Here is a 288358-nt window from a genome sequence, read left to right on the forward strand (position 1 = left end):
AGCTCTATCCTTTACCTTATTTTTATATTTTAATAGTTCTTTTCTATCCTGATTTAAAGCCCTTAATTTTGCAGTTTTCAATAAATCATTATTGTACCCTTTTTCCAGGAACTTGTTGTCTAATATACTAGATTCGCTTTCAAAATCACTGACATTGCTACAGTTTCTCCTAAGTCTCAAGTATTGGCTGTAAGGAACATTTTGTATCCAATTCTTTTTGTGATTGCTGTTAGCATTGATAAAACTATTTTTCTCTGTTGGTTTCCTGTAATTTTTCACTGATACCTGTTTTTGTTCATCCTTAAATAGTATTAAATCTAGGAATTCTATTTGATCCTGAGAATGTTTCCCTGTAAATTTGAGATTATAACTGTTGTTATTTAAGTACTCATAAAATTCTATGATATTCTCTACAGTACCTCTCCAGATAATTATAATATCATCTATGTATCTGTTGTAATATTGAATATTGGTACTGTAGGGATTATTGGTCCAAATATGTTTTAACTCATAACCATTAACATACAGATTTGCACAGGATGGGGCAAATGTTGTCCCCATCGCTGTGCCCCTTTTTTGTAAGTAACACTTATCCTCAAAGTTAAAAAAATTATGTGTCAAAATAAACTTCATACTGTCAATAAGAAATTCTATATGTTCAGAGGGAATTCTCCATCTATTGAGTTCTAATCTTACTTCCTCCACACCTGCATCATGTGGGATGCAGGTGTAGAGGGAGGATACATCACACGTGACCCACCAAAAGTTGTCGTTCCATGATACACCTTCATAGATTTGTATTACTTCCAGTGTATCTTTAACATATGCTTTGGTTCTTTTTACGATGGGTTGGAGATAAAAGTCGACGTATTTGGACAAATTATCACACAAGGACCCTATCCCTGACACAATAGGTCTTCCGGGTGGGTTGATAGGGTCCTTGTGGATTTTTGGAAGGTGGTAAAGGTGGTAATTGAGTTTTTCTTAGAAGACAATGCCTCTTCTAAATCTTTTAATACCATTCTGGTGAAGACTGGTATTTCATCCCCCTGTGCACTTAGGGGATAAAATGTAGACTTATTTTTAAATGTGGAGTGATGTATTTCAGGTTCTGTCTCATGCATATAGAATTCTAATAGATCCTCTAAAACCCCATGTGGGGTAATATTAAACTCAATGTCATTTTCCTTTTCTAAATATTTAAGGATTTTTAATGTGTTTAAATCCCCACTCTCTAAATAATTGGCATTGGACTTGTTCATCTGTATTGGATTTTTTAGATAGTACCTCTGCAGTGTTAATTTGCGCATGTATTTTTGTAAATCTAAGTACATTTCAAATTTATTCGGTGGTGCCTTAGGTGCAAAATTCAGACCTTTATTTAATAATCTAACATCGTTGTTGTCTAAATCTAACTGAGCTAAATTATAAATATCTTCTTTGGATTTATCTAATATCTGGGTCTCCTTTCTTTTGGTTTGTACTCCTGATCCTGTTCTGACTCCCCTTCTGGTTCTAAAGTTCTTTTGTTTTGTCGTCGAGGGCCCTGATCTCTCTGGGGCGATCTCTCTTTCCTACAGTCTCTGTTCTGTGGGTGAGAACTGATCCAATCTGACCTCCACCCCTGGTGGCTCTGTCCAAAAAAATGATTATCATGATCATAATTATCTTGGTGTATTTTTGTTTTGCTCCCTGGTGTTCCCATTCTCTAACATAGTTTGCCCTATTGGATATGTTTCCACTTTCATTTAATACTTCATATCTGTTACTAGAATGGACCCATGTTCCTTTATGATTAGTATTATAAGATAAATTCTTTTTATGATTTTTATTTTTATTTCCATAATTGGTTGGGGGGGGGGATTCAAAGTTTTGTTTACATTCTCTGTATCTTTTTTATTCATAAGATCTTTTTTAATTGAATCTACAGATAAATGATTTTGATCTATAGCACTTGAAATCTTTTTGTTTATTTTTATTCACATTCTTATTGCGATTAATTTGATTCTTTTTATTGTTATTATTGTTTTTGTATGTAAATATTTTATTTTCCCTAAAATCTTGCACATCTCTCATAAACTTCTTTTGTTTTTTAAACTTCAATTCTTTCTCTAATTCCAATATCCTAGTTTGAATACTAGTATTACGAGTTTTCCACTTCTCTTCAGTCTTAAGTGGTTGTATTTTTAACAAAATTTCTTCAATCTCTACTTTAGTTTTATTTAAACGATATTCCCTATATTTGATCAAGATTTTTATCATTTTTATAGAGCACTCCTGGAGTGCCATCTCCCATTCTGTAGTAAACTCTATTTCCTCAAGATCAAAGGCTGGGTTTTTGAAAATTCTTAGACCTCTAGGTACTATATTATGCTGTACATAATTATCTAATAAAATGAGGTCTTGCCAGTCCTTTGTATCCTGTTGGAATAGTTTATCTAATTTTTTAAATAGCTCTTCAGGACTACCTGCCTCATTTTCAATATTTAATGCAGGATCCATGGGGTCAACAGTTCTCAGTCTATTGTGTCTGGCTGTTATATCCCCAAATTCGTCATTAGGGGATTCCATCATGGCTACAGGAGCTGCCATAATAAAAGAGATATTTATACAGAGTACAAGAAAAAAGATATATAGGCGCTAATGTGAGCCACACAGATATTCCCCCAGATATATGTAATAATCAAAATATATAGATGAATATAAACTAATTACCTGCAATCCAATAACGAATTGGACAAGTTAAAATATTAACAAAGTATTAGGAAAATTGACCACATATACAGATCAATATGAGTGCACAAGGAAAAGTCCTATGATTTATGAAATGTTCATTAGTTGTGTATATATATATATATATATATATATATATATATATACGACCTGTATTGGAAGTGGTAGGTACATCCAATTTTTTATTTAATAGGACTCTCTTTGATTCCTCTCTTCTCTTCCAAATGTTGCCTTAAAATTGCTATCAATGGAAATGGTAGACGCTGCTGGCGATTTTCTTATTTAAGCAAACTTGTGCCGGGTGCTGCTTTTCTATCTGTCAACTCTTGTGCTTCAGATAAGGAGTAGTACAATCTAAAAAGAAAAACAAAAGCGCATCATCCGATTCAAGTGAAGAATTTTATTAACACATATAAGCACTAAAAATATGCACTTACAAAATTTCAGTTAAAATACGCCTGTCAACATAGCCCATCTGGTAAAGCAGGTAAGCCGTCCTGTGTTTCCTCCAGTGCACCGCTGCCTCTTAAATCCTGCAGTCTCCGTGTACAGTCTGTCTTTTAAACTCCGGGATTTGTTTGGAGCAAGTATAGGGCTAAGCGGTCTTTAGGAAACTGGAATAATGTACAATATAATCCTCGGTCCTCGTAATCTTCGGTCCTCAACGCGTTTTCCCCGACGTCGGTCGGGCTTTCTCAAGAGGTAAGCTTGTCTGATATCTATGGCAATCGTGGGCTTTTTTTGTATTATAGAAGTAACGCCCCTCAGACTGGAGTAACCAATCATCGTATTTTGGGGTAATGACGTTGCCATAGAATGTCCGAACATGGTTGCCGTTATTGTCTATTTTGTTACCAATTCATTGATGGAAAATAAAGTGTCCTTGTATATTACAAATGTATGTAAATACATAAAGATAACAATCTATTATGCACGTATTCTATGTTAGTGTTTATTCAACAATTAAAACAATTCAAACAATTCATGAAATTCTCATAAAACAATATACAATTCACACAATAACAACAATATCAATTTCAATTCATAATATGGGCTAAGTACAGTGCAACTAACTTTGGAAAAATATATTCTAGTATCTATTACATAAAAGCCTGTATGTCCAGGAAAGAGAGATCGCCCCTGAGAGATCAGGGCCCTCGACGACAAAACAAAAGAACTTTAGAACCAGAAGGGGAGTCAGAACAGGATCAGGAGTACAAACCAAAAGAAAGGAGACCCAGATATTAGATAAAGCCAAAGCAGATATTTATAATTTAACTCAGTTAGATTTAGACAACAACGATGTTAGATTATTAAATAAAGGTCTGAATTTTGCACCTAAGGCACCACCGAATAAATTTGAAATGTACTTAGATTTACAAAAATACATGCGCAAATTAACACTGCAGAGGTGCTATCTAAAAAATCCAATACAGATGAACAAGTCCAATGCCAATTATTTAGAGAGTGGGGATTTAAACACATTGAAAATCCTTAAAGATTTAGAAAAGGAAAATGACATTGAGTTTAATATTACCCCACATGGGGTTTTAGAGGATCTATTAGAATTCTCTATGCATGAGACAGAACCTGAAATACATCACTCCACATTTAAAAAGAAGTCTACATTTTATCCCCTAAGTGCACAGCGGGATCAAATACCAGTCTTCACCAGAATGGTATTAAAAGATTGTCTTCTAAGAAAAACTCAATTTTAAATAAACATCAGGACAATTTGAGTATCTTAGAAAGAAAATCACTCAAAAAAATTATCTGAAAATCAAACTGTAGTCTTCCTTGCAGCAGATAAGGGGGGGGTTGTTATTCAGTCCAGGGATGAATATTTGAAAGAGGCCTACAATTTACTAGGCGATAGAGAAACCTACCTTATTTTAGAAACTGATCCAACCCCCAGTTTTATTCTTGAACTTAATAGGTTGCTAATATCAGCCAAGAATAATGGGATAATAACCAATGAAGAATACCGTTATCTCTATGAGCCCTTTCCTAAACAATCTGTTTTTTACCACCTTCCAAAAATCCACAAGGACCCTATCAACCCACCCGGAAGACCTATTGTGTCGGGGATAGGGTCCTTGTGTGACAATTTGTCCAAATACGTCGACTTTTATCTCCAACCCATCATAAAAAGAACCAAAGCATATGTTAAAGATACACTGGAAGTAATACAAATCTATGAAGGTGTATCATGGGACGACAACTTTTGGTGGCTCACATGTGATGTATCCTCCCTCTACACCTGCATGCCACATGATGCAGGTGTGGAGGAAGTAAGATTAGAACTCAATAGATGGAGAATTCCCACTGAACATATAGAATTTCTTATTGACAGCATGAAGTTTATTTTGACACATAATTTTTTTAACTTTGAGGATAAGTGTTACTTACAAAAAAGGGGCACAGCGATGGGGACAACATTTTCCCTATCCTATGCAAATCTGTATGTTAATGGTTATGAGTTAAAACATATTTGGACCAATAATCCCTACAGTACCAATATTCAATATTACAACAGATACATAGATGATATTATAATTATCTGGAGAGGTACTGTAGAGAATATCATAGAATTTTATGAGTACTTAAATAACAACAGTTATAATCTCAAATTTACAGGGAAACATTCTCAGGATCAAATAGAATTCCTAGATTTAATACTATTTAAGGATGAACAAAAACAGGTATCAGTGAAAAATTACAGGAAACCAACAGAGAAAAATAGTTTTATCAATGCTAACAGCAATCACAAAAAGAATTGGATACAAAATGTTCCTTACAGCGAATACTTGAGACTTAGGAGAAACTGTAGCAATGTCAGTGATTTTGAAAGCGAATCTAGTATATTAGACAACAAGTTCCTGGAAAAAGGGTACAATAATGATTTATTGAAAACTGCAAAATTAAGGGCTTTAAATCAGGATAGAAAAGAACTATTAAAATATAAAAATAAGGTAAAGGATAGAGCTACTGTGGAACATAATACAATAGACAATAATAAGGATGCAAAATGTATTACCACTTACAATGAGGGTTCAAACATAATTCATAAAATCTTGAATAAACATTGGCCCATTTTAAAGGCGGATCAAATTTTAGGAACCGCACTGGGAGATCATCCAAAAATTATTTATAAAAAGGGAAGAAATTTAAAAAACATTTTAGCGCCCAGTAAATTAAAGGGTAATATTACCAAGAACAAGGATAATAGTAACTGGCTGTCTAATCTTAAAGGAACTAAGAGATGTGGGAAATCTAGGTGCAGTATGTGCACTCATATTGATCCCTCAAAAAAATTTAGCAATCCAGGCAAATCCCAAGAATTTGAAATTAAATATAAAAATAACTGTGATGCTATTTATGTAGTATATCTAATTACCTGTGGGTGTGGCCTAAAATACGTAGGGCGTACTAAAAGGAAAATAAGGAGACGTTTCAGTGAACATCTGTATAATATTAAAACCAAGTTACTGAAACATAATGTATCAAAACACTTTGTGGAGGTTCACAATTGCGACCCTAGGTCACTAAAAATCCAGGTGATCGATTGGATACCACCAACGGTAGAAAATAGAATACTCAAATTAAGAAGACAAGAGACGTACTGGATCTATAAATTAAATAGTTCTGAACCAAAAGGATTAAATGTAGATTTGGACATACAGGCTTTTATGTAATAGATACTAGAATATATTTTTCCAAAGTTAGTTGCACTGTACTTTTCCCTATAATTAGTTGTAATGTTTCTAAAGGAATTAGTTTTTATAATAATGAAATATTTTTAATACTATTAATTGACTTATTAAATTTAGTATAGCCATAGAATAATAAAAACATTAAATAAAAATAATTAATTGCACTAGGTGAAATTCCCCACTTTATTTTTTATATATTTTTGAAATTTTATACATTTAATATTTTATATCAATTTTTAACAAACTACTTTTAGCCCATATTACGAATTGAAATTGATATTGTTATTATTGTGTGAATTTTATATTGTTTTATGAGAATCTCATGAATTGTTTGAATTGTTTTAATTGTTGAATAAGCACTAACATAGAATACGTGCATAATAGATTGTTATCTTTATGTATTTACATACATTTGTAATATACAAGGACACTTTATTTTCCATCAATGAATTGGTAACAAAATAGACAATAACGGCAACCATGTTCGGACATTCTATGGCAACGTCATTACCCAAAAATATGATGATTGGTTACTCCAGTCTGAGGGGCGTTACTTCTATAATACAAAAAAAGCCTGTGATTGCCATAGATATCAGACAAGCTTACCTCTTGAGAAAGCCCGACCGACGTCGGGGGAAACGCGTTGAGGACCGAAGATTACGAGGACCGATGATTATATTGTACATTATTCCAGTGTCCTAAAGGCCGCTTAGCCCAATACTTGCTCCAAACAAATCCCGGAGTTGATAAGACAGACTGTACACAGAGACTGCAGGATTTAAGAGGCAGCGGTGCACTGGAGGAAACACAGGATGACTTGCCTGCTTTACCAGATGGTCTATTTTGACAGGCGTATTTTAACTGAAATTTTGTAAGTGCATATTTTTAGCGCTTATATGTGTTAATAAAATTCTTCACTTGAATCGGAGGATACGCTTTTGTTTCTCTTTTTAGATTGTACTACTCTTTATCTGAAGCACAAGAGTCGACAGATAGAAAAGCAGCACCCGGCACAAGTTTGCTTAAATAAGAAAATCGCCAGCAGCGTCTACCATTTCCATTAAGAGCAATTTTAAGGCAACATTTGGAAGAGAAGAGAGGAATCAAAGAGAGTCCTATTAAATAAAAAATTGGATGTACCTACCACTTCCAATACAGGTCGTATATATATATATATATACACACAACTAATGAACATTTCATAAATCATAGGACTTTTCCTTGTGCACTCATATTGATCTGTATATCTGGTCAATTTTCCTAATACTTTGTTAATATTTTAACTTGTCCAATTCTTTATTGGATTGCATGCAATTAGTTTATATTCATCTATATATTTTGATTATTACATATATCTGGGGGAATATCCGTGTGGCTCACATTAGCGCCTATATATCTTTTTTCTTGTACTCTGTATAAATATGAGTGAGAGTTCCCCCCCCCCCTACATCCTCTCCAGCACATCTCCAAAGTGGTTTTATATATATCTTGCAACCTAATAGGAGTGAGATACCACCTGGATAATAATTTGTAGCTGGACTCCTGTACTCTAGTTGAAATTGATGCTTGTTATCTTCTGATCTGATCTTTTCACTTTGTGGTTCCATGGAACTACAGGGTTGTGGTAGGTGGGCGTCAGTGGTGACAGCTGTGAGGATATATTAGTAGTAGTGTTTACGATTTTGTCCCAATTGGTATAAAAGTCTAGGAGTAGTGGGTAGGCAGATGTTACTATTGGTCTGTCTTTCCTCAACAGCCATGACGTTATTCCAGCATTTCTTGTCCCTAGAATGTCACATTCCAGTTGCACCCGTTTTGTTGTAATCGTTATAGCACCAGTCCAAGAGTCTATTTAAAGTAAATGCCTGTTTATCTATGTGTATGTTAGGTACCCTGAGCCCTCCCCTATCCCTAGGTAGGTAGAGTGTTTTTTTTTCACAATTCTTGGCCTAATATCTCCACATATGTAGTGTTCTATGTGGCTCTGTATTTTGTGTAGGTAGTTTGTCGGTAAAGGTATGGGTGTTGTCTGGAGCAGGTACAGTAATCTGGGTAATATGTTCATTTTAATCACGTTAATGTGTCCTAACCACACGAATGGTTGTGTGGTTGCGTTTGGCCATGTTATTGTACACTGTACTGGGGCATGATCAGACCATGTGATCGGTAGTATAGTGGAGTTCTCAAACATGCAGAGTCCTATCTGGTCTGAAATAAGATAGTCAATCCTGGTGTATGTATGGTGTGGGTGGGAGTAGACTGTGTAGTCCTGAGTTGTGTGATGCTTTGACCTCCAGACGTCGTGTAGTTTAAGTTTAAGTCAGAAACAAAAGCTTATGGCTTTTATAACCTTTTGGGGGATGCTGGTTCTGCCTGATGACGTATATCAAACGCCGGGTCTAGCAGCAGGTTAACGTTTCCTCCCAAAAACAAAATACCTTTGGCATGTTCCAGCAGTAATCTGGTTACTTGTTTGAAGATTATGTGTTGGTTTTGGTTAGGCAAGGGCAAGTATACGTTCGCTAGGGTTACGTATGAGTTTAACAATAAGTCTACGACTATTAAGTATGACCCATTAGGATCCTTGACTATATGTGTTGGTTGAAAAAGTGTTGTGTTCCTAAGGAAAATGCCCACACCACCTTTCTTTGTATTGCCTGAGGCCAGAAATGAAGTCTTAAATCTGCTACTAATCAATTTATGCTCTCTCCCTTTTTTAAAGTGTGTTTCCTGTACGTAGAGTATATCCCCTGAGTCTTTGTGCAATTGGTTGAAAGCTATTGATCTTTTTTCAGGGCTGTTTAGCCCTTTGGCATTAATTGTTATCAATTTAAGAGAGTGCGGTTGCAGAGTTACAGTATCAGGCATAGTAGGTTGGGAACGTGTTATGCTCTAGAATGCCGGGGCTATGACTGTGTAAGTATTCTGAGATCCAATAAGTGCCCAAGCTGTCAGGGAGGCGCTGCAGAGACTGTTCTAGTTTCTACTGCCAATGTGTTTGGCAGTGGCTAATTAACAATGGGGTGCGACCAGGTGAGAGGTGCATGTTAAAGGGACACTGAACCCAAATTTTTTTCTTTCGGGATTCGGATAGAGCATGCAATTTTAAGAAACTTTCTAATTTACTCCTATTATCAATTTTTCTTCATTCTCTTGCTATCTTTATTTGAAAAATAAGGCATCTAAGTTTATTTGTGGATGAAACTATCCACCAATCAGCAAAAACAACCCAAGTTGTTCTATCTGAATCACGAAAGAAAAAAATTGGGTTCAGTGTCCCTTTAAGTTAAATTAGTAAAAGAACCAAGGAGTGTGAACAGTACTGCGTAACAAATTTGTCAAGTTACAAATCACAAATAAACGTTAAAACCTATGTAGTAACAAACCTGCTAACACAGTGAACAATAAGTACAATATTAATCAGGGCAGTATCCCCGCCCCCAAACCCAAACAAGTGAAAGATAAACATGTAAAAAATATGACCTGAAGCGATAGTAGATTAATGAGAGTCCCCTTAGTCAGGCAGGTACAGACAGTCAATCAGTGGACAGTCCAGATTCCACTTTGGGCAGACATCTTTCAGTGTCGTGGCCCAGTGTCCCCTCTGATGACGGATGTGGTCTAGTCACAGGTAGATGAAGTCCGAGGTTCCAACGCCTGGCAGGTCCTGGTGGTGTGATGGAATTCTGTAGAGCTTCACAAAAGTGGGGGAGATCCTCTTTAGTCTTGAAAACTGCTGTGGTTTTCCTTTTGTTGTTATTATGCTGTCTTGGAATCCCCATCTGTATAGAATCTTCTTTTCGCTGAGGATGGTTGTGATATAGTTGGTCTCTCTTTGGAGAGTGGACAGGCTAAGGTCTGAAAATATTTGTATGTGGTTGCCAGCATGTGTGATGTCTTGCTTCTGCCTGGAGTGCTTTAGGATCTCTTCCTTATCTTTGAAGAGAAGCAACTTGACAATCATGTCTCTTGGTGGTACTTTGGGTGGAGGTTTGGCGTGGAGTGCGCAGTGAGCTCTTTCGAAGATTAAGTCTGGTGCATTATAGCCCCCTTTGACTGTTCAGAATAGTGCTTGAAGGAATTCTCCTAGTGCTGCAGGCTGTATGGATCCAGAGATTGTTCCTCCTCCCCGTTGTCCAGATCCTCTACTTTCTCTAGTAGGTGATGAATAGTCTCATCTTGATCATAAACCAAGCGGGACATATGTTGAATGTCATTGTCCATGGTGTTATGGCTCTCTTCCAAGGTGGTGACTCTTTGTGATACTCTTGTCAGGTCTCTTTTCAGATCTCCATACCAGGTTTTGACCTCTGACATGATTTCCTTAATGTCATCTTTGGTGCAGAGAGGCAGTAAATCTTCTCTAGTGAGGAATGGGGGCTAGAGAGGAGTGAGCCTGTGGTGTGTCCAGCAGTGATAAGATGCTTGAAGTGGGGGAGGAAGCCGGGTTGAGGTCAGTTTGTTTTAGGAATTGCTGTAGCATTCTGGGGCCTGGTGCACCATCAGGCTTGTTGGGTTTGTGGCCTGGCATTTTCTTTATGTTGTGGGCTATTGTAAAAGTGTAGATAATTCAGTATGTGTTGTTGCTGAAGGGCTGAATAGTCTGCAGGTAGCTGGGCTAGGCGATGGTGGGTAGAGGATTAAATTATGAATGAGTGTTATAGTGACTTGACCCACTGTTTCAAAGTACATATTAGTGCCTGTAATTGTTAACGGCTTGGTATATTGCAGGCTTATAGCTGGTTAATCAGGTTATGCATCCGTATGAGTATATGCTTCCGTAACTCAAAGTGCTGATCGTTCCTTCTGCTGCAATTTGTGACTCCTGTGGCCTACTTTAATATACTTTCGTTGTCTGATTACATTTATTTACCCCATTTTTCCTTCTAATCCCTTTCCTGCAGTAATAGCCCAAAGGGAGGCTATAAGGAGTGTTTGTAGGGGTTTTAATATGCCCAGTTCAAATGAGGAGTTTGTGACCTGAGGGTGTCGTTATAATGATAAGTTGTCCCCCATAGGGCCGTGTGACAAACTTGCCTGGTCTGTGTTAGATGTGGAGCTCCTGGTAGCCCCTCCTGCCCAGACCTCTCCACTGACCATGTTAGCGGTGCTGGTCTTTATCTCAGTAGCGTGTGAGTGAGTGAGACACTCCGATTCTTCTGATCTACAGGGTTTCTTGTGCAGCTTGCAGGTTATGTGGTGTCCGCGATGTTCCAGTCGGGGCCTACTGACAGGCGGTGCGTTGGCGGCCCAGAAGAATCGTGCCATAGTGTCAGCGTGTCGCCTCCAGCTTTTGTCCTCCCGTGTCTTAGGAAGGTGAGGATGTTAGGGGACTCTCCTGGGTAGTTTTTAGCAAGTGTGGCTGGCTTTGTGAGAGGGTTTGGGTAGCGTGGGCTTAGGAGCTTTTAGCTTATGCAGTCATTTCCTTTAACAGCCAGGCTCCGCCCCCGTTTAACATAGTTTTTTATGAAATGATGAGAGAAACTAATGTTTATTCATAGTGATGGTAAATCCTAAAGTTTGTTATATGCTTGGGTTTACCATCACTTTAATAAAGTGTTTAACTGTGTTTGTACTGTCATTCCAATGTTCTTCAAATAGTGAAATATGTTCTAAGTATTTTTAAATAGCTATTTATATATATAGTATATACATATTTTACCAAAAAAACAGCAGATACATATAGAAATATGTATTTTTGAATAAAGAGAACATATTCCTCTATGTGAAGAACATTGGAATGTGAAATATTTATATTTCATGTTGAGTTAGTGCACTTGAGAAAATGTGATCGGGTTGCGTGAGAGTAAGAGTGTCAGTTTTATTTTCTATGGGGGAATACGTTAATGCGGTCAAAATATACTAACTTTGGCTTTTTGCAAGTATCGGGTTAGTGGGGAGCAAAAACTTTTTATTTTCAACTTGTAATACATGCGCTACCCAATGCATACACTTCTAGCGGAGTTAGTGCACGAGCGGGATCGCTAAATAGTGCTCTGCTCATAAACTAGCCCTAAATGGGCATAAAAGTGTTAAAAAAAAATTCTCTCCTGTATTCGAGCATTCTAATGTAGCACTATTGATTGCATTTATCTATGGGGTTAATCACAATCCTTTATAAAAACGTATCAAATGATTTATCTACAATAGGTAATAATTATTATAAGTATTTTAAAGTGAAAGTAAATTTTTGGACCAAACTTTAATAACATCTATTCATCTCATAACCCTATATCTAATAGCTAACTTTTTTTTCAAAAAATACCTTTTTATTTATTATCTTACAAACATACCGTTACTTATGTTCCTCCACCCATCCGCTCATTTCCGGATTTTTCTTTTTCACAAGTAAGAGCAGTCCCATCTGCTGTTACGTGTTCCTCTGTGCGCACTTTAGTGAAGCATGATGGATTGTGCTTCGTGTATTGATCTCTATAGATCGCTGTGTTTGCTCATTGTCTGAAGTTGGGGAACAGGGTCTGGAGGAGGTGATGGTGGAATATGTCGGGGAAGAGTCAGACTCATTATGGCTACTGAATTATGGCTACTGAAGGCAATGCGAGAGGCAATGCGCATGCGTGTCTCATGAACGCGCTTGTTTGTTGTCAGTCGATACAAAGACACACGCATGCATACTTTAATTTGGGGACGTAGTTAGTCTATTCAGACGCCAGTGGGGGACCTATTAGAATGAAGAAGACAATCTTCATCATTTCCAAATAAAAAATTTTTTTAGTACCAGGCGGAGTGACGGCGACTTACAATACAGGATCTAAAGGTAAAATGATATCGCTATTGTGCCAAAATGAAGAAAATTATGAATTAAACTCCACCTTCATTTATATGTACTTTCTGTTGTGACATAGATGTTCATTATAGTTTACTTTTCCTTTAAGAAGTGTTCATTCTAAGGCCAGTTTTGTGTGCAGCCCAGTGGTGAAACAGTTAATTAGGTAACTGGACCCTGCAATTAGCAAACACTGCACAATGCAAACGTTAAGGTATGTTGTCTTATCAACTGTTTCACTGCTGGGCCGCACACTAAACTGGCCTTAGAGCGAAACACTGACTTTAAGGGATTGTGATTGACCCCTATGTCTTTAAAGAGGTGGACACATATGGTGAGCCAATGACAAGAGGCATATATGTGTAACCACCAACCAACAGCTAGTTCCCCATAGTACCTTGCTTTTACTGAGCCTACCCAGGACAAAGTCAATTTGATAACCGCATTTAATTGAAAAGTCTCCCAAAATTGTATGCTCTATCGGAACGATGAATTAATTGTGATTTTCATATCCCTTTAATTTAGCAAAAATGAAAATGCACGTTATTAATTTTTTTGCCTGGTTTTCCTGTAATTTAGCTTTGAAAATTGTTTTTTGTTTCCCTGCTCAGTTTACAATGCATCCTGCAAGATTATGAAGCTTGATCCAGCTTGCTCAGTGCATAGGATTAGTTATTTGGCCCTAATTGAGCAAAAGCGAAAGACAAGATTGACTCACAGAGCATTTAAAGGGATATTTGCATATACTGCCAAACACATAGATGTGCATGATGTGCATACAAAACAAAGGTTTCAAAATCACTTAAAGGGACAGTAAAGTCAAAACTAAACATTCACAATTCAGATAGAGCATTTAATTTTAAACAACTTTTAAATCTACTATTATCAAATTTACTTTGTTCACTTTGTATCTTTCGTTAAAGAGTAAATCTCGGTAGGTTGATAGATGCTCAGGAGCATGCACGTATCTTTAGCCATCTGACAACAGTGTTTGCAACAATATATAGCATCGCTATTAACAACATTGCAAACATTGTTGCCAGATGGCTAAAGATTATGTGCACGCTCCTGAGCTGACAAAGGATTATTCTTTAACAAAAGATACAAAGAGAACTAAGCAAAATTGATAATAGAAGTAAATTGTAAAGTTATTTAAAAGTCCCTTTGTCATTTTATAAGTAAAATTTGCTTTGTTTTGCAGCCTAGGGACAAATCATTCTGCTGTGACTAATTAAGAATAGATAAAAATTAGGAAATGTTCCCTCTGTTTCCAAGAGGGCGCACACACATTTTGAAAGTGCACACAGCCAGAATAGATAGATGGATAAACAAAAGGAAGAGTTTGTGGGTGAAATTTTGAAAAGTCTTAGGGGGTGAGGTGCCATTGAGTGCACACCTTCTGGTACAGCTCGAGCAGGGTGATGCAGTGAAGGACTTGTTTGGTATGTGATATTGATTTAGTCCATTCATCTTGATCAGCATGAATCTGTAGTGCCTGTTCCCAAGATATAATGTAGGCTGATTTATAGTATGTAGGAGGATTAAGTACATCTCTATAGGAAATTGATAGTGCCCCATGATTTCAATAGGCTTCAGAGTCTACAGAACTCAAATTTCAATAGCTGTGGCGGATTATAGGTAGAGCAAAACTGTGAGAGCGCGATAAGCTGACCATTGAGGAAGAGGTCAGCGATAGAGTTTATACTATGTGAGGTCCACAAGAAAGGATGCACATCTCTAAGAGCTTTGAGTAACCCGGACAGTGAATGGATTGGTGAGGGATGAGGAGCGATCTGTGGGAGCCAGCGGATTCTATCCTAGAAGCGCAAGGCAGATAGGATGTCGTTTTGGATGTCAAAGGAGGACCTAATATGTTTGGGGATCCAGAGAAGATCTGGAAGAGATAAGGAGTTGGGTAAGGTAGCCTGTTCCAAGATCCACCACTTGCTTTGGGAGGAACTAGTATTCCAGGGAAATATGTGGACTAGCCTTGAGGCTTTTTGGTAGTATGCTAAGTTTGGGGCACCTGCACCTCCACTTAGAAGCAGTTGTTGTAGAATTCTCGTTGCTACTCTTGGATGTTTACTTTTCCAAATACATCGATTACATACCTGCTGCAACTCCCCAATAAAGAATTTGGGTATAGGAGTGGGGGGAGTATGAAAAAGGTAGGTGAGCTTGGGCAGGAGTGCCATCTTAAAGGCGGCTATTCTACCTAGTCAAGAGATGCAAGGGACATTCCAGTATGGTAGATATACTACAAGATAGGAGAACCCCTAGATCAGAGCTTTCCAAACTTTTAATGTTGGTGACACTTTTTAGACCTACATCATTTTGCGACACAGTAATTCAGTTGTACTAGCAAACAGAAGGTTAAACGAACTTGTTTTAAGAGATACGGACACATATATAAAGTATATAATAACAAAATGTATTTACAAGTAACAGAATGTATGTGCAAGAATTAAAAAAAGTTTAATAACACCAATAGCTACTTACTATTTTAATGGAATGTATGAGGTTGATGGGATGAACACAGTTTCTGAATATTTGGTGGAATATTAGATAAAGACACTCGCATAAGCCGCCTATAGGAATAGTTTCAGTTCCCGCCTAGCTGCGCCAATTGGTTGAGATAATCTGTGACCCACTAGGTATTAATCATGTGATATGTGGAAAGTCAGAACCCCCCAAAAAATTGTACTGAAACAGGGACACATCTACAAACTGCCACCGACACACAGTTTGGAAAGCACTGCCCTAGATGTTCAATCCTCTGTTGAGACCAATCGAATGAGTATATTTTCTTAAGTTCTGAAAGTTTACTGATAGTGACATTAATAGTATAGGCATCTGTTTTGCCAACATTTAATTTGTAGTACCTGATGAGACCAAATGAGTTCAGAAGTCTAGAGAGAGTGGGTAGGGAGCGGAGAGTGTCTCCAAGGAATGCAGTAAGGTCATCCGCAAATAGTGCATTTTTTTGTAGTACTCCTGAGATTTCTACCCCTTTTATTTCTTAATCTGCTCTTATTGCTTCTGCTCGAGGCTCCATAACTAATGCAAATATTAGAGGGGATAGAGGGCACTCCTGCCTTGTCTCATTTGAAATGGTGAAGGAGGGGGAATGAAATCCCAATCCTCTTACCAACGCTGAGGGGGATGAGTATAATGCTTTGATGCATGTATAGTAATGTGTAGGGAAACCAAATTTAGCTAACACCTCAAATAAGTAGTGCCAGTTTGCTCTATCAAATGCCTTTTCGGCATGAAGTACTATAGTGGTGCAGGTGATCCCCAACCATTTAGCTTCAAGGTATATGTTGAGGATACATCTAGTATTATCCGGCCCTTCCCTACATGTAGTAAATCCATCTTGATCCCAATCTATTAATGAGGGGAGGATTTGATTGAGTCTACTGGCTAGAAGTTTAGCCATTAGTTTCACATCTACATTAGAGATATGGGTGAAAATGCTCACACATATTTGGCTCTTTCCCTGGCTTCGGAATAGTCACTATGGTTGCTTCTAAGAATTCATTATGAAGGTCTCCTGTTTGACAGATTTTTTTTTTTAATTTTCATCTTTTATTGAGGTATTTCCAAGATATACAATTTCAAGTATGAAAGAAAAAACTATCATAAATCAAGAAAACAGTAATTGTTACAATGGTAGTACAATGATGCAACAAGTCAAACTCGAGGTTAGCAATTATTGTTGGATTATATTGAAAATACCAAACATATGCTATAGAAAATAACAGCCTGTAATACAAAAAATAAATTGACCTCCCTTTGACCATCTTCATTTCACTGTGACGTCAATGTTTACTACAAGTATCGGGATCATAGAGGGTGGGTATGGGGCACCAGAAGCCTCACTGACCATTAGAATGTGTTAGGAAGTGCGCTATGACTAACTATTTAAAAATTCCTCCCATAGGAAAAGTATATCATGGTATTCTTCTATTCGTTTAGTATGTATATAATGATATTTCTCCAAATGAAGAGAGTGAGTTACTTTAGTCTTCCATGATGTGGGAGATGGTAGATTTACTTTTTTGCAGCTTAGTGGGATTAGTTTTTTTGCTGAATTGATCATAGTGGTAAGAAGCGCTTGCTTTAATTTACATGTGAGTTTCGGGAATTTGTTGAGGAGAAATACCCAAGGATTTAAAGGAAGGGTTGTGCCTAATGCTTTTTCAATTTCAGGTTTAAGGGATAGCCAGTAGGACCTTACTATTGGGCAGGTCCACCAAATATGTATGAAAGATGCAGTCTCAGGGCAACCCCTCCAGCACATGGCGGTTGTGTTAGGGAATAATTGATGCAGCCTGGGTGGTGTATAACACCATCTACTTAACAACTTAATATTCATCTCTGTTATTGAAATAGATGAGGAAGCTTTAGCCATTTGTTTAAAAATAACATTCCACTCAGATGGGTCTAGGTGAAGTTCAAGATCGGATTCCCATTTAGTCACATATGTGGGGAGGGAAAGATGAGGTATATTAGATAATAGACTATATGTTAAAGATAAAATTATTTTTGGGGGTTGAGGATGGAGACACATTGGGGCCTAGTTATCAAGCCGTCAACCTCAAATACGCTGGAATTCCGCAGCGTATTTGTGGCGAGGCTGATTCGCCTTAGTTATCAAAGGCTAGAGACCGGCAAAAGTAGAATTTTGTGACGTAAACTTCGATCCGCCGGACTCAGTCCGACACAGATCGATTCTTACGTCACTCCAGATGTTCCGCACACAAGTAAGGCACAATCTGACTACTTTTGCTAGTTATCAACAAACTAGCAGGAATGCTCGGCACTTTTCCGGCCCAGCGTACCTGGTTTTCAATCCGCCGCCCTGGAGGCGGCGGATTCCATAGGAATCAATGGGAGTCTGACCATAGCGAAAGTACAAGTTCGCTGCTGCCAGACATCCCATTGATTTTTATGGGAGCTGTCTACACCTAACACCCTAACATGTACCCCAAGTCTAAACACCACTAATATGCCCCCCTACACCGCCGCAACTAAATAAAGTTATTACCCCCTAAACCGCCGCTCCCGCCGGAGCCCACCACAACTATAATATATGTATTAAGCCCTAAACTGCCGCTCCCGGAGCCCACCGCAAGCTACTCTATACATATTAACCTCTAAACCGCCGCTCCCGGAGCCCACCGCCACCTACATTATACCTAGTAACCCCTATCCTGCCCCCCCTATACCGCCACCCTCTATAATAAAGTTATTAACCCCTATCCTGCCGATCCCGCACCTCGCCGCAACTAAATAGTTTAACCCCTAAACCGCCGCTCCCAGACCCTGCCGCAACCTATATTAAATTTATTAACCCTTATCCTGCCCCCCCCACACCGTCGCCACCTATAATAAATTTATTAACCCCTATCCTGCCCCCCACTACACCGCCGCCACTGTAATAAAATTATTAACCCCTAAGCCTAAGTCTAACACTAACCCTAACACCCCCCTAACTTAAATATTAATTAAATAAATCTAAATAATATTTCTATTATGAACTAAATTAATCCTATTTAAAACTAAATAATTACCTTTAAAATAAACCCTAATATAGCTACAATATAAATAATAATTATATTGTAGCTATCTTAGGATTTATTTTTATTTTACAGGTAACTTTCAATTTATTTTAACTAGGTACAATAGCTATTAAATAGTTATTAAATATTTAATAGCTTACCTAGCTAAAATAAAGAGAAATTTACCTGTAAAATAAAAACTAACCTAAGTTACAATTACACCTAACACTACACTATACTTAAATAAATTATTCCTATTTAAAACTAAATACTTACCTGTAAAATAAACCCTAGATAGCTACAATGTAATTAATAATTACATTGTAGCTATCTTAGGATTTATATTTATTTTACAGGTAACTTTGTATTTATTTTAGCTAGTTAGAATAGTTATTAAATAGTTATTAACTATTTAATAACTACCTAGCTAAAAGAAATACAAAATTACCTGTAAAATAAATCCTAACCTAAGTTACAATTAAACCTAACACTACACTATCTTTAAATTAATTAAATAAATTAAATACAAATAACTACAATTAAATACAATTACATAAACTAACTAAAGTACAAAAAAAAAGCTGTTACAAAAAAAAAAGTTACAAACATTTTAAAAATATTACAACAATTTTAAGCTACTTACACCTAATCTAAGCCCCCTAATAAAACAAAGCCACTCAAAATAAAAAAATGCCCTACCCTATTCTAAATTAAAAAAGTTCAAAGCTCTTTTACCTTACCAGCCCTTAAAAGGGCCTTTTGTGGGGGAATGCCCCAAAGAATTCAGCTCTTTTGCCTGTAAAAGAAAAATACAACCCCCCCCAACATTAAAACCCACCACCCACATACCCCTAATCTAACCCAAACCCCCCTTAAAATAACCTAACACTAATCCCCTGAAGATCATCCTACCTTTAGTCGTCTTCACTCAGCCGAGCAGCGATGGAACTGAAGAGGAGACCCGGAGCGGCAGAAGTGATCCTCCAAGCGGCGCTGAAGAAATCTTCCATCCGATGAAGTGATCCTCCAAGCGGCGCTGAAGAACTCTTCCATCCGGGCGATGTCATCTTCCAAGAGGCGCTGAAGAAGTCTTCTATCCGGGCGATGTCATCTTCCAAGCCAGGTCTTCAATCTTCATCCCGCCGACGCGGAACATCCTTCTTTACCGACGGACTACCGACGAATGAAGGCTCCTTTAAGGGACGTCATCCAAGATGGCATCCCTTCAATTCCGATTGGCTGATAGGATTCTATCAGCCAATCGGGAATTAAGGTAGGAAAAATCTGATTGGCTGATTGAATCAGCCAATCAGATTCAAGTTCAATCCGATTGGCTGATTGGATCAGATTTAATAGCTATTGTACCTAGTTAAAATAAATTGAAAGTTGCCTGTAAAATAAAAATAAATCCTAAGATAGCTACAATATAATTATTATTTATATTGTAGCTATATTAGGGTTTATTTTAAAGGTAAGTATTGTTTTAAATAGGATTAATTTAGTTCATAATAGAAATATTATTTAGATTTATTTAATTAATATTTAAGTTAGGGGGGTGTTAGGGTTAGTGTTAGACTTAGGTTTAGGGGTTAATACATTTATTACAGTGGCGGCGGTGTAGTGGGGGCAGATTAGGGGTTAATAAATTTAATATAGGTTGCGGCAGGGTCTGGGAGCGGTGGTTTAGGGCTTAAACTATTTATTTAGTTGTGGCGAGGTGCGGGATCAGCAGGATAGGGGTTAATAACTTTATTATAGAGGGCGACGGTATGGGGGGGCAGGATAGGGGTTACTAGGTATAATGTAGGTGGCAGCGGTGTCCGGGAGCGGCGGTTTAGGGGTTAATACATTTATCAGAGTTGCGGCAGGGTCTAGGAGCTGCGGTTTAGGGGTTAATATATTTATCAGAGTTGCGGCAGGGTCTAGGAGCAGCGGTTTAGGGGTTAGTAACTTTATTTAGTTGCGGGGGGCTCCGGGGGCGACGGTATAGGGGGTAGAACAGTGCAGTTTAGTGTGAGTGCTTAGTGACAGGCTAGCAATAAAGCTGGGAAAAAGCCGAAGAGCAGCGAGATCGGATGAGTGATAACTCTCACAGTCCGCTGCTCATCGCCCCGTACTTGGTGTGCGGCTTTTTGACAGCTTTATTTGATAACTTAGGCAAAAATTTTCAGGTCCACGGCGGCGATGTGAGGCGAGCTTAGGCGGGCGTATTGGGCCGGCGAAGGCAGGAAAGTTGACACGTTGATAACTACCCCCCATTGTCTCAATATTTGTGAGCTGCTGTTTAAATGGAAGTTTAAAAGGATGTGTCGATAGATAGTGCATTAATTGCGTGTAGGTGAACCATTTTTGAAATTTCATTCCTAATATATCGCAAATATCTTGTTGAGACTGTATTTTTCCATCCTTGTATAAAAGGTGGTGCGGGATTGCGCTTAGTATGGAAGAAGTAGGGTGGGATTGGTGGGTGGCTTCTATTAATGATGAAAACGTTGGGTTTTTAGTTATCGGTGTCAGAGGAGAATATGTGGTGGAAATTGAGGGGTACTTCTTAATTAGTTTATCCCATTGTTTGAAGGTTTCATTTACTATTGTAGGTGTTGTGTCCAATAGGTTTCGTTGGGCATTTTGGATCCAACAGTTACCACTTAGGTGGTGGGTATCGGAGAGTGATTGTTCTAATTGAATCCATTCTTTATTTAGCGCTTGCTTGCACCAATCTACAATCCTTGTTAAAAAGACAGCATGTCTATAGTGTAATAAATTAGGGGCTCCAATCCCTCCGATCTCCCTGGGACGGTATAAGGTATTAGTGGCAATACGAGGTCGTTTATGCGACCATATAAAGCTATTAATCTGTTTCTGTAAGGAAAAAATCAGGTGTTCTGGGAGAGGTACTGGGAGAGTTTGTAAAAAATATAATATTTTAGGGAGAATAATCATTTTGACAGCGTTAATTTTCCCAAGCCAGGTTTAAGGTTCAAGGAACTAAGAATATCTTGAACTGTGATTTTAAGAACTGCATAATTTAAGGAAATTATGTCCTCCAAGTATGATGAGACGTATACCCCTAAGTATTTAATGGCTTTGGGTTGTATATGAAAACTAAATTGTTGATGAATATTTTTTAATGCATCCAATTTTAGATGAATGTTCAGCAATTCAGACTTTGTGATATTTATCTTGAAATTAGAGTAGGTTCCATATGTTTGTAGTGTTTGCATCAGAGGGGGTATTGATTTTTCAGGTTCTGTTAGTGTTAAAAAGATATCATCCGCATATAATGTTATCTTATAGGTTATGGGGCCAACATTGAATCCTTGAATATTGATGTTATTCCTAATATGTGAAGCAAGCACTTCCATCGCCATGACAAACAAGAGGGGTGAAAGGGGGCAGCCCTGTCTTGTTCCATTTGTTATTTTGAAAGGGGAGGATACGGAGTCATTCAATTTAATTTTGGCCTGTGGATTGTTCTAGAGGGTGAAGATTTTTCCTATGAGCTCTTGAGGGAAACCAAATATGTGCATGGTACGTTTTAAAAAGAGCCAGTCTAACCTATCAAAGGCCTTTTATGCGTCCATAGATAGGAACACGGAAGGGATTTTTTGATGCGATGCATACTCCATAAGGTCTAAGATTTTAGTGGTGTTGTCCCTAGCTTCTCTTAAGGGCGTAAAGCCGGCTTGACTGGTATGAATAAGTGTGGGTAAGACTAAATTTATTCTGGAGGCTATGATTTTTGCAAAGAGTTTAATATCAAGGTTTAGGAGGGAGATAGGGCTGAAATTAGCAGGAATGTTGGGGGGTTTGCCTGGTTTTGGCAATACCACTACTTGTGCCTCCAGCATTGAGACTGAGAATGGATTATCATCTGTTGCTTCATTAAACATTACTATAAGGTGAGGGATTAGGACGGACGAGAATGTCCGATAATATTTAGCTGTAAAGCCACCTGGGCCTGGGCTTTTCCCTATTTTTAGGGTTTTGATGGCAGATAGAATTTCTTGAGGAGATATTTGTTTACTGATTTGTTCTCTTTGTTTATCAGATAGCTTTGGCAATGGGCAGTTTTTTATATAGTCTGTCATTTTAGAGAGGTGGGCCGTTGTGGGGTCACCTTCTTGGAGGTTATATAGAGAAGTGTAGTATTTATGGAAGGATTGTAGTATATATGGGGTAGTTAGCAAGGGTCTCTTTTGTGAGTTGTGGAGTTCATATATGTATGATTTAAATCTTTTTTTCTTTAACGCTCTGGCCAGTAGTTTACCTGCTCTATTACTTTCAAAGTAGAACATACTGTTTGTTTTTTTACGCAGTGATTGATATTCAATGTCTAGGAAGTTATCTAATTTGTCTCAGACTGTTTGTATATTTTTCAGTATGTTAGAATCTGATGGAGACTTTTTGTGTGCATGTTCTAACTGAGTATATTGAGCCGTCAGTTCTTGGTATCGTTTACGATAGGTTTTAATTTAATTAATTCACCACGGAGCACACACTTGTGTGCCTCCCATATTGTGTATTTATTATTTATTGAATGTGCATTAAGGTTGAAATACTCCTCTATGGTTTTGGTTAGATTGGAGATTGAGTTAGGGTGTTCTAGCAAGGTATCATCAAGTTTCCACTGGTATGGGGTGAAGGAGGTGTTAGGCCAGGTGAATTTAAGTTGGACGGACGAGTGATCTGACCAGAAGGTAGGAAGGATGTTGCATCTATTTATATAGGAGAGGCCCCTCTGGTTGGTAAAGATATAATCTAGTCTACTGTAAGACTTGTTAGGATGAGAGAAAAAGGTATAATCTTTTTTGTCGTGGTGTATAAATCTCCAAGTATCATAGAGATTTAGGTCTCTCATACTGTCCCAAATTGCCTTTGTAAGTTTACGGGGTATTTGAATATTGGTGCTGTCAATATTAGGTTGTAAAGGGACATTGAGGTCACCAGATAGAAAAATTGGGCCCTTAGTTAAGTCTAATATTTTTGTAAACATCTGGCGAAAGAAGGGGAGTTGGTTGGTATTTGGGGCATAAATGTTTATGAGCGTTATAGGTCTTCCATATAAAAGACCTGTGAGACCTAAGAACCGTCCCTCTTTATCTATAACTTTTCTGCTGAGTGTAAATGGAGTGGAATTGTTTATTAGAATGCTTACACCATTTTTTTTGTTTGGACCTGAACTATGGAAATGTGTGGTAAAGGTTTTCCCAAAATAATTGGGTTCATTGAGCGTCTTAAAATGTACCTCTTGAAGAAAAAGTATGTCTATATGATGTTTCGCTAACTCAGACAAGGCCTACAGGGAGTGCAGAATTATTAGGCAAGTTGTATTTTTGAGGATTAATTTTATTATTGAACAACAACCATGTTCTCAGTGAACCCAAAAAACTCATTAATATCAAAGCTGAATAGTTTTGGAAGTAGTTTTTAGTTTGTTTTTAGCTTTAGCTATTTTAGGGGGATATCTGTGTGTGCAGGTGACTATTACTGTGCATAATTATTAGGCAACTTAACAAAAAACAAATATATACCCATTTCAATTATTTATTTTTACCAATATAACATCTCAACATTCACAAATATACATTTCTGACATTCAAAAACAAAACAAAAACAAATCAGTGACCAATATAGCCACCTTTCTTTGCAAGGACACTCAAAAGCCTGCCATCCATGGATTCTGTCAGTGTTTTGATCTGTTCACCATCAACATTGCGTGCAGCAGCAACCACAGCCTCACAGACACTGTTCAGAGAGGTGTACTGTTTTCCCTCCTTGTAAATCTCACATTTGATGATGGACCACAGGTTCTCAATGGGGTTCAGATCAGGTGAACAAGGAGTCCATGTCATTAGATTTTCTTCTTTTATACCCTTTCTTGCCAGCCACGCTGTGGAGTACTTGGACGCGTGTGATGGAGCATTGTCCTTCATGAAAATCATGTTTTTCTTGAAGGATGCAGACTTCATCCTGTACCACTGCTTGAAGAAGGTGTCTTCCAGAAACTGGCAGTAGGACTGGGAGTTGAGCTGACTCCATCCTCAACCCGAAAAGGCCCCACAAGCTCATCTTTGATGATACCAGCCCAAACCAGTACTCCACCTCCACCTTGCTGGCGTCTGAGTCGGACTGGAGCTCTCTGCCCTTTACCAATCCAGCCACGGGCCCATCCATCTGGCCCATCAAGACTCACTCTCATTTCACCAGTCCATAAAACCTTAGAAAAATCAGTCTTGAGATATTTCTTGGCCCAGTCTTGACGTTTCAGCTTGTGTATCTTGTTCAGTGGTGGTCGTCTTTCAGCCTTTCTTACCTTGGCCATGTCTCTGAGTATTGCACACCTTGTGCTTTTGGGCACTCCAGTGATGTTGCAGCTCTGAAATATGGCCATACTGGTGGCAAGTGGCATCTTGGCAGCTGCACGCTTGACTTTTCTCAGTTCATGGGCAGTTATTTTGCGCCTTGGTTTTTCCACACACTTCTTGTGACCCTGTTGACTATTTTGAATGAAACGCTTGATTGTTCGATGATCACGCTTCAGAAGCTTTGCAATTTTAAGAGTGCTGCATCCCTCTGCAAGATATCTCACTATTTTTGACTTTTCTGAGCCTGTCAAGTCCTTCTTTTGACCCATTTTGCCAAAGGAAAGGAAGTTGCCTAATAATTATGCACACCTGATATAGGGTGTTGATGTCATTAGACCACACCCCTTCTCATTACAGAGATGCACATCACGTAATATGCTTAATTGGTAGTAGGCTTTCGAGCCTATACAGCTTGGAGTAAGACAACATGCATAAAGAGGATGATGTGGTCAAAATACTCATTTGCCTAATAATTCTGCACTCCCTGTTTGATCTTTTTTGTGGTGAGTTAAATCCCTTAACATTTTGGGTCAAAAGGGTCGTGTGGTGTTGAGTCACGGTTTGATCGCGACATGAGTGGAATGTAAAAGTTTGGGATATATTTGATGAATAAGGCACATGTTGGTGTAAGACTCGAGTAGTTGATGTACAATTGCAAACAAAATTACAAATTCTAAAATTCTGTTTAAAAATATCATAAGGAACAAGTTGAACAAGTAAAACAAAATTAACATACCAAACAAACAGTTGGCTCTCTTACTAATATAGGTCGTCTTGAGAGCAGTCTAGGGGGGAACAAGTATAGCTAGCCCCCCCCCCCCCCAAAAAAAAAGCAAATTTACATTTGTGTAAAGATATCTATTCCAGCTATTGTCTACAAAATTAGCTATATGGTTGTAGCATCGGTTTATTCTGAAGTAGTCAGGTATAGTTGCATTATTAAGTCTCTTATACCTTTGTCTCTTGCTATATGATTATGACACCATTAAAGAAGAAGGTGATTCAAGATTATGCCTCATTGACACAAACTTAGTTCAATAAGCCTTATAGGTCAAGAGAAAACATCTATGTAGTTGTGTGGGATATCTAGTTTGTCAATTTTGGTATAGGTATGTGTTGCAAATTATCTCAGTACTTCATGTAAATTAGTCTAGCTTTATAGCCATCTGTGGCGTTAGTTACATGTTTGTTGTAAATGGGTGATATGCAGAGCTGGTAAGCAATCAGCTTGCTTTAATTTGAGCCATGTTATTGAATCTCTGTCAGTTCAATCTAACAAATGCTATGTAAGTCTATAACTGTCAAAGAAATGGATATTACACATAACATTTATACGGTTAGCTTGTTTTTCTTGATTAGGCATTACAATATAGATTTATGTTATGGATTCTTTTATTTCTTTTAATGTCTCTATATAATCCCTATAAATATGTAAAAGGCTTCTAACTAAATATTTATTCCTTTCTTTTAGTCATAAATGATTTCAATTACTATAGAATCATCAAGAACCATATTCACAAAATTATTCTACATAAACTTAACAAGCTCCATTCCGAAGGAGTGAGTTCCAGGCAGATTCATTGGGTTGAGTCTTTATAAGTCGCAGAATCCTGACAATGTGGGGATGGAGACCTGATTAAACTGCAAGACATTACCACAAAATCTGATTGGTTGTATTTTCCTTGACTGGTTTAATAGCATCTCTTTTTCTAGAAAGTTTTAAAAGCGAATAATGATGTCTCTTGGAGGTGCTGAATAAGGGGGCTTAGGTCTAAGAGACCTATGGGCACGTACCCATTGGATATCAGTAGTGCATGAGGTTTCTTTAATTTGTTGAAATAGAGACTGTAGGTAAACTGGAAAATCCCGAGGGAGAACACTTTCAGGGACTCCTCTAATCCTTATGTTTTTACTTCAACTCCGATTCTCCAAGTCCTCCAGTTTTTCTTGTAATAATGAGATTGTCTCCTGGTGCGAAGTTACTTGATCCATTAGAGATTGCACATCTTCTTTCATCTCATCTTGATTAGTTTCTAAAGATTCCACTTGGAACCCTAGGGTATGAATATCTTGCTTCATGCCTGCCAGTTCCTCTCTTATGCAGGTACGAACAATATCAGCAGTGTCCTGTTTAGATGGCAAGTCATGGAGTATGGTTGTGATAAGGTTTGTTTCCTCATCTTGTGAATTGGAAATATTAGTGGTCTGAAGCTCCATAGATAGCCGTTTGTTTCTCATTTCAGTGGGGTCTGGGGGTTGCATGTAGGAGGATATATTAGCCGTTTTCCCTGACGGTGGTTTGAGACGCTTATCTTGTTTTAAGTGTCTCCTAGAGGCCATTATATCAGGCAACTGGTGAGAGAAAGTTGCAAGATGTCACTGTAGATATGGAATAAGGGCGTTGCTATTTGTTTCCAAATTCTGAGAGGTATTTCCCAAGGAGTAACTCACCCAGTAAAGTTTAAGGGTATTAATTGACCCTTTACAAATAGGATATGATGAATTCTAGCACATATAGATGTGGTTTAAAAAACTCCACGTGGCTGCAGTTAATATAAGCTGGTGGTAGCTGGGAATACCCCCTCCGATGCCCACCTCACAAAACACAAAAGTAGATTGGCAGTCAATGTCCACTGGCAACCATAGGCTTATAATTGCCAGGAGATGTGCCGTGCGAGGAGTATACTTATAAACAATAATCTCATTTGCTGCCGCTATATCTCGTTATAAGATAGCTCAGTATGTGCAGCCAGAGCTTCAAAATCACAGTCTGTGGACTTGTCTGGGCTTCCATTGATATGACCCAAAGCTACTCTATCAGAGGTATATGTTACCTGTGGCACTACAAGAGCAGTCGTCAATAGTGCTAAGTAGCCGGTCCGCCGAACTGTGTCAGGATTCCTCTGCAGGTGCACTTAACTGATCGCTTCTGTCTCCGATGTCGGTCGCGTGGTTATGCGGCATAGTGATTTATAGAGGCTCAAGATGGCGGCCGATGCGCATCCGGCGTGGCCCACTGACAGACTGCAACGCTGGCAACACAGAGCGAGGATCTCTACCTAGAACATCACCGGGTATGTTTTTGCCTCTTTCCGCTCTCACTGCATATCGTTAGTTTGCTGGAGTATTCAGGCTAGGGTACGATTCCGATGCAGGTTCCGCTTCATAGGATGATGTAAGATAAATCTCATCTACCAACGATATTATTTGTTTTTCGTCATAAAAGCTTATGTGACAGCCAACAACCTTAGTGACTCTTCTAGGTTCTTTACAACAATTTTTTATAAAATTCCATTATCTTTAAACTGGGATAATTTGATTTCTTTGGGGCTGTCAACTCAAAGCTCCGGAGTTACACTGCTCTCATGTCAGCAGCCGGCTCCGCCCCTGACAGATTTTTTTGTGTATTGTACTAAAGATTTTTATTTTAATAGTGGTGGTCAGTTGGATTGTTGCGCTCACTGGCACAGCAGTAAGTTATGAGGCAGGAAATACAATTTTTTTCATGGCCCAGAACTTCAGTCTTTGGCACTGATTGAGAGGTGTGCAGAGGAGTCAAATTAGAATCTGAGTGTCTGATATGTTAGATTAGAAAGCAGTTTTCACTTTAGCCGCCCTTACGTCTGGGTATTTGCTAATACTTATTAGAAATCTTTATTAAGACAAAACTCTCCAATTCTCATTATGAGTTGATTGACTAAATCATAAGTGAGTTCTCCAGATTTGAAATAAACTCATCTATTATTTAGAGTTCTTTGAAATGTTACAGTAAAGTTACTACAACATCTACATGCAGTAAAAAGAAGAGCATTTTTAGTGAGGCAGGTTTCTGTTATATGCGGTTTGTTTGCTCACTAAACATTAGGGAGTTTTTCACATATTAAATCAACTCCATATAATAACTATGGCATAGGAATTATTTCTAACTGGACAGCTCTTTATTAATAGTGAAAATAGACAAGTATCTGATTTAGTAAAAATAAATACATGTGTAAGCGAAAAAAATCTCTCTATGAATGCAGCCCAACAGATTACTGTATTATAATAATTTATACCATATTATAATTGGCGTGTGTGAGTCTTTGTGAGAGAGTACATGAGAGAGCCTGCGTGTGAAATAGTGAGTGTGTGTGTGGTAAGTGTGAGTGAGAGTACATGAGAGAGCATGCGTGTGAAATAGTGAGTGTGTGTGTGGTAAGTGTGAGTGAGAGTACATGAGAGAGCATGCGTGTGAAACAGTGAGTGTGTGTGTGGTAAGTGTGAGTGAGAGTACATGAGAGAGCATGCGTGTGAAACAGTGTGTGTGTGTGTGGTGTGAGTGAGAGTACATGAGAGAGCATGCGTGTGAAACAGTGAGTGTGTGTGTGGTGTGAGTGAGAGTACATGAGAGAGCATGCGTGTGAAACAGTGAGTGTGTGTGTGGTGTGAGAGTACATGAGAGAGCATGCGTGTGAAACAGTGTGTGTGTGTGTGGTGTGAGTGAGAGTACATGAGAGAGCATGCGTGTGAAACAGTGAGTGTGTGTGTGGTGTGAGTGAGAGTACATGAGAGAGCATGCGTGTGAAACAGTGAGTGTGTGTGTGGTGTGAGAGTACATGAGAGAGCATGCGTGTGAAACAGTGAGTGTGTGTGTGGTGTGAGAGTACATGAGAGAGCATGCGTGTGAAACAGTGAGTGTGTGTGTGGTGTGAGAGTACATGAGAGAGCATGCGTGTGAAACAATGAGTGTGTGTGTGGTAAGTGAGAGTACACCAGAGAGCATTTGTGTGAAATAGTGAGTGTGTGTGTGTGTGTGTGTGTGGTAAGTGTGAGTGAGAGTACATCAGAGAGCATTTGTGTGAAATAGTGAGTGTGTGCGTGTGTGGTAAGTGTGAGTGAGAGTACATGAGAGAGCATGCGTGTGAAACAGTGTGTGTGGTGTGAGTGAGAGTACATGAGAGAGCATGCGTGTGAAACAGTGAGTGTGTGTGTGGTGTGAGTGAGAGTACATGAGAGAGCATGCGTGTGAAACAGTGAGTGTGTGTGTGGTAAGTGAGAGTACATCAGAGAGCATTTGTGTGAAATAGTGAGTGTGTGTGTGTGTGTGGTAAGTGTGAGTGAGAGTACATCAGAGAGCATTTGTGTGAAATAGGGAGTGTGTGCATGTGTGGTAAGTGTGAGTGAGAGTACATGAGAGAGCATGCGTGTGAAACAGTGAGTGTGTGTGTGGTGTGAGTGAGAGTACATGAGAGCATGCGTGTGAAACAGTGAGTGTGTGTGTGGTGTGAGTGAGAGTACATGAGAGCATGCGTGTGAAACAGTGAGTGTGTGTGTGGTGTGAGTACATGAGAGAGCATGCGTGTGAAACAGTGAGTGTAGTAAGTGTGTGTGTGACTGAGTAAGAGAGTGTGTGAGAAAGAGAGAGTGTCAGAGACTGAGTAAGAGAGTGTGTGAGAAAGAGAGAGTGTCAGAGACTGAGTAAGAGAGTGTGTGAGAAAGAGAGAGTGTCAGAGACTGAGTAAGAGTGTGTGAGAAAGAGAGAGTGTCAGAGACTGAGTAAGAGTGTGTGAGAAAGAGAGAGTGTCAGAGACTGAGTAAGAGAGTGTGTGAGAAAGAGAGAGTGTCAGAGACTGAGTAAGAGAGTGTGTGAGAAAGAGAGAGTGTCAGAGACTGAGTAAGAGTGTGTGTGAAAGAGAGAGTGTCAGAGACTGAGTAAGAGAGTGTGTGAGAAAGAGAGAGTGTCAGAGACTGAGTAAGAGTGTGTGAGAAAGAGAGAGTGTCAGAGACTGAGTAAGAGTGTGTGAGAAAGAGAGAGTGTCAGAGACTGAGTAAGAGTGTGTGAGAAAGAGAGAGTGTCAGAGACTGAGTAAGAGTGTGTGAGAAAGAGAGAGTGTCAGAGACTGAGTAAGAGTGTGTGAGAAAGAGAGAGTGTCAGAGACTGAGTAAGAGTGTGTGAGAAAGAGAGAGTGTCAGAGACTGAGTAAGAGAGTGTGTGAGAAAGAGAGAGTGTCAGAGACTGAGTAAGAGTGTGTGAGAAAGAGAGAGTGTCAGAGACTGAGTAAGAGTGTGTGAGAAAGAGAGAGTGTCAGAGACTGAGTAAGAGAGTGTGTGAGAAAGAGAGAGTGTCAGAGACTGAGTAAGAGAGTGTGTGAGAAAGAGAGAGTGTCAGAGACTGAGTAAGAGTGTGTGTGAAAGAGAGAGTGTCAGAGACTGAGTAAGAGAGTGTGTGAGAAAGAGAGAGTGTCAGAGACTGAGTAAGAGTGTGTGAGAAAGAGAGAGTGTCAGAGACTGAGTAAGAGTGTGTGAGAAAGAGAGAGTGTCAGAGACTGAGTAAGAGTGTGTGAGAAAGAGAGAGTGTCAGAGACTGAGTAAGAGTGTGTGAGAAAGAGAGAGTGTCAGAGACTGAGTAAGAGTGTTTGAGAAAGAGAGAGTGTCAGAGACTGAGTAAGAGTGTGTGAGAAAGAGAGAGTGTCAGAGACTGAGTAAGAGAGTGTGTGAGAAAGAGAGAGTGTCAGAGACTGAGTAAGAGAGTGTGTGAGAAAGAGAGAGTGTCAGAGACTGAGTAAGAGAGTGTGTGAGAAAGAGAGAGTGTCAGAGACTGAGTAAGAGAGTGTGTGAGAAAGAGAGAGTGTCAGAGACTGAGTAAGAGAGTGTGTGAGAAAGAGAGAGTGTCAGAGACTGAGTAAGAGAGTGTGTGAGAAAGAGAGAGTGTCAGAGACTGAGTAAGAGAGTGTGTGAGAAAGAGTGTCAGAGACTGAGTAAGAGAGTGTGTGAGAAAGAGAGAGTGTCAGAGACTGAGTAAGAGAGTGTGTGAGAATGACAGAGTGTCAGAGACTGAGTAAGAGAGTGTGTGAGAAAGAGAGAGTGTCAGAGACTGAGTAAGAGAGTGTGTGAGAAAGAGAGAGTGTCAGAGACTGAGTAAGAGAGTGTGTGAGAAAGAGAGAGTGTCAGAGACTGAGTAAGAGAGTGTGTGAGAAAGAGAGAGTGTCAGAGACTGAGTAAGAGAGTGTGTGAGAAAGAGAGAGTGTCAGAGACTGAGTAAGAGAGTGTGTGAGAAAGAGTGTCAGAGACTGAGTAAGAGAGTGTGTGAGAAAGAGTGTCAGAGACTGAGTAAGAGAGTGTGTGAGAAAGAGAGAGTGTCAGAGACTGAGTAAGAGAGTGTGTGAGAAAGAAGGTTTCTGTGAGAGGTAGAGAGTTTCTGTGAGAGGAGAGAGAGAGACACAGGTAAAAAAAAATGTTTCAAAAAATTAGAGGGAATAATGTAAATGAGCACTGCATTGCTCAACCAATCAGTGCCCAGAATGCATCAGGGTTAGGTTTCTCAAGTCTGAAGTTCTCACTTTAATTGATAAAAAAATACAACATTCAGTGAAAGGGGCAAAATAAATAATACAACACATTACAGTATTTTTACTGTGCATAATTATGCATTTTATGGGGAATTACTTTTGAGTTTTATGTCCCTTTATTGTGGTCCTGTCCTATTACGGCAAGTAAAACGCCTACACAATAAAATGTTATTTAGCTCTAGTATATCACTATATAGGGGGGTGAAATAAATCTTGTGTGTACGTTACTTAGCTGACAGTTCCCTGTCCAAGAAGTAAAAATGATTAAAAAGTAAAAAATAATCTTTTTCTTTAGCTCTACTGATCTTTATGTGATATTTATCACAATTATCTGATTTGCTTGTACAAAACAGAGCAACCGGTTGTTAATAAGAACAATCTTCCTCACGTGTTAATTAAAGGCGATCATTTTATAGAATTTGCTTTTGAGATCCGTTTAACTATGCAAATTAGCTCACGCTACAAACATATCTGTAATTGCTGCTAGGTGTGAGTTTGGCGTTGCTGGGAACATGGTCATGGATAAAGATCAAACTTCAGCTAAAGGGATATTTCTGTCAAAATGCACATAGAATAGAATAAATATATTGGCAAAACTGCTTCTTTTAATAGTTAGCACTGTTTTAGTGTTAACATTTTTCTCTGCACGTGCATGTGAGGCATAGTTAAATATTCTCACTGCACCAGCATTTTAAATACTGCAGCTGCTAAGAGCGCAGTGGGATTTATATTTAGTCATTACCAGATGGTACAGCACCTTGGGCTCTCTGAGCAAGTGCTGTGTATAAAATGCTGGTGCACGGTGCATACTTAAATACACTTATGAAACAGCTATAGCTTTTATTAAAATAATTTTTGCTAATACATGTAAAAATGCTTCTCTTCAAAAGAGATTTTTTGTTTATACAAAGCAAGCAGCTTTGATGAGTTAATTTTATTCACAGCTGTAGCAACATACTTTTTAAATGGGCTGGGCTCTTTCTCTCTCTCCCATTCCCACTGGGATGTTGCTTTTTGCTGCTGTCACTTGATTACTTAAAATTCTCTTCAGCCAATAATGCAGTATTAAAATGTTTAGTTCAGCAATGAAAAGCAGCTAATTCAAAGGACAAAAAAAGATAAAAGAGCAATCTGTAAAAACTTTAATAGTAACTGCAGGTAAAATGGTTCATTGAAATCAATCAGGTTCAGTTAGAGCAGGAGAGGCCTCTCAATTTACTTCTGTTATGAAATTCCCTCAATTCTCTTTGTATAACTGATGTAGAAGCAGCAATGCCCTATTGAGAGCTTGCTGGAGATTAGTGGCTACATGTATGCCTCTTGTCACAGGCTCACTAAATGTGTTCAGCTAGCTCCCAGAAGAGTATTGCTGCTCTGGAGAAAACTTAACAAAATATGCAGGGATTAAACACAACGTTATATGCAAATAATAGCTCAATAATAAAATGATCTTACACTCTATAGCATTTTCTACTTGTATGTTCATTTAATTTACAGAAAAACAATTAAAATAACCAAAAAAAGTGAATTACAAAGTTTTTTTGCAATAAATAGTCAAAATTAAACTCTTCATGATTCTGATAGAGAATGTGATTTTAAACAGCTTTCCAAATTACTTCTTTGATCTAATACACTTTGTTTTCTTAATTTCCTTTGTTGAAAAGCATATCTAGGTAGGTTCAGGAGCTGCAATGCGCTACTGGGAGCTAGCTGCTTAATGGTAGCTGCCAATATATGCCTCTTGTTATTGGCTCACCCAATGTATTCCGCTAGCTCCCAGCAGTGCATTGTTGCTCTGCCAACAAAGGATGCCAAAAGAATGAAGCAAATTTGATAATCTAAATACATTGAAATTTTCTTTAACATTGTATCCTCTATCTCAATCATAAAATAAAAAAGTGAGGTTTTCTCTTGTAATATTCTTTGTACAGCCTTAAACAACCTGCTGTAGGTTTATTTAGTACATTGGGATATTATCACACCAGCATAGGTTCTATGGATGACAGCTTCACTTTGCTCCACAGATTTAGAAGCCAAGAGGTTAACATATTTGAAACACTTTGCAAATGGCACATGGGTGTTAGATGACTGTTTCCATTGCAACAGCATTATATATATTAATACTTCAAAGTGCATATTAACTCGAGAAACTAGAGCTATTTAGCAATTACATAGATTTCATTTGCATTTCTGCTATGGGAACAACCTGTGCCTCACTCTCTCGAGTTTCTGTATTGCTAGCACAGCAGTAAAGGTTTTTAGTACAGCAGAAGTGTGTCGTACAACTGGAGTAATGGTGCATGACGTACCAGAAAATTGTGTACAAATGCAGAATAAAAAGATGTAATCTGCATAGGTCTTTACATTTGATTTACGCTGTTGGTAACTTGCATTAGGTAAATGGCTTTGATATAGACTTTGCTTCATCAGCTTGATATTTACACTAACCTCCAAAACAGATTGAGGAAAAACACATTTAATACAAATGCTTTGTTCCAGGAGTAGACTAGATGTATTAAAGCCCTATGGCTCGCCTTCATTTATCAAGCAGCGATCACCAGACCGCCGCTTCCCTAACCTCTTCGCCACCTCTAAGGTGGCGAAATTCAATCTCCTCGGTCTAGTCAGACCGAGGAGATTGACAGCTCCTGCCCGCGCGTGATTGGCTTTGTGCGGGCAGGGGGCGGGATTGCACGCGAGCGCAAAATTGCGCTTGTGTGCAGTGGCGAATACCTGTGGGTAATTTTGCCCCGTCACAGGTGAGCTGAGGCGTACAGGGGCGTGTATACTCGCCCCTGTCCGCCTCAGCTTTAATAAATCTAGCCCTTGTGACAAAAAGATATTGAAGAATTTTGTACCTTTCTGATTTGACTTTAGTTTCAATGTTTTTAAAGGGACATTATAGAGGGGATAAAACATGCTCTAATTCATGGCAGCATGCCATTTTAACAATAGGGAGCCTGCAATGCTTTGTTTTAAACCACTGCAAAGGGGTTAAACACATAAATGGAGTACAGATCTGGAGCCACAGAGAACTGCTGGTGCCAAGCAGGCAAAACTGCTGAACCAATCATCAGTGGTAGTTGCATGACCCAGCTGTGTAACTAGCGCTGCTTATTTTGGCGGCAGTTCCTACTCAGTACCAGTAAAGCTTGGCAACTCCTGAGTGGTAATTTAACTATGTGTTTAACACATTTGCAGTGAGTAAAAGCAAAGCATTTCAGGGTTGCTACTGTTAAAAAAACATACTATAACGTATTATAATTATAGTCACTGGGCTCGATTCATAGCTGCTCGTTGAGCTTAGCCTATGTTGGAAATTCATTGAGGTTCACTTCACCTATATTTTTTATATGATCAGCAGTGAGCTTTCCTGATAACCATATATAGTTGTGTTAGATGTCCCAATATATAATATCATCCATAGCAAAGAACTGCAATAAATATAAAAACAACACTTTTGCGAAAAGGTTCTGTAAATGTGTTCAATTGTTAAATATTCCCATCTCTTTTGTTATGTTGCTTCATAGACTGAATATGCCTTGGTAATATGTTCTGGGTAGGGTTCCCACCACGACCGGGTTTGTTACACTTGCTGCAGGGTGCGCAGGGAGGACCATGAATAGTGCTGTCCCAGGTCATTAATCGTGTGCTGTTCAGGGGTGCAATGCATGTCCCCCTCTGCACCCCCTGCAGCATGTGTAACTCATAAGTGTCCAGGAAACCATGGCTGAGGTGGCAACCCTAGCCTGGGGCATTATTGAGGTGTATTTATGATTTTTACACTAAACTGCAACTCAGCATGCAAGATTGCCCCAGTGATGCCTCTCATCTTCAGGTCAAAGATGAGGTTGTCTTGTTTTTTTATTTGTATTTAATTTAGCTTAGATCTGTACAAAAGTTAGTTTTGTGATATTTTCTTTAAAGGGACACTGAACACAAATTGTTTCTTTCGTGATTCAGATAGAGCAGCAATTTTAAGCAACTTTCTAATTTACTCCTATTATCAAGTTTTCTTCGTTCTCTTGGTATCTTTACTTGAAATGCAAGAATGTAAGTTTAGATGCCGGCCTATTTTTGTGAATAACCTGGGTTATTCTTGCTGATTGGTGGATAAATTCATCCATCAATAAAAAGTGCTGTCCAGAGTACTGAACCAAAAAATAAGCTTAGATGCCTTCTTTTTCAAATAAAGATAGCAAGAGAACGATGAAAAATTGATAATAGGAGTAAATTAGAAAGTTGCTTAAAATTGCTGCTCTATCTGAATCATGAAAGAAAAAAATGGATTCAGTGTCCCTTTAAACATTTTGTGATGCCGATTCCTTGACAGTGGAAGTCGTTCTATGTGATAGGAAAATAATGGAGCTGAACTACAATTTTAGAGCACAGACCTTGTGGCAAAATATTAGTTTCAAACAGAGTTGTACTGAATTTCGGCAATTGCATTTATATATTCCTAGTACATACCATCAATAAAGTACTGCATTTATATATTCCTAGTACATACCGTCAATAAAGTACTGCATTTATATATTCATAGTACATACCATCAATAAAGTACTGCATTTATATATTCCTAGTACATACCGTCAATAAAGTACTGCATTTATATATTCATAGTACATACCATCAATAAAGTACTGCATTTATATACTCATAGTACATACCATCAATAAAGTACTGCATTTATATATTCATAGTACATACCGTCAATAAAGTACTGCATTTATATATTCCTAGTACATACCGTCAATAAAGTACTGCATTTATATATTCATAGTACATACCGTCAATAAAGTACTGCATTTATATATTCATAGTACATACCATCAATAAAGTACTGCATTTATATATTCATAGTACATACCATCAATAAAGTACTGCATTTATATATTCCTAGTACATACCGTCAATAAAGTACTGCATTTATATATTCATAGTACATACCATCAATAAAGTACTGCATTTATATATTCATAGTACATACCATCAATAAAGTACTGCATTTATATATTCATAGTACATACCATCAATAAAGTACTGCATTGATATATTCATAGTACATACCGTCAATAAAGTACTGCATTGATATATTCCTAGTACATACCGTCAATAAAGTACTGCATTTATATATTCATAGTACATACCATCAATAAAGTACTGCATTTATATATTTTCCTAGTACATACCGTCAATAAAGTACTGCATTTATATATTCATAGTACATACTGTCAATAAAGTACTGCATTTATATATTCCTAGTACATACCATCAATAAAGTACTGCATTTATATATTCCTAGTACATACCGTCAAAGTACTGCATTTATATATTCATAGTACACACCGTCAATAAAGTACTGCATTTATATATTCATAGTACATACCATCAATAAAGTATTGCATTGATATATTCATAGTACATACCATCAATAAAGTACTGCATTTATATATTCCTAGTACATACCATCAATAAAGTACTGCATTTATATATTCCTAGTACATACCATCAATAAAGTATTGCATTGATATATTCATAGTACATACCATCAATAAAGTACTGCATTTATATATTCCTAGTACATACCGTCAATAAAGTACTGCATTGATATATTCATAGTGCATACCGTCAATAAAGTACTGCATTTATATATTCATAGTACATACCATCAATAAAGTACTGCATTGATATATTCATAGTGCATACCGTCAATAAAGTACTGCATTTATATATTCATAGTACATACCATCAATAAAGTACTGCATTTATATATTCCTAGTACATACCGTCAATAAAGTACTGCATTTATATATTCATAGTACATACCATCAATAAAGTATTGCATTGATATATTCATAGTACATACCATCAATAAAGTACTGCATTTATATATTCCTAGTACATACCGTCAATAAAGTACTGCATTGATATATTCATAGTAAATACCGTCAATAAAGTACTGCATTTATATATTCCTAGTACATACCGTCAATAAAGTACTGCAATTATATATTCATAGTACATACCATCAATAAAGTACTGCATTTATATATTCATAGTACATACCATCAATAAAGTACTGCATTTATATATTCATAGTACATACCATCAATAAAGTACTGCATTTATATATTCATAGTACATACCATCAATAAAGTATTGCATTTATATATTCATAGTACATACCATCAATAAAGTATTGCATTTATATATTCATAGTACATACCATCAATAAAGTATTGCATTTCTGCATAAAAATACATTTTTCCCAGTATAGGGACATACACCTTGGAAAACCTATCTATGATCTATTCTGCTTTATGTGAATACTTTGTTGAAAAGCATACGTAGGTAGGCTAAGTAAAGCAATGCTCTACTGGGAGCGAGCAGCTGATTGGAGGCTGCACATACGCACCTCTTTCATTGGCTCACCTGATATGCTCAGCTAGCTCTCAGTAGTGCACTGTTGCTCCTTCAACAAAGGATACCAATAGAATGAAGCATATTTTATAATCAAAGTAAAATGGAAAGTTGCTTAAAATCTTTTGCTCTATTTAAATTCTGAAAGAAACATTTAGGATTTCATGTCCATTTAAACATTTTAAGCTTGATTACAAGTGGAGTGCTGTTCATCACTCTGTCACTAACTGTGCTCGTTGTCGTCTTATTGTGCCCGTTGGGTACTGCGTATTACAAGTTAAAAGTCAAAAGATTTTGCTCACACGCTAAACTGACACTCACAAAAAGCTGAAGTTACAATATTGGGACCACATTAAGTTTTCTCTCATAGACTTCAACAGAGCATGAACAGTGGAAAAAAACCTAAAACCCAACAAGTTGTGCAAACCAAACCGCATCTTCTCAAGGGCACTAACCCGACATGAAATGTTAATATTTCACATTCCAATGTTCTTCGCATAGCAGAATATGTTCTATTTATTTATAAATACATATTTCTATATATATATGATGGTTTATATATAGGTTTAGATATATACAGATATATAGAAGAATATATATTTATAAATACTTAGAACACATTCTTCTATGTGCAGAACATTGGAATGTGCAATATTAACACTAAAAACGCAGTATAAGACTTTCTTAAATATGAATATTGCATAAATATGTTCTTTCATGTTTTCAGCTACTTGACTGCAAAGGGCTCCAATTTTATAAATGTCTATGTATTTTTATATATACATGTGTACATATGTACCTGTCTGGGGTTAACTGCTTGTGGCTCTGGGGACAGCACAGCTTCCTGTGAGTGCCAGTGGCACTCAGGGCTGAGCATGTTGCAGGGTCATAGGATGTGTACCCGGTCCAGTATGAGAGTGCAGTTCCCTTCCGTGTTTTGTATATGTCTAGGGTGGCTACATATTCCTGTGCACCCTTCCCTTGTTTTCAGTTTGTTTGGATTTGAAAGCTTGCATTGTGTGGCTGTTTTAGGGTCTCAGGTATTGGAAAGGACCTTGACGTGGTACCTGAGCTTGTCCCATTTGGCCAGATGCGGTGACTAACCTTTCCATTTTTGCTTTTAAATCTTAGCTGAGAGCTTGTAAGTGAGTGCTGGGTTTTCTCTGTGTGTTGTATTAATTTGTTTTGTAATTTTCCCTATGGTTCTTGCACTCAGACCTGTCTGGGGTTAACTGCTTGTGGCTCTGGGGACAGCACAGCTTCCTGTGAGTGCCAGTGGCACCCAGGGCTGAGCATGTTGCAGGGTCATGGGATGTGTACCCGGTCCGGTATGAGAGTGCAGTTCCCTTCCGTGTTTTGTGTATGTATATATGTATGTATATATGTATATATATATATATATATATATATATATATATATACTGTGCATATATATATATATATATATATATATATATATATATATATATATATATATATATATATATATGTACATTTTTGCATGCCTCAAATCTTTGAGGCCTAATAACTTTTTAATGCAATATTTTCCCAATAATGTATTAGATAGTGTTATTATGAGTGTAACTGTACTTTTTAATGTCATTTTGATGTATTTTGTGCAACTTTTTATTTATACTACAATAGTTAGTAATATGGGCCTTTATAGGGGGTATTACATTTTGAGTTTAATGTCCATTTAAAGGGACATAATGGTCAAAAATTAAATGTGCATTTCACTTTCAAATAGAAACATTTCTGTAATATGCTTTTCAGGGGCATGTGTACGTCCCTGCAACAGCATTCAGCGTCCACTCAAAAAGTCAGTGGTGGCTTGTATGACACACTCATAGCTGACACTATACACCCACATGCTGTCAATTTGAGCAGGCACTATGTTTGTATTCAAATGTGCTGCAACATATGTGCATAAACTGCTAAAACAACTTTTACTTAAAGGGATAGAAAAGTCAAAATTAAATGTGCATGATTCAGATAGAGCCTGTAATTTTAAGACACTTAAAGGGACAGTTTACTCAAAACTTTTCTCCCCTTTAATTTGTTCCCAATTATCCACTTTACCTGCTGGAGTGTATTAAATTGTTTACAAGTAGCTCCTTTACCCTTATATTGGCATTTGAAATTGTTAATTTAGCATGTGGTATCCCCACCTATTCTGAAAGTTTGTGGCCGCGCGTACCAGCTATAGATAAGCTTTGTAAACACAGCCAGCAGAAGAAATTACACTCCCAGTGTGATAAAGCAGAGATAAGGTAGTAAAATGTTGATTTTCCATTGTTCTCTCAAAGTATTGGTGATTGTTTTAAGGACAGATATAAGATAAAGAAGCAGGTATATGTGCACAATGTGATACAGTAATGAGATCTGATTATACCTACAGATATAAGATACAGACACATGTATATGTAAACAGTGTGATAAAGTAATGAGATCTGATTATACCTACAGATATAAGATACAGACACATGTATATGTACACAATGTGATACAGTAATGAGATCTGATTATACCTACAGATATAAGATAAAGACACATGTATATGTACACAGTGTGATAAAGTAATGAGATCTGATTATACCTACAGATATAAGATAAAGACACGTATATGTACACAATATGATAAAGTAATGAGATATGATTATACCTACAGATATAAGAAACAGACATGTATATGTACACAGTGTAATACAGTAATGAGATCTGATTATACCTACAGATATAAGATACAGACACATGTATATGTACACAGTGTGATAAAGCAATGAGATCTGATTATACCTACAGATATAAGATACAGACACATGTATATGTACACAATGTGATACAGTAATGAGATCTGATTATACCTACAGATATAAGATACAGACACATGTATATGTGCACAATGTGATAAAGTAATGAGATCTGATTATACCTACAAGCTCAACCTATTTTATTAGGCTGTGGCTTCAAAACACAAAATCCGAGCTTTAATATACAGAAATAAACCTTAAAAAGCTAATTTTCATACATTTTTTACTCTGCAGTTGGTAAAAAAAGCAATTGTAAACACATTAAGGGAAAAACTATTTTACAGTATACTGTCCCTTTAAATTAACTTCAACTTTCAAATGTGATTCGTTCTCTTGGTATCCCTTGTTGAAAAAGAATATGCACATATCCTACACTAGTGGGAGCTAGCTACCTGCTGATTGGTGCCTGCACACATTTGTCTCTTATGATTGGCTAACTAGATGTGTTCAGCTAGCCGCCAGTAGTGCAATGCTGTTCCTTCAGCAAAGGATAACAAGAAAATGAAGCAAATTTGATAATGGAAGTAAATTGTTTGTTCTATCCAAATCATAAAAGAAAATTGTGGGGTTTCCTGTCCCTTTAAAGCATTTTTGTTAATGCAATAATGCTACAAAAATCGCTTCCATTCAAAACTAAAATGCCCGGATGCACATATATGGTTTGACTTTAAAAGGACATGGGAGTCAAAATTAAACTTTCTTGGGTCAGGTAAAATATGTAATTTTAAGACATTTTTCAATGAATAAACACAAAGAGATTCTCGCCATTTAAAAATAGTTCCCCAGTTAATATCTTATAGCTCTGCTGTCTTTCACTGCATTTTTAAAAAATGTAATCAGTGTCTGAAATGACAGCCCCCTCAATTGTGCTGTTTACTTTAAAAGGGAATTAAACTTTCACAATTCCGATCAAGCAGGTGATTCTAAACAATGTTCAAATGTACTTTTATTATCAAATGTGCTTTCTTGATATCCTTTCTTAAGAGTAAAGCTATGTAGGCTGATAGGAGCTCTGGAGCGTGCACGTGTCTTTAGCAGTCTATGTATAACATTGCTATAAACAATGTTGAAAACAGTGCTGCCAGATGGCTAGAGTCACATGCACACTCCTAAGCTCACCTAGAATTACTCTTTAATAAAGGATAACAAGAGAACCAAGCAAAATTGATAACCAAAATAAATTGGACATTTTTGTTTAAATATCATGCTCTATCCAGTCCCTTTAAAGGGACAGTCAAATACAAAAAAACTTTTATGATTCAGATAGAGAATGTAATTTTAAACAACTTTCCAATTTACTTTTATCAGCAATTTTGCTTTGTTCTCTTGGTATTCTTAGTTGAAAGCTAAACCTAGGCGGTTCATATGCTAATTTCTTAGACCTTGAAGGCCGCCTCTAATCTAAATGCATTGACAGTTTTTCACCACTAGAGGGCATTAGTTCATGTGTTTCATATAGATAACATTGAGCTCATGCACGTGAAGTTACCTAGGAGTCAGCACTGATAGGCTAAAATGCAAGTCTGTCAAAAGAACTGAAATAAGTAGGCAGTCTGCAGAGGCTTAGATACAAGGTAATTACAGAGGTAAAAAGGTGTATTATTATAACTGTGTTGGTTATGGAAAACTGGGGAATTGGTAATTAAGGGATTAGCAATCTTTTAAACAACAAAAATTCTGGTGTTGACTGTCCCTTTAAGTTTCCTTTTAACTTTACAATCCCTTTAATGTAGCTTTCTCCTGCACTGAATGGCGCTGTTGGTTGCTCTATTCAGAATGGGAGCTTCCGCTTACTACATTAATGTGAACGGTGTGAGTGAGCGGGTTGTGATGTGACCAACCATGTGACACGTTTTTGTTCTTTATTAAATGCCGCACCAGACAGGAGAGCTATAAGCAATAAATCACAGGACTTTTGGGGGACTAAATAAGGAGAAAATATATTTTTTTTAATAGTGAGACTCTCATTATGCTTATTACTTGTGCACATACTGCACAATTATGTTTACACAAAAAAAACATTTCTTTACCATTTACTGTCCCTTTTAATTTAAACAGAAACTTACAGATTTGTATAGGGCCAACTCCCACACAGTAAGTTGGTTGATTACACACAGGGACCTGCATTTTTCAAAATACAAACAATAATAATATATTATGAAATACTCATTTTTAAATTGCACAGATATTTGTATTTAAGACAATGTCCCCTGGTAATCTGAGCTTTCGTGTTTAATATGTTTTTATTTCCTAAACTTATACATACAGAACACAGCTCTGCACACAAGACAGGTACACATTTTATTTTAAATAACCCTGGATACAAAATTGAAAGGAAATTGTATTTTCTTGTATGTCCCAAAAATGTGATTCTTATTACATTAATGATACAGGTATAAAGCCTTACACATTATATATATCTAGAAAATCCCTATGATTATGATAGCTTGTACTCCTATAAAAAAATGATAACACACTCTGATCACCTGTTCAGCTAATGGAACTGAATGGGTAATGAGCAATAAAGATGTTTTATGAATTACAGAGTCAGTAGAATGTGGAAGGCCATGCAAACATGATAATATACCAACTGATAACAGGAATGTTCAGATGAGGGCTAAATAATGTAATAACCCAACAGTCTGACAATAAAATGACCTCTAGCTGACATGATGTTCTGCATTATTTATAAGAACAAGGCTGTAAAACATTGTCTTTTTGACAGTTTGTCAGTCTAAATTAGTATGCAGAGTTATAACCAAAAATTGTTAATGTAGAGGTTACATTGTGTAAAATATATAATATATTCTGGAGCTCTGCTCTTATATATTGTACTGCTGTCTGGCAACACAAGTATACTATAAAGTAATCATTCTATTGATATAATATATATGACTATAAAGAGAGAATCCCTACATAATACAATAAGCTAGAGTAGCAATACAATAAACACACATAAGTACATCATACAGAGGGGTTTGTCCCTAAATCAAATGATCACTCTTCTATTACATAACTATATGCAAGGTGTTACCCTGATGTAACATTAATTTAATAATAATAATAATGTACTCATGTTACTCCCAGTCATTGTTAATGGGGTTAATCCAAATGAGAGGCCCATTCTGCTTTTGACAAAAAACCACAAACACACAATTTTGTATCCTTACTTTGAACCCAGCCAGGAGACCCACGCAGAAATCCATCCACTCCACTCTCTAACTACATTTCATGAGCATTGCAGTCTAATTACACTTAACTAGAGTAAGTGGAAAACAGGAGGAGGACAAGCCCCCCTAAGTCAGATGCAGGGACAGATACTAGTGGGCTGAGTCTCTGGTGGCTGTGGATGTGTTTATAAGACATGTGGGGCATCTCTGGGTCCTTTGATGTGGGATCAGGATCAAGCCCTTTGAAACCTTATAGCCATTTTACATCTTCCTGGGAACAGTATGCAGCATGCGAGCCCAGAAACCCTAGAGGGCCCTTGTGTGCGTTCCTTGGCACCCAGTTAGTTAACCTCTTCAGTGCTGGAGACTCATCAGCACTAATACAGAATAATACCATAGTGGTTTGCTCGTTCTGATATCATTTTATGGCATGTTATTGATCACAGGTTTTATATAAACATAATCACAATATATAGTTGTATGATTATTAGTTATTTGTTATGCTGGGTCAGCTTGTAACACGACTGCCATTAACCCTACACTGGCTAGACAGGGCAAAGCAGAGCATTTTATACACTAACGCCATCTTTGATTGGGGTAAATACTCTGCACATCTCGCCATGTTTGATTAGGGAACTAATGATACAACTCGAAGCGTATCCACTCTAAAAAATAAACAAATGACTTGTAACGGGATTCTGCTAGTTCTGAGGTAAATTGTATTAAACTTTAATAACATATATAGTGCATTTTGCCCAGACTTAAGAGGACAATTAGTCTTCGCTGCTACCATAGCAACGGTAAAGCTTTGTGCAGACGGACATGTTTTGTTCATATTTATGCGACAGAGCCTAGGTCCGTCGCGTTTTTGTGGCGTCAGCGCCGGTGAGCTGAGGTGTACAGGGGAATGACAGTGAAACGATACTAATGTGAGAGCAGCAGTGATGGAGCGTCTGTCACTAGCAGCGTTATCTGTGCTGCTGGCGCTAACTGTGCGCTGGGCGGTGTCACTTAACTCTTATTCTGGTAATGTATTAATGTCATTCATATGTAGCCTGAATTGTACAGTGTAGGAAACCCCAGTAGCCTGAATTGTACAGTGTAGGAAACCCCAGTTACCTGAATTGTACAGTGTAGGAAACCCCAGTTACCTGAATTGTACAGTGTGGGAAACCCCAGTAGCCTGAATTGTACAGTGTAGGAAACCCCAGTAGCCTGAATTGTACAGTGTAGGAAACCCCAGTTACCTGAATTGTACAGTGTGGGAAACCCCAGTAGCCTGAATTGTACAGTGTAGGAAACCCCAGTAGCCTGAATTGTACAGTGTAGGGAAACCCCAGTAGCCTGAATTGTACAGTGTGGGAAACCCCAGTAGCCTGAATTGTACAGTGTAGGAAACCCCTGTAGCCTGGATTGTACAGTGTAGGAAACCCCAGTAGCCTGAATTGTACAGTGTAGGAAACCCCAGTAGCCTGAATTGTACAGTGTGGGAAACCCCAGTAGCCTGAATTGTACAGTGTAGGGAAACCCCAGTAGCCTGAATTGTACAGTGTAGGAAACCCCAGTAGCCTGAATTGTACAGTGTGGGAAACCCCAGTAGCCTGAATTGTACAGTGTAGGAAACCCCAGTAGCCTGCATTGTACAGTGTAGGGAAACCCCAGTAGCCTGAATTGTACAGTGTGGGAAACCCCAGTAGCCTGAATTGTACAGTGTAGGGAAACCCCAGTAGCCTGAATTGTACAGTGTAGGGAAACCCCAGTTACCTGAATTGTACAGTGTGGGAAACCCCAGTAGCCTGAATTGTACAGTGTAGGAAACCCCAGTAGTCTGCATTGTACAGTGTAGGAAACCCCAGTTACCTGAATTGTACAGTGTGGGAAACCCCAGTAGCCTGAATTGTACAGTGTAGGAAACCCCAGTAGCCTGACTTGTACAGTGTAGGAAACCCCAGTAGCCTGAATTGTACAGTGTAGGAAACCCCAGTAGCCTGAATTGTACAGTGTGGGAAACCCCAGTAGCCTGCATTGTACAGTGTAGGAAACCCCAGTAGCCTGAATTGTACAGTGTGGAAAACCCCAGTAGCCTGAATTGTACAGTGTAGGGAAACCCCAGTAGCCTGAATTGTACAGTGTAGGAAACCCCAGTTACCTGAATTGTACAGTGTAGGAAACCCCAGTAGCCTGAATTGTACAGTGTGGGAAACCCCAGTTACCTGAATTGTACAGTGTAGGAAACCCCAGTTACCTGAATTGTACAGTGTGGGAAACCCCAGTAGCCTGAATTGTACAGTGTAGGGAAACCCCAGTAGCCTGAATTGTACAGTGTAGGAAACCCCAGTAGCCTGAATTGTACAGTGTGGGAAACCCCAGTAGCCTGAATTGTACAGTGTGGGAAACCCCAGAAGCCTGAATTGTACAGTGTGGGAATCCCCAGTAGCCTGAATTGTACAGTGTGGGAAACCCCAGTAGCCTGAATTGTACAGTGTAGGAAACCCCAGTAGCCTGAATTGTACAGTGTAGGAAACCCCAGTTACCTGAATTGTACAGTGTGGGAAACCCCAGTAGCCTGAATTGTACAGTGTAGGAAACCCCAGTAGCCTGAATTGTACAGTGTAGGAAACCCCAGTTACCTGAATTGTACAGTGTAGGAAACCCCAGTTACCTGAATTGTACAGTGTAGGAAACCCCAGTAGCCTGAATTGTACAGTGTAGGGAAACCCCAGTAGCCTGAATTGTACAGTGTAGGGAAACCCCAGTAGCCTGAATTGTACAGTGTAGGGAAACCCCAGTAGCCTGAATTGTACAGTGTAGGGAAACCCCAGTAGCCTGAATAGTACAGTGTAGGAAACCCCAGTAGCCTGAATTGTACAGTGTAGGAAACCCAAGTAGCCTGAATTGTACAGTGTAGGGAAACCCCAGTAGCCTGAATTGTACAGTGTAGGGAAACCCCAGTAGCCTGAATTGTACAGTGTAGGGAAACCCCAGTAGCCTGAATTGTACAGTGTAGGGAAACCCCAGTAGCCTGAATTGTACAGTGTGGGAAACCCCAGTAGCCTGAATTGTACAGTGTAGGAAACCCCAGTAGCCTGAATTGTACAGTGTAGGAAACCTCAGGATACTAAGTGATTGACGGGGATACCTAACTGCAGGGATGAATTTGCACAATTTGTTAGGGTAAATGACAGGAAAGCTATACAAATAAAGGACTATGCTTAAACATTTGACAGAGAATTTAAACGCATGTGAGTCAACATTACACTGTTATGGCTCAAGTCAGCTCATCAGCAGCAAAGCACTACTGGGAGCTAGCTGATCACCTCTGGTGAGCCAGTGACAAGAGGCATATGAACAGCCACCAATCACCAGCTAGCTTTCCACACTGCATTGCTGCTCCTGAACCTAAGTACACTCTTCAACAAATGAAGCAAATGTGATAATAGAAGTAAATTGGAAAGCGGTTTAAAAATGTAGCCACCAATCGCCAGCTAGCTCCCAGTAGTGCATTGCTGATCCCTTTAAACAAAGGACACAAAGAAAACAAAATCAGTTTGGTTAAAGAAGTAAGTTAAGAAGTCTCATAAAGTTGCATACTCTATCGTAATCGCAAGAGTTTATTTTTTTACATTCATGTCTCCGTTAAAGGGGCATGGAAGGTAAAATTAGCTTCCTTAATTTAGAAATAATTTACAAATAAAAAAAGCAAGCAAACAGAACTTTCCATTTTAGACCTATTATTAAAATTGCCTCATCCCCTTGGTATCTTGTGTTCAATAATTAAGTAATTGTTATAGAAAAGCTATGTAAACAAGAATGTTTAGAAGTTATCACGCTGTCAGTGGGGGTGGGACAGAGATTCTAAATGTTAAAGGGACAGTACACTGTAAAATTGTTTTTCCATAATTGTATTTTAAATGACTTGTTATACCAACTGCAGAGTATAAAATATTTGAGAAATTGCATTTTCGGGTTTATTTGTGTATATGAAGTAGCTGGTTTTGTGCTTTGAAACCACAGCCTATTACAATGGGTTGAACTTAAAGGTGATATCAGATCTCATTATGTTATCACTTTGTGTACACAGACTTGCTTCTTTATCTTATATTTGTCTGGAACATCAAAGCTCAATACATAGAGAGAACAATGGAAACTTATCATTTTATTACTTAACTATCATGCCCCCCACTGAGGGTGTAATCTCTTCTGCTGGCTGTGTTTACTTAGGCTTGTCAATAGCGTATACGCCAGTATCAAAGCTTTCAGTATAGGCTGGGAAACCACAAGCTAAATCAGCTATTTCAAATGCTGAAATATGAGTAAAGGAGCTACTTGCAACTAATTTAATACACTCTAGCAGGTAAAAAGGATCATTGGGAATAATTTAAAGGGGAGAAAGTTTTTGGGTGAACTGTCCCTTTAATTTTCCATTTTTTTCTCTCACTATTTCCATTCTTTGGTCTCACTATGTGTACGGTTAAAGATAAGATAAGGATGATTTTGTGTAAATATAGTGATAAGCTAATGAGGTCTGCAAACTCAACATATTTAATTGGGTGGTGGTTTCAATTAGCAGAGATGGCTACCTCATATACTTAAATAGACATAAAGGAGCAATTTCCCTTAAATTTTACATTCTGCCGCTGGTATAACCCGTCGTCCTAAACATATTAAAGGAACATTAAACCCAAATTTTTTCTTTCACGATTCAGATAGATTATACAATTTTTAAAAAGTTTCCAATTTACTTCTATTATCAAATTTGCTTTGTTCTCATGATATTCCTTGTTGAAGAGATACCTAGGTAGGTAGCATGCACGTGCCTGAAGCAATACATGACAGGAAATAGAGCTGCCATCTAGTGCTCTTGCTAATGAATAGCATTGTTGCAAAACTGCTGCCATATAGTTCTGCAGACACGTGCAGACTCATGAGCTTACCTTCCTGCTTTTTAAGAAAGGATAACAAAATAACCGAAGAAAATTTGATAACAGAAGTAAATTTGAAAGTTGTTTAAAATTGTATGTTCTATCTGAATCATGAAAGAAAAAAAGTGTTTTATGTCCCTTTAAGGGAACATTTTACTGTACATTCTGTTTAATAAGTATGCTTTGTACAAAAGCTAGGGTTCAAACACACCAATCAACACCTGTGTAGGCTCTAGGGCAGGCCCCTTATGCACCTGTTGCTGACCTGTGAGCCTTAAAAACTAGTTAAAGAACACATATTAGGTACCAGTCAGGCTTGTTTGTATATGGATACGTACAAAAATATATATATAAAATAAAGTGCCAAATTTGTCACTCCTGGAATTTGTCAAGCCTGATCTAAACAGTCATTGTGTAGCATGTAGCTGGGTCAGGTAAACAAGTGTGCATTATTCATTACTGCCTCTCTGGTGGAGGTACTCTTTTCAGATGTAAGTAATTGTATACCATTAGATTTTGTCAGTACAGGTCTATCATAAGTAATGAGTCTATAGGTGAAACTGGACGCCCCATCCCTTCTCAACACAATTTTCAGATACACAGATATCTAACAGGGGCGGTTCTAAAACATTCTGAATTGTGTAATATATTTTAGTGTATGGCACTCTATGGTTCCTAAAGTCTGGCTGACATAAATAAATGCACAGCATGCTGATGTGCTTACCGCAGTGGTAGGCTGATTTATTATTTTTTCCTGAAAACGTACACGGACACAATGTACTATGCTGCAGAAAACGTATCTGCCTATAGAAATGCATGTTTTCTATTTACAGAGTAGAAACATAATTTCAGTAATCTAAAAAGAGAATGAAGCATTTTTCATAATTGAAGTAAATTGGAAACATTAAACACTAGATAGAATGATATATATAAAAAAAAAAGATTAGTCTGAGAATAACATGTCGATGTATTTTTTAAATTTTGATTAGTTGTTTAAATATTCACAAAATAAGTGTACAGTTTTAGTGTCTATAAAGCAATGGGAGCTGCCATGTTGTAACTTAGGTTACCTTCTCTGCTGTGGCCAATTAGGGACAGTTATAAATAAGTCACTAGAGTGTGCAGCCAATGGCTGTGTGGTATATAACTGTGTTCTGCACTTCTACTTCTTTTTTTTTAAATTCTTTATTTAGCTCCAAAAATGTGAGCATAGTACCAAAGAAAGGAAAATAAAACAGAAATAAGCCGCCACACAGGGCTAGGTGAAGACAAATAATTACATAGCATGAAAACTCATACCCACTTCACCTCCATGATTAGTTCAATTATCTGTTTTCTTATTCACACATTGTTGGCATTTTGCATTTTATTATAAAATAATACACAGAAAACAAAAAAAAATATTATATATAATTCCTTGTCCCCTCCAGACCAACCCCCCGTGTGGGCTAGCTACTTTTAACTAAATTTGGAAATTTGTTTCTTGCAATTGCACCCATCAGCACTTCTGAATCTCTAAAGGGATAGATTAAACATATTTGTTCTTCTTCAAAAAGTGACTGAATTTCTTCCATTTAATAAGGAAGCTTTTATTTGTGGTTCTGATTTAATAACTGTATCAAATTGTTCTACTATCAGTTGTCCTTTCATTTTTTTAATACATTCTAACAAATTGGGGCTCTTTTTGGACTTCTAATGCTTCAAAATTAGAAACCTCCCTATCAATAATACCGTGTTCACAAATTTAAAATTTACCTGTTTTCTAGGATCTTCAAACATAAAAAAGATATCTTCTGCTTCTATTTTAATCACTTTTTTTATTAAATTCATTTAACAAAAAATTGAGCTTAAACCAAAATTTTTGAATTTTCAGTCAGCTCCATAAACAATGAGCTAAGTCGGCTACATTTAAAGCATTTATTATCCGTTGATTTATCCCATTTTGCTTTCAAGGCTGGGGTGATATACACCCTATTTACCATTTTAGTATGGGATTCTCTCCAAGCAATTGATAGTGTTGCCTTATCTACTAGATCAAATCTTTTTTGTAGTCTCTCTACTTGTTGCTGCCAACTTGCCGCCATTTTCCCTATCTTTACTGCCTCTTGAAAATTTTTAAGTGTTTTATAAAAAACAGAAATGGAATTATTTCTTTGTTTATAGATATTTATTAGCGTGGTTGCAGCCACACACGCTTGACACCATCTGAACCAAATAAATTTATCTTGGTCTCATCGGACCACAGGACATGGTTCCAGTAATCCATGTCCTTAGTCTGCTTGTCTTCAGCAAACTGTTTGCAAGCTTTCTTGTGCATCATCTTTAGAAGAGGCTTCCTTCTAGGACTACGGCCATGCAAACCAATTTGATGCAGTGTGCAGCGTATGGTCTGAGTACTGCCAGGCTGTCCTCCCACCCCTTCAACATCTGCAACAATGCTGGCAGCACTTATGTCTATTTCCCAAAGACAACCTCTGGATATGACGCTGAGCACGTGCCCTCAACTTCTTTGGTCGACCATGGCAAGGCCTGTTCTGAGTGGAACCTGTCCTGTGAAACTGCTGTATGGTCTTGCCCACCGTGTTGCAGCTCAGTTTCATGGTCTTGGCAATCTTCTTATAGCTTAGGCCATCTTTATGTAGCGCAACAATTCTTTTTTTCAGATCCTCAGAGAGTTCTTTGCCATGCGGTGCCATGTTGAACTTCCAGTGACCAGTATAATAGAGTGTGAGAGCGATAACACCAAATTTAACACACCTGCTCCCCATTCACACCTGAGACATTATCACACTGAGTCACATTACACTGGGGAGGGAAAATGGCTAATTGGGCCCATTTTGGACATTTCCACTTAGGGGTGTATGTATGTATGTATTGGGTACTTGTAAAGCGCAGCTAATCACCCGTAAGGGTCTCAAGGCGCTGCTCATTTTATCGACCTCGGAAGGATGAAAGGCTGAGTGGACCTCGCCAGGGATCGAACCTGCAATCCTCGGGTTGCTACAGAGCTCAGCCACAGTGCATTAGCATGCTGAGCTATCTGTTAGGATGTTCAGCTATCTGTGCTCACTTTTGTTGCCAATGGTTTAGACATTGATGGCTGTGTGTTGAGTTATTTTGAGGGGACAGCAAATTTACACTGTTATACAGGCTGTACACTCACTACATTGTAGCAAAGTGTCATTTCATCAATGTTGTCACATGAAAAGATATTATAAAATATTTACGAAAATGTGAGGGGTGTACTCACTTTTGTGAGATACTGTGTGTAATATATATATCAGTAGGAGATAGTTCCAAAAAGAACGAAACATGCTGTCTAGTGAGTGATTTCTGGTTTGCTGTAATAATCCTGTTAAAAGGATCGCTGTGTCAAAACAGTATTTTGAAGCAAAAAAACTGAGACTTTGTATATCTAATTTGCATATCTTACCCACAATTCTCTTGTGCATTGGTAACATTGTATATTAAGAATTTCTGGGGAAAAGCAAGCGGGGATACTTGCCTAGATGTGCTAATTTCCTATGCAGATATTTACATTGATTTCATTTTGAGACATGGAGGATTTTAATTTCAGTTTTTTATCTCCCCCCCATAATTTTAATGAATTTTGGTTTAACCATGAAAATAGCTTTACCAATGCAGCAACCAGAAATCTATCTATATAATATGTGTGTGTGTATGTATATATACAGTTGTATGCAAAAGTTTAGGCACCCCTGACATTTTCCATGAGTAGTGAGAAGAAGTTTATTGGATTAACAGAAAATAGGCAATATGCATCAAAACGAAATTAGACAGATGCATACATTTGGGCACCCTTGTCATTTTGTTGATTTGAATACCTAACTACCTAGCACTGATTAAATGGAACACACAACTGACCTGAGAACAAACATTTGTTCAACATTATGGTTTAGGGGAAGGCTACAAAACGCTATTGCAGAGATTTAAGCTGTCCGTGTTCACTGTGAGGAACATAGTGAGGAAATGGAAGACCACAGGCACAGTTCTTGTTAAGGCCAGAAGTGGCAGGCCAAGTAAAATATCGGAGAGGCAAATGCAAAGGATGGTGAGAACGGTTAAAAACAGCCCACAGACCACCTCCTAAGACCTACAACATCATCTTGCTGCAGATGGTGTCACTGTGCATCGTTCAACAATTCAGCGCACTTTGCACAAGGAGAAGCTGTATGGGAGAGTGGTGCGGAAGAAGCCTTTTCTGCACACACGTCACAAACAGAGTCGCTTGAGGTATGCAAACTCACATTTGGACAAGTTAGCTTCATTTTGGAAGAAGGTGCTGTGGACTGATGAAACAAAGATTGAGTTATTTGGTCATAACAAGGGGCGTTATGCATGGCGGCAATTTGGTGGATGTTCCATCATGCTGTGTGGCCAGTCCCAGTACTGGGAATCTTGTTAAAGTTGAGGGTCTCATGGATTCCACTCAATCTCAGCAGATACTTAAGAATAATGTTAAGGAATCAGTCACAAAGTTGAAGTTACGACAGGGCTGGATATTTCAACAAGACAACGACCCAAAGCACTGCTTAAAATCTACTCTGACATTTATGCAGAGAAACAAGTGCAATGTTCTGGAATGGCATCCCAGTCCCCAGACCTGAATATCATTGTAAATCCGTGGGGTGATTTGAAGCGGGCTGTCCATGCTCGGCAACTGTCAAACCTAACTGAACTGGAGAAGTTTTGCAAGGAGGAATGGTCCAAAATACCTTCATCCAGAATCCAGACACTCATTACAGGCTATAGGAAGCGTCTAGAGGCTGTTATTTCTGCTAAAGGAGGCTCTACTAAATATTGATGCAATATTTCTGTTGGGGTGCCCAAATTTATGCACCTGTCTAATTTCGTTTTGATGCATATTGCACATTTTATGTTAATCCAATAAACCTCATTTCACTACTGAAATATTACTGTGTCCTTCAGTTATTTGATAGATCAAAATGAAATTGCTGATCCAAACACCCAATTATTTATAAATAAAAATCATGGAAATTGTCAGGGGTGCCTAAACTTTTGCATACAAGTGTGTGTGTATATATATATATATGTGTGTGTGTGTGTATATGTATGTATGTATGTATATGTATATATATATATATATATATATATGTATATATATATATATATGTATGTGTATATGTATGTATGTGTGTATATATATATATATATATATATATATATATATATATATATATATATATATATATATATATATATATATATACACACGCACGCGTGCCCCTGACAATTTCCATGATTTTTATTTATAAATAATTGGGTGTTTGGATCAGCAATTTCATTTTGATCTATCAAATAACTGAAGGACACAGTAATATTTCAGTAGTGAAATGAGGTTTATTGGATTAACAGAAAATGTGCAATATGCATCAAAACGAAACTAGACAGGTGCATAAATTTGGGCACCCCAACAGAAATATTGCATCAATAATTAGTAGAGCCTTCTTTAGCAGAAATAACAGCCTCTAGAAGCTGTGCACATTTGAAGCCTAGTGTGTCTGATATCCTGATGTGATTTAGATGTGAGCGCTAGTATAGTGATTTGCTGTTTCGTATGTATCCCTAAAGAATTATTGACCACCACTTCCCCCCGGTCAACATGGCCTTATGTTTGTAAATATTTGTTATGCCATCTAATTTGGAGTAATCTAATTAGAGGTGGAAGTGAAAATACCCATCTCTGATACCCCTCTTTAGATTCCTGTTTTATGTCCTGTCTATTTGCCTATTTGTTAAATAAAATGTTTTTTAAATTCATTAATATATTTGATCATTATGTCTGCTTTTGATAACAAGCCATGCATGTTCAACTTGCCCCATAAAGGATGTTGTGCCTTCTTCCTATTTAAATGATTGAGTGATTGACTGGCTTAGACCACAGGCCCATTTACACTTATCCCTAACTGAACACAGGAAAAGAGTCTAGGAACATTTCACCAGGCTTTTCAGTGGGTGTATCCCATTACTCCTCTTGTTTTGCAACGTGTTCTAGTTCGGCAGTGATTACATTATTTTAAAACCCTTGTTTTGTATACAGATCTCCTGCACTGCAGTTTATACACAGCATGAGAATGTAAAAAAAAAGCCTTCAATATCCCTTTTAAGAAAATCATATTTTAAGTAAAGGGACATTGTGCTGTAATTTTGTTTCTCTACTTTGTGTTCCCAGTGATCACCTTTACCTTCAGGATAGCATGAAATAGTTTACATTGCTACTTTACGTTTACTTTGTCATTTTTAAATATCAGCTTGTCCCGTTGAAATCTCCACCTATACTGAAAACTTCAATACTGCAGTATTGAAACTTCAGAAGAAATCAACCTTCTTTGAGTGGGGTTGGGAGGTAGAGCCATGCACATTTTAGAAGTTGTTTTTGTCTGAGTACATTGTCCATTTAAATTTAATCAAATCAGATTTGCTTGTAGACATTTAAAAATATATCTGTTTAATTTGGAATATTAATCTAAAAAAGAGATCACAATACACTGCCTTGCTCTGTTCTGAGTCTTAATTTAAATAGTTTTATTTCACATGCAATTAATAGTGTAACATGGTAGACCTATTAAGTCCTGCAGTGTACGACTGCACTGGCAATGCTGTCATGCTGATAACGGCTCTATTGCATGTCTTAAAAAAGAAGCAGGATGAAGAGGTTAATCATATTAGTCATGTTTTTGTTAGTGGTCAAAGGAACATTTATGTTGGAAGCAAACAGGTGCAAGGCCATGCCAGCCATAGTACGGCCTGACCATTGAAAGACATGCTTGGGTGCATAAAAAGGCATTCTATAAATGTCATGGGCGCCACCAATACATGATTTACAGCATGGTGAACTTTTATTCATTTGCAGTCTCAACAACTTCAGATTTCAGCTTTGCACTAGGAGGGCATGGGAGATCCATGAAGGTTACACTCTCACTGCCTAGAAGCAAGGGCACCACATAGTATATTTACCTCTAGGGTAAAGCCTTTCCTGTCACAGTGCCGATGAATAGAAAGCAGACCACCAAATAAATAAGCTTGCTCAGGCTGCTTTCAGCACACGCTTTTTTATATACATTTGTTATATATATCAGCTTTCTAGTGCTCCATACACAATAAATGTTTTATAGGGTCAGCCACATAAGAACCTAAGTTGGTTTGTTAATCAACTAAGGATACAAAGAGATTTAAACTAATTAGATAACAGAAGTAAATTGAAAAGTTGTTGGAAATTGCACCCTCTATCTGAATCATGAATATTTCAAACTGTCATTATCTCCTCAGTAGTGACCAGTTAGGAACAGCTATGATACAGCTCCTGCACTGTCCAAGCAATCGCTGTGTAGCATGTTGTAGGGGCAGGATTCTAAAGTGTGCAGCAGCACTCTAGCCTCTCTTGAGACATTCTAAAAAACTGTTTTGTAAGTTAAAAACAAAAAAATGCCAAAATACATTTTTAATTACAAAGTTTTAATTTTTACTATGCATAATTATTTTATGGGGAATTCAGTTTTGTGTATATTTAAGCTATCACTTGTACAGTATTAATGATATCGGGCAAACAGCTCCACTGGTGATATCACAAAAAAACAGCAGGTGATTTCACAAAAAAAAACATCATATGATTTTCAGTAAGCTATACAAAGTTTTTAAATAGCTCTTGAAAAAGACGGTATAGCCGTTGAAACGCTTTTGCGTTGAGCAAAATAAACATTTTATTTTAAAAAAAAGCCAGCTTTATTCCTTTCCTGATAGTTGTTTTTTTGTGAAATCACCTGCTGTTTTTTTTGTGATATCACCTGTGGAGCTGTTTGCCTGATATCATTCTGTGAGTATACTGCACTTATATATTAAGGCGCACAGACATACTATGTCAATGTGATATTCTTTGAACACAGATACAGACAGAACCCCTTTTTGGTGATTGTGAAATCGCCTGTGGAGCCGTTTATCTGATATTATTCTATACAGACAAAATTCTTCTGGGAAAATTGTGAAACATAGAGAAAAATCCTTTGTAGATCCCTTAGAACCAGCGCCTCTATCTGCCAATATACATCGTTTGTACAGCTTTGAGAGAGACTGTTTGGAAGGCAGTGGTTCTAACTAAAGGGAAGTAACTATCCTATTGTATACTCCTTTTTTTGTTCTGTAACTATGTATTTAACGCCTTTTTGAAGGTTAAAAAATGCGCAAAATTCCACTCTGGAGCTGCACAAGTCTAGAATTAATAATTCTAAAATCACATGCTTTAACAAATTAGTCCATGAAACTTTTGCATCAGATTGTCCCTTTAATAAAAATGAGAGAAATGGTTGTTCATGCTTGATATTTACTGCACCTTGACTATGTTAAATATTTATGGTGTATTTGCTTTAAATAAGTTTTACAGCTCTTACTATTCCATCTTTTAGTTGCAGTAGATGAAACAACCCTAGTGTCTAGCTGTGCATGTGCTGTCACACACAGTTCATGGTGTTTGACCACACACTGTACTGAAGGGATCAAAAGATTGAGCTGTTGTTACCCTTCTCCCTGATACAGCCTCACCCAGCTCTGCTGACCTAGTACTTAAGAGAGAGACCACAGCCGTACTTAATAAAACCTGTAACGTACCTGGCTTGTGATGCACCCGTCACTGTAATGTTGTGTTAGGCGAGAGAGAGAGACCACAGCCATACGGAATAAAACCTGTAACATACACGGCTTGTGATGCATTTGTCACTGTAATGTTATGTTAGACGAGAGAGCGAGAGACCACAGCCGTACGGAATAAAACCTGTAACATACACGGCTTGTGATGCATTCGTCACTGTAATGTTATGTTAGACGAGAGAGAGAGACTACAGCCGTACGGAATAAAACCTGTAATATACACGACTTGTGATGCACCCGTTACTGTAATGTTATGCCTTTTAACTGTGCAGTGTTTCTGCTAAATCTGTGCGTTTAATTCAAATAAAAAAAATACTCGAAGGGGCCGATTTATCAAACTCTTCGCACCCCTTAGACTGCAGGTTCTCACAAGAGAACCTGCAGTCAGTATTTATGAAGCAACAGTCATCAAACCGCTACTTCCCTAACCTTTCACCACCTCTTAGGTGGCAAATTTCAATGTCCCTGATCTAGTCCGACCAGGGAGATAAACAGCTCCTGCGCAGGCAGGGGGCGGGATTGCACACAATTGCAAAATGGCGCTCGTGTGCAATGCTGAATTTTGGCTGCGGAATTCAGCTCGCCATAGGCGAGCTGCGGCGGACAGGGGAGCGTATGTGCCACAGCTTGATAAATTGACCTCTAAGTGTTCGAACATTTTCTTATTGCACTGCTGTTTGCCTATAACTATGTGTTTAAAACCTACATATTAGTTTAATTTTGTTTTAATCTGCAGTTGTTTTGATTTTGAAACCAACAGGAAGTGCATTTATGTACGGGTCCGTGTGATAGAATTTCATTGGCTGATAAAGACAACCCTTGGTGGCAGTAACTTGCCCAATAAGTATATAAAAAGTTTTTTTTTTGTTTCAGCACAGGAAATTAATTTTGTTTTAATCTGCAGTTGTTTTGATTTTGAAACCAACAGGAAGTGCATTTATGTACGGGTCCGTGTGATAGAATTTAATTGGCTGATAAAGACAACCCTTGGTGGCAGTAACTTGCCCAATAAGTATATAAAAAGTTTTTTTTTTTGTTTCAGCACAGGAAATTACCCCCACCCCCCAAAACAAACAAACAAACAACTAATACACATTAAAATGCTTTTTAAGACACAGCTAAGAAAACAATGACTTTGTCTTTTTAGGTGGCAGCAAGAGAGCCAAACACATATTTTGTAGGGGTCATAAAAGGTTGCTTGTGCACAAACATATGTAGAATAATCAAAATATAGGAACAGGACTCCCTGGCTCCCTGAATTTGTTGAACACTTTTTGGTTCAAATATGCACGTGATGCTAGAAATGCTTTTTTTTATAATGTAATTACTCATTTGGATAATTGAACAAAACCAAGTTTTTAGTTTGTTAGGTTTGGTTGTGTGAAATTGGGATTTCATTTGTTTTGTCCTTGTTTGCAGATATCTTGGATTTGGAAATAGTAACCGTTGTAAGATATTTGAATTTAGACTTTGTCTATATCACGCATCAAATGTGAATATTCCTTCTCTTTTCAGGAGCTGGCAAACCACCGATGTTTGGAGATTATGAAGCCCAAAGACATTGGCAGGAAATCACTTTCAACTTACCTGTTGAGCAATGGTAGGTGTATGTGTGTGTGTGTGTATATATATATATATATATATATATATATATATATATATATATATATATATATATATATATATATATATATATACAGGTGGCCCTCGTTTTACAACGTTTCAATTTACACTGTTTCAGAATAACAACCTTTTTTTCCAGTCATGTGACTGCTATTGAAAAGCATTGAGAAGCAGTGCATTTATTAAAATAGCCAGTAGGTGGAGCTGTCCACTTGTGTTGCAGCAAAGCCAAGCAAGCTGAAATTAATCAGTTGAACCAGACCTGAGCTATCGAGCAGATTTCAAAGGAACAAGATCTTCCTGTCTATAGATTGGAATGCATAGACTGTTTGCAGAAAAATGCAAGTGAAGTCTGTGTTGTGTGATTATTTTATTAGGTTTATAATGCTGTTTAGCAAATGTTTTTGTTCATTTAACTTAGTTTAATTATATATTCTGTGTTGTGTGATTATTTTATTAGGTTTATAATGCTGTCTTCATTTCAAAGCTTTTAAAATAATGTATTAGATGTTACTTATGACAATTTTGAGAGGGGCCTGGAACCTATCTCCCTCACTTCCCATTGACTTACATTATAAACTGGGTTTCAATTTACAACGGTTTCGATTTACAACCATTCCTTCTGGAACCTAACCCTGGCGTAAACTGAGGGCTACCTCAGGTGGCCCTCGGTTTACGCTGGTTTAATTTGAGCCGTTTCAGATATATATAATGTGTGTGTAGAATACACCTAGTCCAGGTCATATTAAGTTCATATATTGGTGGTGACCTGACTCATTCCTCTGTATTAGGTGAGAGTTGTTATTTCCCATGAGTGCAATGGGTACATTGACTCGCTCTAGTTGGGCACTTAGGAAAGGGCGTTCAGTTTGAAAAGTTCTCTCTTCTAAACATTTGCCGGCATCTGTCAGGGTTTTGTCATTCTTTGCATTTAAAGGGACAATAGGTTATTACCTCTGCATCGAAAATATCTTAGATTCCAAAGCAAAATAAATTGATTACAGTTATAAATCCTTATAAATGAAAGAGGAGCAATTGCAAGTACCGATGTCTAATTAATATGCGCTGAAGTAGGGAAACGGTACTTTGTGTTAACGGATCTAATTTAGATCAGAAGAAATCACTGAAAATACACTTTATTACATATATTAATGTTTATTTAATAACAATTTAATATGAGCTTAAAGGAACGTACAATTGGTTTTTATTCTATGGTCTGTTTGCACAAACACGTGATTTTTGTGTGTGTGATTTCTTATGAGGTTTAAAGGGACAGTAAAGTAAAAATTAAACTCATGATTCAGAAAGCGCATGCAGGTTTAAACTTTACATTTTACTATTATGAAATTTAGTTTGATATATTTGTATCCTTTGTTGAAAAAGCATACCTGTCTCTTTAATCATTATAAGCGGAACACATCTGTTAGCCAATGACAAGGGGCATATATGTGCAGCCACCAATCAGCAGCCAGCTCCTGAGCCAACCTAGTTATGCTTTTCAACAAAAGATACCAAGAGAACTATGCAAATTGGAAAACAGACGTACATTGAAAAGTTAATTAAAATTGTATTCTATATCTGAATCATGAAGTAAAAGTTTAATATCCCTTTAAAAAAATAAATAGTTTTACTTGTTTTACTCTCTCTGTGTCTCTCTTTGTGTGTGTGTGTCTCTCTCTCTCTCTCTCTCTCTCTCTGTCTGTCTGTCTGTCTGTGTCTCTGTTTCTCTCTCTCTCTCTGTCTCTCTCTCTCTGTCTCTCTCTCTGTCTGTCTGTGTCTCTGTTTCTCTCTCTGTCTCTCTCTCTCTGTGTCTCTCTCTGTGTCTCTCTCTCTCTCTGTCTCTCTCTGTCTCTCTCTGTCTCTCTCTCTCTCTCTCTCTCTGTCTCTCTCACTCTCTATCTGTGTCTCTGTGTCTCTCTCTCTCTCTCTCTCTCTCTGTTTCTCTCTGTCTCTCTCTCTCTCTCTCTGTTTCTCTCTGTCTCTCTCTGTCTCTCTGTCTCTCTCTCTCTCTCTCTCTCTCTGTGTCTCTCTCTGTGTCTCTCCCTCTCTCTCTCTCTCTCTCTCTCTCTCTCTCTGTCTCTCTCTCTCTGTCTCTCTCTCTCTGTCTCTCTCTCTTTGTCTCTCTCTCTCTGTCTCTCTCTCTCTGTCTCTCTCTCTTTGTCTCTCTCTCTTTGTCTCTCTGTCTCTCTCTCTCTCTGTCTGTCTGTCTCTCTCTTTCTCTCTCTGTCTCTCTCTCTCTTTTTTTTTTCGAGCATAGTTGCGCTACCCTGACATGCATTAATTTTAAAGTGACGCGTTTACTTTCAACGTGCGCTATTTCTGACGCGTGCAATGAGCTGTCTTTACCTCCACACTCTAATACCTCTTGCTAAATATTGGCAAATGTGTGGTTTGCATTACGGCTTGTGCTACTCACTAATTGAACCACTTACTGCTTTCTCTGTCACACAGTCATGGTAAACACTTATTTAGCAGCACCCTTTGGTTGGGTTTATGTTACTTTTATACAAACACTGAACATGTGAGTAAAACCTGATTTCCTTTGTCTAGGTATTTCAATTCAACTGACAACAATCTCCAGTACTGGGGACTGGACTACCCACCTCTGACTGCGTATCACAGTGCCTTGTGTGCTTATGTGTAAGTGGTACCATTCTAATGTAACCAGTGAACATGTAGGCTTATATTGTTTAGTTTGTTACTGTTGTCATTATTTTACTCAGTACTTTAGAGCACAATATATAAGTTACACAGAAGTAAAAATAAGACTCATCTTTCATAGTACGCAATTGTAAGAGATGTTAAATTTACTTTGTTCTCTTGGTTTGGTTTAACCCCTTCTGGACGGCAGTGAGGTATACAGAAATAGTGAGGTCTCACCCACGCTCTTACTACAGCTCTTGTAACAGCCAGCAAACAGGGTACAGTAGCTGTCACTAAGGGGTTAACATCATACCTAGGCAGGCTCGGGCAGCTAGCTGGTGGCTATGCACATATGCATCTTGTTATAGACTTACCATATGCGTTCAGCTAACTCTAAGTAGTGCATTGCTACTCTGTACTTTTATGTACCTTTTTAAAGGTACAGTAAACAACATGAGATATTATTTTATAAAATCTTTAGTTATGCATAATGAAACAACTTTGCAAATATTTTTATAATTTATTTCCCACCTTTTTCTCAAAACTTGAAATGCCCCCTCAAAGCTATTGCTGCTACATATCTGTCCCTAATTGGTTTTATAACCGAGGCAAAAGTATACATGGTCTAGTAACTTTATAACGGGGGCAAAAGTATACATGTTCTAGTAACTTTATAACGGGGGCAAAAGTATACATGTTCTAGTAACTTTATAACGGGGGCAAAAGTATACATCTTCTAGTAACTTTATAACGGGGGCAAAAGTATACATCTTCTAGTAACTTTATAACGGGGGCAAAAGTATACATCTTCTAGTAACTTTATAACGGGGGCAAAAGTATACATGTTCTAGTAACTTTATAATTGTGGCAAAAGTATACATGTTCTAGTAACTTTATAACGGGGGCAAAAGTATACATGTTCTAGTAACTTTATAACGGGGGCAAAAGTATACATGTTCTAGTAACTTTATAACCGAGGCAAAAGTATACATGTTCTAGTAACTTTATAACCGAGGCAAAAGTATACATGTTCTAGTAACTTTATAACGGGGGCAAAAGTATACATGTTCTAGTAACTTTATAACCGAGGCAAAAGTATACATGTTCTAGTAACTTTATAACCGAGGCAAAAGTATACATGTTCTAGTAACTTTATAACCGAGGCAAAAGTATACATGTTCTAGTAACTTTATAACGGGGGCAAAAGTATACATGTTCTAGTAACTTTATAACGGGGGCAAAAGTATACATGTTCTAGTAACTTTATAACCGAGGCAAAAGTATACATGTTCTAGTAACTTTATAACCGAGGCAAAAGTATACATGTTCTAGTAACTTTATAACCGAGGCAAAAGTATACATGTTCTAGTAACTTTATAACGGGGGCAAAAGTATACATGTTCTAGTAACTTTATAACGGGGGCAAAAGTATACATGTTCTAGTAACTTTATAACCGAGGCAAAAGTATACATGTTCTAGTAACTTTATAACGGGGGCAAAAGTATACATGTTCTAGTAACTTTATAACCGAGGCAAAAGTATACATGTTCTAGTAACTTTATAACGGGGGCAAAAGTATACATGTTCTAGTAACTTTATAACGGGGGCAAAAGTATACATGTTCTAGTAACTTTATAACGGGGGGCAAAAGTATACATGTTCTAGTAACTTTATAACCGAGGCAAAAGTATACATGTTCTAGTAACTTTATAACGGGGGCAAAAGTATACATGTTCTAGTAACTTTATAACAGGGGCAAAAGTATACATGTTCTAGTAACTTTATAACCGAGGCAAAAGTATACATGTTCTAGTAACTTTATAACGTGGGCAAAAGTATACATGTTCTAGTAACTTTATAACAGGGGCAAAAGTATACATGTTCTAGTAACTTTATAACCGAGGCAAAAGTATACATGTTCTAGTAACTTTATAACAGGGGCAAAAGTATACATGTTCTAGTAACTTTATAACAGGGGCAAAAGTATACATGTTCTAGTAACTTTATAACGGGGGCAAAAGTATACATGTTCTAGTAACTTTATAACGGGGGCAAAAGTATACATGTTCTAGTAACTTTATAACAGGGGCAAAAGTATACATGTTCTAGTAACTTTATAACAGGGGCAAAAGTATACATGTTCTAGTAACTTTATAACCGAGGCAAAAGTATACATGTTCTAGTAACTTTATAACCGAGGCAAAAGTATACATGTTCTAGTAACTTTATAACGGGGGCAAAAGTATACATGTTCTAGTAACTTTATAACAGGGGCAAAAGTATACATGTTCTAGTAACTTTATAACAGGGGCAAAAGTATACATGTTCTAGTAACTTTATAACAGGGGCAAAAGTATACATGTTCTAGTAACTTTATAACGGGGGCAAAAGTATACATGTTCTAGTAACTTTATAACGGGGGCAAAAGTATACATGTTCTAGTAACTTTATAACGGGGGCAAAAGTATACATGTTCTAGTAACTTTATAACGGGGGCAAAAGTATACATGTTCTAGTAACTTTATAACGGGGGCAAAAGTATACATGGTCTAGTAACTTTATAACGGGGGCAAAAGTATACATGTTCTAGTAACTTTATAACAGGGGCTAGCCGCCTTGTGATTGGCTCCTCCAAATAATGCAAATGGTAGTTTGGTTACTAATAAGCAAATGCAGTAATTGTTTTTTTATTGTATTCTGTAGCAACACAACAGAAATGTCTTGTAATTAGATGTGCACTGTCCCTTTGCACAGCTATTTGTTCTGTACTAGGGAGAATACAAATGTTGTGCATTCTAGGTGAATATACCAACCATGCCCTTATTCTTTGTTAGCATTGTTACTGGTTGTCAATCACTGCTTTATGGTGTTGCAAGAGACTATTTAAAGAGACAGTAAACACCAAATACATTTTTAAAAGCATAGTATTGAGGTTATTCCCGCCGAAATCTTTCAGTACTGACGTGTTTGCACATGTGCAGCAACGCTTTCAGATTTGTACAGTGTAACCTAAATTCCACACATGATTAGAAAGAATTGCATGAAATTTAATTAGTGTCCCGTGATCCCTAAAGAGGCCTAGAAACAAAATCTGTAATTTAAAGGGACACTGAACCCAAATTTTTTTTCTTTCGTGATTCAGATAGAGCATGCAATTTTAAGCAACTTTCTAATTTACACGTATCAATTTTTCTTCGTTCTCTTGCTTTCTTTATTTGAAAAAGATAGCATCTAAGCTATTTTTTTTGGTTCAGAGCCATGGAAAGCACTTGTTTATTGGTGGGTGAATTTATCCACCAATTGACGAGAACAACCCAGTTTGTTCACCGACAATGGGCCGGCATCTAAACTTAAATTCTTGCATTTCAAATAAAGATACCAAGAGAATGAAGACATTTTGATAATCGGAGTGAATTATAAAGTTGATTAAAATTGCATGCTCTATCTGAATCACAAAAGAAACCATTTTGGTTTCAGTGTCCCTTTAAGTTTTCAAAATGTTGCAAATTGCCTAAAGCTGCAATTTGATTTAGCAGGTTACAGATTTTTCTTTTTGGGCTCTCTGCAGGGCATGAGACAACCACAAGTTTGCACAAAAGCAACAGATTTAATAGCCATACATGCCAGTAACAAGATGTGATTTTTCTTTAAGCGCTCATCAACTAAATCCAGATTGGGTTGCCTTGAATACTTCTCGAGGATATGAAAGTCTCCAACACAAACTGTTTATGCGCGCCACAGGTATGTATATTAATCGTAGCGGTCATACAGTGAGTGGAATCTATTTCTTTTCCAGGATCAAATCTGTTTAAAGTCAGTGGGAATTTACTGGTTTGCTGGTACATTATATACCCCAGGCCTGGACTGAGCAAAAGGCCTATACAGGGCATTGCCTTAGCCCCATTCAGTCGCCAGCGTTATTATTTGTACATGATGTGTAGCCAATCCTGCGCTGCTTCTCACTGCCTTGCAGTTTGTCCTGCTCCTCTCCGGTGCCTGTTATTTTGTGTAACTGACTATATAGGCTGATGAGCAATAAGTAGATATTCCTTACGGAAATGTGAGCTTCAATAGCTTTTGTTATATTTCACTTTATAAGATGCAGTGACATAAGGGTATTACAAACTTTACATTTTTTTTTTTGTAAATCAAATTTAGTACATTATACTTGTCAGTTTAGGGATATGGTTAAATAACTCTGGCCTATTTTTTGTCCCAGTATGTCCTTGACGCAATTATGCTTAAAGTGATGGTAATTCCTATAATCGGATCCTGAATCGAAACAATATTTTAGTTGGTCTTTAATTTATCCATTCTAATTAAGACGCGCTATAACTTACTTTTTAATATAGCAATGAAATTCTGATGCCCCGCGCTTGAGCCGCCCACTTCAAAAGTAATTTATTTTGGGAGCAAACAATTTGAGCTGTTCTCCAGTTGGCGCTCTAGCTACAAAAAATATTGTCTAAGTGCCATACGGCTACAGCGCCAATTGGTGAACAGTTTTTATTTATTTTTTTAAAGTTGGCGTCTGGAGCGCGTTTTATAATTTATATATGGCTACATTAAAAAGTAAGTTATAGTGAATCTTCATTAGAATGAATGCATTAAAATCCATTTAAAATATTGTTTCCATTCTGGATCTGATTATACGAATTGGAAACTTTACCATCACTTTAAAGGGACATGAAACTGATTTTTATTTTTTTCCTTTTCATGTTTTAGAGCATAAAATAAAAATAAAATGTACTTCTATTATTTGCTTCATTCACTTGGTATCCTTTGTTGAACGAGTAGCAATGCACACTGGTTGCTAGTTGAACCTATTAAGTGAGCCAATGACAAGGCACCTGTATGAAATCACCAATCAGCATTCAGCTCCCAGTAGTGCATTGCTGCTCCTGAGCCTACCTAGGTATGCTTTACAGCCAAGAATACCAAGACAACAAAGCAAATTAGATCACAGATGTAAATTGGAAAGTTGTTTAAAATCACATACTCATACTATTGTTTTTAAAATCATAAAACAAGTTTGTTTGTTTTTTTAGGCAAACCACTATTCTCTCACTTTGATGTTTCATATTAACTGGGCATTAAAGGACCATTAAACTTGTCATAAAATGTTATCATTATTCATTTTGCTGCCTTTTGCTGTAAAATACATCTAAAAATTGTGCTTGTTTTACTTTCTCCCAGGAAGGCTTGGGTTAATACTTTTAGGCAATTTATGTGAGCTTTTGTTTACCTCTCCCTCACTCCCTTAGTTCCCATGGTGTCAAATGCTTTTAAAGGGTGGATTATCAGTTTTGCATGAACATTCACGATAGGCAAATCATTCTTTGCAATAGTTACCAAGTTGAATCAGTGCTAAACCACCTTTAGGAAATACAAGAGTTCAGGCTGCTCATGTGCAAACAGAATTTGTGCTATATCTGAATACTAGTTTGTGATTGGTTGGCAACGGCAAAACCCCAGTTTGTGATTGGTTAGCAACGGCAAAACCCCAGTTTGTGATTGGTTAGCAACGGCAAAACCCCAGTTTGTGATTGGTTGGCAACGGCAAAACCCCAGTTTGTGATTGGTTAGCAACGGTGAAACCCCAGTTTGTGATTGGTTAGCAACGGTGAAACCCCAGTTTGTGATTGGTTAGCAACGGCGAAACCCCAGTTTGTGATTGGTTAGCAGGGGTTCTTTTGTTCTAGTGGACAGGGAAATCGGTGAAAAGAATAAACATAATACAATATACTCCTTTGTCAAAATAAAGCTGCAGTTTTCATTGCAAAATGATTTTATAAACCTGAAGGTTCCATTATCATGTAGTTTACAATTTGTGTTTTACGTCCCTTTTAAGCATTTATTATTCATGAAAGGTTTAGTAACGCAAAGTGCACTTTCACTATTTATTTTGCCTGACTTCCTGTAATTTGAATTTTTTTCCCTACTATCTCCAGAGAGGCTGGAGATTATTCAGTGGAATTCAGAATCCTATGCTATGTGCTGCACAGTGATTGCTTGATTTGCAGGAGATCATTCATGCACAGGTCTATTTGGCCACAACAAAAAATAAAAAATAAACATACTCCAGGTTTTTCAATGGTTTGTCCCTGTACTGCAAAACACAATTCTCTTAACAAAATGTCAGATTGAAATGATTTTAAAACAATTTTGTAATCTTTCAGCATGTATTTTTGCATTACAGAAGATGTATTTGACTAAATGCTTCATTTGTTCGCTCATTATACAAGTTTGTATTGGGAATATGAACTGTATCTTGTAAAAAATAATGCTCTGGTTACCAGTTTGTTTTTAACATTGCATTGTTTATTTTTGTAATATAAAGAGAATTACGTTTTTCAAACTGTGTAGGGAATATTATAAATAGTAATATCTCTTTTTGTTCTTCTTCCAGTATTAGTTGCAGACCTGCTAGTTTATATTCCTGCTGCTGTCCTGTATTGTTTCAGTGTGCAAGAAATATCCAACAGAAACAGAGTAAGTATTAACCAGAGACTCCTCATAAACAGATGGGGCCAGCAGTATATAGGGATATAGTATATAGAGGAGGGGATTCCGATGCAGTGAACACTGAATGCTTCTAAGTATCCTCGTTTATTAACTGTAGAAGTTCAGCGTGCAGAAGAGGCCTGGTGCGATATGATTGTCCGGATGTAGTAAGGCTCTGAATCTCTAATTACTGGCAGTGCTCCCTGTACTGTAGATATAAGTGCAGTAAATGCACATTACTAATATGTTAGAGCATGTAATTATTGCTTGCATTAAAGGGACACTAAACCCACATGTTTTCTTTCATGATTCAGATAACGCAGCAATTTTAAGCAACTTTCTAATTTACTCCTATTATCAATTTTTCTTTGTTCTCTTGCTATCTTTATTTTAAAAGCAGGAATGTAAATCGTCTTAGCAGCCAGACCATTTTAGGTTCAGCACCATGGATAGTGCTTGCTTATTGGAGGCTTACATTTACCCATCAATAAGCAAGCATAACCCAGGTTCTCAACAAAAAATGGTCCGACTCCAATGCACCACATTCCTGCTTTTTAAATAAAGGATAGCAAGAGAACGAAGAAAAATTGATAATAATAGGAGTAAATTAGAAAGTTGCTTATAATTGCATGCTCTATCTGAATCATTAAAGAAAATATTTGCGTTTAGTGTCCCTTTAACTATGTGTTTAACATTGGCATTAAATACATAGTGAAAGTCAGATCGATTGCAGCAGTGCACTACTGGGAGCTAGCTGAGCCAATGACTAGACATCTGTGTGTAGTCACCAATCACCAGTTATCTTCCAGTAGTGCATTGCTCCTGGATATGTGCATATGTGTTTTTTTTTTTAACAAAGGATACGAAGAGTACAAAGTACATTTGATAACAGAAGTGAGGTTAAAAGTGTTAAAATAACATGCTCTATCTCACTGGTTTTTAAACCTGTCCTCAGGCCTCCCCAACAGGCCAGGTTTTCAGGATTACCTTGTGTGAGAGCAGGTAAAATAACCATGGTTACTAATCAGCTGATTATGTCACCTGTGCTCTAATTCAGATATCCTCAAAATCTGTCCTGTTAAGGAGGCCTGGGGACAGGTGTGAAAACCAGTGCTCTATCTGGATCATGAAAGTTTATTTTTTACTTTCCTATCCCTTCAAGATATATTAAGTTTTAGAACTATTTTTAATTTGTTTTGATGTGCAGTGGTCTGTTGCCAAGATAGTGACGGCCTTTATTATGCAGCAAGTAGAAACTTAGCATATGCTGATGATGCCTATTAGCGCTCTACAAATAACCGATAATAATAATATAAAGACCAAAACAACTGGTCACATATGATTGCTTCAGCCCCTGCTATGCTTTAAACCTGCCTAGAAATGAGGAAACCTGTGTTTAAAACGGACATTGTCCATTTGCACATCCTTACCCAGAATCCCCTTTTCCAGTGGAAACACTGATAGCTGAGGGTGTATGTGGAAAAATGTGCAGACCAAGGGCGTAACGAAAGTGGTCTTAATTGAGACTGGGCCCTTACCTCTATGGGGCCCATCTACCCCTTTAAAACAGGGTTCACAGTTTAAGGAACGTATATGGATAAGCCTTTACATGGTGGCAGGGTTTCCAAGGCAACCACCACAGAGTTGCTGTACAGAGAAACCGCCTCCATATTTGTATTGGGAAAACTGCACAACTGAATATCCAAAGGTAAAAGAATAACGGATAGGCACAGAGAATCGGCTCAGCTGCTGCTTATTGCAAATAGCCAGAAAGACCCTTCACAGCCTTTGCCCTGGGACCTGATGAAGTCTAGTTACGCCCCTGGTGCAGATGCTATAAAATGATCTGCTGTGAATTCCTATAAATGCTACTGAATTCTATGAGTGGTGCCAGTCTGGTCAAAAATAAACATTAGTTAGAAATTATTTGGAAACCATATTTTGTTTGTAATTAAAATTCATTTAATTTTGTATTTTTCTTCTTGTTTACAGGTATCATGTTTGTTGAGTATTTTGCTTTATCCAGGACTTATTCTTATTGATTATGGACATTTCCAGTATCCTTTTACAATGACAGAGGGCTGTGGTGCAAGAAATTATAGAAAATAGTGTGAACATGCAATCCCAGGAGTCGAAAGTACTTAAAATCCGCCTTTATTTAGTGTGCATTAAAAGACGGCAAAATAGCGTTTCAAACACAAAAAGCTCCACAATGTTCAACACGGAGAGATGCCGGTAGTGTCACAGGTCAGCTAAGAAATTATAGCAATTAGAATATTTATTTAATCTTAAAAAATTGAGATGACATTTTTTCATCTTTATACTCAAGTGAGGTATCTGATTATATTTATGATCCCTGATGCTACCGTTCGGCTAGTCATATGCTCGAAAGTAAACGTCAAACTAGATCCATGTAGTCCTTATTATGTCAACTGTATGTCTAAGTGAAATGTCAGATACATGGTCCTGCAGCCCCGATTATTTCATCTTTATATTTTATTAGTTATCATCTGCAATCGGTTGGCTAAGGGAAACTTCTTTAATCACTCACAAGTCCTTAAATAACATAATGATGTGTAAGGCAGAAAACTAAACTTGAATTAAAACATAACCTTCATTGTGTACTATAAAAAATGGTTGTGTGAATTAAAACCACAAGAGGGGCTAACGAATGTTACTCACAAGTAACACAGAATTAATTTATACCCAAGTAAATCTGCAATAGGATAAATCTGGTTGACAGTTAATTTTCTATGTATTAAATATTGATCAATGTCATTAGATAATCTAGATTGCACAACCATATATGTCACTAGAAAATGTAAACTAGTAACTATAATAGAATATTAGTTATATTATTTTTATATATATTTAGCTTAAAGTGAATGTAAATTTTGATGCTAAAGTGCCTGGTTTTTAAAAATTTGATTAAAAACAGGGGCACTTTAATTTATCAAAATTTACATTTCACTACTGTTGTGAGAAAAAACTTACCTTTTAATCTTCACAGCAGCTCCAGCTTCCTCCGGTTGTTGCAAGTCATTTCTGATGTCAGAAATGATGGATAGGTCATCCTCCAATCACGGCTTCTCCCCCGGGGGGAATCAGTGTCTGATTCAACGCTGTGATCGGAGGAAGCCGGATTCCTAATTTTAGACCCAGGAAGAGGATTTGCAATGGGTGGAGGAAGCTGGAGCTGCTGTCAAGATTAAAGGGTAAGGTTTTTTTTCACAACAGGAGTGAAATGTAAATTTTGATGAATTAAAGTGCCCCTGTTTTTAATCGAATTTTTAAAAACCGGGCACTTTAGCATCAAAATTTACATTCACTTTAATATTGGGTTAAATTTAGCTGGGTGGTCAGTAAAATCATCCGGGTGGTGTGCCCTTTAAAAAAGTTCTGGGGAGAACACTATGCACCCGCAGCCCCTATTATATTAACTTTATGCTCAAATGAGACTCAAATCAGATTAGATGCACACCCCTGAAGCCCCTATTGTGTCAACCGTATGCTTCATATTACACAAATGAGCCCTGCGTCCTCTTTTCTAAAAGTAACATGATTTGTGTCAGCTAAATGTCAAAGGGAAATCCTCGCTCGGCTGCTTGGCACCTGCAGCCAATCAGATGTGTGTATGTGTAGCTATGTATAATAATGTAAAATGTATACAATGAACAAGTGAAGAATAATTATATTAGAACAATATTGGTCAATTCCAAAAGAAAACATGAAGGGACATAAAACGTATTTGTATAGTACGTATCAGCAAAGCATCATTGTAAAAGATCTGAATACGAAATATGTTTTATACTCATTTAAACTGTTACAGAAATTTGACATGGTTTTGCAGCTAAGGAATGTGCCCCTTTAAAAAGCCTCATCTGAATATTTATCATATATTTACTGCTGTCACTTATTAGGGATAGCTATAAATGAGCTGCTTCACTTTTCATGCACTCACTGTAGCATGTTGCAGGGTGTGAAAGTTGTAGATATTGTATCTAACACTCCAACCTCTGTAGGGTTAGAAAAAAACATAATTTTTAGCGTTAAATTAGAGGAGCAATGGATCAAATAAATAATTACATATATTAGAAGCTTTTAGAAAAGTTTATTAACTTACGGCCAGATTACGAGTTTTGCGTTATGAGCGGCTCAGTAATAACTTGTAAGTTATTTCCACCGCTTACCTTTAATAGCACTGCTATTACAGGTTTGCAAAAACCTGGCGTTATCGGCCAATATGGCAGTGTTGAGCTCCATACCGCACACAAATACCAGAGCTGGATTTGCGTGCTCGTGCACGATTTCCCCATAGACATCAATGGGGAGAGACGGCAAAAAAAAAGCCTAACACCTGCAATAAAAAAGTGTAAAGATGCCCCATTGATTCCTATGGGGAAAGAAATTTATGTTTACACCTAACACCCTAACATAAACCCTGAGTCTAAACACCCCTAATCTGCCGCCCCCGACATCGCCGACACCTACATTACACTTATTAACCCCTTATCTGCCGCCCCAACATCGCTGACACCTACATTATACTTATTAACCCTTAATCTGCCACCCCCAACGTCGCCGCCACCACCACCTACATAAATTTATTAACCCTAATCTGCCGCCCCCAACGTCGCCGCCGCCACTATACTAAAGTTATTAAACCCTAAACCTCTGGCCTCCCACATCACTAACACTAAATAAATATATTAACCCCTAAACCTAAGTCTAAGTCTAACCCTAACACCCCTAACTTTAATATAATTAAAATAAATCTAAATAAAAATTACTATCATTAACTAAATAATTCCTATTTAAAACTAAATACTTGCCTATAAAATAAACCCTAAGCTAGCTACAATATAACTAATAGGACATTGTATCTAGCTAAGGGTTTATTTTTATTTCACAGCTAAGTTTGTATTTATTTTAACTAGGTAGACTAGTTAGTAAATAGTTATTAACTATTTAATAACTATCTAGTTAAAATAAATACAAATTTACCTGTAAAATAAAACCTAACCTGCCTCACACTAACTTAGATTCGTTTTATTGTCATTGTACAATGTAAGAAAACAGAGACAACGAAATTATAATTGAAAATCTAACCAATCCCATGACAGATAGCACTATAATGATAAGACTAATAGATAACAAAAATTCAAGTGACTTGTGCAAAAAAATTCTATACCGCAAACAATGAATACAATGCGAGTGTAATAAAGTGCAAGTGCGAAAAAAATCGGTTCCATACAAAGGAGTATATATATGTGTAAAAAAATACAATATAAAAAATGGTCATCTTGCACACCTAACATTACACTACAATTAACTAAATTACAAAATAAAATAAACACTAAATTACACAAAATAAAAAAGAAATTATCAAATATTTAAACTAATTACACCTAATCGCCCTATCAAAATAAAAAAGCCCCCCAAAATAAAAAAAACCCTAGCCTAAACTAAACTGCCAATAGCCCTTAAAATGGCCTTTTGCGGGGCATTTCCCCAAAGAAATTGGCTCTTTTACCTGTAAAAAAAAAAAAATGCAAACAACCCCCCCAAATGAAATCCTATCTAAACAAACCTAAGCTCCCCATTGCCCTGAAAAGTGCATTTGGTTGGACATTGCCCTTAAAAGGGCATTTAGCTCTTTTTCTTTGCCCAAACCCCTAATCTAAAAATAAAACTCACCCAAATTAACCCTTAAAAATACCTAACACTAATCCCCGAAGATCCACTTACAGTTTTTGAAGACCGGACATCCATCCTCATCAAGCCGGGAGAAGTCTTCATCCAAGCTGGCAGAAGTCCCCAACGAAGCCGGGAGAAGTCTTCATCCAAGCGGCAAGAAGTTGTTCTCGAGGCGGGCAGAAGTCTTACAAGAGCTAAATGCCCTTGTAAGGTGCAATTCCCATCCAAATGCCCTTTTCAGGGCAATGGGGATCTTAGGTTTATTTAGATAGGATTTTATTTGGGAGGTTTGGTTGTGTGGGTGGTGGGTTTTACTGTTGGGGGGTTGTTTGTATTTTTTTTACAGGTATAAGAGCTGATTTCTTTGGGGCAATGCCACGCAAAATGCCCTTTTTAAGGGCTATTGGCAGTTTAGTTTAGGCTAGGGGTTTTTTATTATTTTGGGTGGGCTTTTATATTTTGATAGGGCTATTAGATTAGGTGTAATTAGTTTAAATATTTGATAATTTCTTTTTTATTTTGTGTAATTTAGTGTTTATTTTTTTGTAATTTAATTAATTGTATTTAATTCATGTAATTTATTTAATTGTAGTGTAATGTTAGGTTTTAGTGTAAGACAGGTTAGGTTTTATTTTAGAGGTAAATTTGTATTTTAACTAGGTAGCTAGTAAATAGTTAATAACTATTTACTAACTAGTCTACATAGTTAAAATAAATACAAACTTACCTGTGAAATAAAAATAAACCCTAAGATAACTACAATGTAACTATTAGTTATATTGTAGCTAGCTTAGGGTTTATTTTACAGGTAAGTATTTAGTCTTAAATAGGAATAATTTAGTTATTAATAGGTTTTATTTAGATATATTTTAATTATATTAAAGTTAGGGGTGTTAGGATTAGACTTAGGTTTAGGGGTTTATATATTTATTTAGTGTTAGTGATGTGGGAGGCCAGAGGTTTAGGGGTTAATAACTTTAGTATAGTGGTGGCGACGTTGGGGGCAGCAAATTAGGGGTTAATAAGTGTAGTTAGGTGGTGGCGATTTTGGGGCAGCAGATTAGGGGTTAATAATAGTAATATAGGTTGCGGCAATGTTAGGGACAGCAGATTAGGGGTTAATAATATTTAACTAGTGTTTACGATGCGGGAGTGCAGCGGTTTAGGGGTTAATATGTTTGTTATAGTGGCGGCATTGTCTGGAGCGTGGAAGGCCTCGGTTTAGAGGTTAATAGGTAGTTTATGGGTGTTAGTGTACTTTTTAACACTTCAGTTATGAGTTTTATGGTACAGCTTTGTAGCATAAAACTCATAACTACTGACTTTAGATAGCGGTACGAATCTTGACGGTATAGGGTGTACCGCTCACTTTTTGGCCTCCCAGGCAAACTCGTAATACCGGCGCTATGGAAGTCCCATTGATAAAGGACTTTTTAAAAAGAAGTTACTTTGCGTGACGGCCAAAAAAGTGTGCGGTACAGCTGAACCTACAAGACTCGTAATAGCAGCGGTAGTGAAAAAGCAGCGTTATGAGGTTTTTTCACTCATAACGCAAAACTCGTAATCTAGCCGAAAGTTATCTATAAAAATTCTGATATAAAAATGTCTTGATAAATGTCTCTTGGAGTATACGTTAGTAAAGTACATTACAAATTTATTTATTTTTGACTACATATAATGAAACATTTTATGGAGAATTACAATTTGAGTTTAGAGTCCCTTTATAGGGGCAGTTTACCCAAATATTTTCTCCCCTTGAATTTGTTCCCAATGAGCCATTTTTCCTGCTGGAGTGTTTTTAAATTGTTAAAAAGTAGCTTGTTTACCCTTATTTCAGCATTTGAAATAGCTGATTTAGCCTGTGGTATCCCCACCTATACTGAAAGTTTCTGTACTTAAAGGGACAGTCAACACCAGATTTTTTGTTGTTTTAAAAGATAGATAATCCCTTTATTACCCATTCCCCAGTTATGCATAACCAACACAGTTGTATTAATATACTTTTTACCTCTGTGATTACCTTGTATCTAAGCATCTTCTGACAGGCCCCTGATCACATGACATTTTATTTATTGTCTATTGACTTGAATTTTAGCCAATTGGTACAGTGTCTGCCACAATCCACGGGCGCGATCACAATGTTATCTATATGGTTTACATGAACTAGCTTTCCCCTGTTGTGAAAAGCAAATAAAAAAGCATGTGATAAGAGGCGGCCGTTAAAGGCTTAGAAATTATCATATGAGCCTTCCTCGGGTTTAGCTTTCAACTAAGAATACCAAGAGAACAAAGCAAAATTGGTGATAAAAGTAAATTGGAAAGTTGTTTAAAATTACATTCTCTATTTGAAACGAAAGTTTTTTTGGACTTGACTGTCCCTTTAAAGAGACATAAAACAAGTTGGGATAGAGACAAAATAACATAATATGTACTTTAATTTCTTTACCTGCAAATTTATAGTGCAGTGCCTCGCCATTAACCCTTTCTTTTTAGTTTCTGAATTGTAAAGCTCTAACTCCCCCCACACAATTCCTTTTATGGCTGTATCTATGTTTATTGTTCTCTTGGTAAAATGCAAAAGTGAATAGGGATTATCTGCTGGTACTGCCTAGAAGCTGTGAACTCAGCTGAAATACAATGCCTGTGTCTAAACACTGATAAGAGGAGTGGAGTTAGCTGCTATAGGCAGTTTAGCTATGTAATTTATTTTGCTTATTTTTGAAAATACTTGCCAGCAATTTAAACATTATTTTTTTTTTTATGCAAACTATTTTAAATTAATTAGCCCTTTTAGGATATGCACAGATCTCAACCTGTTTTATGGCACTTTAAGTCCAGGTTATGTAAACACAGCCAGCAGAAGAAATTACGCTCCCGGTGAGTGTACACGAGATAACTAATAAAATGGTAATTTCACATTGTTCTTTCTAAGTATTGAGCTTTGGTTTACAAACATATATAAGATAAGGAAACAAGTGTGTGCACACAAAGTGATAACATAATGAGATCTGATTTTACTCAGCCCATTGTAATAGGCTGTGGTTTCAAAGCACAAAACCAGCTATTTCACATACACAAATAAACCTGAAAATGCAATTTTTCATACATTTTATACTCTGTAGCTGGTAAAAAGAAGTCATTGGAAATAAATTAAGGGAAAACTATTTTACAGTGTACTGTCTGTTTAAGTGTATAAGACAGAGACCGGCCTACACATATTCTATGTATTATTATCAGTGTACTGTCTGTTTAAGTGTATAAGACAGAGACCGGCCTAAACATATTCTATGTATTATTATCAGTGTACTGTCTGTTTAAGTGTATAAGACAGAGACCGGCCTAAACATATTCTATGTATTATTATCAGTGTACTGTCTGTTTAAGTGTATAAGACAGAGACCGGCCTAAACATATTCTATGTATTATTATCAGTGTACTGTCCGTTTAATTGTATAAGACAGAGACCGGCCTACACATATTCTATGTATTATTATCAGTGTACTGTCTGTTTAAGTGTATCAGACAGAGACCGGCCTAAACATATTCTATGTATTATTATTAGTGTACTGTCCGTTTAATTGTATAAGACAGAGACCGGCCTACACATATTCTATGTATTATTATCAGTGTACTGTCTGTTTAAGTCTATAAGACAGAGACCGGCCTACACATATTCTATGTATTATTATCAGTGTACTGTCTGTTTAAGTGTATAAGACAGAGACCTGCCTACACATATTATATGTATTATTATCAGTGTACTGTCTGTTTAAGTCTATAAGACAGAGACCGGCCTACACATATTCTATGTATTATTATCAGTGTACTGTCTGTTTAAGTGTATAAGACAGAGACCGGCCTACACATATTCTATGTATTATTATCAGTGTACTGTCTGTTTAAGTGTATAAGACAGAGACCGGCCTACACATATTCTATGTATTATTATCAGTGTACTGTCTGTTTAAGTCTATAAGACAGAGACCGGCCTACACATATTCTATGTATTATTATCAGTGTACTGTCTGTTTAAGTCTATAAGACAGAGACCGGCCTACACATATTCTATGTATTATTATCAGTGTACTGTCTGTTTAAGTGTATAAGACAGAGACCGGCCTACACATATTCTATGTATTATTATCAGTGTACTGTCTGTTTAAGTCTATAAGACAGAGACCGGCCTACACATATTCTATGTATTATTATCAGTGTACTGTCTGTTTAAGTGTATAAGACAGAGACCGGCCTACACATATTCTATGTATTATTATCAGTGTACTGTCTGTTTAAGTGTATAAGACAGAGACCTGCCTACACATATTCTATGTATTATTATCAGTGTACTGTCTGTTTAAGTGTATAAGACAGAGACCGGCCTACACATATTCTATGTATTATTATCAGTGTACTGTCTGTTTAAGTGTATAAGACAGAGACCGGCCTACACATATTGTATGTATTATTATCAGTGTACTGTCTGTTTAAGTGTATAAGACAGAGACCGGCCTACACATATTCTATGTATTATTATCAGTGTACTGTCTGTTTAAGTGTATCAGACAGAGACCGGCCTACACTTATTCTATGTATTATTATCAGTGTACTGTCCGTTTAAGTGTATAAGACAGAGACCGGCCTAAACATATTCTATGTATTATTATCAGTGTACTGTCCGTTTAGGCCGGTCTCTGTCTTATACAATTAAACGGACAGTACACTGATAATAATACATAGAATATGTGTAGGCAGGTCTGTCTTATACACTTAAACGGACAGTACACTGATAATAATACATAGAATATGTTTAGGCCGGTCTCTGTCTTATACACTTAAACAGACAGTACACTGATAATAATACATATAATATGTGTAGGCCGGTCTCTGTCTTATACACTTAAACAGACAGTACACTGATAATAATACATAGAATATGTGTAGGCCGGTCTCTGTCTTATACACTTAAACGGACAGTACACTGATAATAATACATAGAATATGTGTAGGTCGGTCTCTGTCTTATACACTTAAACAGACAGTACACTGATAATAATACATATAATATGTGTAGGCAGGTCTCTGTCTTATACACTTAAACAGACAGTACACTGATAATAATACATATAATATGTGTAGGCAGGTCTCTGTCTTATACACTTAAACAGACAGTACACTGATAATAATACATAGAATATGTGTAGGTCGGTCTCTGTCTTATACACTTAAACAGACAGTACACTGATAATAATACATAGAATATGTGTAGGTCGGTCTCTGTCTTATACACTTAGACAGTACACTGATAATAATACATAGAATATGTGTAGGCCGGTCTCTGTCTTATACACTTAAACAGACAGTACACTGATAATAATACATAGAATATGTGTAGGCCGGTCTCTGTCTTATACACTTAGACAGTACACTGATAATAATACATAGAATATGTGTAGGCCGGTCTCTGTCTTATACACTTAAACAGACAGTACACTGATAATAATACATAGAATATGTGTAGGCCGGTCTCTGTCTGATACACTTAAACAGACAGTACACTGATAATAATACATAGAATATGTGTAGGCCGGTCTCTGTCTTATACACTTAAACAGACAGTACACTGATAATAATACATAGAATATGTGTAGGCCGGTCTCTGTCTTATACACTTAAACGGACAGTACACTGATAATAATACATAGAATATGTTTAGGCCGGTCTCTGTCTTATTCTATGTATTATTATCAGTGTACTGTCCGTTTAAGTGTATAAGACAGAGACCGGCCTACACATATTCTATGTATTATTATCAGTGTACTGTCTGTTTAAGTGTATAAGACAGAGACCGGCCTACACATATTCTATGTATTATTATCAGTGTACTGTCTGTTTAAGTGTATAAGACAGAGACCGGCCTACACATATTCTATGTATTATTATTAGTGTACTGTCCGTTTAATTGTATAAGACAGAGACCGGCCTACACATATTCTATTTATTATTATCAGTGTACTGTCTGTTTAAGTGTATAAGACAGAGACCGGCCTACACATATTCTATGTATTATTATCAGTGTACTGTCCGTTTAAGTGTATAAGACAGAGACCGGCCTAAACATATTCTATGTATTATTATCAGTGTACTGTCTGTTTAAGTGTATAAGACAGAGACCGGCCTACACATATTCTATGTATTATCAGTGTACTGTCTGTTTAAGTGTATAAGACAGAGACCGGCCTACACATATTCTATGTATTATTATCAGTGTACTGTCTGTTTAAGTGTATAAGACAGAGACCGGCCTACACATATTCTATGTATTATTATCAGTGTACTGTCTGTTTAAGTCTATAAGACAGAGACCGGCCTACACATATTCTATGTATTATTATCAGTGTACTGTCTAAGTGTATAAGACAGAGACCGGCCTACACATATTCTATGTATTATTATCAGTGTACTGTCCATTTAAGTGTATCAGACAGAGACCGGCCTACACATATTCTATGTATTATTATCAGTGTACTGTCTAAGTGTATAAGACAGAGACCGGCCTACACATATTCTATTTATTATTATCAGTGAACTGTCTGTTTAAGTGTATAAGACAGAGACCGGCCTACACATATTCTATGTATTATTATCAGTGTACTGTCTAAGTGTATAAGACAGAGACCGGCCTACACATATTCTATGTATTATTATCAGTGTACTGTCCATTTAAGTGTATCAGACAGAGACCGGCCTACACATATTCTATGTATTATTATCAGTGTACTGTCCATTTAAGTGTATCAGACAGAGACCGGCCTAAACATATTCTATGTATTATTATCAGTGTACTGTCTGTTTAAGTGTATCAGACAGAGACCGGCCTAAACATATTCTATGTATTATTATCAGTGTACTGTCCATTTAAGTGTATCAGACAGAGACCGGCCTACACATATTCTATGTATTATTATCAGTGTACTGTCCATTTAAGTGTATCAGACAGAGACCGGCCTACACATATTCTATGTATTATCAGTGTACTGTCTGTTTAAGTGTATAAGACAGAGACCGGCCTACACATATTCTATGTATTATCATCAGTGTACCTAACAAGCTAATCAGAAAACTGAAGGCATATGTGCTAGTCGTCTTCATGTATTCTCCTTAACACAAACACACATACAACTCTGTAAGTCTGGGTTTTGCCGTGTGGGGCGTTCTCGCACTTTCATACGACCATGATTTGCTTGGATCAATGGCATTTTGTTTTGCCCTAAACTACAAACAGATGGAGCTTTACCACTCTTTACCGTTCTTCTGTTATCTTCTGGGAAAGTGCTTCAAAAGAGGCATCGCTGGTAGAGGGTAAGAGAGTTACTGAAGTGTTTATTATTATTATTATCATTATTAATTTATTTCCAAAAGTGCCGCAATCTTCTGCAGCACTGGTACATCCTAGGTCACTGACTCATGGTAAAAAAGTGCAGTTACATAACGGACTAAACAGAACAAATGTATAGAAGTGTGCTGCTCCCAACAGTTTACAGTCTACATGGTAATCGTTTTTATCTGTAATTCCGCATGTGTGTGTACAGAAACTGAACACATCTAAGATCTAAATGCTCTGCAAGCTCAACCCAGCTATTTCATATACAAAAATAAACCAAAATAACCAATTTCTCATACATTTTATGCTCTGCAGCTGGTATCAGAAGCCATTGGAAACACATTGAGGGAAAAACAATTTGACAGTACACTGTCCCTTTAACCAGAGACAAGTTGTTAGTCTGTACAATATCCCTCAGCAAGGAGTACTTGTCACTTCCTTATCAGTGATCGTTGGCAATAATGTGTTTTCTTAAAAAGTAAAGCTTTGTTTTTTTGTGTTTGCAGAAGGTGTTGGGAGTTGATTAGGTTTTGATCTTTTGTAAATTGTAGGATATTCCCATCTCTGTTCGCATTAAAGGGACGTTAAACAGTAAAGAATGACAACAAAAGGGCAGTAACCTTACTTGTGTCGTGTAGATTAAGTATTGCAGCACATTCACATTTTTGTTTGAAATAATACATTAACAAACGTAGTAACAGACACACATAGGTACAAGCATTGTAACCTCAGTACCTAAGTACGTACTTTAGTGGCAACATTTTTTTATTATTAAAATATAACAGCCATGAATTTGCAGTACAGAATCTATATAATCCCTTTTTAATGTGCCTTTTAAGTGATAATGTCAGATTGTATTTTAAGATCACAGACAGTTTAGTGTATAAGCACTCGATATGTAAGAATGTTAAGACCATTGAGTCACAATATTCCTATAAATAAACAAATTCAATAAGTAGTAACCTAGATACATTGGCAGAAGAGATGAGAAATACTGAATAAGAAGTGGGCACGTCAAGCAGTCTGTGATTGGCTAATTACTTATACAAGCTACTTAAAGGGAAAGGAAAGTCAAAAATAAACTTGCATGATTCAGACACTTTTTTATATTCACTTCTATTTTCAAATGTGCTTCATTCTCTTTATATCCCTTGGGAGCTGCTGATTGGTGCCTGCACACATTTGTCTCTTGTGATTGGCTAACTAGATGTGTTCTGCTAGCTGCCAGTAGTGCAATGTTGTTCATTCAGCAAAGGATAACAAGAAAATGAAGCAAAGTTGATAATAGAAGTAAATTTAATTTTTTTAAAAATTGTATGTTCCATCCGAATCATGAAAGAAAATGTACTTGTTTCCTGTCCCTTTAAAGGGATATTAAACCGTCTGCTTCATTATTGTAATAAAAAAGCACTAAGCAGTGGCTTATACTTCATAGAAACCATCACAATATATATTATTCATCATTTGAAATAGATTTTACCTTTTCTTTTTATACACTACATTTGTGCAGAGTCCATTCCTTCCTGTCACAGCCGACAAGGAGGCTGTGACTCTGCAGGAAGGCTTATCTAGCCTCATGTCATAAAACTTCTGGAGTGACATGAACTGATTTACCATTCTGTAGATAAACTAGATAACAGGGAGTCAGATTTGCCGATGCTCAGATCAGTCAGAATGTAACCTAAGTTGCCAAGACGTCAGCTTTCTTATCACACTGGGGACAGGGCAACACTAAGAATTTCTAAAGTGCTCGTTTTGCAAAAAAACAAGTTAGTTGTTTGCTGCTTTTTTACACAATCTGTTTCTTTTTATGTTTAACATATTTGTTTTTATTTAGGGAGCACTGTTTAATATCCCTTTAATAAAATGTAATAGTTAATTTGATTTATGTATTAATTTGATTTATTTTATATTTTGTAAAGTAATATGCACATTTAGGGGGACATGCCTTAAAGTGCATAAATTTAAGTTCTCTTTTTAAATTTGCAGCGAGAAAATATTTTTGAAAACGTATCTTCTCTAAAGTTAGAGGAAAGGTTAGATCACATTCAAGGATGAAAACAAGAAGGTTGTATTATCTTTAAAAAAAAAAAACGTCAACACGTTGAGATTTTTTATATAAAATGTTATGTTACGCATAATGAAACAATTCTGCAATATATTTTCATTGTTTATTTTACCTTTTTTAATGTAATGTATCTATGAAAATTGAGCAGTTTCTAATTCTCAGAACTGTGCTACATATTTTTTCCTAATAGCCTTTATCAGATAATAACTGCAAAACAATGCATTTCTTTCTAATGACACAATGAGTCCACAGATCATCTAATTACTATTGGGAATATCACTCCTGCCCAGCAAAGCTGTTAAATATCACCTCCCTTCCCTCCCACCCCAGTTATTCTCTTTGCCTACGTTAGAGCAAGGAAGTGGTAAAGTTAGGTGTTAGAAAAAGATTCTTCAATCAAGAGTTTATTATTTTTTAAGTAGTGCAAGATTGTGCTGCTTTGTCCTAGGGTATAACCGTAGTCCATATCAGTCTCTTCAGCAGAGCAGTGGTGGCTTTAGAACAATGGGAACTTGTGGGACATAATTCTCACTGCGCCTCCCATATACTAATGCTGCCCTAACTATGAAAGCCTGAGTAAAATTACTCGGTCTTTTCTCTTTTTTCACAGGTCCATGTGAGGGAGAGGTCCTCTCAAACCTGAGAGCTGCCTTGCTGTCGGGCAGGTTAGGAGGTAAGTGCTGACTTTATTTTCTGGGGTTGCAGAAGAGACTCAGAATAAGTTGTGCACTTTATTTCAAATGGGACACATACAAAGGCTCAGTGTAGTTTGGGCTCTTTAATGTGGACAGCTTAGACGCAGGCACTGGGGCTAGAAAAGTTTAATGCATTGTTGGTGATTCAATTACTCCCGGCGGCTTCACTTATTTTAAAACAATATGCCGACCGGGAGATGACTTTTTGCGACGCCCACTATGGGCGGACCTAGAGGAGGCGGCAATTTGTGTTGCGTGCCTTTTTCCCTTACTTCCTAGTGATCGGAAGGGGAAGTAGTATAGCATCTGTTTCTATTACGCATACTCTTTTATTTTATGCGTGTCTAGCAACGGAGTCCAGTTTCCTGTACCTGCTGTGAGTTCCAGATCAGTGATTAGAGAAACGGCTCCTGCCCAAGAGAGAGCCAGTGTTAACAGGCAGGTAGGCACCTCAGCAAAGCAGTATTGGTTAGGTTTACTGTCCTCTCTGAATATAAAAAATAAAAGTTACCATTTAAAGTGACAGTAACGTTTTTTTTGTCTTTTAAATTTTATTAAAAAATTTGGATTTTATTTGATATTTGGATCCATTGTGAGTCAGAATGGACCAAGAGGCTTTGTAAACTGTCACTTGTACTTTGTGTTTTAATGCCAATGTGGAACCACCACTCCCTTTCTGTTCCTCATGTATTGAGAGAACTTTAAATTATAGGGATAGACTCTTTTCTGAGCCAACATTTTCCAAGGCGGATGCTGTTCAGGAGCCTAATGACAATGTTCAATATATGCCGCAGCTTTCTCCTCAAGCGTCCCAACTTGTATCGCCCACACATGCAGTACTCCTCCTTGAGTTACGTTGTAAGTAATCGCTTCTTTCGTGTCCTCTGCTGTTTCTGATGCATTATCTGCCTTTCCCATGCTGCAGGGAAAGCGCAAGAGGAAAAGTAGCATTCAGTAGGTGAGGTTACTTATGCAGTGGTTGCTATTTCGGATCCCCCCTCCCAGAAGCCTGAGGAGGAGGATCTTTCGGTAGCATCTGAGGGTGAGATCTCAGACTTTGACAGTGTAATTCCTCCTGTTAATACTGAATATGTATCCTTCAGGTTTAAGCTTGAGCACCTCCGTCTGTTACTTAAGGAGGTTTTAGCTACATTGGACGACAGCAACACTATGGTCGTAGTTAATCCGAAGAAATCTAGTAAGCTAAACAAATATTTTGAGGTACCTTCCTCGGTAGAGGTTTTTCCTGTACCAGACCAAGCTTCTGAGATCATTGCTAAGGAATGGGAGAGACGGGTATACCTTTTTCTCCATCTCCTATATTTAAAAAGATGTTTCCCATAGCAGACTCTATCAAGGAGGTTTGGCAAACGGTACCCAAGGTGGAAGGAGCTGTTTCCACTCTGGCCAAGAGAACTACTATCCCCATAGAGGATAGTTGTGCCTTTAAAGATCCTATGGACAAGAAATTAGAGGGGTCATCAAGAAGATGTATGTACACCAAGGTTTACAATGGCAACCTGCTGTGTGCATTGCTACCGTCACTAGTGCGGCGGCATATTGGTTTGGACCTGGTTTGACGGAAATAATCTCTGATATTATGGGAGGAAAGGGTCATCATCTCTCTCAGGATAAGAGAAACAAGCAAAAGGAACGTCAGAGTAATTTTCGTTCCTTTCAAAATTTCAAGGGAAATTCTGCCGCTTCCTCTTCGAAGCAAGAACAGTCTAAACCTTCCTGAAGACCCAATCAGTCTTGGAACAAGGGAAAACAATCCAAGAAGCCTGCTATTGAATCAAAGACGTCATGAAGGGTCTGCCCCCGATCCGGGATCGGATCTTGTAGGGGGCAGGCTTTCCTTCTTCTCTCAGGCTTGGGTTCGAGATGTTCAGGATCCCTGGGCAGCGGACGTAGTGTCCCAGGGATACAAGCTAGAGTTAAAAAAATTTCCTCCCAGAGGCAGATTTCTGCTTTCAAGATTATTTGTAGTCCAGACAAAAAGAGAGGCGTTCTTACACTGTGTACGGGACCTCTCCGACCTGGGAGTGATAGTTCCTGTTCCAATGCAGGAACTGTTATGTTAACCTGTGTAGAACTGTATATCCTTAGATACAGGACCACTCAGTCTCACACCAAACCTTAGGTTATTAAGATTGAACTTAAACCTAGTTTTTGCTCATTGATCTGAGGGTCACTGCTGCATGGAAACAGAGTGATGATGGTAAAGTACAAAATACAACAGTGATATTGTTGCAGAGAATGGTAGAGAAATATAGTTAGATAATTATTTGTAGCAGGATCTGAGGCTACACAAAGATAATATAAATGCTGCAATATGAAATGGAAGTCCTTAATAAACAGTCTCAGGCAGTCTGTATATTCGTATTGTGAGTGTTCCCACTTCAGTAAATATATCAAACAGTTTGTAGGCAGATTATAAGTAACAGCAAGAAAATCGTTAATTTGTTAGCAGAGTAATAGTATGCATAAGAGGTTAAACAGTCTCAATTAGGACATGAGTTGAGTGGCAGACTTTCTGATGTAGTAACAATAAACTTGATTGCAGGTTAGCATTTGTTAATGCAAGCGTGTCTCAGTTAAAGTAAATGACTGTCAGCAGATCTTTCAATATACGTAATGAGGTGAAATAGTTATGGACAAGTTTTGAGTTAAGCCGACAGAGTCAGCAGGAATACGTTACCACTCAGATGATATGAGGCTGCTGTATTTTTAGGAAGGGCTCCGGTAACACGTCCGTGTCTGATGGAAGTCCTGGAGTGAGTGTGGTGCAGAATTCGTTAAAGGTACAGATTTGTTAAATGCACAGATGTGTTAAAGGTACAAGAACATAACAGGAACGGAGTCTGGGGTTTTATTACAATCTGTTCGTGGTTCCCAAGAAGGAGGGAACCTTCAGGCCAATTTTAGATCTCAAGAGTCTAAACAAATTCCTCGGAGTACTGTCCTTCAAGATGGAAACTATTCGTTCCATTCTTCCTTTGGTCCAAGAGGGTCAATTTATGACAACGGTGGATTTAAAGGACGCGTACCTGCATGTTACCATTCACAGGGATCATCACAAGTTTCTAAGGTTTGCTTTTCTAGACAAACACTTCCAATTTGTGGCTCTTCCTTTCAGCCTTGCCACAGCTCCCAGAATTTTCTCAAAGGTTCTGGAATCTCTGTTGGCGGTGCCCCGATTACGGGGCATTGCAGTGGCGCCCTATCTGGACGACATCCTGGTCCAGGCGCCATCCTTTCAACAAGTAAGGTCCCACACGGAAATGTTGTTATCCTTCCTGCAATCTCACGAATGGAAGGTAAATTTGGAAAAGAGCTCCTTAATTCCAAATACAAGGGTAACTTTCTTGGGAACCATAATAGATTCCCTATCAATGAAGATTTTTCTGACAGAAGTCAGGAAATCAAAGATTTTCAATTCTTGCCTAGCGCTTCAGTCCACTCCTCGGCCATCAGTTGCTCAGTGCATGGAGGTAATCGGACTGATAGTGGCGGCAATGGACATCATCCCGTTCGCTCGTTTCCACCTCAGACCTCTGCAGTTAAACATGCTCAGTCAATGGAATAGAGATTATGCAGATTTGTCTTCACGAATACTACTGGAGCAGGAGATAAGGGATTCTCTTCATTGGTGGTTGGCTCTGGATCATCTCTCCCAGGGAACCTGCTTTCGCAGACCCTCCTGGGTGATTGTGACAACAGACGCCAGCCTTCTAGGATGGGGAGCAGTCTGGGGCTCTCTAAAGGCTCAGGGATTGTGGACTCAGGCAGAGTCTGTTCTGCCTATAAACATTCTGGAGCTGAGAGCGATCTTCAATGCTCTTCTGGCCTGGCCCCAGTTAGCCTTGGCCCAGTTTATCAGGTTCCAGTCAGACAATATAACTTCAGTGGCTTACATCAATCATCAGGGAGGAACGCAGAGTTCTTTAGCCATGACAGAGGTAGCCAAGATAATTTGGTGGGGGGAAACCCACAATTGCTGTCTGTCGGCAATCCACATCCCAGGGGTGAACAACTGGGAGGCGGACTTCCTGAGCAGACAGACCTTTCACCCGGGGGAGTGGGAACTCCATCCCGATGTGTTTTCCAGCCTGATTCTCAAATGGGGTCAGCTGGAATTGGATCTCATGGCATCTCGGCAGAATGCCAAGCTTCCGAGGTTCGGATCGAGGTCAAGGGACCCTCAGGCGGTATTGATAGACACCACGGCGGTACCTTGGAATTTCAGTCTTGCATACCTATTTCCTCCGTTCGCTCTTCTTCCTCGGGTCCTTGCTCGAATCAAGCAGGAGAGGGCGTCAGTGATCCTCATTGCACCAGCCTGGCCTCACAGGATTTGGTAGGCAGATCTGGTGGAAATGTCATCTCTTCCACCTTGGAGACTTCTGTTGAGGAAGGACCTTCTACTTCAAGGGCCCTTCCTTCATTCAAATCTAGTTTCTCTGAAGCTGAGTACGTGGAGATTGAACGCTTAATTTTATCCAAGCGGGGATTTTCAGATTCGGTCATTGAGACCATGATTCAGGGTCGTAAACCTGTGACTAGAAAAATTTACCACAAGATATGGCGTAAATATCTATATTGGTGTGAATCCAAGGGCTACTCTTGGAGCAGAGTTAGGATTCCTAGAATTCTGTCATTTCTCCAAGAAGGTTTGGAGAAAGGATTATCGGCTAGTTCCCTAAAAGGTCAAATATCTGCCTTGTCTATTTTGTTACATAAACGTCTGGCAGACATCCCAGACGTGCACTCTTTTTGTCAGGCCTGTCTTCAAACCAGTTATTCCTCCCTGGAGTCTTAATTTAGTTTTTAAGGTTCTTCAAGGGGCTCCGTTTGCGTCCATGCATTCCTTAGATATTAAGTTGTTATCTTGAAAAATTTTGTTTCTCGTGGCTATTTCATCTGCTCATAGAGTGTCAGAGCTCTCAGCATTACAGTATGAGTCACCTTACCTTATTTTTCATTCGGATAAGTTAGGTTTTCTTCCTAAAGTAGTTTCTGACCGGAACATTAATCAGGAGATTGTGTCCTAATCCTTGTTCTCAGAAGGAACTGCTTTTGTACAATTTAGATGTGGTTTGTGCTCTAAAATTTTACTTACAGACGACTAAAGAATTTAGTCAGTCTTCTGCTTTGTTCGTGGTTTTCTCAGGAAAACGTAAGGTACAGAAAGCTACGGCTACTTCTCTTTCTTTTTGGCTGAAGAGTATCATACGTTTTGCCTATGAAACTGCTGGACAGCATTCTCTAGAGACAGTTACGGCTCACTCCACGAGGGCTGTTGCTTCCTCATGTGCATTCAAAAATTAAGCTTCTGTGGAACAGATTTGCAAGGCTGCAACTTGGTCCTCTCTTCACACTTTTTCAAAATTCTATAAATTTTACACTTTTGCCTCAGCTGAGGCCGCTTTTGGGAGAAAGGTTCTTAAAGCAGTGGTGCCTTCCGTTTAGGTTCCCTGTCTTGTCCCTCCCTTATCATCTGTGTACTCTAGCTTGGGTATTGATTCCCAATAGTAATTAGTTGATCCGTGGACTCGTCTCATTAGAAACAAAAGAAAATTTATGCTTACCTGATAAATTTATTTATTTCTTGACACAATGAGTCCACGGCCCGCCCTGTTCTAAATACAGATGGTTGGTTTGTTATAAACTTCAGACACCTTTGCACCTTGTTGCTTCCTTTCTCTTCTTTACTTCGGTTGAATGACTGGGGTTGGAGGGAAGGAAGGGAGGTGATATTTAACAGTTTTGCTGTGGTGCTCTTTGCCGCCTCCTGCTGGGCAGGAGTGATATTCCCAATAGTAATTAGATGATCAGTGGACTCATCGTGTCAAGAAATAAATAAATTTATCAAGTAAGCATAAATTTTCTTTTTATACTAACTTTATGGCTAGCCTTGTTGCCATATTGGCTCCTCCATAATAAGGCAAATGGGTGGGTGTAGTTTGGCTATTGAAACACAATTTCAGTTAAAGGTTGTTAATAAGACTTGAATAGTATGTTATTCTATAGCAAGACAGCTAGTAAATAGTAGTGAGAAAATAGGTTTTCTGTCACTAGGGTGCAGGCAATTTAAAGGGACAGTCTAGTCAAAATTAAACTTTTATGATTCAGATAGGGTATGTAATCTTCAACAACTTTCCGATTTACTTTTATCATCAAATTTGCTTTGTTCTCTTGGTATACTTTGTTGAAAGCTAAACCTATGTAGGCTCATACGCTCATTTCTAAACTCTTAAAGGGCCCCTTATCTCAGTGTATTTTGACAGTTTTTCACAGTTAGACAGCGCTAGTTCATGTGTGTGTGATATAGATAACATTGTGCTCACCCCCGTGAAGTTATTTACGAGTCAGCACTGATTGGGTAAACCGCAAGTCTGTCAAAAACAATGAAATAAGGAGGCACTGTGCGGAAGCTTAGATGCAAGGTAATCACAGAGGTAAAAAGTATAATAATATAAACTTGTTGGTTATGCAAAACTGGGGAATGGGTTATAAGGGATTATCTTTTTTAAATAAAAAAAATATGGAGTAGACTGTCTCTAAAATAGTGCCACACTCACTGGAATTTTATGTAAAATAAAGTTTATTAAACAGTAATGCTTCAGGGACTCATTCCCCTTCCTCAGACAAATGACACAATTTTTGGATTCAGTTCTGACAAGTGTGGCACTAAATTTGGATGCACACAGCTAAGATCATGAAAGTGAAGAGTTTGTCCAAATAGTGATAATCCCAGGAACCACGCCATGTTCTCTTTTACCTGGTCCTAACCTACAACCACACATGTTCTCTTTTACCTGGTCCTAACCTACAACCACACATGCTGTCTTTTACCTGGTCCTAACCTACAACCACACATGCTGTCTTTTACCTGGTCCTAACCTACAACCACACATGCTGTCTTTTACCTGGTCCTAACCTACAACCACACATGCTGTCTTTTACCTAGTCCTAACCTACAACCACACATGCTGTCTTTTTTTACCTGGTCCTAACCTACAACCACACATGCTGTCTTTTACCTGGTCTTAACCTACAACCACACATGTTGTCTTTTACCTGGTCCTAACCTACAACCACACATGTTGTCTTTTACCTGGTCCTAACCTACAACCACACATGTTGTCTTTTACCTGGTCCTAACCTACAACCACACATGCTGTCTTTTACCTGGTCTTAACCTACAACCACACATGTTGTATTTTACCTGGTCCTAACCTACAACCACACATGCTGTATTTTACCTGGTCTTAACCTACAATCACACATGCTGTCTTTTACCTGGTCCTAACCTACAACCACACATGCTGTCTTTTACCTGGTCCTAAACTACAATCACACATGCTGTCTTTTACCTGGTCCTAAACTACAATCACACATGCTGTCTTTTACCTGGTCCTAAACTACAATCACGCATGCTGTCTTTTACCTGGTCCTAACCTACAACCACGCATGCTGTCTTTTACCTGGTCCTAAACTACAATCACACATGCTGTATTTTACCTGGTCCTAACCTACAACCACACATGCTGTCTTTTACCTGGTCTTAACCTACAACCACACATGCTGTCTTTTACCTGGTCCTAAACTACAATCACACATGCTGTCTTTTACCTGGTCCTAACCTACAACCACACCTGCTGTCTTTTACCTGGTCCTAACCTACAACCACACATGCTGTCTTTTACCTGGTCCTTACCTACAATCACACATGCTGTATTTTACCTGGTCTTAACCTACAATCACACATGCTGTCTTTTACCTGGTCCTAACCTACAACCACACATGCTGTCTTTTACCTGGTCCTAACCTACAACCACACATGCTGTCTTTTACCTAGTCCTAACCTACAACCACACATGCTGTCTTTTTTTACCTGGTCCTAACCTACAACCACACATGCTGTCTTTTACCTGGTCCTAACCTACAATCACACATGCTGTCTTTTACCTGGTCCTAACCTACAATCACACATGTTGTCTTTTAACTGGTCTTAACCTACAACCACACATGTTGTTTTTTACCTGGTCCTAACCTACAATCACACATGTTGTCTTTTACCTGGTCTTAACCTACAACCACACATGCTGTCTTTTACCTGGTCCTAACCTACAACCACACATGCTGTCTTTTACCTGGTCCTAACCTACAACCACACATGCTGTCTTTTACCTGGTCCTAACCTACAACCACACATGCTGTCTTTTACCTGGTCCTAACCTACAACCACACATGCTGTCTTTTACCTGGTCCTAACCTACAACCACACATGCTGTCTTTTACCTGGTCCTAACCTACAACCACACATGCTGTCTTTTACCTGGTCCTAACCTACAACCACACATGCTGTCTTTTACCTGGTCCTAACCTACAACCACACATGCTGTCTTTTACCTGGTCCTAACCTACAACCACACATGCTGTCTTTTACCTGGTCCTAACCTACAACCACACATGCTGTCTTTTACCTGGTCCTAACCTACAACCACACATGCTGTCTTTTACCTGGTCCTAACCTACAACCACACATGCTGTCTTTTACCTGGTCCTAACCTACAACCACACATGCTGTCTTTTACCTGGTCCTAACCTACAACCACACATGCCGTCTTTTAACCAGATACACTGAGGTGTCACAACCAACAACTACTACAATTCGCCTGAAAAAAATAATTAAAAATACATGCTCCAGTTATAGATGTTAGAATAAATGTTTTATTAAAACACGTCCTCTGTTCTGCATATTGTTCTTTTAACTTGTTTGGAGCACATTAATCACCTTTAGTAAAATAAAGTGTTGGCCTCATATCACAGAACTAATAATATACATTACACTTTAAAGCTTGGTTTTATTTTTTTCTTGCACAGACCCTAATGAGTACTTTTTCTTGTTGCAGGTTAATGTTATTATTTAAGATTGGCTTTACAGTCATTGCATCATTTGTGGTTTGCTGGATTCCTTTTCTGACAGATGCTGAACAAATCTTTCAAGTCCTCAAAAGACTTTTCCCCGTTGGCCGTGGTCTCTTTGAGGTACATTTGAAGTGTTCTGTTATTTTTCAGATCCATTTAAATCACTTATCACTGACCTTTAAAGATGTCTCATGTGGTTTTGACACACACCTGCACAAGGCTGGATATAGGAGAAGGCGTATTCAGCCATTCCTGCGTGCCAGTATTCTGTTTAGTATTTAACCCTTAGCCCGGTGTCATCTGCCAACATATTATATAAATTGCCTAATTAAACTGTATTTCAGTGCTACATTTGCCACTAATAGATTCCATACTAAGCCATCACGCCAGAATGAAATCATAAAACAATATTAGCAATAAAATGCCCCTATTCTTTATACTGGAATGTGCTATGCTAATTGTTTGCCTTTTCAGAGTCATAATTATTTTTATAGAAATCATTTTGCAGCTTTAGTGCTGCTATTAGTTTCCAGCAAAATTTGATTTGTAATTTTTCTCTTCTGATATTGGCCGACAAGACGTTTGTAAGAGAGCTCTACATTCAGTTCGCAGTGGGCTTACAGTAAACAGCTGTTGGAAGTTAAGATATGACACATCCCCAGAATAAGAACTGTACGCTTGGGGTAGAAAGAATGACCTTGTACTTTATTATGTGCTGTACCTTGTGCTCGCCCTGTATAATCCCTTAGCTTTCCCTACTGCAGAACCTAAACCCCTAGGGAAGGACAGAGGTCTACCATGCATCGTTAAGCATTGATTGTCTGGAAGACAAGTGGTTAAAAGATCATAAAACCTCACATTTTTCTTTCATGATTCAGATAGAGCATTCAGCTTTAAACAACCTTCTAATTTACTTCTATTATCAAATGTTCTTTGTTCGTTTGGTATCTTTTGTTGAAAAGCAGGGATAGTGCAAGAGCACTAGAGGGCAGCACTGTTTTCTGCCATATAGTGCTATAGACACAGAATGTCATGGAAAGGAAGCAAATTTGATATTAGAAGTAAATTGGAAACTTTTTAAACATTGTATTCTCTTTCTGAATCACAAAAGAAAGTGTTTGGGTTTCATATCCCTTTAAATCACTGTATAAGCTGCTTCTTTACACTTACAAGTTATACGTTCTTATAATGCCTTTTAGGCACAAATAGTTTGATTCCCAGTTAGATTAAATAGTCAGAAATTGATTAAATATTAAAGGGACATTAAACTCAAAATGTCATTCCTCATACTTGTGCTTTAAAAGAAAATCTTTGCAATTAACTTTCATTATTTATTTTGCCTAGTTTTACTGTAATTTAACTCTGAAAACCGTAGTGTTTCCACTCCCCCCCCTCACTGAGAGGTTGAATTGCATTCCATGGAATGCAGAACTCAGGCCCCTACAAACTGCACAGTGATTGGTTGATATCTGCAGAAGCTTCTTTATATTTCCCTAATTGGCTGCAGCAAAGGAAATAAATGAAACAAAAGAGGAAGAGGCGTTTTTGGAGGGATCCGGGGCCAAAGTAGTGCATGTTCTTCTAACAAGATTTATATTGCATGCAGGCCTTGCACAATACAGTGAATCAGTTCTGGTGCTTTAATAAAAAGAATGTTATGTCCCTTTAAATATAGTCATATGACATGCATAAGCCAGAGCAGTGTTTGTTGTGTTTATATATTATTTGAGTTTCGGATGTTCTCTTGTGCCGGTTATACAGACAATGGGAGCTTTGGAGTGGGTGTTTTTGTACAATATTGTGTACCTTTCATGGGGCAAATAAAAACAATTATATCATGCACTGAAAAGAGCATCTGCAAAGCATGTTAGTTATGTTTGCTCAAAGATGGTAAAAACGTGCTTTCATTTTATATTGAAACTAACAAACTGTGTGTTCCTGCTTAATGGCTGATACTGATGAAATAGCTGTATTGTTTGAGAGAGACCAGCTTTCATATGTGTGACACAAGTTAGGTTTATTCAGCAGAACAACCATTAAAAATGCAAGTAACCTTTATTTTTGAAGAGCGAAAAACAAATAAAAAAGAAAACTAATAGTGACATTTTAAGTTACTCAGATCTAGCTGTCTGAATTGTGAATGTGTCGTACCCTAATTCAAGCATGAAATTGGACTATAGTGAAATTGAATCTCTTTTGTAAACCTTATCAGTGTGATCTTCTTGTGCACGTGACAAACTAAGGAATCTGTACGTATACGCACGGTGTTCTAATATTTTCTGTTCTTGAAGCTCCAGTGTTGATGGAGAATACATTTATGCAAAATATATTCAACTGGGGGGGGTGTCCCTGCGAAACCATGTAGGAGTGTCAGAGTTCTGCATCCAGTCTTTTTTTGAGGTTTTTTGAAGAAATGCAGTCAAAATAAATAATGAACGTGCATTGCAGTTTTTTTTTTATTATGCATAAGTAAAACATTTTATGGGAATTACATTTTTAAGATTAATGTCCCTTTAAAGGGACATTAAACACTAAATAAATGCTAGATATAATGTTGCAGTCAAAGTAAAGATTAGTCTGAGAATAACAAGTAGATGTATTTTTTAAAGTTTCATTAGCTGTTTAAATATTGACAAAATAAGTGTAAAGTTGTAGTGTCTACAAAACAATGGGAGCTGCCATGTTGTAACTTAGGTTACCTTCTCTGCTCCAAATAAGGCAAATGATGGGTGGAGTTTGAGACGTTATTCTATAGCAGCACAACAGAAATGTCATTACAAGGTGTGTACTGTCCCTTTAAAATAAGAGAGCAACCTCTTGTTCTTCTTCAAACATAATAGGTTTTGTTATTCAAATAGCAATTTATTTACATAGCAGAGGTATCATGTTTGAGTTGGGACTGTGAACTTATACTGAAGCTTGATATTGGATGTTCCTCTCCTTTTGGTGATGAAACCAAATTCCTATGAATATCATTTACTTCCATCTGATAAACGAAAAGAATTGTCCGTGTAAGCAGTGAGCAGTAAGTTTATACTTGCGCATTCTTAAGAAGTGCTTTGAATTTGTTCCCATTAACTGAAATGGTAACAAATGCTGATGGTTGTAAAATCCAACATTGGCCAAGTAGTAGGTGTCTTGTATGTTTGCTGGTTGTGCCAAACCTTCTGTTCACTTGTAATCCTCAGCAAATTTAGAGAGCATAATCTGTATTGCTGATAGGGCTATGGGAAGATGCCTCGTGCTTTGCTGGAAACGCTCTTCATGTTATGTCTACACAGCTGTGAATCCAGCAGCTGTGTGAGGGATGGGTTTCATGGACATGATAGCTGTGGTTACAAATTTAATTTTGAAAGTGATCCTAGCACAACTGTTAATGTCTTTAGAGTTCTTGATTTATTACTAGTTAACCCTGTCATTGCAGGTGGAAAATTCCATCTTATGTTTTATGAAGAGATGAGTTGTCTCATAAACTATAGCATCTTATTGGTATCTGTTGATTGCCAGGGGGAAGTGTAAAGTTTTTAACCTACAAATACAGCTCAATATTCAATATATACTTTTGCCAATTGTTAGCGAAGATATGGCACTCTCAATTTATTTTATTTTATTTGAATTCATTTTTTTTAATTTAATGTGGTTATCCACAGCACCAAATGGAGTACTCCATTTTATTTTAGGATCAGCTTTAGGCTTCTGTTTATGATTAGTAGTTATTTGCAGATGTTACTATAAAATACAAGGTATCTCGATTTAAAGGAGAGTTGTAGCAGCAGTGCAGCCAGTAAGGCCAGTCGAATAATTGGTTGCATTGGGAGAGGCATTAGTAGCAGAAATAGGAAGGTTCTTATGCCACTTTACAGATTGCTAGTTAGGCCTCATCTAGAATACTGTGTACAGTTCTGGAGACCGTATCTTCAGAGAGATATAAATAAACTAGAAACTGTACAAAGGAGGCTACTAAATGGTACATGGTCTAAAATCTAAAACCTTCAACAACAAAAAAAAGACTCTCTGATCTAAATGAGTATAGTTTAGAGGAGTGAAGGAAAAGAGGTAACATGATAGAAACCTTGAAATACATGAAGCTGAAAGCATTTGCCACAAAAAAAGAAATACGGAAACAAGTGGTCATAATCTTAAATTAGAGGATAGCAGATTTAGGAGTAATGTGAAGAAGCATTTTTTACAGAAAGGGTGGTGGATTCATGAATTAAACTTCCAATAGAGGTGGTAAACACAGGGACTGTAAAATAATAAAAAATGTCTGGGACATGCATAAGGGTTTCCTAAGAAATCAGTACCATGTAATATGGGTAGACTTGATGGGCCTTTTGATTCTTATTGACCGGTAAATTCTATGTTTCTATGTATATCCCTCTGAGCTCAAATAATATGTGCTAATTAAACTAGCACTAATGAGCTGGCCAATGGCATTCCTAATGGTTTCCACCATGAGATAGCCGCCCCCAAAACATTCTTACCTCAAAAGCCTTTAACCTAGTACTGAGACTGTGTTATCTGTACAAGGTTTTAAGCATGTCCTGGAGTAACAGCCAAATAAGTGCAAAGGAAGTTTCCTGTGCTAAATGTCAGAAAAAGAATATCTTTATCCTTTTAAATAAAAAGGATTAAGATAAGCTTAATACCTAATACTCCAAATATGTCCCTCATGACAAAATCAGTAGGCAAGAGGGGAACTCAAGAGTCCTAACCAGGAAACCCTAAAATAAAATAATAAACAATCTTGCACATTTTCATGAAGACTCATTACCATAGAGGTGGGAGGGTTTATATAGAGCTCTGAGGTTTGGGAATCTTTGCCTCCTCCTAGTAGCAGGAAAGGTAATTCCCAGGAGTAATGGATTGTGGAATCTTATCACCTATATGAAAGAAAAGAATGGTACAGGAGTTATTTTGTGCCTCTCTGGATCTGTACAATAGCACCTATACAGGGTTGTATCCTTACTACTGAAAGACATGGGGATTTTGTTTAATTTGTGCATCTTTTTGAAATAGCTAGACACTAGCAAAGGTCTCCCAGGCCCCCCCTTCCTGCTAGCTTATTTCTGTTTTGAGCTATTCCTAATAAATGTATTGTAGGCTTCTAGTTCTGCTTTAGAGGTAAACAAGAACACAATTAGGCATTTTAGTACAGTTAGTAGCTACTGCTAAGAGCCAGCCAACTTCAGGGTTGTGTGCAGCCATTTGGTCATCAATGCACCATTGAATCTGATGTATCTCCACCTGGAACTGTTTAGAATTATAAAAACGATCTGTGTATATCTTGTAAGAATGTCTTGCATATGACAGTTCCTCAGGCCTATGTTTGCAAGATGGCAGTTTATGTAGTTTAAAAGGACACACCATGTCAGTAAACTGTTTCTGCTCACCCAAGAAGACAATAAGGCTCTTTACACACCATTTCTTGTAATCCTTTAACATAAACATGTAAATTTAGTTTTCCTTACAAGAACACTTTATGTTTAAAGGATAACTCAATGCAGTAGAATTACATAAGTAACAAGTGCATAATAAAAAGACAATTTAACACCTACTTTGAATTTCCATCTAAGCAGTAGATTTTTATGGACAAATGTACCCCCCCCATTTTCCGCCGCTCCTGTATCATGTGACAGACATCAGCCAATCACAGACTAGTATACGTATACCCTGTGAGCTTGTGCACATGCTCAGTAGGATCTTGTTCCCCAGAAAGTGTGCATATAAAAAGAATGTGCAAAATTTGATAATGAAAGTAAATTGGAAAATGTCTTAAAACTGCTGCTCTGTCTGAATCATAATAGTTTATTTTGACTTGAGTGTCCCTTTAAATGGCCCTTATAGTGTAAAAAAATGACATCCTCTAATTCAGGAGCTGCAGAGAGAGTAGTTACAGCTGCTGAGACAATCAGTAGTGACAGTAACACAGCTGGGTCAGGAGACTATCGCTGCTGATGGGATCAGCGGCTGTGTCCACTCGGGACCAGCAGTGCTTTGTGGTTGCAGAGTGGCACTTTTAATTATATAGGATAAACACATAGCATTGCATGGTCACAACTCGCTATTGTTAAAATTACATGCTTTAACCCTTTAATGACCAGAGCACTTTTCCATTTTCTGACCATTTGGGACCAGGGCTATTTTTAAATTTTTGCTGTGTTTGTGTTTAGCTGTAATTTTCATCTTACTCATTTACTGTACCCACACATATTATATACCGTTTTTCTCGCCATTAAATGGACTTTCTATAGATACCATTATTTTCATAATTTCTTATAATTTACTATAAAAAAATTTATAAAATATGAGGAAAAAATGGAAAAAACACACTTTTTCTAACTTTGACCCCCAAAATCTGTTACACATCTACAACCACCAAAAAACACCCATGCTAAAAAGTTTCTAAATTTTGTCCTGAGTTTAGAAATACCCAATGTTTACATCTTCTTTGCTTTTTTTCTAAGTTATAGGGCCATAAATACAAGTAGCACTTTGCTATTTCCAAACCATTATTTTTTCAAAATTAGCGCTAGTTACATTAGAAAACTAATATCTTTAGGAATCTCTGAATATCCATTAACATGTAAATATTTTTTTTAGAAGACATCCCAAAGTATTGATCTAGGCCCATTTTGGTATATTTCATGCCACCATTTCACCGTCAAATGCGATCAAATACAAAAAATCGTTCACTTTTTCACAAATTGTTTCACAAACTTTAGGTTTCTCACTGAAATTATTTACAAACAGCTTGTGCAATTATGGCATAAATGGTTGTAAATTCTTCTCTGGGATCCCCTTTGTTCAGAAATAGCAGACATATATGGCTTTGGCGTTGCTTTTTGGTAATTAGAAGGCCACTAAATGCCACTGCGCACCACACGTGTATTATGCCCAGCAGTGAAGGGTTAATTAGGGAGCATGTAGGGAGCTTTTTGGGATAATTGTAGCTTTAGTGTAGTGTAGTAGACAACCCAAAGTATTGATCTAGGCCCATTTTGGTATATTTCATGCCACCATTTCACCGTAAATGCGATTAAATAAAAAAAAAAACGTTACATTTTTCACAATTTTAGGTTTGTCACTGAAATCATTTACAAACAGCTTGTGCAATTATGGCACAAATGGTTGTAAATGCTTCTCTGGGATCCCCTTTGTTCAGAAATAGCAGACATATATGGCTTTGGCGTTGCTTTTTGTTAATTAGAAGGCCACTAAATGCCGATGCACATCACACGTGTATTATGGCTAGCAGTGAAGGGGTTAATTATGTAGCTTGTAGGGAGCTTGCAGGGTTAATTTTAGCTTTAGTGTAGAGCTCAGCCTCCCACCTGAAACATCAGACCCCCTGATCCCTCCCAAACAGCTCCCTTCCCTCCCCCACCCCACAATTGTCCCCGCCATCTTAAGTACTGGCAGAAACTCTGCCAGTACTAAAATAAAAGGTATATTTGTTTTTTTTTTGTTTTTTTTTATAGCATATTTACATATGCTGCTTTGTCGTATCCCCCTTAGCCCCCAACCTCACTGATCCCACACCAAACAGCTCTCTAACCCTCTGACTTAGCGGGCGCCATCTTGGGTACTGGCAGCTGTCTGCCAGTACCCAGTTTAGTAAGAAAAGGAATCTTTTTTTTTTTTTTTTTTTTTTTTAAAAATCCCCTTTTCTGTAGTGTAGCTTCCCCCGACCAACCTCCCACCAGTTGCAGATCACTTAGAAACTTTACATAACATTTTTCTTTTCTTATTTATTATAGTTATTTTCAGATTTTTTTTCTGTAGTGTAGCGGTTCCCTCCCGCTCCCGCCCCGTGCACGCGCCCATGTGCGCCCCCGTCGGTCCCGCCCCCGAACCCTGCCCCCCTGCACATTAAACGGCGCATCGATGGCCGCCCACCCGCCTCCCAAGTCCGCTCCCACCCACCAACGATACCGGCCATCGATGTCCGGTGCAGAGAGGGCCACAGAGTGGCTCTCTCTGCATCGGATGGCCATTTAAGGTTATTGCAGGATATGGAGGCATCACTGCAATAACCGGAAAGCAGCTGGAAGCGAGCAGGATCGCTTCCAGCTGCTTTCCACACCGAGGACATGCAGGGTACGTCCTCAGGCGTTAACTGCCTTTTTTTTTAAGGGGTTAATAAATGTAATTTTTCAACTATAATAGCCCTTTAACCCCTTGCGTCAATTGGACGTAGGTGCTACATCACACAGTACTTTACCCAGCATACTGTGTTGATGTAGTACCTACGTGCAACACAGAGGCACATGTTGCGGTCCCCACTATCAGTTTAGACAGCGGACATTGCAGCTGTGGTTAGAAGGCATCTGCCTTCATATGATAAGGGAATACTGATCATTCTTCCTTACATTATTGGTGGTGGTGGGTGAGAGCGGAGGAGTGGGGAGGGATGGGAGGGGTTCCCTACACTACAACAAGTTATGAAGGGAGAGAGGGGGAGTAAATGGGCCCTATCAGCTGTAGGGGTGACCATATATTATAGAAAATGGGGATCTTGGAAGGGGAGGAGAGTGAGGGGGGGCCCTACGCTATGAGGGGAAATAAACAATGAATATTTAAAAAAATAAATTAAAAATAAAATATTCTTACTGGCAGACTGGCTCCTAGTTACAAATATGTCAATGAGAAGTTGGAAGGTGGGAGGGTTAGATAACTGTTGGAGAAGAACAGGGAGGTGGGAGGGTGAGGAGTGCTCTACATTACAGAAATATTAAACATATAATTATTTTTAAAAATAAATACCCTAAACGGCTTACTGGCAGACTGTCTGCCAGTACCTAAAATGGTAGTGACTCGAGGGGGGAGGGAGTGAAGAGAGGTGTTTGGAAGGGATTAGGAGGTATGAGGTGTCAGGTGGGAAGGTAAACTGTACACTAGAGCAAATATTAACCTTACAAGTTAACTGATTAAGCCCTTCACTGCCGGGAATTTAAGAAGTGTGTTGCCTTCTAATTGCCCAAAACCAATGGCAAAGCCCTGGCATGTCTGCTATTTCTGATCAAAGGGGACCCCAGAGAAGCTTTTATAGCCATTTGTCTTATGACTGCAGTAGTTGTGTGTAAATAATTTCAGTGAGAAAACCAATTTTTTTTTTTTGTAAAGTGATGGTGTTCCACAGTCCTCTTAACATATGGGATATATTACCACCATCAAGAACCCATATCAGAGGTTAAAATCCCTCCCATCTCTGTTTTGTTCTTGAACTCGTAGGAGTTTGTTGAGAATAGAGGTTGTTCCAGCTACTTGCTTATGGATTACAAAGTGGGAGCTCAGACCTAGGGTATCATTTACAAAGGGAGTATCATTTACAAAGAAGAAAGTACTATTCACAGCAGTTGAATGATACAGGGACATAGGAATACCCTTTTATGTGCACAGTATTTCCCTAATGGGACTTCAACCAAAACTACCCTCAGGCGTCGCAGGAACTCATCCCTAGCCTCCCCCTGAGGGACTCTGGTATTTCCTACTGCAATGCTCTGCGGTACTCGATACCTGCACTGGTTATGCTCTCTACTGTATACTGCTGCAGCTGCATTGACACGCCTTTTACAGCCCTTTGGCAATTCTTGCGAAAACCATTATGTGTTTGTTTTTTGTTTTTGTATTATTATTTTTTTTATTTAGGAGATGTTTTATGCTTGGTGCACTATTTTTTACTAAAAGTAATATTTTTTTATCACCTGAAGCACTATCTTTTCTCCTGGCGGTAGCTCCGCCCCCTTACTGTTCCCGGGCCTTTTCTCCTCAGTCTGGAGTCTCTACAGCTAGAAATCGTGTTTTTTTGCAGTTTGTGCCAGATCCATATTTAATTTCAGTGCCTGCCAGTCCCAGGAAGGGCGTGAGTACCCATAAAAGAGCTGCCGGGGTGTACTTTAAGGTCTAATAAGGGCTGTAGTGGTTACACTGAGAGATAGTTGAGGTGTCTATGGGAGATTATACATAGTGTAGAGGGCTCTCTACCATTTATTGTCTATACCAATCCTTATATACAGTGTCATTGCATACTTTATTATAGGTAAAAACTGGAATAAAATGTCTCTGTCCCCACTGATATCTCTTTAGAGGAGTCAGTTTCTGATATCCCTCTGTCTTATCTATCTATATATATGCTGAGCATCATGGGAAATGTAGTTCCAAAACCTCTGGAGGGCCAAGTTTGAGGATGTCTGACCTAAAGTTTCAGATTTGATAAGATCCTCTAGGCAGGTGTTTTTTGCAAGGACCTTTAGGCAGCTGTACACCACAGTACATTCTTATGTTGATCTACAGTGTACCTGAGTTATTATAATATGTGCAATTATATATTGTACTGAACATAATGACATATGGTCATATCTATCACTATCTGTGCTATTATTATTTATAAGTCAATAAAGCTTTGTACTCCCATCAATGCCAGGGGATTTAAACAGATAGTTTTTATGCTTTAATGTCAGTCTGCATTTTATATACTGTTGTACATTATATGCTCTTTGGAATATTATTTGCAGTAATGTACCTCATGCTGGTTCTGTACACTATTATGATATACAAGTCGCTAAAAGTTGTTTATGTTTATTACATGTTCAGTAGCACAAATAATAATTTTTACATAGGCAAAACTTCTGTATCTGTAGATATGCAAGACATTATGGGATAGATTACAGGTGAGGCTCAAACGTTTTTGCACATGCGATTATTGTGTTTTTGCGAGCAGTTTTTATTGTGCTGATATTTACAAGTTGAGTGAAATCGTGATTGCGCTAGTGCAATCATGATTTATGCTACAATTCTTAATGCGATCTCAGAGCTGTGGTTAACTGTTTTGCGAAACTAAAAAGTGTCACAAAACACTTCAATTGACTTCTATGGGTTAATACGCAAAGGCATAGGCAATATTTAGATTTTTGCGCTAGTCGGGTTACCATTTGTGCAAAATACGTTTTTTTTTTTTGTTTTTTTTTAAATATTTTTTTTTTTTATTATAAACATAGGGTATCACAACTCTTTCAAACGTTACAAATATGAAGTAAACACAGAAATCACAAGAATGGTATCTCGCATTACATTGATATGACATAGATATTACATAATATAACCAGGTTTTCATCTCCATTCTTAACAGATCCAAAGGTCAAACTATACCTGAGTGGGAGGTGAAATGAGGAGTGAGTAGGAGCGTTTACAGGGTAGGAGAGTCGTTGTCAGTTGATAGGTTAAGGTTTTGGCGTTTTTTCCGCCTTTTGATCTGCTTTTTAAAAGCGGAATTACGCTAGTAGTCGGTTGTTATGTGGGTATTGCCTATATAGGCAGTTGGGCGGACGCGAGGGGCCAACAAGGGCCACTGCTCCAAAGGAGTGAAGTCAAAATTCAGCCGTCCTTGCGCTGTCGTGGGCTAAAGTACCCCCTTTGAGGGGGGAGAGGATATTAGATGAGGGGGGGGGAGGGGGGGAGGGGCTCATTGAGTGGAGGGGGGGGGGTGGAGGGGGGGTGGACAGACCGTCCTGGTCCCGTATCAGGGGCCAGTGACACTAAGGGGCAGGGAATCCTAAGATTTAGCTCTGAGGCTCTGTAGGTAAGCTTCCCAGGGTTCCCAGACAAGACAGAAAGTATCCGACTTGCGCCTGACTCTGTAGACAAAGTCTTCCATGGACTTGACATAATTCAGGTATTCCGTTACACTCTGCCATTTTGGAGGGTGCACTTTTTTCCAGTTCCTGGCAATTGCCATTTTAACTGAGGTGAGTATGTATATGAGAAGGGTTCTCTGGTGCGGAGGCACTTTCTCGTTTTTGTTTTTTTTAAACTTCTAATACGAGTGCAACCCGACTAGCGCAAAAAGCTTAACTTTAGCGGATTTTTCGCGATTGCAAAAGCTAAATATACCGCGCCACTTGGAATCTAGCCCTATATGTCCTATGCTATTAGTGTACACAATTCTATAGTATATGCCCCTCTAGGTATATAACTTTTAATCATAGTCTTCTGCATGTTTAATTCCAAATGCAGTCCTGCAGGATTTATCTATATTTTAATACAACAGTGGAGATCCTTTAGAGATAAAATCTATCAGTATCTATTTTATACCTATGTTATGTGTAATTTATATCTATGCACAAAGGTTCTATTATGCAGATAATGATCACGAATATTTTCACTACCTGTAGAGATCCTTTAGCAATATGATCTATTGGTATCTCTTGTATACTATTGAATGAGTGATTTACTGTATATGTATGCACATACGTTTATCTTGCAGATACTGAGCATTAATCATGAAGTGTGTACATTTTGCATTTACTTTGTAAGTATACGCAGTCTCTGCTTATTCTGGACATGCATTTACAAGTATGTAATGTGTAGCTGTTGTTTTATATGTGCTGCTCCTTTAGTCAGTAAGGCCACAATGCAATCTAAATATGTGCATTGCTTAAGTAGGTACATGCATACTACATCTGATGCTTATGTCATGTACAGATTTATTAAACTTTGTATAAACATATGTTTAAGTTTCTTCATTTTAGGATCCATCCGGAAAATAGTTTGGATATCTGGACTGATTCTCTTTGTACTTCAAGAGATTGAATGTTTGTGTTCTCTCTTTTTTTTTTTTTCAACAAGCTTGATTGATGTAATTAAAGGTTTTACAATTGCCATGGATTTTATCCGGCGTTATACAATTAAATCAATAAAAAAAGGAAAGAAAAGGAAAAACATAAGACAGGGACGAGACTGTCCATTTTTCTAAGTTCTGTGGTCCATGGTGTTGCACACCTAGAAGAGCATCTCAATAGTTCAAGATAGCTTGTAGGGTTTTCTTTTTTTTCTTTCAGAACGTGTGGGTAAAACAACCACATAACATATAAACTTTGCTACATAACATATATCAAAACTGAAAAATCTTACAAGTACAAATACACTTGAATGTAAGTTACCATCAGTAAAATAGTGATTAAAATACGAGACACGAGCCCAAGGCGGGGCTCTAGCTAGGTCATTCCTTTTTCTTCACCATGTGAAGTGGTTTAAGCAGACAGGGATGTAACGTTGCTGGAGCTGTTTAGTTGGGGTGGCGTCCTAACATATGTATAAGTGTATGTTTCCCAAAATAAAGACATGGCACAATAGAAGTCCATCCTATTTTGTTTTCTGATAATGAAATCTTTCAAGGGACAGAAGGAGTGTAACATTTTGTGACCATTCTCTCTGGGTTGGTATACTACGCTGTTTCCATAATCTAGGGACCAGTTGTTTTGCGCTGCTTAGCATAATGTATAATAAGACCTGTCTATACTTGCATTTGATCTTAGGAGGTTTATTGAATAGCAGCGTTAAAGGATTAAAGGGAATGTCCACAGAAAGGGCCTTTTGAATTTCTCTATGAATGTCCTGCCAAAAGGTTTGGAGTATAGGGCAGTCCCACCATATATGAAGAAGTGTACCTATTTGTTTACAATCCCTCCAACACAGTGGATTGGAGTGAGGATAGATCTTAGCTAGCCTGCTAGGGTAGAGATACCATCTTTCAAGTAGCTTTAGATTCGTTTCTGTGATACCCATTGAAGAGGCTGCCTTCCCCATTTGTTGGAATATGGTGCCCCAAGTTTCAGGGGGGACATCAAACCCTAGCTCAGTTTCCCATGCTTTAGTGTATGGTGGGAGGTTTTTAGAGTATAAGGCAATGAGGATTTTATATATCTTAGAGAGAGTGCCCTTCGCTAGCTGCGGAGATTGACAGAGGATTTCAAAAGGGTTTAAGCCTCTTATCAGGTTGGGTTTATCTTTGTGGCAAGAGAGGAAATGAGATAGTTGTAGATACTCAAACCATCTATCAAAAAAAACAATATTTTTGTCCGCTAAGGATGTTTTGTGTATTATGGCCCCTTTTTCTATGACTAAATGGCAGGGTAAGCCTGCTGGTATTGTATATAGTTCTTCTGACCATTTATGTAGTAACGGGGGGAAATCATTATTGTGTAGTAGAGGGGTTAGTGGTGAGGGGATAGTATATATGACTTTCTGAGATCTCGTGAGGCAGTCCCAACGAGGGTGTGAGTGGCGACAAAGATCTATATTGTCTGTATGTCCAACACAAAGAACCTAGACTTTTTGAGCCAGTTAGGTCATGCTCAAGCTTGACCCATTCTTTATCCAAAGTGTTTTTACACCAGTCAACCACCCTGGTTAATTGTGCTGCTTGCATATATAACAAGAGATTAGGCACTCTGAGTCCCCCCCCCGTCTCTATTTCTGTAAAGAATGGACTTAGCTATTCTAGGACGTTTGTGTGCCCATATAAATCCATTTATGAAGGTCTGTGCGGAATGTATATACTGTGGGGGAGGTTGGATGGGTATTGTCTGAAACATGTATAAAAAACGTGGCAAGACGCTCATTTTAAAGGCTTGTATTCTACCCAGCCATGAGAGATTTTTGTTTCGCCAAGTCCCCATATCTGATCTAACAGAATCAAGAAGGTACTGGTGGTTTAAGTGATGTAAGGATTCCCTCAAGTTCGTTATGCATATCCCTAAGTAATTTATAGAGTTGTGTTTTGACAGGAATTGGTATTGTTTGGTGATCTGTTGGGAAATCTGATCAGTGATGCCAATGCCCAGGAACTCCGATTTCTGCATATTTATTTTAAAGTTAGAGAAGGTACTATATGGACTCCGCATATCTCGTCCTTTTTCCTGACATTGGAGGCTAAAACCTCCATGGCCAAAACAAACAATATGGGGGATAAGGGGCAGCCCTGTCTCGTTCCATTTAATATGGGGAATGTATCAGAGAGTCGTTTAATTTGATGCAGGCTTTCGGCATCTGGTAGAGGGCGAAGATTTTCTCGATAAGCTTTTCCCCTAGGCCATACCGGACTAGTGTAGATTTGAGGAACAACCAGTCTAGCCTATCGAAAGCCTTTTCGGCGTCGATGGCCAGAAAGATTGAAGGGATGCTTTGTGTCTGGGTGTATTCGATTAAATTTAGAATTTTAATGGTATTATCTCACGCCTCTCTGCGGGGAACAAAGCCTACTTGATTTAAGTGAATTAGATGTGGGAGGAATTTGTTAAGTCTGGAGGCTATGAGTTTTGCGTAAAGCTTAATGTCTACGTTTAAAAGAGAGATGGGGCGATAGTTAGAAGGGATATCTGCAGGTTTGCCGGGCTTAGGGATCACAGAAATATGTGCTTCCAGCATAGGGGGGAGAAAAGGATACTCCTGGTCTACTAAGTTAAATAGGGTACATAAGCGAGGGAGTAAGCTGGGTGCAAACTTTTTGTAATAGGCGACAGTAAACCCATCAGGGCCTGGACTTTTACCCGAAGGTAGTTGTTTAAGGGTAGTCAAGAGTTCCGCCATTGAAAAGGGTACCTCTAGTTCTGACGCCTGCGTGTCAGTGAGTTGCGGCAAGGGGGTGCCTAGAAGGTATTCATTTATAACACTTCTGGTGTCAATGGGGCGGTCGAGTTTTGGGAGATCATAAAGTTTAGAGTAGTACGCCACAAATTGGGAGAGAATTTCAGGAGTGGTATTTACTTTCTGGTTTGTGGGAGTTTTAATTTCATGTATAAAGGTTTTAAGCTTTTTAAGTTTCAGGGAGCGTGCAAGAAGTTTTCCCGCTCTATTACTTTCAAAGTAGAATTTCTGTTTGGTCTTTAAGGCCAATGCGTTGGCTTCGCTAATTAACTGGTCATGAACTGATTTCCTAGCCTTTTCTAAATCAGCCAGTATTTGAGGAGAATAGGGGTTGCGTTTGTGTTCATACTCAAGTTTAGATAATAAATCAGTAGATGTTTTATACAGCTGTCGCGCTTTTTGCCTAACGTGAGCTTGATATTTTGTAAATTCCCCTCTAATAAAACACTTGTGGGCCTCCCATACAACAAAAGGGTCTGTTTCAGGTAGGGAATTAAATTGGAAATACTCCTGTAAGAGTTTCTCTAATTTGACAATAAAGTCTGGGGAATTTAATAATTTGTCATCCAGTTTCCACTGGAAAGTGCTTTGTGGTGCCGATGGCCAATTGAGTGTTGTTAGTACTGCCGAGTGGTCGAACCATACCGTGTGTGAAAGTCTGGAAGACAGGACATTAGTGAGACCTCTTTGGTTGGTGAAGAGGTAGTCAATTCTGCTATAAGATCGGTGAGGGGCTAAAAAAAAGGTGTAATCCCTCTTCTCAGGATGTTTACCCTAATACAATACTGTAATATCAGACATAGAGGCTACCAGCCAGTTCACATCTTGAGGAGAGCCAAAATAGAGAAAAAACTGACTAGGCTGTGTCTTTAGAAGAAGAGCCAGAAGTTTTGGCCTGCAGTTTAGTCTTCGGTCTTGATGCTATTCGCTGCCAGTCTCCAGAAACAGGTCTGGCAAGTCTCTTTTTAGGGGGCTCAGGGGGATCTTCTGTAGGAAGTCCCTCAGGAGGATCAATTTCTAGTGCTGAACAAAAGGCACTGACATCTTCCAGAGTCTTGCAGACCAATTTTCTATTTCCATGTAAGACTTAGAGATGAATCCCCACCTGTAGAGGATTTTCTTTTGTCGGAGGAGTGTTGTCAAAGGGGTGAGATCTCTTCTCCTTTGCAATGTCAGCTGTGACAGGTCTTGATAAAATTGAAGAACGACCCCCCTGAATTTCACCGGTTGGTGTTTACGTGAAAGGTTTAGGAGCTCTTCTTTTTTTCTGAACTCCCTAAACTTCATAATGATATCTCTTGGGGGGCCGTGTCCGGGGGTTTTGGCCTAAGGGCTCTATGGGCTCTGACCCACGGAATATCTGTAGAGGGAGAGGTGTTCCTGAGATGTGCGAAGAGGGCCGGGAGATAGATTGGGAAGTCCTTAGGTAACACCGACTCAGGTACACCCCTGATTCTAAGGTTTTTCCGTCGGCTTCTGTTCTCGAGATCTTTTATTTTGTCATAGAGATCTGCAATGAGAGATGTGTGATGATTTGTAGTATCCTGGGTCGAGTTAATCTCTTCCTGGAGATGGTCCGTGAATTCTTCCAGAGCCTCGACTCTGTTGCCCACAGAGTGTAGGTCTTGCTTTATTTCTGCTATCTCTTCGCGTATGCAAGAGCGAATTATGTCAGCTATGTCCTGTTTGGACGCTAATGTGGAGAGGATGGTGTTTGGAACAGGCGTACTCTCCTCTGTATCTTCTATACTTGTTTGTGGTGTCTGAGCCCTTTTCATTGGCGACTTGTTAATCTCTTCGTTTGTAGTGACTTTTGTGCTTGAGGGTGAGAAGAACTGGGCAACCATGCTGTCCCTGTGACTGGACAATTTTGATGGCTTATTAGGTTTTGCAGAGCGTTTGGCGTTCATTTTGCAATGCTGGCAGGCGTTAGGTAGGTGTACTGTATTCCCCTCTCAGGGACAGATGCGGTAATTAAACCTTGATTAGGGGTAATGAGCTAGTTTACTAAATAGTTTCAACAGAGTCTCTATTGAAGTGGTTAGATTGAGATTGGCAGTTTTCACCTAAAACGCAATCAATTTAATAAGATGAGCAGTCCCTGAATTGTGCGTGCTGGTCACAAGTGAACTGCCATGTGGTGTGCTATATTTGTATTTAATTGTTGGCCTGGCCGCTCTTGCCTTGTGTCTGCGGTGTTAAAATCCAAAAGCCAAAGCCTGATGTTATTTCTGTACACACTTTCCCAGGTTCTCCTGCCTGTATTGGGACCAAGGTATTACCACACTACGTATTCCTCACCCGCTGTAGGCCAGCCCACCATGTCGACACCCTCTGTCACCTAACAGTGGGATGACGGCCTCCTACCTGAACGTTATGCTAACAAGTCGCATCAGGCTATGGCGTTGCTCTGCGGGTAAGTGCTGTCTGTCCCCGGGGCCTCACGCTGTTGCGCTCCTCGCTTCTGACCTGGGTTTGTGTTCTCTTTTAAGCAGAGTCCTCCTGATTGACCAGCCATTCTATCTAAATGTTGACTATGATCTTTAAGAGGCGGTAACATTTATAAAAGGATTTGTAGGATAGGGGAATAATTAATCCTAGTATCTGTGTAATCTCAGGGTCAGGAGTTTTTACCCATCTGTTCATTGCCCACAAGGATTTACAGTCCTGACCTGGATTTAACATCCCTAAACATATTGGTCAGGATTCCCACTTGTATGATAGGAACATCCCTCATGTTTTTTTCCCCTAATCCAAAGGTTAGTTTATGGCTATTATAACCCTCAAGGATTCTTATCTGCACATCCTTATACACAGGGATTACTTTAAGTTCCTGAGGTTTTTTATATCTGCAAAACTCTGCCAGTTTTGCAGTTGGAACTCTCTGCCTTGCTCCACAAGACTCTTCTAGTTTTCAAAGACTCTACTGTTCAGGGATGCATACAACCTACCTAAACTTTCTTTATACCAGTTCCTCTCCTCCATTGCAATCCCCTTGAACCCACTTAGCATGTAAGCCTAAGAGCCCAGCTGTTTGTAGATCACCTTCTTAAGTGCTGACTACATCAGTGCGACTCTTGGCAGGGCCCTCTACCCATTTGATCCCTATAAATGTTTCCTTGTATACCATCTATGTTTATAGTGCTGCAGAATCTGTTAGCAGTCTACATATAAACCATAATAATAATAAAGTTTGCCATTTTGTGTTGGATACAATCTTGCTGGTGATCAGAATCAGGACATTTCAGTTGCTCATCTGGATGACATACTACTTCAAGCTTATTTCCTGTCAATAGATATTGCTCATACTCACAAGCTTTTGTTTTTCTTCAAGACCATGGTTGGATTATCAATGTACCCAAAAGCTCATTATATCCTGCTATAAGGGTAGCATTTACAGGAGTCATAATAGACTCAATACTTATGCATCTGGATTCTTGACAGAACTTTGCAATATAAAGATTCAGAAGGTATGTCTCTTCCTACCACAAGCTACATTTCATCAGTAGTTCAGTGCATGGTGGCGGTGGGTCTTATGGTAGCTTCTTCAGAGGCAGTTTATTTTGCCCCTTTTCACTTGAGACCCCTTTAATGGCTATGCTACCTCAGTGGTCAAAGAATTATCTACATTTGGCATACAGCTTGCTTTCCATTCTCCGTCAATCTTTTTCTTGAGGACACAAAGCCTGTCTGACCCTTGGGACAGCCTTCCTTTGTCAGTTTTGGTGCCGACAGACGTCAGTCTCTCAGGCTGGGGGGCGGTCTGGTTTTCTCGAAGAGTGCAGTGAGTTTGGTAACCTCTAGAGGTAAGGTTTCCAAACAACATTCGGGAACTTCGGGCTCTTCAGCCCTGGCCCCTTTTGAAGGAGGATTAGTTTTTATGTATCCATTTGGACAATATCTTGGCGGTGGCCTACATATATCATCAAGGGGGGTAACTGCAGTCCACTGTCCAATAATTGCTCCCTAATGGCAATTCACATACCAGATGTGAACAACTGGGAGGTGGATCATCTCAGCAGTCAATTGGTCTATTCAAGAGAGTGGTCTCTCCATTAGGACATTTTCGATCACTGAGTGATCAAAATGGGCTTACAGGATATAGATCTGATGTCCTCTCACTTAAATCTCACTCTTTCAAGCTATTGTGCAAGATCAAAAGATCAAAGGCTCACATAATAGTCGCCTTGGTATGTCCATGGGATGTTCATTTATCATATCGGTTTCCTTAGTTTGCTTTTCTTACAAGCATTATTACTTTGATCAATCAGGAGTCAACGTCAGTAGTATTAATTGCTCCAGCCTAGCCCCGCAGGACTTGGAATGCGGATATAGTTCAGATGTTCTCTTGCTTTCCATGGCTTTTTCCTATGAGACAAGGTCTGTAATCTCAAGGTTTTCTTTTCTATCGAGATCTCAAATCTCTAAATTTAATGGCGTCGATGTGGGCAGAAAGCTTCTAAGGTAGCGTTAGCCTCTTGACTCAAAAAAAAAAAAAAAAAAGTAATGAGAGAAAGTGATTTAAGACTTTCTTAAAGGCGGGAGAGTCGCCTCCTAAGCATATTACAGCTCTTTCTACAAGAGCAGTTGCAACATTGTAGTTTTTTTTTTTTTTTTTTAAAGTATGCATCTTTGGAGCAGATTTGCAAAGCTGCAACATGTCTTCTCTGCATACTTTTTTCTGTATTTATAGCTTTGATGTTTTGCTTTTTCGCAAGCAGCTTTTAGCATGAAAGTCCTTCAGGCCGCAGTGTCGGCTAAATAAGAACTGCCAGAAAAATTGTCCCACCCTTGTAAGTAACATAGACCATTTGCTTGGGTGTTAATCCTATATGTTATGGAGGACTGTGGACCATCATTTTACAAAAGAGAGCAACATTTTTGCTTACCTGATGATAAATAATTTTATTTTGGAATGATGATGGTCCACAGGCCCCGCCCATTTCAATTTTTTGGCAACAGTTCTAATGACACCTCTACAGACCCTGCTTTGTCTTCCCTGCCTTTATCTTTCCTATTCTCTACTAAACGTTAAACTAAGAGAGAGATGGGAGGTGGGAGGGATTTTAAGTTCTGATATGGGTTCTTGACCTCCTTCTAGTGGCAGAAAATATATCACATATGTTATGGAGGACTAGGGACCATCATCATTCCGAAAGAAGAAAATAATTTATCAGGTAAGCATAAATTTTGTATTTGCAAAAAAGTTGTTTTTTTATCTTTATTTTACATGATAGGATTTGGCAGCCAAATAGTGGCATCAAATACATGAAAATGGGCCTTGATCAATACCTTGGGTTGTCTACTTTATAAATATAGTTTTCCTAGGTAAATTAAAGAAACAAAGACTATTTCTGTTGAAATTGAGTGATAGCAAAAATGCTAGAAATTCTCCGGTACTTTGGGCAAGTTTTTCTCTGCAATTCCGGTAGCGAAGGGGTTAAAATGTGTTGGTTTTTATGTGTGACATGCCCCTTTAATAGACTTCTTACATACTTGTAAAATTCTATTTTTTATTTATTTATTTTGTTAGTCAATTTTAGGTGTCACAAAATACCAGCCCGTCATTTAAATTTTACAACTTGTATTGAACCCAATATATATTTTATATATTTTTTTCCAGGACAAAGTAGCCAATGTTTGGTGCAGTTTAAGTGTTCTGTTCAAGATAAAGAATGTTTTATCACCTGAAACGCAATTACAGCTCAGGTAAGCTACTTGTTTATAGAGTGTAATGACCCTTTAATGACCTATCAGTTATCGCTTACACTAAAGCAAGGAATAGATCTTCTGAAAATATTTAGCAGCATGGGGACTGACAAAGCATTAAAGGGACATTAAAGTGTAAAAAAAGAATGCTATAATGTGTTAGAGCATTTTATTATTGTGCTATTTCTTCCATATAATTTTGTGTTTAACCACTGAAAAGAGGTGAAACACATAGTCAAATTCAGCTCCACAGCAGCGATCCATTACTAGTGTGAGCCAATGTCAAGAAGCATAAGTATGTAGCAACCAATCACCAGCTAGTTTCATGTAGTGCTTCATGCATCTTAACTTACCTAGGTATGCTTTTTAACAAAGGATACCAAAAAACAAAGTCAAATGTAATAATGTAAAAAAGTAAATTAAAAAGTTTTTTAAAATTGCTGCACTGTCTGAGCCTTACAGTGATAGTAAATCCTAGCATTTGTGAAACACTAGAATTACCAGAGCTCCAAATAAAGGGGACTTTTTTCAGTCTTGAAGCATAAAATACTTATTGCTGAAAGTTCCGTTATTTGCCTGCAGCGTTCACCGCACTGAGCGCCTCAGGTCTCCCACGGCAGAACGTTATTTTTTTCAATTGCGTGCCTGTGATTGAGGAGAGGAAATGTATATTTTATTTTATGCATATATTTAATTCCTGCTAAGACACACATTTATAATAGTAACATTCATTAATGCTTTGGAGTGTTTTACTGTCAAACAATTGTGTCCATTTCATGCTCATTTACATTAGTGGCGGAGAGAGCCTTACAGGGTGTTGTGAAACTGTCTTTTGTTAAAGGGACAGTCTTCTTGAAAATTGTTATTGTTTAAAAAGATAATCCCTTTATTACCCATTCCCCAGTTTTGCATAATCAAGACTGTTATATTAATATACTTTCTTTCCTATGACATGGAGAGTCCAAGACGTCATTCCAATTACTAGTGGGATATTAAACTCCTGACCAGCAGGAGGAGGCAAAGAGCACTCCAGCAAAGCTGTTAAGTGTAATTGCCTTACCCATAATCCCCAGTCATTCTCTTTGCCTTTGCCAATGGAGGTTGTGCGAAGTTGGTGTCTGAAGATTTGAATCCTTCTATGGGTACTTTTCCCTGCAAGCAAGGATTGTGGTCTAGCTCTGTCCATGTCAATCTCTTGAGTAAGAGTAGTGGTGGCTTTTAGCATTTAAAATGTGGTGAGGAAGACTTTGCTTTACTTTGAACACTTTGCTAATCCTTTGCAGAAAGCCAGAGTTAGTTACTCTGTTCTTTCTTTTCCTACAGGTCTATGACAGGGAGTGAAGCGCCAGCCACACCTAAGAATCGGCATCTATCATGCAATTGGATCTAAGGTTAGTACTTTTGTCTTCTAGGTACAGAAGGATAGCAGCACTTAGGAGGTTAACCCTCTTTTCAGATCCTTCATTTGGGTCTTAATACTCCTTATTCGTTGAGTCATATTAAGGACTTGGCACTTTGCTATTTTTATTAGTATGAGTAAGGTCAGTTCATATGAAGAGTTTCACTTGGCCAGGGGAGTTCAGGGGTTAACAGTAAAGGAGTTCTTTATTGGTTACCTCCCATTTAATTACGCTTCTAGGTTAGGAGCTTACATTTCTTTTGCAAGATGTACCGAGTCCACAGATTCATCCTTAGTTGTGGGATATTATCCTTCCCAACAGGAAGTGGCAAAGAGAGCACCCACAGCAGAGCTGTCTATATAGCTCCCCCCTTAACTCCACCCCCCAGTCATTCTCTTTGCCGGCTCTAAGCAGGAAGGGTAAAGTGAAAGAGGTGTTAAACTGTTAGTTTTATTTTGCCTTCAATCAAGAGTTTGTTATTTTTAAATGGTACCGGTGTTGTACTATTTACTCTCAGGCAGGAGATAGATGAAGATTTCTGCCTGGAGGATGATGATCTTAGCATTTGTAACTAAGGTCCACTGCTTTACCCACATAAGCTGAGGAATACAGGAAAACTTCAGTGTGAGGAACGGTTTCTTGCTATACAGCAATGAGGTATGTTCAGTCATTTTTTCTGGAAAGATTGTGATAATTCAGAAAGGCTGACAGTATCCCCATGAGGGGAAGGGTAAGCAGTAATCCTAGTTTTATAAGAAAAGGGCATTACTAGCTTGCATAAAGGGCTAAAATTATGGGCACTCAGTTTGAATGATATATAAGACAAACGTTTGTGTGTTCTGGGAGTACTGTTTATATTTCTTAAGGGACAACTGTATTGAGGGATACACTTGGCTTTTTTTGGGTTTTTATAACCCACATGGCTGAAAAAACGCATGGTAAATTTTTCTGCAGGCCCTAGCAACATCGAGTGAGATTGGCGGGGCCTATTTTCGCGCCTCAGTTGCGCAGTTGTTTTCCATAGACAAGCAGCAAGCTACAACACCGGAGGGTCCTGGTGCACTTCTGGGGCCTAATCAAATATTTATCCCCACATTATCGTTCCCTAAGGGCAGGTAAGCGCCACAGCCGAGCTGTGGCAAGGTGCTGTCGGGGTTTTACCGGTCTTTGACACTTTGTCAATCCGGTTTTCATATTTGGGGGTCAATTGCTTCAATACTTGTGGTGCAATCTGATTAAAGCTTAGTGAGTCTACTGCAAAAATTTCGGAAGATTTGAGGTCACTTTAAGCAGTTTTGCAGTTTGTGTATGCCTTTTTTTCTCTTAAAGGCACAGTACCATTTTTGAAAATTGTGTTTTTTTCATTAAATACAGTGTTTTCCAAGCTTGCTTGTCTCATTACTAGCCTGTTCAACATGTCTGACATTGAGGAAACTCATTACTCAATTTGTTTAGAAGCCATTGTAGAACCCCCTCTAAGAATGTGTCCCACTTGTACTGATATGTCTATAAATTGCAAACAGCATATTTTGACTTATAAGAGTTTGGCACTGGATGATTCTCAGAGAGAAGGAAATCAGGTTTTGCCATCTAGTTCCCCCCAAGTGTCACAACCAGTAACGCCCACACAAGCGACGCCAAGTACCTCTAGTGCGTCTAATTCTTTCACCTTGCAAGATATGGCCTCAGTTATGAATACTACCCTCACAGAGGTTTTATCTAAACTGCCCGGGTTGCAAGGGAAGCGCAGTAGCTCTGGGTTAAGAACAAATGCTGAGCCTTCTGACGCTTTAGTAGCCGTATCCGATATACCCTCACAATGTTCAGAGGTAGGGATGAGAGGGATTTGCTATCTGAGGGAGAGATTTCTGATTCAGGAAAGATGTTCCCTCAGACAGATTCAGATATGACGGCATTTAAATTTAAGCTGGAACACCTCCGCTTATTGCTCAGGGAGGTTTTAGCGACTCTGGATGATTGTGACCCTATTGTAGTTCCAGAGAAATTGTGTAAAATGGACAAATATTTAGAGGTGCCTGTTTACACTGATGTTTTTTCGGTCCCTAAGAGGATTTCGGACATTGTTACTAAGGAGTGGGATAGACCAGGTATTCCTTTTGCTCCCCCTCCTGTTTTTAAGAAAATGTTTCCCATATCTGACACCATGCGGGACTCATGGCAGACGGTCCCTAAGGTGGAGGGAGCTATTTCTACTCTGGCTAAGTGTACAACTATACCTATTGAGGACAGTTGTGCTTTCAAAGATCCTATGGATAAAAAATTAGAGGGTCTCCTAAAGAAAATTTTTGTTCATCAGGGTTTTCTTCTCCAGCCTATAGCGTGCATTGTTCCTGTAACCACTGCAGCTGCCTTTTGGTTTGAGGCTCTGGAAGAGGCTCTTCAGGTGGAGACCCCATTAGATGATATTCTGGATAGAATTAGGGCTCTTAAGCTAGCTAATTATTTCATTACAGACGCCTCTTTTCATCTGGCTAAATTAGCGGCAAAGAATTCAGGTTTTGCATTTTAGCGCGTAGAGCGTTATGGCTTAAGTCCTGGTCTGCTGATGTGTCATCAAAATCTAAGCTTTTGACCATCCCTTTCAAAGGTAAGACCCTATTCGGGCCTGAATTGAAAGAGATCGTTTCAGATATCACTGGAGGGAAGGGTCATGCCCTCCCTCAGGATAAACCAAATAAGACAAGGACCAAGCAAAATCATTTTCGTTCCTTTCGAAACTTCAAAGGTGGTCCCGCTTCCTCTTCCCCTGCTGCAAAGCAAGAGGGGAACTTTGCTCAATCCAGGCCAGTCTGGAGACCTAACCAGGCTTGGAACAAGGGTAAACAGGCCAAGAAGCCTGCTGCTTCCACCAAAACAGCATGAAGGGGTAGCCCCCGATCCGGGACCGGATCTAGTAGGGGGCAGACTCTCTCTCTTTGCGCAGGCCTGGGCAAGAGACGTTCAGGACTCCTGGGCTGTAGAAATCGTAACCCAGGGGTATCTTCTAGATTTCAAAGATTCTCCTCCAAGGGGGAGATTCCATCTTTCTCAATTGTCTGTAAACCAGACAAAAATAGAGGCGTTCTTACGCTGTGTAGAAGACCTTTTTACCATGGGAGTGATCTGCCCAGTTCCGAAAGCAGAACAGGGGCAGGGGTTCTACTCCAATCTGTTTGTGGTTCCCAAAAAAGAGGGAACTTTCAGACCAATTCTAGATCTCAAGATCCTAAACCAATTCCTAAGAGTCCCATCCTTCAAGATGGAGACCATTCGGACTATTTTAACAATGATCCAGGAGGGTCAATATATGATTACCGTGGACTTAAAGGATGCGTATCTACACATTCCTATCCACAAATATCATCACCAATTCCTCAGGTTTGCCTTTCTGGACAAGCATTACCAGTTTGTGGCTCTTCCCTTTGGGTTGGCCACGGCACCATGAATCTTCATGGGTGGAAGGTGAACTTAAAAAAAAGAGTTCTCTTTCCCCTCTCACAAGAGTTTAATTCCTAGGGACTCTGATAGACTCAGTGGACATGAAAATATTTCTGACGGAGGTCAGCAAATCAAAGATTTTGACCACCTGCCGAGCTCTATCAGTGGCTCAGTGTATGGAGGTAATCGGACTAATGGTAGCGGCAATGGACGTAGTTCCATATGCTCGTTTACATCTCAGACCACTGCAACTATTCACGCTCAGACAGTGGAATGGTGATCATGCAGATTTATCGCCTCAGATAAATCTGGATCAAGAGACCAGAGACACTCTTCTTTGGTGGTTGTCACAGGATCACCTGTCCCGGGGAATGTGTTTCCGCAGGCCAGCGTGGGTTATAGTGACGACAAACGCCAGCCTACTGGGCTGAGGTGCAGTCTGGAATTCCCTGAAAGCACAGGGTTTGTGGACTCAGGAGGAGGCCCTCCTACCGATAAATATTCAGGAATTAAGAGCGATATTCAATGCTCTTCAGGCGTGGACTCAGATTGCTTCGGCTAGATTCATTAGATTTCAGTCGGACAACATCACGAATGTAGCTTATATCAATCATCAGGGGGGAACAAAGAGTTCCTTAGCGATGATAGAAGTTTCAAGAATAATTAGATGGGCAAAGGCTCACTCTTGCCATCTGTCAGCGATCTATATCCCAGCGGTAGAGAACTCAGAGGCAGATTTTTTAAGTCGTCAGACTTTTCATCCGGGGGAGTGGGAACTCCATCCGGAGGTGTTTGCTCAACTGGTTCAGCTATGGGGCACACCAGAATTGGATCTGATGGCGTCTCGTCAGAACGCCAAACTTCCTCGTTACGGATCCAGGTCAAGGGATCCTCAGGCAGTACTGATAGATGCTCTAGCAGTACCCTGGTCGTTCAACCTGGCTTATGTGTTTCCACCTTTCCCTCTCCTTCCGCGCCTGATTGCCAGAATCAAACAGGAGAGAGCTTCTGTGATTTTGATAGTGCCACGCAGGACGTGGTATGCAGACCTGGTGGACATGTCATCTCTGCCACCATGGACTCTGCCACTGAGACGGGACCTTTTGATTCAAGGTCCATTCAAGCATCCAAATCTAATTTCTCTGCAACTGACTGCTTGGAGATTGAACGCTTGATTTTATCAAAGTGGGGTTTCTCTGAGTCGGTCATAGATACCTTGATTCAGGCTCGAAAGCCTGTCACCAGGAAAATCTATCATAAGATATGGCGTAAATATCTTTTTTGGTGTGAATCCAAAGGCTACTCATGGAGTAAAATCAGGATTCCTAGGATTTTGTCTTTTCTCCAAGAGGGATTGGAGAAAGGATTGTCTGCTAGTTCCCTAAAAGGACAGATATCTACTCTGTCTATTCTGTTGCACAAGCGTCTGGCAGATGTCCCAGACGTTCTGGCTTTTTGTCAGGCTTTAGCTAGAATTAAGCCTGTGTTTAAACCTGTTGCTCCGCCATGGAGTCTAAATTTAGTTCTTAAAGTTCTTCAGGGAGTTCCGTTAGAAGCTTAATATCTATGGAATGCATGGGTTCAATCTTGGAAAGTTCTGTTCCTAATTGCTATCTCTTCAGCTCGAAGAGTTTCTGGACTATCTGCATTACAATGTGACTTGCCTTATCTTGTTTTCCATGCTAAGGTGGTTTTGCGTACCAAACCTGGGTTCCTCCCTAAGGTTGTTACTAACAGGAATATCAATCAGGAAATTGTTGTTTCTTCTCTGTGTCCTAATCCTTCTTCTAAGAAGGAACGTCTGTTGCACAACTTGGATGTAGTTTGTGCTTTGAAGTTTTATTTGCAGGCAACCAAAGATTTTTGTCAAACATCTTCTTTGTTTGTTGTTTATTCTGGAAAGCGTAGGGGTCAAAAGTCTACGGCTACCTCTCTTTCCTTTTGGCTGAAAAGCATCATCCGTTTGGCTTAAGAGACTGCTGGACAGCAGCCTCCTGAAAGGATTACAGCTCACTCTACTAGAGCGGTAGCTTCCACATGGGCTTTTAAAAATGATGCTTCTGTTGAACAGATTTGTAAGGCTGCGACTTGGTCTTCGCTTCATACCTTTTCCAAATTTTACAAATTTGATACTTTTGCTTCTTCGGAGGCTATTTTTGGGAGAAAGGTTTTGCAAGCAGTGGTTCCTTCCGTTTAGGTTCCTGTCTTGTCCCTCCCTTCATCAGTGTCCTAAAGCTTTGGTATTGGTATCCCACAAGTAAGGGTGAATCCGTGGACTCTTGCAAAAGAAAACAAAATTTATGCTTACCTGATAAATTTCTTTCTTTTGCGATGTACCGAGTCCACGGCCCGCCCTGTCTATTCAAGACAGATAGTATTTTTTTATTGAAAACTTCAGTCACCTCTGCACCTTATAGTTTCTCCTTTTTCTTCCTTGGCCTTTGGTCGAATGACTGGGGGGTGGAGTTAAGGGGGGAGCTATATAGACAGCTCTGCCGTGGGTGCTCTCTTTGCCACTTCCTGTTGGGAAGGTTAATATCCCACAAGTAAGGATGAATCTGTGGACTTGGTACATCGCAAAAGAAAGAAATTTATCAGGTAAGCATAAATTGTGTTTTTTATTTGACATTATTGGGTTACCGGATTAACATATATTCAGTTTAACGGTCTTCATACCTTAGACATTTTTTAAACTGCAGTTTCTCACACTCTTTATAGAGCAGTGTAAATTTATGTGTCGCAAGTTTATTTTCTGAGACCGCACTTCCACCTTTACGGAGGGGAATGCTTATAGAGTTAGTACAGCCGTCTTTAACTCTGTTTGGACATTTTCGAAATCGGCTTCTGTTAATCAGCTGACCGGATCCCCAGAGAAGGAAATCACTTCTAGAGAGTTTTTTCTCACTAGTGGGACATTTTTTTTCTGTCCGGTAGAAGCTTCAGGCATCTGAGGCAGTTTTTTTAAAGTTAAACTTAAAATAGATTGTAGTATTTCATATTTACTAATTCAAATTTAATACTTTTCTGAAAGATTAAAGTTTTTATTTTTGCATTAAAATTCTATCGCCTAGATTACGAGTTAAGTCGGTAATGCTGTGCAGTGCTAATGAGCAGTTTTCCCTCACCGCTCACCTACAAACAACACTGGTATTACCGGTTTTTACAAACCCGGCGTTAGCCGCATGAAAAGTGAGCGGAGAGCAAAATTTTTCTCCACATCTCACCTCAATACCAGTGCTGCTTATGGTAGCGGTGAGCTGGCTAAACGTGCTCGTGCACGATTTCCCCATAGGAATCAATGGGGGAGAGCCGGCTTAAAAAAACCCTAACACCTGCAAAAAAGCAGTGTAAAGCTCCTAACGCAGCCCCATTGATTCCTATGAGGTGTAGACATAAAATGTATTTCCCAACACCCTAACATGAACCCCGAGTCTAAACACCCCTAATCTTACACTTATTAACCCCTAATCTGCCGTCCCCGACATCGCCTACACCTACATTATATTATTAACCCCTAATCTGCTGCTCTGGACATTGCCGCCACCTACATTATATGTATGAACCCCTAATCTGCTGACACCAACATCGCCAACACCTACATTATATTTATTAACCCCTAATCTGCCACCCCCAATGTCGCCGCAACCTACCTACACTTATTAACCCTTAATCTGCGGCCCCCAACGTCGCCGCCACTATATTAAAGTTATTAATTCCTAAATCCTAAGTCTAACCCTAACACCCCCTATCTTAAATATAATTTAAATAAATCTAAATAAAATAACTACAATTAACTAAATTCGTCCTATTTAAAACTAAATACTTACCTATAAAATAAACCCCAAGATAGCTACAATATAACTAATAGTTACATTGTAGCTAGCTTAGGATTTATTTTTATTTTACAGGCAACTTTGAATTTATTTTAACTAGGTAGAATAGTTATTAAATAGTTATAAACTATTTAATAACTACCTAGTTAAAATAAAGACAAATTTACCTGTAAAATAAAACCTAACCTATGTTTCAATTACACCTAACACTACACTATAATTAAATTAATTCCCTAAACTAACTACAATTAAATACAATTATCTAAAGTACGAACCCCCCCCCCCCCCACTAAATTACAGAAAATAATAAAATAATTACAGGTTTTTTAAACTAATTACACCTAATCTAATCCCCCTAATAAAATAAAAAAAGCCCCCCAAAGTTATAAAAAGCCCTACCCTATACTAAATTACAAATAGCCCTTAAAAGGGCCTTTTGGGGGGCATTGCCCCAAAGTAATCAGCTCTTTTACCTGTAAAAAAAGTACCATACCCCCCCCAACATTAAAACCCACCTCCCACACACCCAACCCTACTCAAAAACCCACCCAATACCCCCTTAATAAAACCTAACACTAACCCCTTGAAGATCACCCTACCTTGAGAAGTTTTCACCCAGCCGGGCTGAAGCCCTTAACGAAGCCGGGCGAAGTGGTCCTCCAGACGGGCAGAAGTCTTCATCCAAGCCGTCCAGAAGAGGTCCTCCAGACGGGCAGAAGTCTTCATCCAGGCGGCATCTTCTATCTTCATCCATCCAGCGCGGATGAGGTCATTTAAAAGAACCGTCATTCAGTCGTCGGATGTCGTTGGAAGAGGATGATCCGTGTCGGATGTCTTGAAGATGGACCCGCTCCGCGCCGGATGGATGAAGATAGAAGATGCCACCTGGATGAAGACTTCAGCCCGTCTGGAGGACCTCTTCTGGCCGGCTTCGATAAAGACTTCTGCCCGTCTGGAGGACCACTTCGCCCGGCTTCGTTGAGGACTTCGGCCCGGCTGGGTGAAGACTTCTCAAGGTAGGGTGATCTTCAAGGGGTTAGTGTTAGGTTTTATTAAGGGGGTATTGGGTGGGTTTTAGAGTAGGGTTGGGTGTGTGGGTGGTGGGTTTTAATGTGGGGGGGTATTGTACTTTTTTTTACAGGTAAAAGCTGATTACTTTGGGGCAATTCCCCGCAAAAGACTATTTGCTATTTGTAATTTAGTATAGGGTAGGGCTTTTTATTATTTTGGGGGGCTTTTTTATTTTATTAGGGGGATTAGATTAGGTGTAATAGTTTAAAAAACTTGTAATTATTTTCTGTAATTTAGTGGGGGGGTTTCATACTTTAGATAATTGTATTTATTTGTATTTAATTGTAGTTAGTTTAGGGAATTAATTTAATTATAGTGTAGTGTTAGGTGTAATTGTAACATAGGTTAGATTTTATTTTACAGGTAAATTTGTCTTTATTTTAGCTAGGTAGTTATTAAATAGTTAATAACTATTGTATCTAGTTAAAATAAATACACAGTTGCCTGTAAAATAAAAATAAACCCTAAACTAGCTACAATGTAATTATTAGTTATATTGTAGCTATCTTAGGGTTTATTTTATAGGTAAGTATTTAGTTTTAAATAGGAATAATTTAGTTAATGATAATAATTTTATTTAGATTTATTAAAATTTCAGTTAGGGGGGTTAGGGTTAGACTTAGGTTTAGGGGTTAATACATTTAATATAGTGGCAGCGACGTTGCGGGCGGCAGATTAGGGGTTAATAAATGTAGGTAGGTGACGGCAATGTTAGGGCAGACAGATTATGAGTTAATAATATTTAACTAGTGTTTGCGATGCCGGAGTGCGGCGGTTTAGGGGTTGATATTTTTATTATAGTGGCGGCGATGTCCGGTTCGGCAGATTAGGGGTTAATTTTTTTTTTATGTGTTTGCGATGTGGGGGGGGGGGGGCTCGGTTTAGGGGTTAATAGGTAGTTTATGGGTGTACTTTTAAGCACTTTAGTTAAGAGTTTTATGCTACGGCGTTAGCCCATAAAACTCTTAACTACTGACTTTTAAATGCGGTACCAGTCTTGACAGGAGAGGGTATACCGCTCACTTTTTGGAAGACTTGTAATACCGGCGTTATGCAAGTCCCATTGAAAATATAGGATACGCAATTGATGTAAGTGGATTTGCGGTATTTTCGAGTCTGACCAAAAAAGTGATTGGTACACCTCTACCTGCAAGACTCGTAATACCAGCAGTAGGAAAAAAGCAGCATTGGGACCTCTCAACGCTGCTTTTTAAGGCTAACGCAAGACTCGTAATCTAGCCGTATATTTGTACATTACTTGTGGGACCTTTATCCAGACTATGGACCCAGATCAGGATCAATCTATCTCTATGGATATATGTTTACTTTGCTTAGACAACCAGATTGCCCTACCTTTGCAGTTTTCTTCATCCTGTTTAGCAAAAACTTTAAAATGCAAAGAAAAAATTCTCCCTTCTGAGCCAAGTGTCTCTCAGGATTCTGCTGTGCGTGACATGCCTCAGCTTTCTCCTCGGATGTCCCAAGCCTTAGTTGTTTCTCATACTGTGCCTTCTATGTCCTCTCATCCACCTGGGGGTGTTTATTTGCCTGGGGATTTTGCCGCTCAGGTTTCTTCTGCAGTAACTGCGGCTTTGTCAGCTTTCCCTGCATTGGGTAAACGTAAGAGAAAATCTAAACATTTGCCTGATACTAAGGTTTCTGACTTTAGGACTGCATTAGCCAATCTTGCTCAGATGTAGCTGAGATCTCAGACTCTGACACTTTAGCAGACCAAGCTTCAGAATCTGAAGAGGTTAATTTTATATTTTAAGCTTGAACACCTCCGGTTACTATTGAAGGAGGTTCTAGCTACTTTTGATGACTCTGAACCTTCGGTTGCTGTCAACCCCACAAACTGTTCTAAATTGGATAGAGTCTATGATCCCCCCCCCCCCATCTTCTGAGGAGGTTTTTGCTGTCCCAAGGAAGATGTATTCAATTATTGCTCAGGAATAGGATAAGCTAGGGGTTCCTTTTCCCCTTCCCCTGTTTTTAAGAAGATGTCTCCTGTTGCTGACTCTATTTGTGACTCATGGCACATTGTTCCTAAAGTAGAAGGGGCTATTTCCACTCTTGCCAAGAGAACTACCATTCCTATAGAGCAGTGATTTGCAACCTTTTTTTTGACGTGGCACACATTTTTACATTAAAAAAATCCTGTGGCACACCACCATCCCAAAATTTTACAAAATCACACATTGTAGCCTAATACAGGATATATATATACACACTGTACTGTGCTGTCATGCCATTCCTCCTACAAACTATACATGACATATTGACATTCATTCACAAACAATCATGATGATTGTCTGTGAATGTATGTCAATGTCATGGTTGTAAATGATGCCTGATGAGCCTGTCACATACCTACCAATATTTCAAAATTTGAAAGAGGGACACCCCCGCACTGTTGTCAGTCTGCCGCGGCACACCTGAGTATCTCTCACGGCACACTAGTGTGCCACGGCACACTGGTTGAAAAACACTGCTATAGAGGATAGTTGCTCTTTTAAGGACCCAATGGACAAGAAGCTAGAGGCTTACTTAAAGGGACAGTCTAGTCAAAATTAAACTTTCATGATTCAGATAGGGCATGTCATTTTAAACAACTTTCCAATTGACTTTTATCATTACATTTGCTTTGTTGCCTTGGTGGTATTTTTTAAAAGCTAAACCTTGCTAGGCTCAAACTGATTTCTAAACCGTTAAAACCCGCCTCTTAGCTTAGAGCATTTTGAAAGTTTTTCACAGTTAGACAGTACTAGTTCATGTGTGTCATATAGATAACATTGTACTCACTCCCGTGGAGTTATTCAGGAGTCTGCACTAATAGGCTAAACTGCATGTCTGTCAAAAGCACTGAGATAAGGAGGCAGTCTGCAGAGGCTTAGATACAAGGTAATCACAGATGTAAAACATATATTAATATAGCTCTATTGGTTATGCAAATCTGGGGAATGGGTAATAAAGGGATTATCTATCTTTTTAAACAATAACAATTCTGGTGATGTATATCCATCAAGGGTTACAGTGGCAACCAGCAGCGAGTATTGCTACAGTTGCAGGAGCTGCATCTTATTGGTGCGATGCATTGTCTGATCTTATTACACAGGAAACTACAGTAGAGGAGATCCAAGATAGGATGAAAGCTCTCAAATTGGCCAATACCTTTATCTGTGATGCCAATATGCAGATTATTCGTCTGGGAGCTAAGATGTCTAGCTTCACGGTTCTAGCCCGCAGGGCTCTGTTGTTAGAATCTTGGTCGGCCGATTTCTCTTCTAAAGACAAGCTATTAGCTTTACCTTACAAGGGAAAAAACATAATTTCTCTTGTTAAGTGTATCCAGTCCACGGATCATCCATTACTTGTGGGATATTCTCCTTCCCAACAGGAAGTTGCAAGAGGATCACCCACATCAGAGCTGCTATATAGCTCCTCCCCTCACTGCCATACCCAGTCATTCTCTTGCAACTCTCAACAAAGATGGAGGTAGTAAGAGGAGAGTGGTGTATTATAGTTAGTTTTTTAACTTCAATCAAAAGTTTGTTATTTTTAAATGGTACCGGAGTGTACTGTTTTATCTCAGGCAGCATTAGAAGAAGAATCTGCCTGTGATTTCTATGATCTTAGCAGAAGTAACTAAGATCCACTGCCGTTCTCACATATTCTGAGGAGTGAGGTAACTTCAGAGGGGGAATGGCGTGCAGGTTTTCCTGCAATAAGGTATGTGCAGTTAACATATTTCTAGGGATGGAATTTGCTAGAAAAATGCTGCTGATACCGGATTAATGTAAGTTAAGCCTAAATACAGTGATTTAATAGCGACTGGTATCAGGCTTATTAACAGAGATGCATACTCTTATAAAAATGTAATATAAAACGTTTGCTGGCATGTTAATCGTTTTTATATATGTTTGGTGACAAAACTTATTGGGGCCTAGTTTTTTTCCACATGGCTGGCTTGATTTTTGCCTAGAAACAGTTTCCTGAGGCTTTCCACTGTTGTAATATTAGTGGGAGGGGCCTATTTTAGCGCTTTCCTGCGCAGCTAGAATTACAGACTGAGACACTCAGCTTCCTTCTGCATGATACAGGACATCTCTGAAGGGCTCGAAAGGCTTCAAAAGTCGTGTTTGAGGAGGGTAACAACCACAGTAGACCTGTGACAGTTGTTGTGACTGTGTTTAAAAACGTTTTTGTCATTTATTATTCCGTTTTTGGTATTAAGGGGTTAAACATCCATTTGCAAGTGGGTGCAATGCTCTGCTAACTTGTTACATACACTGTAAAAATGTCATTAGTGTAACTGCCTTTTTTCACTGTTATTTCAAATTTTGTCAAAATTTGTTTCTCTTAAAGGCACAGTAACGTTTTTTATATTGCTTGTTAACTTGGTTTAAAGTGTTTTCCAAGCTTGCTAGTCTCATTGCTAGTCTGTACAAACAACACTACTTGTTCATTATGTTTAAAAGCCATGGTGGAGCCCCATAGGAGAATGTGTACTAAATGTATTGATTTCACCTTAAACAGTAAAGATCAGTCTTTTATAGATAAAGAATTGTAACCAGAGGGGTCTGTCGAGGGGGAAGTTATGCCGACTAACTCTCCCCATGTGTCGGACCCTTCGCCTCCCGCTCAAGGGACGCACGCTAATATGGCGCCAAGTACATCAGGGACGCCCATAGCGATTACTTTGCAGGACATGGCTGCAATCATGAATAATACCCTGTCAGAGGTATTATCCAGATTGCCTGAATTGAGAGGCAAGCGCGATAGCTCTGGGGTTAGAGGAGATACAGAGCGCGTAGATGCTGTAAGAGCCATGTCTGATACTGCGTCACAATATGCAGAACCTGAGGACGGAGAGCTTCAGTCTGTGGATGACGTCTCTGAATCGGGGAGACCTGATTCAGAGATTTCTAATTTTAAATTTAAGCTTGAGAAACTCTGTGTATTGCTTGGGGAGGTATTAGCTGCTCTAAATGACTGTGACACAATTGCAGTGCCAGAGAAATTGTGTAGACTGGATAAATACTATGCAGTGCCGGTGAGTACTGATGTTTTTGCAATACCTAAAAGGCTTACAGAAATTATTAGTAAGGAGTGGGATAGACCCGGTGTGCCCTTTTCCCCACCTCCTATATTTAGAAAAATGTTTCCAATAGATGCCACTACACGGGACTTATGGCAGACAGTCCCTAAGGTGGAGAGAGCAGTTTCTATTTTAGCAAAGCGTACCACTATCCCGGTTGAGGACAGTTGTGCTTTTTCAGATCCAATGGATAAAAAATTAGAGGGTTACCTTAAGAAAATGTTTATTCAACAAGGTTTTATTTTACAGCCCCTTGCATGCATTGCGCCTGTCACTGCTGCGGCGGCGTTCTGGTTTGAGGCCCTGGAAGAGGCCATCCATACAGCTCCATTGACTGAAATTATTGACAAGCTTAGAACACTTAAGCTAGCTAACTCATTTGTTTCTGATGCCATTGTTCATTTGACTAAACTAACGGCTAAGAATTCCGGATTCGCCATCCAGGCGCGTAGGGCGCTATGGCTCAAATCCTGGTCAGCTGATGTGACTTCAAAGTCTAAATTACTCAACATTCCTTTCAAGGGGCAGACCTTATTTGGGCCTGGTTTGAAAGAAATTATTGCTGACATTACTGGAGGTAAGGGTCATACCCTTCCTCAGGACAGGGCCAAATCAAGGGCCAAACAGTCTAATTTTCGTGCCTTTCGAAATTTCATGGCAGGTGCAGCATCAACTTCCTCTGCTTCAAAACAAGAGGGAACTTTTGCTCAAACCAAGCAGGCCTGGAAACCTAACCAGTCCTGGAACAAGGGCAAGCAGGCCAGAAAGCCTGCTGCTGCCTCTAAGACAGCATGAAGGAGCGGCCCCCTATCCGACAACGGATCTAGTAGGGGGCAGACTCTCTCTCTTCGCCCAGCCGTGGGCAAGAGATGTTCAGGATCCCTGGGTGTTGGAGATCATATCTCAGGGATATCTTCTGGACTTCAAAGCTTCTCCTCCACAAGGGAGATTTCACCTTTCAAGATTATCTGCGAACCAGATAAAGAGAGAGGCATTCCTAAGCTGTGTACAAGACCTCCTTGTAATGGGAGTGATCCATCCAGTTCCGCGGACGGAACAAGGACAGGGGTTTTATTCAAATCTGTTTGTGGTTCCCAAAAAAGAGGGAACCTTCAGACCAATTTTGGATCTAAAGATCCTAAACAAATTCCTCAGAGTTCCGTCATTCAAGATGGAAACTATTCGAACCATTTTACCCATGATCCAAGAGGGTCAGTACATGACCACAGTGGACTTAAAGGATGCCTACCTTCACATTCCGATTCACAAGAATCATCATTGGTTCCTGAGGTTTGCCTTTCTAGACAGGCATTACCAATTTGTAGCTCTTCCATTCGGGTTGGCTACAGCCCCAAGAATTTTTACAAAGGTTCTGGGCTCACTTCTGGCAATCCTAAGACCGCGAGGCATAGCGGTGGCTCCTTACCTGGACGACATCTTGATACAGGCGTCAAGCTTTCAAATTGCCAAATCTCATACAGAGATAGTTCTGGCATTCCTGAGGTCGCATGGGTGGAAAGTGAACGAAGAAAAGAGTTCTCTAGCTCCTCTCACAAGGGTTTCCTTCCTAGGGACTCTAATAGATTCTATAGAAATGAAAATTTACCTGACGGAGTCCAGGTTATCAAAACTTCTAAATGCTTGCCGTGTTCTTCACTCCATTCCGCGCCCCACGGTGGCTCAGTGCATGGAAGTAATCGGCTTAATGGTAGCGGCGATGGACATGGTGCCATTTGCGCGCCTGCATCTCAGACCGCTGCAATTATGCATGCTCAGTCAGTGGAATGGGGATTACACAGATTTGTCCCCTCTACTAAATCTGGATCAGGAAACCAGAGATTCTCTTGTCTAGTGGTTATCTCGGGTCCATCTGTCCAAGGGTATGACCTTTCGCAGACCAGATTGGAAAATTGTAACAACAGATGCTAGCCTTCTAGGTTGGGGTGCAGTCTGGAACTCCCTGAAGGCTCAGGGTTCATGGACTCAGGAGGAGAAACTCCTGCCAATAAATATTCTGGAGTTAAGAGCAATATTCAATGCTCTTCTAGCTTGGCCTCAGTTAGCAACACTGAGGTTCATCAGATTTCAGTCGGACAACATCACGACTGTGGCTTACATCAACCATCAAGAGGGAACCAGGAGTTCCCTAGCGATGTCAGAAGTCTCCAAGATAATTCGCTGGGCAGAGACTCACTCTTGCCACCTGTCAGCGATCCATATCCCAGGTGTAGAGAACTGGGAGGCGGATTTTCTAAGTCGTCAGACTTTTCATCCGGGGGAGTGGGAACTCCATCCGGAGGTGTTTGCTCAATTGGTTCTCCATTGGGGCAAACCAGAATTGGATCTCATGGTGTCTCGCCAGAACGCCAAGCTTCCTTGTTACGGATCCAGGTCCAGGGACCCAGAAGCGGCACTGATAGATGCTCTAGCAGCGCCTTAGTTCTTCAACCTGGCTTATGTGTTTCCACCGTTTCCTCTGCTCCCTCGTCTGATTGCCAAAATCAAACAGGAGAGAGCATTGGTGATATTGATAGTGCCTGCGTGGCCACTCAGGACCTGGTATGCAGACCTAGTGGACATGTCATCCTTTTCACCATGGACTCTGCCTCTGAGACAAGACCTTCTAATACAAGGTCCTTTCAATCATCCGAATCTACTTTCTCTGAGACTGACTGCATGGAGATTGAACGCTTGATCCTATCAAAGCGTGGCTTCTCTGAGTCAGTAATTGATACCTTAATACAGGCACGAAAGCCTGTCACCAGGAAAATTTACCACAAGATATGGCATAAATATCTTCATTGGTGTGAATCCAAGAATTACTCATGGAGTAGGGTTAGGATTCCTAGGATATTGTCCTTTCTCCAAGAGGGTTTGGACAAAGGATTATCAGCTAGTTCTTTAAAGGGACAGATTTCTGCTCTGTCCTTTTACACAAGCGTCTGGCAGAAGTTCCAGACGTTCAGGCATTTTGTCAGCCTGTGTTTAAACCTGTTGCTCCTCCATGGAGCTTAAACTTGGTTCTTAAAGTTCTTCAAGGGGTTCCGTTTGAACCCCTTCATTCTATTGATATCAAACTTCTATCATGGAAAGTTCTTTTTCTGATGGCTATTTCCTCGGCTCGAAGAGTCTCTGAGTTATCTGCCTTACATTGTGATTCTCCTTATCTGATCTTTCATTCAGATAAAGTTGTTCTGCGTACAAAACCTGGGTTTTTACCTAAGGTGGTTTCTAACAAGAATATCAATCAAGAGATTGTTGTTCCATCATTATGTCCTAATCCTTCTTCAAAGAAGGAACGTCTTTTGCATAATCTAGACGTAGTCCGTGCCTTGAAGTTTTACTTACAGGCTACTAAAGATTTTCGTCAAACATCTAACCTGTTTGTTGTTTACTCTGGACAGAGGAGAGGTCAAAAGGCCTCGGCAACCTCTCTTTCTTTTTGGCTTCGGAGTATAAACCGTTTAGCCTATGAGACTGCTGGACAGCAGCCTCCTGAAAGGATTACAGCTCATTCTACTAGAGCTGTGGCTTCCACCTGGGCCTTTAAAAATGAGGCCTCTGTTGAACAGATTTGCAAGGCTGCGACTTGGTCTTCGCTTCATACTTTTTCCAAATTTTACAAATTTGATACTTTTGCTTCTTCGGAGGCTGTTTTTGGGAGAAAGGTTCTACAGGCAGTGGTTCCTTCCGTTTAAGTTCATGCCTTGTCCCTCCCATCATCCGTGTACTTTAGCTTTGGTATTGGTATCCCACAAGTAATGGATGATCCGTGGACTGGATACACTTAACAAGAGAAAACATAATTTATGCTTACCTGATAAATTTATTTCTCTTGTAGTGTATCCAGTCCACGGCCCGCCCTGTCCTTTTCAGGCAGGTCTAAATTTTAATTAAACTACAGTCACCACTGCACCCTATGGTTTCTCCTTTCTCGGCTTGTTTCGGTCGAATGACTGGGTATGGCAGTGAGGGGAGGAGCTATATAGCAGCTCTGCTGTGGGTGATCCTCTTGCAACTTCCTGTTGGGAAGGAGAATATCCCACAAGTAATGGATGATCCGTGGACTGGATACACTACAAGAGAAATAAATTTATCAGGTAAGCATAAATTATGTTTTATGTAAGAACTTGCCTGATAAATTCATTTCTTTCATATTGGCAAGAGTCCATGGGCTAGTGACGTATGGGATATACAATCCTACCAGGAGGGGCAAAGTTTCCCAAACCTCAAAATGCCTATAAATACACCCCTCACCACACCCACAATTCAGTTTAATGAATAGCCAAGTAGTGGGGTGATAAAGAAAGGAGTAAAAAGCATCAACAAAGGAATTTGGAAATAATTGTGCTTTATACAAAAAAATCATAACCACCATAAAAAGGGTGGGCCTCATGGACTCTTGCCAATATGAAAGAAATGAATTTATCAGGTAAGTTCTTACATAAATTATGTTTTCTTTCATGTAATTGGCAAGAGTCCATGAGCTAGTGACGTATGGGATAGCAATACCCAAGAAGTGGAACTCCACACAAGAGTCACTAAAGAGGGAGGGACAAAATAAAAACAGCTATTTTGCTGAAAAAAAATAATCCACAACCCAGATATAAATTTATTCTCATAAATAAAAGGAAAAACTTAAATCATAAGCAGAAGAATCAAACTGAAACAGCTGCCTGAAGAACTTTTCTACCAAAAACTGCTTCCGAAGAAGCAAATACATAAAAATGGTAGAATTTAGTAAATGTATGCAAAGAAGACCAAGTTGCTGCTTTGCAAATCTGATCAACTGAAGCTTCATTCTTAAAAGACCAAGAAGTGGAAACTAATCTAGTAGAATGAGCTGTAATTCTCTGAGGCGGGGCTTTACCCGACTCCAAATAAGCTTGATGAATCAGAAGCTTTAACCATGATGCCAAAGAAATGGCAGAAGCCTTCTGACTTTTCCTGGAACCAGAAAAGATAACAAATAGACTAGAAGTCTTCCTGAAATCTTTAGTAGCTTCAACATAATATTTCAGAGCTCTCACCACATCCAAAGAATGTAAAGATCTCTCCAAAGAAGTCTTAGGATTAGGGCACAAAGAAGGGACAACAATTTCTCAATTAATGTTGTTAGAATTCACAACCTTGGGTAAGAATTTAAATGAAGTCCGCAAAACTGCCTCATCCTGATGAAAAATCAGAAAAGGAGATTCACAAGAGAGAGCAGATAATTCATAAACTCTTCTAGCAGAAGAGATGGCCAAAAGGAACAACACTTTCCAATAAAAAGAAGATCGAAAGATCCCCAGAGGTGCGCTGGTGCTTGGATAGAGCTGGTATCGATTGCTCGAAGAAATTCACAAACTAGGGGCTGCACTCTCAGCAGTAATCCAAAGGAGTACCCGGCTGTAGATAAGAAGACAAGAGAGGCGCCAAACATAAAACAATATCGTCTGAACCATGGGCCAATAGCCCCCCCCTGTGTGCAGGATATACTCACAAAGGCTGCGGCACACGTACTGTGCCTGTTGAAGCGGATCGGGACTGTTCAGAGTCGCCCGACGGACACACAAAGAAGCCGGTACACGTGACCCCTGTAACCTCTGAATTGGTGAATTGGCCTGCTATTGGTTACAGGGGTCACGTGTACCGGCTTCTTTGTGTGTCCGTTGGGCAACTCTGAACAGTCCCGATCCGCTTCAACAGGCACAGTACGTGTGCCGCAGCCTTTGTGAGTATATCCTGCACACAGGGGGGGGCTATTGGCCCATGGTTCAGACGATATTGTTTTATGTTTGGCGCCTCTCTTGTCTTCTTATCTACTTTCCAATAAAGTAGTTTAATGTCCAAAGAATGCATAGGCTCAAATGGAGGAGCCTGTAAAGCCTTCAAAACCAAATTAAGACTCCAAGGAGGAGAGATTGATTTAATGACAGGCTTGATATGAACCAAAGCTTGTACAAAACAGTGAATATCAGGAAGTTTAGCAATTTTTCTGTGGAATAAAATGGAAAGAGCAGAGATTTGTCCTTTCAAGGAACTTGCAGACAAACCTTTATGTTAAATTCTAGGAATTCTAAAAGAATGTCAAGAGAATTTATGAGAGGAACACCATGAAATGTAAGTCTTCCAAACACTATAATAAATCTTTCTAGAAACAGATTTACGAGCCTGTAACATAGTATTAATCACTGAATCAGAGAAACCTCTATGACTAAGCACTAGGCGTTCAATTTCCATACTTTAAATTTAATGATTTGAGATCCTGATGGAAAAACGGACCATGAGACAGAAGATCCAGTCTTAATGGAAGTGGCCAAGGTTGGCAACTGGACATCCGAACAAGATCTGCATACCAAAACCTGTGAGGCCATGCTGGAGCAACCCCCAACACAAACAATTGTTCCATGATGATTTTGGAGATCACTCTTGGAAGAAGAACTAGAGGCGGGAAAATATAAGCAGGTTGATAACACCAAGGAAGTGTTAACGCATCCACTGTTTACGTCTGAGGATCCCTGGACCTGGACAGGTACCTGGGAAGTTTCTTGTTTAGATGAGATGCCATCAGATCTATTTCTGGAAGACCCCACATCTGAACAATTTGAGAAAACACATCTGGGTGGAGAGACCACTCTCCCGGATGTAAGTCTGACGACTGAGATAATCCGCCTCCCAATTGTCTATACCTGGGATATGAACCGCAGAAATTAGACAGGAGCTGGATTCCACCCAAACAAGTATCCAAGATACTTCTTTCATAGCTTGAGGACTGAGAGTCCCACCCTGATGATTGACCTATGCCACAGTTGTGATATTGTCTGTCTGAAAACAAATGAATGGTTCTCTCTTCAATAGAGGCCAAAACTGAAGAGCCCTGAGAATCGCACGGAGTTCCAAATTATTTATTGGTAATCTTGCCTCTTGAGATTTTCAAACCCCTTGTGCTGTCAGAGATCCCCAAACAGCTCCCCAACCTGAAAGACTTGCATCTGTTGTGATCACAGTCCAGGTTGGACTAACAAGAGGCCCCTAGAACAATACGATGGTGATCTAACCACCAAGTCAGAGATAGTCGAACATTGGGATTTAAGGATATTAATTGTGATATCCTTGTATAATTATTGCACCATTGGTTCAGCATACAAAGCTGGAGAGGTCTCATATGAAAATGAGCAAAGGGGATCGCGTCCAATGCTGCAGTCATGAGACCTAAAACTTCCATGCACATAGCTACTGAAGGGCATGACTGAGACTGAAGGTTCCGACAGGCTGCAACCAATTTCAAACGTCTCTTGTCCGTTAGAGACAGAGTCATGGACAGTGAATCTATCTGGAAACCTAAAAAGGTTACCTTTGTCTGAGGAATCAAAGAACTTTTTGGTAAATTGATCCTACAATCATGTTTTCGAAGAAACAACACTAGTTGATTTGTGTGAGATTCTGCAGAACGTAAAGACTGAGCGAGTACCAAGATATCGTCCAAATAAGGAAACACCGCAATACCCCACTCTCTGATTACAGAGAGTTGGGCACCGAGAATATTTGAAAAGATTCTTGGAGCTGTCGCTAGGCCAAAAGGAAGGGCAACAAATTGGTAATGCTTTTCTTTCTTTGGGACAATGAATAGATTTGAATAAAACCCCAGACCCTGTTCCTGAAACGGAACTGGCATGATGACTCCAGGTCTTAAACACACTTCAGGAAAGCCTGAGCCTTTACTGGGTTTGTAGGGATGCGTGAGAGAAAAAATAACAGGCGGTCTTACTCTGAATCCTATTCTGTACCCCTGAGAGACAATACTCTGAATCCATTGATTTTGGACTGAATTGATCCAAACATCTTTGAAAAATCTTAATTTGCCCCCTACCAGCTGAGCTAGAATGAGGGCCGCACCTTCATGCAGACTTGGGGGCTGGCTTTGATCTCTTAAATGGCTTGGATTTATTCCAATTCGAGGAAGGCTTCCAATTGGAAACAGATTCCTTGGGGGAGGGATTAGGTTTCTGTTCCTTATTTTGTCGAAAGGAACGAAAACGGTTAGAAGCTTTAGATTTACCCTTAGGTCTTTTATCCTGATGCAAAAAACTCCCTTCCCCCCAGTAACAGTTGAAATTATTATATCCAACTGAGAACCAAATAAAGTATTACCTTAGAAAGAAAGAGATAGCAATCTGGACTTAGAAGTCATGTCAGCATTCCATGATTTAAGCCACAAAGCTCTTCTAGCTAAAATAGCTAAAGACATAGATTTAACATCAATTTTGATGATATCAAAAACGGCATCACAAATAAAATTATTAGCATGTTGAATCAAGTTAACAATGCTAGACAAATCATGATCCGATACTTGTTGCTCTAAAATTTCCAACCAAAAAGTTGAAGCAGCTGCAACATCAGCCAAGAAATTGCAGGACTGAGAAGATGACCTGAATATAAATAGGCTTTCCTTAGATAAGATTCAAGTTTCCTATATAAAGGATCTTTAAAAGAAGTACTATCTTCCATAGGAATGGTAGTACGTTTAGCAAGAGTAGAGATAGCCCCATCAACCTTGGGGATCTTTTCCCAAAACTCTAAAGAAACAGCTAGCAAAGGATACAATTTTTTAAACCTTGAAGAAGGAATAAAAGAAGTACCAGGCCTATTCCATTCCTTAGAAATCCTATCAGAAATAGCGTCAGGAACTGGAAAAACCTCTGGAATAACCACAGGGGGTTTATAAACAGAATTTAAATGTTTACTAGTTTTAATATCAGGAGGACTAGTTTCCTCAATATCCAATGTAATCACACTTTTTTTTAACAAAGAACGAATATACTCTATTTTAAATAAATAAGAATATTTGTCAGTGTCAATATCTTAAGCAGGATCTTCTGAACCAGATAGATCCCCATCAGAGAAGGATAAATCAGCATGTTGCCGGTCATTTGAAATTTATGGGAAGTTTTAAAAGACCTTTTACGTTTATTAGAAGGCAGAATGGCAGACAAAGCCTTCTGAATGGAATCAGAAATAAATTCTTTTAAATTTACAAGTATATCTTGTGCATTAGATGTTGAGGGAACAGCAACAGGTAATGAACTACTACTGATGGATACATTCTCTGCATGTAAACGTTTATCATGACAACTATTACAAACCACAGCAGGAGATAAAACCTCCACAAGTTTACAACAAATGTACTTAGCTTTGGTAGAACTGTTGATAGGCAGCAGGATTCCAACAGTATTTTCTGAGACAGGATCAGATTGAGACATCTTGTAAATGTAAGAGAAAAACAACATATAAAGCAAAATGATCAATTTCCTTATATGGCAGTTTCAGGAATGGGAAAAAGTGCAAACAGCCTAGCCCTCTGATAGAGAAAAAAAGCAAGAGGCATATAGGAATGGGGTCTTAAATAATGAAAATATTTGGCGCCAAGTATGACGCACAACAAACAGAAAAATATGACACTCGCATCACAGATGACGCATCCTTGTGAAGGACTCGGCGTTGACTAAGACGCCGGAAATGACGATTTTGCGTCAACGAACGTAACTTCATGCCAAAAAAATCTTGCGCCAAGAATGACGCAATAAACTTTGCCATTTTGTGCCCTCGCGAGTCTAATTCTGCCCGCAAATTTAAAAGACAGTCAATTTGAAAAATAGACTAAACCCCAGGTAAGAAATAATTTTTCCTAAAAAAAAAAGCATTTCCCAGATATGAAACTGACAGTCTGCAAAAGGAAATATACTGAAAACCTGAATCATGGCAAATATAAGTACAATACATATATTTAGAACTTTACATAAAGTGCCAAACCATAGCTGAGAGTGTCTTAAGTAATGAAAACATACTTACCAAAAGACACCCATCCACATATAGCAGATTGCCAAACCAGTACTGAAATGGTTATCAGTAGAGGTAATGGAATATGAGAGTATATCGTCGATCTGAAAAGGGAGGTAGGAGATGAATCTCTACGACCGATAACAGAGAACCTATTAAATAGATCCCCGTGAGGAAAACCATTGCATTCAATAGGTGATACTCCCTTCACATCCCTCTGACATTCACTGTACTCTGAGAGGAATCAGGCTTCAAAATGCTGAGAAGCGCATATCAACGTAGAAATCTTAGCACAAGCTTACTTCACCACCTCCATAGGAGGCAAAGTTTGTAAAACTGAATTGTGGGTGTGGTGAGGGGTGTATTTATAGGCATTTTGAGGTTTGGGAAACTTTGCCCCTCCTGGTAGGATTGTATATCCCATACGTCACTAGCTCATGGACTCTTGCCAATTACATGAAAGAAACTCTGTTTGGACCTGGTCTGGCAGAGATCATTTCAGAGATTACAGGTGGAAAGGGATCTTTACTACCTCAGGACAAGAAAAATAGACCTAGAGGTTGTCAGACCTCTAATTTTCGTTCCTTTCGTAACTTTAAGAGACAAAAGTCCTCCTCTTCTAAAACAGATCAACACAGATCTTCTTGGAAATACAACCAGCCCTGGAACAAGGGAAAACAAATCAAGAAGCCTTCTGCTGACTCTATATCAGCATGAAGGTTCCGCCCCCGATTCCAGTGTGGATCTGGTAGGGGGCAGGCTTTCTCTTTTTCGTCAAGCCTGGATACGCGAAGTCCCAGACTCTTGGGCGGTGGACATAGTATCCCAGGGTTACAGAATGGGATTCAAGCCTTGCCCTCCAAAAGGTAGATTTCTCCTGTAAAGATTGTCCTCAAACCAAATAAAGAAGGAGGCCTTCTTAAACTGTGTAAAAGACCTATACTCTCTGGGAGTTATTGTTCCTGTCCCTCTAGCAGAACAGGGTCTAGGATTCTATTCAAATCTATTTGTGGTTCCCAAAAATGAGGGAACTTTTCGGCCCATTCCAGACCTCAAGTGTCTCAACAAATTCCTCAGGGTTCCGTCCTTCAAGATTGAAACTATTCATTCCATTTTTTCTTTGGTACAGGAAGGTCGGTTTATGACGACTATAGACCTGAAGGACGCATACCTTCATGTTCCTATTCACAGGGAACACCATCAGTATCTGAGGTTTGCATTTCTGGACAAGCATTTCCAATTTGTTGCACCTCCATTTGGTCTGGCCACGTCTCCCAGAATATTCACAAAGGTTCTTGGGGGCGCTTTTGGCTGTGATCAGGTCCCAGGGAATTGCTGTAGTGCCTTATCTAAACGACATCCTGGTTCAGGAATCATCTTTTCAACTAGCCCAATCTCATACAGAGATGCTGTTGTCTTTTCTACGTTCCCATGGGTGGAAAGTAAATTTGGAGAAAAGTTCTCTTGTTCTACCTACCAAAGTGTGTTTCCTAGAAGCTATAATAGATTCCCTGTCCATGAAGTTTTTTCTGACGGAGGTCAGAAAAGACAAGATTCTTGCTTCTTGCCTTTCTCTCCAGTTTGCTTTTCGTCCATCTGTGGCCCAATGCATGGAGGTGATTGGTTTGATGGTGGCATCCATGGACATCAATCCTTTTGCTCGGTTCCATCTACGACCACTGCAGCTTTGTGTGCTCTGTCAATCGAACGGAGATCATTCAGATTTATCTCAGAGGATAAATCTAGACCCTCTAACAAGAGACTCTCTCTCTCGTGGTGGGTGTCACAGGAACATCTGTCTCAAGGGCACTTGCTTTCTGAGACCTTCCTGGGAAATTGTATCTATGGACGCCAGCCCTCTCAGGCTGGGGAGCTGTTTGAGGTCCCCTAAAGGCTCAGGGCCTGTGTTCTCAGGAAGAGTCCTCTCTTCCCATAAACATCTTGGAGTTGAGAGATATCTTCAATGCCCTATCAGCGTGGCCTCAACTGTTGTTGGTCCGGTTGATCAAATTCCAATTGGACAACATCACCTCAGTGGCTTACATCAACCACCAGGGAGGGACTCGGAGTTCCTTAGCCATGAAGGAGGTGACTCGCATTCTGCAATGGGCGGAAGCCCATGATTGTCTCCTATCTGCCATCCACATTCCAGGAGTGGACAACTGGGAAGCAGATTTTCTGAGCAGACAGACCTTTCATTCCGGGGAGTGTGGGCTCTCCATCCGGAAGTGTGTCTCAGATATCCCGCAAGTGGGGGGTTCCAGAGTTGGTTTTGATGGCGTCCCGGCACAATGCCAAGGTTTCAAAGTACGATTCAAGGTCAAGAGATCCTCAGGCCGTTCTGATAGATGCTGTAGCGGCTCCTTGGAGGTTTTCTCTGGCTTATCTGTTTCCTACGTTTGCTCTCCTTCAACGAGTCATTGCTCGTTTCAAACAGGAAAGAGCATCGGTGATCCTAATAGCTCCCGCATGGCCTCGCAGGATCTGGTTCGCGGATCTAGTGAGGATGTCATCTCTACCTCCTTGGAGGTTACCTCAGAGGAAAGACCTTTTTACTTTAGGGTCCTTTCCTCCATCCAAACCTAGATTCTCTGAAGCTAACTGCTTGGAGATTGAACGCCTAGTTCTGTCTAAACATGGTTTTTCTGAAGCGGTCATTGAAACTATGATTCAATCTCGAAAACCGGTTACTCGCAAGATTTACCATAAGATATGGCGTAAATATCTTTTTTTGGTGTGAATCTAAGGGGTTCTCTTGGAGCCGGGTGAGGATTCCCCGGAGTTTGTCTATTTTTTTTTTCAGGAAGGCCTGGATAAGGGTTTATCAGTTAATATTTTTTCAGATTTTTGCGTTATCTATCCTTTTGCACAATATGTCTGGCAGACCTACCAGATGTTTAAGCCTTTGTACAGGCCCTAGTTAGAATCAGGCCTGTGTTTAAACCTGTTGTTCCCCAGTGGAACCTTAATTGGGTTTTCTCCCTAAGGTAGTATTGGATCTAAACATCAGGAAATTGTTGTTCCTTCCTTTTGTCCTAATCCTTCTTCTCATAAGGAACGTCTTTTGCATAACTTGGATGTTGTGCTGGCTCAAAAATTTTACTTACAAGCTACTAATGATTTTCGGCAATATTCTGCCCTGTTTGTTGCTTTCTCTGGAAAGCGTAAGGGTCAGAAGGCCACTTCTACTTTTCTTTCTCTCTGGTTGAGAAGTTTGATTTGTTTGGCTTATGAGACTGCTGGACAGCGGCCTCCTGAGAGAATTACGGCTCATTCTACTAGGGCTGTGTTCTCTTCTTGGTCTTTCAAAAATGAAGCTTCTGTGGAACAGAATTGCAAGGCAGCAACACTTTTTCAAAATTCTACAAATTTGATACTATGCCTCGGCCGAGGTTTCTTTTGGGAGAAAGGTTCTTCAAGCGGTGGTGCCTTCTGTTTAGGTCCTTCTGCCTTTTTCTCCCTCCCTGTTCATTCTGTGCCCTTTAGCTTGGGTATTGGTTCCCACTTGTAATTGGAATGACGTTGTGGACTCTCCATGTCACAGGAAAGAAAACAAAATTTATGTTTACCTGATACATTTATTTCTGGACATGGAGAGTCCACGACCCCGCCATCTTCTCATTATAATTTGGCAGTTTTTTTTCTGTAAACCTCAGGCACCTTTTCACCCTTGTGTTTCTTCCTTTTCTATTTCCTTTGGCTGAATGACTGGGGGTTATGGGTAAAGCAGTTACACTTAACAGCTTTACTGGGGTGCTCTTTGCCTCCTCCTGCTGGCCAGGGGTTGAATATCCCACTAGTAATTGGAATGACATTGTGGACTCTCCATGTCCGGAAATAAATTTATCAGGTAAGCATAAATTTAGTTTTTTAGCTCTGTGATTACCTGTATCTAAGCCCCTGCAGACAGCCCCTTATCTCAATGTTTTTTACAATCTTGCATTTTAGCCAATTAGTGCGGGTTCTTGTAAAACCATTATCATTCTCCACGCGAGTGAGCACAATGTTATCTATATGGCACACAAGAGGCGGCCTGCAGGGGCTTAGAAACAGGCAAACTGAGAGGTTATAAAGTAAATTAATATAATAATGTTGGTTGTGCAAAGCTGGGGAATGGGTAGTAAAGGCGTAATCTATATTTTTAAACAAAAGCAAATCAAGTGAACTGTCCCTTTAATACAATGATGTGTTTTTTTATGTTTGCTCATTGGAAAACCCACCTCCCGTTTGCATTTAGAGTACAGAACCATTATACCTGTTTGTAAGCTAAGGAAACCTAAATAATTATAATATATATTTTTAATCTATTTTTTAGCTTTGCTTGCACACTTCTAAGTGTGATACCAACCTGTATAAAACTGGCAGTGAATCCATCGTTGAAAAGTTTTAAATTTGCCTTGGTAAGCTGGAACATTTACTAAATCTTTGCGTTAACATGGTTTAGTTTAAGATGGTATGGGTTAACATGGTTTTGTTTAAGATGGTATGGGTTAACATGGTTTGTTTCAGATGGTATGGGTTAACATGGTTTTGTTTCAGATGGAAAGGGTTAACATGGTTTTGTTTCAGATGGAATGGGTTAACATGGTTTAGTTTAAGATGGTATGGGTTAACATGGTTTTGTTTCAGATGGAAAGGGTTAACATGGTTTTGTTTAAGATGGTATGGCTTAACATAGTTTTGTTTAAGATGGTATGGGTTAACATGGTTTAGTTTAGGATGGTATGGGTTAACATAGTTTTGTTTCAGATGGTATGGGTTAACATACTTTTGTTTAAGATGGTATGGGTTAACATGGTTTTGTTTAAGATGGTATGGGTTAACATGGTTTGTTTCAGATGGTATGGGTTAACATGGTTTGTTTCAGATGGTATGGGTTAACATAGTTTAGTTTAAGATGGTGTGGGTTAACATGGTTTTGTTTAAGATGGTATGGGTTAACACATAGTTTTGTTTAAGATGGTATGAGTTAACATGGTTTAGTTTAAGATGGTATGGGTTAACATGGTTTTGTTTAAGATGGTAGGTATGGGTTAACATGGTTTGTTTAAGATGTTATGGGTTAACATGGTTTGTATTAGATGGTGTGGGTTAACATGGTTTAGTTTAAGATGGTATGGTTAACATGGTTTAGTTTAAGATGGTATGGTTACCATACGTAACCATAGTCGATTTACAGGGAAGTTTATTGGAGTATTTTCTTCCGTATAGTTTATGCTATTAGCCTTTTTGATGTGTGCTTATCCAGAGCTGTCCAACCTCAGTCTCAGGAGGCCGCTATGCAACACATCAAAGCTCCCCACCATTTTAATATGTGCTTAATATGGGGAGGTATCTTACTGTAGTTTTATCTTAGTACAGTAATATTTCTTTAAATAAGCAAGTTATATTTTTTCAGTGCCATACGCACATATCCTGTGAGGGCCCACACATCAGTAATCAAACATCACATCTTCTAGTCAGCAGGGGCTTGTATGATGTCTTTACAGAATCAATTCACACCACCAGCAGCCCTCTGAGCTTGAATACTGGGGCATGGGCCCTCACAGCATATGTGCATATGCCAATGAAAAACAGTAATTATTTTTACAAAAAGCATTATTGGTATTGGAAGAATATTGCAAACATGCTTCTATATCAAATGTGAAATAAATGTGATAAAATAATAAACAAAGGATGAAGACTAACAAAGTGTACTATAATATAAACTAAATACTCATAAAAAGTTCTTATAAGGATATGTGTGTGATTTTCAGAATCTTCAATCTTCTATTTTCTTTTGATCCTCATATAAAAAGAGAGAAAGAGATGCCACATAGCGTGATTCTGTGATTATTCAGAATGCAGAATGCGTGTTTACAAATGCTTACTCACATGAGATGGAGCTATAGCCTAGCTCAGGTTTATGCGCACACCCGATATTATACTGTTGGGTAAACAGTTGCTTGAACCGGATTTTAGTAAAAAAGATTTATTAAAATACAAGTGTAAAAAGCGTCACAAGAGCTGCAAGGAACACCAAATATACATAGGGTTGGCAATACACTTAAGTAATTGCTCGCATTGAGCTTATACACAGTACTAGAAACCTTGGTAAGGAGTGCAGAAACTTAACCACACAACCTTTCCATTCAGAGTCCAGCATATGTTGCTCTCCTTACTGGTGTGCAGATTCTTGGAAAGACGCCAAGGGTAAGAAACAATGTATCCGACGTACGTTTCGCAAAGGAGCTTTTTCAAGGAATGCGAGCAATTACTTAAGTGTATTGTCAATGCGAGCAATTACTTAAGTGTATTGTCAATGCGAGCAATTACTTAAGTGTATTGCCAACCCTATGTATATTTGGTGTTCCTTGCAGCTCTTGTGACGCTTTTTACACTTGTATTTTAATAAATCTTTTTTACTAAAATCCGGTTCAAGCAACTGTTTACCCAACAGTATAATATCGGGTGTGCGCATAAACCTGAGCTAGGCTATAGCTCCATCTCATGTGAGTAAGCATTTGTAAACACGCATTCTGCATTCTGAATAATCACAGAATCACGCTATGTGGCATCTCTTTCTCTCTTTTTATATGAGGATCAAAAGAAAATAGAAGATTGAAGATTCCGAAAATCACACACATATCCTTATAAGAACTTTTTATGAGTATTTAGTTTATATTATAGTACACTTTGTTAGTCTTCATCCTTTGTTTATTATTTTATCACATTTATTTCACATTTGCTTCATTTTTGTGATATCATGGTATTTATTCTCACATGCTTCTATATCAAATTGAACTGCCCTGTGCACGTTACAATTTTGACTTTTTTATCCCTTTTAAACTTTAAAGCTTTCTGATTCAGACAGAACATGCCATTCTAAACATATTACTTCTATTATCAAATTAGCTTTGTTCTCTTGGCATCTTTGGTTGAAAAGCATACCTAGGTATGCCGTGTTACCAGACAGAATTTGGCACCAGCTAAAGCATTGTTCATTGCAGTGTGTTTATACATAAGCAGAGTATACCTTTTTGTTCCCATTAATAGAATTTATAAAAATAAAAAAGCCCTGTAAGTGGGAATAAAACTGCACAAGTACAAAGGCACCACTGTATGGAGTAACTTTTCTTCTCCACAGTAAATACTTCTTGTCCACTATAAGGTGATCTTTGTTTAAAGGGACAGTCTACTTTTGTATTGTTTAAAAAGATAGATAATGCCTTTACTACCCATTTCCCAGCTTTGTACAACCAACATTGTTATATTAATACAACAAAGGGGTTTTTTGGTTACGCACACCACAAAAGGACTGTTTAATCTTAACACACATATTGTGGGAGTGCTACCAAAGTGACCAAAACAATTACAAAACAACAAAAAGTATTGGTGCACATCCAACCACTTAAGTCCACTATTTCATGGCATATTTGTATATGCTTCTGTCTGCCAAATATACTTACATAGCTTCTAATAAGATTGGGATAAACATCTCACAATAATATTGGCTTATATTTGTGCTGCAAAAACAAATATACTTCTATCTGCTAAATATACTTACATAGTTCAAATGAAATTGGGATTAACATCTCGCAATAATATTGACTTATATTTATGCTGCAAAAAATTGCCTGTTAAATATGCCTTTAAATTTAAATAAAAACTTCTGTCTGCTAAATATACTTACATAGTTCAAATAAGATTGGGATAAACATTGCCTGTTTAAATTTAAATTAAAATAGGGATCTTAGTCACACAATATGATCATATTCTGCTAAGCCAGTCACCACTTACAAGGTGTCCCACAGTAGACTGGTCCTAATACTAACCAGTTTCCACACTGCAGCAAGTCATGTCTACACAGCTTATATTAATATACTTTATAACCTCTAAATTTCTGCCTGTTTATAAACCCCTGTAGGCTGTCTCTTATCTCAGTTCATTTTATTAGCTTTTCAAGGCCAATCAGTGCTTGTTTGTGTGTGCCATAAAGATAACATTGTGCTCACTCGTGTGGGGTTATGCATGAACCAGCACTGATTGGCTAACATGCAAGTTTGTAAAAAGAACTGAGACAAGGGGGCTGTCTGCAGAGGCTTAGATAAGGTAATCACAGAGGTAAAAAGTATATTAATATAACTGAGATAAGGAACAGTCTGCAGAGGCTTAGATACAAGGTAATTACAGAGTAAAAAGTATATTAATATAACTGAGATAAGGGGGCAGTCTGCAGAGGCTTAGATAAGGTACTCACAGAGGTAAAAAGTATATTAATATAACTGAGATAAGGAGCAGTCTGCAGAGGCTTAGATCAAGGTAATCACAGAGGTAAAGAGTATATTAATATAACTGAGATAAGGGGCAGTCTGCAGAGGCTTAGATACAAGGTAATCACAGAGGTAAAAAGTATATTAATATAACTGAGATAAGGAGCAGTCTGCAGAGGCTTAGACACAAGGTAATCACAGAGGTAAAAAGTATATTAATATAACTGAGATAAGGGGGCAGTCTGCAGAGGCTTAGACACAAGGTAATTACAGGGGTAAAAAGTATATTAATATAACAGTGTTGGTTTTGCAAAACTGGGGAATGGATAATAAAGGATTATCTATCTTTTAAAACAAACATTTTCAAGTAGACTGTCCCTTTAACAGGCACTTTGACTTCAGTGAGTTCACACCTTTGGGCCTTAAAGGGGCAGTAAACTTCTTGAGGTTTTAATATAAAATATTTTGTTAAATGTAGTACACCAACTTTATCATATACTTTAATTATTTACTTTGACCTTAGCTTAGCTCTATAAAAATGTGGATATTCTAATTCTCAGAGCTGGAAATGCACTCAGCTGACAAATCAAAGCTAACCATGCTACATATTTTCCCCAAATTGGCTTTAGCAGAAAACAACTGCAAAACAAAGCACTAACATATTATGATCACCTAACCTTATCCTCTAAAGACTTGAGCACAAAGGCGAGTGATTGATGGAGCTAGGCTATTTAAAAACAATTTACAATAACAAGATGTTAATTGGGTTTTAATAAAAATATTTGTTGTTCTATATCAAGACAACAGAAATGACAACTGCCCCTTTAAATTGCCTCTGATCTCTGCAAAGATTTTATTTATCATAAAACCCAGTAAATCACCTGTTTGTTAAAATGAACATTTGTTTTTTAATGTATTAAATATATTTTACTTTTTCTTTACAGTATGTATCATTATTCAATACATTTATATGAATCTTATTCTCCATTTTTATATATTAACTCCATGCTTTTGTATTCAAGGTTAACTGTGCGTTGTCGTTCTTCTTATACTCTTACCAAGTGCATGAAAAATCTATTCTTCTGGTTTCTTTGTAAGTATATTTTATTATTAACATGTTACTCAGCCATATGAATGTGTCATTAAATATTGATTTCACTGTTACATTCTGGCATTGTATGAAGGAACCAATATGGCTTAAATCTCGTATCCATTATTAATTCTGGAATTTTTGTTCATGTTTTGATTTGTCTTTGTTATTGACAATTGAATGTATGTCACGGAAAATAATAAAAAGTATTAAATAAAAATTAATTATGTAAAACAACTTTGAAATTGATATGATGCGGTTTTAGCATTTAAATGGAGATGAAACCCACAAGTTTTCTTCCATGATGTAGAGAGAAAAAGAAGCCTTTCAAATTACTTCTATTATGTAATATGTTCTTTTGTTATCCTTTGTTGAGAAGCAGGTAGGTTGGGTCAGGAGAGTCAACATGTCTAGAGCACTATATGGCAGCAATTTACAAGAATGTGTTAAACAATGTTATACATTGTGCGAACACTGCTGCAATATAGTCCTCTAGACATGTTCACGCTACCTACCTACGTTTCTTTCATGTAATTGGCAAGAGTCCATGAACTATTGACGTATGGGATATACAATCCTACCAGGAGGGGGAAAAGTTTCATAAACCTCAAAATGCCTATAAATACACCCCTCACCACACCCACAATTCAGTTTTACAAACTTTGCGTCCTATGGAGGTGGTGAAGTAAGTTTGTGCTAAGATTTCTATGTTGACATGCGCTTCTCAGCATTTTGAAGCCCGATTCCTCTCAGAGTACAGCGAATGTCAGAGGGACGTGGAGAGTATTGCCTATTGAATGCAATGATTTTCCTAACGGGCGTCTTTTTCATAGGTTCTCTGTTATCGGTCATAGAGATTCATCTCCTACCTCCCTTTTCAGATCGACGATATACTCTCATATTCCATTACCTCTACTGATAACTGTTTCAGTACTGGTTTGGCTATCTACTTTATGTAGATGAGTGTCTTTTGGTAAGTATGTTTTCATTTCTTAAGACACCTCAGCTATGGTTTGCACTTTATGCATTTATATAAAGTTCTAAATATATGTATTGTACTTATATTTGCCATGAGTCAGGTTCATGTATTTCCTTTTGCAGATTGTCAGTTTCATATTTGGGGAAAGTTAATATTAAGAAATATTTTTCTTACCTGGGGTTTAGTCTTTTTTTCAATTGACTACTTTGTTTCAAATTGCGGGCTGGCTTAGGCTCGCGGGTGCGCCAAATGCTACACTTTATTGCGTCATTCTTGGCGCAAGAATTTTTTGGCGCGAAAGGCACGTCCGTTGACGCAAGTTCGTCATTTCCGGCGTCGTAATTGACGCAGAGGTTTCACACAGGGTTACGTCGTTAGTGATGCGAGTGTGTCATTTCCGGACATGGTTGGCTGCAAAAAAAAATTTCAGTTACGTTGTGCGTCATACTTTGCGCCAAACTTTTTTCATTATTTATTGCCCCATTGCTTTTGCCTCATGCCTTTTTCTATGTCAGAGGGCTATGCTATTTGCATTTTTTCCCATTCCTGAAACTGTCATATAAGGAAATTGATAATTTTGCTTTATATGTTGTTTTTTCTCTTACATTTTGCAAGATGTCTCAATCTGATCCTGCCTCAGAAGTATCTGTTGGAACTTTGCTGCCTGACATTGGTTCTACCAAAGCTACGTGCATTTGTTGTAAAATTGTGGAGATTATATCTCCTAATGTCATTTGTATTAGTTGTCATGATAAACTTTTACATGCAGATAGTGTGTCCATCAGTAATAGTACATTGCCGGTTGCAGTTCCTTCAACTTCTAATGTACATGATATACCTATGAATTTTAAAGAATTTGTTACTGATTCTATTCAGAAGGCTTTGTCTGCATTTTCACCTTCTAATAAGCATAAGAGGTCTTTTAAAACTTCTCATAAAGTTGATGAAATTTCAAATGACCGACAACATAATGAATTATCCACCTCTGATGAGGATCTATCTGATTCAGAAGATCCTTCCTCAGAGATTGACACTGACAAATCTACTTATTTATTTAAAATGGAGTATATGCGTTCTTTGTTAAAAGAAGTGTTAATTACTTTAGATATTAAAACCAGTAAACGTTTAAATTCTGTTTTTAAACCTCCTGTGGTTATTCCAGAGGTTTTTACTATTCCTGATGCTATTTCTGATATGATTTCTAAGGAATGGAATAAGCCAGGTACTCCTTTTAATCCTTCTGCAAGGTTTAAAAAATTGTATCCTTTACCAGCAATTTCAATAGAGTTTTGGGAAAAGATCCCCAAAGTTGATGGGGCTATTTCTACTCTTGCTAAACGAACCACTATTCCTATGGAAGATAGTACTTCTTTTAAAGATCCTTTAGATAGGAAGCTTGAATCTTATCTAAGGAAAGCCTATTTATATTCAGGTCATCTTCTTAGGCCTTCAATTTCTTTGGCTGATGTTGCAGCTGCTTTAACGTTTTGGTTGGAGAATTTAGCGCAACAAGCATTGGATTCTGACGTATATAGCATTGTTCGTTTACTACAACATGCTAATCATTTTATTTGTGATGCTATTTTTGATATTATCAAAATTGATGTTAGATCCATGTCTTTAGCTATTTTAGCTAGAAGAGCTTTGTGGCTTAAATCTTGGAATGCTGATATGACATCTAAGTCTAGATTACTATCTCTTTCTTTCAAAGGTAATAATTTATTTGGTTCTCAGTTGGATTCTATTATTTCAACTGTTACTGGGGGGAAGGGAGTTATTTTACCTCAGGATAAAAAACCTAAGGGTAAATCTAAGGCTTCTAATCGTTTTCGTTCCTTTCGTCAAAATAAGGAACAAAAACCTAATCCTTCCCCCAAGGAATCTGTTTCCAATTGGAAGCCTTCCTCAAATTGGAATAAATCCAAGCCTTTTAAGAAAGCAAAGTCAGCCCCTAAGTCCGCATGAAGGTGCGGCCCTCATTCCAGCTCAGCTGGTAGGGGGCAGAATAAGGTTTTTCAAGGATGTTTGGGCAAATTCTTTCCAAAATCAATGGATTCAGAGCATTGTCTCTCAGGGGTACCGAATAGGATTCAGAGTAAGACCTCCTGTGAGAAGATTTTTTCTCACGCATTCCAGTGAATCCAGTAAAAGCTCAGGCTTTCCTGAAGTGTGTTTCAGACCTGGAGGTTTCAGGGGTAATCATGGCGGTTCCTTTTCAGGAACAAGGTCTGGAGTTTTATTCAAATCTATTCATTGTCCCAAAGAAAGAAAATTAATTCAGACCAGTTCTGTATCTAAAAATTTTGAATCGTTATGTAAGAGTACCAACTTTCAAGATGGTAACTATAAGGACTATTCTGCCTTTTGTTCAGCAAGGACATTATATGTCTACAATAGACTTGCAGGATGCTTACCTTCATATTCCGATTCATCCAGAACATTATCAGTTCCTGAGATTCTCTTTTCTAGACGAGCATTACCAATTTGTTGCTCTTCCATTTGGCCTAGCAACAGCTCCAAGAATCTTTTCAAAGGTTCTGGGTGTCCTACTCTCTGTAATCAGAGAACAGGGTATTGCAGTGTTTCCTTATTTGGACGATATCTTGGTACTAGCTCAGTCTTTACGTTCTGCAGAATCTCACACGAATCAACTAGTGTTGTTTCTTCGAAAACATGGTTGGAGGATCAATTTACCAAAAAATTTCTTGATTTCTCAGACAAGGGTCACCTTTTTAGGTTTCCAGATGGATTCAGTGTCCATGACTCTGTCTCTAACAGACAAGAGATGTTTGAAATTGGTTGCAGCACGTCGGCACCTTCAGTCTCAGTCATTCCCTTCAGTGGCTATGTGTATGGAAGTTTTAGGCCTCATGACTGCAGCATCAGGCGCGATTCCTTTTGCTCGTTTTCACATGAGACCTCTCCAGCTTTGCATGCTGAATCAATGGTGCCGGGATTATACAAAGATATCACAATTAATGTCCTTAATTCCCAATGTTCGACTATCTCTGACGTGGTGGTTAAATCACCAGTGTTTAGTTCAAGGGGCCTCTTTTGTTCGGCCAACCTGGACTGTGATCACAACAGATGCGAGTCTTTCAGGTTGGGGAGCTGTCTGGGGATCTCTCACAGCACAAGGGGTTTGGAAATCTCAAGAGGCGAGATTGCCAATCAATATTTTAGAACTCCGTGCAATTCTCAGAGCTTTTCAGTTTTGGTCTCTGTTGAAGAGAGAACCATTCATTTGTTTTCACACAGACAATATCACAGCAGTGGCATATGTCAATCATCAGGGTGGGACTCGCAGTCCCCAAGCTATGAAAGAAGTATCTTGGATACTTGTTTGGGCGGAATCCAGCTCCTGTCTAATTTCTGCGGTTCATATCCCAGGTGTAGACAATTGGGAGGCGGATTATCTCAGCCGTCAGACTTTACATCCAGGGGACTGGTCTCTCCATCCGGATGTGTTTTCTCAGATTGTTCAGATGTGGGGTCTTCCAGAAATAGATCTGATGACTTCTCATCTAAACAAGAAACTTCCCAGATACCTGTCCAGGTCCAGGTATTCTCAGGTGGAAGCAGTAGATGCACTGACACTTCCTTGATGTTATCAACCTGCTTATATCTTCCCGCCTCTAGTTCTTCTTCCAAGAGTGATCTCCAAAATCATCATGGAATAATCATTTGTGTTGCTGGTGGCTCCAGCATGGCCCCACAGGTTTTGGTATGCGGATCTTGTTCGGATGTCCAGTTGCCAACCTTGGCCACTTCCGTTTAGGCCGGACCTACTGTCTCAAGGTCCGTTTTTCCATCAGGATCTCAAATCATTAAATTTGAAGGTATGGAAATTGAACGCTTAGTACTAAGTCATAGAGGTTTCTCTGACTCAGTAATTAATACTATGTTACAAGCTTGTAAATCTGTCTCTAGGAAGATTTATTATCGAGTTTGGAAGACTTACATTTCCTGGTGTTCTTCTCATAAATTCTCTTGGCATTCTTTTAGAATTCCTAGAATTTTACAGTTTCTTCAGGATGGCCTTCTATTACCACCTTCCTAAGGTCCACAAGAACCGTTCATGTCCCCCTGGAAGACCGATAATAGCAGGGATTGGCAATTTGACTGATAATGTCTCATCATACGTTCACTACTTCTTACAGAAGTATGTCTTAGGTCTAGAATCCTATATTCGTGATTCAGCTGATCTCCTTAAAAAACTGGAATCATACCGCATTACATCCGATATGATTTGGGTCACCTGCGATGTTCAGGCCCTATATTCCAACATTCCTCATGACATGGGCCTACAGGCAATCTCTGAATATCTGGAACAAGATATCTATTTACCACAGACCCAAAGAGAGTTTCTTTTAGATCTCATTGCTTTCATCTTGAGACATAACTATTTCGTCTTTCAAGATGAATTTACATTCAAACAAAGGGCACGGCCATGGGTACCAGGTTCGCCCCCAGTTATGCGAACCTGTTCATGGGTTCCTTTGAACATTGTTACATCTATGATTCAGCATACGGGGCGAACCTGGTATACTATGGCAGATATATAGATGACCTTATCTTCATCTGGAGGGGTGAACCCTCCACCGCTGAATCTTTTGTTGAACATTTAAACACCAACAATAGAGGCTTGGTGTTCACTAGTACCATTGAGAGACAATCAATAGTGTACCTAGACCTTAATCTCTGCTTTACTGAGGGTCAAGTGACTAGCACCACCTACTTTAAGGCAGTAGATTGTAACAGCTATCTTGACTTTAAGAGCTGTCACTATCACCCGTGGAAATTGAACGTCCGACATGGCCAGTTTAAAAGGGTACGCCGAAACTGTAGTTCTATGGCCGACTACGAATCTCAAAGTCTCATTTTAAAGGAACGCTTTAGGGAGAAACATTACCCTAACTCTATTATCGAAAATGGCTTTTTGAGAGCCAAAAATGATAATAGGGAGTTGTATTTCACTGGGCCTAATGCACGATTGGAACCTACAAATAGCAGTACCTTTCACAAAGATCCGCTGTTCATTACCCAATTCAACTCTAATCATAATTTAATTAGAGAGATTGTCACACGTCACTGGCAAATACTACTTAAAGACCCTATTCTGAAAAGAACTTTGGATGACAAACCTAGAATAGTTTATAGAAGGGCGCCGACCCTTAAAACAATGCTGGCTCCGAGTAAGATTGTCAAACATAGACAGTCATATTCTGGTACTAACAGCAACACTTTGCAACATGGGTCATTTAAATGTAGACGAGCCCGTTGCAAGATGTGTACTTTTATTGGTGATCGGCAGAAAACCTTCAGATCTAGTATGACCCACAAATCTTATACCATCATTGGTCATGCATCTTGTGCTTCCTCTTATGTAGTCTATCTACTAACATGTGTCTGTGGGGCTCAATACGTAGGGCGCACTTGTAGATACCTTAGTACTAGATGGTCTGAACACTATCGGAATATGAAGAAGAACTACAGATTTCATAGTGTATCAAGACATTGTAATGATGTACATAGGGGAGATCTGAACTGTTATTCCGTGAATCCCATAGAATTTATCCCCAAATCTCATCTTTACAATCGCTTTTTCAGGCTCAGACAGAGGGAGACTTATTGGATCCATCTGCTGAAAAGCATGCATCCAGACGGTCTCAATTTATGTGTTGATTTGGCGGCCTTCTCTTAAAGGTCTGATCCTCTAGTCCCTCTGCCTGAGCTTGCTGTAGGTTATACATTATTTATTGTCCGTCCCCATTGGAGTAGACGTCTATGGTCTCTGACCAACTAGATATAAATACTTCAACCATTAGGAACAAAGAATTTCTGTTAAGTTATCTGTATCCAGATTTAGACACAAGACGATTCATATAGGATCACACACTGATATCTATCTGTCAGAATACATGGTCCCTTTAAAATATGTGTAGGCTATCACACCACCAACATGTCTATGGATACTAATTTATCTTTACTCACGCCGTATGACTGAGAAATTATTGTGATTATCATTAGCTCACAGCTGGTATAACAGCACTGTCTCTGCACGTCTTTTGGACTATATTACATTTCAAACCCTCTCTTGTTATCGTAGAATTATGATCTGCATACATGAGAAATACAGACACAGCCCTGTTCCATGTCTGAACCATATGGTTTTAGTCAAAACCTTATGATGTCAGCAATAACTGTTAATTTTTAGTACCATCTGATATTGTGATCTGAACTACATATGAACTTACGGGACTTTGACATTGTGTCTATTATTTATTTTGTGGTTGTTTTGTATGTAATTTAAGACTACTATGTACACATATCACAGTCGGCATTGTTTTTTCCACACTCCTCATCTCTGATTACAGAGCAGGTGCAATTGTCACCATAGATACCAATCACAATTTATGATTGGCCCTATGATGGGTGTGGACAACAGACCGGTCTATGATTGGACGATCATTATGTTTAATAGAGCGGGGTTTTCAAACTCAATATCAGCCTGATGAAACGACCGGAAGGTCGAGAAACGCGTTGCTGTTTCTACTATTTACCAGTATTTTAAACAGTTTTTAATAATAATTTTTAAATAAACTGCTTTTACGATACCCCCGCTCTCTGCCTACCATCAATTGATCTTTTGGTTGGTTCGGTATCCTGCCATTCACACCAAGGACTCCGAGCCAGTAGTCCTCCCACAGACGCTGTGGGTCTCTGACGTTGTGATTTCCCGCTGCCGCGGATTGGACCACTGGAGTGCCGGAGCCATTTTCCCATTGGACCGTCTGGCGGACGACTAAGGTTCCTTCCTGTTTAGTCTGGCATACGTTTATGCCATCTCACTTGTGAGTACCTTGCCATCTGTGTGTGCTGTTCGTTCTATCCTGTACCCATTGTGACACCACGATACTGTCCCATAAGGCGCCTCTCTTTTTCTGCTCCTACAGATTTTCGCCTTAATTCTCTTCCCAAGAGTGCTGCCGTCAGATCCGGTTGCTTGTTGCCGGTACTTTGCCTCTTTCGAGACTGGTTCTCGATTTGTGTTCTGGCCGTCATCTGTGCGCACCTCCATAAGGATTCATCCTTTGACTTTTTTACAGTTTCTTCAGGATGGTTTAGATAGGGGTTTGTCCTTGAAGGGACAAATCTCTGCTCTTTCTGTTTTATATCACAGAAAGATTGCTAATCTTCCTGATATTCACTGTTTTGTACAGTCTTTAGTTCGTATTAAGCCTGTCATTAAATCAATTTCTCCTCCTTGGAGTCTTAATTTGGTTTTGAAGGCGTTACAGGCTCCTCCTTTTGAGCCTATGCATTCTTTGGATATTAAACAACTTTCTTGGAAAGTGTTGTTCCTTTTGGCTATCTCTTCTGCTAGACGAGTTTCTGAGCTATCTGCTCTTTCTTGTGAATCTCTTTTTCTGATTTTTCATCAGAATAAGTCGGTTTTGCAGACTTCATTTGAATTTTTACCTAAGGTTGTGAATTCTAACAACATTAGTAGAGAAATTGTTGTCCCTTCCTTGTGTCCTAATCCTAAGAATCATTTGGAAAGATCCTTACATTCTTTGGATGGGGTGAGAGCTTTGAAATATTATGTTGAAGCTACTAAAGATTTCAGGAAGACTTCTAGTCTATTTGTTATATTTTCTGGTCCTAGGAAAGGTCAGAAGGCCTCTGCTATTTCCTTGGCCTCTTGGTTAAAGCTTTTGATTCATCAAGCTTATTTGGAGTCGGGTCAAGTCCCGCCTCAGAGAATTACAGCTCATTCTACTAGATCAGTCTCCACTTCGTGGGCTTTTAAGAATGAAGCTTCAGGGGGCGGAGCCTACAGTTGCAGAGACAGGACGTGTTTTGTGGGAGCTCCTGGTTCCACTGCAGTGTTTCACACAATATTTTATTGTTTTTATTTACAAAAGCTTCTAATCCTGTAGATGGGGGCCAGAGGGATACTACAAGATTCAAGAAATTGACAGTCCTGAGGGAAACTCTCTGGATTGACCGCTCTGTCTATGTTTTGCAGCTAGGCCTCAAGGCTGCCACATCTATAGCGTGTCTGGCAGTTTTTGGAGCCGGGGCTTTCGCATATTCCCCCCCCTGGGAGACTGGGGTTATGAGTAGTACTACTTACTACACAACATTCAGTGCATAGCCACTACTAATTCTAAAAGAAACAAAAGGAGAATAACCTGATACATATTTCCTGACACTGGAAATACTACAATCTAAAGGGAAAAGAGACATAACGTATCTGCACAGAACTCACGCACTGTTCTTTCAATATGGCGCTGGAACCTAAACTGATCGGCCGAGACGTTACAGCCATTCTGGAATCCCACTTCAGTAAGCTGTGCACAATGCTGGGTGGGGAATTTGCCTCCCTAAAAGGCATATGTGCAAGATTTAAGGGAGAGTCGCATGTGCCGCAGGAGTTACAAGCCAAATCCCTAAGGTACCCAATCCAAACGCCTGCTGGGATTTTAACTACCAAGCACCCGCAAAGCTCACTTCATGCTGAAAACTTCCCAAACAGTGACATAACCACTGTGTGTCAGCTGCAGAGTGTGAGCTGCAGCCTAGACCCACAAGCAATCTTACTGTCCGGTATCATCAAGGGACCTGTTTTCAACACTTGCGACCAGAAACCGGCAAATATACACTTCCAGCCATGTTTCACTACTCCGGAGGTTCCAGCTGTGACCTATGGGTCTCCCTCACGAGAAACAGCTTTGCATGGGAAGGTACTTACGCTGATGAGGCTTAGCAGTGAAGGCTGCATTTTTCAAACTTCTGGAAGGAGATTAATTAAAGTTACGTTCCTAACCCCTCTGCAGCGTTACCCCTACTTGCTCACTATCATGCCGGTAAGACTTTGTATCTCTTTCACCATGAGGGGGGGACATCGGCTAATTATGCCGGTACGACTATTTATTTCACCAGGGAGAGTGGGCATAGGCTAGAGAGCCGGTACTAGCTGTTACTCTCTTTCTGTAAGGGGAAAGAAGGTAGGAAGTGTGTAAAGGAAGATGCCCCTTGCAAACTCTTGATGCTGCCCGCTGAGCTTCATAATGGAGCTACCTCATTAACCTGAAAACTCTATACCAGGGGCTTTAATGCGTGGCCGTAATTTATGGCTATCTGATCCCTAATCACCTTGATTCTTAAATGGGTCTGCTGTAGAGTTGTCATCTGGACTTTTCTGAGACTGTATCGAGTGGAGTCATCAGCAACTGTATGTGCCGAGATACCATGAGCAAACTATCTTATTTGGTTCTAAGGGATAGCTGGACTCTCCTTAAGTTAAGGATCTTATACAGAGACTGTATTAAAATAGTTGGTTTTGTATGTTTTTTGCTGCCTAAAGTCTAGGCACTTAACTGTGATGATTCTTGTCATATGGGGGATTGATACGCTTGAAAACTTGGGTGCGGTAGCATAGGTCTCATATATATATGTATATATGTATGTGTATATGTATATATATATATACACTACCTTGGGGATGTCCAACTAGATAAGAAATAAAAATGTTGTTCCTTGTGCACTTGAGGTTTCAGGGTAGTTCATATGGCAACGTTGTTTAATAGTGTTTACCTTAATTTTTATGCACCTAAACTCCCATAAGCACAATAGGTGGCTAGAGTAAAGCAGACTATAAATCAATTTACACTCTCAGATTGAGCCCAAAGATCAGCTTGCATGAATGAGAAGTTTGTCATTCACAGGGGGTTACCCATTACTTTTCTAAACTGCAGCATTGAAAGCTTTATATTTTCTACTTTATTTTATCAAGCCATAATAGGGAGTTTTGTAAATCTATACTACAATTGTTTAATGGTTAATAGACTGTGTCAAGGCATTAAGTTTATATATCAGGTCTAGCTCTGGTCCCAGCGTTGGGACCATAACTTGCTTATATCACACTTGTAATGTTCTTTTATGTAAGATATTGATTTCCTTTGTCCTTATGTTATCATATCTCCTGGACTTTAACTAATTCACTTGAAAGGTCCAAGAGTGACCTAACATATCAAATATGGAGTAGAAAAATGAGGTCTTTAAATCAAACTATTTTCTCTTGGTGTGATTAGAAGATATTATCTTGTATGTTTTTTGTCCTTAATAAAAAATTAAAAAAAAAAAAAAAAAAAAAGGAATGAAGCTTCAGTTGATCAAATTTGCAAAGCAGCGACTTGGTCCTCTTCGTATACATTTACTAAATTCTACCGTTTTGATGTTTTTGGTAGAAAAGTTCTTCAGGCAGCTGTTTCAGTTTGATTCTTCTGCTGATGTTTTAAGTTTTTCTTTTCTTCATGAGAATAACTTATATTTTGGGTTGTGGACTATTTTTTCAGCATTTGGCTGTTGTTTATTTTTATCCCTCCCTCTCTAGTGACTCTTGTGTGGAGTTCCACATCTTGGGTATTGATATCCCATCACTAGCTCATGGACTCTTGCCAATTACATGAAAGAAAACATAATTTATGTAAGAACTTACGTGATAAATTAATTTCTTTCATATTGGCAAGAGTCCATGAGGCCCACCCTTTTTATGGTGGTTATGATTTTTTTGTATAAAGCACAATTATTTCCAAATTCCTTTTGTTGATGCTTTTTACTCCTTTCTTTATCACCCCACTTCTTGGCTATTCGCTAAAACTGAATTGTGGGTGTGGTGAGGGGTGTATTTATAGGCATTTTGAGGTTTGGGAAACTTTGCCCCTAATGGTAGGATTGTATATCCCATAAGTCACTAGCTCATGGACTCTTGCCAATATGAAAGAAATGAATTTATCAGGTAAGTTCTTACATAAATTATGTTATTCTTTTCAACAAAGGATACCATGAAAACTACGTAAACTGGAAACATATTACAATTGTATTTCCTGATTCTGAATTATGAAAGAAAGAAATTTGTCTTTTGTGTCACTTTAACGCTGAGTTTATAGATTGATTGGTGAGTATGCTCCAATCAGTTTGCACAGAATATATCTACCAATCAGTGCCTGCCCTTGTGCACCAGGCTCATACTCAGGTTCAATAATTTTGTACTGGAAGAAAAAACAAGATAAAGCAGCCTTTTTCATTTTTTAAGAAGAAAAAATGATTTTATCTTACAAAGTGCCTTGCAATAGGACACTGGGGCTGTACATTCCTGACACGCTACTGACTTCCACATCCTTTTAGCAACTAAAATGTTTAAAAAACATATGTGGGGGGGCGGAGCCAACAGCCGAGTAGAGCAGTCGCATCTGCTTTGAGCTCCTACAATTAATAAGATATTAAGCCCATAAACTACGTCTTACCTCATTTACAGGACACTTACTATGTCTACTGACACCAAGAGAGTGGATAAGACTACTAACCTACTTTTTGTGGAGTAAAGACTCACTCTCCCATAGGACCTGAGGACCCATTGATAGATATAACAAAATGGTGGATTCCCATACCACGATACGAGCCCTATTGTTGCAGCTGGGAGAGAGCATGCAAGATAGATTCGAAAGCCTATCGCAACATATTTGTGATCTGAGCACATTGGGTAATATGGAGGAATCAGGAGATATCTCGCTTGACCCACAGGAACTCATGCAGCGCCGTGCCGCCACGTGGGATGAATTAGGCAATATGGATGAACCAGGGGATACAATTTCTCTTACCCATCAGGATCCCACGATATACCGTACTGTCGCACGGCATGAATTAGATCTTGAGGAGGAACCTAGGAATGCAATTTTTCTTGCTCAAAAGGAATCCATGATATGTCGAGCTGCTCAATTAAGGGGCCCCAGTTATGTCACGGTCACCACACCGGATCCACGCTGGTCAATTGACCCTTCCTATCCGAGTCCTGTAAGTCCTGCAGGGGGGTCGACAGGTTGCCGGTAGAGAGATGTGGGCCGGCAGAGCCGGGATTGTACAACAAACACCCTCAATCACCTTCATTCCAGAACGTTTATAATGTTGATTAAGCTTGTCACAAACTATCGATGCTTAGGTTGCTATGTTTTTTGGCTCTAATTTACACGTAGAAGTTGTCATCCCTATCTAATGAGCTTAGAATGCCTAATAGGTAATCTGCAGTACCCCTAAACCAGCCACATTGTCTTTAAGGTTTATTGTGTTGCATATTCACTATATATTCAAAGTGTATTTGATAGAGACCGACCATATTATAGGATTTTTTTTTCTTTCTTTTCCCTTTTTTTTTTCTTTTTAATTTTGCCAGAAAAGTTGGATACCCTAGACCTGTAGATGTGTATGGAGCTAATACTTATAGTTTATGTCTATGTTTATCTTAATGTTAATTCAGGTCTGCCTCTACAAGTGGTAGTCCCTGGAGATTTTTACCTATATGCTAATTGGGTATATCTACAATATTTTATCACTAGCTTTCTCTCCTGTTACCCCCATAAGAGCTCCCTATAGTGTTATTATTTTCTGTGTATATGCTCATATCTACTGAGTCTGATGCTGTACCGAGGGTTCATGATCAGTATTTGACATTCAAATGTTGTGTAACCTAGACCTTGTGGTAAACTTCACTATATCCTTATGTAGATATTTATAGTTGCCCCATATTTATTTAATGTGACAAAACTTGATTTATGCTTAAGCTTTATATTACACTAAGGCCTATTTGATATTAGGGATGCTAGAGGAAAATGCTACTAATCTATAATCTTATCATATTTGTACCAGGCTAATTAAACTGTTTCTATGTCAAATATATGCAATTTCCTCAAGCGCTAGGTCTGAGTAACCCTTAAAGGGACAGTCAATTCCAAAAAAAACTTTCATTTTTCAAATAGGGCATGTAATTTTAAACAACTTTCCAATTTACTTTTATCAACAATTTTGCTGTGTTCTCTTGGTATTCTAGTTGAAAGCAAACCTAGGGAGGCACATATGATAATTTCTAAGCCCTTGAAGGCCGCCTCTATTTTATTTACTTTTCACAGCAGGGGAGAGCAAGCTCATGTAAGCTATATAGATAGCATTGTGATCACGCCCGTGGCTAGTGGCAGACACTGCACTAATTGGCTAAAATGCAACTATATGCAAAATAACTAAAAGTCATGTGATTAGGGGAGGTCAGAAGATGCTTAGATACAAGTTAGTCACAGAACTAAAAAGTGTATTAATATAACAGTGTTGGTTTTGCAAAAAACTGGAGAATGGGTAATAAAGGGATTATCTATCTTTTTAAACAACAAAAATTCTGGTGTTAACTGTCCCTTTAAGCACTATTGCTGCAACATTTACCAGTGCTGGTTTGTACTATTGGCATAGCTATTTTTTAAGCTACTATATCAAGCAATAATTATGTTTTGTATAGAATGGAGGCTATTGAATTTTGAATTTTCTCTTAAAAGTATATTATAACAATTATCTTTTGCCTATTTCCCTCGCCATCTTCCTTCAAATTTAGACAAATTATTTTAACATAACTACTTACCTTCTTATAGTCTAGAAACTAAAATATTATTTGCCCTGCTCCATATGTTTAATGTTAAAATATGTGTCAGATTTCCCCCAATATTTTACTATATGACCTTTCCAGCCAACAGCTTATGCATGCAGTATTAACCCCCTGATGACAGACTCTCTTTTATGTCCCTATACTTTCCAAGCTACCGATTGACATATGGTCTACACCGACATTTCATCCCACAACTCATTTTCCAATAATAATTTTAGAGGTACTGCCACATCCCTTAAATTGTCCTTATATATATATGGCTCCGCCCCTCCACCCTTTCCCTCATTTAACTAGGGGTGCTTACCCGCTGAAAATCCCCCCCCCCCCATATTATATACACATTCCTTTCTTTTTTTGAAGCTTATAAAGAGCTATCTATCTGACCGTCAGTCATCTTTTATACTCATAGACCATTTGGCCTAAAAGCAGGTTTCCAACTGGTCAGTCACTTCTACTATTCTATTACAAAATCGAGGTCTCATTAGCCTACCTACTGTATATTTTATAACTGCCGAAATATTTTGCTCAATTTTATTTGTATCTTTTTTTTGTTGTCAAAAGGCGATCTGTGTTTTAGGTTTGTTATGTAAAACCTCAATAAAAAATAATTAAAAACAAACAAAAAAACAACAACATATGTGACTTAACATCTGTTAACCCCTTAGTGACCATTGCACTTTTCCATTTTCTGACCGTTTGGGACCAGGGCTATTTTTACATTTCTGCTGTGTTTGTGTTTAGCTGTAATTTTCCTCTTACTCATTTACTGTACCCACACATATTATATACCGTTTTTCTCACCATTAAATGGACTTTCTAAAGATGTCATTATTTTCATCATATCTTATAATATACTATAAATTTTTTTATAAAATATCATGAAAAAATGGAAAAAAACACACTTTTTCTCACTTTGACCCTCAGGATCTGTTACACATCTACAACCACCAAAAAAACAACCATGCTAAATAGTTTCTAAATTTTGTCCTGAGTTTAGAAATACCCAATGTTTACATGTTCTTCGCTTTTTTTTACAAGTTATAGGGCAATAAGTACAAGTAGCACTTTGCTATTTCCAAACCATTTTTGTTTTCTTTCAAAATTAGCGCTAGTTACATTGGAACACTGATATCTTTCAGGAATCCCTGAATATCCCTTGACATGTATATATATTATTTTAGTAGACAACCCAAAGTATTGATCTAGGCCCATTTTGGTATATTTCATGCCACCATTTCACCGCCAAATGCGATCAAATAAAAAAAAATGTTCACTTTTATTACAAACTTAAGGTTTCTCACTGAAATTATTTACAAACAGCTTGTGCAATTATCGCACAAATGATTGTAAATGATTCTCTGGGATCCCCTTTATTCTGAAATATCAGACATATATCGCTTTGGCATTGCTTTTTGGTAATTAGAAGGCCGCTAAATGCCGCTGCGCACCACACTTGTATTATGCCCAGCAGTTAAGGGGTTAATTAGGTAGCTTGTAGGGTTACTTTTAGCTTTAGTGTAGAGATCAGCCTCCCACCTGACACATCCCACCCCCTGATCCCTCCCTGACCCCCCTCAAACAGCTCTATTCCCTCCCCCACCTCACAATTGTCACCGCCATCTTAAGTACTGGCAAAAAGTCTGCCAGTACTAAAATAAAAGGCAATTTGTTTTTGTTTTTTTATTATTTTTATATTTAGCCTGCAGTGATGGATCCCCCTTAGCCCCCAACCTCCTTTATCCTCCCATACAGCTCTCGAACCCTCCCCCCTCTACCTATTTGCCGCAATCTTGGGTACTGGCAGCTGTCTGCCAGTACCCATTTTGCCATAAAAAATGTGTTTTTCCATCTCAAGGGGAGGAGAGTCCACAACTTCATTCATTACTTTTGGGAATTATGAACCTGGCCACCAGGAGGAGGCAAAGACACCCCAGCCAAAGGCTTAAATACCTCCCCCACTTCCCTCATCCCCCAGTCATTCTTTGCCTTTCGTCACAGGAGGACGGCAGAGAAGTGACGAAGCTCGGTGTAGTCTCTTATGGAGAGTAATACTCTTCGCATTGGGACTGGAGTTTTAAGTAGTCCCGTCAGCCTCTCAGTGAGAGCCTTGGCAAAAGTTAGTGTCTGGAGATGCAGGGAGAGTCTTTCTGCGAAACCATCCCAACTCATATTAACAGCTCCACAAGCAATCAGCATTGACGAGTTTCGCTGCCTGCTTTTTACACTCAAGTCCATGTCAGGAGCGAGGCTACTAACCTGTCACACTTGAAGGGCCGTGTTCCTGTTCCACGGCGTAGATTCTGGTAAGATTGTTTCATTTTTATTACTTAATGATAACATGGAAGACAGAGTCACAGTGTGATGCCTTTTATCTTTAAAGAATCAAGGGTTAATATTCCTGGAAAGGGGATTATTGAAAAGGGGGGGGGGGGTTATACATGATATTGTTTGTGTCATTGCTGTGTTATGTGCGAGATGAGTCTCTGGCAATGTGTGGAACTTTCAGGTGACTTATAGGAGTATTGCGCATCCCTTTTTTGGCGCGTTTTCTCCTTAGGCAGGGGTGGTCCTGCCAGGCATTCCATGTGACCGAGTGGGGCTAGCTCTCTACCTCTGTTGATCAGCGACGCAGGAGACAAAACAGTTTCTGTAGTCCGGGTCATAGGAGGTGGTGAGTGCCCCGGCCATTGGAGGTTATAAAGGTGCCTGTTTACTAAATTAATCTAATCTGTAATAACAGCGCAAGCTATGGAGGACTCTGATACGTTAGAGGGTTCTCCCTCTTTAACAAGGTCTCATTCCTGTGTTTATTGTGAGGAGGTTCTAGTAGAACAGCCTGCTCAACTATGTTCCACATGCCTTAATAAAGTTACGACATCTAAAGGCAAATGGATGTCTAGTACTACTGAGCCGTCCACCTCTATGGGTTCCCCGTCCCGTGAGGTGTGTTCCCTGCATTCATCTCCAATTGCACATGCAGCACCCAGGATCCAACCATTATTCCTGCGGGAGAGATTCGTTGGCCGTCGGATTTTGCGGATCAACTGCAAACAGCGGTATTGAAAGTGATCCATGCCTTACCACGTTCTGCTAAGCGCAAGCGTAGGGCGCATCTTGGCGGCCGGCCCAGGGGTTGTTTACGCCGATAGAAATATCATAGGCATTATACGATGATGAGGCCCACTCCGACTCTTTGGAGGAGGCCCCTTCTGGGGCGGAGTCCGTGTCATCTAAACCTACGGCTGCGGAGGAGCCTGACTTTAGGTTTAGGATAGAGAATTTGCGCTTTTTGCTAAAGCAAGTGCAATTGCAAAACTATGATTCCTAAGCTTGATAAGGTATATGAGGTATATGAGGACAGGGTGGTGCCTCAGGCCTTCCAAGTTCCTGTTAAGATGGCTAATATTATTGAGAATGAATGGGAGTGATTAGGTTCTTCCTTTTCCCCTTCTTCTTCCTTTAAGAAACTGTTCCCCATTCCGGACTCTCAGCTTGAGCTGTGGGGTACTGTCCCTAAGGTTGATGGTGCTATCTCCACGCTCTCGAAGTGGGCAACTATTCCTCTCGTGGATAGTTTGTCGTTTAAAGAGCCCATGGATAAAAAGTTGGAAAACATGTTAAGGAAGATGTTTCAACACACAGGGTTTATTTTTCAGCCGGCAGCAGCTGTAGCCGCAGTTGCCATAGCTGTGACATATTGGTGTGAATCCCTGTGTGAAATGGTCGAGGGGGAGACTTCCATCGACGAGATACAGGATAAGATTAAGGCGCTGAAGGTAGCCAATTCTTTCATCTCTGATGCCAATATGCAAATTATTCACCTGAACGCTAAGGTGTCAGGTTTTTCCGTTTTAGCTTGCAGGACTCTGTGGCTAAAGTCTTGGTCTGTAGACATTACCTCTAAGTCGAGGTTGTTGTCCCTGCATTTTCAAGGATTCTGTTCGGTCCCGGATTGGATTCGATCATATCCACAGTTACGGGAGGCAAGGGAGCTTTCCTACCGCTGGATAAGAAGGCTAAGCCTAAAGGATCTACTTTTCGTCCCTTTCGTGCGGACAAGGCCCAGCGCCTGCAGCCCGCCGCGAAAATGGACCAGACCAAGGGAACTTGGAAGCCTGCTCATTCTTGGAACAAGTCTAAGCAGAGCAAGAAGCCCGCCGAGACAAAATCGGCATAAAGGGGCAGCCCCCGACCGGTCTCCGGACCAAGAAGGGGCAGATTATCTCTCTTCTCAGAAGCCTGATTACAAGACATTTAGGACCCTTGTGTTCCGGAGGTTGTCGCCCAGGGTTACAGGATAGGGTTCAGATCCCATCCGCCCAGGGGCAGATTCCTCCTGTCAAACCTGTCTTCAAGACCAGAAAAGAGAGAGGCCTTTCTAGAGTGTGTGAGGGATCTCTCCTCTCTTGGCGTTATCATACCAGTACCCCTAGCAGAAAGGGGTCTAGGGTACTATTGAAATCTTTTTGTGGTTTGAAAGAAGGAGGTGCACGTTCCACTCGATTCTGGACCTAAAGTGTTTACCAAGTTTGTGAGTGTACCATCGTTCAAAATGGAAACGTTCAGATCTATTCTGCCCCTAGTTCAAGAGGGGACAGTTCATGACAACTATAGACTTGAAGGTCGCTTACCTTCATGTGCCAATCCACAGGGACCACTTCAAGTTCCTAAGATTTGCGTTTCTGGACCAACACTTTCAGTTTGTGGCCCTCCCCCTTTTGGTCTGGCGACGGCCCCGAGAGTTTTCACAAAGGTTCTGGGGGTGCTACTTGCAGTGGCCAGAGGCATTGCTGTGGCGCCCTATCTGGACGACATCCTAGTCCAGGCGCCATTGCTCAGTCTTGCAGAGGATCATTTGAGGGCTCTACTTCTTTTGCTCCAATCTCACGGTTGGAAAGAGTTCCCTGGTTTCCAGCAACAGGGTGGAGTTCCTGGGCACGATAGACTCTGTCCATGAAAATATTTCTCGCAGACCATCGATGCAGGAAGATTGCGTCCTCTTGACTTGCCCTTCAGTCCTCCTCAAGCCCCTCGGTGGCTCAGTGTATGAAGGTGATCAGACTCATGGTTTCCAGCATAGACGTCAATCAATTCGCCAGGCTCCATCTCAGACCTCTTCAATTGTGCATGTTGGAACGTTGATCATTCAGATCTATCACAGCAGATATCCATGGATGCTCGGACTCAGATCTCCCTCTCTTGGTGAATCCATCTGGAGCAACTGTCCATGGGGACATCCTTCTTGAGACCGTCCTGGGAGATTGTGACCACGGACGTGAGTTTGGCAGGATGGTGGGGAGCTGTCTGGTGTGCCAGGATGGCACAAGGAAAATGGTCCTGGAAGGAGTCTCTCCTTCCTAAAAATATTCTGGAACTCTGAGCAATCTACAATGCTCTGAAGTCATGGCCTCCTCTGGTGTCGTTCAGCTTCATTAGATTCTAGACCAACAACATTACCTCAATGGTTTACATCAACCATCAGGGGGGGTACGAGGAGCTCCCTAGCCATGAGGGAGGTGTCTCGGATCTTGGAGTGGGCGGAGTCCCACAGCTGCTCGCTCTCAGCGATTCACATTTCAGTTGTGGACAACTGGGAAGCAGATTTTCTCAGCAGGCAATCCTCCTATCCGGGGGAATGGTCTCTTCAACCCGAAGTGTTTGTGGAGATTTGTCTCGGGTGGGGAAGGCCAGAGAAAGATGTCATGTCGTCCAGACTTCTACCTCATGTAGTGGCACGCATCAAACAGGAGCGAGCTTCGGCCATTCTGATTGCTCCATTGTGGCCGCAGAGGACGTGGTTTGCAGATTTGGTGGGGATGTCATCCTCTCCGCCGTGGAGGTTACCCTGTCGCAGGAACAGGGCCCTTTTCAACATCAAAATCTTGATTCTCTGAGGCTGACTGCGTGGAGATTAAATGTCTAGTCTTGGCCAAGAGAGGCTTTTCTGAAAGTGTGATTGATACTCTAATTCAGGCAAGGAAGCCAGTCACTCGTCGCATCTACCATAAGGTGTGGAAGACTTACTTGTCCTGGTGTGAGAAGCATGGATATCCTTGGCATAAGGTGAAGGTATCCAGGATTCTGTCCTTTCTCCAAGACGGTTTGGAGAAGGGTCTTGCCGCCAGTTCCTTAAAGGGACAGATTTCGGCATTATCAGTCTTGTTGCATAGGAGACTCGCTGAGCTCCCTGACATCCAATCTTTTGTTCAGGCTCTGTCTAGAATCAGGCCTGTTTTTAGACAGTCTGCTCCCCCATGGAACTTAAACTTGGTACTTAAGGTATTGCAGAAGGTTCCGTTTAAGCCTATGCATTCCATTGACATTAAGATTCTGTCCTGGAAGGTTCTCTTCCTGTTGGCCATTGCATCAGCACGCAGAGTATCTGAACTGGCTGTCTTGCAATGTGAGCCTTCTTATCTGGTTTTTCATGCGGATAAGGCTGTGCTTCGCACTGGTTTGGGGTTTCTTCCCAAGGTGGTGTCTAACCGTAACATCAATCAGGAAATAGTGGTTCCTTCTTTGTGTCCTAACCCTTCTTCTTCTAAGGAGAGGTTGCTTCATAATCTGGATGTGGTTCGTGCCCTGAAGTTCTATCTTCAGGCTATGAAGGATTTCAGACAGTCTACATCTCTTTTTGTGGTGTATTCAGGGAAGATCAAGGGGCAGAACGCCTCTTCTACTTCTTTGTCTTTTTGGTTGAGGAGCTTGATTCGCTTGGCCTATGAGACAGCGGGACATAAGCCTCCTCAGATGATCACGGCTCATTCAACTAGAGCTGTGGCTTCGTCTTGGGCCTTCAAGAATGAGGCCTCTATAGAGCAAATTTTTAAGGCGGCTACCTGTTCCTCCTTACACACTTTTACAAAGTTTTACAAATTTGACGTTTTTGCTTCTGCAGAAGCTGTTTTTGGGAGACAGGTTTTGCAGGCTGTGGTGCCCTCAGATTAGGGTCCGCCTTTTCCCTCCGGTTTCATTCAGTGTCCTCTAGAGCTTGGGTATATGTTCCCAACAGTAATGAATGAAGCTGTGGCCTCTCCTCCCTTTTTAGATGGAAAACATAAATTATGCTTACCTGATAATTTAATTTCCATGGAGGGGAGGAGAGGAGAGTCCATGGCTCCCGTCTGTATCTCCGATGGGCGGACCTAAATTTAATTAATCTTCTGGCACCATTTATACCCTGATATTTCTCCTACTGTTCCTTGTTCCGTCGGCAGATTGACTGGGGGTTGAGGGAAGTGGGGGAGGTATTTAAGCCTTTGGCTGGGGTATCTTTGCCTCCTCCTGGTGGCCAGGTTCATAATTCCCAACAGTAATGAATGAAGACGTGGACTCTCCTCCCCTCGATGGAAATTAAATTATCAGGTAAGCATAATTTATGTTTTTTTTAAATATTATACAATATTTTCTGTAGTGTAGCTGCCCCCCTCCACACCCTACCCCCTCCCCTTCCCAGATCCATTGCCTAACATTTATTGCCCCCTCCCTCTCCCTCCTTCCCATACATTTACCAAAATATTTATGTAAATGTGGCGTGGCACGCCCCCCACGTCCACCGGGCCACACTCCCGATGCCTCGTGCACCCGACCTGGATCAGGAACCACCGATGGGCCGTCTACAGCACCCACCCACCAACGATCGGCTCCATCGATGGCCGATGCAGAGAGGGCCACAGAGTGTTAAATGACATTATTGAGATCACTCTGATTATGGTCCCAATTACCAAGTAATGGTTACAGATTATGGGCACTATAGAACTTTTGTATTGACTATTGCCCATAGTACCCAAATTTGCATTTTGTTATACTGATACGCTGCTTGATAGGACTGTATCCATAAAATTTAAGCAATCTTTCTTTTGTATTGACTAACTGTTACAGGCATAACATCCAATCAGGAAATGTCAATAAACAATAGTGACGTCATTGTCACGTGATACACGTCTATCCAATGATAGGAGGGCTGTGGTGATAGGTCTGGATCAGGAGTGTGTAATTTTACTCACCCCTGATTGGCTAAGTGATTTCTTTTAGGTAGGTGGGCTTCCCCAAGTCGAGTTAGCCTTTGAGAAAGCCGAATAATGGCGAAATGCGCATCAGGCGCTATTTGAGACCAGTAATGCCAGTATTTTGCTCCTTATGTTAGAAATGTAAGCCTATTTTAGGCAGCAATCAGTAATTGGTTTTGGTTCTTGGCGTTTTGTTCTCAGACCGCTACTTACCGCTCTAGGACTGCAGTTTATAGAAGTAATTGTTGTGAGGTCAATCCTCTTTTGTAGTTATTTTTCTTGTGCAGTCCGTGAGCCTTTTTTTGATTTGTACTGAGCTGAGGATTTGCCATTTATTTGATTTATATTTAGGATATTGAGTTACTGGTACTGATCTCTATGTTTTACTTTTAATCTAAGTTTTATATACACCTACACGGTTAGTGCATACATTTTATTAGTTTCATTAATAAATATTAAGTTTTTTTTATTATTCCTTCTTGGGTGGCTTTTCCAGCCTCAATACTGTCTTAATTAGTATACGTTTTTGAGTGCTCAGATACTGTCCACCTTTCCTTCTCCTTTTGAATTACTTGCACACGTTTATTCTACACCACTACAATGGTCTCAGTTAAAAAACAAACGGCTAGATTACGAGTTTTGCGTTATGAGGGGTGCGGTGCTAACTTGCACGTTATTGTCACCACTCACTTAACTACAGCGCTGGTATTACAGGTTTTTATAAACCCGACGTTAAAAGACAAGACGTGAGTGTAGAGCAAAACTGTACTCCAATACCAGCGCTGCTTTAGTCAGCAGTGAACTGGTTGTACGTGCTCGTTCACGATTTCCCCATAGACATCGATGGGGAGAGCCGGCTACAAAAAAGCAGCGTAAAGCTCCGTAACGCAGCCCCATTGATTCCTATGGGGAAACTAAAATTTATGTTTACACCTAACACCCTAACATGAACCCCGAGTCTAAACACCCCTAATCGTACACTTATTAACCCCTAATCTGCCGCCCCCGACATCGCTGACACCTACATTATATTTATTAACCCCTAGTCTGCCGCTCCGGACATCGCAGACACCTACATTATACTTATTAACCCCTAATCTGCCGCCCCCAATGTCGCCGTAACCTAACTACACTTATTAACCCCTAATCTGCCGCCACTATAATAAACATATTAACCCCTAAACCGCCGCACTCCCGCATCGCAAACACTAGATAAATATCATTAACCCTTAATCTGCCGCCCCTAACATTGCCGCCACCTACCTACCTACGTTTATTAACCCCTAATCTGCCGCCCCCAACGTCGCCACCACTATACTAAATTTATTAACCCCTAAACCTAACACCCCCTAACTTAAATATAATTAAAATATATCTAAATAAAACCTACTATCATTAACTAAATAGTTACCTGTAAAATAAACCCTAAGCTAGCTACAATATAACTAGTAATTACATTGCATCTAGCTTAGGGTTTAAAAAATAAAAAAACTAATTATCAGATATTTAAACTAATTACATCTAATCTAATAGCCCTATCAAAATAAAAAAGCCCCCCGAAAATAAAAAAAAAACCCTAGCCTAAGCTAAACTACCAAAAGCCCTTAAAAGGGCCTTTTGCAGGGCATTGCCCCAAAGAAATCAGATATTTTACTTGTAAAAAAAAAAATACAAACAACCCCCCAACAGTAAAACCCGCCACCCACACAACCAAACCCCCCAAATAAAATCCTAACTAAAAAAAACTAAGCTCTAGCCGACATCCATCCTCAACGAAGCCGGGAGAAGTCTTCATCTAAGCCGGCAGAAGTGGTCCTCCAAACGAGCAGAAGTCTTCATCCAGACGGCATCTTCTATCTTCATCCATCCGGCACGGAGCGGCTCCCTCTTCAAGACATCCGGCGCGGAGCATCCTCTTCTTACGACTCCTGATGAATGAAGGTTCCTTTAAATGACGTCATCCAAGATGGCGTCCCTTAGATTCTGATTGGCTGATAGAATTCTATCGCTTAATCGGAATTAAGGTTGAAAAAATCCTATTGGCTGATCCAATCAGCCAATAGGATTGAGCTTGCAATCTATTGGATGTTCGAATCAGCCAATAGTATTCAAGCTCAATCCTATTGGCTGTTTGGATCAGCAAATAGAATTTTTTCAACCTTAATTCCGATTGGCTGATTAGTCGGGAGTCGTTGTAAGAAGAGGATGCTCTGCGCCGGATGTCTTGAAGATGGAGCCCCTCCAAGCCGTCTGGATGAAGACTTCTGCCGGTCTGGAGGACCACTTCTCCCGGCTTGGATGAAGACTTCTCCCGGCTTTGTTGACGATTGATGTCCGGTCTTTAAAACTGTAAGTGGATCTTCGGGGGTTAGTGTTAGGTTTTTTAAGGGTTTATTGGGCTGAGTTTTATTTTTAGGTTAGGGCTTTGGGCTGCAAAAGAACTAAATTCCCTTTTAAGGGCAATGCCCATCCAAATGCCCTTTTCAGGGCAATGGGGAGCTTAGTTTTTTTAGTTAGGGTTTTATTTGGGGGGTTGTTTGTATTTTTTTTACAGGTAAAAGAGCTGATTTCTTTGGGGCAATGCCCCGCAAAAGGCCCTTTTAAGGGCTCTTGGTAGTTTAGTTTAGGCTAGGTTTTTTTTTATTTTGGGGGGCTTTTTTATTTTGATAGGGCTATTAGATTAGGTGTAATTAGATTAGGTGTAATTAGTTTAAATATCTTGTAATTTTGTTTTTTATTTTGTGTAATTTAGTGTTTTTTTGTTTGTAATTTAGGTAATTGTATTTAATTTAGTTAATTGTATTTAATTTAGGTAATTTATTTAATTGTAGTGTAAGGTTAGGTGTTAGTGTAAGGCAGGTTAGGTTTTATTTTACAGGTAAATTTGTATTTATTTTAGCTAGGTAGTTATTAAATAGTTAATAACTATTTAGTAACTATTCTACCTAGTTAAAATAAATACAAAGTTGCCTGTAAAATAAAAATAAACCCTAAGCTAGCTACAATGTAACTATTAATTATATTGTAGCTAGCTTAGGGTTTATTTTATAGGTATTTAGTTTTAAATAGGTATTATTTAGTTATTAATAGTAGGTTTGATTTAGATTTAATTTAATTATATTTAAGTTAGTGGGTGTTAGGGTTAGACTTAGGGTTAGGGGTTAATAACTTTAGCATAGTGGCGGCAACATTGGGGGTGGCAGATTAGGGGTTAGTAAATGTAGGTAGGTGGCGGCGATGTTAGGGACGGCAGATTAGGGGTTAATATGCTTTAACTAGTGTTTGTGATGCGGGAGTATGGCGGTTTATGGGTTAATATGTTTATTATAGTGGCAGCGATGTCCAGAGCTGCAGATTAGGGGTTAATAATTTTATTTTAGAGTTTGCGATGCAGAAGGGCCTTGGTTTAGGGGTTAATAGGTAGTTTATGGGTGTTAGTGTACTTTTTAGCACTTTAGTTATGAGTTTTATGTTACAGCTCACTGTAACCGCTCACTTTTTGGCCTCCCAGGAAAAGCTTGTAATATCGGCGCTATGAAAATCCCATTGAAAAAAGACTTTACACAATTTATTGGCCATAACACAAATCAACTTACACAAAGTGTGTGGTGCCCCTAAACCTGCAAGACTCGTAATAGCAGCGGTAATGAAAAAGCAGCGTTATAACCTGATAACGCTGCTTTTTCACCATAACGCAAAACTCGTAATCTAGCCGAAAAAGGGTAAATGAAGATCCGTTTTGCTTGCAAGTTCTGATGTTTCTTAGCATATGCACACTGACCGTCTAACAAAGGGTTGGATTCAGAAACCTGCATTTCAGTTCACAAGCTAAAAATTGGCGTTCTAAATTTGAATTAATTATTTTTTGGGGGGACCTCACAATACTGATGAGACGTTCTAGATAATCTCCCCAGACCCAAGAGCTGTAGATACTCGGCCTAAAGTAAGGACACCCTTGATCTAGAAAAATCAAATAGATGCGCTACAGGATGTGATAAAAGTAACGAATGTTATTTCAGTATAAACAGATGGTCCACACATAAGAGACTACTAAGAATCCGGTCTATTTCAGAGCCCACCAGTATTAAGTATATGTTGTATGGATGTTTTTATTTTACGCATCAAACATCAACCCTGAATGTTTTTATTTTAATTAAAATATTCTTGTAAATCTTCTACTGCTTTTATTCATGTTTTTTTATTTTAGACCTGTGTGTCTAATTATCCATGATGTTCCCTTGATGTCTTCCTGGTTTTTACTTGTATCCACTTTCAGGTAAATGTTTTTTTATTTTTTTATTTTGTTTTTTAATCAATGGTAAAAATGAAAGTTTTTTCTGATTGTATTCTGTATTACTGAACAGCATGCTGCCTCTGCTGATAAAGGACGGATTGCTCATGGCGTACATCGTCACAATGCTGGCATTTCTACTTATAAACGTGGCTTTCTTGAGAATACATGAAAAGACCTCAGAAGAGTCACTAAAACTGAGACCTTTTTGCACCGCTATAAGGAGATCTGCGCCCAGGTTTAGAATTCCAGAACCAGTAGTAGGGATATTAGTAAGTAGATCACAGTGCACGTACAGCCTACAATCACCTATTAAGTGTTCTCTCTGCCTCCTCTACGTATCTGTTTCTCTCTCTTTGAGGTTGTTAAATACCATTTGCTGTTGCCGCAACTATTTAGTTAGGATTTGAAACCTCACAGCCGTCTTTAAGATCCAGTAATCGCAAGAGAAGATGCCTTCAGTAAATCATCTCGGCCCTCAAATGCTTCTTGTATGATGTGTGAAATGCCCAGTGGTCATTGGAGATCTCGCATGAGACGGCTAAATCTGCTTTTAAGTGCTGCTTATTTAAATCAATATCTGTGACTTCTAAATGCTATAAATGTAAACTGACATTAATCTCACAATCTAATTCCCATAAAAATGTTTGTGTACTAAAATAAACTTTGTAATGTACAATTAGAATTTATTTTGCCTGCTTCTCCTGTAATTAAACCTCCCAAAAGAAGCTGTAGTGCATCCTGTTGCATAGTGATTGTGTGATCAGTGCAGGAGCTCACTTATATCTGTCTAATAAAGGAGATAAATGACAAAATGCCTCTTTAGAAATGTTTTATGTCCCTGCACTGAAAAACATTGCAATAAATAACGATGTAAATGCCTTTAAAACCTGTGCAGTGCAGTGCTTGAAGGGATATTAAACAATTTGAGACTGTGATATAAAATGTTTAATTACCAGTATTAAAAAAACAAACTTTCATTATTCATTTTGCTCACTTTTCCTGCAATTTAAAGGGACATTTCAGTTAAAATTGGAATTCACACAGGTAGATTTCACTGTTGGATAGAAGCATGTTTGTAATATACATACATTGGCAACAATGCTTTAACTAAAAGCTATTTCAAGAGTGTATTTAAGTATGCACCGTGCACCAGCATTTTAAACACAACACTTGCTTAGAGAGCCTAAAGTGCTTTTACCATCTGTTAATGACTTGTTAATTGCTGACATAATACAAACCCCACTGGTCCTCTGAGCAGCAGCAGATATGAGAATATCTAGGTATGCTTCACATGCACGTGCAGAGAAAAATGCTAACACTAAAACAGTAATAAGTTTTACTAGAAGCATTTTTCCCAGTGCATTTATAGTGCAGATGTTTCTATCCACAGGAATAATTCGTCTATGTGCATTTATATTTTGACTGGAATGTCCCTTTAACTCTACAAATCGGTTGCACACTCTGTTGTCCATGATTGGCCTCAGCCATTGCTTTACACTTTTACCAATATAATAAAAAACTCCTCCTCACATCACCCGGCTAATCAATGCTTTCTAATTCCACTGAGCTTCTCTAAAATACTTTAAAAAGGAACGTTAAACCCAAATTTAATCTTTCATGGTTCAGGTAGAGGTAAGTTGGAAAGTTGTTCAGAATTGTATGCTCTGTTATCAAATTTGTTTCATTTTCTTGGTATCCTTTGTTGGAGGAGCAGTAATACTGGGAGCTAGCTGAACACATAAGGAGAGACTATGACAAGGGCCATAAATGTGCAGCCACCGATAGTGTACTGTTGCCTCTGACCCAATATAGGTATGTTTTTCAACAAATGATACCAAGAGAACAAAGTAAATTAGCTAATTGCAGAAAATTGTAAAGTTGTTTTAAAATTGTACGTTCTATCTAAATCATGAAAGTTTAATTTTTACTTTACTGTCCCTTTAATTCCTATAATGTAACGGCCAATGTTTCATCTTCTGCTGAGGGCAATGAGGGACAGATATAAAACAAGCAAAGTGTCTAAACACTGATCTGTGCAAATAAAGTAACGCACAGGTTTCCTCTCGGTCATTGTCATTGCTTGCGCAGATCAGTGTTTAGAAACTTTGCCTGTTTTATATCTGTTCCTAATTGTCCTCAGCAGAAGAGTCTAGATAAGGGAAAATCTAGGTTTCATCAGGGCAATGCCTTTACTTTATAGAAATTAAAACTTTACATGTATTTCTTTTATACTGAAACAACTCATCTTACTTTAATCTGTGGTTTAAGTAACACTGAGCAGTAAATAAATACTAGTTATAAAGATGTATTAAACAAGTAACGATAAACCTGAGGATTAATAGTATGTAGTAATCTACATACTATTAATTATAAGGCTAATCATTACTTTTATACATATTTATATCTAGTATTTACTGTTCAATGTCCCTTTAATCAGTTATATAAGTAGTTTAAATAATAAAGACATTTTAAAGTTTTCATTTCTATGAAGTTAAGGCGTTACCATGTTGAAACCTAGATTTGATAAGACAAATACATCTTTAAATCTAGTATTTATTTACTGTTCAATGTCCCTTTAGTCACAGATTTATACTTTGCTTACCGGACTCACCACCCATCTGGCTTTACTGACCACCCAGCTAAAATTTGAGCCAATATTAAAGAAAAAATAACTATTATTAATTTGTTTTTTGCACACACTGTCATTCAGTAAATTTGTTAAACCATGCAATTCATTTGTACTTTAGATAGCTTAATGATTCAGATAGAACATACAATTTTAAACAACGTTCCAGTTCATTTCTATTATCTAATTTGCGTCATTCCCTTGGTATCCTTTGTTGAAGGAGCATCACTCTACTACTGGTAGTTAAAGTGATAGTAAATCCTAGCGTTTTTGAAACGCTAGGATTTACCATTGGAACAAATATAGGGGACTTTCAGTCATGAAGTATAAAATACTTCATTCTGAAAGTTCCTTTATTTGTCTACAGCGTTTGCCATGCTGAGTGCCTCAGGCCGCCCACGGCAGAATGCTGTTTAGCTGTGTAGTGGCGTTTCCACCTCTTAGCCAATAGCCGTGCAGCTGGCCCGCACGGCTGATGGCTAAGAGGTGGAAACGCCACTACACAGCAAAAACGCTAGGATTTTCTCTCTATTTAACTGACAGCCAATTGCATGATGCATATATGTGCAGCCACCAATCAGCAACTTCTGAACCTACCTATGTATACTTTTGAACAAGGGATACAAAAAGAACAAAACAAATTAGATAGAAATAAATTGGAAAATTACTTAAAATTGCCTGCTCTATCTGAATCGTGAAAGAGGTTTCATGTCATATTTAAAAATAGCAGGAAATGTTATAAATATTGCAAAGTATTATGCCAGCTCCCTCCCGAATACTTTAGAATGTCACCTGGCTAGCAACATGCTCTCTATGTATATTCACTGTGTGTGTGTATGTATATATATATATGTATGTATGTGTGTGTGTATATATATATATATATATATATATACAGGTGGCCCTCGTTTTACAAAGGTTCAATTTACACCGTTTCAGAATAACAACCTTTTTTTCCAGTCATGTGACTGCTATTGAAAAGCATTGAGAAGCAGTGCATTTATTAAAATAGCCAATAGGTGGAGCTGTCCACTTGTGTTGCAACAAAGCCAAGCAAGCTGAAATTAATCAGACCTGAGCTATCGAGCAGATTTCAAAGGAACAAGATCTTCCTGTCTATAAATCAGTCCAGATTGTAATGCATAGAAAGAACTGTTTGCAGAAAAATGCAAGTGAAGTCTGTGTTGTGTGATTATTTTATTAGGTTTATAATGCTGTTTAGCAAATGTTTTTGTTCATTTAACTTAGTTTAATTATATATTCTGTGTTGTGTTTATTTTATTAGGTTTATAATGCTGTTTAGCATTTAAAGTCTTCATTTCAAAGCTTTAAAAATAATGTATTAGGTGTTACTTATGACAATTTTGAGAGGGGCCTGGAACCAGTTCTTTCTATGCATTCCAATCTGGACTGAGTTATAGACAGGAAGATCTTGTTCCTTTGAAATCTGCTTGATAGCTCAGGTCTGGTTAAACTGATTAATTTCAGCTTTGCTGCAACACAAGCGGACAGCGCCACTTACTGGCTATTTTAATAAATGCACTGCTTCTCAATGCTTTTCGATAGCAGTCACATGACTGGAAAAAAAGATTGTTATTCTGAAACGGTGTAAATTGAACCGTTGTAAAACGAGGGCCACCTGTATATATATGTGTGTGTGTATATGTGTGTATGTATATATATATATAAAATTAAAGAGCATTACTTTAATATGAAATAGACTTTTCATCACAAATTGTGTTTACGGTATTAACCAGGGGATTAAACTAAATAAACCACCTTATTTTGTTTTGCAGTTTCTTGCCTCATTGGTGCTGATGGCTGCTCTGACGTTTGTAAGCGCAGTCTTGGTTCCTCCTAGAAGATTTCCGGACCTATTTCCCGTATTGGTGTCTGCTGTTTCCTGTGCTCATTTCTTGATCTTTTTATTGTATTTTAATATTGTCCAAATTTGGGACAATTCAAATGAAAGAAAGAAGATATCTTAAGTGCCAAACTTGACTTTTTTATACCGTTTTTATTTTGTGTAAATTTTTATCCAGACGTTGTGTGCGGACTGTAATGAATTTTATATTCCTGTTAATACAACACTGCAGATTCCATTTTCCTATTGTTGGATGAACATTAAATAAAAATGAAATTGATTAAAATTAAATGTTTTTCTTTCTACCTTTTACCTTTAGAAAATAGTTTTGTAAACCAGTATTTTTTTTTAGAGTATTTAAACTCAGAAGAGTGATTCCTGCTGGTCTGAAGTTCTTTTAGATCTGTCAGCACTTGGTATCTCTGTGCACATGGTCTATTAATTTAATATGTACACATTGTTTTTTTACAGCTTGTGATACTTTTTATTGACTAATATGAAAATAATATATATGCGTATAACAAACGTGTTGAGTGGTAACATTGCTTGAGTTTTCATATTCAGCAGAAATATGATTCCTACAGTTAACAGGTGCCCAGGACTGACTTCATCGCAAACATGCGCTTTCTTTTTACCCTTTTCATCAGCTCTAATGTGTGCGTATGCATTATTTATACGTTTACAACTCTTACTCTATTAGAAGGAATTTAGTTTTTTTTGTTTTTAAGAGACCATCATAGTAAAGTCCAAATGAAACTTTCATGATTCAGATAGGGCATGTCATTTCTTTCATGTAATTAGCAAGAGTCCATGAGCTAGTGACGTATGGGATATACATTCCTACCAGGAGGGTCAAAGTTTCCCAAACCTCAAAATGCCTATAAATACACCCCTCACCACACCCACAAATCAGTTTTACAAACTTTGCCTCCTATGGAGGTGGTGAAGTAAGTTTGTGCTAGATTCTACGTTGATATGCGCTCCGCAGCAGGTTGGAGCCCGGTTTTCCTCTCAGCGTGCAGTGAATGTCAGAGGGATGTGAGGAGAGTATTGCCTGTTTGAATTCAATGATCTCCTTCTACGGGGTCTATTTCATAAGGTTCTCTGTTATCGGTCGTAGAGATTCATCTCTTACCTCCCTTTTCAGATCGACGATATACTCTTATATATACCATTACCTCTGCTGATTTTCGTTTCAGTACTGGTTTGGCTTTCTACAAACATGTAGATGAGTGTCCTGGGGTAAGTAAGTCTTATTTTCTGTGACACTCTAAAGCTATGGTTGGGCACTTTTTTATAAAGTTCTAAATATATGTATTCAAACATTTATTTGCCTTGACTCAGGATGTTCAACATTTCCTTATTTCAGACAGTCAGTTTCATATTTGGGATAATGCATTTGAATATATCATTTTTATCTTACCTTAAAATTTGACTTTTTCCCTGTGGGCTATTAGGCTCGCGGGGGCTGAAAATGCTTCATTTTATTGTGTCATTCTTGGCGCGGACTTTCTTGGCGCGAAATTTTTTTTCTATTTCCGGCGTCATACGTGTCGCCGGAAGTTGCGTCATTTTTTACGTTTTTCGCGCCAAAAATGTCGGCGTTCCGGATGTGGCGTCATTTTTGGCGCTAATAGCATTTAGGCGCCAAATAATGTGGGCGTCAATTTTGTCTCCACTTTATTAAGTCTCATTTCTCTTGTTAAGTGTATCCAGTCCACGGATCATCCATTACTTATGGGATACATTCTCCTTCCCAACAGGAAGCTGCAAGAGTCCACCCACAGCAAAGCTGCTATATAGCTCCTCCCCTAACTGCCATTACCAGTCATTCTCTTGCAAGTCTCAACATAGATAGGAGGTCGTGAGAGTCTGTGGTTTTTTATACTTAGTTTATTTCTTCAATCAAAAGTTTGTTATTTTTAAATGGCACCGGAGTGTGCTGTTTATCTCAGGCAGTATTTGGAAGAAGAATCTGCCTGCGTTTTTTCTATGATCTTAGCAGACGTAACTAAGATCCAGTTGCTGTTCTCACACATTCTGAGGAGTAAGGTACTTCAGAGGGGGAATGGCGTGCAGGTTTTCCTGCAAATAAGGTATGTGCAGTAAAATATTTTTCTAAGGAATGGAATTGACTAAGAAAATACTGCTGATACCGAAGTAATGTAAGTACAGCCTTTAAATGCAGTGAAAGCGACTGGTACCAGGCTGATTGGTAGAGATATATGCTAAGGTATGTGCAGTAATATATTTTTCTAAGGAATGGAATTGACTAAGAAAATACTGCTGATACCGAAGTAATGTAAGTAAAGCCTTAAATGGAGTGATAGCGACTGGATCAGGCTTATTAATAGACATACATACTCTTATAAGAATGTGTTTTAAAACGTTTGCTGGCATGTTTAATCGTTTTTTAACATATGTTTGGTGATAAAACTTATTGGGGCCTAATTTTTCCACATGGCTGGCTTAAATTTTGCATAGAAACAGTTATAGGGAAGGTAATCCACAGCTCAGCTGTGGCAGTTTTGTTGTGTCTGTTTAAAAAAATGTGTTTTTTGTTTTTTTTTTATCTGTTTTTTGCATTAAAGGGACAGTTTACTCAAAAATTTTCTTCCCTTTAATTTGTTCCCAATGATCCACTTTACCTGCTGGAGTGTATTAAATTGTTTACAAGTAGCTCCTTTACCCTTATATTGGCATTTGAAATTGTTGATTTAGCATGTGATATCCCCACCTATTCTGAAAGTTTGTGGCCGCGCGTACCAGCTATAGATAAGCTTTGTAAATACAGCCAGCAGAAGAAATTACACTCACAGTGCGATATAGCAGAGATAAGGTAATAAAATGTTGATTTTCCATTGTTCTCTCAAAGTATTGGTGATTGTTTTAAGGACAGATATAAGATAAAGAAGCAGGTATATTTGCACAATGTGATACAGTAATGAGATCGGATTATACCTACAAGCTCAACCCATTTTATTAGGTTGTGGCTTCAAAACACAAAATCAGAGCTTTAATATACCCAAATAAGCCTTAAAAAGCTAATTTTCATACATTTTTTACTCTGCAGTTGGTAAAAAAAGCAATTGTAAACACATTAAGGGAAAAACTATTTTACAGTATACTGTCCCTTTAAGGGGTTAATCATCCATTTGCAAGTGGGTGCAATGCTCTGTTAACTTATTACATGTACTGTAAAAATTTCGTTTGATTTACTGCCTTTTTTCACTGTTTTTCAAATTTTGACAAAATTTGTTTCTCTTAAAGGCACAGTAACGTTTGTTATATTTGCTTGTTAACTTGATTTAAAGTGTTTTCCAAGCTTACTAGTCTCTTTATTAGTTCTAACATGTCTAACATAGAGGAGGCTCTGTGTTTATTATGTTTAAAGCCATGGTGGAACCCCATTTTAGAATGTGTACCAGATGTACTGATTTCATGTTAAACAATAAAGATCATTTTTTGTATTTAAAAACATTATCACCAGAGGATTCTGTCGAGGGGGAAGTTATGCCGACTAACTCTCCCCACGTGTCAGACCCTTTGACTCCCGCTTTAGGGACTCACGCTCAAATGGCGCCAAGTACATCAAGGGCACCCATAGCGTTTATTTTACCAGAGGATTCTGTCGAGGGGGAAGTTATGCCTACTAACTCTCCCCACGTGTCAGACCCTTTGACTCCCGCTCCAGGGACTCACGCTCAAATGGCGCCAAGTATATCAATGGCGCCCATAGCGTTTATTTTACAAGACATGGCAAAGGTTGTGTATAATACACTGGCAGCAGTATTAGTCAGACTACCTGAAATTAAAGGAAAGCAAAACAGCTCTGGGGGTAGATACAGAGCATACAGACGCTTTAAGAACCATGTCTGATACTACCTCACAATATGCTTAGTCTGTGGGTGATATTTGTGACTCAGGGAAGATGATTTAACCTGATTCTGATATTTCTACATTTAAAATTTATGCTTGAGAACCTCCACTTGTTGCTCAGGGAGGCTTTAGCTGCTCTGAATGAATGTGTACAATCGCAGTGCCAGAGAAATTGTGTAGACTGGATAAATAATATGCAGTGCCGGTGTGTACTTATGTTTTTCCAATACCTAAAGAGGTTTACTAAAATTTTTCATAAGGAATGGGATAGACCAGGTGTGCCGTTCTCTTCCCCTCCTATTTCTCTTGTTAAGTGTATCCAGTCAACGGATCATCCATTACTTATGGGATATTAACTCCTCCCCAACAGGAAGTGCAAGAGGATTCACCCAGCAGAGCTGCTATATAGCTCCTCCCCTAACTGCCATTACCAGTCATTCTCTTGCACCCAACGAATAGATAGGATGTGTGAGAGGACTGTGGTGATTATACTTAGTTTCATACCTTCAATCAAAAGTTTGTTATTTTATAATAGCACCGGAGTGTGTTATTCCTTCTCTGGTAGAATTTGAAGAAGAATCTACCTGAGTTTTTCTATGATTTTAGCCGGAGTAGTTAAGATCATATTGCTGTTTCTCGGCCATCTGAGGAGAGGTAAACTTCAGATCAGGGGACAGCGGGCAGATTAATCTGCAAAGAGGTATGTAGCAGCTTATTATTTTCTGACAATGGAATTGATGAGAAAATTCTGCCATACCGATATAATGTAAACTCAGCCTTAAATGCAGTACCAGCAACTGGTATCAGGCTGTCATGTATGTATATTTTACACTTCAGTATTCTGGGGAATGGCACTTCACTGGAATTATACTGTATGCATAAAACTTTAGCCTAATTTGCAGGGACTAGCAACAGGCTTTTTAATAACACTCAATTTATTAATGTTAAACGTTTTTTGCTGGCATGTAAAATCGTTTAATTTTCTGAGGTACTGGGTGAAAAAATGTTTTGGGCACTATTTTTTTCCACTTGGCAGTCGTTTTATTTAATTTATGACAGTTTACTGATCTCTCTCACTGTTATGTGTGAGGGGGAGGGGCCTTTTTTGGCGCTTTTGCTACGCATCAAAAAATTCAGTCAGAAGTTTATTGTCTTCCCTGCATGATCCGGTTCATCTCTACAGAACTCAGGGGTCTTCAAAACTTGTTTTGAGGGAGGTAATCACTCACAGCAGAGCTGTGAGATTGTAGTTGACTGTGATAAAAAAACGTTTATTTCTGTATTTATTTATTTTTTTTCTGCTATCAGGGTTAGTTATCCTTTGCTAATGGGAGCAATCCTTTGCTAAAATTGTGTTTTTTACAAAGATTTGATGCTATAACTTTTCAGTTTATTAATTTTCAACTGTCATAACTTTTTCTGTGCTTCTTATAGGCACAGTACGTTTTCATATTATAGTAAATTACTTGAAAAGTATTTCCAAGTTGCTAGTTTATTTGCTAGTGTGTTAAACATGTCTGATTCAGAGGAAGATATCTGTGCTATATGTGCTAAAGCCAAAGTGGAGCCCAATAGAAATTTATGTACTAACTGTATTGATGCTACTTTAAATAAAAGTCAATCTGTACAAATTGAACATATTTCACCAAACAACGAGGGGAGAGTTATGCCGACTAACTCGCCTCACGTGTCAGTACCTGCATCTCCCGCTCGGGAGGTGCGTGATATTGTAGCGTCGAGTACATCTGGGCGGCCATTACAAATCACATTACAGGATATGGCTACTGTTATGACTGAAGTTTTGGCTAAATTACCAGAACTAAGAGGTAAGCGTGATCACTCTGGGGTGAGAACAGAGTGCGCTGATAATATTAGGGCCATGTCAGACACTGCGTCACAATTTGCAGAACATGAGGACGGAGAGCTTCATTCTGCGGGTGACGGTTCTGATCCAAACAAACTGGATTCAGATATTTCAAATTTTAAATTTAAGCTGGAAAACCTCCGTGTATTACTAGGGGAGGTGTTAGCGGCTCTGAATGATTGTAACACAGTTGCAATACCAGAGAAAATGTGTAGGTTGGATAAATATTTTGCGGTACCGGCGAGTACTGACGTTTTTCCTATACCTAAGAGACTTACTGAAATTGTTACTAAGGAGTGGGATAGACCCGGTGTGCCGTTCTCACCCCCTCCGATATTTAGAAAGATGTTTCCAATAGACACCACCACACGGGACTTATGGCAAACGGTCCCTAAGGTGGAGGGAGCAGTTTCTACTTTAGCTAAGCGTACCACTATCCCGGTGGAGGATAGCTGTGCCTTTTCAGATCCAATGGATAAAAAGTTAGAGGGTTACCTTAAGAAAATGTTTGTTCAACAAGGTTTTATATTGCAACCTCTTGCATGCATTGCGCCTGTCACGGCTGCAGCAGCATTTTGGTTTGAGTCTCTGGAAGAGACACTTGAATCGGCTCCATTAGATGAGATTACACACAAGCTTAAAGCCCTTAAGTTAGCTAACTCATTTATTTCAGATGCCGTAGTACATTTAACTAAACTTACGGCTAAGAATTCCGGATTCGCCATTCAGGCACGCAGAGCACTGTGGCTAAAATCCTGGTCAGCTGACGTTACTTCTAAATCTAAATTGCTTAATATACCTTTCAAAGGGCAGACCTTATTCGGGCCCGGGTTGAAAGAAATTATCGCTGACATTACAGGAGGTAAAGGCCATGCCCTGCCTCAAGACAGAGCCAAACCTAAGGCTAGACAGTCTAATTTTCGTTCCTTTCGTAATTTCAAAGCAGGAGCAGCATCAACTTCCTCTGCACCAAAACAGGAAGGAGCTGTTGCTCGCTACAGACAAGGCTGGAGACATAACCAGTCCAGGAAATAGGGCAAGCAGGCCAGGAAACCTGCTGCTGCCCCTAAGACAGCATGAATCGAGGGCCCCCGATCCGGGAACGGATCTAGTGGGGGGCAGACTTTCTCTCTTCGCCCAGGCTTGGGCAAGAGATGTCCAGGATCCCTGGGCGTTAGAGATCATATCTCAGGGATACCTTCTAGACTTCAAATTCTCTCCCCCAAGAGGGAGATTTCATCTGTCAAGGTTGTCAACAAACCAAATAAAGAAAGAGGCGTTTCTACGCTGCGTACAAGATCTTTTATTAATGGGAGTGATCCATCCGGTTCCGCGGTCGGAACAAGGACAAGGGTTTTACTCAAATCTGTTTGTGGTTCCCAAAAAAGAGGGAACTTTCAGGCCAATCTTGGATTTAAAGATCCTAAACAAATTCCTAAGAGTTCCATCGTTCAAAATGGGAACTATTCGGACAATTTTACCCATGATCCAAAAGGGTCAGTACATGACCACAGTGGATTTAAAGGATGCTTACCTTCACATACCGATTCACAAAGATCATTACCGGTATCTAAGGTTTGCCTTTCTAGACAGGCATTACCAGTTTGTAGCTCTTCCATTCGGATTGGCTACGGCTCCGAGAATCTTCACAAAGGTTCTGGGTGCTCTTCTGGCGGTACTAAGACCGCGAGGAATTGCGGTAGCTCCGTACCTAGATGACATTCTGATACAAGCTTCAAGCTTTCAAACTGCCAAGTCTCATACAGAGTTAGTACTGGCATTTCTAAGGTCGCATGGATGGAAGGTGAACGAAAAGAAGAGTTCTCTCTTTCCACTCACAAGAGTTCCCTTCTTGGGGACTCTTATAGATTCTGTAGAAATGAAGATTTACCTGACAGAAGACGGGTTAACAAAGCTTCAAAATGCATGCCGTGTCCTTCATTCCATTCAACACCCGTCAGTAGCTCAATGCATGGAGGTGATCGGCTTAATGGTAGCAGCAATGGACATAGTACCCTTTGCACGCCTACATCTCAGACCGCTGCAATTGTGCATGCTAAGTCAGTGGAATGGGGATTACTCAGACTTGTCCCCTACTCTGAATCTGGATCAAGAGACCAGAAATTCTCTTCTATGGTGGCTTTCTCGGCCACATCTGTCCAGGGGGATGCCATTCAGCAGGCCGGACTGGACAATTGTAACAACAGACGCCAGCCTACTAGGTTGGGGCGCTGTCTGGAATTCTCTGAAGGCTCAGGGACAATGGAATCAGGAGGAGAGTCTCCTACCAATAAACATTCTGGAATTGAGAGCAGTTCTCAATGCCCTTCTGGCTTGGCCCCAGTTAACAACTCGGGGGTTCATCAGGTTTCAGTCGGACAACATCACGACTGTAGCTTACATCAACCATCAGGGAGGGACAAGAAGCTCCCTAGCAATGATGGAAGTATCAAAGATAATTCGCTGGGCAGAGTCTCACTCTTGCCACCTGTCAGCAATCCACATCCCGGGAGTGGAGAACTGGGAGGCGGATTTCTTAAGTCGTCAGACTTTTCATCCGGGGGAGTGGGAACTTCATCCGGAGGTCTTTGCCCAAATACTTCGACGTTGGGGCAAACCAGAGATAGATCTCATGGCGTCTCGACAGAACGCCAAGCTTCCTCGTTACGGGTCCAGATCCAGGGATCCGGGAGCGGTTCTGATAGATGCTTTGACAGCACCTTGGACCTTCGGGATGGCTTATGTGTTTCCACCCTTCCCGATGCTTCCTCGATTGATTGCCAGAATCAAACAGGAGAGAGCATCAGTGATTCTAATAGCGCCTGCATGGCCACGCAGGACTTGGTATGCAGATCTAGTGGACATGTCATCCTGTCCACCTTGGTCGCTACCTCTGAAACAGGACCTTCTGATCCAGGGTCCCTTCAAACATCAAAATCTAATTTCTCTGAAGCTGACTTTGAACGCTTGATTTTATCAAAACGTGGTTTGTCTGAGACAGTTATTGATACCTTAATACAGGCTAGGAAGCCTGTTACCAGAAAGATTTACCATAAGATATGGCGCAAATACTTATATTGGTGCGAATCCAAGAGTTACTCATGGAGTAAGGTTAGGATTCCGAGGATATTGTCTTTTCTACAAGAAGGTTTAGAAAAGGGTTTATCCGCTAGTTCCTTAAAGGGACAGATTTCAGCTCTGTCCATTCTTTTACACAAACGTCTGTCAGAAGTTCCGGACGTTCAAGCTTTTTGTCAGGCTTTAGCTAGGATCAAGCCTGTGTTTAAAACTGTTGCTCCACCATGGAGTTTGAACTTAGTTCTTAATGTTTTACAGGGGGTTCCGTTTGAACCCCTTCATTCCATTGATATCAAGTTGTTATCTTGGAAAGTTCTGTTTTTAATGGCGATTTCCTCGGCTCGAAGAGTCTCTGAGTTATCTGCCTTACATTGTGATTCTCCTTATCTGATTTTTCATTCAGACAAGGTAGTTCTGCGTACTAAACCTGGGTTCCTACCTAAGGTGGTCACTAACAGGAATATCAATCAAGAGATTGTGGTTCCATCTTTGTGTCCTAATCCTTCTTCGAAAAAGGAACGTCTGCTACACAATCTAGATGTAGTCCATGCCCTGAAATTTTATCTACAGGCAACTAAGGATTTTCGACAAACGTCTTCCCTGTTTGTCGTTTATTCTGGTCAGAGGAGAGGTCAAAAAGCTTCGGCTACCTCTCTCTCCTTTTGGCTTCGTAGCATAATACGGTTAGCCTATGAGACTGCTGGACAGCAGCCTCCTGAAAGAATTACAGCACATTCTACTAGAGCTGTGGCTTCCACTTGGGCCTTTAAGAATGAGGCTTCTGTTGAACAGATTTGCAAGGCTGCAACTTGGTCTTCTCTTCATACTTTTTCCAAATTTTACAAATTTGACACTTTTGCTTCTTCGGAGGCTGTTTTTGGGAGAAAGGTTCTTCAGGCAGTGGTTCCTTCCGTATAAAGAGCCTGCCTGTCCCTCCCGTCATCCGTGTACTTTAGCTTTGGTATTGGTATCCCATAAGTAATGGATGATCCGTGGACTGGATACACTTAACAAGAGAAAACATAATTTATGCTTACCTGATAAATTTATTTATCTTGTAGTGTATCCAGTCCACGGCCCGCCCTGTCACTTTAAGGCAGGTAATTTTTCCATTAAACTACAGTCACCACTGCACCCTATGGTTTTCCTTTCTCTGCATGTTTTCGGTCGAATGACTGGTAATGGCAGTTAGGGGAGGAGCTATATAGCAGCTCTGCTGGGTGAATCCTCTTGCACTTCCTGTTGGGGAGGAGTTAATATCCCATAAGTAATGGATGATCCGTGGACTGGATACACTACAAGAGAAATAAATTTATCAGGTAAGCATAAATTATGTTTTTTTAGAAGAATGTTTTCTAATAGTTGCCACCACACGGGACTTATGGCAGACAGTTCCTAAGGTGGAGAGAAGAGTTTCTACTCTAGCTAAGCGTACCACTACCTCTGGCGAGGACTGTTGTGCTTTTTTAGATCCAATGGATAAAAAATGTTTATTCAACAAGGTTTTATCCTGCAGCCCCTTGCACGCATTGCTCCTGTCACTGCTGCTGCGGCGTTCTGGTTTGAGTCTCTTGATGAGGCTTTACAGGCTCCATTGGATGAATATATTTGACAAGCTTAGAGCACTTAAGCTAGCCAATTCCTTTGTTTTCTGATGCCTTTGTTCCTTTGACTAGACTAACGGCTAAGAATTCTGTTTTTTACTATACTGGCGCGCAGAGCGCTATGGCTTATATCATGGTCAGCTGTCGTGACTTTAATAAATAAGCTACTTAACTTCCCTTCAAGGGGCAGACCCTATTCAGGCCTAGTTTGAAGGAGATTATTACTTATATCACTGGAGGAAAAGCTCATGCCCTTCCTCAGGACAGGTCCAAATCAAGGGACAAAAAAGGCCTAATTTTCGTGCCTTTCGAAAATTCAAGGCAGGTGTGGCATCAACTTCCTCTAAGGCAAAATAAGAGGGAACTTTTGCTCAGTCCAAGGCGGTCTGGAGACAACCGGACCTGGAACAAAGATAAGCAGGTCAAGGAGCCTGCTGCTGCCTCTAAAACAGCATGAGGAACGGACCCCTATCTGGTAACGGATCCTATAGGGGGCAGACTTCATTCTTCGCCCAGGCGTGGGCAAGAGATGCCCAGGATCCCTGGGCATTGGAAATTATACCCCAGAGATATCTTCTGGATTTCAAAGCTTTCCCCCCCAAAAAAGGGGAGTTTTTGCCTTTCACATTTATCTGCAAACCAGATAAAGAAAGAGACATTCTTGCATTGTGTACGTGACCCATTCAGTTCCAATAGAGGAACAGGGACACAGTTTTCCTCAAATCGGTTTGTGGTTCCCAAGGAAAGGAAACCTTCAGACCTATTTTGGATCTAAAAGATCTTAAACAAATTCTTTAGAATTCTATCATTTAAGATGGAAACTATTCGTACCATCTTAACTATGATCCAGGAGAGTCAATAGAGGACTACAATGGATTTGAAGGATGCTTATCCTCACATTACGATGCATAAAGATCACCATCGGTTTTTCAGGTTTGCCTTTCTAGACAGGCATTACCAGTTTGTAGCTCTTTCCTTTGGGTTAACTACAGCCCCTAGAATCTTTATGGAGGTTCTGGGGTCACTTTGGCGATCCTTAGGCCGCGGGGCATAGAAGTGGCCCCTTATTTAGACGACATCCTGATACAGGCGTCAAACATCCAAGTTGCCAAGTCTCATACGGACGTAGTACTGGCATTTCTGAGATCGCATGGGTGGAAAGTGAACAAGGAAAGAGTTCTCTATCCCCAATATCAAGGGTTTCCCTCCTAGGGATTCTGATAGATTTTGTAGAAATTAAAATTTACCTGACGGAGTCCAGGTTGTCAAAGTTTCTAAATTTCTGCCGTGTTCTTCATTCCATCCGCGCCCTTTGGTGGCTCAGTACATGAATGTAATCGGCTTAATGGTAGCGGCAAGGGACATAGTACCGTTTGCACGCCTACATTTCAGACCACTGCAACTATGCATGCTCAGCCAGAGGAACGGGGATTACACAGATTTGTTCTCCTGTTAAATCCGGACCAAGAAACCAGAGATTCTCTTCTCTGGTGACTATCTCGGGTCCATCTGTCCAAGGGTATGACCTTCCGCAGGTCAGATGGGACAATTGTTACAACAGATGCCAGCCTTTTAGGTTGGGATACAGTCTGGAACTCCCTGAAGGCTCAGGGATAGTGGACTCAGGAGGAGACCCTCCTTCTAATGAATATTCTGGAACTGGGAGCGATATTCCATGCTCTTCAGACTTGGCCTCAGTTAGCAACTCTGAGGTACATCATATTTCAGTCGGACAATATCACGACTGTGGCTTACATCAACCATCAAGGGGGAACAGAAGTTCCCTAGCAATGTTAGAAGTCTTAAAATAATTCACTGGACAGAGACTCACTCTTGTCTAAAAGCTATCCCTATCCCAGGTGTTGAGAACTGGGAGGCAGATTTTCTAAGTCGTCAGACTTTTCATCCGGGGGAGTGGGAATTCCCTCCGGAGGGGTTTGCACAAGATCAAGCAGGAGAGTGCTTTGGTGCTTTTGACAGTGCCTGCGTGGCCACGCAGGACCTGGTATGCAGATCTGGTGGACATGTCATCCTTTCCACCACGGTCTCTGCTTCTGAGACAGGACCCTCTACCTCAGGGTCTTTTCAACCATCTAAATATAACTAATCTGAGATGGACTGCCTGGAGACAGAACGCTTGATGTTATCAAAGCATGGCTTCTCCGAGTCAGTAATTGATACCTTAATACAGGCATAAAAGCCTGTCTCTAGGAAAATTTAACATAAGATATGGTGTAAATATCTTATTGTTATGAATCCAAGGGTTACTCATGGAGTAAAGTCTGGATTCCCAGGATATTATCTTTTCTCCAAGATGATTTTGAGAAAAGGGTTGTCAGCTAGTTCTTTAAAAGGACAGATTTCTACTCTGTCTATTCTTTTGCACAAGCGTCTGGCAGGTATTCTAGACGTTCAGGCATTTGGTCAGGCTTTGGTTAGAACCAAGCCTGTGGTTAAAAATGTTGCTCCGCCATGGAGCTTAAAGCTGGTTCTTAAGGTTCTTCAAGGAGTTCCATTTGAACCTTTTCATTCCATAGATATCAAACTTCTATCTTGGAAAGTTCCTTTTTGGTAGCTATTTCCTCGGCTCATAGAGTCTCCGAGTTATCTGCGTTGCAATGTGATTCTCCTTATCTGGTTCTCCGTACAGATAAGGTAGTCCTGTGTACCAACCTGGGTTTTTACCTAAGGTGGTATCTAACAAGAATATCACTCAAGAGATTGTTGTTCCATTCTTGTATCCTAATCCTTCTTCAAAGAAGGAACGTCTATTACACAATTTGGACGTGGTTCGTGTTTTAAAGTTTTACTTACAAGCTACTACAGATTTTCATCAAACATTCACCTTGTTTGTTGTCTATTCTGGACAGAGGAGAGGTCAAAGGACTTCAGCAACCTCTCTGTCTTTTTGGTTAAAAAGCATAATTCATTTAGCTTATGAGACTGCTGGACAGCAGCCTCCTGAAGGGATTACAGCTCATTCTACTAGAGCTGTGGTTTTCACTTGGGCCTTTTTTAAATGTGGCTTCTGTTGAACAGATTACAAGACGGAGTCTTGGTCTGCGTTTCATACTTTTTCAAATTTAACAAATTTGATACCTTGCTTCTTCGGAGGCTATTTTTGGGAGAAAGGGTTTTTTACAGGCAGTGGTAACTTCCGTTTAAGTACCTGCCTTGTCCCTCCCATCATCCGTGTACTTTAGCTTTGGTATTGGTATCCCATAAGTAATGGATGATCCGTGGACTGGATACACTTAACAAGAGAAAACATAATTTATGCTTACCTGATAAATTTATTTCTCTTGTAGTGTATCCAGTCCACGGCCCGCCCTGTCACTTTAAGGCAGGTAATTTTTCCATTAAACTACAGTCACCACTGCACCCTATGGTTTTCCTTTCTCTGCATGTTTTCGGTCGAATGACTGGTAATGGCAGTTAAGGGAGGAGCTATATAGCAGCTTTGCTGTGGGTGGACTCTTGCAGCTTCCTGTTGGGAAGGAGAATGTATCCCATAAGTAATGGATGATCCGTGGACTGGATACTCTACAAGAGAAATAAATTTATCAGGTAAGCATAAATTATGTTTTTTTGTTGCTTCTGGTTGCTAGAAGCTTGTTCACTGGCATTTTTTCCCATTCCTGAAACTGTCATTTAAGGAATTTGATCAATTTTGCTTTATATGTTGTTTTTTCTATTACATATTGCAAGATGTCCCACGTTGCAACTGAGTCAGAAGATACTACTGGAAAATCGCTGCCTGGTGCTGGAACTACCAAAGCTAAGTGTATCTGCTGTAAACTTTTGGTAGTTGTTCCTCCAGCTGTTGTTTGTATTAAATGTCATGACAAACTTGTTAATGCAGAAAATATTTCCTTTAGTAAAGTACCATTACCTGTTGCAGTTCCATCAACATCTAATGTTCAGAGTGTTCCTGATAACATAAGAGATTTTGTTTCTGAATCCATTAAGAAGGCTATGTCTGTTATTCCTCCTTCTGGTAAACATAAAAAGTCTTTTAAAACTTCTCTTTATACAGATACATTTTTAAATGAACATCATCATTCTGATTCTAATGATTCTTCTGATACAGAGGATTCTGTCTCAGAGGTTGATGCTGATAAATTGTCATATTTATTTAAAATGGAATTTATCCGTTCTTTACTTAAAGAAGTCCTAATTGCATTAGAAATTGAGGATTCTGGTCCTCTTGATACTAAATCTAAACGTTTAGACAAGGTCTTTAGATCTCCTGTGGTTATTCCAGAAGTTTTTCCTGTTCCTGGTGCTATTTCTGAAGTAATTTCCAGAGAATGGAATAATTTGGGTAATTCATTTACTCCTTCTAAACGTTTTAAGCAATTATATCCTGTACCGTCCGACAGATTAGAGTTTTGGGAGAAAATCCCTAAAGTTGATGGGGCTATTTCTACCCTTGCTAAACGTGCTACTATTCCTTCGGCAGATGGTACTTCCTTTAAGGATCCTTTAGATAGGAAAATTGAATCCTTTCTAAGAAAAGCTTATCTGTGTTCAGGTAATCTTCTTAGACCTGCTATATCATTGGCTGCTGATGTTGCTGCAGCTTCAACTTTTTGGTTGGAAACTTTAGCGCAACAAGTAACAGATCATGATTATCAAAATATTATTATTCTTCTTCAACATGCTAATAATTTTATCTGTGATGCCATTTTTGATATTATCAGAGTTGATGTCAGGTTTATGTCTCTAGTTATTTTAGCTAGAAGAGCTTTATGGCTTAAAACTTGGAATGCTGATATGTCTTCTAAATCGACTCTACTTTCCCTTTCTTTCCAGGGTAATAAATTATTTGGTTCTCAGTTGGATTCTATTATCTCAACTGTTACTGGTGGGAAAGGAACTTTTTTACCACAGGATAAAAAATCTAAAGGTAAAAACAGGGCTAATAATCGTTTTCGTTCCTTTCGTTTCAGCAAAGAACAAAAGCCTGATCCTTCATCCTCAGGAGCAGTTTCAGTTTGGAAACCATCTCCAGTCTGGAATAAATCCAAGCCTTCTAGAAAAGCAAAGCCAGCTTCTAAGTCCACATGAAGGTACGGCCCTCATTCCAGCTCAGCTGGTAGGGGGCAGATTACGTTTTTTAAAAGAAATTTGGATCAATTCTGTTCACAATCTTTGGATTCAGAACATTGTTTCAGAAGGGTACAGAATTGGTTTCAAGATAAGACCTCCTGCAAAGAGATTTTTTCTTTCCCGTGTCCCAGTAAACCCAGTGAAAGCTCAAGCATTTCTGAAATGTGTTTCAGATCTAGAGTTGGCTGGAGTAATTATGCAAGTTCCAGTTTTGGAACAGGGGCTGGGGTTTTATTCGAATCTCTTCATTGTACCCAAGAAGGAGAATTCCTTCAGACCAGTTCTGGATCTAAAAATATTGAATCGTTATGTAAGGATACCAACATTCAAAATGGTAACTGTAAGGACTATCTTGCCTTTTGTTCAGCAAGGGCATTATATGTCTACAATAGATTTACAGGATGCATATCTGCATATTCCGATTCATCCAGCTCACTATCAGTTCCTGAGATTCTCTCCTGGACAAGCATTACCAGTTTGTGGCTCTGCCGTTTGGCCTAGCTACAGCTCCAAGAATTTTTACAAAGGTTCTCGGTGCCCTTCTGTCTGTAATCAGAGAACAGGGTATTGTGGTATTTCCTTATTTGGACGATATATTGGTACTTGCTCAGTCTTCACATTTAGCAGAATCTCATACGAATCGACTTTTGTTGTTTCTTCAAGATCATGGTTGGAGGATCAATTCACTAAAAAGTTCATTGATTCCTCAGACAAGGGTAACCTTTTTAGGTTTCCAGATAGATTCAGTGTCCATGACTCTATCTTTGACAGACAAGAGACGTCTAAAATTGATTTCAGCTTGTCGAAACCTTCAGTCACAATCATTCCCTTCGGTAGCCTTATGCATGGAAATTCTAGGTCTTATGACTGCTGCATCGGACGCGATCCCCTTTGCTCGTTTTCACATGCGACCTCTTCAGCTCTGTATGCTGAACCAATGGTGCAGGGATTACACAAAGATATCTCAATTAATATCTTTAAAACCGATTGTCCGACATTCTCTGACGTGGTGGACAGATCACCATCGTTTAATTCAGGGGGCTTCTTTTGTTCTTCCGACCTGGACTATAATCTCAACAGATGCCAGTCTTACAGGTTGGGGAGCTGTGTGGGGGTCTCTGACGGCACAAGGGGTTTGGGAATCTCAGGAGGTGAGATTACCGATCAATATTTTGGAACTCCGTGCAATTTTCAGAGCTCTTCAGTCTTGGCCTCTTCTGAAGAGAGAGTCGTTCATTTGTTTTCAGACAGACAATGTCACAACTGTGGCATACATCAATCATCAAGGAGGGACTCACAGTCCTCTGGCTATGAAAGAAGTATCTCGAATTCTTTTTTGTGCGGAATCCAGCTCCTGTCTAATCTCTGCGGTTCATATCCCAGGTATAGACAATTGGGAAGCGGATTATCTCAGTCGCCAAACGTTGCATCCGGGCGAATGGTCTCTTCACCCAGAGGTATTTCTTCAGATTGTTCAAATGTGGGAACTCCCAGAAATAGATCTGATGGCTTCTCATCTAAACAAGAAACTTCCCAGGTATCTGTCCAGATCCCGGGATCCTCAGGCGGAGGCAGTGGATGCATTATCACTTCCTTGGAAGTATCATCTTGCCTATATCTTTCCGCCTCTAGTTCTTCTTCCAAGAGTAATCTCCAAGATTCTGAAGGAATGCTCGTTTGTTCTACTGGTAGCTCCAGCATGGCCTCACAGGTTTTGGTATGCGGATCTTGTCCGGATGGCCTCTTGCCAGCCGTGGACTCTTCCGTTAAGACCAGACCTTCTGTCGCAAGGTCCTTTCTTCCATCAGGATCTCAAATCCTTAAATTTAAAGGTATGGAGATTGAACGCTTGATTCTTGGTCAAAGAGGTTTCTCTGACTCTGTGATTAATACTATGTTACAGGCTCGTAAATCTGTATCTAGAGAGATATATTATAGAGTCTGGAAGACTTATATTTCTTGGTGTCTTTCTCATCATTTTTCCTGGCATTCTTTTAGAATTCCGAGAATTTTACAGTTTCTTCAGGATGGTTTAGATAAAGGTTTGTCCGCAAGTTCCTTGAAAGGACAAATCTCTGCTCTTTCTGTTCTTTTTCACAGAAAGATTGCTAATCTTCCTGATATTCATTGTTTTGTACAAGCTTTGGTTCGTATAAAACCTGTCATTAAGTCTATTTCTCCTCCTTGGAGTTTGAATTTGGTTCTGGGGGCTCTTCAAGCTCCTCCTTTTGAACCCATGCATTCATTGGACATTAAATTACTTTCTTGGAAAGTTTTGTTCCTTTTGGCCATCTCTTCTGCCAGAAGAGTCTCTGAATTATCTGCTCTTTCTTGTGAGTCTCCTTTTCTGATTTTTCATCAGGATAAGGCGGTGTTGCGAACTTCTTTTGAATTTTTACCTAAGGTTGTGAATTCCAACAACATTAGTAGAGAAATTGTGGTTCCTTCATTATGTCCTAATCCTAAGAATTCTAAGGAGAAATCGTTGCATTCTTTGGATGTTGTTAGAGCTTTGAAATATTATGTTGAGGCTACTAAGTCTTTCCGAAAGACTTCTAGTCTATTTGTCATCTTTTCCGGTTCTAGAAAAGGTCAGAAAGCTTCTGCCATTTCTTTGGCATCTTGGTTGAAATCCTTAATTCACCATGCTTATGTCGAGTCGGGTAAAACTCTGCCTCAAAGGATTACAGCTCATTCTACTAGGTCAGTTTCTACTTCCTGGGCGTTTAGGAATGAGGCTTCGGTTGATCAGATTTGCAAAGCAGCAACTTGGTCCTCTTTGCATACTTTTACTAAATTCTACCATTTTGATGTGTTTTCTTCTGAAGCAGTTTTTGGTAGAAAAGTACTTCAGGCAGCGGTTTCAGTTTGAATCTTCTGCTTATGTTTTCATTAAACTTTATTTTGGGTGTGGATTATTTTCAGCAGGAATTGGCTGTCTTTATTTTATCCCTCCCTCTCTAGTGACTCTTGCGTGGAAAGATCCACATCTTGGGTAGTCATTATCCCATACGTCACTAGCTCATGGACTCTTGCTAATTACATGAAAGAAAACATAATTTATGTAAGAACTTACCTGATAAATTCATTTCTTTCATATTAGCAAGAGTCCATGAGGCCCGCCCTTTTTTGTGGTGGTTATGATTTTTTTGTATAAAGCACAATTATTCCAATTCCTTATTTTATATGCTTTCACACTTTTTTCTTATCATCCCACTACTTATCTATTCGTTAAACTGATTTGTGGGTGTGGTGAGGGGTGTATTTATAGGCATTTTGAGGTTTGGGAAACTTTGCCCCTCCTGGTAGGAATGTATATCCCATACGTCACTAGCTCATGGACTCTTGTTAATATGAAAGAAATTAATTTATCAGGTAAGTTCTTACATAAATTATGTTTTTAAACAACTTCCTAATTTACTTTTATCATCAAATTTGCTTTGTTCTCTTGTTATTCCTAGTTTAAAGCTAAACCTAGGTAGGTTCATATGCTAATTTCTAAGCCCTTGAAGGCCGCCTCTCATCTGAATGCATTTGACAGTTTTTCACAGCTAGAGGGCGTTAGTTCATGTGTTTCATACACTGTGTTCACGCACATGAAGTTATTTATGAGTCAGCACTGATTGGCTAAAATGCAGGTCTTTTTAAAAGCTCTGCGATAAGGGGGCAGTCAGCAGGGCCTTAGATACAAGGTAATTACAGAAGTAAAAAGTGTACTAATATAACCGTATTGGTTGTGCAAAACTGGGAAATGGTAAATAAAGGGATTATCTATCTTTTAAAGGGATAGTAAACACCAACAATGTTATTGTTTAAAAAACATAATTTATGTAAGAACTTACCTGATAAATTCATTTCTTTCATATTAACAAGAGTCCATGAGCTAGTGACGTATGGGATATACATTCCTACCAGGAGGGGCAAAGTTTCCCAAACCTTAAAATGCCTATAAATACACCCCTCACCACACCCACAAATCAGTTTAACGAATAGCCAAGAAGTGGGGTGATAAGAAAAAGTGCGAAGCATATAAAATAAGGAATTGGAATAATTGTGCTTTATACAAAAAAATCATAACCACCACAAAAAAGGGTGGGCCTCATGGACTCTTGTTAATATGAAAGAAATGAATTTATCAGGTAAGTTCTTACATAAATTATGTTTTCTTTCATGTAATTAACAAGAGTCCATGAGCTAGTGACGTATGGGATAATGACTACCCAAGATGTGGATCTTTCCACACAAGAGTCACTAGAGAGGGAGGGATAAAATAAAGACAGCCAATTCCTGCTGAAAATAATCCACACCCAAAATAAAGTTTAACAAAAAACATAAGCAGAAGATTCAAACTGAAACCGCTGCCTGAAGAACTTTTCTACCAAAAACTGCTTCAGAAGAAGAAAATACATCAAAATGGTAGAATTTAGTAAAAGTATGCAAAGAAGACCAAGTTGCTGCTTTGCAGATCTGGTCAACCGAAGCTTCATTCCTAAACGCCCAGGAAGTAGATACTGACCTAGTAGAATGAGCTGTAATTCTTTGAGGCGGAGTTTTACCCGACTCAACATAGGCAAGATGAATTAAAGATTTCAACCAAGATGCCAAAGAAATGGCAGAAGCTTTCTGGCCTTTCCTAGAACCGGAAAAGATAACAAATAGACTAGAAGTCTTACGGAAAGATTTCGTAGCTTCAACATAATATTTCAAAGCTCTAACAACATCCAAAGAATGCAATGATTTCTCCTTAGAATTCTTAGGATTAGGACATAATGAAGGAACCACAATTTCTCTACTAATGTTGTTGGAGTTCACAACTTTAGGTAAAAATTCAAAAGAAGTTCGCAACACCGCCTTATCCTGATGAAAAATCAGAAAAGGAGACTCACACGAAAGAGCAGATAATTCAGAAACTCTTCTAGCAGAAGAGATGGCCAAAAGGAACAAAACTTTCCAAGAAAGTAATTTAATGTCCAATGAATGCATAGGTTCAAACGGAGGAGCTTGAAGAGCTCCCAGAACCAAATTCAAACTCCAAGGAGGAGAAATTGACTTAATGACAGGTTTTATACGAACCAAAGCTTGTACAAAACAATGAATATCAGGAAGAATAGCAATCTTTCTGTGAAAAAGAACAGAAAGAGCAGAGATTTGTCCTTTCAAAGAACTTGCGGACAAACTCTTATCCAAACCATCCTGAAGAAATTGTAAAATTCTCGGTATTCTAAAAGAATGCCAAGAAAAATGATGAGAAAGACACCATGAAATATAAGTCTTCCAGACTCTATAATATATCTCTCGAGATACAGATTTACGAGCCTGTAACATAGTATTAATCACGGAGTCAGAGAAACCTCTATGACCAAGAATCAAGCGTTCAATCTCCATACCTTTAAATTTAAGGATTTCAGATCCGGATGGAAAAAAGGACCTTGTGACAGAAGGTCTGGTCTTAACGGAAGAGTCCATGGCTGGCAAGATGCCATCCGGACAAGATCCGCATACCAAAACCTGTGAGGCCATGCCGGAGCTATTAGCAGAACAAACGAGCATTCCCTCAGAATCTTGGAGATTACTCTTGGAAGAAGAACTAGAGGCGGAAAGATATAGGCAGGATGATACTTCCAAGGAAGTGATAATGCATCCACTGCCTCCGCCTGAGGATCCCGGGATCTGGACAGATACCTGGGAAGTTTCTTGTTTAGATGAGAGGCCATCAGATCTATCTCTGGAAGCCCCCACAATTGAACAATCTGAAGAAATACCTCTGGGTGAAGAGACCATTCGCCCGGATGCAACGTTTGGCGACTGAGATAATCCGCTTCCCAATTGTCTACACCTGGGATATGAACCGCAGAGATTAGACAGGAGCTGGATTCCGCCCAAACCAAAATTCGAGATACTTCTTTCATAGCCAGAGGACTGTGAGTTCCTCCTTGATGATTGATGTATGCCACAGTTGTGACATTGTCTGTCTGAAAACAAATGAACGATTCTCTCTTCAGAAGAGGCCAAAACTGAAGAGCTCTGAAAATTGCACGGAGTTCCAAAATATTGATCGGTAATCTCACCTCCTGAGATTCCCAAACTCCTTGTGCCGTCAGAGATCCCCACACAGCTCCCCAACCTGTGAGACTTGCATCTGTTGAAATTACAGTCCAGGTCGGAAGAACAAAAGAAGCCCCCTGAATTAAACGATGGTGATTTGTCCACCACGTTAGAGAGTGTCGAACAATCGGTTTTAAAGATATTAATTGAGATATCTTCGTGTAATCCCTGCACCATTGGTTCAGCATACAGAGCTGAAGAGGTCGCATGTGAAAACGAGCAAAGGGGATCGCGTCCGATGCAGCAGTCATAAGACCTAGAATTTCCATGCATAAGGCTACCGAAGGGAATGATTGTGACTGAAGGTTTCGACAAGCTGTAATCAATTTTAGACGTCTCTTGTCTGTTAAAGACAGAGTCATGGACACTGAATCTATCTGGAAACCCAGAAAGGTTACCCTTGTTTGAGGAATCAAAGAACTTTTTGGTAAATTGATCCTCCAACCATGATCTTGAAGAAACAACACAAGTCGATTCGTATGAGACTCTGCTAAATGTAAAGACGGAGCAAGTACCAAGATATCGTCCAAATAAGGAAATACCACAATACCCTGTTCTCTGATTACAGACAGAAGGGCACCGAGAATCTTTGTGAAAATTCTTGGAGCTGTAGCAAGGCCAAACGGTAGAGCCACAAATTGGTAATGCTTGTCTAGAAAAGAGAATCTCAGGAACTGATAATGATCTGGATGAATCGGAATATGCAGATATGCATCCTGTAAATCTATTGTGGACATATAATTCCCTTGCTGAACAAAAGGCAATATAGTCCTTACAGTTACCATCTTGAACGTTGGTATCCTTACATAACGATTCAATAATTTTAGATCCAGAACTGGTCTGAAGGAATTCTCCTTCTTTGGTACAATGAAGAGATTTGAATAAAACCCCATCCCCTGTTCCGGAACTGGAACTGGCATAATTACTCCAGCCAACTCTAGATCTGAAACACAATTCAGAAATGCTTGAGCTTTCACTGGATTTACTGGGACATGGGAAAGAAAAAATCTCTTTGCAGGAGGTCTCATCTTGAAACCAATTCTGTACCCTTCTGAAACAATGTTCTGAATCCAAAGATTGTGAACAGATTTGATCCAAATTTCTTTGAAAAAACGTAACCTGCCCCCTACCAGCTGAACTGGAATGAGGGCCGTACCTTCATGTGAACTTAGAAGCAGGCTTTGCCTTTCTAGCAGGCTTGGATTTATTCCAGACTGGAGATGGTTTCCAAACTGAAACTGCTCCTGAGGACGAAGGATCAGGCTTTTGTTCTTTGTTGAAACGAAAGGAACGAAAACGATTGTTAGCCCTGTTTTTACCTTTAGATTTTTTATCCTGTGGTAAAAAAGTTCCTTTCCCACCAGTAACAGTTGAAATAATAGAATCCAACTGAGAACCAAATAATTTGTTTCCCTGGAAAGAAATGGAAAGTAGAGTTGATTTAGAAGCCATATCAGCATTCCAAGTCTTAAGCCATAAAGCTCTTCTGGCTAAGATAGCCAGAGACATAAATCTAACATCAACTCTAATAATATCAAAAATGGCATCACAGATGAAATTATTAGCATGCTGGAGAAGAATAATAATATCATGAGAATCACGATTTGTTACTTGTTGCGCTAGAGTTTCCAACCAAAAAGTTGAAGCTGCAGCAACATCAGCCAATGATATAGCAGGTCTAAGAAGATTACCTGAACATAGATAAGCTTTTCTTAGAAAAGATTCAATTTTTCTATCTAAAGGATCCTTAAACGAGGTACCATCTGACGTAGGAATGGTAGTACGTTTAGCAAGGGTAGAAATAGCCCCATCAACTTTAGGGATTTTGTCCCAAAATTCTAACCTGTCAGGCGGAACAGGATATAATTGCTTAAAACGTTTAGAAGGAGTAAATGAATTACCCAATTTATCCCATTCCTTAGCAATTACTGCAGAAATAGCATTAGGAACAGGAAAGACTTCTGGAATAACCGCAGGAGCTTTAAAAACCTTATCCAAACGTATAGAATTAGTATCAAGAGGACTAGAATCCTCTATTTCTAAAGCAATTAGTACTTCTTTAAGTAAAGAGCGAATAAATTCCATCTTAAATAAATATGAAGATTTATCAGCATCAATCTCTGAGACAGAATCCTCTGAACTAGAAGAGTCCAAAGAATCAGAATGATGGTGTTCATTTAAAAATTCATCTGTAGAGAGAGAAGATTTAAAAGACTTTTTACGTTTACTAGAAGGAGAAATAACAGACAAAGCCTTCTTTATGGATTCAGAAACAAAATCTCTTATGTTATCAGGAACATTCTGCACCTTAGATGTTGAGGGAACTGCAACAGGCAATGGTACATCACTAAAGGAAATATTATCTGCTTTAACAAGTTTGTCATGACAATTAATACAAACAACAGCTGGAGAAATAGCTACCAAAAGTTTACAGCAGATACACTTAGCTTTGGTAGATCCAGCAGGCAGTGGTTTTCCTGTAGTATCTTCTGGCTCAGATGCAACGTGAGACATCTTGCAATATGTAAGAGAAAAAACAACATATAAAGCAAAATAAATCAAATTCCTTATAAGACAGTTTCAGGAATGGGAAAAAAATGCCAAACATCAAGCTTCTAGCAACCAGAAGCAAATGAAAATGAGACTGAAATAATGTGGAGACAAAAGCGACGCCCATATTTTTTGGCGCCAAATAAGACGCCCACATTATTTGGCGCCTAAATGCTTTTGGCGCCAAAAATGACGCCACATCCGGAACGCCGACATTTTTGGCGCAAAATAACGTCAAAAAATGACGCAACTTCCGGCGACACGTATGACGCCGGAAACGGAAATGAATTTTTGCGCCAAAAAAATCCGCGCCAAAAAATGACGCAATAAAATGAAGCATTTTCAGCCCCCGCGAGCCTAACAGCCCACAGGGAAAAAAGTCAAATTTTTGAGGTAAGACAAAATATGATAATTTAAAGCATAATCCCAAATATGAAACTGACTGTCTGGAAATAAGGAAAGTTGAACATTCTGAGTCAAGGCAAATAAATGTTTGAATACATATATTTAGAACTTTATAAATAAAGTGCCCAACCATAGCTTAGAGTGTCACAGAAAATAAGACTTACTTACCCCAGGACACTCATCTACATGTTTGTAGAAAGCCAAACCAGTACTGAAACGAGAATCAGTAGAGGAAATGGTAAATATAAGAGTATATCGTCGATCTGAAAAGGGAGGTAAGAGATGAATCTCTACGACCGATAACAGAGAACCTTATGAAATAGACCCCGTAGAAGGAGATCACTGCATTCAATAGGCAATACTCTCCTCACATCCCTCTGACATTCACTGCACGCTGAGAGGAAAACCGGGCTCCAACTTGCTGCGGAGCGCATATCAACGTAGAATCTAGCACAAACTTACTTCACCACCTCCCTTGGAGGCAAAGTTTGTAAAACTGATTTGTGGGTGTGGTGAGGGGTGTATTTATAGGCATTTTAAGGTTTGGGAAACTTTGCCCCTCCTGGTAGGAATGTATATCCCATACGTCACTAGCTCATGGACTCTTGTTAATTACATGAAAGAAAGATAGATAATGTAATTGTGGAATTGAGACATCATTACCAAGCTAAATCTCACTAGCATTTTAGTTTTGACTCTTTACCCACTTTTTAAACAAATTTCTATGGCTATGAAAGAAGTATCTCGAATTCTTTTTTGTGCGGAATCCAGCTCCTGTCTAATCTCTGCGGTTCATATCCCAGGTATAGACAATTGGGAAGCGGATTATCTCAGTCGCCAAACGTTACCTCTGTAATTACCTGTATCTAAGCCTCTGCAAACTGCCCCTTATCTCAGGTATAAAGTATATTAATATAACTCTGTAATTACCTTGTATCTTAGCCTCTGCAAACTGCCCTCTTATTTCAGTTCTTTTGACAGACTTGCATTTTAGCCAATAAATGCTGAATCCTAGATAACTCCATAATGTAATCTACATGGCACACATGAGCTATCACCCTCTAGCTGTGAAAATGGTCAAATGCATTCCGATAAGAGGCAGCCTTCAAGGGCTTAGAAATTAGCATATTAGCCTACCTAGGTTTAGATTTCAACTAAGTATACCAAGAGAACAAAGCAAATTTGATAATAAAAGTAAATTGGAAAGTTGCTTAAAATTGCATTCCTTATCTGAATCATGAAAGTTTATTTTTGACTAGACTGTCCCTTTTAAGTTCAATTTTTCTAGTTTAGTATATGGAGATTGTGTGTTGGTCTAATTTGAATAAGTTGTGTAATTATTCTTCAAATATCAATATTTGATATGATGGAAATTTTGACTGAATAAAAGCTAAGAATAATTTAAAGATAAGCACAGTTAAGTATAGTAATACATCATAACCTTCCAACAGTGCGTATATAATATCTTACTGCATTATTACCTAACATATTGTTTTATCATTATGTACTCACTGTTGGTTATAAATAAAAGCTAAAAGAAAAAAAGCTGTTTCATTTTAAACTAACATAGCAGTGACAGATGTGCACTTCCTTTAATGCTTATTCACTTATAGGTACTCCCTACATAACAACCAATGAGATTAACAGGAGGCTCTTAACAACCAATGAGATTAACAGGAGGCTCTTAACAACCAATGAGATTAACAGGAGGCTCTTAACAACCAATGAGATTAACAGGAGGCTCTTAACAACCAATGAGATTAACAGGAGGCTCTTAACAACCAATGAGATTAACAGGAGGCTCTTATCAGCCAATGAGCATTAGCAGGAAGTACACAAATTATACAGCTGCCTTAGTTTAAATTTAAAAAGTATCCAGATTTTACAAACAAAAAACAAAACCATGTTTAGATGCTGCTCTTAATTATTTATTTAAGTACTGTTCCCTTTAAGTGTGCTTTGGTTGGTGTGACCCTGCTACCTGCTGTATAGTTATTGCTTAGACCACTGCCAGAGTCAATTTGCATCTGGTCTTAACTGACCACAGCAGAGAAGACCAGATAACTGTTCTGAGAAGTCATTTTCTTTCCAATGGCATGGAGAGTCCACAAATCCATTCCAATTACTAGTGGGAATCCAGCTCCTGACCACGAGGAGGAGGCAAAGAACACCCCAGCAGAGCTGTTAAGTATCACTCCTACTACCCATAAGCCCTCAGTCATTCTTTGCCTTATACATCAGTAGGATGTGCGAAGATGGTGTCTGAAGATTGAAAACCTTTAATGGTTATTTTCCCTGCAAGCAAGGATTGGAGCTATGCTGTGTGCATGTAATTCTCTTTAGTAAGAGTAATGGTGGTTTTTAGCAGTTAGTAGACGGACAGGTGCTCTTTGCTTGACTTCTAACATCAATGCTACCCGTTTATAGAAAACCAGGGTTGGTTACTCTGTTTTTTCTTCGTCTACAGGTTCCTGTCTGAAGTTGATTTAATCTCACACCTAAGAAGCTGTTCCTGTCCTGCAGCTGCATCCACAGGTAAGTGCGTTCCCTTCTAGGTGAGAAGGCTTCAGCAATATGGGGGTTATTCCTCAGTGGATTTTCATGGGACAAGATTATCTCTGATGAGATAATATTCATAGGACAGTTATGTAGGGCGCTGTGTCTGCTAGGGGGTTAAAGTAACTACAGTTCAGTTACTTAATATGAGGCTGGCTTTGAGAGGTATTAGAGGGACTAGGGCTCTTACTTTTACCCTATTATATGAAGCATATGTTATAAGAGACTATCAGGGGTATGTTTTTATTTATTTAGTGAGATATGTGTGTTAATGCTACCATAGATCAAAGTACTGTGATTTCCTTTGGCCACAGCGCAGCGTAGTTCACAAGCTTTTACTTGTGGCGCAGTAAAAAAAAAAGTTGTAGAAACATTGGAAGTAGTAGCATGTTTTCATTATGGTTAATTGTCCTGAAGGGGATCAAGTCATTGGTGAGGGTTAAACTGGGATATATTGGAAAGTCATAGTTAGAAGTAAATTGCAGTATGAGTCACAGTTAAAGGTAATGTTGTCGGTAGTTTGGGCAGGTCATGGCAGAATTAATGTAGTGGTTAGGGTTAAACTGTGGTTGCAAAGCAAATAGCAAAGTTCAATTTTTATTCTATAGAGATAATTTGATCTGTTTTTTTCATATACTGACTGGCTCTATTTTGTCAACAGAATTAGTTTACAGTTACAGTTAGTTTCACTTTTCTATACTTTTCATAATATTATTTTGATTTCATTCACAGTCCTTATATGGGCTAAACTTTAATATAAGCCATTATGAGCAGCTGTCAGCTGACCATCTGATCTCTCAACTCGTCTCCAGCCAGAGCCGACATGGCTGTGCTCGCCCCCCCGGCTATTCTCGGCCCCCCGGCCCAGTCTCGGCCTGTCTCGGCCTTAGCTCACACGATCAGTCTCTCACCGTTCAACAGTGGTGCTCCTCTCCGCGGCTGCCACTCAGTGTCTCAGACTGTCTCTCACACTCCAGTCTGCCGTGCTGCAGACTCCCAGTATCCCAGAGACTCCTACTGACTAGACTGCACATGCAGTCACGAGCCGATACACGTGCAGTCAGTCAGGAGGAAGAGGCCGGCCGCCGATTCTAGGCTTTACTTCCACACCTGCTCTAGCCTTTTTGCTACTCTGTCTGAAGCCCAAAAAAATGGGAAGTTCCTCCGGGGACCAGGCGGCTAAGGCAGCAAAGTTATTGCAATTTTGCAAAAAAAAAAAAAATTCAATTAAAAAACAAACAAAACAAACCTGTCTGAAGTTTGGACCCTGTGGGAGGGACCTCCTGGGCCCGGTTGCAGTCGCGATCATTGCATCACCGGTAGTTCCGCCCCTGCTCTTAGAGCCATCTGTTTCTCAGGATAATGTCCGTACCATGCCTCAGCTTTCCCCTCAAACCTCCCAAGCTTTGGCAGTTTCACATGCAGTGCCCTGCAGTTCCTCTCAACAAGTTCCTGGGGGTGTTTAATTACCAGGAGATTTTGCTGCGCAAATAACTTCTGCGGGTTTCTGCAGCCTTATCAGACTTTCCTATAGCTGGTAAGAGAAAGAGGACATCTAAGAACATATATCATACAAAGAGTTCTGACTCGGCTAAGTCTGCGTTAGTAATTCTCTCTGTTATCTGAGGAGGATCATTCCTCAGTGGCTTCTGAGAAGAGATCTCTGACTCTGAGACGGCTGTTGCTAGTAAAGGGGATCCAGAGGAAGTTAATTTTAGATTTAAGCTGGAGCACCTCAGTTTACTCTTGAAGGAGGTCCTAGCCACTTTGGAGGACTCTGACTCTACTGCCGCTAAGACTCCTAAGAAGTCTAATAAACTTAGTGTTTGATGTCATAACTTCATCTGTAGAGGTATTTCCGGTCCCAGACCGTATGTCGGACATTATTGCACAGGAATGGGAGAAGCTGGGGATCTCTTTTTCACCGTCCGCTGTTTTTAAGAAAATGCTTCCTGTTGCTGACTCTGTGCGTGACTTGTGGTGTACCATACCTAAGGTAGAGGGCGCTATATCCACTCTAGCCAAGAGAACAACTATTTCCCTTGAAGATAGTTCCTTTTTCAAGGACCCTATGGATAAGAATCTAGAAGCTTACTTAAGAAAGATGTATATTTATCAGGGTTTACAATGGCAACCAGTTGCAAGTATTGCTACAGTTGCAGGTGCAGCCTCTTATTGGTGCGACTCCTTGTCTGACCTAATTTCAGAGGAGACTACCATAGAGGAGATCCAGGATAGGATCAAAGCTCTAAAGCTGGCTAATACTTTTATCTGTTATGCCAGCATGCAAGTTGTTAGGCTGGGTGCCAACATTTCTAGCTTTGCGGTTCTAGCTCGCAGAGCTCTGTGGCTAAAGTCTTGGTCTGTGGATGTAACATCCAAGTCCAAACTTCTGTCTTTACATTTTAAGGGCAAGACTTTATTTGGTCCTTGTCTGGCCGAAATCATTTCCGAAGTTACTGGTGGAAAGAAATCTTTCCTACCTCAAGACAAGAATGCTAGACCTAAGGGTCGCCAGAATTCTAATTTTTGTTCCGCAACTTCAAGGGACAAAAGTCTTCCTTCTCCTCTTCCAAGCCGGAGCAATCCAGGACTTCATGGAGGTCCAGTCAACCTTGGAATAAGGGGATCCAATAGAATGCAAATGTCCACGGCACCTTATGATTCCAAAACTTTATTTAGGACAAATAAAAATATAGCAACGTTTCGGGGTAATACCCTTTAATCATGAATGGGTTAAAAGGCTTATGTTCTAAACTGTTATACACTTAGTTTTGGCGCCAACTTTCAAATTTTCAAAATTACATGTATCTCCAATCCCACTTAGTGGTTGTTCACCATAATTACATTGAAAACAAATTGATTATATATACCTCAATCAATATGGACACAAAAGTATCCAAACATACAATTTAATGTTGCCTATTGTTTTCACTTACAATTCATCTAATATTTACAGCAATTGTATAAAGATATGATAATTAAAAATATACAGACATATCATAGTCTCTATTTAAACCTTTAGGGACCAGGGTCTCCAGTTTGTGAATCCACCATGTTTCTTTTTGTTTAAAGGGACAGTCTACACCCAGAATTTTTATTGTTTTAAAAGATAGATAATCCCTTTATTACCCATTTCCCAGTTTTGCATAACCAACAGTTATAATAATATACTTTTAACCTCTGTGATTATCTTGTATCTAAGCCTCTGCAAACTGCCCCTTTTTTCAGTTCTTTTGACAGACTTGCAGTCTAGCCAATCAGTGCCTGCTCCCAGATAACTTCACGTGCACAAGCACAGTGTTATCTATATTAAATATGTGAACTAACACCCTGTAGTGGTGAAAAACTGTTAAAATGCAATCTGAAAGAGGTGGGTTTCAAGGTCTAAGAAATTAGCATATGAACCTCCTAGGTTAAGCTTTCAACTAAGACTACCAAGAGAACAAAGCAAAATTGGTGATAAAAGTAAATTGGAAATTTGTTTAAAATTACATGCTCTATCTGAATCATGAAAGTTTATTTTGGCCTAGACTGTCCCTTTAAGTAATTTTTGCCTATCCATACTATTCCTTTGTACACGTATATGATCAATAATTTGCCACCTCATCTGGCTTACACTGTGTCACAGTGACTCATCCTATCTCTGACTTTATGGGTTGTTTCCCCTAAATATACAAGGGAACAAGGACACTTAATTAGATATATTACATGAGTTGTTTCACAAGTATAGAATCCATTGGTTTTAAATTGTTTTCCATGGGGGCGTGTCCGGACCATGAACGAAGATGGCTGCTATACTCTGAGCTCCATTCCTGTGATATACACTCTTTTGAGGCTTGAGGCACAGATCGACAACAGCTACAGCAGTCTGTCTCAGTTTGTGAACCTCACGACAACGTGGGCTGATACATCAAAGATGGAGAAGGTGAAGAAGCCTGATGCAAGCTTTGAACTCGTACTGCACCCTAACGATGCAGGGCTGATTTTGGGCAACAGCGGCATGATCACTATACAGCTACCTAACTGGGAGTGTTTTCCACACCTTCCTCTGCCCTATTTTATAGGGGATGCGGCCAATCCCCGGGAGCTACAGACTGCAAGGGGGAGGACCCAGATGTCGATATGCTATTTTCCATGCCGATACTCATGCCTGAACCGAAAGAATCATACTATCTGGAGCCTCAACAACAATTGGCCCTACATGAGTTGGTAAATACAGATCCGATATTGCTGGGAGCGGTGGAACTTTTGAACTCCTGTTTGGGTGCTGAGAAAATACTTGTAGAGATCTTTTGCCCTAATCTTACGCAATGGAAACTCTGGGCATACTGCTGTGGCCCACTCGCTAGATCGGGCATTGGGTAAGAGAAGATGCATTACACCCTCCTCTCCAGAGAACTAACCATTGACTCATATCCCATGCTTGTCTCGTACACATGAGGACTCTTTAGTCTAAGTTTACATTATGAGACACTAAACTACACAATATCTTTGTTAATGTGCACTGGTGTGGCTGGGGATGTTACTTTGGCATTATTTTATAGTCAATTCAGCAACAGTCTTTGTTCTACAACCCTATACCTCAGCTAATAGTTCTTCCTTCCCTTCTGACAACCCTGTTTCAACAGGGCCAAATTAGACCTTCTATTATCATAATTAAATCCTTTGCTGCTACTGTTGTGCTTCACTTTAAGCGGTGCTTACCCGCTGATACTCTATATTTGTATATATTAACTTACTCGTATCTTGCCCTCAATAAGTCTTTATCAATATGGCTGTTGGTGATGTCGCTTATATATGCTCACATAACTTTTATATTAGGAGGTCCTGATTCCCTACCCTACCCTCAGCCGGCGAGGGCGAAAGGGATAACAATCAATAGTTTGAAGCAACAAGGTTCGGATATATATACCTCACTTATTCCATAAAATATAATTCTAGATACAAAGGTACTGTCAGATCCATCAGCACCCTATTTTATCCATTTTGAATTAATTTGTTATAATTAAGTGGCATTTAATATTTGAGGCTAATCATATTACTCATATATACTAATCCTCAAAGATTGTTTGTTTGGTATTCAAATCTACTAACCATGTATATACTATTTTTGTGGCTATATTTAGTATATTTGTGTTCCTATATCACTCACTTGGTTCCTAAGTAACCATTGTATTAGCCACTGTTAATCGCTATTCTTTAAATACTATAAAAAGAGATTCTCAAATTTTGTATAGCTATCCAATGTACAACCTTAATCTGTTGATGTACTGGACGTCATTACCTTTATTTGTAATTTGTATGGGAGGAAACGTCAACTCTGTCTGTATATGTTTAGCAATGCTATTTCAGTGTTGTCTGTACACCAAGAATCTCAATAAAAGATTATTTAAAAAAAAAATGTTTTCCATTATGTGGGTGATGGACAAATTTTCCTCTTATAATTGAGCTGCAACTCATGCAATTTAAACAGGGGTATGAACCTGAGTTTTTGCCACCTATATGGGCTAGTATATTCCCCTTGCTAGGGCCTACATCTGATTGGACTAGATGATCACTGAGATTTTTAACCCTTCTATGGGCGATTAATGGCGGATTCTTAAACAGTGGAACCTTCTCATTACAATCCTTCAGTATATGCCAGTGCTTGCGAATGATCTTAGATATCTGACTACTCAAAGGGTAATATTGGGAAATGAACACCATTCTATTACTCTTGTCTCTTGGACCCTCCTATTTATTTCTGTTTAGTATTTCTGTTTTCTTCTCTAGAATAAGTTATTTGGGGTAACCTCTATCCATAAATTTCTCAGACATTTCTTGGAGTCTTAGGTTAAGGTTATTCTCATTGCTGACTATCCTCTTTACTCTGAGGAGCTGGCTTTTAGGTAATGAATCAACCAATTTTCTTGGATGAAAACTATAAAATTTTAAGAGAGTATTCTTATCTGTATCCTTTGTATATAAATCAAATTCCAATAGATTACCACTTTTATATACCTTTGTGTCTAAAAACACTCTCCTCACTATATGTCATCTATATATCTCCACCATACAGATCCATATTTCATGAAATTCTCTTTTTCATACTATAAGTTATACTTCACTGAGAATGGCACAATACTAAACCGTATAATGCCTATAATATATCACAATATGACAATATTTTCATTAGTATGCCAGGCAGTCCCTGTAGCAGAAGCTCACAGCAAGGGTTCAAAAAACAGTGGAAGAAAGAGGCAGCACTCTTCAATAAGTCGTGAAGATATTGCAAACAATGTTCTATGAGACAAGGGAGAGAGAGGCACCAAATAGTGTGACAACGTAGCAACTCAGGTGTAAATGTGAGGAAACACAAATGGGTATTCACAAGAGACGTTGCACATCCAGTGCAATAACTAGCAGGCCAAGACTTCGGAGCCGCTCGGCTGACTCGGGTGATATAGCAGGGAAGCTGAATAGCCACGGAGCTCCTTTCTGGTATCGTATCTCAACCAGGGCCGCTCTGCTAATGCAGGTGATCAGGCAGAACAACTGGGTTACCACAGAACTCCTCTTTCATGATGTAACTTCACCTTAGTGGAGTGTGCCAAATGATATTTGGCTCCTATGAGAGGTCTACTAAAAAAATGGCACCACAAAACAAAGAGCAAGGTATGGTAGCTTAAAAAGTTTTAATGCAATATTCATAAAGACAATGGGTTGCACAGCAACGCGTTTCTCTGCCACAGAGACGTTTCATCAGGCTGTAAAAACATCAAAATACCTTGCTCTATTTAAAATCCTTCCTAACCAATCAATGACCAGGAATCTCACCCCCCCCCCCCCCCCCCAATTGACAGAGTGCCGAATCCTATTGGATTAGATGACCGGCACCCTCACCAATAATACATTAGAACACAGCGGTGTCTAAGCATCTCCCTGTCAATACAATAATCCTACAACATTCAATATATATACAAACCACAATATGATTTATAACATGTTGGGAGTCGACGATTCCAGTGCAAAATGTTAAAAGTACTAATATATAACTATTAAAAAAAGGAATATATAAATTTGAGATTATAAAAAACATGATAATAGAAGTGTCTAAGTACTCCAGAACCAAGGGGATAATAAAGTGGAGGTACAAATATATATAATAAAGGTGCATATAAATAGTGATGCATATGTATGATGAAGTATTAGATAAACTAACGTGTATTGAAATAAAAGCCAACAACAAAATTGTCGTGTTTATATTGATAAATAGCGTGTTAATCTAAGGCAACCAGTGTAGTGTATATGATAAAAAGGAGGCTATGACTAGGTGTAACCGTCTATATATGACGATCTAGTGAAAATAGATGTGATAATAGTAAAGGGTGATCGAGTCGATAAATCTTCATAGGATAAATTAATTGGGTGTAATAACTACGAAGAGTGTATAATATATAGTGGTGTACGTGACTAAACAAACTATGTGAGGCTCAACAAAACTAATTAGTTATGCTGATAGAAAGGCCAAGATTCAAGAGCAATTAGATTAGAATCTAGTACATAACATGCAGACAATAAATGATAAAAAGACAAACATCCTCGTGTCCTCATATGACAATAACAAATATACATAAATAATCTTAAAAAATCAACAAATATAAATAATCGATGTAGGCACTCTCTTGTTGGGGCCCATCAGATCCACAAGCCAAAGACCCCCCCCCAGCCGCTAAAATGTGGCCAGATCCACATTGGGAATTGATGCTGTGTCTAAATTTCTGGAGGAACATTGGTATATCCCCCCTTTACAAAAACAATTTATTCTTCAACTTATTTTTTTATACTTAAACATGATTATTTTTTGTTTCAAGATGATTTTTATTTGCAGGTCAAGGGAACCGCCATGAGTACCAGGTTCGCCCCGAGTTTTGCTAATCTCTTTATGGGATGTTTTGAGCAACAATACATTTATCAATCCAGATTCGGGGCGAGCCTGGTATTCTATGGTATGACCTCATTTTCCTTTGGAATGGCTCTAAGGAATTGGCCGAGGAATTTATAGATCATCTTAATACTAACGATAGAGGTCTAATTTTCACTAGTTGTATTCATGATGAGAGTATTGTCTTCCTGAACTTATGTCTAATTGCAGTTCTTTATTTCTATACGAAGAACAAAGTGCAATCCTGAAGGATAGATTTAAAGAAAAACATTATCCCATAGAAATTATTGAGAAAGGCTATATTCGGGCCAAAATGAGGACATGGAGGATTATTTCAAAAGACAGAAGAAGACTGATGCAGCATCTATACATAAACCAGATAAACCTACACTTAGATTCATAACACAGTACAATTCGAATCATTCACAGATACGCCAAGCATTAGACAATCATTGGAGGATCCTCAAGAGAGATCCTGTCTTGAATTAATTGATTGAAGACAGGCCCGTGGTTGTTTTCAAAAGAGCACCTAACCTTAAGAACATCCTTGCACCTAGTAGGATAGTGAAAAATAATCAGGCACTAATAAATCCCAGAATCAACAGTAACAGAAGATTATTAAATAGATCGAGACTACTAAATAAACAAAAAATCAGAAAAGGAGCCTTTAGGTGCAAGATCAAGAACTGCTAAATGTGTAATCATATTGGACATGGGCAGATCCATTTTATCTCTTATACGAATAAGAAAAGCTACCCCATTAAAGACATATTAACCTGTGCATCACATTATGTGATTTATCTACTGTCCTGCTAATGTGGGATTAAATATATAGGTCGCACCATTAGGCACCTTAGTCACAGATGGTCCGAACACTATGGTAGTATAACCAAAAAATCACAGTGTTATTCGACACTGTCATCTAAAAGATAGGGGGCAATCCTAGTTGTTACACAATCACTCCCATAGACAGCATTACTCCATCATATCTCTATAAAAGATTATTGAGACTTAGACAGAGAGAGACGTATTGGATCCACAAGCTAAAGACACTCCATCCTTTAGGATTGAACATGAATGTGGATCTGGCCGCATTTTAGCGGCTGGGGGGGTCTTTGGCTTGTGGATCTGATGGGCCCCAACAAGAGAGTGCCTACATTGATTATTTATATTTGTTTATTTTTTAAGATTATTTATGTATATTTGTTATTGTCATATGGGGACTCGAGGATGTTTGTCTTTTTATCATTCATTATCTGCATCATCATGTTATGTACTAGATTCTAATCTAATTGCTCTTGAATCTCGGCCTTTCTATCAGCATCACTAATTAGATTTGTTGAGCCTCACATAGTTTGTTTAGTCACGTACACCACTATATATTATACACTCTTCATAGTTATTACAGCCAATTAATTTATCCTATGAAGATTTATTTCGACTTGATCACCCTTTACCATTATCACATCTATTATCACTAGATCGTCAAATATAGACGGTTACATCTAGTCATAGCCTCCTTTTTATCATATACACTACACTGGTTGCCTTAGATTAACACGCCATTTAGCAATATAAACGCTACGATTTTGTTGTTGGCTCTTACTTCAATATACGTTAGTTTATCTAATACTTCAGCATACATTTGCATCACTATTTATATGCACCTTTATTATATATATTTGTACCTCCACTTTATTATCCCCATGGTTTCTGAGTAATTAGACACTTCTATTATCATGTTTTTTATAATCTCAAATTTATATATTCCTTTTTTTAATAGTTATATATTAGTACTTTTAACATTTTGCACTGGAATCGTCGACTCCCAACATGTTATGAATCATATTGTGGTTGGTATATATATTGAATGTTGTAGGATTATTGTATTGACAGGGAGACGCTTAGACACCACAGTGTTCTAATGTAGTATTGGTCAGGGTGCCGGTCATCTAATCCAATAGGATTTGGCACTCAGGGGGTGTGTGAGATTCCTGGTCATTGATTGGTTAGGAAGGTTTTTAAATAGAGCAAGGTATTTTGATGTTTTTACAGCCTGATGAAATGGCTCTTTGGCCGAGAAACGCGTTGCTGTGCAACCCATTGTTTTTATCAATATTGGATTAAAACATTTTAAGCTCCTATACCTTACTCTTCGTTTTGTGGTGCAAAGTGCCATTTTTTTAGTAGACCTCTCGTAGGAGCCAAATATTGTTTGGCACACTCCAATATGGTGAAGTTACATCATCAGAGAGGAGTTCCGTGGTAGCCCAGTTGTTCTGCCTGATCACCTGCATTAGCTGAGCGGCCCTGGTTAAGATATGATACCAGAAAGGAGCTCTGTGGCTATTCAGCTTCCCTGCTATATCACCCGAGTCAGCCGAGCGGCTCAGAAGTCTCGGCCCGCTAGTTATTGTACTTTATGTGCAATGTCTCTTGTGATTACCCATTTGTGTTTCCTCACATTTACACCTGAGTTGCTACGTTGTCACGCTATTTGGCGCCTCTCTCTCCCTTGTCTCATAGGACATTGTTTGCGAAATTTTTAATAATGATTGATATGCCTGTTTCTTGTTTAATGCAAGTGTACAGGCTTTTTACATCCATAGTGAACAGTAAAAACCTGTCCGATGGAAGCTCCAAAGCCTTGGCTTTCTCAAGAAAGTGGTTAGTGTCTTTTATATATGATGACATTTTACTGATTTCTAGTTGTAATAGTTTGTCCAAAAAAATGGAAACATTAGAATACACTAATTCTACACTGGAGACTATGGATCTACCGGGGGGCTTCTTACCGTCCTTTTGTATTTTTGGGACTGTGTAAAATATAGGGGTACGAGGGTTATTGATGTACAGAAAATCTTTTTTTTTTTTTTTTTAAATGTATATTTTTATTGAGGTTTTCAACAAGCACAATAATAAAATCATGTACATCAAGTATTAGAAGTGACATATCGCCGGGTGTTACAGGATTAAGATATCTTAACAATAAAAAGTTTTGAACAGTATAAATGTTATAGTACACATTAAAATCAGAACCTCTTTTTAACAAGTGAAATTTCCTCCAATTACACAAGGGCCACTCATGAACCCTAAGACATTTTAAGAACTATAGAGGAGGAATTCTTTCCTATGTATGAGTAATATGGTGAAATATGTAGGAAAGTTACGGTGAATTCAAAAGCTGCAGTTTGACTTGTAATTTACTCATAGAAAAAAGTAGTTGGGGTGCAGTATAGACGAGAAGAACCGCATAGTTAACCCTCCCAATTTAGGAGGTTCATTATATGGAGGGGGGAGGTAGGAGGTGGTAAATTGAGTGTGACAGGCAAAATATATCAGAGAATTGTGTCACCCAAAAAAGGCAAGGGAAGCTGTGGTATCATAACTCAAAGTGAACAAGCTTCGATAACAAAGCATCATATCTACATGAAAAGTCTCATGATCACTTGGGTTACTAGGGGATATATAAAAATGAATTAATTGCATATTAGGCCAATGTTATACCTGGTATACTAGAACCTAAGAAAACTCAGTGAATAAATTTGACGTGGGTTAGGTAGCTCAGTTAGGATATTATGAGGAGGGAGGGTGTACAAGGTGCAGGACCAGCCTGCACTAGAAACATGTCAAATACATAGGTGGACAGCTGTGCATCATAGTATAGCAAGGATCATGAGGAGTTTTATGAATCATCCTTTGACGCTTACATGGTGAGCTAGATAAAGTAAGCTTGAACAGCTGCAAATTGTAGAGCTATGTAACAAGGGTCTATGATAGATTCCTAAGTTGACTGGAGTGAGGTCTAGAGGCAAATGGTGTATTGATCTATGGAATAACGTTAGGGTATCATATAATGAGGTAAGCTGCCCCAACCCTCAATAGTTTGAAGCTATAGGGGGGAGAGAGTAATCCCAATAAAACAAGTGACCTCTCCTAGGTCTAACACTATATATTTATGAAAGAGGGAGCAGTATATGTGGTTAGATAAGGGAACCCTCACTTACTTCTAATTGGATACAAAAAGGAAGGAGCACCGTGGCGGCATCTGCAGGCTAAACCGCATATTTAGTTTTCGGCAAATTCACAGTCAGTGCCAGAGTACTTGGGATGGGAGGGGGAAGGTGGTGGGATAAAACAAGAGGTGACTGGGTATAGATATACATGTAACTACCTTACAGGAGTAAAGGATTAAAGGATGGGCTATAGTGCCTATTCTTGACTCCTATTTGTGGGGCTGTAGAGAGCATATTACTAAGACATATATATTTAACCTGGCACAGCTTCTTTTTAACAAGCATTGAAGCTACTCTCCTGCAATAAAATGTAGTTGCGCGTGGGGCACCACCTCGGCCGCCGGCAGTGCACCCTCACAAAACAAGTAAACAGGAGGTGCAAGAATGCCTTAATTCTAAGGCTAAGCTGTAGGTAATTCTGGCTTTAATATTGTAGGACAACAACTGTTTGGCGTTATAGTAACCCAAATAGAGAGAACTAACCCCTAACAAATCGCCTGTCACCTCCTGATCCTGAAAGAAAGAAAATATGTGACACGTAAGAAGGTACAAACCTTTACAGTACTATCTGCACAGGCTAGGCTCAAGGAGGAAACAGGCCAGACTAGGATATGGGGCTGGGTTGTATAATAAAAATAAAAGTATAAGGTGCCTGCAAAATACCAAACTTTTCACTATCATATAAAAGGCAACAAAACATGCACAACAACAGGTTGTAAATGTGAGACTGATACAGACTGTATATACATTGGAAGGTAACATGCTACAAGCAACAGAAGTAAGAAAAGTCAATACAATGCTAAAAAGTTAATTTAGCATGAGAGTCCAATCATATATTAAAGAGACATCATGTTTGGAGCCCCATGTGATGAGTGGTGATGGGTGTAGATGGCCCTTACAGTTGGCCCAGAGAGTATCTCCAATCATGCGATCAGGAGTGGGGTAGAGGATTCCTCCTTTGGATACACCGCCTCACTGCATTATCTCTCACCCAGATTAAAGGCTGTCAGAGAGACTATGTGATTGTGGCCATCCTACCACAGGTATACAAACCTAACTTACAAGTGTCCTATTCTGAGCAATGACAATAACACAATCTCAAAGCTATTTGATCAGCTGCTGAGAAGTTTTTAGTCACCTGCATTTTTGTTTTTTTTTCTGTGTATGCTGGTTTTTAAGTTTTCTCACCTCATTCTCTACCAGTTTTATGAATGTATTAACACTGTGCTCATTGGTGTTAGGGTTAAATGTGCTGTTTTTTTAGATAGCCCTAACACAGCTAAAGACCAATTAGTGCCCTTATCTCTTAGAATAGTGTTACTCATATTATCACAATTTGCTTTAATTTTATGTTACGAAAAAATGTATACAGATCTTTTTCCAGCTCAAAGAAATTAGTGAAAGAGTAAGGACAGAAGGATACACTTTTGTCAAGGAGCTCTTGCTCTTGTACTGTCAATACATGGCTAGAGATATTAACCTGTAAAGTCAGAGATAGGATGAGCCAACACCGCTCCAATATACGGTGTGGAAATTCAGAGGCTCCTGTTTCCAGCCACTTTTAGAGAAGGGACACAGTGTAAGCCAGATGAGGTGGCAAATTATTGATCATATACGTGTACAAAGGAATGGTATGGATAAGGAAAATACTATAAACTGGAGACCCTGGCCCCCAAAGGTTTAAAAAGAGACTATGATATGTCTGTATATTTGTAATTTGGATATTTGGATACTTTTGTGTCTATATAGATTGAGGTATATATAATCAATTTGTTTTTAATGTAATTATGCTGAACAACCACTAGGTGGGGTTAGAGATACGTGCAATTTTGAAAAGTTGAAAGTTGGAGTCATTTAACCCATGCATGATTAAGGGGTATTACCCCAAAACATCACTGTATTTTTATTTGTCCTAAATAAAATCTTGTAATTATAAGGTGCCATGGACATTTGTATTCTATTGGATCTACTTTGGGAGAATAGGCAGTTCTCCAGTCTACACGACCACCGTTATCAGTCAGTGCTGTTACAGTTTTACAGTATTGCAATAAGGGGAAGCAATCCAAGAAACCTTCCTCTGAGTCTGTCAACATGAAGGGGCCGCCCCCAATTTAGTCTTGGATCAAGTAGGGGGCAGACTTTCCTTCTTTCAGCAGGCTTGGATCCGCAATGTCCCAGATCCTTGGGCTGTGGAAGTAGTATCCCAGGGATACACGATAGGGTTCAAGTCTTGTCCCACCCAGGGGCAGATTTATCCTGTCAAGGTTATCTGCAAACCAGGTGAAAAAAGAGTCCTTCTTGAATTGCGTAAAGGACCTATCTTCTCTGGGAGTGATTGTCCCAGTTCCTGTGGCGGAACAGGGTCAAGGATTTTATTCAAACCTTTTTGTAGTTCCCAAAAAGTAGGAAACTTACGACCCATATTGGAACTCAAGTGTCTCAACAAATTTCTCAAGGTTCCGTCCTTCAAAATGGAGACTATACGTTCCATTCTTCCCTTGGTTCAGGAGGGTCAGTTTATGACTACCATAGACCTGAAGGACACTTATCTTCATGTTCCTATTCACAGGAAACATCACCAATTCCTGCGGTTTGCCTTTCTAGACAAACACTTCCAGTTTGTTGCCCTTCCTTCTGCCTTGCCATGACTCCTCAGGTCTTTACAAAGGTCCTAGGGGCCCTTTTGGCGGTGGTCAGATACCAGGGGGTGGTGGTGCCATACCTGGACAACATCTTCGTTCAGGCCCCATCTTTTCAATTCGCAAAATCCCACACAGATTCTCTGTTGTCTATTCTTCATTCCCACGGGTGGAAAGTAAATATGTTCATGAAGATTTTCCTGATGAATGTCAGAAAATCCAAAATTCTTGCTTCTTGTCTTTCTCTTCAGTCCTCTACCAGTCTATTAGTGGCTCAGTGTATGGAAGTAATTGGTCTAATGGTTGCTTCCATGGACAGTATTCCTTTTGCTCGTTTCCATCTGAGCCCTCTATGTGGTGTCATAAAACCAGAGAATTTATCCCTAGAGTGTTCAAGTAGTTAATTCTTAAATTTACAAACATATTTTAAAATATAGACTAGGCCTTTGGCCTAGTCTTTGTCTAAGAAGGACACTCCCATGTAGCATTTGATTGGTGTATGGTAGGACAGACCTTAAGTGAATTAAGTATACAATGGGAGCCAACAGCTGCTATGCACATTTTTTTATCTTCATCACCTCCTGGAAGCAACTGATGAGAGAGAGAGCATTGGAGGACTGAACTGGCTGAGTATATTAGCATTCTTATGTATTTACTTTGTTATAAATTCTCTTATTCACTATGTTTAGTTAATATTGCTTACTCTGGGTTTGTTTAAGATACAGTTGCCCTGTATAATACGGACTGGATGTTTGTAGCTCTTGGTATTTCTTGAGACTTGGTTAATATTTTGTAGCTTATAGATAATTGTTAATCTTCATACCTATATTATTTGTCTTGCAATAAAATAATTTTAAAAAAGTAGACAACCCCTTTGGTTTAATATTCTGGTACTAATTACCACCACACTCTACAGTTATGTATGTTCAGGCAATGTAAAGGAAACCACTCAGATCTCTCTCAGAGGCTAGCTCTAGATTCCCTAACGAGAGATTCTCTATCCTGGTGGATCTCTCAGGACCATCAGTCTCAGGTAATATGCTTCCTGAGAAAATCCTGGATGATTGTGACCACAGATGCCAGCCTGTAGGGCTGGGAAGCGGTTTGGAGTTCTTTAAAGGCTTAGGGTCTTTGAGTTGAGAGCAATCTTCAATGCCCTATTTGCTTGGCCTCAATTGTGTTTGGTACCGTTTATCAGGTTCCAGTAAGACAACATCACCTCAGTGGCATTTATCAACCACCAGGGAGGAACGCAGAGTTCCTTAGCTATGAAGGAGATGACTCACATTCTCCAGTGGGTGGAGTCTCACGATTGTCTCCTCTCTGCCATCCATATCCCAAGGGTGGACAACTGGGAAGCGGATTTTCTGAGCAGGCAGACCTTTCATCCCAGGGAGTGGACTCTATCTGGAGGTATTCACAATGATAACCCTCAGGTGGGGGGTTCCAGAGTTGGATCTGATGGCATCTCGTCTAAACACCAAGCTTCCAAGGTACGGGTCAAGATCAAGAGATCCACAAGCAACTTTGATTGATGGTCTGGCGGTTCCTTGGGACTTTGGTCTTGCGTACCTGTTTCCTCTGTTTGCTCTCCTTCCTTGAGTTATTGCTCGTATCAAACAGGAGAGGGTGTTGGTGATTCTAATAGCCCCTGCCTGGCCTTGCAGGATCTGGTTCATGGATCTGGTGAAGATGTCATCTCTTCCCCCTTGGAGGAAGGACCTTCTGTTTCAGGGTCCCTTCCTCCACCGAAATCTAGATTCTCTGAAGCTGACTGCTTGGAGATTGAACGCCTAGTCTTGGCTAAGATGGGTTTTTCTGAGAAGGTCATTGATACCATGCTTCAGGCTCGCAAACCTGTTACTCCCAAGATTTACCATAAGGTATGGTGCAAATACCTTTATTGGTGGGAATCGAAGAGTTTCTCTTGGAGTCGGGTGAAGGTTCACTGCATTTTGTCTTTTCTTCAGGATGGCTTGGAGAAAGGTTTGTCAGTCAGTACTCTAAAGGGTCAGATCTCTGCACTGTCTATTTTTTTGCACAAATGTCTGGCAGATCTGCCAGATGTTCAATTTTTTGTTCAGGCCTTGGTCAGAATCAGGCATGTGTTTAAACCTGTTGCTCCTCCTTGGAGTCTTAACCTTGTTCTTAAAGTTTTGCAGCAGGCTCAGTTTGAGCCGATGCATTCAGTTGATATTGTTATCTTGGAAAGTTTTGTTTCTCTTTGCTATTTCTTCTGCTCGCGGAGTTTCCAAGCTTTCGGCTCTGCAGTGTGATTCCTTCGTACTAAGTTGGGATTTCTTCCCAAAGTAGTATCGGATCGCAACATCAATCAGGAAATTGTTGTTCCTTTGTTATGTCCTAATCCTTCTTCTCAGAAGGAATGCCTGTTGCATAACTTGAGTTCCACACAGATGTCCACAGCTGGTACAAAAAAATATACTTTATTATTTTATACAGACATCATATAACATAGCGACATTTCGGGTTAACTACCCTTATTCATGCTATATACATCAAACTTCACACTATTTAAAAGCCTTGAAATTCACACCAACCGCAAAAATGCAGATCTGCTGCCACATTCTGGCCAAAAATTATAATTACACATTAAAAACAATGTTTGCTTTTCTACAGATATTACAAAACTCATTTACAAATTTTATATTACATTGCCCTTTTGTATATATCCAGATTCAACTGATACCAAAATATCCGGGCATACTAATTACAGAAATACAGTCCAATCAAACTCCCTATTCAGGCCTTTAGGGGTCATACTATCTAGTTCTTGTATCCAAAACATTTCTTTTTGTTTTAATAGCCTTTCTCTATTGCTACCATTCCTTTGGGGGCCTACTCTGTCTTTTATTTGCCACCTGAGCTGACTCACTTGGTGACCACACTTCAAAAAGTGATTTGACACTGGTGCTTCCAAATTGTCTAATATTAGAACGATGCTGTGACATTCTGTGCCTGACCATGAGGGTGGTCTCACCCACATAGATCAGAGAACAAGAACATTTTATTAGATACACTACATACGTGGATTTGCATGTATAATAATCCCTAATTTGATATTTCTTTCCCCTTCTTGGGTGGTAAAAACAATTTCCCTTTATCATAGAGCTACAGCTCATACAGCCCAGACATGGAAAACACCCCAAATTCTTTTTTATTAAGGAAGGTTTGTCTACTTTTCTTTTTAGATCCTATGTCTGTGCTTGTTAACTTATCCTTCAAATTGTTTACCCTTCTAAAGGCCATAAGAGGTGCTGCTTTGAGTTCTACTACATCTTTATTGCAATCTTGTAGGACATGCCAATGTTTTCTAATGATTTGTGCAGTTCTTTCACTGTGAGGACTATATTATGTTACTAGTACTAGTCTATTTTTATTCTTATCCTTAGGATTATATTTAATATTCGCCAATTGATTATTCATTAGGTTCTCTGGGTAACCCCTCTCTATAAACATTTGCTTCATTTCTTCCATTCTCAATTTTTTAGTTTCTTCTTTAGTCACTATTCTGTCTACTCTCAGTAGTTGACTTTTTGGCAAAGAATTCACCAGACCCCTAGGATGAAAACTATCATAGCTCAGAAGCGTGTTCCTATCAGTTTGTCTCTTATACAAATCAATTAGCAATTTATTCCCTTCCTTAGATACCTTAGTATCAAGGAATGTTACTGACTCTTCACTGTATTCAACAGAAAACTCCAATCCTCTGACTGCTCAGTTTATATCATCCACAAGTTGTTTTAGGGACCCTACGTTGCCCCACCATATGCCAAACACGTCATCTATGAAGCGCCACCAAGTGGCCCCATATTTAATGAAGAATTTGTTCTCATAAACAACTTTTTCTTCAATTTCACTCATGAATAGGTTGGCATATGATGGGCAACGTTAGTCCCCATTGCAGTACCCTTTGTCTGAATATACCATTTATCCTGAAATAGGAAGTGATTCCAATATAATATTAGTCTCAAAAGATTTTCTAAAAATTCAACCTGTTTCTCAGTGTAATTCTTGTTCAGTACCAATATTTTTCTTATTATTCCTATGCCTGTTTCATGCTTGATGGCAGTGTACAGACTCTTTGCGTCCATTGTGAACAGAAGAAATGTATCTGTTTCAAAAACTATTTCTCTTACTTTGTTGAGAAAATCCCTTGTATCCTTAAAGGGCCAGTCAACACTGTAGATTTGCATAATCAACAAATGCAAGATAACAAGACAATGCAATAGCACTTAGTCTGAACTTCAAATGAGTAGTAGATTTTTTTTCTGACAATTTTAAAAGTTATTTATTTTTCCACTCCCCCTGTACCATGTGACAGCCATCAGACAATCACAAATGCATACACGTACCATGTGACAGCCATCAGCCATTCACAAATGCATACACACTTATTCTTGCACATGCCCAGTAGGAGCTGGTGACTCAAAAAGTTTAAATATAAAAAGACTGTGCACATTTTGTTAATGGAAGTAAATTAGAAAGTTGTTTAAAATTGCTGCTCTATCTGAATAATGAAAGTTTAATTTTGATTGAGTTTTCCTTTAAGGAATGACAGTATTTGTGTTACTTCACTCTGTAGGATTTTATCTTGAGATATTCGTAAAGGCTGATTCTACGCTAGAAACTAGCAGCCTTCCAGGAGGCTTGGAGGCATTTTTGTGTACCTTAGGTACAGTATAGAATATTGGGTTCCTTGGTTCTTTATTGTACAGATATTGTCTTAGTTTTTTTATCAATAAATGTGTCCCCATATGCTTTATCCAATAAACTCTATTTCTTTTTGTATTTTTATTATTGGATTGTACCCTATTTTTCTGTATGTTTCTTTGTCACTTAATTGCTCCTCTATTTCTTTTACATAATACTCCTTATCTAGGACTATTGTGGCCTCTCCCTTGTCTGCTTTTTTAATCAAGACCTCATTAGATTTACTATTTAATGACTTAATAGCATTGAATTCACCTTTACTCAAATTCTGTTCCACATTATGCTTTTTGCTACATTTCTCTTAAAGTTTAGTGACATCATTTCCTACCAACTCCATAAAAGGGCTTAGACTGTGGTTAACTATAGTGGGATTAAATGTGCTTTTATTCCTTAGATTTAAGGTTTTTAAATCCCAAGCTGTATTATCACTCATAGTAACATTCTGTGAAATAGTATTGGCATTATCAGACACCTCTTTCTAATGAAACCAAAGTTTTAACTTAACATTTCTAAAAAAACATTTGCAGGTCTTTATTTAACTCAAAAAAATGATTGTCTGTAAATGGACAAAATGATAGTCCCTTCTCCAATAGATTATACTCATCTGTTGTTAAATCCTTTCCGGAGATGTTCAAGACTGTGGGGGTTGTGATCTTGTCCTCTCTTTATCAATACGGTCCTCTCAAAGAGTCTGTCAGTTCCGTCAATGGCGTTGTCTGCCATAAAATTGACGGCCTCTCCCCCTTCGATTCGACTGCCTCACTGTTCCTCTTGCGGTGTTTACGCACAGCTCGTCTCCTCCGTGGCTGGCGTCCTCACTGCTCGTGTCTAAAGGGGAGGAATCCTCTAAGCCTGACATCATTGTACTTCTGTGATCACCTGGTGGCTTGTCTTGCTGCCTATTGGCTTTTCGCCCTGCATAGGTTTTGTTGTACCTGTAACCTTGGTTACCCATAGTACTAGTGTTTCTCCATTCATACACATTACCAGTTTGGTAATCCACCTCATCTCTGATGAATTTCTGTTGTTTTCATTCTTTAATAATCTTTTAAATCTCCGCTGTTTTATCCTCAACATTTTTCATCAGCGTGTCCATATCTTGAGCCAATTCCTCTTTATTCCGTTTAATTGTTTCATCTTGAGTGGCAATCTCCTTAATAAGGAATTCAACGGTTAAAACCATTAAATCATACAAAAATTTGGTCAGGATCGACTCAAATTTGTCGCAATATTCTTTGTTGGTTCTCAGCAATGTGGGACATGTACTCATTCTGAGTCCTCTAGGAATCCGCTTCACTCTGTAATACTCAGACAGGGTACTGACATGCAAATCCCATTTTAAATTCCTGCATGCTAATTTCTCATATTCTTTGTTCAAGTTTTCCACCGGAGCCAATCTCAGGAATTCCTTTGCACCTTTAGAGAAAGTGGTTATCCTGGCGGCATCAAGGTCTGTATAGGCAAACATTTTAGTTCCGTCTGTTGCTTTTGTACTTGTATTATCCATCTTCTTTATCTTTAGTTGCATGTTTCAAGCAGAAAACATAGAAGCCAATACTTGAATATGAAACAGCAACTTAAAGTTCTCAATCCTGCGCCAGTGAAGACAGGGACTCTGCCAAATTCCCAAATCCCAAAGATTCCACACAGATGTCCACAGCACTGGTACAAAAAATATACTTTATTATTTTATACAGACATCATATAACATAGAGATGTTACAGGTCAACTACCCTTATTCATGCTATATACATATACATCAAACTTCACACTATTTAAAATTTTATCTACAAGCAACTAAAGATTTTTGGCAATCTACTACCCTGTTCGTTGTTTTATCTGGTAAGCGTAAGGGTCAGAAGGCCACTTCTACTACTCTTTCTCTCTGGTTGAAAAGTGTTATCCAACAAGCTTATGAGACAGCTGGACAACAGCCTCCTGCGAGAATTACGGCTCATTCCACTAGGGCTGTCTCTTCTTCCTGGGCCTTCAAAAATTAAGCAAAAATTAAGCTTCCGTGGAGCAAATCTGGAAGGCAGCCACTTGGTCCTCGCTGCATACCTTTTCCAAATTCTACAAATTTGATACTTTTGCCTCGGCTAAGGCTTCTTTTGGAAGGAAAGTTCTTTAAGCAGTGGTGCCTTCTGTTTAGGTCCGCTTGTCTTGTTCTCCTGCCCTTCCATTCTGTGTCCTCTAGCTTGGGTATTGGTTCCCACTAGTACTTAGAAAGGATTTGTGGACTCTCCATGTCATTGGAAAGAAAACAAAATTTATGCTTACCTGATAAATTATTTTCTTTCCTGGCATGGAGAGTCCATGACCCGCCCTTAATTTGAGTTAAGACAGCTTTTTTGTATAAACCTTAGGCACCTCTATACCCTTGTGTCATCTTCTCTTTCCATTTTCCTTCGGCTAAATGACTGGGGGCTTATGGGAAGTACAACAAAGAAAAGCGGTGCTTACCCTCAGGCTATCTGGCGAATGGCTTTCTTCAGCGACCCTCCAGCGCGTCTTCAGCGTGTGCACACATAACACTCCTACGGAAGCGGATAGGAGCCAGAACCAGGCGTCCCGGTCCAATGACGTCAGAGAAATCTCCAGCAAAGCAAAAAGGGAAACCGGCTAACCATCCGCAAATGGGAAGTAGGAGTGATACTTAACAGCTTTTCTGGGGTGTTCTTTGCCTCCTCCTGGTGGCCAGGAGTTGAATTCCCACTAGTAATTAGAATGGATTTGTGGACTCTCCATGCCAGGAAAGAAAATAATTTATCAGGTAAGCATACATTTTGTTTTACAGGGTGTCTCTCTAGATAGCTGTGAAATATTAAAACACTGCAAATTTAAAAAACAAAAACAAAACCCCAGAGGTTTACGTATTTTATGTCCAAATTTGTTGTAATGCAGCACTTAATGTCTGACATATGCAGTAAATACATAAAACATTAATTTCAGCATATCCTCCTCAGTGCAAGGTATTGTGTTTAGAGGGGAATAAAAACACACTGGACCTTTTATTAAACATATTATTGATATACACTGTACCATTTTCTCTGTTTTGTCATTTGCTAGTTTTGGGCACAATGTACTTAATTAGTAATTAATTATTAATCAATTACAGTTAATTATTCATCAATCACAGAGATAAATCTGCACACTGTTTCACAAATCATAAGGCCACACAAATTCAATGCTGAAGTATATATAATATTTTAGTTGTAAAGGCATGTTAACCCCTTGTGCCAGTTTCAATAGCAACGCCATAGGTTAAACTGTGTATACTGTTTGTAGCGCTGGCTTTAAAACAAGGGTTTCCTAAGTCTTTTTGATGAGCTGTTATAAGTACCTAGAAAACCTCAGCCTGAAAAAAAGTGCGTTTATATTATTTGTTGTTGTTTTTTTAAAAGTGCTTTAAAGGGACACTAAACCCAATTTTTTCTTTAATGATTCAGATAGAGCTGCAATTTTAAGCAACTTTCTAATTTATTCCTATTATCAATTTTTCTTTGTTCTCTTGGTATCTTTATTTAAAAAGCAGGAATGTAAAGCTTAGGAGCCAGCCCATTTTAGGTTCAGCACCCTGGATAGCGTTTTGGTGGCTACATTTAGCAAACCAATAAGGCAGCATAACCCAGGTTCCGAACCAAAAATGGTCCGGGTACAGTGGGCTATAACTCATTTCTAGTCTGAAGAATGACCGTGACCCATGGTAGCAAGTCTTCCTGTTGCATCACTGGTTAGCAAATACCCTGACCTCTACCAATGTGACACAACTGTATCCCTGGGTAAATGACCATGGATTGGATGGTCACCATGTTCTCAAACTTAATTAATTGAAGTGTGTACATTTTTCTTTAGAATGTTCATTTAATAATCTTCAAAATAATCATAATCAAAATGTTTTAGTTTACAGTCAGTTTATATTTACACCAATCCAATAACTGAAACAAATTCTAATTCTAAGATTTTATAAATGCTTGCTCATATATAAACAGTTTGTACTTAATAATATTAATAAAAAACAATCTTTGTAAAGTACAATATTAAAAGATAGTTTAAAATAATATGAATCGGACCTATATGATATGTGTAGAATAAAGTAAACTTATATTTGCTCTTACAGATCTGCTTGTTCCCTTCGCATACTGTTATAAATTCCTGGTATACAATTTATCATCCTGTATATCACTGGTCTGTATGGTACAGTTGCATTTACCAAGGCCATTCAAGTAATAACCTAGATGCTGTATCGTACAGATGCTGATCTAATCATCGTCTCCTGGCACCAAGCTCTGCATCTATCTGTATCAATCCTTCCACTGTCAATGAAACTATTGGTGTAGTTGCTTTGGCTCCTCGGACTACAGATCTTTTCTTTTGGTCTGTAAATGTTTAAAGCTGGGTGACTACATTTTGTGCAAGCTATGGGTCATTTGCATGGTATAATTTTTGTATTACACTCAACAAACAATTTAAACAATTGCATGTATTTCTCTCGTGTTCTAGAGAGGCAGTACATGGAAATAATCTTGGATTGGTAGTAACTCCAGTGATACTTCTTTTATAAACTGATTCACTGCCCAGTATCCTCAGGTTTGGTTTCTGCGTACCTTACTTCTCTAGAGATATAGTGCTGGTACAATACATTATATAAATCTGAAGATGTATGTAAGCGACCCTCCATGTTATCTAGTTCTGTTCTAGGTCCAGTCACAATTCCTGCAAGAGGACTAAGACCCTCCATGTTATCTAGTTCGGTTCTAGGTCCAGTCACAATTCCTGCAAGAGGACTAAGACCCTCCATGTTATCTAGTTCTGTTCTAGGTCCAGTCACAATTCCTGCAAGAGGACTAAGACCCTCCATGTTATCTAGTTCTGTTCTAGGTCCAGTCACAATTCCTGCAAGAGGACTAAGACCCTCCATGTTATCTAGTTCGGTTCTAGGTCCAGTCACAATTCCTGCAAGAGGACTAAGACCCTCCATGTTATCTAGTTCTGTTCTAGGTCCAGTCACAATTCCTGCAAGAGGACTAAGACCCTCCATGTTACCTAGTTCTGTTCTAGCTCCAGTCACAATTCCTGCAAGAGGACTTAGACCCTCCATGTTATCTAGTTCTGTTCTAGGTCCAGTCACAATTCCTACAAGTGGACTAAGACCCTTCATGTTATCTAGTTCTGTTCTAGGTCCAGTCACAATTCCTGCAAGAGGACTAAGACCCTCCATGTTATCTAGTTCTGTTCTAGGTCCAGTCACAATTCCTGCAAGAGGACTAAGACCCTCCATGTTATCTAGTTCTGTCCTAAGTAAACAGTCACAATTCCTACAAGTGGACTAAGACCCTCCATGTTATCTAGTTGTTCTAGGTCCAGTCACAATTCCTGCAAGAGGACTAAGGCCCTCCATGTTATCTAGTTCTGTTCTAGGTCCAGTCACAATTCCTGCAAGAGGACTAAGACCCCCCATGTTATCTAGTTCTGTTCTAGGTCCATTTACAATTCCTGCAAGATGACTAAGACCCTCCATGTTATCTAGTTCTGTTCTAAGTAAACAGTCACAATTCCTGCAAGAGGACTAAGACCCTCCATGTTATCTAGTTCTGCTCTAGGTCCAGTCACAATTCCTGCAAGTGGATTTAGACTTGTTCAGATCTATTTGGCTTGATTCTCTTACTTCATATACTGCATTTAAAGAGAAATATTTATGAAAAATAAAAAAAATATTGCAGGGCCAACCTGAAATATACATGTTCTGCACCACAAATGTATAGCTCTGAAATTCTGTATCAAAAACACAATCCATTGTAAAGAATATCACACAAAATATGTATCATTATTTTGTTGCTTTTCCCCCAAGAACTATAGGGAAAAAGGAAATATTTAATAAAAAGAAAAAATATTAAATTAAAGTTTAGGCAATAAAGTGTTAGTAGATAACCCCTCATTCATGCAGGGAAAAACCTGTAGGGCAACTACTGAAGAATGTGTAGCCAAAGGCCTCTGAGGAATGTATCTTGAAAAGCTGTAGTTTGCAACAATGGGGAGAAAAGTTTCTCTTGTGTGGAAGTCAGGAAGGAGGTGTACAAGGAAAAATGTCAGCACAGCCGGATAAAAAAATCCTTTATTGGCACATTAAAAAGTGACAGGAAATAACACGCAGCTTACGCGTTTCAGCCTTAGTCATAGATGCTCGTACATTTATTAAGTCTGGTGCATTATTTTAAAAAAAAACTGCACAGTATTGGTTAAACTAATCAGGTGACTTGATTAGCAAAGAACTGGCAATAAAGGTGGTATATGTTTATAAATCACTCAAGCACAGTACTTCTACTTAAGGTGGTATATGTATATAATTCACTCAAGCACAGTACTTGTACTTAAGGTGGTATATGTATATAATTCACTCAAGCACAGTACTCGTATTTAAGGTGGTATATGTATATAATTCCCTCAAGCACAGTACTGGTACTAAAGGTGGTATATGTTTATAATTCACTCAAGCACAGTACTGGTACTAAAGGTGGTATATTTTTATAATTCACTCAAGCACAGTACTGGTACTAAAGGTGGTATATGTATATAATTCACTCAAGCACAGTACTGGTACTAAAGGTGGTATATATATATAATTCACTAAAGCACAGTACTGGTACTAAAGGTGGTATATGTATATAATTCACTCAAGCACAGTACTGGTACTTAAGGTGGTATATGTATATAATTCACTCAAGCACAGTACTGGTACTAAAGGTGGTATATGTATATAATTCACTAAAGCACTGTAATATTTATTTTCCATATGTGAGTATAATAGTTACTTATTAACCACAACAACATATTGTTCTACAAGAAAACAAAAAACTAAAAAAGTTATAATGTGAATATCTCCATTAATAATAGATAGATTGCACATCCTTTAACTATTTGCTTACAAAATAAAGCTGGGAAGCATAGACTACCTACTTACAAATATATTTCTCTTTATCATTATTAGTACCTTTATTCTACCTCAACTACCCCAAAGAAAACTATTACCTATTACAAAAGCTATAAACCAAAATATATTTAAATGTGTCCCCATTGAAGGACAAATATTTTACTGTATAATAATCCCAGCAGAGAAATTGTTGTCCCTTCTTTGTGCCCTAATCCTAAATATTCTTCGAGCCTTGTAGTATTAAGTTGATGTTACTAAGGATTTCAGATAAACTTTGAGTCGTTTATTCACTTCTTTGGTGCTAAGCGAGGTCAGAAAGCTTCTGTTGTATCTTTGGCTTCTTGGTTAAGGCTTTTGATTTGTGAATATTACTTGAAGGCCGGACAGACCCTCCTAATCGGATTACTGCTCATTCTACAACATCAGCAGCTACTTTTTGGGCTTTCAAGAATTAAGTTTCTGTTGATCAAATTTGTAAGGCAGCTACTTGGTCTTCATTGCATACTTTCACTAAATTCTACCATTTTGATGTTTTTGCTTCTTCTGAGGCAGTTTTTAGTAAAAAGGTCCATTAGGCTGTTGTTTCTGTGTAATTTGACTGTTGGTTGTTTTTAAGTGCATATTAAAAAACAAAAAGGATGTATCTTATCCCACCCTATATTTTTATTACTCATGGACGTGCCACAGCTTTGCTATTGGTTCCCAGGAGTAATAGATTGTGGACTCTCTTTTATGAAAGAAAACATTATTTATGCTTACCTGATAAATTCATTTCTTTTGTTTCTAAGAGTCCACGAGACCCCATCTTGTTTTTGATGATGTTTTTTTAATGGTTTGGCATCTTTTTTCCTAGCTTCTATATTTTTTGCTATTTATTTTCCAACCTTTTTTTGCTGAGCTATACGTCAGGCTAACTACCATAGCGGTGGGAGGGGTTATATAGAGCTTTTGGGGTTTGGGAATCTTTGCTTCCTCCTAGTGGTAGGGAAGAGTAAGTCCCAGGGGTAATGGATACAACCATGAAAGAAATGACTTTATCAGGTAAGCATAAATTATGTTTTCAGGTTTCACATTGAACACACAATTTAAAACCCCCCAAATGAAATAGCCACTTACTGTTTGTTTCATTTCATGAAAGAGCTAGGTTTCAGCAGAGTACATCTAGCAGACATGCTTTCGGAGATTTGTTTCTTAAAAGAATGCTGCAGGTAGAATCATTCAGCTCTTTTTTTACAGCCGGATTTATTCTTGTGAAAGTGCAACACTCAAACACACAAATAACTCTGGCTCCGAAAATAGCCAAATGTTTGAGAAACGAATCAGATTGCACATATCTAATTATCTAAATAGGCTCAGGAGTGTACAAATGTCTTGAGATCTATAAAACATAGTGCATGTTCAGGAGTGTATCTAGATATGCTCTCATGAGAAGGATACAAAGAAAAACAGATAAAATCTAATCATTTAAAATTGTATGTTCTTTATGAATCATGAAAGTTTAATTTTGACTTCTGAGTCACTTTAAAGGGACATTGTGCATAAATGTTTTGTAGATGATCCATTTATGTAGCCCATCTGGGAGTGTTTTTGTAACAATGTATAGTTTTGCTTATTTTAAATAACTTTCTGCTGATTTTTAGACTCCTAACCAAGTCCCAACGTTTTAGATGTATACAGACTTCATATTGCTTCTGTTTGTATAATGGGTCTTTTCATATGCAGGGGAGGTGGGAGGTTCTGCTCTCAGTCCCTCATCAATAGTGCTAAACTGGATAATTCTTTATCAGTATCTGTGCTTATTATTCTTTATAGTAGTGTCTATTACATGCATACATACATAAAACTTGGTGTATACTGTCCCTTTAAGGATTCAGGCTTAGAAATGCAATCAGAGTAAATAATTATCTACTGTTTAATTTAGGAACGTTGATACTTTCTTTTCCACTCACAGTAATTGTTGAAAACATTGTTTTTTTAGACTGGATATCTTGTTTTTCCTAAAGTCAACTTTTTCTGAGTGACTGTGGCGCATGTATACAATGACACCTACGCCTGAACACAGTGCGCTTTTTGTAACGTTCTTGTTTATAAGCAGCATAAAGACAATTGTTTAATCTGTGTTACTGAACAGCTTTTGTAAGCGAATGAGCATAAACATTTAGCGAGAGGGATGTGATCTCAGTGTCATGTATTTGTTCGGCTTCATGTATTTGTTCGGCTTCATTATTTATTTTTTCCAAACGCAGTAGAACAAATGACTCTTTTCTGCAAGCGCTTAATAAGCTAAGTAAGTTGTTCCCACTGAGTGCCTTTTATGTACAATAGAATATATTCATTTTTTTGTGAACATAGTGGGTGCCTGTGTATCATACAGCAAGCAGATCGTAAAATGCTGTAGGATTCACTTAGTCTAGTGGATTTGAGAAATAATGTGCTACATTTTCTGTAAATGACAGCAAAAAACTTTAGGAGCTAATATTTCTAGACATCCACAGATCATGAGAAACCAATTTAGAGAAGGAAACATATACATTAAATATCCTACAAAATTTCCATCAAGGTACTGAACTCACTGAAGTATGGCCGATATTTTTTCCCATATGAAAACTTTTGATTTTGTGAATTCATTTCTTTTTTACTACGTGGCATTTAAATAAAAAAAATGTGCTCTTGATTGAGGCTGTAGAGTTGCTGGTTTTAAAATGAGGGATCAAAACATATTTACCCTCTGTAATTATCAACATTAGACTAAAGATGAGTTCATTGTTGAATTTGATTGTAAAAGAATCCGAAAAGTGGAAGGTTTTGTAAAATGAAAATTAATCATTATTAAAAAGAATTCATTAAAGGGACAATGTACTGTACGACAGAGTATGAAATGCATAATAAATTGCTTATTTATGTTTATTTTTGTATATGAAATAGCATAATTTTTCTTTTTGCTTTCTAACCACAACTCCTTAAAATGCAGGGAATTGTTTCTTTGACTCTGCTATGACAGAGTTAATGTAATGGGAGAAACATTGGCTTAAATGCAGGCCCCTGCATAAGGAATTGACTATGCACTACCAAATAGTATTACATTCCCCTGCTTTCATTAAGTCTCACAATGTCCAGGACTGGGAGAGGAAAATGGGTCTTAGTAGAGAGAAGACTTGGGGGCCGAATTATCAATGTGCGGATGGACATAATCCTCTGTAGTGTATCATGTCCGCAGCACACTGATAAATGCAGACAGCATACGCTGTCGGCATTTATCATTGCACAAGCATTTCTAGTGAAATGCTTGCGCAATGCCGCACCCTGCAGATTCGCGGCCAATCTGCCGCTAGCAGGGGTGTCAATCAACCCAATCAAGCAGATTGCTGTCCACCACCTCTTAAGACTGCTGCTTCTTAACTCCTGTTTCCAGCGAGTCTAAAGGCTAGTGCGGAAACAGTTACATTAAGCTCAATACAGGGCTTGTTAAATCAGACCCAGAGTGGCAACGGGCTATACAGGCAACAAAATCTGCAGTACATTGTGTCACATTATATGAGCTCTTTGTCAAACTGCTTTTGAGATGGTTCCAGTGAAAATCCATAGAATGTTTCCCCAGAGACCAGATACTTGTTGGAGAGGGTGTAAGCAGTTACACAATTTCACATTTGGTGGGACTGTAGTAAATTGAAGGTGTTATGGTCTCATATAGATAACCTCCTGGGGCAGTTGGGGCTGGTTCAGGATTTAAAGGCTATCACTCTTTTCCACCTAGAGCAGACCTCCCAACTGTCCCTATGTGAGAGGGACAGTCCCTAATTCTAAGCTCTGCCCTCCTGTCCCTCTGAGAGTTATATGTCCCTATTTACAGAATTGAATTAGCCCCTCCCACATAGCATCTGGTCACGCCCACAAACCATCCAGACACTCCCACACCTCCCAATAAAGCTCCACCCACAAAATGATGACCAGCCCACATCAACCTCCTGAGTCCCTTATACCCAGCTAAAACTTTTGGAAGGTATGACCTAGGGTTAGATAGACTGCAAAAGCTAGCTAAAGCCCTGTGTGTGTGTGTGTGTGTGTTTGGTGTTTATATATATATGAATAAACTAGTAACTTACAAGAATCATTACACATTTGAACTATTAAGAGGCATTGATGTTTAAATTGTATATATGGGGTTAAAAATCCCCAAGTGAAACTTGTCAACAATTAAAGTTTTAAACCAATAGAAGTTGTCCAGCTGCCTTAAATAGGCAGACTGGGATTTTTACTGCAGCTATGATTACGCCTTGAGTGGCGAAACATGTCAGCAGCAGCCATTGTTTGTCAAGTAATACCTGTGATTTTCCATTGATCATGTACCACATGGATTTTTAAACTAATAAATCGAGGTTGGAATTGGAGATACCTGCTTGCACTCGTTTTTCTTCCTATATATATATATATATATATATATATATATATATATATATATATATGAGCAATAGCTACGAACTGGATGAGAGATACACCAGTCACTATTACAATGGTATGAGTAAAAAAATCCCTGAGAGCCAGTCATCAATCAATGTGCTGCTGCTCTGTATTTGACTGTTTCTTTCATGTAATTGGCAAGAGTCCATGAGCTGGTGACGTATGGGATATACAATCCTACCAGGAGGGGCAAAGTTTCCCAAACCTCAAAATGCCTATAAATACACCCCTCACCACACCCACAATTCAGTTTTACAAACTTTGCCTCCTATGGTGTGGTGGTGAAGTTTGTGCTTGATTTTTATGATTCTTCCATGATAAGCGCTTCTAACCATTCTGAAGCCCAATTCCTCTCAGAGTACTGTGTTTGTCAGAGGGATGTGAAGAGAGTATCGCCTATTGATTTCATGGTTACCCTCGCAGGAAATCTTTTCAAGGGCTCTCTGTTATCGGTCGTAGGGATTCATCTTCTACCTCCCTTTTCAGATCGACGATAAACTCTTGTATATACCATTACCTCTGCTGTTACTTTTTCAGCATTGGTTTGGCTATCTGCTATATGTGGATGGGTGTCTTTTGGTAAGTATGTATCATTATTTAAGACACACATATATATATATATATATTTTTCTTATATTTGCCATGAGTCAGGTCTATGTGTATTTCCCTTTTCAGTCCAGCAGTTTCGTTATGGGAATCATGTATTAGAAAGTTTGTCTTACCTGGGGTATAGTTTTTTTCCAATTTGACTTGTTCTTTCTTTAAAAAACTTGTGGGCAAATTAGGCTTGCAAGGGCGCAAAATGCTGTTATTTATTGCGTCATTCTTGGTGTGAGAATATTTTTTTGCGGGAATGTGCGTCTGTGATGACGAAAGTTTGTGATTTCCTGCGTCTTGTTATGATGCGGGTTGCGTCATTTCCGGCTGTTTGTTGGCACCAAAAAAATGTCTCAACTTTCTTTTGTGTCGTGCGTCATTCTTGGCGCCAAAAAATATTTTATTTTTTACTCCACTTCCTATATGCTCCTTGCCTTCTTTATGCTCAGAGGGCTATGCTATTTGCTTTTTTTTTGTCAATTTTAGCATTTGCATTTTTTCCCATTCCTGAAACTGCTATATGTGGAAATAAGATATTTCTGTTTAATGTTATTTTTTCTTTTACATTTTACAAGATGTCTCAATCTGATCCTGTCTCAGAAGCTGCTGTAGGAACCCTGCTGCCTGAACACAGTTCTACCAAAGCTAAATGTATCTGTTGTAAACTAGTAAAGATTATATCTTCAGCTGTAGTGTGTAACTAAATGATAAACTTTTGCATGCAGAAAAGGTATCTGTTGTTCCTTCAACATCTAAAGTACATGATATCCATGTTGATATGAAAAATTATATTGCTGATGCAATACAGAAGGCTATGGCTGCTATACCGCCTTCAAATAAACGTAAAAGGTCTTTTAAAACTTCTCATAATACAAATGAAATTTGTAATGACCGGCAACATACTGATATATCCACTTCTGATGAGGATCTCTCTGATTTAGAAGATCCTACTTCAGATGTTGACACTGATAAATCATCTTATCTTTTTAAGATTGAGTATATTCGTTCTTTGTTAAAAGAAGTGTTGATAACTTTGGATATTGAGGAGTCTGGTCCTCTTGATAATAAATCCAGTAAACGTTTAAATTCTGTTTATAAACCTCCTGTGATTACTCCAGAGGTTTTTCATGTTCCTGATGCTATTTCTTGGTACTTCTTTTGTTCCTTCTTCAAGGTTTAAAAAGTTGTATCCTTTGCCAGTAGCTAAGTTAGAATTTTGGGGAAAAGTCCCTAAGGTTGACGGGGCTATTTCTACTCTTGCTAAGCGTACTACTATTCCTATGGAAGATAGTACTTCTTTTAAGGATCCTTTAGATAGGAAAATTGAATCTTATCTAAGGAAAGCTTATTTACATTCTGGCTATATTCTTAGACCTGCCATTTCTATGGCTGATGTTGCGGCTGCATCAACTTTTTGGTTGGATAGCTTAGCACATTGGGAAAATGATTCTGATTTGCATAGCATTGTTCGTTTGCTTCAACATGTAATCATTTTATCTGTGATGCTATTTTTGAGATCATCAAGATTGATGTTAAATCTATGTCTTTGGCTATTTTAACTAGAAGAGCTTTATGGCTCAAATCATGGAATGCTGACATGGTATCTAAGTCTAGGTTACTATCTCTATCATTCCAGGGTGATAATTTGTTTGGTTCCCAGTTGGATTCTATTATTTCCACTATTACTGGGGGGAAGGGAGTTTTTTTGCCCCAAGATAAAAAGTCCAAGGGCAAATATAAAGCTTCTAATTGTTTTTGTTCCTTTCGTCAGAATAGAGAACAATAAACCACTCCTTCCCCTAAGGACTCTGGCTCCAATTGGAAGCCATCTTCGAGTTGGAATAAATCCAAGCCTTATAAGAAACCAAAGCCAGCCCCCAAAACTGCATGAAGGTGCAGCCCTCAATCCAGTTTTGCTGGTGGGGGGCAGGTTGAAATAATTTCAAGACATTTGGGCAGGTTCCGTTCAGAATCATTGGATTCAGAATATTGTCTCTCAGAGTATTGAATAGGTTTCAGAATAAGACCTCCTGTGAGAAGATTTCTTCTCTCTTACGTTCCAACAAATCCTGTGAAAGCTCAGGCCATTCTCAAGTGTGTTTCAGATCTAGAGCTTTCAGGAGTAATTGTATCAGTTCCACTTCTGGAATAGGGTCTGGGTTTTTATTCAAATCTATTCATTGTTCAGAAGAAGGAAAATTCTTTCAGACCAGTTCTGGATCTGAAGTTTTTTAATCAATTTGTAAGGTTCCCAACTTTGCGGTGTTTCCTTATTTGGATGATATCTTGATACTCAATCTTTTCATTTAGCAAAATCTCACACAAATCAACTTGTGTTGTTTCTTCAAAAACATGGTTGGAGGATCAATTTAATAAAGAGTTTGATTCCTCAGACAAGGGTCACCTTTTTAGGTTTCCAGATAGATTCAGTGTCCATGACTCTGTCTTTAACAGACAAGAGACAAATGAAATTGGTTTCTGCCTGTCAAAACCATCAGTCTCGATCATTCCCTTCATTGGCTATGTGCATGGAAGTTTTAGGGCTCATGACTGCAGCATCGGACAAGATCCCCTTTGCTCGTTTTCATATGAGACCTCTGCAGCTTTGCATGCTGAATCAATGGTGCAAGGATTATACTCGGATATCACAGTTGATATACTAAAATCCCAAAATTCAACTCTCTCTGTCGTGGTTGTTGGACCATCATCGGATTCTTCAAGGTGCCTCTTTTGTTCGTCCTTCCTGATCTGTGATTCAACAGATGCAAGTCTCACAGGTTGGGGAGCTGTCTGGGGGTCTCTGACAGCACAAGGGGTTTGGAATCCTCAAGAGGCGAGGTTGCCAATCAATATTTTAGAACTCTGTGCTATTTTCAGGGCTCTTCAGGCTTGGCCTCTACTAAAGAGAGAATCATTTATTCGTTTTCAGACAGACAATATCACAACTGTGGCATATGTCAATCTTCAGGGTGGGACTCACAGTCCATTAGCAATGCAAGAAGTATCTTGAACACTTTCTTGGGCGGAATCCAACTCCTGCCTAATTCCTGCGATACATATCTCAGGTGTAGACAATTTGGAAGCAGATTATCTCAGCCGTCAGACTTTACATCCAGGGGAGGGGTCTCTCCATCCAGATGTATTTTGTCAGATTGTGCAGATGTGGGGTCTTCCAGAAATAGATCTCATGGTGTCCCATCTAAACAAGAAACTTCCCAGGTATCTTTCCAGGTCCAGAGATCCTCAGGTGGAGATGGTGGATGCATTAGCAGTTCCTTGGTTTTACCAACCTGCTTACATTGTTCCGCCTCTAGTTCTTCCAAGGGTGATCTCCAAGATCATAATGGAACAAGCGCATTTGTTTCTGATAGCACCAGCATGGCCTCACAGGTTTTGGTATGCGGATCTTGTCCGGATGTCAAGTTGCCAACCTTGGCCACTTCTTTTAAGGCCAGACCTGTCTCAAGAGCCGTTTTTTCATCAGGATCTCAAATCACTAAAATTGAAGGTATGGAAATTGAACGCTTAGTGCTTAGTCATAGAGGTTTCTCTGACTCAGTGACTAATACTATGCTACAGGCTCGTAAGTCTGTTTCAAGAAAGATTTATTATCAGGTTTGGAAAACCTATATTTCATGGTGTTTTTCTCATAAATTCTCTTGGCATTCTTTTAGAATTCCTAGAATTTTACAGTTTCTATAAGATGGTTTGGATAAAGGTTTGTCTGCAAGTACTTTGAAGGGACAAATCTCTGCTCAATCTGTTTTTATTTTACAGAAAGATTGCTAAACTTCCTGATATTCACTGTTTTGTTCAGGCTTTGGTTCGTATCAAACCTGTTATTAAATCAATCTCTCCTCCTTGGAGTCTTAATTTGGTTTTCAAGGCTTTGCAGGCTCCTCCTTTTGAGCCTATGCATTCTTTGGATATTAAACTACTTTCTTGGAAAGTGTTGTTTCTTTTGGCTATCTCTTCAGCTAGAAGAGTTTCTGAATTGTCTGCTCTCTCTTGTGAGTCTCCCTTTCTGATATTTCATCAGGATAAGGCTGTTTTGCTGACTTTGTTTAAATTTCTTCCTACAGTTGTGAATTCTAACAACATTAGTAGGGAAATTGTTGTTCCTTCCTTGTGTCCGAATCCTAAGAATACTCTTGAAAGATATTTACATTCTTTGGATGTTGTGAGAGCTTTGAAATATTATGTTGAAGCTACTAAAGATTTCAGTAAGTCTTCTAGTCTATTTGTTGTATTTTCTGGTCCTAGGAAAGGTCAGAAAGCCTCTGCCATTTCCTTGGCATCTTGGTTAAAGCTTTTGATTCACAAGGCTTATTTGGAGGTGGGACAGTCTCCGCCTCAGACAATTGCAGCTCATTCTACTAGATCAGTCGCCACTTCTTGGGCTTTTAAGAATGAAACTTCGGTTGATCAGATTTGCAAAGCAGGAACTTGGTCTTCTTTGCATACATTTACTAAATTTTACAATTTTGATGTATTTGCTTCTTCTGATGCAGTCTTTGGTAGAAAAGTTCTTCAGGCAGCTGTCTCAGTTTGATTCTTCTGCTTATGATTTAAGTTTTTTTCTTGAAATGTATGTGAAATTTATAAGAAATACTTATTTTTTTGTGGATTTCATTTTTTTCAGCAGAAATAGCTGTTTTTTTATTTTTTATCTCCCTCTCTAGTGACTCTTTTGTGGACTTCCACATCTTGGGTGCTTCTATCCCATACATCACTAGCTCATGGACTCTTGCCAATTAGATGAAAGAAAAACATAATTTATGTAAGGATTTACCTGATAAATTCATTTCTTTCATATTGGCAAGAGTCCATGAGCTAGTGACATTTGGGATATACAATCCTACCAGGAGGGGCAAAGTTTCCCAAACCTCAAAATGCCTATAAATACACCCCTCACCACACCCACAATTCAGTTTAACGAATAGCCAAGTAGTGGGGTGATAGAAAAAAGGAGTAAAAAGCATCAAAAAAGGAACTGGAAATATAATTGTGATTTATACAAAAAAACATAACCACCATAAAAAGGGTGGGTCTCATGGACTCTTGCCAATATGAAAGAAATTAATTTATCAGGCAAGTTCTTACATAAATGATGTTTTCTTTCATGTAAATGGCAAGAGTCCATGAGCTAGTGACGTATGGGATAGTAATACCCAAGATGTGGAACTCCACAGAAGAGTCACTAGAGAGGGAGGGATAAAATAAAAACAGCCATTTTCCGCTGAAAAAATTTATCCACAACCAAAAAAAAAGTTTTTCTCATAATTGAAAAGACAAAACTTAAAACATAAGCAGAAGAATCAAACTGAAACAGCTGCCTGAAGAACTTTTCTACCAAAAACTGCTTCCGAAGAAGCAAATACATCAAAACGATAGAATTTAGTAAATGTATGCAAAGAAGACCAAGTCGCTGCTTTGCAAATCTGATCAACTGAAGCTCCATTCTTAAAAGCCCATGAAGTGGAGACTGATCTAGTAGAATGAGCTGCGATTCTCTGAGGCGGGGCCTGACCCGACTCCAAATAAGCCTTATGAATCAAAAGCTTTAACCAAGATGCAGAGGAAATGGCAGAAGCTTTCTGACCTTTCCTAGAACCAGAAAAGACAACAAATCGACTAGAAGTCTTCCTGAAATCTTTAATGAGGTATACCCCAGTGCCAACTAAAACCTTATATGCCCAGGGCAGTGATACCTAGCTATCACTAACAAAAATCAGAAGAGAATAAGAATATACCTAGGCGCCAGACAACGGAGGCTAAGGTTGATTAAAATAGATAATACAAATTTTAATTACAATATGGTTAAAACAATAATATACACTGCAGTGGATCCACGCATATAAACAATAGCATAAATGATTACAATAACAGATACTAAAAACAAATGCTAAAAACAAAATTCCATAAATATTCCAATTAGTAATATGATAGATGTAACGATGATGTCTGACAAGTGCAAGTGCAAATAATGAAACAATCGCAGAATGTGAAAAAGAGTCTTGATAAAGGCCTAGAGAGGGCCGAAACGCGTAGACCTGCACTGGTAAGCCTTATTTCAATTGGAGGATTCTTGTTTGATAGTTCTACACATTGTCATATCTTTTTTTCACAGGTTTTCTCTCACAGGATTTATATTTTTGTCCAGCACCCTGTTGATATCGCCACATCTAGGGACAGTCACTAGTAGCACCAGTATTGGACACACTTTAATTAATTTTTTCACATTTTTTTGGATATCACTTATTTTGTTTTGCATTTGTGTTTTTTTATTACACTACCTCACAGGATCAACACTACTTATTGGCACACATCATTTGTGGACACTCACCACCAATCTATTGGGAATTTGTGATTTTGGACTTATTTTTGGGACTATTATCTTTATATTTTTGCATTTTTTGATATTTTTCACATTCTGCGATTGTTTCATTATTTGCACTTGCACTTGTCAGACATCATCGTTACATCTATCATATTACTAATTGGAATATTTATGGAATTTTGTTTTTAGCATTTGTTTTTAGTATCTGTTATTGTAATTATGTATGCTATTGTTTATATGCGTGGATCCACCGCAGTGTATATTATTGTTTTAACCATATTGTAATTAAAATTTGTATTATCTATTTTAATCAACCTTAGCCTTCGTTGTCTGGTGCCAAGGTATATTCTTATTCTCTTCCTGAAATCTTTAGTAGCTTCAACATAATATTTCAAAGCTCTTACAACATCCAGAGAATGTAAGGATCTCTCCAAAGAATTCTTAGGATTAGGACACAAAGACGTGACAACAATTTCCCTATTAATGTTGTTAGAATTCACAACTTTTGGAAAAAATGTAAATGAAGTCTGCAAAACTGCCTTATCTTGATGAAAAATCAGAAAAGGTGAATCACAATAAAGAGCAGATAATTCAGAAACTCTTCTAGCAGAAGAGATAGCCACAAGGAACAACACTTTCCAAGAAAGTAGTTTAATATCCAAAGAATGCCTAGGCTCAAAAGGAGGAGCCTGTAAAGCTTTCAAAACCAAATTAAGACTCCAAGGAGGAGAGATTGATTTAATGACAGGCTTGATACGGACCAAAGCCTGAACAAAACAGTGAATATTAGGAATCTTAGCAATCTTCTGTGAAATAAAAGAGAAAGAGGAGAGATTTGTCCCTTCAAGGAACTTTAAGACAAACCTTTATCCCCAAACCATCCTGAAGAAACTGTAAAATTCTAGGAATTCTAAAAGAATGCCAGGAGAATTTATGAGAAGAACACCATGAAATATAAGTCTTCCAAACTCGATAATAAATCTTCCTAGAAACAGATTTACGAGCCTGTAACATGGTATCAATCACTGAGTCAGAGAAACCTCTATGACTAAGCACTAAGCGTTCAATTTCCATACCTTCAAATTCAATGATTTGAGATCCTGATGGAAAAACGTTCCTTGAGACAGAAGTTCTGGTCTTAAAGGAAGTGGCCAAGGTTGAAAACTAGACATCCGGGCAAGGTCCGCATACCAGAACCTGTGAGGCCATGCTGGTGCTACCAGAAACACAAACGAAAGTTCTATGATGATATTGGAGATCACTCTTGGAAGAAGAACTAGAGGCGGGAAGATATACGCAGGTTGGTAAAACCAAGGAACTGCTAACGCATCCACCGACTCCGCCTGAGGATCCCTTGACCTGGACAGGTACCTGGGAAGTTTCTTGTTTAGATGGGAAGCCATCAGATCTATTTCTGGAAGACCCCACATCTGAACAATCTGAAAAAACACATCTGGATGGAGAGACCACTCCCCCGGATGTAAAGTCTGACGGCTGAGATAATCCGCTTCCCAATTGTCTACACCTGGGATATGTACCGCAGAAATTAGACAAGAGCTGAATTCCGCCCAAGAAAGTATCCAAGATACTTCTTTCATAGCTAGGGGACTGCGAGTCCCACCCTGATGATTGACATATGCCACAGTTGTGATATTGTCTGTCTGAAAACAAATGAATGGTTCTCTCTTCAACAGAGGTAAAACCTGAAGAGCCCTGAAAAAAGCACGGAGTTCTAAAAAATTAATTGGTAACCTCGCCTCTTGAGATTTCCAAACCCCTTGTGCTGTCAGAGATCCCCAGACAGCTCCCCAAACTAAAAGACTTGCATCTGTTGTGATTACAGTCCAGGTTGGTCGAACAAAGGAGGCCCCTTGAATTGTACGGTGGTGATTTAACCACCAAGTCAGAGAAAGTTGAACATTGGGAATTAAGGATATTAATTGTGATATCTTTGTAAAATCCCTGCACCACTGATTCAGCATACAAAGCTGGAGAGGTCTCATATAAAAATGAGCAAAGGGGATTGCGTCCGATGCTGCAGTCATGAGACCTAAAACCTCCATAACCACTGAAGGGAATGATTGAGACTGAAGGTTCTGACAGGCTGAAACCAATTTAATTTGTCTCTTTTCTGTTAGAAACAGAGTCATGGACACTGAATCTATCTGGAAACCGAAAAAGGTGATCCTTGTCTGAGGAAACAAGGAACTTTTTGGTAAATTGATCCTCCAGCCATGTCTTTGAAGAAACAACACTAGTTGACTTGTGTGAGATTCGACAAAATGTAAAGATTGAGCTAGTACCAAGATATTATCCAAATAAGGAAACACCGCAATACCCTGTTCTCTGATTACAGAGAGTAGGCCTCTGAGAACTTTTGAAAAAATTCTTGGAGCTGTCGCTAGGCCAAATGGAAGAGCGAAAAATTGGTAATGCTTGTCTAGAAAAGATAATCTCAGAAACCGATAGTGGTCTGGATGAATCGGAATATGAAGATATGCATCCTGTAAGTCTATTGTGGACATATAATGACCTTGCTGAACAAAAGGCAGAATAGTCCTTATAGTCACCATTTTGAAAGTTGGCACGCTTACAAAACGGTTCAAAATTTTCAGATCCAGAATTGGCCTGAATTAATTTTCTTTGGGACAATGAATAGATTTGAACAAAACCCCAGACCCTGTTCCTGAAACGGAACTGGTATAATTACCCCTGAAAGCTCTAAATCTGAAACACACTTCAGAAAAGCCTGAGCCTTCACTGGATTTGCTGGAATGCGTGAGAGAAAAGAATCTTCTCACAGGAGGTCTTACTCTGAATCCTATTCGATACCCTTGAGAGACAATGCTCTGAATCCATTGATTTTGGACATAACCTGTCCAAATGTTTTGGAAAATTTTTTAATCTGCCCCCCACCAGCTGAGCTGGAATGTGGGCCGCACCTTCATGCAGACTTGGGGGATGGCTTTGGTTTCTTAAAAGGCTTGGATTTATTTCAACTTGAAGAGGGTTTCCAATTGGAACCAGATTCTTTGGGGGAAGGATTGGCTTTCTGTTTCTTATTCTGTCGAAAAGAACGAAAACGATTAGAAGCTTTAGATTTACCCTTAGATCTTTTATCCTGAGGTAAAAAAAACTCCCTTCCCCCAGTAACAGTTGAAATAATTGAATCCAACTGAGAACCAAATAAATTGTTACCTTGGAAAGAAAGAGATAGTAATCTAGACTTAGATACCATTTCAGCATTCCAATATTTGAGCCACAAAGCTCTTCTAGCTAAAATAGCTAAAGACATAGATTTAACATCAATTTGATTATATAAAAATTAGCATCACAGATAAAATGGTTAGCATGTTGAAGCAAGTGAACAATGCTAGACAAATCAGGATCTGTTTCCTGCTGCGCTAAACTTTACAACCAAAAAGTTGATGCAGCTGCAACATCAGAAATATAAATGGCAGGCCTGAGAAGATAGCCAGAATATAAATGAGCTTTCCTTAGATAAGATTCAAGTTTCTTATCTAAAGGGTTCTTAAAGGAAGTACTATCTTCCATAGGGATAGTAGTATGTTTGGCAAGAGTAGAGATAGCCCCATCAACTTTGGGTATTTTTACCCAAAACTCCTATATAATTGCTGGCAAAAGATACAACTTTTGAAACCTAGCAGAAGGAATAAAAGAAGTACTAGGCCTATTCCATTCCTTAGAAATCATATCAGAAATACCATCAGGAACTGGAAAAACCTCTGGAGTAACCACAGGAGGTTTATAAACAGAATTTAAATGTTTACTAGTTTTAATATCAAGAGGACTAGTTTCCTCAATATCCAAAGTAATCAACACCTCTTTTAACAAGGAACGAATATACTCCATCTTAAAGAGATAAGTAGATTTGTCAGTGTCAATATCTGAGGTTGGATCTTCTGAATCAGATAGATCTTCATTAGAGGAGGATAAATCAGTATGCTGTCAGTCATTTGAAATTTCATCAACTTTATGAGAAGTTTTAAAAGAACTTTTTGACGTTTATTAAAAGGCGAAATAGCAGACAAAGCCTTCTGAATCGCATCAGCAATAAAATCTTGTATATTCACAGGGATATCATGTACATTAGATGTTGAAGAAACAACAGGCATTGTACTAGTACTTATGGATACATGCTCTGCATGTAAAAGCTTATCATGACAACTGTTACATACTACCACTGGAGATATAATCTCCGCTAATTTACAACAGATACAATTATCTTTGGTAGAACTGTTATCAGGCAGCAGGAATCCAACAGTGGTTTCTATGACAGGATCAGATTGAGACATCTTGCAAATGTAAGAAAAAAAACAACATATAAAGCAAAATTATCAATTTCCTTATATGGCAGTTTCAGGAATGGGGAAAAAAATGCAAACAGCATATCCCTCTGAGCATAGAAAAAGGCAAGAGGCATATAGGAAGTGGGGTTTAAATAATTAAATTATTTGGCGCTAAGTATGACGCGCAACGCAAAATGAATTTTTTTGGCGCTAACAAAATCCGGAAATGACGCAACTCGCATCATAGCAGACGCAACCTTGTGCAAGGAACCTGGCGTCAACTAAGTCGTCAGAAATTGCGTCACCGAAGGTACCTTCGCGCCAAAAAATTCTCGTCATAAGAATGACGCAATAAATATTAGCATTTTGCGGCCTTGCAAGCCTAATTTTGCCCGTGAAAATTAATGAAAACAGTAAATTTTGAAGAAAAGACTACCCCAGGTAAGAAAATAAATATGCTTTCCCAATTTTGAAACTGATAGTCTGCAAAAGGAAATATACATAAACCTGACTCATGGCAAATATAAGTACAATACATATATTTAGAACTTTACATTAATACATAGTGCCAAACCATAGCTGAGAGTGTCTTAAGTAATGAAAACATACTTATCAAAAGACACCCATCCACATATACCAGATAGTCAAACCAGTACTGAAACAGTTATCAGTAGAGGTAATGGAATATGAGAGTATATTGGGAGGGAGGTAGGAGATGAATCACTACGACCGATAACAGAGAACCTATGAAAAGATTTCCTTCGAGGAAAACCATAGAATTCAATAGGTGATACTCCCTTCACATCCCTCTGACATTCACTGTACTCTGAGAGGAATCGGGATTCAAAATGCTGAGAAGGGCATATCACAGAAGAAAATCAAGCACAAACTTACTTCACCACCTCCATAGGGATGCAAAGTTTGTAAAAACTGAATTGTGGGTGTGGTGAGGGGTATATTTATAGGCATTTTGAGGTTTGGGAAACCTTGCCCCTCCTGGTAGGATTGTAAATCCCATACGTCACTAGCTCATGGACTCTTGCCAATTACATGAAAGAAACATAATTTATGTAAGAACTTACCTGATAAATTAATTTCTTTCATATTGGCAAGAGTTCATGAGGCCCACCCTTTTTTTTGGTGGTTATGATTTTTGTATAAAAGCACAATTATATTTCCAGTTCCTCTTTTGTATGCTTTTTTACTCCTTATTTTATCACCCCACTACTTGGCTATTCGTTAAACTGAATTGTGTGTGTGGTGAGGGGTGTATTTATAGGCATTTTGAGGTTTGGGAAACTTTGCCCCTCCTGGTAAGATTGTATATCCCATACGTCACTAGCTCATGGACTCTTGCCAATATGAAAGAAATTAATTTATCAGGTAAGTTCTTACATAAATTATGTTTTTCTGTAAACAGTGCTTCGCTCTGGGGTCACTGTGTAAAAGGAAACTAAGGAAAACTTACCCAGTGCAGCCAGAGCACAGCACTGTTTGCAGAGAAAAGCCTGATGTGGAGCAGTGCTGCAAAGCAAAAATGCTAACAGTTCCTGCATTATCCTATTGTTTCTGCAGACATGCTGCATTTTCTGCAATGAAGTCTCAGATCACAGCATGTTTTGCCTTGGGCAGAAGTTCAAGTAATTGATCTAAACAGCATACTGAAAAAAACAAAAAAACAAAGTTTTCTAAAATACAAATTTATTTTAAGGTTAAAAGCCCTTTACTACAGTCTGTAAAGTTGTGACAAACAGTACATTTTAGCATTGTGCACAAGGCATTTTTATTCATTCATAATACAGAATACAAAGCAATGATATCCTCCACTTAAACTATATATACGTTTTTATTATTTTTTTCTATGTCAGATGACCTGCAAGGTTAAGTATGAAGCTTCATAAGTAAAGTATCTGAAAGCTGACACTCTAGTTGGTAAAGTCATAGCATCACTCAGTAAGGAACTTACTGTGCTACTGTATCAGGGAGTAATGCTTGCAAAAACTAATTAATGATGAATGTAAACATTTACTTACTCTATGTAAACCCGTTTAAATGTGCATCAGATAGCATCTGAGTTTAACATGACTTCCTGCCAGTGACGTTTACAATCCAGTGAGCAACACCAGTTCACACGAGCTTCTATGGCTAATAAATTGCCATTGATGAGAAGCAGGATTCAGAGGAAGCAACAGTTTCAGATAAATTATGCTACTGATACAAATTAAAATATGATAAATAGAATGATATATTAAAAAAATGTATTAGTGCTCAAATTAGGTGAACATAATTATATTATTTTTGTAAAGTATTCTCAGGGGGGTAGTTATCAAGCCGTCTACTTTTCTGGCTTCGCCGGCCCAATACGTCCGCCTAAGCTCGCCTACCTTCGCCGCCGCGGACCTTGAATACGTTCGCCTAAGTTATCAAATAAAGCTGTCAAAAAGCCGCGGGGCGATGAGCAGCGGACTGTGACAGTTATCACTCATCCGATCTCGCTGCCCTTCGGCTTTTTCCCAGCTTTATTGCTAGCCTGTCACTAAGCACTCACACTAAACTACACTGTTCTACCCCCTATACCGGCGCCCCCGGAGCCCCCCGCAACTAAATAAAGTTACTAACCCCTAAACCGCCGCTCCTAGACCCCGCCGCAAGTCTTATAAATGTATTAACCCCTAAACCGCCGCTCCCGGACACCGCTGCCACCTACAGTATACCTAGTAACCCCTATCCTGCCCCCCCTACACCGTAGCCACCTATAATAAATTTATTAACCCCTATCCTGCCCCCCACTACGCCGCCGCCACTGTAATAAAATTATTAACCCCTAAACCTAAGTCTAACCCTAACGCCCCCCTAACTTAAATATTAATTAAATAAATCTAAATAAATTAACTCTTATTAACTAAATGAATCCTATTTAAAACTAAATACTTACCTTTAAAATAAACCCTAATATAGCTACAATATAAATAATAATTATATTCTAGCTATCTTAGGATTTATATTTATTTTACAGGTAACTTTCAATTTATTTTAACCATGTCCAATAACTATTAAATAGTTATTAACTATTTAATAGTTTACCTAGCTAAAATAAAGAGAAATGTACCTGTGAAATAAATCCTAACCTAAGTTACAATTACACCTAACACTACACTATACTTTAATAAATTATTCCTATTTAAAAATAAATACTTACCTGTAAAATAAACCCTAAGATAGCTACAATGTAATTAATAATTATATTATAGCTATCTTAGGATTTATATTTATTTTACAGGTAACTTTGTATTTATTTTAGCTAGTTAGAATAGTTATTAAATAGTTATTAACTATTTAATAACTACCTAGCTAAAAGAAATACAAAATTACCTGTAAAATAAATCCTAACCTAAGTTACAATTAAACCTAATACTACACTATCATTAAATTAACTATATAAACTACATACAAATAACTACAATTAAATACAATTACATAAACTAACTAAAGTACAAAAAATAAAAAAAGCTAAGTTACAAAAAATAAAAAAATAAGTTACAAACATGTTAAAAATATTACAACAATTTTAAGCTACTTACACCTAATCTAAGCCCCCTAATAAAATAACAAACCCCCCCAAAATAAAAAAAATCCCTACCCTATTCTAAATTAAATAAATTTCAAAGCTCTTTTACCTTACCAGCCCTTAAAAGGGCCTTTTGTGGGGGCATGCCCCAAAAAGTTCAGCTCTTTTGCCTGTAAAAGAAAAATACAACCCCCCCCAACATTAAAACCCACCACCCACATACCCCTAATCTAACCCAAACCCCCCTTACAAAAACCTAACACTAATCCCCTGAAGATCATCCTACCTTGAGTCGTCTTCACTCAGCCGAGCCACCGATGGAACTGAAGAGGACATCCGGAGCGGAAGAAGTTAATCCTCCAAGCGCCGCTGAAGAAATCTTCCATCCGATGAAGTCATCATCCAGGCGGCGCTGAAGAAGTCTTCGATCCGGCCGATGTCATCTTCAAAGAGGCGCTGAAGAGGTCTTCTATCCGGGCGAAGTCATCTTCCAAGCCGGGTCTTGAATCTTCCTTCCGCCGACGCGGAACCACCTTCTTCACCGACGGACTACGACGAATGACGGCTCCTTTAAGGGACGTCATCCAAGATGGCGTCCCCTCAATTCCGATTGGCTGATAGGATTCTATCAGCCAATCGGAATTAAGGTAGGAAAATCTGATTGGCTGATGGAATCAGCCAATCAGTTTCAAGTTCAATCCGATTGGCTGATCCAATCAGCCAATCAGATTGAGCTCGCATTCTATTGGCTGATCGGAACAGCCAATAGAATGCGAGCTCAATCTGATTGGCTGATTCCATCAGCCAATCAGATTTTTCCTACCTTAATTCCGATTGGCTGATAGAATCCTATCAGCCAATCGGAATTGAGGGGACGCCATCTTGGATGACGTCCCTTAAAGGAGCCGTCATTCGTCGTAGTCCGTCGGTGAAGAAGGTGGTTCCGCGTCGGCAGAAGGAAGAGACCCGGCTTGGAAGATGACTTCGCCCGGATAGAAGACCTCTTCAGCGCCTCTTTGAAGATGACATCGGCCGGATCAAAGACTTCTTCAGCGCCGCCTGGATGATGACTTCATCGGATGGAAGATTTCTTCAGCGCCGCTTGGAGGATTAACTTCTTCCGCTCCGGATGTCCTCTTCAGTTCCATCGGTGGCTCGGCTGAGTGAAGACGACTCAAGGTAGGATGATCTTCAGGGGATTAGTGTTAGGTTTTTGTAAGGGGGGTTTGGGTTAGATTAGGGGTATGTGGGTGGTGGGTTTTAATGTTGGGGGGGGGTTGTATTTTTCTTTTACAGGCAAAAGAGCTGAACTTTTTGGGGCATGCCCCCACAAATGGCCCTTTTAAGGGCTGGTAAGGTAAAAGAGCTTTGAAATTTATTTAATTTAGAATAGGGTAGGGATTTTTTTTATTTTGGGGGGGGGTTGTTATTTTATTAGGGGGCTTAGATTAGGTGTAAGTAGCTTAAAATTGTTGTAATATTTTTAACATGTTTGTAACTTATTTTTTTATTTTTTGTAACTTAGCTTTTTTTATTTTTTGTACTTTAGTTAGTTTATGTAATTGTATTTAATTGTAGTTATTTGTATGTAGTTTATTTAGTTAATTTAATGATAGTGTAGTATTAGGTTTAATTGTAACTTAGGTTAGGATTTATTTTACAGGTAATTTTGTATTTCTTTTAGCTAGGTAGTTATTAAATAGTTAATAACTATTTAATAACTATTCTAACTAGCTAAAATAAATACAAAGTTACCTGTAAAATAAATATAAATCCTAAGATAGCTAGAATATAATTATTATTTATATTGTAGCTATATTAGGGTTTATTTTAAAGGTAAGTATTTAGTTTTAAATAGGATTCATTTAGTTAATAAGAGTTAATTTATTTAGATTTATTTAATTAATATTTAAGTTAGGGGGGCGTTAGGGTTAGGGTTAGACTTAGGTTTAGGGGTTAATAATTTTATTACAGTGGCAGCGGCGGCGTAGTGGGGGGCAGGATAGGGGTTAATAAATTTATTATAGGTGGCGACGGTGTAGGGGGGGCAGATTAGGGGTTAATAAATTTATTATAGGTGGCGACGGTGTAGGGGGGCAGGATAGGGGTTAATACATTTAATATAGGTTGCGGCGGGTTCAGGGAGCGGCGGTTTAGGGGTTAATACATTTATTATAGTTGCGGTGGGCTCCGGGAGCGGCGGTTTAGGGGTTAATATGTATAGAGTAGCTTGCGGTGGGCTCCGGGAGCGGCGGTTTAGGGGGTAATAACTTTATTTAGTTGCGGCGGTGTAGGGGGGGTCAGATTAGCGGTGTTTAGACTCGGGGTACATGTTAGGGTGTTAGGTGTAGACAGCTCCCATAGGAATCAATGGGATGTCTGTCAGCAGCGAACTTGTACTTTCGCTATGGTCAGACTCCCATTGATTCCTATGGGATCCGCCGCCTCCAGGCTGGCGCTTTGAAAACCAGGTACGCTGGGCCGTAAAAGTGCCGAGCGTACCTGCTAGTTTTTTGATAACTAGCAAAAGTAGTGAGATTGTGCCGCACTTGTGTGCGGAACATCTGGAGTGACGTAAGAATCGATCTGTGTCGGACTGAGTCCGGTGGATCGAAGTTTACGTCACAAAATTCTACTTTTGCCGGTCTCGAGCCTTTGATAACTAAGGCGAATCAGCCGCGCCACAAATACGCTGCGGAATTCCAGCGTATTTGAGGTTGACGGCTTGATAACTAGGCCCCTCAATGTCTTGTTACTGAAATAAGCGTAGAAATTACATTTAAAACTATAAAATTATCAAAAAATAAGTTGATTATTTCTGTTAATCTGAGACTTACATGAAAAACAAGGTATTCGTGCTGAAATAGGTGTACAAAATTATAATATTTTTTAAAAGTATATAACAAAAATGAGCTGATTATTCCTGCTAAAATCTGGTCTTTCTCAAAACTTATAAATTATATGCAACAAAAAATTATTAGAGCTGAAATAGGTGCACATAAATTATATAGCGCCAGATTACGAGTGGAGCACAAACGTTCGCACAAGAACGATACAGGGTTTATCACAGGTGTTTGCGCTCGTCAGGCATACTGCTGGTATTGCAAGTTGAAAGTAAACGTGATCAATGACCGCAATTGCGATTTACACTAGAATGATTACCGCAAATTCATAACTCTGGTTAACTGTTTTGCAAAACATAAAAGTTGCACAAAACACATAAAAATACATTACAAAGTATAGTTACACTTATAATAACACGTCTAATAAATACATTACAAAGTATAGTTACACTTATAATAACACCGTCTAATAAATACATTACAAAGTATAGTTACACTTATAATAACACCGTCTAATAAATACATTAGACAGTACAGTTACACTCATAATAACACCGTCTAATAAATACATTAGACAGTACAGTTACACTCATAATAACACCGTCTAATAAATACATTAGACAGTACAGTTACTCTCATAATAACACCGTCTAATAAATACATTAGACAGTACAGTTACACTCATAATAACATAAAAATACATTACAAAGTATAGTTACACTTATAATAACACGTCTAATAAATACATTACAAAGTATAGTTACACTTATAATAACACCGTCTAATAAATACATTAGACAGTACAGTTACACTCATAATAACACCGTCTAATAAATACATTAGACAGTACAGTTACACTCATAATAACACTATGTAATAAAAAAAATATTGCACACAAAAGTTATAACGTCTCAAAGATATGAGGTCTCAGGTGTTAGAAAGAAAATAATCTGCCAAAGAGCTTTAACATAAAGATATATACATTGCTAACTATGTATATGTATGTATATATATGTCTATATAAGTGTACGTATGTATTTATATGTATAGCTATGTATTTATAGACATATATAAGTGTACGTATGTATTTATATGTGTATCTATGTATTTATAGACATATATAAGTGTACGTATGTATTTATATGTGTATCTATATATTTATAGACATATATATATATATATATGTGTACGTATGTATTTATATGTGTATCTATGTATTTATAGACATATATAAGTGTACGTATGTATTTATAGGTGTATCTATGTATTTATAGACATATATATATATATATATATATATATATATATATATATATATATATATATATATATAAGTGTACGTATGTATTTATATGTGTAGCTATGTATTTATAGACATATATAAGTGTACGTATGTATTTATATGTGTAGCTATGTATTTATAGACATATATAAGTGTACGTATGTATTTATAGGTGTATCTATGTATTTATAGACATATATATATATATAAGTGTACGTATGTATTTATATGTGTAGCTATGTATTTATAGACATATATAAGTGAATTGAAACCTTTTAAAGTTATATACTGTAGATGAAAACGTTAAAACATATTTATGCAATACCCATATTTAATAAAGGTTTTTAACTATGCATTTACTGTAAATATTTTGTATTCCAATGTTCTGCACATAGCAGAGTATGTTCTATGTATTTATAAATATATATTCCTATATGTATCTGTATATATCTATACCTATATATCAGTGATTTTTAACCTTTTTTTGCTGTGGCACACTTTTTTACATCCCAAAATTTAAAAAAAATCACACATTGTAGCCTAATACAGCATATATATATTCACATACAGACAAACACACACATACTGTATGTATTGTGCTGTTATGCCATGCCTCCTACAAACTACCCCTGCACTGGGAGTAAAAAACAAGCAAAGTTTAAAACTGTTAAAACACTGTTGTCAGTCTGCCGTGGCACACCTGAGGATCTCTCACGGCACACTAGTGTGCTACGGCACACTGGTTGAAAAACACTGCTATATATAATCATGTACTGTATATATAATAGGTATAGATATATATTGTATCAAAATACCATCACATATAGGTAGGAATATGTATTTATGAATAAATAAAATATATTCTGCTATGTGAAGAACATTGGAATGTGAAATATTCATATTTTCGGGTTAGCGTAAATGAGAATATGGGGAAACACGTGAACGTGAACATTATGTTCGGCTTTTTGCACTTGTCAGGTTATTGCGAGAATTTTAACAGTTTACTTTCAACTCATAATAAAAGCGCAACCTGACAAGTGCAAAAAAGCTTATTTCTTGCGCAATTAATGCTTGAGCGGAAGCGTTAATTTGCACTCCACTTGTAATCTGGCCCAAATATTTTTAAAGTATATAAATAACAAACTGAGTTGATTATTCATCTTAAAATCTGATCTCTCAAGACAATCTCAATTTTACACCATGTAAAAAAAATAATTAAGAATTATCCATACAATTTCAAATATTTATTTTTCTTTATAATTTCTCTATAAAAATATTTTCTGTATTATTATTTTTTTAAGCAGGGTAATGTTGGCAATTTGTTTTTTTAATAAACATTATGGAAACACTAAATATGATTCCAATACTAAAAAGAAAAAAAAATGTCTGTTCATATTTTCAAAATGATCCGTTTGTAGAAGTGTGGAAGACTGTGCTATTGTACACACAATGTTGTACATTGCAAAGGTTATGCAAAAGACAGGGATCGATACCAAAGCAGTATAGTTATAAAATGTGTTATTTACATTGAGATTATCTGCTTGAGTACAGTGTAAAGTTTAAATTAGATGCAAGAAACTATATCTAGGCATGCACCTGCCCAACACTCCGAGCCATCCATAACTGGTATTTGCTGGGCAGATTGATTTACAGGCATTTCTTCTTCCCTTTTAAGATGATGGTGGCAGATGCAGAGATTAATGTCCAAGTTCATAACTTTATTTTTATATCAAACAGATCTGAAAAGAAAAAGTTAATAAAATGAGTACTTAAAAGCAATGATACCATAAACACACAGCCCTTGAGTTAACATAGAAAGTACCCAGTATGAGCTAGATTACAAGTGGGTCGCTAATTTATCGCCCGTTTACAGGCACACGATAAATAACCAGCGATTACAATTAGCACTCCGAAAATTAATCAGAGGTTAAAGGTCCCCCAATTGCCCCCAAAATTAAGTGTGCATATCCCTGTTACAAATAAAAAATATGAGCATCTTTCATTTTAGTGTTATGGGCCTTTACATTGCAGTGTATGGGGAACTGTTTGTTCTCTATAAATATATATGTATATGCTTATATACTGTACATATATATTTATGTGTTAATATGTGTACATACATATATATGTATGTGTTACTATGTGTATATACATATATATATATGTGTTACTATGTGTATATACATATATATTTATGTGTTATTATGTGTATATACATATATATTTATGTGTTAGTATGTGTATATTTATATATATTTATGTGTTAGTATGTGTATATTTATATATATTTATGTGTTACTATGTGTATATACATATATATTTATGTGTTACTATGTGTATATACATATATATTTATGTGTTACTATGTGTATATACATATATATTTATGTGTTAATATGTGTATATACATATATATTTATGTGTTACTATGTGTATATACATATATATTTATGTGTTAATTAATTAATATGTGTACATACATATATATGTATGTGTTACTATGTGTATATACATATATATTTATGTGTTAATTAATTAATATGTGTACATACATATATATGTATGTGTTACTATGTGTATACATATATATTTATGTGTTACTATGTGTATATACATATATATTTATGTGTTACTATGTGTATATACAGATATATTTATGTGTTATTATGTGTATATACATATATATTTGTGTTACTATGTGTATATACATATATATTTATGTGTTACTATGTGTATATACATATATATTTATGTGTTACTATGTGTATATACATATATATTTATGTGTTACTATGTGTATATACATATATATTTATGTGTTACTATGTGTATATACATATATATTTATGTGTTAGTATGTGTATATACATATATATTTATGTGTTACTATGTGTATATACATATATATTTGTGTGTTATTATGTGTATATACATATATATTTATGTGTTACTATGTGTATATACATATATATTTATGTGTTACTATGTGTATATACATATATATTTATGTGTTAATATGTGTACATACATATATATGTATGTGTTACTATGTGTATACACATATATATATGTATGTGTTACTATGTGTGTATACATATATATTTATGTGTTACTATGTGTATGTACATATATATTTATGTGTTATTATGTGTATATACATATATATTTATGTGTTACTTACTATGTGTATATACATATATATTTATGTGTTACTATGTGTATATACATATGTATGTGTTACTATGTGTATATACATATATATTTATGTGTTACTATGTGTATATACATATATATGTATGTGTTACTATGTGTATATACATATATATGTATGTGTTACTATGTGTATATACATATATATGTATGTGTTACTATGTGTATATACATATATATTTATGTGTTACTATGTGTATATACATATAAATGTATGTGTTACTATGTGTATATACATATATATGTGTTACTATGTGTATATACATATATATGTGTTACTATGTGTATATACAGATATATTTATGTGTTACTATGTGTATATACATATATATTTATGTGTTACTATGTGTATATACAGATATATTTATGTGTTACTATGTGTATATACATATATATTTATGTGTTACTATGTGTATATACAGATATATTTATGTGTTAGTATGTGTATATAAATATATATTTATGTGTTATTATGTGTATATACATATATATTTATGTGTTACTATGTGTATATACATACAGTATATATTTATGTGTTACTATGTGTATATACATATATATGTATGTGTTACTATGTGTATATACATATATATATATGTGTTACTATGTGTATATACATATATATTTATGTGTTACTATGTGTATATACATATACATTTATGTGTTACTATGTGTATATACATATATATTTATGTGTTACTATGTGTATATACATATATATTTATGTGTTAATATGTGTATATACATATATATTTATGTGTTACTATGTGTATATACATATATAATTATGTGTTACTATGTGTATATACATATATATTTATGTGTTACTATGTGTATATAAATACAGTATATATATTATTTATGTGTTACTATGTGTATATACATACAGTATATATTTATGTGTTACTATGTGTATATACATATATATTTATGTGTTACTATGTGTATATACATATATATGTATGTGTTACTATGTGTATATACATATATATTTATGTGTTACTATGTGTATATAAATACAGTATATATATTATTTATGTGTTACTATGTGTATATACATACAGTATATATTTATGTGTTACTATGTGTATATACATATATATTTATGTGTTACTATGTGTATATACATACATATGTATGTGTTACTATGTGTATATATTTATGTGTTACTATGTGTATATACATACAGTATATATTTATGTGTTACTATGTGTATATACATATATATTTATGTGTTACTATGTGTATATACATATATATTTATGTGTTGTGTATATACATATATATTTATGTGTTAGTATGTGTATATACATATATATTTATGTGTTACTATGTGTATATACATATACATTTATGTGTTACTATGTGTATATACATATATATTTATGTGTTACTATGTGTATATACATATATATTTATGTGTTAATATGTGTATATACATATATATTTATGTGTTACTATGTGTATATACATATATAATTATGTGTTACTATGTGTATATACATATATATTTATGTGTTAATATGTGTATATACATATATATTTATGTGTTACTATGTGTATATACATATACATTTATGTGTTACTATGTGTATATACATATATATTTATGTGTTACTATGTGTATATACATATACATTTATGTGTTACTATGTGTATATACATATATATTTATGTGTTACTATGTGTATATACATATATATTTATGTGTTAATATGTGTATATACATATATATTTATGTCTTACTGTGTGTATATACATATATATTTATGTGTTACTATGTGTATATACCTATATATTTATGTGTTACTATGTGTATATACATATATATATTTATGTGTTACTATGTGTATATACACAAATAAACACAAATATATAGGTATAAATTCATATATTTTTAATATTTGCTGCCCTTCGCTGTGCGACTTAGCCCCTTCACTGCACTAGGTTCTTAGCCGTGTCTATTAACTATACACAACCTACTACCTGTCATCACTAATCAATAAATATACTCCAGAAGTATATAGACGCACGCTCTCTTGAGTGCAAAGCTTCCATGCAATGCGAGGTCACCTTCGCATTGTGCTTACTTGTAATACCAGTGCACATTTGCGTGTGCTGGTATTACTGAGTGGAATGCAAATATATATCTGGCCCTATATTGGTAACAATTATTAAGCTCATAAAACCAGATTTATCCATTTCTTTCTGTACAAAGTAGAATCATATTAGTAATGTTTAATATGTGGAATATGACTACTACATATAAATAATTTCAGGGATATAAAAATTAAATTAATGGTGAACTTTAGCTAATCAAAATACCATTTATGTAATCTTTGCCATTAAAAAGTATGTGTACTTTTTTATTTATTTTTTATTCTGTCAGCAGAAAGGATAAAATCCGTGCCTATAGTAATGTTTCTATTACAATGTTATGCAGGCCCACTGGGATCAACACTTTTTTTTTATTTATGAAATTCCAATGAACATCCAATCAGTGTGTGTGTCATATGACACTCTTGAAGTCCAGCCCTGTAAAAGCAATTTGGAAGCCTATGTAGAGAGTGGGTGGGTCTGCTCTCTATGTTACAGCCCAGCCAACAGAGAAAATGAGAGGGGGGGGGCAGAGGAACAGAAGGTACCAAATAGGATTATACAGCCACGTACCAATACAGCATAGGGCTGAGCATCCCTTTGTTGCTTTTGTTGTTTCAGTAATTAGCTCATTTGCTAGCCCTTACCCTGTTGCAGCACTATCTTATTCAGGCTTACAATGGCTGATTTGGATGAGCCAGCACCCACACTTCCCACAGGGGTAATAAATGTTGATAAACGCCGCCTCATCCTAGCTTCAGCACTACAAGGTGGGAGTTCTTCATTTCTAGAACCTAAAGAGGACAATTTACCACACTTGTTCTCAGAGTTGGAAAAATTGAGATACAAAGAAACTAACCTGTGGTGGGACATTGAGTTTCTGGATCTATATGTAAAGGAAGTCAAGGTCCCTAGGGGCCTCCGAATGAAAAAATGTCCCTCCTTTGCACAACAAAAGCCAGAATTCATGGAAGAATGGAACAACACTCTCACAAGATGCTCCATGACTCTTATGAATCAATTGCTTAGACACAAGAAGCAAGAAAGAGAAGAGATTATCACTCAAATTAATGAGATTATATCTACTATCAAGCCTTTTGAAACAACTAATCATTATAAAGATTATTATTCACAACTAGAAGGAACTATAACAAAGTTAGATTTGGAGCTATCCAGCAGGAAAGTGTCCAAATACAACACTAAAGATTATGACCTCAACATTGTTTATTCCTGGCAGCAGCATAGACCCACAGGGGGCAATAAGTCAAATAAAACTAAGGGCAATGGGGGGTAGTTATCAAGCCGTCAACCTCAAATATGCTGGAATTCTGCAGCGTATTTGTGGCGAGGCTGATTCGCCTTAGTTATCAAAGGCTCGAGACCGGCAAAAGTAGAATTTTGTGACGTAAGCTTCGATCCGCCGGACTCAGTCCGACACAGATCGATTCTTACGTCACTCCAGATGTTCCGCACACAAGTGCGGCACAATCTCACTACTTTTGCTAGTTATCAAATGACTAGCAGGTACGCTCGGCACTTTTACGGCCCAGCGTACCTGGTTTTCAAACCGCCACCCCTGGAGGCGGCGGATCCCATAGGAATCAATGGGAGTCTGACCATAGCGAAAGTACAAGTTCGCTGCTGACAGACATCCCATTGATTTCTATGGGAGCTGTCTACACCTAACACCCTAACATGTACCCCGAGTCTAAACACCACTAATCTGTCCCCCCTACACCGCCGCAACTAAATAAAATTATTACCCCCTAAACCGCCGCTCCCGGAGCCCACCGCAAGCTACTCTATACATATTGACCCCTAAACCGCCGCTCCCGAAGCCCACCGCAACTATAATAAATGTATTAACCCCTAAACCGCCGCTCCCTGAACCCTCCGCAACCTATATTAAATGTATTAACCCCTATCCTGCCCCCCCTACACCGTTGCCACCTATAATAAATTTATTAACCCCTAATCTGCCCCCCCTACACCGTCGCCACCTATAATAAATTTATTAACCCCTATCCTGCCCCCCACTACGCCGCCGCCACTGTAATAAAATTATTAACCCCTAAACCTAAGTCTAACACTAACCCTAACGCCCCCCCTAACTTAAATATTAATTAAATAAATCTAAATAATATTTTTATTATTAACTAAATTAATCCTATTTAAAACTAAATACTTACCTTTAAAATAAACCCTAATATAGCTACAATATAAATAATAATTATATTCTAGCTATCTTAGGATTTATTTTTATTTTACAGGTACCTTTCAATTTATTTTAACTAGGTACAATAGCTATTAAATAGTTATTAACTATTTAATAGCTTACCTAGCTAAAATAAACTGAAATTTACCTGTAAAATAAATCCTAACCTAAGTTATAATTACACCTAACACTACACTATACTTTAATAAATTATTCCTATTTAAAACTAAATACTTACCTGTAAAATAAACCCTAATATAGCTACAATATAAATAATAATTATATTGTAGCTATCTTAGGATTTATATTTATTTTACAGGTAACTTTGTATTTATTTTAGCTAGTTAGAATAGTTATTAAATAGTTATTAACTATTTAATAACTACCTAGCTAAAAGAAATACAAAATTACCTGTAAAATAAATCCTAACCTAAGTTACAATTAAACCTAATACTACACTATCATTAAATTAATTAAATAAACTACCTACAAATAACTACAATTAAATACAATTACATAAACTAACTAAAGTACAAAAAATAAAAAAAGCTACGTTACAAAAAATAAAAAAATAAGTTACAAACATTTTAAAAATATTACAACAATTTTAAAGTACTTACACCTAATCTAAGCCCCTAATAAAATAACAAACCCCCCCAAAATAAAAAAATGCCCTACCCTATTCTAAATTAAATAAAGGGCCATTTGTGGGGGCATGCCCCAAAAAGTTCAGCTCTTTTGCCTGTAAAAGAAAAATACAACCCCCCCCCCAACATTAAAACCCACCACCCACATACCCCTAATCTAACCCAAACCCCCCTTACAAAAACCTAACACTAATCCCCTGAAGATCATCCTACCTTGTCTTCACTCAGCCGAGCAGCGATGGAACCGAAGTGGACATCCGTAGCGGAAGACGTTAATCCTCCAAGCGGTGCTGAAGAAATCTTCCATCCGATGAAGTCATCATCCAGGCGGCGCTGAAGAAGTCTTTGATCCGGCCGATGTCATCTTCCAAGCCGGGTCTTGAATCTTCCTCCCGCCGACGCGGAACCTCCTTCTTCACCTACGGACTACGACGAATGAAGGCTCCTTTAAGGGACGTCATCCAAGATGGCGTCCCCTCAATTCCGATTCGCTGATAGGATTCTATTATCTGTTCTGATCAGCCAATAGAATGCGAGCTCAATCTGATTGGCTGATTCCATCAGCCAATCAGATTTTTCCTATCTTAATTCCGATTGGCTGATAGAATCCTATCAGCCAATCGGAATTGAGGGGACGCCATCTTGGATGACGTCCCTTAAAGGAGCCTTCATTCATCGTAGTCCGTCGGTGAAGAAGGAGGTTCCGCGTCGGCGGGAGGAAGATTCAAGACCCGGCTTGGAAGATGACATCGCCCGGATAGAAGATCTCTTCAGCGCCTCTTGGAAGATGACATTGGCCGGATCAAAGACTTCTTCAGCGCTGCCTGGATGATGACTTCATCGGATGGAAGATTTCTTCAGCGCCGCTTGGAGGATTAACTTCTTCCGCTCCGGATGTCCACTTCGGTTCCATCGCTGCTCGGCTGAGTGAAGACAAGGTAGGATGATCTTCAGGGGATTAGTGTTAGGTTTTTGTAAGGGGGTTTGGGTTAGATTAGGGGTATGTGGGTGGTGGGTTTTAATGTTGGGGGGGGGGGTTGTATTTTTCTTTTACAGGCAAAAGAGCTGAACGTTTTGGGGCATGCCCCCACAAATGGCCCTTTTAAGGGCTGGTAAGGTAAAAGAGTTTTGAACTTTATTTAATTTAGAATAGGGTAGGGCATTTTTTTATTTTGGGGGGGGGTTTGTTATTTTATTAGGGGGCTTAGATTAGGTGTAAGTAGTTTAAAATTGTTGTAATATTTTTAAAATGTTTGTAACTTATTTTTTTATTTTTTGTAACGTAGCTTTTTTTATTTTTTGTACTTTAGTTAGTTTATGTAATTGTATTTAATTGTAGTTATTTGTAGGTAGTTTATTTAATTAATTTAATGATAGTGTAGTATTAGGTTTAATTGTAACTTAGGTTAGGATTTATTTTACAGGTAATTTTGTATTTCTTTTAGCTAGGTAGTTATTAAATAGTTAATAACTATTTAATAACTATTCTAACTAGCTAAAATAAATACAAAGTTACCTGTAAAATAAATATAAATCCTAAGATAGCTACAATATAATTATTATTTATATTGTAGCTATATTAGGGTTTATTTTACAGGTAAGTATTTAGTTTTAAATAGGAATAATTTATTAAAGTATAGTGTAGTGTTAGGTGTAATTATAACTTAGGTTAGGATTTATTTTACAGGTAAATTTCAGTTTATTTTAGCTAGGTAAGCTATTAAATAGTTAATAACTATTTAATAGCTATTGTACCTAGTTAAAATAAATTGAAAGGTACCTGTAAAATAAAAATAAATCCTAAGATAGCTAGAATATAATTATTATTTATATTGTAGCTATATTAGGGTTTATTTTAAAGGTAAGTATTTAGTTTTAAATAGGATTAATTTAGTTAATAATAAAAATATTATTTAGATTTATTTAATTAATATTTAAGTTAGGGGGGCGTTAGGGTTAGGATTAGACTTAGGTTTAGGGGTTAATTTTATTACAGTGGCGGCGGCGTAGTGGGGGGCAGGATAGGGGTTAATAAATTTATTATAGGTGGCGACGGTGTAGGGGAGGCAGATTAGGGGTTAATAAATTTATTATAGGTGACGACGGTGTAGGGGGGGCAGGATAGGGGTTAATAGGTTTAATATAGGTTGCGGCGGGTTCAGGGAGCGGCGGTTTAGGGGTTAAACTATTTATTTAGTTGCGGAGAGGTGCGGGATCAGCAGGATAGGGGTTAATAACTTTATTATAGAGGGCGACGGTGTAGGGGGGGCAGGATAGGGGTTACTAGGTATACTGTAGGTGGCAGCGGTGTCCGGGAGCAGCGGTTTAGGGGTTAATACATTTATAAGAGTTGCGGCAGGGTCTAGGAGCGGCGGTTTAGGGGTTAATACATTTATAAGACTTGCGGCAGGGTCTAGGAGCGGCGGTTTAGGGGTTAGTAACTTTATTGAGTTGCGGGGGGCTCCGGGGGCGCCGGTATAGGGATAGAACAGTGTAGTTTAGTGTGGGTGCTTAGTGACAGGCTAGCAATAAAGCTGGGAAAAAGCCGAAGGGCAGCGAGATCGGATGAGTGATAACTCTCACAGTCCGCTGCTCATCGCCCCGCGGCTTTTTTACAGCTTTTTTTGATAACTTAGGCGAATGTATTCAAGGTCTGCGGCGGCGAAGGTAGGCGAGCTTAGGCGGGCGTATTGGGCCGGCGAAGGCAGAAAAGTAGACGGCTTGATAACTACCCCCCAATAAGCGCCGTAATCAGTCTAAGAAGAAAGTTACTTTTTCCAGTATTGATACGGATGCTGGCAACTCTGAGTACAGGTATACCTCACTTTACAGCGCTTCACTTTACAGCGCTTCGCTAATACAGCGCTTTGTGAAGCTGATGATCAACCTGCAAGGATTTTGAAACACTGCTGTAATCTTCATGAGATTGCGAGAAGAGTGACTGGCACCATTTTATTATGCTTAGTTCACTCTGTTTACATCATTACAGTGCAATCTGTGTCTCAGTGTTATAGTCTGGCAAATTTTACTACAGTAATTGTCACTATTTTACAGGCACAGTATTTATTGAATACTAATTGAATACTGTGCTGAGCTTGTGTTAAACTAAACGTAGCACTACTGCACCTCTAATATATGTTAGTTCAAACATGTTTTTAAACACACTACCAAGTGAAAAGAAAGCTAAAACTGCCTTGTTTCACTTTAAGGCAGTTTTCATTTTACAGCGGGGCTCCGGTCCCTAACCCGCTGTATGAGCGGGGTATACCTGTATAGTCATACTACTACTAACTCCAGCCAGCCAGCACAGCTAGACCAGTCCTTGCTACTCTAGTTAAAATGCCCAATCAGACCAGCACCCCTAAAACTGCAGCCAAGACACATAGATACCCCATCAGGGCAGCCTCAAAAATCAAGAAAAAGTAGATAATGTAATCAACCTTTCTGATACTCCTCTCACTCAACCACAAATTTCTATCTTGAATAAAGGTCTCACTTTTGCTCTAAGTACTAATTTTGATGTCTTTACCACCATGATAGACATTAACCGGTTAGTACGCAAATTTACCCTTAAAAAACACTTTTTCAATCCAGACCACACTAGTCTAATCCCTCTCACCAACACTGTTCCCTTCACTCCTACTGTCAGCACAGGTTTAGCTTATAAAGATCTCTGTGCCTTCAATTCACTAATATCTTTGCAAAATAATGACACAAGATACACTCCCACGAATGTAGGCTCTCTCTCTAAAGATCGCTCTTACTTCTATCCGGTACAAGCCAGAAGTACTTGTATAGAAATGTACCAAGAAGCAGTACAAAGGGATATTCTTAAATTACATGACACTTTAAAAGAACCTAATAGCACTGTCACACACAACACCTCTTATTCAGAAAGATTGGCCCTAAAACAGTTACATGATAATTCTAACATAGTGGTTACCCAAGCGGACAAAGGGGGCGCCGTAGTAGTTCTGAACACCACGGATTTTATCAGGGAAGTAACCTCCCAACTTAATGACAATAATACATATACTAAGCTCAGCTTTGACCCCACAGCCACATATACTAAAGAGCTTTTCAACTTTTTGGATACGGCACTGGAAGAGGGTTTTCTCACACGTGAAGTTTTCGCACATCTACTTATAGATGATCCCCTCATACCCACATTCAGGGTCGTACCCAAAATTCACAAAACCCTTTGCAACTCTCCTGGCCGGCCAATTGTGGCCTGCATGGGGTCCTTGTGTGAAAGACTAGGAGCTTGGTTGGATTCCATACTCCAACCTATTGTGGTACCTCTCACAGGATACATAAGAGACAGCACGCACTTACTACAACAATTGGAGCAGGCTGTATGGCTCCCTGATTATCAGTGGCTAACCATAGATGTCACAGCACTCTACTCAAGTATACCTCATAATAAGGGACTTGAAGCCATGAAACATATGATCACGAAATATACATCCTACTCCAAGGAATACATAGACTTTTTAGTTTCCACTACCAGTTTCTTGCTAACCCACAACTACTTTGTCTTTAAGGGAACCTACTACCTACAAAAATGCGGCACAGCCATGGGGGCAAAATTTGCCCCAGCATATGCAAATCTGTATATGGGCTGGTTCGAACTCAACAACATATTAACGGATGGCTTTCCTTACGGAGACAGTTGTGTATGGTCGCTATATAGATGACCTTTTGGTCATCTGGAACAGGGGTTGCCAACAAAGTGTCAATTCTCTTATAGATTGGCTCAACAATAATGACTTGAATTTAAATTTTACTCATAACAGAGCTAACAAAACTATCCCCTTTTCTAGACCTCCAACTCTCTGTAGATGGTAATAGCAACATTGTTTCTTCCATCTACAGAAAATCTTTGGCACGAAATACCATACTTAGAGCAGACTCATGCCATGTTGGCCACATAACTAGGGGTATACCTAAGGGCCAATTTATTAGAGGCCGTAGGAATTGCACAACACTTAGTGAGTATACTAAACAAGCCAACCTTATAGCCTCAAGACTACAAGAAAGAGGCTATAAAAAAAGTAATTTAATAAAAATTGCTAATGAGGTCAGCAAAATGGATAGGAACAAACTGCTAGCAGGTTTTTATAAACGAAAAAATCCAAATAACCAAGATCCGCAATTAGCCAATAGCATAGTCTTCTCCACTGCATATAGCAAGCAGTATCACAAGATTTGCAATATAGTTTTGAAATATTTACCAATCTTGCAGAGTGATAACCAACTAAAGCAAATATCTAAAAAACAGATTTGATGTGTAGCTAAGAAAGCCCCTACTATCGGAGAAAAGGTGAAAAAACATTTTTTCAATAAACCAAGTAAGCCTTCACATTGGCTCACAATTTCCAATGGTTTTTTCAAATGTGGCCACATCTGCAAATGTTGTAATTACACAAACAAAACAGACCATTTCACCTTATTCCAAACAGGCCTTACTTATCACATCAAACATTGGATAGACTGCACTAGTTTCTTCGTCATCTACTTAGTTAAATGTCTACAATGTTCCTTTCAGTATGTAGGGCTCACCTCTCGGATCCTAAAGGACCGCATCAGGGAACATCTCCTGTCCTTAGAAGAAGACACACCTAGGACACCTGTTGCAAAGCACTTTCGCACTCATGGCATGCACCACACAAAACATTTGTTTCACTTTGTTGACATAGACCATATAAGGAAAGATATTAGGGGAGGTGATAGAATCGGCAAATTACTTAGACAAGAAGCCTTTTGGATCTTTACGTTACAAACTAAATATCCTAAAGGCCTTAATAAGAGGCATGATTTAGATTTATTTATAGATTAATTTCCTCTTATCTCCTCTAACATTTATATGCCTACCCCGGTAGGTATCCCACACTCTTATCTTTCCCTGCCCTAGATAAATCATCCTCCCAGTTAGTCTACTGATAAGAAGGATGTGGATTAGTTACCACCTAGCTCTTTCAAACAAGTTTCTCTTATTTTCCCCTCACTTTCTCTCAAACAAGATGGGGTTCAAATTAATTGACATTAAGAATATATCATATTCAATATTGAAAGGGATAATAATTTTTATATATCCCCTATGACCCTAACTCTTTTAGGTTCTAGAGTAGTTAAATATATCAGATTGTTCATTTTCTTATTTTTACTGTATATGTGTTTACTTTTTATTATTATTTTTCTCTCGTATCCTGTATGTTACATTATCTGTATATTCTACATATAGTATTCTACATATAGTATTATATGTAGAATATATAGTATTATATATTATATATATAAGCACTAATAACTAGTAATGATTAAAGAGGTATGAATATAGAATACAATAATACTCGAGACTAAGGGGTATTCCAGAAACCACCTCAAGAAAATAATATAAAAATAAATAAATATAGGTGTCTCCATAGTGCAAAGTGCAAAGTGCTCTTGCTGATGTATAACATGATTATAAAACTGCTGCCCTCTAGTGTTCTTGCTAATGTATAACACTGTAGCAAAACTGCTGCCATCTAGTGCTCTTGATGATGTATAACACTAGCAAAACTGCTGCCATCTAGTGCTCTTGCTGATGTATAACACTGTAGCAAAACTGCTGCCATCTATTGCTCTTGCTGATGTATAACACTTTAGCAAAACTGCTGCATCTAGTGCTCTTGCTGATGTATAACACTGTAGCAAAACTGCTGCCATCTAGTGCTCTTGCTGATGTATAACACTGTAGCAAAACTGCTGCCATCTAGTGCTCTTGGTGATGTATAACATTGTAGCAAAACTGCTGCCATCTAGTGCTCTTGGTGATGTATAACACAGAAGCATAACTGCTGCCATCTAGTGCTCTTGCTGATGTATAACACAGAAGCATAACTGCTGCCATATAGTGCTGCAGACACGTGCACACTCCTGAACTCACCTTCATGCTTTCAACAAAGAATACCAACAACATGAAGAAAATGTGATAATAGAAGTAAATTGGAAAGTTGTTTAAAATTGTATAATCTGTCTGAATCCTGAAAAAAACAAAACATTTTTTTTAATGTCCCTTTAAAACCCCTTTGTACTAACAAGTAATCTGCATTCCCAACATTCATGTCTTTTATAATGACAGCAGAACTTATACCCAGTATTATTGGATGTGAAAGCAGTTATCTTGTGAAGTTTTTTTTTCACTTAGTATTGAATCTTGCTAGCTTTATTAATGATCAAATAAACAACATAAAAAGAGCCTGAACAAAGAGATACTCTATAGCGAATAACAGTGTGAGACCATGTGATATATCCAGTACCGTGATTACAAACTTATATGCTTTGGGATATGCTTGGGGTAGTTTGGAAATGCATGTGACATCCTTGAGTTATTTGTACATATATTTAACCATCAATAAACTTAAATAAATGTTACATAGTATAATGATATAAAAAACATAAAGTGAATTCAACTGTATTTATCATAGAGTTCTATTTACAACTAAAACAATGAAGATACATTTTAAATACAAACAGCACAAGCAAAGTGAGATCTTTTATCAGTCCTAATAAGTGACACCCCAGTGGGAACGACTGGAACATTGTGATTATGTGCGAGGAGGTCAAGGAATAATAGTTATTTTTTTATTTATGCTAAGTATAGCAATTAAAGGGACAGTAAACACCTTGTATTTACAAGATGTTCCTGGTGTCTTCCTATAGTACAACATATTAGCCCAGTCTAGACATTTTTATACCAAATTGCCATCTTGTTTGCTGCACCTTGTTTTTAAAAGTCAAACTCCGCCCACCATTTGCCTTATTTGGAGCAGTCACTCTGGGCTTGCTTCTGCAGAAGACAAGGCAAACCATGGATATTATCTTAATATGAGCTTTTACAAAATATGACGAGTCCACGGATTTCATCCTTACTTGTGGGATACAATACCAAAGCTATAGGACACGGATGAAAGGAAGGGACAAGACAGCAACCTAAATGGAAGGCACCACTGCTTGAAGAACCTTTCTTCCAAAAACAGCCTCAGAAGAAGCAAAAGTATCAAATTTGTAAAATTTGTAAAAAGTATGAAGAGACGACCAAGTTGCAGCCTTGCAAATCTGTTCAACAGAGGCATAATTTTTAAATGCCCATGAGGAAGCCACAGCCCTAGTGGAATGAGCCGTAATTCTTTCAGGAGGCTGCTGTCCAGCAGTCTCATATGCCAAACGGATGATACTCTTCAGCCAAAAAGAAAGAGAGGTAGCCGTAGCTTTCTGTTCCCTACGTTTCCCAGCAAAAACCACAAACAATGAAGATGTTTGACGAAAATCCTTAGTCGTCTGCAAGTAAAACTTTAAGGCGCGAACTACATCTAAGCTATGTAACATACGCTCCTTCTTAGAAGGGTTAGGACATAATGAAGGGACAATTTCCTGATTAATATTCTTGGTAGAAACAACCTTAGGAAGAAACCCAGGTTTGGTACGTAACACCCCCTTATCAGCATGGAAAATAAGATAAGGTGTATCACATTGTAAAGCCGAAAGCTCAGAAACTCTGCGAGCAGAAGAAATAGCAACCAAAAATAAAACTTTCCAAGATAATAACTTAATATCTATGGAATGCATGGGTTCAATCGGAACCCCTTGAAGAACTTTAAGAACTAAATTCAAACTCCAAGGAGGAGCAATTGGTCTAAACATAGGGGCCTAGTTATCAAGCCGTCAACCTCAAATACGCTGGAATTCCGCATCGTATTTGTGGCGAGGCTGATTCGCCTTAGTTATCAAAGGCTCGAGACTGGCAAAAGTAGAATTTTGTGACGTAAGCATCGATCCGCCGGACTCAGTCCGACACAGATCGATTCTTACGTCACTCCAGATGTTCCGCACACAAGTGCGGCACATTCTCACTACTTTTGCTAGTTATCAAAAAACTAGCAGGTACGCTCGGCACTTTTACAGCCCAGCGTACCTGGTTTTCAATCCGCCACCCCTGGAGGCGGCGGATCCCATAGGAATCAATGGGAGTCTGACCATAGCGAAAGTACAAGTTCGCTGCTGACAGACATCCCATTGATTTCTATGGGAGCTGTCTACACCTAACAACCTAACATGTACCCCGAGTCTAAACACCACTAATCTGTCCCCCCCTACACCGCCGCAACTAAATAAAGTTATTACCCCCTAAACCGCCGCTCCCGGAGCCCACCGCAAGCTACTCTATACATATTAACCCCTAAACCTCCGCTCCCGGAGCCCACGCAACTATAATAAATGTATTAACCCCTAAACCGCCGCTCCCTGAATCCGCCGCAACCTATATTAAATGTATTAACCCCTAATCTGCCCCCCCTACACCGTCGCCACCTATAATAAATTTATTAACCCCTATCCTGCCCCCCACTACGCCGCCGCCACTGTAATAAAATTATTAACCCCTAAACCTAAGTCTAACCCTAACGCCCCCCTAACTTAAATATTAATTAAATAAATCTAAATAAATTAACTCTTATTAACTAAATGAATCCTATTTAAAACTAAATACTTACCTTTAAAATAAACCCTAATATAGCTACAATATAAATAATAATTATATTGTAGCTATCTTAAGATTTATATTTATTTTACAGGTACCTTTCAATTTATTTTAACTAGGTACAATAGCTATTAAATAGTTATTAACTATTTAATAGCTTACCTAGCTAAAATAAACTGAAATTTACCTGTTAAATAAATCCTAACCTAAGTTACAATTACACCTAACACTACACTATACTTTAATAAATTATTCCTATTTAAAAATAAATACTTACCTGTAAAATAAACCCGAAGATAGCTACAATGTAATTAATAATTATATTGTAGCTATCTTAGGATTTATATTTATTTTACAGGTAACTTTGTATTTATTTTAGCTAGTTAGAATAGTTATTAAATAGTTATTAACTATTTAATAACTACCTAGCTAAAAGAAATACAAAATTACCTGTAAAATAAATCCTAACTTAAGTTACAATTAAACCTAATACTACACTATCATTAAATTAATTAAATAAACTACCTACAAATAACTACAATTAAATACAATTACATAAACTAACTAAAGTACAAAAAATAAAAAAAGCTAAGTTACAAAAAATAAAAAAATAAGTTACAAACATGTTAAAAATATTACAACAATTTTAAGCTACTTACACCTAATCTAAGCCCCCTAATAAAATAACAACCCCCCCAAAATAAAAAAATGCCCTACCCTATTCTAAATTAAATAAATTTCAAAGCTCTTTTACCTTACCCGCCCTTAAAAGGGCCATTTGTGGGGGCATGCCCCAAAGAATACAGCTCTTTTGCCTGTAAAAGAAAAATACAACCCCCCCCAACATTAAAACCCACCACCCACATACCCCTAATCTAACCCAAACCCCCCTTACAAAAACCTAACACTAATCCCCTGAAGATCATCCTACCTTTAGTTGTCTTCACTCAGCCGAGCCACCGATGGAACTGAAGAGGACATCCGGAGCGGAAGAAGTTAATCCTCCAAGCGGCGCTGAAGAAATCTTCCATCCAATGAAGTCATCATCCAGGCGGCGCTGAAGAAAAGTCTTCGATCCGGCCGATGTCATCTTCAAAGAGGCGCTGAAGAGGTCTTCTATCCGGGCGAAGTCATCTTCCAAGCCGGGTCTTGAATCTTCCTTCCGCCGACGCGGAACCACCTTCTTCACCGACGGACTACGATAAATGACAGCTCCTTTAAGGGACGTCATCCAAGATGGCGTCCCCTCAATTCCGATTGGCTGATAGGATTCTATCAGCCAATCGGAATTAAGGTAGGAAAATTCTGATTGGCTGATGGAATCAGCCAATCAGATTCAAGTTCAATCCGATTGGCTGATCCAATCAGCCAATCAGATTGAGCTCGCATTCTATTGGCTGATCGGAACAGCCAATAGAATGCGAGCTCAATCTGATTGGCTGATTCCATCAGCCAATCAGATTTTTCCTACCTTAATTCCGATTGGCTGATATAATCCTATTATCCCTTGCTGCATTATGAAATACTAAAGAATAATCATGAATATCAGCTATCCAAAATATCGATGTATAACACCGATTTGCAGCTATACAAAAACTGCAGTAAAAAACTTTTAACAAATGATAAGGGTTTAACAGGATTTATTCATTCATCCAATGAGCTTAAGCATAACACATTTTATGTCAAAGGGAACACAAACTAAGATAAGAGGATAACCGATTACTTATAAACCACAAATTTCAAAGTGGAAGGTTCACTGCTATACTTTTTTAGTGCAGCAATTATCGCTGCAGGCGATTAAAATAAAACTAAAGCGGCAAAAATCTATATAGTAACAAGAAGGTGAAGGTATTTATTCTGTTCGATCCTCCTCTGAGTACGCCAAGAAGCTGGTGAAATTTTGAATTTTAACTATTAGAAGACATATATATGGAAAATGAAGCCTCTATAGTTAATACCAAAGAATGTAACTGTCAGCATTTGGTTTGACACTACACCTTTAAACCCAGATCTCCTCCCCAAATTCTATCCTATTTAAGTCTCAATCTACCAGGAATCATTGCTTGATTATTAAAGTGTGTTTAGGTGACTTGCTCTAGTCTCTCTAGACATTGTTTCATATTGAGCCAAAGAAAACCTGAATTATCTGTCCTAATCATTTTGGGGATTTAATTTTTCTTATCCCTTTACCTTGGGCAATTTGCAGCATTATAACGTTTTTGTTTATTTTACTTTTTCTGAAGTTTTACCCACACTTCAGCAAGCTGCCAGTAACATTAGCCGTCTGCCGTACTCAGTCTGTGAACGGACGCACTTGCTATTGCTGACGTCATCTCCGCTCTCAGTCAATCTCCTGCGCAGCACGCCAGAGTCGGTAACCACGCTGATCAGACTGAACGCTGCTCTCCTGTCTCCCTGCAACTTCTCTGGATAACAAGTAAGACTTTCTACCATCCACAAACGTTAGCCAGAAAGGTATGTGCACCAACGAATACTTATAGCATGCTGGATAAAAGACTTAAAGTAATGCATTACTGAACTTTTGTGCCTATATCTTCATGCGACGCAATTCATCTCTAATCATTATTTCTTATACTGTGTATCATATTTGGAGTATAACCCTCAACTTAACCATTGCCTAAGGAATAATAACTTTAACATTTATCATATAAGGCATACTCAGTGTATATTATTCTTAACTCATGTTCACGTAATTCCATTGAATCACCAATTATTATTCTGAATCTTATACCTATCATTTTATCATATTCATATGTTACTCATTTCATTATCAATCATTATCACTTCTCATATTGAGTCTCTCACAACTAGAAAGTTAAAGTTGTGTTAAATCTCACAAATCAGTTATTAAAATTGTATTTATACATGACCATAATAACCAAGCCATGGTATTATGGAGATTATGAATACAAACATTAACTTAATTATTAATTTTGTGAATTATATATTTAAATATATTTTTACCTAAGTATCACAGAATAATCAAGCCCTTAAAAGAAATAAATAATTTATTTTAGCTACATATTTCCAGGTAAAAAATGGATCCTGTTGAAATGGCAAATCAAATCACCACATTAAACCAGAAAGTGGAAATATTGGCCCAAGGTTTAACCGAACTAAAAAATGAAAACAGTACACTAAAAAGTATACTTAATGAATATGTCACCCATAAGCCAATTGAAACTCCTGAACCCCAGGTTAACCCCCCAGTACCATTTGCTGGTGATCGCACGAAATTTCGTGAGTTTAAGAACGCTTGTATCCTATTATTTACTTTAAAACCACGAACCTACCGAACTGATAAAATTAAAGTTTTCACCACTATTTCCTATCTCTCTGGGGAGCCCAGAGCATGGGCAGACAGATTTCTAGAAACAGAAGATCCAATATTAAATTCGCTGGAAAACTTTTTTCAAACTATGGCTGTGCTATATGATGACATAAATAAACAGCAAACTGCTGAACATAGATTAAGATCCCTTAAACAAGGGAAAAGACCAGTGGAAGATTACATAGCGGATTTTCAGTTATGGGCCACGGATTCTGAGTGGAACTCAGTAAGCCTAAAAAACCAGTTCCGTCTAGGTTTATCCGAACATTTAAAAGATGAACTTTCCAGAGTGGATTTTCCGGAGAGTTTGGAATCTTTATTTAAGTTGTCCATAGCCATGGATAGGAGATACCGCGAAAGGAAGATTGAAAAACATCATTTTGATAACACCCCCAAAAGATCTTTTCCATCTTATCAAGATAAGACCCACTCAACACCTATGCCAATGGAAATAGGTACCATTCGCGGTCCTCTTAGTTTTGAAGAAAAACAAAGAAGAAGATCCGCTAAGCTTTGCCTCTACTGTGCAAATAAAGAACATGATGTAACATCATGTCCTATCCTCTCTCGTCAAAAGAAGGGTAAGTTGACACTAAATTATACGACTAATAAATTACAAAACCCTTCTTATCTATCCATAACATTGTCTTTACAGTGGGACAGTCTACAACTTCAGAACGAAGCCATTATTGACTCCGGAGCTGATGGTATATTCCTTGATGAATTTATTGTTAAACAAAATAAAATACCTATTCTGCAGAAATCTTCTCCTGTCTATGTAAGGGTAATAGATGGTACTCAGATATCAAAGGGTCCTATCACTCATCACACAATCCCATTATTAACCATCACACCAGATGGACACAAAGAATTTTTAACATATGATATCATCCCCAGCTCAATCCATCCCATAATACTCGGCCTACCATGGCTCCAAAAACATAACCCATCAATAGATTGGACCCAAAATCAAATCACTTTCCAATCACAATATTGCCAAAAAACATGTTACCCATATGTTCATATAGGACACATATCCTCCGATTTACCTAATGAATATCATGAGTTTAATGATGTGTTTAATTTAAAAAATGCTGAATCTCTCCCACCTCATAGGCATTTTGATTGTCCTATTGACACTAAACCAGGAGTAGAAATACCAACAGGAAAAATATTTCCTCTTTCACAAAAAGAATTGAAACAGCTTAGAGAATACCTGGACGAAAACCTTAAAAAAGGTTTTATATCACCATCATCATCTCCTATAGCTTCAGCCATCTTCTTTGTTACTAACAAAGATGGTACTCTTAGACCCATTATAGATTACCGAGCTCTGAACTCTGTTACCATAAAAAATAGATACCCATTACCACTCATCCCGGAGATAATTGAACGACTTAGTGGAGCATCCATTTTCACTAAGTTAGACCTTAAGGGAGCATACAATTTAATACGTATGAGATCCGGAGATGAGTGGAAAATGGCATTCAGAACCAGGTATGGTTTATTCCAATACAATGTAATGCCTTTTGGACTCACGAATGCCCCTGCCACATTCCAGTTCTTTATAAATGAGATCTTTAAAGAACTGATGGATGTGTGCATAATAGTCTATCTAGACGATATTCTTATATATTCCAAAAGTCTAGAAGAACATAGAAAACACGTGAGATGGGTTCTTTCCACACTTCGAGATCATCATTTATACGCTAAAATGGAAAAATGTCAGTTTCATAAAGACACCATCAAGTTTTTGGGATACATAATATCCCCTAAAGGAATTCAAATGGATCAAGAGAAGGTAACAGCTATAATCAATTGGCAAAGACCTACAAGTTTGAAATCTTTACAAAGATTTCTGGGCTTCACAAACTTTTATAGAAAGTTCATTAATCACTTTTCAACCATTGTTCAACCTTTAACCCGATTGACAGGTAAACAAAAATTCATTTGGGATTCCAGCGCTGAGCAAGCTTTCCAAGATTTAAAGGGGAAGTTTACAACAGCACCTGTACTAAGTTTACCTGATCCTGAACTACCTTACACCTTGGAGGTGGATGCTTCCAATGTTGGAATAGGTGCTATACTCTCACAACCTGGAAAACAAGATGGTCATCTCCATCCTGTCGCCTATTATTCTCGAAGATTAACTCCTGCAGAGAGTAATTATTCAATAGGTGATAAGGAATTACTAGCAATTAAATCAGCTATGGAACATTGGCGACATCTCTTGGAGGGAACTACAATCCCTTTCCAAGTTTTCACTGATCATAAGAACCTTCAGTATTTGAAGAAAAATAAAACTCTGTCTTCAAGACAGGTATGTTGGGCTTTATTTCTGGATCGCTTTAATTTCTCACTTACTCATATACCAGGTACAAATAATATAAAAGCTGATGCTTTATCTCGATCATACCAAACAGTAGAAGACTCTCAAATCAACACATATATTATTCCACCATCTAAAATCATTGCTGCAGTGGTTTTAGAAACATCTGACATAATTCAGGCACAACATTCAGATTCTGAAATTCCACCTATATGTTCTCCAGATTCTGAATCTGGATTATATATGAAGAATGGTCTGATTTATGTTCCACATATCCTAAGAAACCAAATCATCCAACAACATCATGATACACCTTTGGCTGGTCATCCAGGCGTGGAAAAAACAACTGAACTTATCAGTAGAGAATACTGGTGGCCTCAGATGAAAACAACCATACATACTTATATTCTGAACTGTGAAACCTGTGCGAAGAAAAAGAAGGAACATCATAGACCGTATGGACTCCTGTCACCCTTACCCATTCCCATAAAACCATGGGATATGATAGCAATTGATTTCATTGTGGAATTACCAATATCTAATGGTCACAACACTATAATGGTTGTAATAGACCGTTTAACTAAACTGGCACATTTCATTCCATTAAAAAGACTTCCAACTGCATCAACTACTGCAAAATTCTTCCACAGTCATGTAGTTAAGCTACACGAGTTACCAACATCCATTGTAACCGATCGAGGAAGTCAGTTCACTTCTAAATTTTGGAAATACTTATGTAAAACATTACAAATCTCACTCAGATTCACGACTGCCTTCCATCCACAGTCCAATGGACAAACGGAACGACTCAACCAAACCCTTGAACAATATCTGAGATGTTTTATTTCATCTCAACAAGATGATTGGTATGATTGGTTACCAAGCGCAGAATTCGCCTATAATAACTCAATCAATGCTTCAACAAAGCTTTCTCCTTTTTTCGCAACCTATGGATTTCATCCACGTACTTATCCGAATACACTAACTTGTTCCCATTCACCGTCTGTTTCCAATTATTCTGAATCATTGAAAGATGTAATGGAAACTTTGCAGACTCATTTGATTACTGCTAAAGAAACACAGAAAAGGTATTATGACAAGAAAAGGATGTCACCTCCGGTTTATAAACCAAATGATATGGTGTGGTTGTCCACGAAAAATATCAAACTGCCCGTACCAAGTAAAAAATTAGCTGACCAATTCATCGGTCCATTCCCAATACTTAAAATAATCAACCAGAATGCTGTGACTTTGAAGTTACCTCCAACTATGAGGATTCACCCCTCGTTTCATGTATCTCTCTTAAAACCTTACTTGGGGTCCACTGTTCCTACTGGGGAACCTTCACCACTATCTTTACCTGATCCTGAGGATTATGAGGTTTCCGAGATTCTGGATTCCAGAATTCGTAGAGGGAGACTTGAGTACCTAGTCCATTGGAAGGATTATGGTGATGATGAAAACTCATGGGTTCCATTGCGTGACTTGAATGCACCTGACTTGTTGGCAGACTTTCATCTCACTTATCCTTTTAAACCAGGTTCTAGGTCTGCTGGAGGGGGCTCCTGAATGGGGGGATCTGTCAGCATTTGGTTTGACACTACACCTTTAAACCCAGATCTCCTCCCCAAATTCTATCCTATTTAAGTCTCAATCTCCCAGGAATCATTGCTTGATTATTAAAGTGTGTTTAGGTGACTTGCTCTAGTCTCTCTAGACATCGTTTCATATTGAGCCAAAGAAAACCTGAATTATCTGTCCTAATCATTTTGGGGATTTAATTTTTCTTATCCCTTTACCTTGGGCAATTTACAGCATTATAACGTTTTTGTTTATTTTACTTTTTCTGAAGTTTTACCCACACTTCAGCAAGCTGCCAGTAACATTAGCTGTCTGCCGTACTCAGTCTGTGAACGGACGCACTTGCTATTGCTGACGTCATCTCCGCTCTCAGTCAATCTCCTGCGCAGCACGCCAGAGTCGGTAACCACGCTGATCAGACTGAACGCTGCTCTCCTGTCTCCCTGCAACTTCTCTGGATAACAAGTAAGACTTTCTACCATCCACAAACGTTAGCCAGAAAGGTATGTGCACCAACGAATACTTATAGCATGCTGGATAAAAGACTTAAAGTAATGCATTACTGAACTTTTGTGCCTATATCTTCATGCGACGCAATTCATCTCTAATCATTATTTCTTATACTGTGTATCATATTTGGAGTATAACCCTCAACTTAACCATTGCCTAAGGAATAATAACTTTAACATTTATCATATAAGGCATACTCAGTGTATATTATTCTTAACTCATGTTCACGTAATTCCATTGAATCACCAATTATTATTCTGAATCTTATACCTATCATTTTATCATATTCATATGTTACTCATTTCATTATCAATCATTATCACTTCTCATATTGAGTCTCTCACAACTAGAAAGTTAAAGTTGTGTTAAATCTCACAAATCAGTTATTAAAATTGTATTTATACATGACCATAATAACCAAGCCATGGTATTATGGAGATTATGAATACAAACATTAACTTAATTATTAATTTTGTGAATTATATATTTAAATATATTTTTACCTAAGTATCACAGTAACTAAATCTTACATTATGAGCTAAATGAGAATTAAAGAAACGAAGAAAGGCAGATAGATCTGGTCAAAGACATTTTTTAAAAACCGTAGAGCCAGTACCTATAACATGTCCTATAACATGACGGATTACTGAATAGATCTGACTAATACGAAAAAGTTTTGTAACACATTGTGTGCTATCTACTTCACACACAGTGGTCAGGTATATACCCCTAGGGTGGACCAATAGGAGTAATGCTTTGTAAACACATCGCACGCTACCTACTTCACACACAGTGTTTAGGTTCACACCCCCAAAATGGATTGAGGAATGACCTGACCAATAAGAGCAGAACTCTGTAACACACCTCCTGTGACCCATTTTCACACACGGTAAACCCAACCAATAGGAGCAAGATTTTCGCACACACCTCCTGTCACATAGTATGTACACGATAGACAAAACGGCACGAGACAGTGGAAATAAAGGCCGACGATGCTTGAACAAGTGACAAGTATAGTATAAACCCAATAGACAAGCGAATATGTAGCTACGGCTAAGGATTATTTTAATTATTTTATTGATAGATGGGACTACATAGAGATCGATTACCCCGATACTGAACATACAATCATGTACAATAGAATAAATAGGAGCACGAGTCTGAACAATTGGTCTGAACCTAGAAATAGCAAACATTTCTTTTTGAAATATCTACATGTCGATGCAAACCGGAAGTTATTGGATAACAAAAACCGGAAGAAATCAGAAGTGAATTAGAAAATATACGTTAAAGGATTAAATAAACCAGATATAAGAAACGAATGTCATAAAGACATTCCAAATTTAAATCTAAGACTAAATTACAGGTAAAAGATATTCAGAAACGAGTATTTTGATCATTTAATCACTTTTGATGAAACAGGAAGTACTATGCAAACACTTCCGGTATGCATTTAGAAAATAGGTATAAAAGATCACCCCAGAATTGTACAATCCAGTCTTGAAAAAGGTCTAGCACAGACCGAAACGCGTCGACTGGTGAGTCTTCCTCCTTTTATTTAAACTTGAGATAAGACGCTCTGCACTATTGTGTGTTTGTTTTTTAATTTTAGGTGAGATTTGGGTCGGCCGGGCCCTTGATGAGACTTTGATATACCACCATTGTCCGGTACTGCCAAGGTTGCAGGCAATTTCTCTTCACAGGATTTAATAGGAACACTTTTTACTTGTTATGTTTTTTCTAACAGTGGCCACTGATTTTTTCTTCTAATTTTCATTGTTTTTTCTACCACAACCTTTTCATTGTATGGAGTGAACACTGCAATTTGGATTCAACACCACTATTTGGAGAACTGTCTTTGACTTTTTGCTTATAGTGACATTTTATATTTATATTTGTTTGAAGATTCACATTGGAAGTTATAACTTGTTTCATCATCTGTAACATCACTATTTTGATTCAAGATTTGTTTTAGTTAACACTTATACCCTGTTTTACTTTATCACACTACCACTTGATTATCATTATTATCACTATTCAATTGGTTACACTGAAGGATTGGAATCTTTTAGCACAAATTTTTATGTTTTACACCACTCACAGTGTTTGGGAAGTTCACCATATAAGGAAGTCACCAATTTCAGGTGTTCAGGCCAATCCCACCTAGCAAGGAGACGTACCTTGAAACAATAGGACACCAGTATAGATAAGCCTGTACTAGTCACCTGAAAGGGAATCAGTAGTGATTTTTTATATTTTCATATTGCTTTGGAGTTAATGCTGTTTTTATTATGCATGCTTGTTTTTAACATGGATCCATGTCTGTAAGAAATTAAAGTGTAATTTTATTTTTAAACTTATATTTCATTTATCAATCCACTTCGCACAGACCCAGCCTCTTAGGCGCTTTGGTTACAATCTTTTTCTATCTATTTATTCTATTGGCTACTAGGAGTCAATATCCAGAGCTAGGGTCCTTCAGGCAGGCGCTTAGTGTACCATCCATTGTCACTTGTTTACATTATACCTAGTTTCACCAAGCTGCCAGCCTTTGATCATTATCCTGAATTATTGTTATTGTCAATTTTATCTACAAAAGAACTACTGAGCAAATATGGAGGGCTTGCGGAATTTAAGGGAAGCAATTGATTTGAAAATAGTGCAAGATAAAACTACTATGAACCTAAACACAGATGAGGAGGATGTTATTGACATCCAGCTGATTTTTAGGGAATTAGAGAAACTATTGATTACAGAGGTAAAATATAAGGCAGAAATATGTTTTCTGCAAAAGTGCTTGGAATTAGATATCATACCCAAAGGGTTACTGGTACATAAAGAATGTGCATTCCCATTGTCAGAAAATATTGCTGAAAAATGGAAAAAGGTACTAATTGATACCTCTAGAAAATTAATAGAACTGATTATAGAATATAGAACATTGTTAACATCAAATATAGACCATGAAATAAAGGAGGATGAAGAGATTGTCCTAAACTTAGAAAACTCGGGGCCAGAAACTAAAGATATAGCAGAAAGGAAAGAAAATTTGGTTAAAAAAGTAAGTAAAATTAAAGAGGATGTGATACAGAAAAAAACAAAAAAGTTGATAAGAGAATTGAATAATAAAGAGATAACAAACAATATAGTATTAGGCGACACTGATACAGCAATAGGGAGCTCTACTCAAGGGGAGATTGATATTGAACATGTACCTGGATCTAACAATTTAAAAAGTAACACTACAGACCAAAGTTCAGAACGAAGAAATGTAGTTTTTGATAATTACCAAGATAAAAAACATACGGATAGGAGATATGGTAATGATAATTCTTACCATCAATATAATGACTATCAGCACATTAATGAGTATAACACCTATGGATACAGAGATAGATATCATGGAAGAGAATATTATGACCAGAGATGGGAAAGGAGGCATCGATATAATAATAGAAACAGAGGATATAATCCAGATTATTACTCCTGGAACCAGGAAAACAGGAACAGAAGGGACCAGTCTAACCATTGGAATAGAGAGAGGAGATATGACGACTCAAGAAGAAGATTTGATAATTATGGGCCAGAATATGATACAAGAAGAAGGCCGGAGGAACCCAATTATGGAGGCTATCAGTATGGGACAGAAAGAGGATATGAGCAGAGAAAGAATAGACATCAATCAGAATATCAACACAACAGAGGTAAAAATCCTCAGGATCTACGGAATAACTATCATAAGGATTATGAGAACAACCAAGAAGGTGACAACCAATATGGAACCCCAAGGGGATATCGGAGAAATATTAGACAAAGGAATGAAAAGGAGGGAGAAACAGAAAGAGGAGCTAATAAAGTGGAGGAATGGTAGGAGATCCACAGAAAAAGAAGAAATATGGACCCGAAAGTGAAAACTCCAGTCAAAACAACCACATCACAACCCTGTACCTCTGACACTATGCCTGGACCTTTTTTAGATTTGGGACATCACTACCAAAAAGGAAAAGAAAAACAGTAAACATCAGAAGTAAGGGCAAGACACATAGAGGAAGCAGAGGAGGTATAAAGATCAATAAGGTCAAACAGAACGACAATAATGTGGGGAAAAAAGGAACAAATAAAGGAATTTTCAACCTAAGCTCCTATGCATTGAATGATGACGAAAAAGCGGTCTTGAACCTCGGACTTTCATTTGCTCCCTCGAGAGATCTGGATAAATTCTGTACCTTCGTGAACACGAAGGAGTTCGTCAGAAAATTGACTCTGAAAAGATTCTTTCTTAAAGCTGAACTAGAGAAAAGTGGGGTACATCCTGGAAGAAGTGAAGATCTTGAAACAAAGGATAAGTACATACAAACTGAATTAAAACCAAGATCAGGGTTTTACCCTGTAAGCAGCAAAGGATCGGCAATAGAAGCCTTTGAGACTATTGTCTGCAAAGAGATAAGGGGGATACGACTGAGAAATTCAAAATACAAGAAACAAAATTTGTCAAGGAAACAAAGGGAGATCATTACAAAGTTGGAACATAACCAGAATTTGACGATAAAACCTGCGGACAAGGGGGGGGGGAATTGTCCTGATGGATAGGAAGGACTACGAAGCTGAGAACAAACGGATTCTTAGTGACACAAGCACTTATGAGGAACTGAAAAGGAACCCTACAGATCTGTATAAGAGAGAACTTATAGACCTACTAAAGGAAGCCAGTGAAGAAGGGATATTAAACAACAAGGAGTTTAATTACCTAAATATTAAATATCCAGTTATACCGATACTATATCACCTACCCAAGATCCACAAAACATTAACCAAACCTCCCGGAAGACCAATAATCTCTGGAATAGGATCTTTGAGTAGTAACTTGTCAGAATATATAGACCAGCATTTACAAAAACTGGTCAAGAAACTACCTTCCTATTTAATGGACTCAACACAAGTCTTGAACCTCATAGAAACGGTATCTTGGAAGGATGGTTATATATTGGCATCATGTGACGTGACCTCACTGTATACGAGTATTCCGCATGAGGAAGGAATCGATGCAGTGAAGTTCTTTTTGGATAAAGAACCCGATATACCGTCTAAACAAAATGAGTTCATACTGGAAAGCATCCGGTACATTCTGACACATAATTTTTTTCAGTAATGATGGCAAATTCTACCGTCAAACTTGTGGAACAGCCATGGGGACCAGGTTCGCGCCAAGTTATGCGAATCTCTATATGGGAAAATGGGAGCAAATCTTCTGGGACTCCTGTCCAGCGGGCGCGGACCTGGTCCTATATCGGCGTTATATAGACGACATCATTATAATCTGGAAGGGCACTTTGGAAGATCTGGTGTATACCATCGAAATTATGAATAAGAACCATGTAAATCTAAAATTTACATATGAATGTAGCCAAACAGCCTTGACATTCCTGGATCTAAGAATAGAAGTAAAAGGAGGAAGATTAGAAACATCCACCCACTTTAAGGAAGTGGATAGTAACAATTATGTCCATAAAGAGAGCTGCCACCTTAACAGATGGAAGAACAACATCCCAAAAGGACAGTTGTTACGGATGAAAAAGAACTGCTCTGATCCCTCCAAATGGGAAGAACAAGCTTCAACAATCAAGGAGAAATTTATAGAGAGAGGCTA

General features: G+C 38.5%; 2 protein-coding genes across 2 annotated transcripts in view; one reads left to right on the top strand and one right to left on the bottom strand.

The window, feature by feature from the left end:
* Positions 1 to 45755: 45755 nt before the first annotated feature.
* On the top strand, positions 45756 to 180743 carry ALG6 (ALG6 alpha-1,3-glucosyltransferase). Its single transcript, XM_053693668.1, has 14 exons — positions 45756 to 45922; positions 60016 to 60100; positions 62674 to 62763; positions 66420 to 66508; positions 69177 to 69259; positions 71264 to 71328; positions 82142 to 82327; positions 94034 to 94169; positions 115099 to 115184; positions 144162 to 144246; positions 149121 to 149191; positions 175876 to 175944; positions 176033 to 176231; positions 180385 to 180743. The coding sequence occupies exons 1-14, from the start codon at positions 45841 to 45843 to the stop codon at positions 180574 to 180576; spliced, it is 1518 nt and encodes a 505-aa protein (XP_053549643.1). The 5' UTR covers positions 45756 to 45840; the 3' UTR covers positions 180577 to 180743.
* A 77733-nt stretch (positions 180744 to 258476) lies between these two features.
* ITGB3BP (integrin subunit beta 3 binding protein) overlaps positions 258477 to 288358 on the bottom strand; it is a gene marked incomplete in the record, with an annotated part of 308200 nt that continues 278318 nt past the window's right edge. Inside the window, 1 exon segment of the mRNA XM_053693670.1 lies at positions 258477 to 258986.

Source organism: Bombina bombina, chromosome 10, assembly GCF_027579735.1.
Source record: "Bombina bombina isolate aBomBom1 chromosome 10, aBomBom1.pri, whole genome shotgun sequence".
Lineage (NCBI taxonomy): Eukaryota > Metazoa > Chordata > Amphibia > Anura > Bombinatoridae > Bombina > Bombina bombina.

Bases quoted from the DNA above. Each gene is read 5' to 3' on its own strand.
- ALG6 (XM_053693668.1), top strand. From the start codon at position 45,841: ATGGAGCGTCTGTCACTAGCAGCGTTATCTGTGCTGCTGGCGCTAACT. The intron at 62,764-66,419 runs GTAAGTGGTACC...TTTTTCTTTAAG, and splicing joins AGTGCCTTGTGTGCTTATGT to CGCTCATCAACTAAATCCAG. The intron at 66,509-69,176 runs GTATGTATATTA...TTCTTCTTCCAG, and splicing joins ACTGTTTATGCGCGCCACAG to TATTAGTTGCAGACCTGCTA.